At 47.4% G+C, this 240,295-nt stretch overlaps 1 protein-coding gene across 2 annotated transcripts; it reads right to left on the minus strand.

Moving 5' to 3' along the window:
• Nucleotides 1-33,952: 33,952 nt before the first annotated feature.
• RASAL1 (RAS protein activator like 1) lies at nucleotides 33,953-184,181 on the minus strand. Of its 2 annotated transcripts, XM_075319996.1 has the most exons (21): nucleotides 183,639-183,738; nucleotides 165,297-165,353; nucleotides 149,537-149,650; nucleotides 149,346-149,407; nucleotides 145,147-145,276; nucleotides 126,654-126,735; nucleotides 121,852-121,998; nucleotides 121,555-121,646; nucleotides 116,042-116,159; nucleotides 115,788-115,938; nucleotides 99,699-99,763; nucleotides 95,748-95,860; nucleotides 84,143-84,335; nucleotides 73,204-73,341; nucleotides 70,010-70,154; nucleotides 66,442-66,614; nucleotides 63,752-63,892; nucleotides 35,053-35,188; nucleotides 34,846-34,966; nucleotides 34,515-34,585; nucleotides 33,953-34,426 (listed from the first exon to the last, which is right to left on the minus strand). In XM_075319996.1, the coding sequence occupies exons 1-21, from the start codon at nucleotides 183,701-183,703 to the stop codon at nucleotides 34,305-34,307; spliced, it is 2,436 nt and encodes an 811-aa protein (XP_075176111.1). In that variant the 5' UTR covers nucleotides 183,704-183,738; the 3' UTR covers nucleotides 33,953-34,304. The 2 variants fall into 2 exon arrangements, with proteins under 2 accessions (XP_075176111.1, XP_075176110.1); XM_075319995.1 differs by lacking the exons at nucleotides 33,953-34,426; nucleotides 34,515-34,585; nucleotides 34,846-34,966; nucleotides 35,053-35,188 and adding an exon at nucleotides 35,200-37,391 and having other exon boundaries at nucleotides 183,639-184,181.
• Between the last annotated feature and the right edge of the window lie 56,114 nt (nucleotides 184,182-240,295).

Raw genomic sequence — 240,295 nt, forward strand, 5'->3', positions numbered from 1 at the left:
GAATCAGCTACATGCAAAGGGTTAATTTGAGTCTCATACAGAAACCCACAGGTACATCACACTTAGGCCCTGTGCACACCCTTTGGTTTTTGATGCAGTTGTTTTAAAATCTACATCAAAATCTGCATGTCTCTCCTGAAGCCAGCAAAGTCAATGGGTTTTTTGATTTGCTGTGCACACACTGCGGTTTATTTCCATCCGGTTTTGGTCCGATTTTTGATGCAGAAAAAATTTGCAGCATGTCAATTATAAGTCCATTTTTTGCAGCATTTTTCACCGGTTAACTTCAAAGTTGTCAATAAATAACGCTGCTAACCCGCATGTGTATTCACACTGTGACTGTTTGAGTCCGGTTTCCCAGTGTTATTTCAACCATTCCTGAGTCTCTCTCTGTCTCTCTCTCTGCTTCATACTCAACGATCACCAGCGCGGCTGTCACACTGCTCCCGCAGCCTCTCATTCTTCTTCCCAACCTGCTCATTAGGCTCATACATATTCACTGCATCCGCTCATTAGGCTCATACATATTCACTGCTTCCCCGTCTGTGATTGGTTGCCATCAGATGCACCCCCACGCTTAGTCACAGCTGTCTGACTACAACCAATCACAGCCACCAGTGAGCTGGTCTATATCGTACAATAAAATAAATAGTTTAAAAAAAATGTCCTGCGGTCCCCCCCATTTTGATAACCAACCAGGATAAGGCCTCACAGATGCGGGCTGGTATTATCAGGCTGGAGACACCCAGGTTAGTGGGAGCCCCCCAGCCTAAAAATATCAGCTAGCAGCCGCCCATAATTGCCGCATCCATTAGATGCGACAGTCCCGGGACTTAACCCGGCTCGTCCTGATTTCCCTGGTGCGGTGGCAATCAGGGTAATAAAGGGTTAATGGCAGCCCATAGCTGCCACTAAGCCCTAGGTTAGTCATGGCAGGCGTCTATAAGACACATCCCATTACTAATCAAGTAAGTGAAAATAAACACAAACGCCCAAAAAATCCTTTATTTGAAATAAAAGATAGAAAAAACCCTCTTTCACCACTTTATTAACCTCCCCTAACACCCCACCCGGTCCGACGTAATCCACACTAGGTCCCACGACGCTTCCAGCACTGCTATATCTGACACTCACAGCAAGCGCCATAGAAAATGACCGCCCGCTGTGAGCTCTACGTAGCAACTGAAGTGAGTCGCGCTATCAGCGGTGCCGTCACTTAGGTGATTTCCGGTCACAGCTGGAGTCCTCCACCTGTGACAGCAAATCACCCGAGTGACTGAAGTGAGACGCAGGTGGAGGACTCACCTAAGTGACGTCACCGCTGATCACACTTCAGTCTCTCACACACACACTCTCACTCTCTCCTCTCCCAACCACATCAGGTTTTTCGTCAGCCACCCGCATGTAAAATTGCAGGTAATCTGACTCCAGCCCGCATTCCATTTTAACATGATCTCTGCTGACCATTCCAGTTTATCTAAAGAATATATCTTCAACTCATCTGCAGGGCGGGTACATAGCCTAAAAAAGGGGGCTTTACACACAACGACATCGCTAACGAGATGTCGTTGGGGTCACGGAATTCGTGACGCACTTCCGGCCTCGTTAGCGACGTCGTTGCATGTGAAACGCACAAACGACCGCTAACGATCAAAATTACTCACCTAATCGTTGATCGTTGACACATCGTTCTAATCCCAAATATCGTTGCTGTTGCAGGACGCAGGTTGTTTGTCGTTCCTGAGGTAGCACACATCGCTACGTGTGACACCCCAGGAACGAGGAACAACACCGTACCTGCGTCCTCCGGCAACGAGGTGGGCATCACTTTCTTTCGGCTGCTCTTCGCCCCTCCGCTTCTATTGGACGCCTGCTGTGTGACGTTGCACAAACCTCCCCCTTAGAAAGGAGGCGGTTCGCCGGCCACAGCGACGTCACTAGGCAGGTAAGTATAGTGTGACGGGTCCTAGCGATGTTGTGCGACACGGGCAGCCCGTGACGCACAACCGACGAGGGCGGGTGCTTTCACTAGCGACATCGCTAGCGATGTCGCTGTGTGTAAAGTGGCCTTAAGACTCTGTTCACAGGCCCGTTTATCTTTTCCTTTTGTTTATTCCATTTCAAATAAACTTTTATGGGATTAGGATCCTGTGCACTTCTGTTCCAGATTGAAGCATATGGGCCCACCCCAATGAGCTATATAGGGTCCATCTGGATTCTGTTGTTTATTCTGTAGAACAGAAGAAAGATTTCTGTATGCAATGTTACATTCTAAAAGTAAACAACCAAAGGAAACCAGATGGACCCTATATAACTCAATGGGCCCCCCTGCTTCCATTTGAAATGTGAATGCACAGGATTCTAATTCCATTTACAGTGAGGAACATACAGTAAGTATTTCATACACTGCCGATTTTGCAAGTTTTCCCACCTACAGAGAATGGAGAGGTCTGTAATTTTTATTGTTGGTAGACTTGAGCTGTGACAGACAGAAACCCCAAAAAATCCAGAAAATCATATTGTATAATTTTTAAATAATTAATTTGCATTTTATTGCATGAAATAAGTATATGATACAATAGAAAACAGAACTTGATATTTGGTACAGAAACCTTTGTTTGGAATTATAGAGGTCAGACGTTTCCTGTAGTTCGTGACCAAGTTTGCACACACTGCAGCGGGGATTTTGGCCCACTCCTCCATACAGATCTTCTCCAGATCTTTCAGGTTTCATCAGGGCTGTCACTGGACAACATTGAGTTTCAGCTCTCTCCAAAGATTTTTTATTGGGTTCAGGTCTGAAAACTGGCTAGGCCACACCAGGCTTTTGAAATGCTTCTTACAGAACCACTCCTTAGTTGCCCAAGCTGTGTGTTTTGGGTCATTGTCATGCTGAAAGACCAAGCAATGGCCCATCTTCAATGCTCTTACTGAGAAAAGGAGGTTGTTGGCTAAAATCGTGCGATACATTACTCCATCCATCCTCCCTTCAATATGATGCAGTCGGCCTGTTCACTTGGAAGAAAAGCACCCCCCAAAGTATGATGTTTCCATCTCCATGCTTCACAGTTGAGACGGTCTTCCTGAGGTTGTACTCATCCTTATTCTTTCTCCAAACACGGCGAGTGGCGTTGATACCATAAAGTTCTATTTTGGTCTCATCTGATCGCATGACTTTCTCCTATGCCTTTTCTGGATCATCCAGGTGGTCATTGGCAAACTTCATACTGACCTGGACATTTAATGGCGTGAGCAGGGGGACATTGCGTGCCCTGCAAGATTTTAATCCATGACGGCATAGTGTGTTACTAACTGTAATCTTTGAGACTGTGGTTCCAGCTCTCTTCAGGTCATTGTCTAGGTCCTTCCCTGTAGTTCTGGGTTGATTCCTGACCTTTCTCAGAATGATGCTTACCTCACAAGGCGAGATTTTTTATGGAGCCCCAGACCGAGTAAGATTGACAGTCAATATGTGTTTCTTCCATTTTCTAATAATTGCGGCAGTAGTTGTTGCCTTCTCACCAAGCTGCTTGCCTATTTTCCTGTAGCCAATCCCCGCTTGTGCAGGTCTACTACTTTGTCCCTGGTGTCATTAAGCCTGCTTTACACTCTGCAATATATCTTAGAATGTGTCGGCGGGGTCACGTCGTAAGTGACACACATCCGGCATTGTAAGTTACATTGCAGTGTGTGACAGGTACGTGCGATTTCGATTGAACATTAAAACGTTCATCGCATACACATCGTACCTTTCTCTAGAATTGCACATCAGATTGTTCAATGTTCCCGGGGTAGCACACATTGCAGTGTGTGACACCCCGGGAACGATGAACAGATCTTACCTGCGTCCTGCGGCTCCCGGCCCACAATGCGGAAGGAAGGAGGTGGGCGGGATGTTTACGTCCCACTCAGCTCCGCCCCTCCGCTTCTATTGGCCGGCTGCCGCGTGACGTCGCTGTGACGCCGAACATCCCTTCCACTCCAGGAAGTGGACGTTCGCTGCCCACATCGAGGACGTATGGACGGGTAAGTACGTGTGACGGGGGTTAATCGTTTGTGCGGCACATTCAACAAATTGAACGTGCCACACATACGATGGGGGCGTTGCAAATCGCATACGATATCGTATGCGAAATTGCAACGTGTTGAGCAGGCTTTAGACAACACTTTGGTGTTAGCCATGGTGGACAGGTTGGAGGGTTATTGAGTATGTGGACAGGTGTCTTTTATATAGGTAATGGGGCTCAAACAGGCACAATTAATACGGGTAATGAGTGCAGAGTAGGAGGGCTTCTTAGAGGGAAAAATAACAAGTCTCTAAGAGCCAGAATTCTTGCTGGTTGGTAGGTCATCAAATACTTTTCTTCAGCGCTCTATTGGGAGACCCAGACGATTGGGGTATAGCTACTGCCCTCCGGAGGCCACACAAAGCACTACACCAAAAGTGCAAGGCCCCTCCCCTTCTGGCTATACCCCCCCGTGGTATCACGGGTACTCCAGTTTTAGCTTTGTGTGCGAAGGAGGTCAGACATTCCATGCATAGCTCCACAGATTTTAGTCAGCAGTAGCTGCTGACTAGTTCGGATGGAAGAAAAGAGGGCCCATATAGGGCCCCCAGCATGCTCCCTTCTCACCCCTGGATGGTGTTGTAAGGTTGAGGTACCTATTGCTGGTACAGGGCTGGAGCCTCACATGCTGTTTTCCTTCCACATCCCCTTGGGGGCTCTGTGGAAGTGGGATCCTGCCGGCCTCAAAGCTCTGACGCCGGGCTCCATCCACAGACCCATAGCACCTGGTGGATGCCGAGCAGGAGTACCATCAGGGACCGGGCCCTGCATCATACAGGTACTCTGTGTCCCCGGCAGGCACAGACACACCCCGGGCTGGCTGGGTGTTGTAGTGCGCCGGGGACCGTACACTGAGCTGGTGTTCCTACAGTTATCTGGGGGACTTTGTGTTCTGGGAACGCAGCGCCGACCCTCACTGGACCGGGCGGCGCTGCTGTGACTTGTGGTGCGCCGGGGATACGCCGACCGCGCTTTTACGGCGGCGGCGTTTATAACTCTAGTCCCCGGCTTTTGGGCCTAGGACGCCGGCAGCTCCGATCGTTCCCGCCCCCACCCTGTCAATCAGGGTAGGGGAGAGACGCTGTTTCACGGCAGCGAGGAGGGCTGGAGCCTGATTTACATGCTCCAGCCCTCTCACTAGGCACAGAGGGAAGCAGGCTTCCCGCTCTTGGTCAGGAACGCCCAGGGCCCGCCCCCCTTCCTCTCTCAGGACGCCGGCAGCCATTACATGCATGTCTGGCTGGAGGAAGGACGCAAGGCTCTGGGAGACCTAGACTGAGGGGCTTTGGGAGACCACACACCCGCTCTTAAGCGGGCGGTAAGCGGCTTTTCAGCTGGCCCCTCTAGTGCCTTACTGTGTATTAGTGTACTGTGTCACTGGACATAGATATTTATTGATTTCTTGCACTGTGAGGTCGCTTCCTGGCTGAATACCCCAGATCGCTCTGAGGAGGCAGCAACATGTCATCCACAAGACGCAAAGCTGCCAAGGCTAGGGCTGTGTGCACTGCGTGTGCTGCATGTGGGGCTGCTCTACCAGCAGGCTCCAAGGACCCCCATTGTGTGCAATGCTCAGATCCGGTGCTGCTTCGCCAGCCGGAGTCAGGAGAGATAGTGACCCAGGCTGAGACGCCTGTAAGTCCTGTCCCGGTGTCAGGGACAGACTTTGCAGTTTTTGCGGTTAATATGTCTGTGACTATGGCAAAAATCCTGGAAACTTTGCAATCCATGCCTGGGGCTCAGTCTATGGACACGGCGAGGTCTATGTCCTCTAATCCTCCGCAGTTGGATTTAATCCAGACTGCAAGGGGGTCCCCGGCTTCTCAGGATGAGTATAATGACTCAGATGATTGCCCCAGCCACCCCAAGCGGGCTCGCTGGGAAAGACCCTCAACGTCATCACACTGCTCAGGGTCTCAGCGCAATCAGTCCCCCTGTGATGTGTCTGAAGAGAGTGATCAGGAGTCTAATCCTGGAACCCCTCTCAATCTGGATACCCCGGATGGGGACGCCATGGTAAACGATCTTATCTCAGCCATCAATAGGCTGTTAGATATTTCTCCCCCAGCCCCTTCAGCAGAGGAGGCAGCGGCAGAGCAGGAGAAGTTTCGTTTCCTCTATCCCAAGCGTAAATTAAGTGCTCTGTTGGATCACTCTGACTTCAGAGAATCAATCCAGAAACACGACGCTCATCCAGAAAAGCGTTTCTCTAAACGTTCTAAGGATACACGTTATCCTTTCCCCCCTGATGTGGTCAAGCGCTGGACCCAGTGTCCAAAGGTGGACCCCCCGATTTCCAAGCTTGCAGCTAGATCCATAGTTGCAGTGGAGGATGGCGCTTCACTTAAGGATGCCAATGACAGACAGATGGACCTTTGGTTAAAATCTGTCTATGAAGCTATCGGCGCGTCGTTTGCTCCAGCATTCGCAGCCGTATGGGCACTCCAAGCTATTTCAGCTGGTTTAGCAAAAGTGGATGCTATCATACATCCAGCGGTGCCGCAAGTGGCGTCCCTTACCTCGCAGATGTCTGCGTTTGCCTCTTACGCTATCAATGCGGTCCTAGAATCTACCAGCCGCACCTCAATGGCGTCTGCCAATTCGGTAGTTTTGCGCAGGGCATTGTGGTTAAAGGACTGGAAAGCAGATGCTGGTTCCAAAAAATGTTTAACCAGCTTGCCTTTATCTAGAGATAGACTGTTTGGCGAGCCATTGGCTGACATCATTAAACAGTCCAAGGGTAAAGACTCCTCTTTACCCCAGCCCAGATCAAGCAAACCTCAGCAGAGAAAGTGGCAGCAGAAGTTTCAGTCCTTTCGAGGTTCGGGCAAAACACAATTCTCCTCGTCCAAAGGGACTCAGAGGACGCAAAGAAACTCAGATTCCTGGCGGGCTCACTCACGCCCCAAGAAAGCAAATGGAGGAACCGCTTCCAAAGCGGCTACCTCATGACTTCCAGTCCCCTCCCTCCGCATCTCCGGTCGGGGGCAGGCTCTCCCGCTTTTACGACACTTGGATGTCACAGGTCAAAGACCGGTGGGTGACAGACATTTTGTCGCGCGGGTACAGAATCGAGTTCAGTTCTCGTCCTCCAGCTCGGTTCTTCAGAACCTCCCCACATCCAGACCGTGTAGATGTCCTGCGGCAGGCGGTGGACTCCCTAAGAGCGGAAGGAGTAGTGGTTCCTGTACCGTCTCAGGAACAAGGGAGAGGGTTTTACTCCAATCTCTTTGTGGTGCCAAAAAAGGACGGCTCGTTCCGTCCTGTTCTGGACCTAAAACTGCTCAACAAACATGTGCACGCCAGACGGTTCCGGATGGAAACCCTCCGTTCTGTCATTGCCTCAATGTCTCAAGGAGACTTCCTTGCCTCAATAGACATCAAAGATGCTTATCTCCACGTGCCAATTGCTACAGAACATCAACGTTTTCTACGTTTTGTGATAGGAGACGACCATCTTCAGTTCGCAGCTCTGCCATTCGGTCTGGCGACAGCCCCCCGGGTCTTCACCAAGGTCATGGCGGCGGTGGTAGCAGTCTTGCACTCTCAGGGACACTCGGTGATCCCTTACCTAGACGATCTACTTGTCAAGGCACCCTCTCAAGAGGCATGCCAACTCAGTCTACAGGCTACGCTGGAGACTCTCCAGACTTTTGGATGGATCATCAACTTTCCAAAGTCAAATCTGTCACCGACACAGTCACTAACGTATCTTGGCATGGAGTTCCATACTCGAGCAGCGAGAGTGAAGCTTCCGCTAAACAAGCAGCGGTCCCTACAGACAGGGGTGCAATCTCTCCTTCAGGGCCAGTCGCACCCCTTACGGCGCCTCATGCACTTCCTAGGGAAGATGGTGGCAGCCATGGAAGCAGTTCCCTTTGCGCAGTTTCATCTGCGTCCACTTCAATGGGACATTCTCCGCCAATGGGACGGGAAGACGACTTCCCTAGACAGGAAAGTCTCTCTTTCCCAGACGGCCAAGGACTCTCTACAATGGTGGCTCCTTCCCACCTCATTGTCTCAGGGAAGATCCTTCCTGCCCCCATCCTGGGCAGTGGTCACGACAGATGCGAGTCTGTCGGGGTGGGGAGCAGTGTTTCTACACCACAGGGCTCAGGGGACGTGGACTCCGCAAGAGTCCACCCTTCAGATCAATGTTCTGGAAATCAGGGCAGTGTATCTTGCCCTACTAGCCTTTCAACAGTGGCTGGAAGGAAAGCAGATCCGAATCCAGTCGGACAACTCCACAGCGGTGGCATACATCAACCACCAAGGAGGGACGCGCAGCCGGCAAGCCTTTCAGGAAGTCCGGCGCATTCTGAATTGGGTGGAGGACACAGCATCCACCATCTCCGCGGTTCACATCCCAGGCGTAGAAAACTGGGAAGCAGACTTCCTCAGTCGCCAGGGTATGGACGCAGGGGAATGGTCCCTTCACCCGGACGTGTTTCAAGAAATCTGTCGCCGCTGGGGGGTGCCGGACGTCGACCTAATGGCGTCTCGGCACAACAACAAGGTCCCGGCATTCATGGCGCGGTCGCGCGATCAAAGAGCTCTGGCGGCAGACGCCTTGGTGCAAGATTGGTCGCAGTTCCGCCTCCCATATGTATTCCCGCCTCTGGCACTCTTGCCCAGAGTATTACGCAAGATCAGATCCGATTGCAGCCGCATCATACTCGTCGCCCCAGACTGGCCGAGGAGATCGTGGTATCCGGATCTGTGGCATCTCACGGTCGGCCGACCGTGGTCACTTCCAGACCGTCCAGACCTGCTGTCTCAAGGGCCGTTTTTCCATCAGAATTCTGCGGCCCTGAACCTGACTGTGTGGCCATTGAGTCCTGGATCCTATCGTCAACAGGCTTATCCCAGGGAGTGGTAGCCACAATGAGACAAGCTAGGAAGTCAACTTCTGCTAAGATCTACCACAGAACGTGGAAGATTTTCTTAACCTGGTGCTCTGCTCAGGGAGTGTCTCCCTGGCCATTTGCATTGCCCACTTTTCTGTCTTTCCTGCAATCAGGGTTGGAAAAGGGCTTGTCGCTCAGCTCCCTTAAGGGGCAAGTCTCGGCACTATCCGTGTTTTTTCAGAAGCGTCTGGCACGTCTTCCTAAGGTGCGCACGTTCCTGCAGGGGGTCTGTCATATTGTGCCCCCGTACAAGCGGCCGTTGGATCCATGGGATCTGAACAGAGTACTAGTGGCTCTCCAGAAGCCGCCTTTCGAGCCTCTCAAAGAAGTTTCTTTTTCTCGCCTGTCACAGAAAGTGGCGTTTCTTGTTGCGATCACATCGCTTCGGCGAGTGTCTGAGCTGGCAGCCCTGTCATCCAAGGCTCCCTTCTTGGTGTTCCACCAGGACAAGGTAGTGCTGCGCCCCATTCCGGAGTTTCTCCCTAAGGTCGTATCCTCGTTTCATCTTAATCAGGATATATCCTTGCCTTCCTTTTATCCTCATCCGGTTCACCGGTATGAAAAGGACTTGCGTTTGCTAGATCTGGTGAGAGCACTCAGGATCTACATTTCCCGCACGGCGCCCATGCGCCGTTCCGATGCACTTTTTGTCCTTGTCGCCGGTCCGCGCAAGGGGTTGCAGGCTTCTAAAGCCACCTTGGCTCGATGGATCAAAGAACCAATTATAGAGGCCTACCGTTCTGCTGGGCTTCCGGTTCCTTCAGGGCTAAAAGCCCACTCAACCAGAGCCGTGGGTGCGTCCTGGGCATTACGGCACCAGGCTTCGGCTCAACAGGTGTGTCAGGCAGCTACCTGGTCGAGTCTGCACACTTTCACCAAGCATTATCAGGTGCATACCTATGCTTCGGCGGATGCCAGCTTAGGTAGAAGAGTCCTGCAGGCGGCAGTGACATCCCCGTAGGGGGGGGCTGTTTTGCAGCTCTAACATGAGGTATTTCTTTACCCACCCAGGGACAGCTTTTGGACGTCCCAATCGTCTGGGTCTCCCAATAGAGCGCTGAAGAAGAAGGGAATTTTGTTACTTACCGTAAATTCCTTTTCTTCTAGCTCTTATTGGGAGACCCAGCACCCGCCCTGTTGTCCTTCGGGATTGTTTTTGCTGTTTGCGGGTACACATGTTGTTCATGTTGAACGGTTTTTCAGTTCTCCGATGTTACTCGGAGTTAATTTGTTTAAACCAGTTGTTGGCTTCCTCCTTCTTGCTTTGGCACTAAAACTGGAGTACCCGTGATACCACGGGGGGGTATAGCCAGAAGGGGAGGGGCCTTGCACTTTTGGTGTAGTGCTTTGTGTGGCCTCCGGAGGGCAGTAGCTATACCCCAATCGTCTGGGTCTCCCAATAAGAGCTAGAAGAAAAGGAATTTACGGTAAGTAACAAAATTCCCTTCATTTCATGCAATAAAATGCAAATTAATTCTATTAAACATCATAAAATGTGTTTTTCTGGATTTTTGGGGGATCCTGTCTGTCAGTTTAAATATACCTACGATACAAAATTATAAAGCTGTCCATGCTTTGTAGTTGGGAAAACTTGCAAAATTGGCAGTATATCAAATACTAATTTTCCCCACTTTATCTTTTCCATTTGCCTGTTCTAAGCAGAATAAACAGAACAGATAAACTGACGTGTAAACACAGCCCTAGGAGAAGCTGTGCAGAGTCTTTCTTCACGTCTTGCTGCTCCATAACACACAGGAATCCATCTTACAGCCTACATCCAATATGATGATACCAGCACCTCCCCTGTGTTCCATGCTACAAACTCCCAGTCTCCCCAATAGTGAGAAACTTCTTTATTCTAGGCTGGGAGATAACACAGATGTCAAATAGAGAGATAGCAGAGAGCCCATGTCTTCAACCTCTCTTTATTAAAGGTCAGAGGTATTATCACTAAATTTGAAATATTTTTTTTTAGATTATTATTGTATCAGAGAAAGATGTAATATTTTGGCCTGCTTTCCAGGAAATTATAGGCCCTTTTTAAGTCATCCCATACTGCACTTCCTTCGTTATGTTTTTATCTTACATAACTTTTATTCAAATTATAGTTTTTGTTCTAAAATTCAATTCCCAGGATACTGCTGTTCTGTAGAGTCGTCATTAAGTTCCTTCTCTTTTGAGGTGCACATATATTGATGAAAAAACACAGGTATTCACCCAGCCTAGAAAAAAATATGTTTTTCAGGCAATAGCATTTTATTCAACATAATCACCTAAAGGCCACTTTACACACAGAGATAAATCTGCGGCAGATCTGTGGTTGCAGTGAAATTGTGGACAATTAGTGCCAGGTTTGTGCCTTGTACAAATGGAACAATATGTCCATGATTTCACTGCAACCACAGATCTGCCAAAGATTTATCTCTGTGTGTAAAGTGGCCTTTACAACTTACATACAATTAATGCATTGATCAAAAAGGAATTTAAAAAAATAATTCTGATCTTTGGAAAGAGATAATAGTTAGATGGGAGCAGATCAGGAGAATATGGCAGATGATCAATAATTTTCAAAGGCGATTTAACTGAGTTTTTGCAGGGCAATACGAGCGTTGTGGGCAGGCACATTACAAAACAAGATGCCTTTGGAAAGTTTAGGCTGACTTTCCAATCTATACCTAACATGGATAACTTTTCTTAATCACAATTTCAAAATGACACACATTTTTGTCAGCGGGAAATATTGAAGGCCAACTCTTTAGTTAATACCTCCTCGTATATTGTGCTATCTGGTATCAGGTGTATGTTTACCAACGTTTTCAAATTTCAGAAAATTGGTACTAAAGAAAGTCCCAGCACTGCCATGAGAATCTGTGAAATAAAACTTCACTTTACGTGAGTACTGAGACTATGAGAATAGTATAAGTATCATGGCACCTCTTTGAGAAGACCATCCAAGATTGCATTGAAAAATGTTCTTCTATAGGGAATGACCTCTCAAAGATGATTGCTATATGCATTGTATATGATGAAAGTAAATAAAAAGCAATCTGGTCTGTGAAGAGAGATGGTCTTGTCAAGGAGATGGTCTTTTGGCAAGTTTTAACTGTAGAAATTAGATGCCTTAGGGGTATATTAGTTTACTATAAAGGTATATTCACAGAAAAATTATCTCAACATCTTTTTCAGTCAGGTGCCCTCCGTAACCCGCCTTAAATCAGGGAACCAAAGTCTAAAAAGAATGAAAATAAGCATTTATATGTAAAAAGACTTGCTGTGCATACGATCAGTCTTTTGAGCTTATTTTAATCGATTAAGGTTTCAAAAACTACAGAATGGTGACCTGAGCATTCTTCAGGAAGCATGAAAACCCATGCCACAAATGTCCCAGATCACACTTTTTCTGCTGATAATAATGTCAGACGTTTTGACCTCCACAATTATTGACTAAGCAGAGAGTTGCCGACTTTTATGTACTATGTGCCTCAGTATTCGGTGACCTTATGCGGTAAGTCTGTTGCTCCAATAAGTCAACACAATTTCACCAGAATTCTGGTGTCAATTGCTGTGAAAGTCGTAAAATTTTACTTCAACTTGGAGTTGCGCAAAAACTTTGCAACTCTTGTTGTTTTCACACCAGTTTCTTGGAGCTATCAGCGAAGCTGGAGCATGGTGAGGATGTCGGACGCCATGGCTAGCTTAATTCATTATGAGCTGTGACGTTACTTACGCCAGAAAACTTCCACTAGTCAAAGACTGGTGTAATATTTCTATCGTAGCCCATGCTGTTCGTCAGACGCTCGTGACTCAAGAAGAGGCGTACAACTCTTCATGAATCGGGAGAGTCTGACTCCACCACATCCCCTCACCAAGACCAATGAGCAAATTGCTGGTCCTGATGAATCTAGGCCTATTTTCGAATTTTCAATACCACTCACAGTTGTTCATGGAATACTTATGATGGAAGATAGTTCATAAATCGACTTGTAATGGTGGCATCATATTACAGTATGGAGATCCATTCTTTCTTTCAAATTACCTGGCTAGTGCCTGGAATTTATACACCTGAGGCAATAGGACCTAATGAAAAACTTGAATTTAAGGATTAAGAAGTGAATTATGATGCTTATGTCTAGATAGTATATGTGTATATATGTATATTATACACAGTTGGGTATAAAATTATTTGGACAGTGAATGAGTTTACAGTGGATAGAAGGCAAAGCCATCATGATGTTACTGAGGTGTAAACTTGAGGCTTTAATTCAGGAGCTTATATAAAAACTATTGTACTAACCACTTGGAAATTACATCCATTTTTAAATAGGTCATTCATTTTCATGGGCGCAAATGTAATTGGAAAATTGACTGAGAAGCAGTTTCTTCGTCCATTATGGCCTGTGTCTTTTTTAATGACAATTTAAGAAGATAAAAGATCTGGAGCTGATTTCAGGTGTTGAACCACATTTAGTTGTTGGTTTTTGGAAATCCTTATTATATGTACAGTGCCTACAAGTAGTATTCAACCCCCTGCAGATTTAGCAGGTTTGATAAGATGCAAATAAGTTAGAGCCTGCAAACTTCAAACAAGAGCAGCATTTATTAACAGATGCATAAATCTTACAAACCAACAAGTTATGTTGCTCAGTTAAATTTTAATAAATTTTCAACAGAAAAGTGTGGGTCAATTATTATTCAACCCCTAGGATTAATATTTTGTGGAATAACCCTTGTTTGCAATTACAGCTAATAATCGTCTTTTATAAGACCTGATCAGGCCGGCACAGGTCTCTGGAGTTATCTTGGCCCATTCCTCCATGCAGATCTTCTCCAAGTTATCTAGGTTCTTTGGGTGTCTCATGTGGACTTTAATCTTGAGCTCCTTCCACAAGTTATCAATTGGGTTAAGGTCAGGAGACTGACTAGGCCACTGCAACACCTTGATTTTTTCCCTCTTGAACCAGGCCTTGGTTTTCTTGGCTGTGTGCTTTGGGTCGTTGTCTTGTTGAAAGATGAAATGACGACCCATCTTAAGATCCTTGATGGAGGAGCGGAGGTTCTTGGCCAAAATCTCCAGGTAGGCCGTGCTATCCATCTTCCCATGGATGCGGACCAGATGGCCAGGCCCCTTGGCTGAGAAACAGCCCCACAGCATGATGCTGCCACCACCATGCTTGACTGTAGGGATGGTATTCTTGGGGTCGTATGCAGTGCCGTCCAGTCTCCAAACGTCACGTGTGTGGTTGGCACCAAAGATCTCGATCTTGGTCTCATCAGACCAGAGAACCTTGAACCAGTCTGTCTCAGAGTCCTCCAAGTGATCATGAGCAAACTGTAGACGAGCCTTGACATGACGCTTTGAAATAAGAATTATTCTTACCGATAATTCGCTTTCTAGGACCTTCCACGACAGCATAGGAGGTTGTCTCTCCACGCCCTAATTGGGACAGGAAGTTCAAGAGGTTTAAAAGGACCCTCCCACCTCCCATAGCCAGTGTCTTACAAAGAATCCATAGCATATGAGAAGTACTACACATTCAGGAATACATGAATACATAGGGGAGGGAATTACCTGCTGTCGTGGAAGGTCCTAGAAAGCGAATTATCGGTAAGAATAATTCTTATTTCTCTAGTCCCTTCCACGACAGCATAGGAGGAATACCAAAGAATTGATACCTAGGGGGGGACCACAGCCTGCAGGACTTTCCTGCCAAAGGCCAAATCCCTGTTGGAATCCAGATCCAGACGATAATGCTTCGTGAAGGTATGGAGCGAAGACCACGTAGCCGCCTTGCAGATCTGCTCAGGGGAGGCCCCTGCCCGTTCGGCCCAGGAGGCAGAGGTAGCCCTGGTGGAGTGCGCCGTGAATCCAGTAGGCGGAGAGAGATGCTGAGCGAGGTATGCATCTCTAATTGCTCGCACAATCCAGTTGGCGACTGTACTCTTAGCCACCTTCTTGCCCTTATTGCGGCCAAAGGGCTGGATGAACAGGTTAGAATCAAGGCGCCAAGAAGCAGTAACCTCTAGGTAGTGCAACACTATCCGACGGACATCCAAAGAATGAAACACTTCCTCACCCGGAGTCCGAGGATTCTGACAGAATGAAGGCAGGACGATGGACTGCGAACGGTGAAAATCCGAAACCACCTTGGGAAGGAAGGAAGGGTCCAGCTGAAAAACAATGCTGTCATCTCTGATGGTCAGATAAGGTTCCCTAACAGACAAAGCCTGAAGTTCGCCGACTCTGCGAGCAGATGTAATAGCCACAAGAAAAGCAGTCTTGTGAGAAAGGGAACGAATGTTACAAGAGCACAGAGGTTCAAACGGAGATTGAGATAGTCCTGTAAGGACCACATTGAGATCCCAGCGAGGCGTCAGGACCCTCCGACGTGGACAGAGTCTACCAGCGGACACAAAGAACCGACGGATCCAACGATGATCTGCCAGAGCCGTGTCAAAGACTGCACTGAGTGCTGACACCTGAACTTTCAGGGAGCTGGGCCTAAGACCTAAGTCTAAACCACTTTGGAGAAAGTCCAGAATCTGCGCAATATTAGGCCGAAAAGGGTCAGGAGGCCGAGAACCACACCAGGAGGAAAATCTCTTCCAGATTTTGTTGTATATACTATTAGTCACAGGTTTACGGTTCTTCTGCAGCGTAGCCACAACTTTGTCAGAAAGCCCTTGAGCCTTCAGTGCCCGGGCCTCAGAAGCCAGGCAGCCAAGTTGAGTTTCTGAGGAGCCGGATGGAAAATCGGACCCTGTGACAGTAAGCTGGGGTCCGAACCTAAGAGGACTGGGCCGTCGATTCCTAGCGTCATGACCAAGCTGTACCAACTCCTCCGGGGCCACAGAGGGGCTACCAGTATAGTTGGGACCCCCTCGTCTCTGATCTTCCTCAGGGCCCGTGCGAGAAGAGGAAGAGGGGGGAACGCGTAAGCGAGGCGAAAGGACCAACTGTGGCAGAAAGCGTCTACCCCTAAAGCCTCGTCCCTTGGGTTCAGGGAGAAATATGTTGCGACCTTGCGATTCTCTGCTGAGGCAAAGAGGTCCACCTCTGGTGCACCCCACCTTGCCACTAGAGAGCAGAACACTGCCTGATCCAGGCTCCATTCCCCTGGATGAACATCCCGACGACTCAGGAAATCCGCCTGAAGATTGAGGGAGCCCTTCAGATGGACCGCAGAAAGGGAGAGCAGAGATTGTTCTGCCCATTGAAAGATTCGGGAGGATACCGACTTCAGGGCGCCTGAGCGTGTACTGCCCTGATGGCGGAGATGTGCCACTGTTGTGACATTGTCTGAATATACCAGGACGTGAGAGTCCCGGACGAGGTCCTGAGCCGCAAGGAGGGCTTCCCTGACTGCCCTGAGCTCCCGGTAGTTGGAGGATTGGGAGCTGACGTAAGGACTCCAGACCCCATGAAATGGGCAATTTGCCACCATTGCCCCCCATCCACGTAGGCTGGCATCTGTGGTCAGTGTAACCAGGGGTTTCTGAGTCCAGGCAACCCCCACCTGCAGGTTGGCGGGACTCAGCCACCAGAGAAGGGATGAGGAGACGGACTCCGAGAGGCGAAACCTTCTGTTTAGGGATGACGGGAGTCTGTCCCAGTGTGTCAGGATATGATCCTGGAGACACAGAGAATGGGCCTGAGCCCACCTGACCGAGGGGATGCAGGATGTCATGGAACCCAGGGCCGACATAGCCGCTCGAAGTGTTGGGCGAGCCTGCCTGCGGAGCTTCGAGATTTTGGATAACAGAGCTATCCTGTGGCCCTCTGGGAGAAAAGATGCCTGTCTGTCGGAGTCCAGCAGCACTCCGAGAAACTGCCGTGTGGAGGAGGGGGTTAACTGTGATTTTTTGAGATTGGGAATCCATCCCAGAGACCGAAGGATTCCCAAAGACCTCTCCACATGGCTCCGGAGGGTTGGAGCAGACGGAGCCATGAGAAGAAAGTCGTCCAGATACGGAACTAGACAGATACCCTGCAATCTTATGAAGGCGACCACCTCTGCCATGATCTTGGAAAAGATCCTTGGAGCTGAGGAGATCCCGAAGGGAAGTACATTGAATTGGAAATGAAGTACTTCTTCCCCGTGAAGCACCGCAAACCTGAGGTATTGTCTGTGTCCCGGATGGACGGGTACATGGAAGTAGGCATCTTTCAGATCGATAGAGGCCATCTGGTGGTGTAGACCTATCAGGGGAATAGCTGATCTCACCGACCCCATCTTGAACCGCCGGTACCTGACCTGACGGTTTAGACTTTTTAAATTGATAATTATACGGACGTCGCCGGATGGCTTCTTGACCAGGAAGAGACGGGAGTAGTGACCTATCCCTTCTTCCCGACTCGGGACTGGGGAAACGACCCCCGAGTGCACTAACTCTAAAATCTTTGTGTACAACAGAGTCTGTGAACCCGGCGATGCCAGCGCAGTGACTCGGAGACCCGGAAGAGGGGGGGAAAGGAATTCTATGAGAAGACCGTCCGAGATGATCTTCAGAACCCATTGGCAAGAGGTTATGGACTGCCACTGGGTAAGAAACGCTGAGAGTCTTCCCCCCACCCGGGCCGAGTCACTGCTTGTCCTGCTGAGGACGTTGCTGATGTGGAGGGATGAGGATGTTTCTCCCTCTACCTTTGGGATAGCTCCACCTGCCTGCCTTCCCTTTCCCTCTGGGCTGGGAGGCCTGAGGCATCGAGGGACGAAAGGACCGCTTCCTGGTAGGTCTAGGATCGGGCAAGGCCTTACGATCAGTCGCCTTGTCCAGGATATCATCCAGGGCAGGTCCAAACACCAAATCCCCTTTAAAAGGAAGGGAACAAAGCCTCATTTTAGAGGTGGAGTCTCCACTCCAGGCCTTAAGCCAGAGGGCACGTCGGGCAGAGTTAGAAAGCACCGAGGTCCTGGCTGCCAGGCGGACAGATTCCACCGAGGTATCTGCCAGAAAACAGGTAGCCTTCCTAAGCAAGGGAAGGGATTCCAGTAATTCCTCCCTAGGGGTCCCTTGGGAAATATGAGCCTCCAACTGGTCCAACCACCTAATTAGGGACCTGGATACGCAGGTGGAGGCAATGTTGGCTTGAATAGAGGAAGACGATGCCTCCCAGGACCGCTTCATCAGGCCCTCTACCTTCCTATCCATTTGATCCTTCAGCTGGGAAGTATCCTCAAAGGGAAGAGCCGTTTGCTTAGCTACCCTAGCCACCTGAACGTCTACTCTTGGGATCTCCCAATGTAGTCCCGAAGGTTCCAGAGGAAACCGGCGTCTAAGGTCACTCCGTACCCGCCTCTCAGGACATTCCCATTCCTGAGAAACAATATCCAATATATTGGCATGAACTGGGAATCCCAACTGTTTGACTGACTTCAGGCCAGCAAACATTTCGTCCTGGATTGAAGGAAGAGACTGCACTTCCTCTAAACCCATAGTGCTCCGAACTGCCTCAATAAGATCCCCCAACTCTTCTGAGTGAAAAAGAAAGGACTGGTCAGACCCCCCAGATGGAAATCCTTCATCAGGACCCTCAGAGGTGGAATCAGCGTCCTCCTGATCAGAAGGGGTCGACTGGAGTCTCCTCTTTTTTGGAGGAGAGGGTCCAGTAGCAGGGCCAGGAGCAGGGCCAGGAACAGGGCCAGGCACAGGGCCAGGAACAGGGCCAGGAACAGGGCCAGGCACAGGGAGAGAAGCCAGTGAGGCCCTAATCTCCTGTTTCATCATGGACCGCAACTCATCTATCAGAGATGGTTGTTCGGCCCTAATAACCTGGTCCGTACATTGCTGGCAAAGCTTTTTATCCCATACTGCAGGGAGCTTCTTTATACAGATGGGACATTTTTTAATTTTGTCCACTCTGTCAGGTCTATCAGGCTTATCGGACTTGTCAGTTTTTTCTGACTTCTCAGGCTTCTCTGATTTCTCATTTCTGTCAGTTTTCTTGGTGGCCTTGTCCTCCTAGAAAACACAGAGCAGAGAGCCATAATCACTGATGAGACCTATGTCCGAGGGACCAGTCCCCTCCATACTCACAGTAGCAGGGGGCACACTGGGTTCTGCAGAGGCAGCTGCAGCGGAAGACATGACAGGGAGCACGGTCTTACCATGATCTGATGTCTTCGTGGCAGCCCTTATGGACAAGGGCCTGCCTCCCCAGTGACGGTGCACGTTTCCCCGCCTCCCGCATCCGGTCCTGGGCAGGTCGAGTCGCAGTCGGCGTGCCTCCACGCTGCCTCCGCAAACCGGAAGCGCTCGACCGGAAGTCCGCAAGATCAGAAGTCCCGCCTCCGGGAGCACTTCCGGATCGCTCCGGCAGCGTGCATGCGGGAGGCGGCCGGCGGCTCAGGGAGGACGCCGGCCGGGGAGCTCAACAGCCTGCATCACCCCTCAGGAGGATCTGGAAGGCTGGAGCAGCGGTCCCCCACAGCGTGAGGGAACAGCAAGGGAGGAGCGGTGAAGGCCCGACCGATGCCGTCCGGCTGAAGGTAATAGGGGGGAAAAAAAAAAAAAATATACTGCAGTTCGCCGGCCACCACAGCATAGGAGAAAAAACAAACCTCTCCATGCCCCATGGGGACAGGAAAGACACTGGCTATGGGAGGTGGGAGGGTCCTTTTAAACCTCTTGAACTTCCTGTCCCAATTAGGGCGTGGAGAGACAACCTCCTATGCTGTCGTGGAAGGGACTAGAGAAAGTAAAGGTACCTTAGGGGCTCATCTGGAACGGAGACCATTGCGGTGGAGTACATTACTTATAGTATTGACTGAAACCAATGTCCCCACTGCCATGAGATCTTCCCGGAGCTCCTTCCTTGTTGTCCTTGGGTTAGCCTTGACTCTTCGGACAAGCCTGGCCTCGGCACGGGTGGAAACTTTCAAAGGCTGTCCAGGCCGTGGAAGGCTAACAGTAGTTCCATAAGCCTTCCACTTCCGGATGATGCTCCCAACAGTGGAGACAGGTAGGCCCAACTCCTTGGAAAGGGTTTTGTACCCCTTGCCAGCCTTGTGACCCTCCACGATCTTGTCTCTGATGGCCTTGGAATGCACCTTTGTCTTTCCCATGTTGACCAAGTATGAGTGCTGTTCACAAGTTTGGGGAGGGTCTTAATTAGTCAGAAAAGGCTGGAAAAGAGATAATTAATCCAATCATGTGAAGCTCATTGTTCTTTGTGCCTGAAATACTTCTTAATACTTTAGGGGAACCAAACAGAATTCTTGTGGTTTGAGGGGTTGAATAATAAATGACCCTCTGAATAAACTTTTCACAATTTAAAAAAAAGAAATAACATTCTTTTTTGCTGCAGTGCATTTCACACTTCCAGGCTGATCTACAGTCCAAATGTCACAATGCCAAGTTAATTCCGAATGTGTAAATCTGCTAAATCTGCAGGGGGTTGAATACTACTTGTAGGCACTGTACATCAAAAAAACGTATCAATGCAAGATAGGGAGTCTAGAATTGAGAAATGCCTTCAGGAATGTACGGTACATCGAGATTATCTCAAGAATAGTCCAGATCTAAAGAAAACATCTGAAAAATTTGCAGAGCTAAAAAAAAGATTCTTTTTACACTTGAAGATTAACTTGTACCAGAATAATGTGGTGAACATCAATGGAAGGGCTCATGATCATACATACATACCACATTAGGGAAGCAGTGTTATAGCCTTGGCATATATGGCATTTGAACTGGGTCATTGGTGTATAGTGATGATGTGACTGTGGATAGAAGTAGGAATAATTTATAGATCTATACATTCTGGTTAGAGTCAATGAAATGTTGCAAACATGATAGGATGGTTCATCACAGTCTAAATGAGCAATGACCATAACATATTGAAAAAGAAACACCATAGGTACTCAAGGTAAAGTAATAGAATATTCTTCAATGGCTGAAAAAAAAAATCATCTTTCCTCAACCTGAATGAAGGAAAAAAGACCCCTACCAATAAGGAGGAAGAGGAAGGCAAAGAAGATCTGGAGAGCTTCACTGGAGAAGAAACGCTGTAATTGGGTTCCAGACTTTAGACAGTTATTTACTGCTAAGGATTTGCACCCAAGAAATATAAATAATGTTTATATCTATATTTTTCAATCTGTGAAAATAGAGGATGATGTAAAAAAAAAATAACAGTGTACATTTATACAGTTATATACATGTAAGACTAAAATAACCAACAGAATCTCCAGGATCTGGAGATGAATAATAATGCCGTAATATTATATTGTCATAGTTTTTTTTTTACTTATTTTTCATAAAGTACAAAAGATCACGAAGTCTGCAAAATACTGTTACTATGTGGATATTATATGAATGTGTTATACTGAATGTCATTACTTCCAGGTATCATTGCAACATAATACTGTCATTGGGATCACCCAGAAGATGGCAGAATGGAGGTTGTCTTTTTTTTGGTCCCATTGACACAAAAAGGAGGGTTTTTACCTGTTATCTGTGAAGAAGGTCTGCAGCATCTGAGTGCTGTGTAACATGACATGCATGGAGCAAGCCTCACTCTCCCCATATCCTACCCACGCTCGGCATGTCCTTGCAAATGTGAATAAAAGCCCTGTTAAATTCACGACTACTGTATCTATCAATTGCTTAGTAGTTTATTCTGCTTACACAACTGGAGCAGGACGAAGGTACAAACTGAGATTGACAGGAGAATGACGAAATGGGCTGGGTTAAGAAATGTATCGTTTCCTCTATGTGCAAAAGGCTGAGTTGGTCAACCTCTTATATGGAGGCTTCAAATGCAGCCCTCTCTAAAAAGGCTACCCTCCACATTCAGCCAAGGCAAAGGCTACTCATGTGTCAAGCTTATTTTCATGGTTGTATTTGAAGCCTTTATATTTCTTTGCCAAAAAAACCCCAGTAATGAAACTGTTTTCGAAAGTAAAAGCCTTTTAACTTGCATTTTGGCATCACAAAGGGATAAAACGACCACACTTACGTATTTTCTAGCAGCCCATACACACATTTATAACTAGAGATATACATTTTTTGATAGAACAATTATTTCAGATGCCACAAGGTCCACACAACAATGACAGCCATTGATGCCGTATAATAAAGAGCCTCATTGCCTCCTTAACATAGGCATCCACATTGCCCATAAAAGAGCTAACAACAAAATTCCTGGTAATACAATTTATACTAAATTGGCAGGTTTCGTCCTATTTGTCTATAGCTGATAGGGGAGAAGCTGTCGGGAGCTGCTCAGATGATTCTTTTCTTCTTCCATGGTTTGTTAGGAGATCAGAGGACTTGTTGAAGCTCTATTCGGCGGGTTCATCCGGACTTTATATAATTCTCTGTTCTGGACCCAAACTTGACCTGAACCTCAAAGGAAGTCACTTATTGGGCAATTCAGCTCTTAACCCATGTGCAGCCAGCCATAAACAGATCACTTTCGGGACAGGTGGTCAAGGTTTTTCCATTTTATTTTTAGGTGCACACTTCATCTGATCACGCTGTTCTTACCCCCAGTGCAAGCTGTTCAAATACTGCAAGCAACTTGCACTTGGCTGAGCACCAAGCGTACTTGAGCACAGCGATGCTCACGCGAGTGGTTTTCATAAAGCACCTGAACTCAAACACTGTTTTTTTTTGTAAAATCCATCTTAAGAACGAAAATCAAATTTTACTTTTCAGGCTTGCTCATCTCTAGAAAGAAGATCGCCTCACCTGATTTAAGATGCCCATGGTTCAGGCAACCTCAATCTCTGGCCAAAGTTCCTTTAAACTTTAGACAAAACAATCACTGATCTCGGGGAGACCAGCCAGAGAAAACACTGCCGGCAGCCAGCGAGGGCGCTCAAGACAGTGAAATCCTAGGTACATTGCTCCCTGGGAAATATGCAAATCAAAAAAGTCCGTGGAGCCTCTTAAGAGTCTCAGCACAGAAACCAGCGAGATATCCCTCCGGGAAGGACCCAGCCAAGGGGTGGCTCTTTTTAGGAGACCACCATAACCACCATAATAAGTGGCCCTTTTAGTCAATATCCAACTTTTTGACAAGTTTAAAGATATGACAAGGGAAATACCAAGGCCAGGTATCCATTCACAGACAGCTGTTTCGGGGTATTGCCCCTCATCAGTGTGGAGTAGGATTCTGGCCAGGTGGGAGCAATGCCTAGTAGACCAACAAGACAAAACAATCACTGATCTCGGGGAGACCAGCCAGAGAAAACACTGCCGGCAGCTAGCCAGGGAGCAATGTACCTAGGATTTCATTGTCTTGAGCGCCCTTCGCTGGCTGCCGGCATTGTTTTCTCTGGCTGGTCTCCCCGAGATCAGTGATTGTTTTGTGTTGCTATTCCAGAGATGGACAGAGGTGGAAGTCTACCAACCATAAGAGATAAGAGGTAGATCATTCCTGCCAAAAGGACCCAATAGCTTCATCAAGAGTGCTGCTTTTTTCCACTGACTGGTCGTTGGACAGAGCTGGAATAAAGCACATGGAGTAACAGCACCACTGCTTATGAAAAGTTATAGATTGTTGTAACAAAGCACTGGTTGATCTAATATTAAGAAAAGTATAATGAGTAGTTAACACCTTTAGAAAACATTGCATTGAATCTATGCCGGAAGCACAAAATAATGGTTGCATCTCTTAGGCCTGGTAATGCTAGCTATTTCATTGGTATAATCACAACCATGTTTTATTCAAAAGGGTTGTCTTGCTTGGAAAAAAAGAAATATACTAATAGGATCTTCTGAGTTATTAGAGGAGTTTTCCTGCTTAGGATAGGTCATAAATATGAAATTGATGGCATACGACTCCCAGCATCTCCACCGATCAGCTGATAATTTGCTCCCGCAGCAATCGGATGCATGTAATGTATGGAGTGGAACACCAAAGCTTCATACATTGTCTAGTGTAGGGGTTTCAAACTCAGCTGGGTATAAGGGCCACACATAGAAAAAAAATAATTTGGGGGGCCACATTCTTTTCAGGACAAAGTTACATGTTTATTGGTACCATATTTTTTTTCTGTACACTTATGGATCACTGTTTTTGAACATTCTTCATTTGTTAATTATAATAAATGTTCACTTTTTTTGTTTAAATAAATATATATATATATATATATATATATATATATATATATATATATATATATATATAAAATTTTGCTGGTAAAAAACAAAAATTGTTTTATTTTGATTTTTTTTACATTTTAGCCCCTTTTTGTAAGTAATACAGTTTTACAATTAGCACCATATAGTAATTTTGGCCAACATCTTGTAGTAATGTTCCCATTCTGGTCCTCATCCTTTAGTAATGTTGCCCATCCTGTTCCCCTTCTTGTAGCATTGTGCGCCATCTTGCTCCTCATTCTGTAGTAATGTGCCCATCCATGTCCCCATCCTGTAGTAATTTGCCTATCCTTGTCCCCTTCTTGAGTAATGTGCCCCATCCTTATCCCCATACTGTAGTAATGTCGCCATCCCTGTTCTCATTCTGTAGTAATATGCTCCATCCTTGTCCCCATCCCAGGCCCGGACTGACAGGCGGGAGGGGCGGGACTTCTCCCGGTGGGCTGGCAGGTGGAGGGGTGGGGGGGCCGCCCCCCGCCTCTCCCGCACTGCCTGCTGTTTAAAATTATTTTGTGGCTGCCGCCACCCGCCGGCCGCCACTATAGCGGCAGGGTCCGGTGAGCGGCCCCCGCCGCCAATTTTCAATGCTGCTTATGATGACAGTGCATTACTGACGTCATCACATGGCGCGCAGACACACGTCGGGTACCGGTAAGCGCTCCACGAAGCCGAAGATGAAAAATTTTATCAATGTGGATGAGAAGGGAGGGGAGGGGATTAGGGCACAAGATGGGTGAAAGGGGGCACAGCTTTGCAAAAGAAAGTGGAGGGAGTACTTTATACAGATGGACAATGTGTGTGTCTGTGTATGAGGCCTGGCTGTGTGTGTGTGTGTGTGTGTGTGCGTGCGTGTGTGTGAGGCCTGGGTGTGTGTGTGTGAGGCCTGGGTGTGTGTGTGTGTGTGTATGAGGCCTGGCTGAGTGTGTTTGTGTGTGTGTGTGTATGAGGCCTGGCTGTGTGTGTGTGTGTGTGTGTGTGTTTGAGGCCTGGCTGTGTGTGTTACTGATAAACAATGCAATCCGTTTGGCGGATTCCGTTGTTTCCCATAGACTTGTATGAGTGGCAGATTGCGACTGATGCCCTTGCGTTGCATCCGCCACCCGGCTGATCAGTCGTGGAACGACTGACCGTTGGGTGGCAGGAACGCAGCATGTAATGTTTTTTGAGCAGCGGAATCCTTATGTTTTCATTGCGCATGCTCAGATCTTGTGTTTAATCATTCAAATGACTGTCTCTCTCTCGGCGGCCGAACAATCAGCTGATCTCCCGGCGGCCGGCTTCTGTGAGCGATCAGCTGATCTCCCGGCCGCCGGCTTATGAAAGCGATCAGCTGATCGTTCACAATAGCCAGCCACCAGGAGATCGGCTGATTGCTCTCAAAAGCCGGTCGCCGGCTTTTGAGAATGATCAGCTGATCTCCCAGCGGCCGGCTAATGAGAGCGATCAGCTGATCGTTCTCTCTCTCGTTTTACAACGGAATCCGCTTTCTCATGACAATGAATTCCATTTCTTGTCACCCGTTGTACAACGCATCAGTCACAAGCATCAAGCAACACAAGTGACTGATGCAAAACAACGGAAATGTGAACATAGCCTATGATGGAGAGGGGCAGTCTGGGGGGGAATATGATGGATAGAGGCAGCGTGGGGGGAATATGATGGAGAGAGGCAGCCTGGCGGGGGGGAATATGATGAAGAGGGGCAGCCTGGGGGGAATATGATGGAGAGGGACAGCCTGGGGGTAATATAATGGAGAGGGGCAGCGTGGGGGGAATATGATGGAGAGGGGCAGCCTGTGGGGGAATATGATGGAGAGGGGCATCCTGGGGGGAATATGATGGAGAGGGACAGCCTGGGGGTAATATAATGGAGAGGGGCAGCCTGTGGGGGAATATGATGGAGAGGGACAGCCTGGGGTGAATATAATGGAGAGGGGCAGCCTGGGGGTAATATAATGAAGAGGGGCAGCCTGTGGGGGAATATGATGGAGAGGGGCAGCCTGGGGGGGAAATATAATGGAGAGGGGCAGCGTGGGGGGAATATGATGGAGAGGGGCAGCCTGTGGGGGAATATGATGGAGAGGTTCAGTTTGTGGAGGGGACATTTTGTGAAGGAAGCACTGCAATTATGTTTTCAGGAGTGCAGAATAGGAGACATTTATGGGGCAGTATAATGATACTTTTATTTTTAAGAGCGCCATGTTGGGAAGTGTTGAAGAAGGTGGAGAAGAGGGAAATCTGGACACATAAGCACTGTGCGCGACATCTCATCATGGCGTCTTTACTTCATGGAGACACAAGGTACGGGAACAACTCTGATTTGAGATTACATCACCTATAAGGTACCTGCATGTAAATCATTTTGATACTGCCTGAATCTCATCAGTACTGTGGTTCCTCTATGCTCCGCTGTCTGATGATGCCTGATAACAACTACCGTACCAACTCACAGCATCTCCTTACCATTTTTCAGGACAACCTGGAGTTGGTTTGTACAATACAATTGTACATGGGGCTAAGGTTGGTTATTTATTCATGTTCTGATGGTAATTCTGGCTCTGCATTCATGTGCTGACGGTGGTTCTGGTGCTACATTTATGTGCTGACGGTGGTTCTGGTGTTGTATTCATGTGCTGACCTTGGTTCTGGCTTTGCATTCATGTGCTAACGGTGGTTGCGGTGTTGCATTTATGTGCTGACCTTGGTTCTAGCTTTGTATTCATGTGCTGAAGGTGGTTCTGGCTGTGCATTCATGTTCTGAGCTTGGTTCTGATGCTGCATTCATGTGCTGATGGTTCTTGCACTGTATTTATGTACTGATGGTGGTTCTTGAGCTGCATTCATGTACTGAGGCTGATTCTGGTGCTGCATTTATGTACAGATGGTGGTTCTGGTGCTGCACTTATGTAATGACAGTGGATCTGATCTTATACACATTTAACAATCCAAAACAAGCTTCATGGCTTCAAGTTAAAATGTAAAAAAAAAAAATCTTCAAAACTTTGTTTTGAGATTATGAGGAGAATTTGACGAGATTCTTATCCAAAAACAGTGTAAATTAGCATATGTTCATATTGATTTTTTGAGCAGAAACTGAGCATAATCACACCAAATCCTCATTAAATCCTTACAAACTTTATTCCAGGGATGCATTAATGTACTCATGGTGGTTCTAGTGATGTATTCATGTAAGTGCCCCTAACATGATACTAACTGCTCACATCCTCTTGATGTCTGATGCTTCCTTTTTGTTATAAAAATTATAAACTGCTGTTATGTCTGCTGTCTATAATTGATTGGTTGCAGCGCCGTCATTGTTACGTGATATCAGCGTTGCAGACAATAGCAGGCCTGGGAGGGACAATAAAGCAGTTTGTTTTCAAACAATCAATCAATCCAGGGAATGGGTTTCCAAAACCGGGAAACCACTTTCAGGGCATTTTTTTTTACCATCTTTTTTTTTTTTTCAGTGTTTTCTCATTGTTTTTGTCACATTTCTTACTGCGCTTATAAGAAAAAGCAATGGTAAAACGCAATAAAAAAGACGTCCAGGCATCTTCCGAGCCTTCCTATTAACCTGCATAGTAAAGTACAGAGCGTCTTCCGAGTGGCAAACACCAGAAGAATGGAGCAGTCACTGCTTTTAATCACTTGGTGGTTTTAGAAACCTGAACTGGTTAAAAGATGCTGAAAATCCTGAACACAACGAGTAGATGCATATGGTCATTCCAGTATTTTTCATAGTGGTTTCCATGGTGGGATCTGCCCCCAAAAAATGTCATTGCACCTTCCCTAAGTGGTATGCACCCAAAATAATCACCAGTGAAAACTACAGCTTCCTTCCATTCCCCCTTTCCAAAAAAGCAAAGTTATGGGTCTCAGAAATTGGTGGAAAAAAATCTGATTTTGTATCCCTGCCCTTCAGCAATATGAAGAAGCCACTGCACTATGGAGGGCAGCATCCTCTTCATTATCTATGAGCTCTGTAGGGAAAATAGCAGCAAATAAAGCAATAAATAGGACTGTAAGGCTACTTTCACACATCCGGATTTTTGCTCTGCGGCACAATACGGCGTTCTGCAGAAAAACCGCAACCGGCTTTTGTAACGCCGTTTTTTTTTGCATAGACTTACATTAGTGCCGTATTGTGCCGCAGGGGCTTGCGTTCGGTCCGGTTTTTGCCGCATGCGGCAGATTTAGCCGATGCCGCGGCCGGATCGAACGTTCCCTGCAACGTTTTTTGCTGCGGCAAAAAACACCGCATCGCGCCGCATCCGGCCGCTGCGGCGCATTTTTCAATGCATACCTATGGAGGCCGGATGCGGCGCGATGCGGAAAAAAACGCATCCAGTCGCCGCATGCGGTTTTTTCCACTGCGCATGCTCAGTAGCATGCCGCAACCGGAAAAAAACGGACAGGCCGCATGTAAAAACTTATGCAACGGATGCGGTGTTTTCGCCGCATCCGTTGCATAGTTTTCACAGCCGGATTGAGCCGCAGTGCTCAAACCGGATGTGTGAAAGTAGCCTAAGTTGGTTACAGCTGTGACTACATGTTATATGGTCGTGTTACACAATCTACAAGTGCACAAAGATATCACACATTCACCACGCGACAAGTGGGCCTGTGTACCCCCAAATGCCAGGGCTGAATGTGAGTCCCAGTCCGGCCCTGCCCCATCCTGTAGCAATATGCCCATCCTGTAGTAATATACCTATCTTTGTCCCAATCCTATAGTATTGTGCCCATCCTGGTCACCATCCTGTAGTAATGTGCCCATCCTTGTCCCCTTCTTGTAGTAATATGCCCATCCTGTAGTAATATACCTATCTTTGTCCTAATCCTGTAGTAATATGCCCATCCTTGACCCCATCCTGTTGTAATCTGCCCATGCAGGTCCTCTTCTTGTAGTAATGTGCCCTTCACTGGACATCTTCTTGTAGCAATGTCCCATCCTGGACCCCTATTGTGCCATTTTCACACACACCCACCCACACACACACAAAACCTGCCGTGTGCAGCCTCACCGTGTAACACACGCGCACACACACACATACCAACATTTCTTCTCACCTGTCCTCCGTTCCCTCGGCGTGCTCTTTCCTGCTTCATGCGGCCTGCTGGCACGTGGACCCAGTAACGATCCCAGCCACTGTCAGTGCTTCATCTGAAATTCAGATGAACGTTGAGCAGAGTCAAGTTCTCTCTGCACAACAAACAGCTGAGGTCATACGCATCAGTTGCTTGCGTGATTGGCAGGCGGCTGACATTGAGTTGTGCAGAGAGAGCTTGACTCTGTGCAGCACCGGCAAAACGTTCCTGCACCTGCGCGGGCCGCATGTTTGAGACCCCTTGTCTAGTTAATTGATGAAATTTATCTTCCATTCAATTGAATATGTAACAACCCCTTTAGAGGGACTCTGTCAGGACGTTTTTGCTATAGCTGAAGCCAGCATGCTGTAAGAGTTAACATGCAGTTTACAGTCAGCCGTCTCTTATCTCAAATTGTGTTGTTGTTCACCTGCAATGTTAGTTTAAGCCTGTTATCTTTATCATTAGTGGGTCTGAGGATCTCTTGAGTAGTAGTCCAACTCCGCCCCCTCTGTGATTAGCAGCTTCTGTCTGGTGTGGGCGGGGGCAGCTCCCACAGCTCTGCTGCATGTTAAAAATAATATCTTTTACAGTAATCTAAGTGATACATTGTTAAATTCAGGATCTCTTTTCCTACATCATGCTGCTTTTAGATGGGGTAGCAAAAACCTGCTGACAGATTCCCTTTAAGGATCTTTCATTTTCAGTTATTGAATTTAAAGGTCCGTTTGCATTGCATGTGAGCTGAAAAATTAGCATTGCCTGTATTGTATTATCTTTAACTTGTAATAAAAGTAGACACAGAAGTTTCATGATCAAAATGAACATACATGTGAAAGGTAGAATAGATATGAAATATGTATCCTTGAATACAGGTAGGTGTCAGTGACTACAGAACTACTGGCCAATGATAGTTACTATTTCCTGGCCCTAGTAGGGCAGGAAATTGGAAGATCAGCTACTGGACATGAATATATTTAGAGACAATATAGGAGAGTGTTTTTAAGATATGAATTGCTGCTTAAAACTGTATGGATGGCATTACACTCTAAGGGAGCACTTTGCACACTACGACATCGCAGGTGCGATATCGGTGGGGTCAAATTGAAAGTGACGCACTTCCGGCGTCGCTGTCGATATCGTAGTGTGTAAACCATTTTTGATACGATTAACGAGCACAAAAGCGTCGTAATCGTATCACCGGTGTAGCGTTGGTCATTTCCATGAATTGGGAAAGACCGATGTTACGATGTTGTTCCTCGTTCCAGCATCAGCACACATCGCTGTGTGTGAAGCCGCAGGAGCGAGGAACATCTCCTACCTGCGTCCTGCGGCTCACGACGGCTATGCGGAAGGAAGGAGGTGGGCGGGATGGTTACGTCCCGCTCATCTCTGCCCCTCCGCTTCTATTTGCCGCCTGCCGTGTGACATCGCTATGACGCCGCACGACCCGCCCCCTTAATAAGGAGGCGGGTCGCCGGCCAGAGCGACGTTGCAGGGCAGGTGAGTGCATGTGCAGCTGGCGTAGCGATAATGTTCGCTACGCCAGCTATCACCATGATATCGCAGCTGCGACGGGGGCGGGTACTATCGCGCACGGCATCGCAGCATCGGCTTGCGATGTCGTAGTGTGCAAAGTGCCCTTTAATATTTACCAGAGGAAAATGCTGGTGGTAGATTCCAAATACATTGTTTATCAGCTCAACTGCAATACTTACAGGCACACGACTAATTTCTTTTAAAATGCTCTAAAAGTAATTGTGAATCTAGGTCCAGTCTTTGTGCATGTAATCCTAGTCATAAAGTTAAATTGGAATATGAACTTAAAGAGTTATTCCCAGAATTGCATTATTTTTCAAAATCACAGTCTATGCATACTTATTGGTAAAGAGGTTATCCACTATTGTAAAATTGATGGCCTATCCTTAGGACACAAGCCATGGTAAGGTAAAAAAGTATCCATATATTTCTACGTGTGCAGTTGAAACCAGAAGTTTACATACACTATCTAAAAAGACACATCTGCATGTTTTTCTCACTAAGTGGAATGAAATCAGAATAAACATTTCCTGTTTTAGGTCAATTAGGATTACCAAAATCATATTTGCCAAATGCCAGAATAATGAGAGACCTAATGTACCAAAAAGTACTTGGTACCATTGCGCTTAAACTATATGACTTGGGTCAAACATTTGGATATCCTTCCACAAGCTTCTCAAAATAGTTGATTGAAATTTGGGTCCATTCTTACTGACAGAACTGGTGTAACTGAGCCTTGTTTGTAGTTCACCTTGCTCGTACCTGCCTTTTCAGCTTTGCCCATAAATTTTCAATAGGATTGACTTTGTTATCCTTAAGCCACTTAGTAACCAGTCTGGCAGTACGCTTTGGGTCATTATCCATTTGGAAGACCCATTTCCGCCAAGCTTTAAGTTCCTGGCTGATGTCTTGAGATATTGCTTCAGTATTGCCACATAATCTTCTTTCCTCGTGATGCCATCTATTTTGTGAAGTGCACCAGTCCCTCCTGCAGCAACACACCCCCACAACATGATGCTGCAACCCCCATGTTTCACAGTTGGGATGGTGTTCTTAGTTTTTAAAGCTTGTTCCTTTTTCCTCCAAACGTAATGATGGTCATTATGGCCAAACAGTTCAATTTTAGTTTTGTTAGACCACAGGACATGTCTCCAAAAATTAAGGTCCTTGTTCCTGTGTGTATTTGCAAACATTAATATGGATTTTTTTTTGTTTCTTTTGGAGCAATGTCTTCTTCCTGGTAGAGTGACCTTTCAGCTCATTCATTTCACTGTGGAAAATGACACAATCTTACCCCAGCTTCCTCCAGCATCTTCACAAGGTCTTTTGCTTTTGTTCTTTGGTTAATATGCACATGTCTGACCAAAGCACGTTCATCTCTGGTACACAGAACCTGTCTCCTTCCTGAGGGGTATGATGGCTGAACATTCCCATCTTGTTTGTACTTGCATATAATTGTTTGTATCGATGAACAAGGCACCTTCATGTATCTGTAAATTGCACCCAAGGATGGACCAGTCCACAATTCTCTTCCTGATGTCTTGGCTGATTTCTTTTGACTTTCCCATGATGCTACACAAAGAAGCAGTGTGTTTCAGGTGTCCATTATAATACATCCACAGGTGTGTCTCTGGAACTCTCTGCCACAACATATCAGACTCTTGCCTACCTTGACAAGCTTCAAAAGGAAACTGAAGACCCACCTCTTCCGACAAGCCTACAACCTGCAGTAACCCTCAGTCTGATATAGAGCCGCACGACCATCTCATCCCACACCTACTGTATCCTCACCCATCCCTTGTAGACTGTGAGCCCTCACGGGCAGGGTCCTCTCTCTTCCTGTACCAGTCTGTGCCTTGTTTTGTTTAGGATTAGTGTGCTTGTCCCAAATATGTGTGCCCCTACTCACATGTAAAGGGCCATGTAATAAATAGCGCTATAATAATCATAATAATTAACTCAGACGTTGGCAATAAACCTATCAGATGCTTCCAAACACATGACATCAGCATATGGGCTGTCCCATATTGTTTGATAGTACTCTTAGGGGCCCTTTGCACACTACGACATTGCAAGCCGATGCTGCGATGCCATGCACGATAGTCCCCGCCCCCGTCGCAGCTGCGATATCATGGTGATAGCTGGCGAAGCGAACATTATCGCTACGCCAGCTTCACATGCACTCACCTGCCCTGCGACGTCGCTCTGGCCGGCGACCCGCCTCCTTAATAAGGGGGCGGGTCGTGCGGCGTCATAGCGACGTCACACGGCAGGCGGCCAATAGAAGCGGAGGGGCGGAGATGAGTGGGATGTAAACATCCCACCCCCTCCTTCCTTCCGCCGAGCCGGCGTGAGACGCGGTGACGCAGGTAGGAGATGTTCCTCGCTCCTGCGGCTTCTCACATAGCGCTGTGTGCTGCCGCAGGAACGAGAAACAACATCGTACCTGTCGCTGCTGCCAAACAATGGAAATGTCGGACCCTACACCGATGATACGATAACGATGCTTTTGCGCTCGTTAATCGTATCAAAAAGGATTTACACACTACGATATCGACTGCGACGCTGGATGTGAGTCACTTTCGATTTGACCCCACCGATATTGCACCTGCGATGTCGTAGTGCATTAAATCATTCTCTTTCTTTCATTTTTGTGGCATTTGGCAAATATAAATAAATTTGGTTCCTAATTGTCCTAAAACGGGAAAGGTTTATTCTGATTTCATGTCAGATAGTCAGAAAACATGCATATGGGTCTTTTTAGATAGTGTATGTAAACTTCTGGTTTCATTTGTAAGTACTTTTAGCAATAGGAAAGCTTACACTTTGTAGGAAATCAGTAGTCTGGATAAAATGGCAAAGCTGAAAGAAGAAATAACAGAGAATGTTTGCACCACCGTAAATAATGTATTCTGTAAACTTATTGACTTATTGACACAGCACCAGAACCCCAGAATTAATTCCTTAGCATTGCTGACCTAACTTTACTGTGGTAACTGCTGACAGGATTGATGCCATTTGTGTAGCTGACAAGAGTAGATAAAACACCTCAGTGGGCAATGCAGGTGACGTGTACACTACAATCTCTAGAAAGAAAACTGGGTTGAGGCAAAGCGCAGGTCACTCAATGATAAATGATGGTATTTAAAACATGTCCAACTCAGGCCTACAGGGACAACGCTCGAAACTGCTGACAAATTCACTTCCATTTTCACCAAGAAAGCAAATTAGTTCTGACTTTGTGGTCCTCTCCTGAGATAGAATACACATAAAATAGGGCAAATTTTCTGCATCGTTTGATTTTTTTATTGTTCATAATCAGGAACCTCAAAAAAAAAAGGTACAAAAATCTGAAACTTGGCCAAGTGATATGAGCAATAAAAATGAGTGAGATATAGACCCAAGTTATAATGAACTGAGTAACTTGAAGCTTGTGGGCCCCATGCAAAATCTCCAACAGGCCCCAAACTATCACGGGTCTTTCATAAAATTGGTCTTCACTGATGGTCCAATAGAAGCTTTTGGGCCTTGCTGGGCTCCATGGCTCAGGTACAACTGCAACCCCTGCACCCACTATAGGTACGCCCCTAGTTCTAGACACATTGACCGTGATTAGGCGTGTCCTCTCGCTCCCTTCTTTCAAAGGCCTGGTGTGCTTTTTGTAAATCCTCAATCACTGAGAGTAACCGTCTACCTGGGGAAGATGGGATGGAACCTGAGTGGGACAAATGAGAAAAAAAGGTATATTTACTCATACGATGCTAATCCAAAGTAACACAATAACCATAGAGATAACACTGAACCTTTGTCGTTGTGACCTATGGACTCCGGCTTTCCCACAGTTGCACATTCTGCCCCATCCAAATACTTATTCCTAATGAAAAAAAAGAATCATGGATCAAAGGTTTCCTCGAAAGAATGGAAAGTATCCAACATAGATACATATTCGGTCTATTTTACAAATAGTTACATAGTTAAATAGGTTGAAAAAAGACCTAGGTCCATCTAGTTCAACCCTCCTTCACCTTTTATACTATAAAAGACTATGTGTGATGAATCCATGCATGAACAATTGCTGACCCAAAAGTAAGCCCAATATTTGGTTAGAACAGACGAAAAGCTGTATTTGCAGACCTGAGTGTGTCCTTTATAGATAGGAGATGTCGATACAAAACCTGAGCCTCGGCATCAGGATCCAAAGGATCACTCCAGTCCCCCAGAGTTACAGCCAAGTGTGTACGACTGCATCCACGCACTGTAAAACAGCCAAAGTGCAACCTAAGTGTAAACTATGAGCTTACAATATAGTCAGATATATTAAACTGTATGTATGCTCATTACCTGTACGTTCGTTTTGCAGGCAGCATGTCCAGTGTGCATTACGATAGGCCCCTGGGTGATAGGTTGGCAACAATCGCTGGTTACATAAGCTGACTTTGCGCAGTGCAGAAAGCCATTGATTCAGATCATTTACATTCTGTTTGTGCAGAATAAATTATAAGTAATATTTAATTTGTCTCAAACAAGCTGACGAACTACAGTTATGGTCAACAATATTGGCATCCCTGAATATTCATTGCACCATGTATTATCCACTTAAATAAAGTGATTAGTGAAACTACTTGTAAATACAGAAATTCTATCTTTAATACAGAAGAGCACAGAGCAAAAAAAAAATATCAAAATAAAAACTTCACCATAAAAAAGGATACAAAAATGAAAACACAATTAACGGCAGCCTTTGTTTAGTTTGAAACAACTCTAACTCAGACTAAAGGCTGCTTTACACGCTGCGATATTGTTACTGATATCGCTAGCATGCGTACCCGCCCCCATCGGTTGTGTAACACTGGCAAATCGCTGCCCGTGGCGCACAACATCGCTCAGACCCGTCATACTACTTGCCTGCCTAGCGACGTCGCTGTGACCGGCGAACCGCCTCCTTGCTAAGGGGGCAGTTCGTTCGGCGTCACTACGAAGTCACTAAGCGGGTGCCCAATAGAAGCGGAGGGGTGGAGATGAGCGGGACGTAACATCCCGCCCACCTCCTTCCTTCCGCATTGCCAGCGGCCGCAGGTAAGGTGAGGTTCCTCGTTCCTGCAGTGTCACACATAGCGATGTGTGCTGCCGCAGGAACGACGAACTACATTGTACACGCAGCAGCAACGATAATTGGGAATAGGGGGGCATGTCACCGATTAGCGATTTTCCACGTTTTTGCGACGATGCAAAATCCTTCATAGGTGTCACATGCAACGACATCGCTAAAGCGGCCGGATGTGCGTCACAAAATACGTGACCCCCAACGAGATCGCTTTAGCGATGTTGTAGCGTGTAAAGTGGCCTTAAGGCTGGATGCCACCTCCATGTTCTTGTGATGCTATGACTGGACACAGGTCTCCTAACCCACAATCCACAGCTTTAGTTTATGCATTATATTGCACACTCGGATTGCAAACATGGATGTGAGAATCCGGTCTAAACTATGATTAATTAGAAATCGGACTCACCAACTCCCACCTTGTCAGCATTCACGACTTTACTATTGATGGCTCTGATGGTTAAATTGGCCAGTTTTACTCCATTCCTTGCTCATAATTGCAAAGATAAGGAGAACTGTCTAAGCAGACCAGTAGTGCTATCACTAAGGCTATGTGCACACGCTGCGTTCTATTCCTCAGCGTGTAAGTCACTGCATGTGCATCTCAGAACGCAGCCGAAAGAGATACGTTCTGAGACGCATTCGGCAGAATGCAACGTGCGCATATTCATGCAGAACGCACATTTTTGACAGTGCGGTCCCACTCGGCTCTGTAGCATCCCCATAGACTTGCAGCAGAGTCGAGTGGGACAACTCTGACAAAAAGACGATCAGAATGAAGTCGGATGAACTTCACCCGACTTCATTGTGATCTCGCGGCTCTGAGCGTGTGCCGCGGCTTGATTTACAGTCACACGTGAAGGACTCACCAGTGATCGCAAATTCCCTGAGTGACTGCAGTGAGCAGCGTGATCAGCTGTGCTTTCACTCAGCTTACTCCTGGCCACGGGGTAAATAGCAGTATACCAAACAAGGATCCACAGTAATTGACAGAATTAGCTGGATCAAAATTATAAGAAAAGGAATAGACCTAAAAAATAACCTTTAATAAATATGCGGATAAAAGTGAGCTAGTGCTCACGGGTTAGAAACAGAGGTGGCAACACAACCACCAAAGGCTAAAATTGAGCTATATATAGAAGGCCCAAAAATAAGCACTATGTCTCAGAATGGTACCACGGCAGGAATCACCTAATAATTACTGGTCACCACCTGAGGCATAGACACAACCAGAACCAACAATCAGAGCCCCATCCCAGGGAATATGTTTGTCTGTGTGTATCAAAAACAATGGAAAAACTCTTGTACCTGTATAAACCGTATATATCTTAAATCCCACTCCAAGTGGGAACGGTCTTACCAGGTCTGGAGATTCCACGGGCGTTTAGTGCAGGTTAGAGGTTCAGACAGGGGGCTGCTTCCTCAGCGCATAAAAATCCCTCTGAAGACTCAACCCAAAGGCATATATTCACCGTGCCCACTCCCAACGTTTCAAAGGCAGATCATCAGGGGAGTTCCAGTGGGGAAGTGCAGTCAACCGGTATTGCCACCGGATGACAATCAAAAGATGCCCAGATCACTGTAAAGGAAATACATAGAATAAACCTTCGGGCCGTCAATCAGGCCATATTAGTCAAGCCCATAGGTTCCCAACACTCACCGCATCGTGGCGTACAGATCCGACCCAGATTTCATAAATGCCGCGCTGAGCGTCTACAGGACGCTCCTTAAATAGCACGGCGCATGCGCAAATGGGTGCGTCATCGGTGACGCGCACTCCCAGAGAACCTTCGGGCCGGAAGTGACGCGTCATCGATCACCGTCAGTGACGTTCACTCCCGGCATGCATTTGAACCGGAAGTGACTCGTCATCAAGCGCCGCGTCGCCACATAGGCGTCACAGCTAATACCCGATGTGACAACATCCGGGTATATGGAACGCAAGCTCAGAATTTATACAGACTGAAACCGGATACGCCCATAATGGTATGAGCGTTCCAGTATACGAGCCGCAGAACCAATCAATCACACCTAGGCACGCAGGTTCAAGACCACAGACGCGCCGGTATACGAAACATTATGGCAATGGTCAGACTTCACACAAAAGATAATTGAAAACAAGGAGTTTGGCCAAATATAGTCATGGAAGATGTCCAAAAAAGCCAAAGAAAAGGCCAAAAAAAAACAAAAAACAGGGGGGAAAATTTACATTAGCAGGGCGAGACTCATTACAACGCATAACAGGGGCAGAACTCAGTACTCGAGTATGGAGCAAGCCTGATCCATATAACAAGGGTACATGAAATACCACATCAAAAAAGGGAGGGGTAGTTAGTCATGTGGGGAGAGGTAAGTGGGACTTAGGACCAAAAAGCCCACCTTCAGGGCTGGATTTCTCAGGGGACAGTCAAAGTCAAGTTGGAAAATAGGAAACTAGAGTGCACACTAGTCACTCACCCTGACTACAAGGCCCTACCTATCATGTGGGGGTCGGCACCCTAAACAGCTCCCCCGCCTATTGGTGCCCCCACTCGGGCGTCGGCTATCCCTCCTATGAATTCCCCTAATTCTAGGGTGCTCCTAAAAAAGGTATGAAAGACAGAGATTCATTCAATCCTCCCGGTGTCATTGTGTCCAGACTGTAAATCCAGAAACACTCTTTCTGGAGGATAGTCATATCCCAATTACCACCCCTACGAGGGGGGGGAATGAGATCAATGCCCATTACTCTAAAACTTCCCAGGTCACCGTTCTGACAGGTATTAAAATGTCTCGCCACAGGTGTGTCGTTCTTCTTCAGAATGTCTCCCTTATGCTCGCCCACTCTGCGTCTCAGTTCCCTGATAGTCTTGCCCACATACATTTTGCCACATCCACAAGTCACCTTGTACACTACCCCTTTCGATTTACATGTTATTAACGACCTAAGGGAGTAAACCCTGGTACCACTGGAGTTCTTGAAATCCTTGCCTTCCTCAATAAACCTACAGTTTATGCAGTCATGGCATTTGAAACATCCTTTTGTTCCAGTTGTTGTCCTCGTCGGTCTGTTTTCCTCAAAGTGACTATGCACCAATCTATCACCTAGGGATCTTGCTTTTCTAAATGTGATTGACGGGTAGCTGAGGAGGAGCTTATTGATTGTGGGATCCATGTGCAATATAGACCAATGTTTGTTTAATATCTGTCTCAGGTCCGTTGCACCGTTGTTAAACGCTGTAATGAATCTCAAAACATCAGGGTTATCATTGTTCCTGCCGTTGGGATTTAATAGGCTACTGCGATCAAGCTCACAAGTGGACTTGTATGCTCTTGCAATCACCCCCTCCGGGTAACCCCTCTCTCTCAGACGTCGCATAAGGTCAAAGGATTGTGAACGAAAGGACACATCATCAGAACAGTTCCTTCGCATCCTGATAAACTGTCCCTTAGGGATTCCTTTTTTCAAAGAGACAGGATGGGCACTATCCCACTTCAAGAGTGAGTTCGAGGAGGTGGCTTTCCTATAAGTTGTCGTCTTTAGGCGACCCTCCGGGCCCTTCTCAACCAACACATCCAGAAATGCCAAACTGTCCCCGCCCACTTCACAAGTGAAATGCAGACCAATGTCATTGTTATTGAGGACAGCCATGAAGGAATGGAAGTCCGCCTCCAATCCCTTCCAGATAACGAAGACGTCGTCTATGTACCTTAGCCACAAGACGACGTCTTCGGTATCTATATTGCCGCCAAAAACAACCTTCTCCTCCCACCAGCCCAAGAGGAGGTTAGCGTACGATGGGGCACAACACGTCCCCATCGCAGTACCCTTGAGCTGATGGAAGAACCTCCCATCGAAGGTGAAAACGTTTTTGGTTAGGCAGAAAGTGAGTGCCTCTATGACAAACTTGTTGTGTTGCACGAAATGATTACCTCTGGTCCCAAGGAAGAATTGTACAGCATCAACCCCAGCCGTATGGGGGATGGAGGAATATAGTGCCTCAACGTCGATGCTGCACAATATCATCCCCTCCTCCAAGAAAATGTCGTCGATTCTCCGAAGAAAATCCGTAGTATCCCTTAGATAGGAGTTAAGTGAAAGAACGAATGGTCTTAAAATTCTGTCTACATAAATGCTCAATTTTTCCGTTAGACTACCTATCCCAGACACAATTGGGCGACCCTTTAAAGGGCTACAGCCCTTATGTATTTTGGGTAGAATATAAAATGTCGCCATGACTGGGAAGGTAGGTAATAGATAATCAAACTCATTTCTGTCTATGATATTCCTATTCAGAGCTGTTTCCAACATGTTCCTTAATTCATTTTTAAAACCCAATATTGGGCTTGAATCAAGTTTGGCATAGGATGACTTATCCTTCAAGATATCTAGACAGATGTTTTTGTAATCCCCGGAGTCCAGTATCACCACGTTACCCCCTTTGTCAGAGGGTTTTATGGTGATACTGGAGTCCCTTTCCAAACATTGTAGGCTGAGCATTTCGGGCTTAGATAGATTAAACTGACCCTTACGTCTGCCCACGTTCCTTCTGAGGTCCCTGGTAACCATATTGACAAACACGTCAATAGCGTCAACCTCTGCCGCTGTAGGGGGCATTCTTGCACTCCTATTTTTTAAATTAGTGAAAGGTCCTTCCCCTAGGTCATTGGGATTTGGATCACTCAAATGGAAGAGTAGCCTGACGTCTTTAAGGAGATCTTCTGAGATCCCCAGTTCACCTGAGGTTTTCTCATTTTGTCTGCCAAAATATTTCTTCCACTTAAGACGTCTGGCGAAAAGATTCAAGTCTTTAATCGCTGTGAATTCATCAAAATCCGAGGTGGGGACAAAGGACAAGCCTCTATCCAAAACTCGTTGTTCAGTATCACTAAGAGGTCTGGAGGATAAATTCACCACCTGAGGTGCCACACACATTATTGCGGATTTATTTGGCCCTTGCTTCTCAGGTGGTATTGATTGTCCAAAAAACCACCTCGGCCAAAATTGTGGTTGGCTCCCCTATAGCTCGATCGGCCTCTCCCTCTCTTTTTAAATTGTTGTGGTCTGAACTGGTTGTTCCTAGTGTCAGTATCCGATACTTCTGCGTCTGTTGAGGAAAAATCTGTCTCGCTCTGTCTAATCACTCGGTTGCCCGATGGGATATAAACTCTATTATCCTTGAAGTCCTGGAGATCCCTAATGTAGAACTTATGCTTTCTCTCTTTTAGTTTGTATTGGAACTTCTCAATTACCCCTTGTAACACCAGTTCTTTATTTGCAAACTCCCCTTCGCTGGAGAACTTGCGTGTTATATCTATATGATCCCTTAGAGAGTCCTCTAAAGTGGACAGATTTTTCCTCTCTTCCTCAAGAAGTAATTTCATAAGCCTGAGGGAGCTTTCGGTGGCCTCTTTTTCCCACTTCGCTATAAAATCAATATTTTTATGCCGGTACCCTGGCTGTAGTGTTATTCTTAAATGCCTAGGGACGATTTCCTCCTTCAAATAGCTCTCTAGCGACTGGACCTCCCACCAGGATACAATACGCTCCTTATATACCCTGGTGAGGTCCTTGAACGCCCCACTCAAAGTTGGTGTATACCTTTTGAGGACTAGGTTTTTTTCGGAGAACACTTCCTTGGCCTCAGTGGCCCATTGCCTTGTGTCAATATCCGACGAAAGGAAGCCCGCCATCAGCCACGTGATATGGGGTAAATAGCAGTATACCAAACAAGGATCCACAGTAATTGACAGAATTAGCTGGATCAAAATTATAAGAAAAGGAATAGACCTAAAAAATAACCTTTAATAAATATGCGGATAAAAGTGAGCTAGTGCTCACGGGTTAGAAACAGAGGTGGCAACACAACCACCAAAGGCTAAAATTGAGCTATATATAGAAGGCCCAAAAATAAGCACTATGTCTCAGAATGGTACCACGGCAGGAATCACCTAATAATTACTGGTCACCACCTGAGGCATAGACACAACCAGAACCAACAATCAGAGCCCCATCCCAGGGAATATGTTTGTCTGTGTGTATCAAAAACAATGGAAAAACTCTTGTACCTGTATAAACCGTATATATCTTAAATCCCACTCCAAGTGGGAACGGTCTTACCAGGTCTGGAGATTCCACGGGCGTTTAGTGCAGGTTAGAGGTTCAGGCAGGGGGCTGCTTCCTCAGCGCATAAAAATCCCTCTGAAGACTCAACCCAAAGGCTTACTCCTGGCCACAGCTGCAGTCCTCCACCTGAGAGCGGTGGCCGCGCGTAACCTCAGTGACAGCACAGCTGATCGCGCGACTCACTTCAGTTGCTGCATGGAGCTCACAGGAGCGGCGGTGTTCTACTGCCGCTCCTGTCAGCTTCCGATGTAGCAGAGCTGAAAGCGTCGTGGGACCTTGCGTGGATTACGTCGGACATGGAGGAGTTTTTGAGGGGTTAATAAAGTGGTGAAAGAGGGTGTTTTTTTGTCTTTCATTACAAATAAAGGATTTTTTGGATGTGTGTCTTTATTTTCTTTACCTTACAGGTAATCATGGAAGGTATCTCGGGGAGACGCCTGCCATGATTAACCTAGAACTTAGTGGCAGCTATAGGCTGCTGCCATTAAATCCTTATTTATCTAATGGATGCGGCAATTCCGGGCAGCTGCTGGCTGATATTGTTAGGCTGGGGGGCTCCCCATAACGTGTAGCTCCCCATCCTGAGAATACCAGCCTTCAGCCGTGTGGCTTTACCCTGGCTGGTATCCAAATTGGGGGGAACCGCACGTTGTTTTTTTTTTAATTATTTATTTATTTTTTTAACTGCTCGATATAGACACGCCCACCAGCGGCTGTGATTGGTTGCAGTGAGACAGCTGTCACTCAGCATGGGGCTGTGTCTGACTGCAACCAATCATAGGCGCCGGTGGGCGGGGGAAGCAGGGAATACGAGATGGATTAATGAGCGGCCGGCATTTTCAAAAGAGGAGAAGCCACAGTGTGAATGGCGTGCAGCGCCGTGCCGGTGATCATGAATCGGTGAGTATGAGAGAGGGGGTGGGAGGGAGAGACCGACATGGACAGAGAGAGAGATAGAGACATAGAGAGAGAGACAGACCGACAGAGAGAGAGAGGCCGAAAGACCTGCCTTTGTTATGTCAAAAAACATGCGGATCGAAACAAAAATGCTGTACAAACGCACTGCTTAACATTTTGGCAGCGTTTTTCTACAACTCATTGATTTCAATGGGTGTAGAACGCTGCCAAAATGGACAAAAGAATTGACATGCTGCTTTTCTAAACGCAGAGATTTTGTCAAATTTTTGACAATCAAAATGCTGCGTTTCAAAAAGCATCGTGCGCACAGATTTTGCATGATTCTCATAAACTTTGCTGGGGAATCAGAACGCATGCATTTTGTCAATGACATAGTGCAGTTGTAAACGCAGCCAAAACGCAGAAAAAAACGCAACGTGCGCACATGGCCTTAGAAGTCAAAAGAGTACAACAATTATCTCCACGGACCTTGGAATAGCAATCACAGCTTCACTAGTTAGAAGTGTAATCAAGAAGTCTGCTAATAAAAACTCAACAGCAATAATAGGTGCGGGAACCCTGATAATGCATAGAATCATATAAACATTTGCAGTAATAACCTCTGGGAAATCAAAATGTTACAAATTTACCTTAGATGAAACAGTTCGAAGTGACACATATTTCATATTTTTTCTGCATAGGGCTTGATACAATGTTGCCCTATCTAATACTGAATATCACTCTGCTGTAATATGTATTTCATATCTAACTTAAGGAAGGGAACAACTGTAAAGTAGTAAAAATCTGCAAATCTATTGTGAGCCACAAAAGCAAAAAGAAAAGCGTTAAAGGGAACCTGTCAGGTCCAATATGCACCCAGAACCACGAGCAGTTCTGGGTGCATATTGCTAATCCCTGCCTAACCGTCCCTGTATACACTAGCATAGATAAAGAGGTCTTTAGAAAAAGTAGTTCTAAAGATCTTTTATAGTATGCTAAAGAGTGAGGGCACTAATCTCCTGGGCATTAGTTCCCCGAGCAGTCACCCCCATTACCATGTTAGTACGTCCCTGTGAGCCCCTGTGGGCGTGCTAACATGGTAATGGATACGCAGAGTCAGAGGATGATCTCACTCACCTCTCCGCCGTCATCGTGTCAGACGGGGGATTTCGGCTCCTTCTGTATATAGAAGGCTATGTGGGGGCTCATACGGAATATAGTAGGCTGTCTAGGGGTTGAGGCTGTATACAGAAGGCTCTACGGGGGCTCCTGCTGTATATGGGGCTATTTGGGATTCATGATATAGATAGTGGCTATGTGAGGGCCCATGCTGTATATAAGGAGCATGTGTGGGGGCTCATCCTGTATATAGGAGGCTATATGGGGGTTCATACTGTATATAGGGTTCTATGTGAGGGCTCATGCTGTATAAAGGAGGCTATGTGGGGATATCATGCTGTATATAAGGGCACATGTATGGACTCATGCTGTATATAGGAGGTTATGTGGGGGTTCATACTGTATATAGGATGCTATGTGGGGGTGCATGCTGTATATAGGAGGTTATGTAGGGGCTCATGCATAGGAGCTATGTGAGGGCTCATGGTGTATATAGGGGCACTAAGTATGGCTCATATTGTATATAGGCACTATGTTGGTATTCATACTGTATGTAGGGGCTATGTGGAGGCTCATGCTGTATGTAAGAGGCTTTTTTGAGGCTCATGCTGTATATAGGAGGCCATGTGGGGGCTCCTGCTGTATATAGGAGGCTATTTGGGGCTGATACTGTATATAAGAGGCTATGTGTGGGCTCATGCTGTATATAGGAGGTTTTGTGGGGGCTCATGCTGAGCATAAGGGCTATGTGGGGGTTTCATACTATAACTAGGGGCTATGTGGGAGCTTGTACTATATAAAGGGAGGCTATATTGGGGCTCGTGCTGTGTATAGGGGGATCTGTGCTTGGCACATACTGTATATAGGGGATGTCAGCAAACTTAATTATACTCAATATTAAGGAATACAGTTAATATAAAATATTATAATTAATATGTTGTTATCATTATATTCAGCAGAATTAATTTCAGCCTTTTTGGTTCAGTCTCGCATGTGGCCTCTTGGGAAAATTATTTATCCCCCCCTGTTCTATTATATGCGCACCGCTGTCTCTCATTTTACGTCTGCAGCTGTTCACCTATGCATCAATCATGTGATCTATCAAGGGGATCCTGTCACAAGTCACATGATACATTAGGGTTGGGGGGTCACTCACATTCTAAACAGCCCGAGAACCTGGGTACTCTTGATATGCCCATGCATGTAAGTTAGAGTCAGCCAGAATGAAGCATTTGCTAATCATATACATAAATTGGTATTGGCTTTACATTGAACCAACCAGCAGGATTTTCATATATAAAGTAAAGTCCGTGCTATACTGGTGCTAGGATGCTGAATGTAAGTACCTTTTATTCAGAGTTGGATGTTTTATTTCAGAAATATGTGCAAGTAAAGTTCCAGCAATGAACAGCTATTTGATTGACAGGTGCAACAGGAAGGGAATATGTGGGTCGGGTTTTTCTATCAATTCCCACTTCTGTTTGCCTTCCTGGCCTTGGTAGATGCTAGACTGTATGGGCTCCTTCCAGGTATGAGTTATTTCTATGACATTAATGGGGGCGTGTTTAAAATGCAGCCCATACAGTCTAAGGCTATGTGCGCACGTTGCGTACAGTCACTGAAGAATTTTCTGCAGTGATCTGAAGAGCACACGTGCGCTTCAAATCGCTGCAGAAAATGTCCGTAGAGAAAAAAAAAAAAGCCGATTCCATGCGCTCTGCCTGCAGCTCCTGCCATAGACAGAGCAGGAGCTGCCGGCAAAGCGCACGGAAGAAGTGACATGTCACTTCTTGAACGCAGCACTTCGGGCAGCAGCCGAAGCGCTGCGCTCTAAGACGCCACGTGCGCACGGCCCCTGCACAATCTCCATAGACTGTGCAGGGGACGCAGGACGCATGCAGTTACGCTGCGCTACAAAGCGCAGCGTAACTGCAAGAATTACGCACACATGCGCACATAGCCTTACATCTACGAAGGTCATGCAGACAGACAGGGGTGGGAATGGATAGCAAAACTCGACCCACATATTCCCACCCCCGTTGCACATGTCAATCAAATAGCAGTGTATAAAAAAAGTGTTCCTGTCCTGTGCTGAGATAATCTTATATACAGTATGTGTCCCTGCTATGTACTGTGTAATAGTCGTGTCTGACTGTACAGGGACATGGTCTCATCATACCACATTTCCTGGGCAGGGGAGGAAATAAAAAAGTACACAAACAATACAGTGTGGGATCACAAATTATTCCTTCTTTGAGGTAAAATATTCTTAAAAACAGGCAGGTAAATGCTTTACCTCACAAAAAGAATCAGCTGTGATCATATACTCTACTTTATGTCCTCCCCTGCCCAGGAGATGTGGTATGATCAGACCATATCCCTGTACGGTCAGACACGGCCATTACACAGTACATAGCAGGGACACATATATAAGATTATCTCAGCACAGGAACATTTTATTTAAACACACCCAATTGTGGAAATTATTATTAATTCAAGATCTTTTGATTAAAATCAACTTCAAAATGAACTTTGTTCATGGGAAAACACCTGTAAGTCATAAAGTTGAACAATACAAGTCATCCAGCAGGATAATATCCAAAAGAGCACATCTAATGGTTAGAGATGAGCGAACCGGTCGCGGTTCGGCTCGAGGTTGGTTCGCCGAACGGACCTCCCGTTCGAGTTCGGTTCGTCGAACGTTCGACGAACCGAACTCGAACTGCATAGGAAACAATGGCAGGCAATCACAAACACAGAAAAACACCTAGAAAACACCCTCAAAGGTGTCCAAAAGGTCACAAACAACTCACAACACATGGGAAAGTGACAAGGACATATACTCATGCGAAAACAAAAGAGCTGGACAAGGAAAAAGAGGAGGACACACAGATATATGAGTATATGCAAGGAAACATCGATTCCATTAATGTGCAACTTGAGCCCTGCTCATTCTTGGCTTCCAATCTTGATAAATTGCCTGAGCTCGCCACGTACGTCTTGGGGATCTTGTCGTGTCCTGCAGCCAGCGTTCTCTCGGAACCTGTCTTCAGTGCTGCTGTGGGTCTGCTGGCAGATAAGCACACGTGTCTGTCCACTGACAATGTGGACATGGCTCTCAGAGGACTTTTCTTCCCCTGGGTCAGCCAGGGGACGGGAAAGGCACGCGTATTTTTGAGAGTGCTTCATGCAAAGCATCTTTTTCTTTTTCAAAAGGGAGCTCAACCGATGCCAGTCAAGTGGGGTGTGTGTGGCCCAGTGAGTGGCAACGAGGGAGACTGTGGTTGGAGTCCCCTCGCTGTGTCTCTAAAAGAACCAAGATGAACAAGTCATGGCTCTCAGAGGACTTTTCTTCCCCTGGGTCAGCCAGGGGACGGGAAAGGCACGCGTATTTTTGAGAGTGCTTCATGCAAAGCATCTTTTTCTTTTTCAAAAGGGAGCTCAACCGATGCCAGTCAAGTGGGGTGTGTGTGGCCCAGTGAGTGGAAACGAGGGAGACTGTGGTTGGAGTCCCCTCGCTGTGTCTCTAAAAGAACCAAGATGAACAAGTCATGGCTCTCAGAGGACTTTTCTTCCCCTGGGTCAGCCAGGGGACGGGAAAGGCACGCGTATTTTTGAGAGTGCTTCATGCAAAGCATCTTTTTCTTTTTCAAAAGGGGGCTCAACCGATGCCAGTCAAGTGGGGTGTGTGTGGCCCAGTGAGTGGAAACGAGGGAGACTGTGGTTGGAGTCCCCTCGCTGTGTCTCTAAAAGAACCAAGATGAACAAGTCATGGCTCTCAGAGGACTTTTCTTCCCCTGGGTCAGCCAGGGGACGGGAAAGGCACGCGTATTTTTGAGAGTGCTTCATGCAAAGCATCTTTTTCTTTTTCAAAAGGGAGCTCAACCGATGCCAGTCAAGTGGGGTGTGTGTGGCCCAGTGAGTGGCAACGAGGGAGACTGTGGTTGGAGTCCCCTCGCTGTGTCTCTAAAAGAACCAAGATGAACAAGTCATGGCTCTCAGAGGACTTTTCTTCCCCTGGGTCAGCCAGGGGACGGGAAAGGCACGCGTATTTTTGAGAGTGCTTCATGCAAAGCATCTTTTTCTTTTTCAAAAGGGAGCTCAACCGATGCCAGTCAAGTGGGGTGTGTGTGGCCCAGTGAGTGGAAACGAGGGAGACTGTGGTTGGAGTCCCCTCGCTGTGTCTCTAAAAGAACCAAGATGAACAAGTCATGGCTCTCAGAGGACTTTTCTTCCCCTGGGTCAGCCAGGGGACGGGAAAGGCACGCGTATTTTTGAGAGTGCTTCATGCAAAGCATCTTTTTCTTTTTCAAAAGGGAGCTCAACCGATGCCAGTCAAGTGGGGTGTGTGTGGCCCAGTGAGTGGAAACGAGGGAGACTGTGGTTGGAGTCCCCTCGCTGTGTCTCTAAAAGAACCAAGATGAACAAGTCATGGCTCTCAGAGGACTTTTCTTCCCCTGGGTCAGCCAGGGGACGGGAAAGGCACGCGTATTTTTGAGAGTGCTTCATGCAAAGCATCTTTTTCTTTTTCAAAAGGGAGCTCAACCGATGCCAGTCAAGTGGGGTGTGTGTGGCCCAGTGAGTGGAAACGAGGGAGACTGTGGTTGGAGTCCCCTCGCTGTGTCTCTAAAAGAACCAAGATGAACAAGTCATGGCTCTCAGAGGACTTTTCTTCCCCTGGGTCAGCCAGGGGACGGGAAAGGCACGCGTATTTTTGAGAGTGCTTCATGCAAAGCATCTTTTTCTTTTTCAAAAGGGAGCTCAACCGATGCCAGTCAAGTGGGGTGTGTGTGGCCCAGTGAGTGGAAACGAGGGAGACTGTGGTTGGAGTCCCCTCGCTGTGTCTCTAAAAGAACCAAGATGAACAAGTCATGGCTCTCAGAGGACTTTTCTTCCCCTGGGTCAGCCAGGGGACGGGAAAGGCACGCGTATTTTTGAGAGTGCTTCATGCAAAGCATCTTTTTCTTTTTCAAAAGGGAGCTCAACCGATGCCAGTCAAGTGGGGTGTGTGTGGCCCAGTGAGTGGCAACGAGGGAGACTGTGGTTGGAGTCCCCTCGCTGTGTCTCTAAAAGAACCAAGATGAACAAGTCATGGCTCTCAGAGGACTTTTCTTCCCCTGGGTCAGCCAGGGGACGGGAAAGGCACGCGTATTTTTGAGAGTGCTTCATGCAAAGCATCTTTTTCTTTTTCAAAAGGGAGCTCAACCGATGCCAGTCAAGTGGGGTGTGTGTGGCCCAGTGAGTGGCAACGAGGGAGACTGTGGTTGGAGTCCCCTCGCTGTGTCTCTAAAAGAACCAAGATGAACAAGTCATGGCTCTCAGAGGACTTTTCTTCCCCTGGGTCAGCCAGGGGACGGGAAAGGCACGCGTATTTTTGAGAGTGCTTCATGCAAAGCATCTTTTTCTTTTTCAAAAGGGAGCTCAACCGATGCCAGTCAAGTGGGGTGTGTGTGGCCCAGTGAGTGGAAACGAGGGAGACTGTGGTTGGAGTCCCCTCGCTGTGTCTCTAAAAGAACCAAGATGAACAAGTCATGGCTCTCAGAGGACTTTTCTTCCCCTGGGTCAGCCAGGGGACGGGAAAGGCACGCGTATTTTTGAGAGTGCTTCATGCAAAGCATCTTTTTCTTTTTCAAAAGGGAGCTCAACCGATGCCAGTCAAGTGGGGTGTGTGTGGCCCAGTGAGTGGAAACGAGGGAGACTGTGGTTGGAGTCCCCTCGCTGTGTCTCTAAAAGAACCAAGATGAACAAGTCATGGCTCTCAGAGGACTTTTCTTCCCCTGGGTCAGCCAGGGGACGGGAAAGGCACGCGTATTTTTGAGAGTGCTTCATGCAAAGCATCTTTTTCTTTTTCAAAAGGGAGCTCAACCGATGCCAGTCAAGTGGGGTGTGTGTGGCCCAGTGAGTGGCAACGAGGGAGACTGTGGTTGGAGTCCCCTCGCTGTGTCTCTAAAAGAACCAAGATGAACAAGTCATGGCTCTCAGAGGACTTTTCTTCCCCTGGGTCAGCCAGGGGACGGGAAAGGCACGCGTATTTTTGAGAGTGCTTCATGCAAAGCATCTTTTTCTTTTTCAAAAGGGAGCTCAACCGATGCCAGTCAAGTGGGGTGTGTGTGGCCCAGTGAGTGGAAACGAGGGAGACTGTGGTTGGAGTCCCCTCGCTGTGTCTCTAAAAGAACCAAGATGAACAAGTCATGGCTCTCAGAGGACTTTTCTTCCCCTGGGTCAGCCAGGGGACGGGAAAGGCACGCGTATTTTTGAGAGTGCTTCATGCAAAGCATCTTTTTCTTTTTCAAAAGGGAGCTCAACCGATGCCAGTCAAGTGGGGTGTGTGTGGCCCAGTGAGTGGCAACGAGGGAGACTGTGGTTGGAGTCCCCTCGCTGTGTCTCTAAAAGAACCAAGATGAACCAGTCATGGCTCTCAGAGGACTTTTCTTCCCCTGGGTCAGCCAGGGGACGGGAAAGGCACGCGTATTTTTGAGAGTGCTTCATGCAAAGCATCTTTTTCTTTTTCAAAAGGGAGCTCAACCGATGCCAGTCAAGTGGGGTGTGTGTGGCCCAGTGAGTGGAAACGAGGGAGACTGTGGTTGGAGTCCCCTCGCTGTGTTATACATGCTTTTAGAAGGGCATGACATGGCTTGGAGGTTGACTTTCATAAAATGCAAACTGTTGGCTACCAAAATGCTGCCTTTCCAACAACTGTGGTTATAGGCAATGAGGAACATACTGATGAAGATGAGACGCAGATACCCGATTGGGATGACAACTTAAATATTCGGTCAGGGCAAGAAGAGGCTCGGTCTGAGGGGGAGGGGAGTGCAAACACAACAATTGATGATGAAGTTCTAGATCCCACCTACTGTCAACCCCCAGTCAGGCACTCGAGGAGGTCAACAGAGGCGGTGGAGGAGGATGCAACCGACGACGAAATTACCTTGCGCCTTCCTGGACAGAGTCGGAGCACTGGTAGCACGTCTACAACTGCATCCTCAGCCACCACTCTGCCTATGAGCATTATTCGGGGTGCATCAACAGGTCGCATGGCCTCTAAGCCTTGCCTAGCCTGTTCCTTTTTTGACATAGAAAAAGATCGCCCAAATCATGTGATATGTAAAATTTGTCATGATTCTCTTAGTAGAGGTCAAAACCTCAGCAGTTTGACAACTTCTTCCATGAATCGTCACATGAATAAATATCATAGGTCCCGGTGGGAAGCTCACTGTGCTGCAATGCGGCCTAGCGGAGCGAACCATCCACCGCCCGCCCCTTCCAGTGCATCCGCGCGCTCTTCATCTTCTAGGACTGTGGGGACAGCTGTCACACCTGTTTTTCCACGCAAAACTTCCACCACTGTAACCGCAACAGGCAGTTTGCTTGGTAGGTCGTCAGTTGGTTTGGAAGGGGAAACAAGTGAGTGTGTACAGCTCTCTCAGACATCGACACCTACGTTGGATGAAGGCAACATCATGTCTCCGCCTGCACTTTCCTCACAAACCTGCATTTTTCCAGGGACACCCTACTCAACACCGTCTACACACAGCAGCCAGATCTCTGTCCCTCAGATGTGGTCAAATAAAAGGCCACTTCCTCCGACCCATGACAAAGCTAAGAGGTTGACTCTATCCCTCTGTAAGCTGTTGGCTACCGAAATGCTGCCTTGCCGCCTAGTTGACACACAGGATTTTAGAGACCTTATGTCTGTCGCTGTGCCCCAGTACCAGATGCCTAGTCGCCACTACTTCTCTAAGAAAGGTGTGCCCGCGCTACACCAGCATGTTGCACACAACATCACCGCTTCCTTGAGAAACTCTGTGTGTGAACGGGTGCATTTCACCACCGATACTTGGACCAGTAAGCATGGACAGGGACGTTACATGTCGCTGACTGGGCACTGGGTAACTATGTTGATAGATGGTGAAGGGTCTGCTGCACAAGTCTTGCCGTCCCCACGACTTGTGTGTCAATCCTCTGTCTGTCCAAGTTCCGCCACTGCTTCTGCATCCTCCACCTCATCTGGGTCCTCCACCTCCGCCCCAAGCCTGCCTGGTCAGGCCACCAGCGTTCTCACTGCGCAGAAGGAATCACGCACCCCTCATTACTTTGCTGGCAGCAGAGCGCAACGGCATCAGGCGGTCTTTAGCTTGACATGTCTTGGGAATAAGAGTCACACAGCTGAGGAGTTGTGGTCAGCTCTGCGGTCCGAGTTTAATAAATGGTTGTCTCCACTCAACCTGCAGCCTGGTAAGGCCGTGTGCGACAATGCTGCAAACCTGGGTGCGGCCCTTCGCCTGGGCAAGGTGACACACGTGCCTTGTATGGCTCACGTGTTGAACCTTGTTGTCCAGCAATTTTTAACACACTATCCCGGCCTAGATGGCCTTCTGACCAGGGCACGTAAACTGTCTGCAGTGCTCACTTCCGCCGTTCAACCGCCGCAGCTGAGCGACTTGCATCGCTCCAGAAGTCTTTCGGCCTGCCGGTTCATCGCCTGAAATGCGATGTGGCGACACGCTGGAATTCAACTCTCCACATGTTACAGCGACTGTGGCAGCACCGGCGAGCCCTGGTGCAATACGTCATGATGTATAGCCTGGGCCAACGAGATGCAGAAGTGGGGCAGATCACCCTGATGGAGTGATCTCAGATCAAGGACCTATGCACCGTTCTGCACAGTTTCGACATGGCGACGAATATGTTTAGCGCTGACAATGCCATTATCAGCATGACGATTACAGTCATTTACATGCTGGAGCACACGCTAAACACTATTCGGAGTCAGGGGGTGGGACAACAGGAAGGGGAGGAACTACAGGAGGATTCATATGCGCAAGACACAACAACATCACCAAGGTCCAGACGTTCATCATCACCAACGCGGCAGGCATGGGACCATGGGGGACAGGGATCAACAAGGGCGCATGGTAGCAGGCGAGATGTTGAGGAAGGTGCAGGAGGACATGAAGATATGGAGGACGAACTGTCCATGGACATGGAAGACTCAGCGGATGAGGGAGACCTTGGTCAAAATTCAGTTGAAAGAGGTTGGGGGGAGATGTCAGAGGAAGAAAGAACGGTTAGCACCTCTATGCCACAAACACAGCGTGGACTTGGTCCGCATGGCTGCGCAAGACACATGAGTGCCTTCTTGTTGCACTACCTCCAACATGACCCTCGGATTGTCAAAATTAGAAGTGATGATGACTACTGGCTTGCCACACTATTAGATCCCCGGGACAAGTCCAAATTTTGTGACATAATTCCACCCATAGAAAGGGACGCACGTATGCTGGAGTATCAGCATAAGCTGTTACTCGATCTTAGCTCGGCTTTTACACCAAACAACCGTGCAGGTGAAGGGAGTGATTCTCCCAGTTGTAACTTGACAAACATGGGACGGCATCGTCATCTTCAACAGTCTACCCGTACCAGTAGGACCGTATCTGGTGCTGGTAACAGCAATTTTATGGAATATTTTCATAATTTTTTTAGACCCTCCTTTGCAAGGCCACCAGAGACAACAAGTCTGACACATAGTCAACGGATGGAGAGGATGATACAGGAGTATCTCCAAATGAACATCGATGCAATGACTTTGCAAATGGAGCCTTGCTCCTTTTGGGCTTCAAATCTAGAAAAATTGACAGAGCTCTCCAGTTACGCCTTGGAGATTTTGTCGTGTGCAGCTGCCAGCGTTGTCTCTGAACGTGTCTTCTTCAGTGCTGCTGGGTGTGTGCTGACAGATAAGCGCACGCGTCTGTCCAGTGACAATGTGGACACACTGACGTTCATCAAAATGAACAAGTCATGGATCCAGAAGGAATTTACTACCCCTGTGTCATCCTGGGGAGAGTAAATGCTTGTGGATTTGGAATGTGCTTGATGCAAATCAAAACATCCTGTTTGCAACTAGGGCACAAGTGCTGCCACTGATGGGGTGTCTGTGTGCCCAATGTTGGGAAAAAAGGTAGACTCCGCTTGGAGTAACCCTTGCTTGATGTGTTTTTTAAAAATGATACAAGATGAACAGATCTGAAGGCAAGATGAAGGCAACATCATGTCTCCGCCTGCACTTTTCTCACAAACCTGCATTTTTCCAGGGACACCCTACTCAACACCGTCTACAGACAGCAGCCAGATCTCTTTCCCTCAGATGTGGTCAAATAAAAGGCCACTTACTGCGACCCATGACAAAGCTAAGTGGTTGACTCTATCCCTCTGTAAGCTGTTGGCTACCGAAATGCTGCCTTTACGCGTAGTGGACACACAGGATTTTACAGACCTTATGTCTGTCGCTGTGCCCCAGTACCACATGCCCAATCACCACTGCTTCTCCAAGAAAAGCATGCCCGCGCTACACCAGCATGTCGCACACAACATCACCACTTCCTTGAGAAAATCTGTGTGCGACAGGGTGCATTTCAACACAGATACTTGGACCAGTAAGCATAGACAGGGTCATTACATGTCACTGACTGGGCACTGGCAAACTATGGTGAGAGATGGAGAAGGGTCTGCTGTACAAGTCTTGCCGTCCCCACGAGTTGTTTCAATCCTTGTTCTGTATGTAGAAGTTAATACACTGCTTCTGCCTCTTCAACCTCGTGTGGGTCCTCTACCTTGGCGCAAACCCTGTGTGGTCAGGCCACCCTTCCTTGCAACTGCGCACAAGGACTACCACACACCTCCTTACTATGCTGGCAGCAGAGCTCAATGCCATCAGGCGGTCAAAGCTTTACTTTGAAATGTATGGGAAATGTGAGTCACACCGCTATTACAGAGAATAGTAGTCAGGCAGGGTCAAAACATTAATTGAGGAACAGGAACAGAATGGGACGGCCAGGAAAGAATCAGAAAACAAGCAGAGTTGAAATGCGTATCGGCCAACAAGGTACATAAACAGCAAGCAGGAAAAGTAGTCAGGTAACAAGCACACAAAATCATAAAACTGAACTGGGGGTAAAATTAACCAGAGGTTCATAGCTATGTCTGGCAGTGGTCTGCAGACAGGATGGGCATAAAAAAGGGTGTGGTGTCTTCCCATTGGTTGTAGCTGAATGATGGTATTTCATCTGTGAGATACCCACCAGCTACATTCAGCCAGAGATTCTGCATCTGTCAAGGTAATGCAGCCCAGTGGGTGAGCATAACCTGCGTCCACCTGCGCCGCTGGCATCGACTACTCTCACATCATCAGCACTATTCATGAAAGGAACACGTTGTCACCTGGCAACCGGAGTACAAATTGACGGAGCGGACTACGTTGGTGACTTAACAGCCGTGTGCGGCAATGATGCAAACCTGGCTGCGGGCCATCCTCAGGGCAATGTGACACACGTGCCTTTTAGGGCTCACGTGTTGAACCGAATTCGCCAGCAATTTTTAAAACACCATCACGGCCTACATGGCCTTGTGCAGTGGGCACGCTCGCTATGTGCTCACTTCCATCGTGCGCACACAGCAGCTCAACAACTTTCATCACTCCGGAAGTCTTAGGGTCTGGCAGTTAAACGCCGTAAATGCGATGTTTCGACACGCAGGAATTGGAATCTGCACATGTTGCAGCGTGTGTGGCAGCACCGCAGAGCCCTGCTGAAATACGGTAAGACATATAGCCTGGGATAACTTGATCCAGAGGTGGTGCAGATCACGCTGCTGGAGTGGTGTCAGATCAAGGACCTATGCACCCTGCTACACAGTTTTGAAATGTCGACGAAGATGTTTAGCACTGGCAATGTCATTCTCAGCGTGACAATTCTGGTCATCTACATGATGGAGCACACTGTAATTATTATTCTGAGTCAGGTGTTGGGACAAGAGGAAGGGGAGGAAGTACAGGAGGAGTCATATGCGGAAGGGATAACAAGATCTACGAGGTCCAGATGGTCAGCGGCACCTATGCGGCATTCATGGTGAGGGAGAGGGATTAACAAGGGCGCATAGTATCAGCAAAAAGTGTTGATGAAAGTGCAGGAGCCCATGAAGAAATGGAGGACGAACTGGCGATGGGCATGGAAGACTCAGCAGATGAGTGAGAGCTTGCTCACATTTCGGTTGTGCGAGGTTGTGGGTAGAGGGCAGAGGAAGGATGCACGATTCTCACCTCTCTGCCACCAACACACCAAGGACTTGGTCCTCCTGGATGCACAAGACACATGAGCGCCTTCTTGCTGCACTACCTACATGACCCTCGGATTGTATGAATTTGAACTAATCCTGAATACTGGGTTGCCACACTGTTAGATCCCCGGTACAAGACAAAATTTGGCGAACTAATTCCTGCCATAGAAATAGACGCACGTATACAGGAGTATCTGCAGAATGTGGTACGCAATCTTAGATCTACTTGTCCACTAAACACCAGTGCTGCACAGAGTGAATCTCAACGCTTTGTCATGGATAGGAGGAAATGGTCTTTTACTTGTCCACATCGGAGGGACCGAGGGATGGCTGCTGTGCTGAGATGGCGTTGAGTACGGTGTCCCTGCACAGTTGCACTTTTGGTCATATCCCAAAATGAGTTGAAAAAGGACAGATGCTGTTGGAAAGGGGAACAGGTGTGTTGGAAAGGGGAAAAAAGTTTTGGTCCGTGGATTTGGTGGTTAAGCAACTGTAACATTTGCTGAAGAAACAACATCTGTTACAGTGGGACTGGCAGATTTGGATAAAGTGGTATATAATCTGTGACCGCTATATAACGAAAATTAATAAGAAAAGAAAGAGAAAGGTATATATCCCCATCAGCAGTCAGTGTCCACCGTGCTCCCAGTTGAAAAAGGAGAGGTTGGCAACTTGAAGGTTTGGTGGAGGATACAGAGCTGTGTGGCTATGAAACTAATAGTAGCCTGAACCGAGTTAGACGCCATTCGGATCTGGAGACTGTGAGCCCTGTTAGCGTCACAGGGTCCACATGCCCACCCAGCCCAGGAACTCCCTGTTAACAACACAGGGGCCATTGAGTACGCTGACCGTGTGCGTAGGGGCCACACCTGTGGACAGCAGGCGCATCAGCAGCAGCAGGCCTGTTAATGCCACTGGGCTGCACAAGCAGGACTGTTAGGACAGGAGCTGGTCTTAACCGTTCTGCGTTACCAACTGTGGTGGTGGCCTGCATCCACCACCCGATCCCTGCCTACCTCTGGCCTAAAGCCGCAATGGGTTCAACACATGGAGGTGTGCTCTTTCGGAGCATAATAGAAGACTGCGCACCTCCTTGTTGGCTCCAGCCCCTTTTATAACCTGGGTCCGCCCCAAACCAGGGTGAACCACAATGCACCTCCTGGAGACAAAAGTAGAGTGACACGTCATGAGTGGCATAACTAGCGTCCTATTTGGAAACGCAACTTCAATGATGACCTCATGGCTGCCATGACCCAAACACCTCACCAGTCATCGTCTGAGCATCAATAATGCGGTGACAAGTCATAGGTGTGGGCCTCTGCAAGCCATTTGGGAGGACACCTGATGCCCTGTGGTCTATATGGGACCCCCACATCAGGGCCAGGGCCAAAGAGTTCATTACCGGACCTAGTCTCTGATGCAGGAAGTGCCTGAGCATGCTCAGTAGCATGAAATACAGTCTCTGAAAAAAGACTATCAGCTTTAGCATGGTGTCTATGCCCAAAACAGGACTTAGACCCGGCACGGAATGCAAGCACCTGTGCAAAGAGGCTTTTCACACTTAGTGTGGGAGCATGCGCTGTATCCCGAAATGAAAACTTAGCGTCAGGAATGGCACAGTCAGGCTGAGCATACTCACTAGGCGAAACACTGTAATTATGCTGCAGCTGGGGTACATCGGCACACGCATGCGCACTAGCTGCCTCTCCACACTTAGACGTGGAGGGGAAATTTGTCTTGGAGATGCTGTCTATGAACAGAAGGAAAAGCTAAAGGAAGCCTGACTTTCTATCCCTCCGAATTATGAAATGCAGCAATGAATTCCATGAGTTTGCTATAACATTAGCGTAGCAAAATGTGCATGAGGGTGTGATGTAGAGGTGCTAGAAATAGCTTGTCACCAGTGGGGCACTAATGGAATACAACAGCCAGTTCTATGATGCCACAAAATGGCAGTATTTTGTGCTATCATTATAGCTTATTAAAAACAGAGCACGAGGTTGTCATGCAGAGGTGCTGCACATAGATTTGCAGTAGTGTGAATTGACAAAAGTACAATAGCCACGTTTAGGATACAACTAGGTACAGTGAGTGTTTGCTAGTAAAATTGCTTAGTTTAAAAAGGTTGTAGTGTGCAATGCAGGCAGACGTGCTATGCAAATGTCTTTGCACTAGTGGGACTATAGCAAAGTCCAATAGCCACGTATAGGATGCCACTAGGTACACTGAGTGTGTGCTAGTATAATGGCTTCGTTATAATTTGTTGGAGTGTGCAACGCAGGCAGATGCGCTCTGCAAATGTCTTGGCACTAGTGGGACTATAGCAAAGTCCAATAGCCACGTATAGGATGCCACTAGGTACACTGTGTGTTTGCTAGTATAATGGATGAGTTTAAAAAAGATAGAGTGTGCAATGCAGGCAGACGTGCTGCAAATAACGTTCCAATACTGTGAATTGACAAAAGTACAATAGCCACGTTTAGGATACAACTAGGTACAGTGAGTGTTTGCTAGTATAATGGCTTCGTTATAATTAGTTGGAGTGTGCAACGCAGGCAGATGCGCTCTGCAAATGTCTTGGCACTAGTGGGACTATAGCAAAGTCAAATAGCCACGTATAGGATGCCACTAGGTACACTGACTGTTTGGTAGTATAATGGCTGAGTTTAAAAAAGTTAGAGTGTGCAATGCAGGCAGACGTGCTGCAAATAACGTTCCAATACTGTGAATTGACAAAAGTACAATAGCCACGTTTAGGATGCCACTAGGTACACTGACTGTTTGCTAGTATAATGGCTGAGTTTAAAAAAGTTAGAGTGTGCAATGCAGGCAGACGTGCTGCAAATAACGTTCCAATACTGTGAATTGACAAAAGTACAATAGCCACGTTTAGGATGCCACTAGGTACACTGACTGTTTGCTAGTATAATGGCTGAGTTTAAAAAAGTTAGAGTGTGCAATGCAGGCAGACGTGCTGCAAATAACGTTCCAATACTGTGAATTGACAAAAGTACAATAGCCACGTATAGGATGCCACTAGGTACACTGACTGTTTGCTAGTATAATGGCTGAGTTTAAAAAAGTTAGAGTGTGCAATGCAGGCAGACGTGCTGCAAATAACGTTCCAATACTGTGAATTGACAAAAGTATAATAGCCACGTTTAGGATGCCACTAGGTACACTGACTGTTTGCTAGTATAATGGCTGAGTTTAAAAAAGTTAGAATGTGCAATGCAGGCAGACGTGCTGCAAATAACGTTCCAATACTGTGAATTGACAAAAGTACAATAGCCACGTTTAGGATGCCACTAGGTACACTGACTGTTTGGTAGTATAATGGCTGAGTTTAAAAAAGTTAGAGTGTGCAATGCAGGCAGACGTGCTGCAAATAACGTTCCAATACTGTGAATTGACAAAAGTACAATAGCCACGTTTAGGATGCCACTAGGTACACTGACTGTTTGGTAGTATAATGGCTGAGTTTAAAAAAGTTAGAGTGTGCAATGCAGGCAGACGTGCTGCAAATAACGTTCCAATACTGTGAATTGACAAAAGTACAATAGCCACGTTTAGGATACAACTAGGTACAGTGAGTGTTTGCTAGTATAATGGCTGAGTTTAAAAAAGTTAGAGTGTGCAATGCAGGCAGACGTGCTGCAAATAACGTTCCAATACTGTGAATTGACAAAAGTACAATAGCCACGTTTAGGATGCCACTAGGTACACTGACTGTTTGCTAGTATAATGGCTGAGTTTAAAAAAGTTAGAGTGTGCAATGCAGGCAGACGTGCTGCAAATAACGTTCCAATACTGTGAATTGACAAAAGTACAATAGCCACGTATAGGATGCCACTAGGTACACTGACTGTTTGCTAGTATAATGGCTGAGTTTAAAAAAGTTAGAGTGTGCAATGCAGGCAGACGTGCTGCAAATAACGTTCCAATACTGTGAATAGACAAAAGTAAAATAGCCACGTTTAGGATGCCACTAGGTACACTGACTGTTTGCTAGTATAATGGCTGAGTTTAAAAAACTTGGAGTGTGCAATGCAGGCAGATGTGCTCTGCAAATGTCTTGGCACTAGTGGGACTATAGCAAAGTCCAATAGCCACGTATAGGATGCCACTAGGTACACTGAGTGTGTGCTAGTATAATGGCTTCGTTATAATTAGTTGGAGTGTGCAACGCAGGCAGATGCGCTCTGCAAATGTCTTGGCACTAATGGGACTATAGCAAAGTCCAATAGCCACGTATAGGATGCCACTAGGTACACTGAGTGTTTGCTAGTATAATGGCTTCGTTATAATTTGTTGGAGTGTGCAACGCAGGCAGATGCGCTCTGCAAATGTCTTGGCACTAGTGGGACTATAGCAAAGTCCAATAGCCACGTATAGGATGCCACTAGGTACACTGAGTGTTTGCTAGTATAATGGCTTCGTTATAATTAGTTGGAGTGTGCAACGCAGGCAGATGCGCTCTGCAAATGTCTTGGCACTAGTGGGACTATAGCAAAGTCCAATAGCCACGTATAGGATGCCACTAGGTACACTGAGTGTTTGCTAGTATAATGGCTGAGTTTAAAAAACTTGGAGTGTGCAATGCAGGCAGATGTGCTCTGCTAATGTCTTTGCACTAGTGGGACTATAGCAAAGTCCAATAGCCACGTATAGGATGCCACTAGGTACACTGAGTGTGTGCTAGTATAATGGCTTAGTTATAATTCGTTGGAGTGTGCAACGCAGGCAGACGTGCTGCAAATGTCTTGGCACTAGTGGGACTATAGCAAAGTCCAATAGCCACGTATAGGATGCCACTAGGTACACTGAGTGTTTGCTAGTATAATGGCTTCGTTATAATTTGTTGGAGTGTGCAACGCAGGCAGATGCGCTCTGCAAATGTCTTGGCCCTAGTGGGACTATAGCAAAGTCCAATAGCCACGTATAGGATGCCACTAGGTACACTGAGTGTTTGCTAGTATAATGGCTGAGTTTAAAAAACTTGGAGTGTGCAATGCAGGCAGATGTGCTCTGCTAATGTCTTTGCACTAGTGGGACTATAGCAAAGTCCAATAGCCACGTATAGGATGCCACTAGGTACACTGAGTGTTTGCTAGTAAAATTGCTTAGTTTAAAAAACTTGGAGTGTGCAATGCAGGCAGATGTGCTCTGCAAATGTCTTTGCACTAGTGGGACTATAGCAAAGTCCAATAGCCACAGATAGGATGCCACTAGGTACACTGAGTGTTTGCTAGTATAATGGCTTAGTTAGAATGAGTTGGAGTGTGCAGAGGACAAGAGGGTACAGTGGCAGGATTGTGGTGCTCTGGGTAGAGGAATGGAAGCCTGCCTTTCTATTCCCTCCTAATGGTGAAATGCAGGGAGGAAATCCCTGACCTGGGCTACACAGACGCTGTTGCTGTTTGCAGGACCTGTCACCTATGGCTCTCTGACCCTGCCGGTACGAGCCCTTAAAAGGACTGCTAGAATGTGCTCTCCCTAAGCTGTCTAACGCTGTGTATGCAGCGCATACAGCTGTATCGGCGATAGGACAAAGGACGGAACTGCGACAGTGATGTCTGACACCAAAGACGCAGAAGGCAGATAATGGCGATCGTGAAGAAAATGTCCGGTTTTATAATGCAGGGACATGTGACATGCAGATCCTATCACACATGCCGTTGCTTCTCTGCCTCAAAGTCCACTTAGGTGTGTGTGTGTCTGTGATTGGCTGACATGCTGGCCAGCCCCACAAGACGCGCGCGCTTAGGGAAGGAAGACAAGAAAAAAAAAAAAAAAAATGGCGATCGCCATTATAGAAACAGCAGTGATCTGAAGGCGCTGTTCACGCACACTATACACTGAAATGTGATAATAGTTTGATTCACAGAGTGACTTACACTATTACAGCAGAAACCAAGCTAAGATTTAGCTGTTTTTTGGCTGCTAGAACCGTTCTCGAACGTTTCTAGAACTATCGAGCTTTTGCAAAAAGCTCGAGTTCTAGTTCGATCTAGAACATGCCCCAAAATCACTCGAGCCTAGAACTGGAGAACCACGAATCACGAACCGCGCTCAACTCTACTAATGGTACACAGCAATTGTTAAGAAGGAAAAGATGGATGGCCAGTTTAAAACCACCCATGAGAACAAGCTACAAGTAGACAGTTGCAAAAAGCTCACATATAGCTAAAAAAGAAAAGTTAGAGACTATCACTTTTGCCAGAGGTTGCCAAACCAAGTATAAGGGAAGGGTTACTTTAAAAAAAGTGGTCAGATGCCTAATATATTCTTTAGAAATATCTATCTTTATACCCTAAGCACGTTTGTCATTTGCTTTATTATGAGTTACCCTACACTTCTCCCTATTCAGCTAATCCCAAGATGTTTTACTTCACTTTCTTTAATGTTTCAATTGAGAGGAGTGTCAAACGAGGCATCAGCAACAAGATGCAGCTCCAGTCATTTCCCCACAGTATATATCACCGCTCATCAGGGACAGCAGTACAGTCACTTAAAACAGTATTTTTCATAGCCATTTTCTGAAGCTGTCCTGAATAGGGATGATCGAATATCTAAAATATTCGGCTTCGCAAATATCCGACGAATAGGTCACCGCTATGCGAATATTCGATGTGCAATGTAAGTCTATGGGAAGCCCGAATGGTTCCGAATAGTTGTTATTCGGGTTCCCCATAGACTTACATTGCGCATCGAATATTCGCGAATAGTGGCGACCTATTCGACAAATATTCGCAAAGCCGAAGATTTGAGGTATTCGATCATCCCTAGTCCTGAATCTATGACACTGATAGAAGCTATGGAAGAAGTGACTGATGTGTCAGCACTCTGCATCTGTCTCAACTGCTGCAGCTTCTTATTGTGAAGCAAGATGTCATCGGGGGTGGTGATAGAAGCAGGGTGAGTGACGTCAGTATTGTCCCACAGTTTCTATCACTGTCCTCAAATGAATCATCAAGCCGGGTGGGTGATACCAGGGCTGCCCCCTGATGATGATTTGTTTGAAGGCAGTGATAGAATCAATCTAGCATCACTGGTTTCACTCAACCTTTTTCTATCACTGCATAATGATGATGTCTACTTCACAGTAAGACGTTCCAGCGGTAGAAACAGAAACAACGTGCCAGCGCCTTGCTCAGTTCTCCTTCAGCTCCAATTAGCTCCATGGATTCAATACATCTTCAAAGGGGAGCGATGAAAAAAATTGGTGCAGCGCCACCTCCTGATGACATCCTGTTCCAGGAGGGGTGATAGAGACTGCAGTGAAACGAGTGCAGCCCTAGCCTTCTGATGATGCCTCGTTTAAGATATTTCTTAAATGAAATGTCAAAGGAAGTAAAAAACACATTTATGGATTAGCTATGTAGGGAAAAGTGGAGGGTATTTTATAATATAGCAAGTTACATAATTGCTTAGGGTAGTAAAAATAGATTTTTATTACAGAAATGCGTGTTGGCAGGTCAACCTTTTGTGGAATGTATTTGGACATGGTAGTAAAATATCCCAAACAGATACAGTTGTCATATATCCACTTATTTCTGAAAATGTTTACATTTTTATAATAAACAATCAAGAGTGCCAATAATGTTGACGAAAACTGTATGGTAATTACGTTTCTATTACACACACATTACATGACATTATGTACAATTTACATGAAATGGAAATAAAGCCCAGGTTCATACCTTGCATTGTATGTACATGATATGCCCTCCCTGTACTTCACTATCCTGGGTAATGACCTGCATCATGTTAGGCTGCTGAAATGCGTTTTCATCTACTCGTTCGACAGCACAGATCCGATGTACTGGTATAGAGGAACGGACCTGCAAAAAGGAATGAGATTGCATTAAAGAATAATAACAGCCCTATTTCAATGTGAAGGACATTATATTCAGGATAATTACAGCAGGCATGTTTAGAAAAATGTTGGTGCCTTAAACACATTCAGTTCTAAGCCTAAGGTTGTGTTCACACTACATTTTCCCCCTACATTTAGCATATACATCAGAAAAACCACTGTAGTATATGATAAATATCTTCATAGAGGTCCACTAGACAGACGAAGGAAAAAAGAATAATTTTCTTTGTCTCTAGCTGGCCATTTGATGTCAATTTAACCAAAAAAATTAAGTATGATACAGAAAAGTAGACTAATCATTGTACGTATTGGACCATCTACGTATTGGATATGCCATGAGCTTTTCAAAAAATATGGTGATGAACGTAGTGAAGGATGCTTAACAGTGGCATCTATGACTTAAAGTGTAACCGTCATTTTAATTTTTATTTCATAAACCAATAGTACAAATGAAAACAAGCAATGTTGTAATATATCTTATCAGGGAAATCTGCTTCTTTCTCTGCCAGAATTGATCAGTCATTATGAAACTCCTCAATTATGAGGTAAAATTTGTATTCAGGAAAGATAGGAGAGAGCGGATCTCTGTCTCTAGCTCCGCCTCCTCCATTCCTCATAGCATCTCATCAGTAACAGCTGCCATCTCCTATCTCATTAATGGGAAAGTCTTCACTGAAAACAGATTTTACCTCAGAATTGAGAATTTTGATAATGACTAATCAATTCTGCCAGAGAAAAATTTTCATGTGTGCTATTGATTTAATAAATAAAAATTAAGATGATGGTTATTCTTTAAGTCCTTCCCACAATAGCCAATTTTTGCTCTTTATTGTTTACGTCCTCTTCTTCCAAAAGTCATAACTCTAATTTTTCTATTGAGATACCAATATGGGGGATTGCTTTTTGTGGGCAGAGTTCTAGTTTTGAATAACAGCATTAATTTTACCATAAAATGTTAAGCATCCGTCTAAGCCTCTGTTTAACCTAGTTAATATTCATTCCCAAGAGTAAACATTAGGCGGCTATTAATGGAATGAGAAGGTAGCCCATATGACAAGGTCTTTCTTAATAGGCTCATTGTGGTCTGGTATAACTTAAAGGAAACCTGTCAGGTGCAATATGCACCCAGAACCACAAGCAGTTCTGGATGCATATTGCTAATCCCTGCCTAACCGTCCCTGTATCTAGTAGCATAGATAAAGAGATCATTAGAAAAAGTATTTCTAAAGATCCTTTATAATATGCTAATGAGGCCAGGGACTAGTCTCCTGAGTGCTAGTTCCCTATGCTAGTCGGCCCCCTTAGCATGTAAGCACTCCTCTATGGGCATGCTGACATGCTAATGAATGTGCAGCGTCAGAGGATGGTTGGGCTCACCTCTCTGCTGCCATCGCTGTTTTTCAACTCAGTACACATGATCAGAACATCCCCAGACTTCCGGTCATGTGCACTACACCCATTTGAAGCCGGGATGCATACACCTGCTTTCATAGTACACATGACTGAAAGTCTGGGACTTCTGATCATTCACACTGAAACGAAATCCAGCAACGGGTGTGGTGACAGTACAGAGCAGTAAGACTGACTATGTCTCTGACACTGCACATTCATTAGCATGTTAGCACGCCCACAAGGGCATGCAAACATGCTAAGGGGGCCGAATAGCCAAGAGAACTAATGCTCTTGCGACTAGTCCCTGGCCTCAATAGCATATTATAAAGGATCTTTAGAAATACTTTTTCTAAAGATCTCTTTATCTATGCTAGTGTATATAGGGATGGTTAGGCAGGGATTAGTAATATGCACCCAGAACTGCTCGTGGTACTTGGTGGATATTGCACCAGACAGGTTCCCTTTAAAGATCTTAACTCAGTGAAGAATGTGTAGCAGTGACACCTAGCGGGGATAACCAAGAGCAGAAAATGGTATAAGATAAAAATAAATAGCAGTTATTCACTCTAAAGGGGGCTTTACACGCAACAACATCACTAACGAGATGTCGTTGGGGGTCACGGAATTCGTGACGCACATCCGGCCTCGTTAGCGACACATCCGGCCTCGTTAGCGACGTCATTGCATGTAAAGCAGCCTTAAGTCCAGCACCACAATTCTCTCACCACTAGTCCTGCAGGATTGACATCATATAATCCCTGAGCGCTGCAGCTAATCACTGGCCTAAATTGTTACAGGTATAACTAATTAAACCAACACATGGCTGCAGAGGTCATGTGGCTGATAATCTTGAAACAACTCTTTAGCTTCGATTTATATATGAAGATCAGATTTTCTTAGTTTTTTCATGTACTGGACGTGACTCCTGATAGTCAAGCACATAGATTCCAAATTCTAATAGCGTACCATGCCTGATTACTTATGGCATGGACACCTTAAAAAAAAAAAAGACATAAAATACCATCTAGTTTCATCTTGCTTGTACAATCTATGCCAGGCATATACTGTATATGGTTCCCACTACGTGAGCATAACAGTACTTGGTGCCTAAAAGCCTCTTACCTGCCAGTCTGGGGATTTGGAGTAGGATAACGTCTGGCTGCTCAGCCAAAAGTATCTTTTCTTGAATGTAAAACGCGTAACCAGATTCACAGCTTCAGCTTTCCGTTTGTGCAAGAAGCCTTCCTTAATAGTGACTGATGGGTGAAATAGTGTACGAGAGGTATGTCCACATTCTACAAAAGTGGAGAAAAAGAATATTTGTGAAAAGGATTTAGTGGTAGGTGAAAAAATAGATATGACATGTAGCATCTCTAGTAGAGAACAGCAAAAACTGATAGAAAATTCATAGATACAAAGCCCTGCTATAATTCTGCTGTAAGTATACCTCTTAACCCCTTCACCCCCGAGCTTGTTTTCACCTTCCTGACCAGGCCAAACTTTAAATCATTAGTAAATAACATTTCCCACATGTCTACTTTACATCAGCATCATTTCTGAAACATATTTTTTTTGTTAGAAGGGTTAAAAGTTTAACATCATTTTCTCATTTTCCCAACAAAATATACAAAACCAATTTATTAGGGACCACATAATACTTTAAGTGACTTTGAGGGTCAGAAAATGGCCAAAAGTTACACAATTTTACAAACAGCGCCCATAAAACTGCTTAAAACCACACTGAAGAAGTTTATTAATCCTTAAGGTGTTTTACAGGAATTAATTAAAGCAAGGTGAAGTGAAAAAAAAAAATGAAAAGTTTACTTTTCCCCACAAAAATATTGCCTTAGCCTTAATTTTTTAATTTTCACAAAAGTAAAAGGAAAAAATGGACCATACAATTTATTATGCAATTTCTCCTGAGTGCGCCGATACCCCATAAATAGTGGAAAACTACTGTTTGGGCATACAGTAGGGCTCGGGAGGGAAGTAGCGCTGTTTGAATTTTCGAGAGCAAAATTGCCTGGAATAGATAGTGGAAGCAATGTCACGTCTACAGAGGCCCTGATGTGCCTAAATAGTGGAAGCCCCCCAAAAGTGACCGCACTGTGGACACTACACCCTTCAAGAAATTCAACCAGAGGAGTGGTGAGCACCTTGAATCCACAGGTGCTTAACAGAATATTATAACTTTGAGCTGTAAAAATGAAAACAATACATTTTTAAAACAATAATGTTGCTTTAACCCCAATTTTTCATTTTGACAAGTATAATAGGAGAAAACAGGAGAAATTGCAAAACAAATTTTAGAATATGAGTACAGAGATACCCCATATGTGGTGCAAAACTACTGTTTGGGCGCATGGCAGGGCTCAGAAGGGAAGGAGCGCTATTTGAATTTTAGAACACCATTTTGACTGTAGTAGATTGTCAACACCATGTAATGTTTATGGTAAAAAAAAACACAACTTATTTTTGCATTGCTGTTTTATCAGTTTTTTTGGCAGCTGATTGATGGAAAGACATAGCTTTTGATACATTTTTTATTTATTTTTTAACGTTGTGCACTGAAGGGGCTAAGTAGTATGACAGATTTATAGATTGGGTTGTTCCGCATGCAGCGATACCAAATCTGTGTGCTTTATTGTTTATGTCATGATCCAGGCCGACTTCTCCCTGCTGCTGGTTACACCCAGCTCTGGCCTGGTCATGTCATGAGTTAACTTCCATTGCCTCGTTCTTCATCCCAGGATGCTATATATTGCCTCTCTACCTATGGCTCAGTGACAGTGATATTTCTGCCTTGCAGCTTGTGTACTGGTTCTGGCGAGTGTTCCTGATCTGTCCTGCCTCCCTGCTACTGTGTCCTGACTTTGACCCTCCCCCGTTTGTTCACCTGTCCCAGCCCCTGAATTCCCGCTCCTGTCTGTTTGTGTTTCCCTCTGCATACCTGATCTCCCGACTTTTGACTCGGTTCTGCTTTCTGACTTTGATATTGATGCTCCCTTTGCAGTGACTCGACTTTCCTGGCTAGACCCTGAATGTTTGACTACTCTTTTGCCCCCTGGTGATTCGCCTGTTAACATTGCTGAAGTTACTCTGCTATGCTTCAGCTGCCTTTCCGTTACAGTGTTTCTTTGTCTCTCCTTCACTACTCTGCTGCCACCTAGTGGGGATTACACTGTACTGCGTCTTACTAGCCTTTGTACAGCGTGACAGTTTATTTTTGTTTTTCCAGAAATATACATATTTATTGGTATAATATTATTCTTTTCTTTACTTTCTAATTTTTAAAAAATATTTTACAACTTTTTTAACTACTTTTTTACTTAGTCTGTATATATGATATTATCTTTTATTACTCTGCTGGTATATTATATTCCAATGCACAAGTAATGCAATACATTATACCTGTTTGTGTGACACTGACAATGCTCTTGTCATGGTGGTCTAACAGGCTTGTCGTAAGAGGCTGACTAGGAGGTCATCATCTCGGCCTCGGGTTGCAACAACAACAATTGTGCCCCCGTGATAGCATCACGAGGCTCCTCAGAGCGGGAGAGGGAGAGCACTCCACTGGTGGACACAGATAGAAAAGGGTTGCTGTGCAAGAACACTATAAGGTTCCTTTACAGCCCAACAGCTCATCAAAATGCACAATTCAACCTGGTTTGGAGGTAGAAATGGACCCCCCAACCTCTTGGACCCCTGTGCAGCTGCACAGGCTGCACCAATGATATGTCCACCCCTGTGTCAATCTGCGAGATCACCTTACCGACAATGACGTAAGTGTCTGTCAAATGCGGTGAAGAGGTTAAAGGGATTTTGTCAGTAGGATCAACCCTTTTAAGCCATCTATATGTATATTACAGTCATAGGAAGTTCAGTAAAATTATACCTTGATATCTGCAATCTAATTTCTTATTCCAAAAAAATCCAAGTTTTTCTTAACATGTAAATGAGCTGTTAAGATATATAGGTCAGATACAAATCTACCTGAGAATATGCCTTCAGAGATTATATTATAAATTAAAGGAGTGAGTTACTAGTATGAGACATGTAGATCAGGAGAGCAGACTGTCAGTCATTCCATGTCTCACACTAGTAACACCCCCTTTCATTTAAAATAAGCACTGGAGGCAGACTAGATTTTAACAGCTCATATACATGTTAAGAAAAATATACACTTCCCTGGAATACAACAACAGAATGTAGATATAAAGGTATTATTTTAATCAAATTTCTATGACCTATATGCCCATATAGACGGCTTAGGAGAGAAGAACCTACTCAGAGATTCACTTTACTGTAAAAGCGTTGACTAGGATTTAAAAAAAAAAATGATCAAAAGCAGAAAATTATATTAAATAAAAAAATTACCATTTCTTATCCATCAAATCCCTTACTGCTCAAATAGCCATGTAGTGATGGTGTCGCATACACCACTCTTGTAACTACTGCAGCCAATTACATTGCTTTATACCGTACAAGCCAGTATCATCACTGAGGACAGTGAACTCGTCATGCAAACACATTTACTGTATACAAAAGCAAGAAAACATATCCTTTATGTATTCATCATGTCAAAGTGAATAGGTAGAAGAGTGAGGATAAATGGCAGGATGGAAGTGGAGTATAATACCATTTATTCATGTCGCCATGAATTGACAATAACCTTAATGGCACATACCAACATCACTTTCCATGTCTATAAGTTTGTCCAAGTAGTCCCGCAAACGCCCAACGCTCTGTTGAATAAGAGGGTGTAAAGGAGACATCCACTGTTCTTTTCCATGGCCAAGCTGCTGGCCAAGATTTCCAATACTCTGTACTGCCTAAAAGATACATGTTAATATTAGACATTACTGAGACCACAGCTATGACTAGCAAAATATCAAAAAGCTTTGTTCACATAAGGTCAGAGCCTTCTATAGAAAATGATGATGTTTATCTCGAATATATACCATCGTATAAGATGCACACTTTAAATTAAAAAAAATTCTATGCTGACTTTACAGCAAGGTTTTGTACTGGATCCCAAGAACATAGCTATATTTTCCATACGATTTATGTGTTGTCACTAAAGGATATGGACACCTGACCGTTTTCACCGGTAACTCGTTCTGCAGCCGGCTATTATTATTATTATTTATTATCATAGCGCCATCAATTCCATGGCGCTTTACATGTGAAAGGGGTGTACATAATAGGGACAAGTACAATAATCATAAACAATACAAGAAACAGACAGGTACAAGAGGATAGAGGTCCCTGCCCTCAAGGGCTCACAGTCTACAAGGGATAGGTGAGGATACAGTAGGTTAGGGTAGAGCTGATTGTGCGGCGCTGTATCAGACTGAGGGTTACGGCAGGTTGTAGGCTTGTCGGAAGAGGTGGATCTTCAGGTTCCTTTTGAAGCTTGTCAAGGTAGGCGAGAGTCTGATGTGTTGAGGCAGAGCATTCCAGAGTATGGGGCAGGCACGGGAGAAATCTTGGATGCGATGGTGGGAAGAGGAGATGTGAGGGGAGGAGAGAAGGAGGTCTTGGGAGGATCGAAGGTTACGTGCAGGTAAGTACCGGGAGACTAGGTCACAGATGTGGGGAGGAGACAGGTTGTGGATAACTTTGTATGTCATGGTTATTGTTTTGAACTGGAGTCGTTGGGCAATGGGAAGCCAGTGAAGGGATTGGCTGAGAGTAGAGGTCGGGGAGTAGCGGGGGGGACAGGTGGATTAGCCGGGCAGCATAGTTTAGAATAGATTGTAAGGGTGCGAGACTGTTAGAAGGGAGGCCACAGAGCAGGATAGGGGGCGAGATGAGGAAGTGGTGTGAGAATGGGAGACGTTGAAAGTTCGGTTGGTTAAGTATGAGGAGATGTACTGTTGTAGAATAAAAATGGTTCAAATTATTATTATTATTTTATTAACTGTTTAGTTCGAATTTTTGAAACAATAGTTTTGACTGTGGGTCAGTGAGGAGGGATACAGAGGAAAAACAGGGAGGGAAAGGGTTTACATATTCATAATACAGGTGTCATATCCCCACCAGAGTCCGTCCTGCAACTTCTGCTTCGATCACCAGGTGGCGCCGTGTTCCCGCTGTAGCTAGTGCTGATGATATGAGAGGAATTGGTGCCAGTGGCTCTGGTCGGCGCAGGCTCCGCTCATTCACTAAGCTGGGTTTCCCTGGGACCTGCAGTACGACTGTAGGTGGCGTGTGTCTTCCAGCTGAAGTTACTACCATTCAGCTGCAGCCAATTGGAAGACACCACACCCTTCTAGATCCCCCTCTTGTCTGCTGGTCTCTGCCAGAGATAGTTCTGTATTCCTGGTTCCCGTACTGTTTTGTGATTCCTGTATTTTGACTTCTGCATGTTCTCTGACTACCCTCCTGCCTACCGTTTTTGTACCTCGCTGCCCGATCTGGATTTGATCTCTGCTTCGTTTTCTGATTATGTCCTTGCCTGCGTGATTCTGTCCCTGTTTTGCATTTCCTGGTTTGACCCTGCCTGACTACTACTCTTATTGGACTGTAGCCTACCACAGGTAGTGATCTCCAGGGCCCTGTGTAATTCCAAATCCCTGTATAGGGGTTAAAGGGTTTCATGGTTCTCGGGGTCCTGCTTTGTGAGCGGCTTTCCTCTAGCCTGTCCATTACAGCCAGTCTGAGTCTGTGGTTCCAGGCAGGCATTACAACAGGTAAGTGAATCGTTAAACAGTAAGAAATTCCATCCGGTGAGGAATAGGCTCATTAAGAGCCTTCAATTATCTACAGCACACAGTAAACAAGTAATATGTCAATATAATTGTTTTGGTTAAGAAGCTGACAGATATAAACACATAATGAATCATGTTAGTGTTAAAAGTCGGCATTGTAGTCTATCTTGTATCTATAACAAGCTGAAGAAGTTCAATAATCTTATCAGAATAATTTTAATACAGCCACATCTTGAAATTGGAATAATTTGACCGAGATTGAGAGAAAATGCTAATATCGTGCCTCTTGAGTCCATCTGCATTTTTCGTAGGACACTATCAAACTTTACTTGTTGATTCACTCTAATATTGTAGGTGCGTCATGAATCTTTCAGTATCTCGGGATCAATATTTTAACTGCATCAATTAAGTGCAGAATTAATGGAAATGGTATCAAGGTTGAGAAGGGTCATCTTTGGATTAGGATTGATTGATATACCCAAGCATAGACTGGAAATTTAGGAATCTTTCACCTGGTTCACTATCCAATCTGAGAGGTTCATGATGTAAGGGCAGAGACCCTGATCCAATGATGAATAAGTTATTGGGCTCCTTGCTGTCATTTTCATGAAAATGATTTATTTATCTGCTATAGATCTACTAGTTCTCTGAATGATGAGCTCTGTATAACCCCGCCCCACCACTGATTGACAGATTTCTGTGTATACTGTGTGTAGGTGTAGCGCCTCTGAGACCCTCAGGGTGCTATAAGGTACTGCATCCCCACAAGGATGCAGGGCCTGCCCCCTTAGGTACCCAGAACCCCAGTGCCGGTACCAACAAAAACTCAGGTAATCCCAGTTTTCCCCAACAATGCCCCATACAATGGTACCCAGCTAGGGTGGGACTAATGGATGGCCGCCTAAAGGTGGAGTCACTCCAGTCCACTAGTTGACTTGGGTTAACAGCGACCTGGTACCCAGGAGAGGTTACTTTACACACAGGTGTCTATATCATTTAAGATGCTGCACTTAGTATGCTTAGATTCTTACTTCAGAGGAAGGAAAATACATATTAGTATGTATAGTGAGGGCAAATAATAGACATTAGCGACAATAAATAATGCATGCAATTCAAGCAAGACTATAACAGTGACAGGAGAACCCTGTTCACGTCTTGTAAGGGATACCTTAGCGAGCAGGAGTAAAGTGCGGGCAGTGCGTGGATCTGCATGATGCTCCCGTAAGTGGAATAACTTAGGAGTGAGGATAGCAGGTGCAAAAAAGCGCAAAAAGAGGAAACCACTGATGGCTGCATACTTCACATCCTGGTATGAAGAAGAGAATATCATCACAACCGAAGCCAGTACAGTGCTCTAACTCCCATTACACTACATTATATTACTTTAAAAGGTAAAATCCATTCTTCTTAAAAATTGTAGCTGTACAATAGTTACTTATTGATGACAATCCAGGAATCTACTCTGAAAGTATGGAATCTAAAACACATTGAAATTACATTGGATTGAAGATGACTAACTATACACTGTATTTTTAGCTAGGTCCAGAAATATTTGTCATTTGGGCTCTGTATGGCACTATTTGTAATTTAACATGAAACAACTGAGATGCAATTAATATGGAGACTTTCAGGATTAATTAAAGGGGTTGATCAAAAATATCCTGTGAAATATTTAGGAATTTTAACTATTTTTCTACAAAGCCTCCTCATTTCAGAGGCTCAAAAGTAATTGGACAAATTGACTTTACCATAATAAAATATTCATTTTTAATACTTTGTAGAGAATCTTTTGCAGGCAACGACTGCCTGAAGTGTGGAAGCCATGGACGTCACCAAACGCTTGGTTTTCTCCTATGTGATCCATTGCCGGCCTTTACTGCAGCTGACTTCAGTTGTTGCTTCTTTGTGGATCTTTTTGCTTTAAGTTTTGTGTTAAGCATGTGAAATTCATGCTCAATGGGGTTAAGAGCTGGTTATTGACTCGGCCATTCCAGAATACTGCACTTCTTTGCCTTGAAAAACTCCTGGGCTTCTTTTGCAGTGTGTTTGGGATCATTGTGTTACGTCACCACCGGAGTCCGCTCCAGCGACTTCTGCTCCGATAGCCAGGCGACACCGTGTTCCTGCTGTGGATGGTGCTGGCGATGGGAGAAGAGTCGATGCCAGCGGCACCGGTGGGCGCAGACACATGCCACCCACAGTCAGCCAGTGGTACTGCAGATCCCAAGATAACCCAGCCCAGTGGATGATCGGAGCCTGCGCCCACCGGTGCCGCTGGCATCAACTCTTCTCCCATCGCCAGCACCATCCACGGCAGGAACACGGCGTCGCCTGGCGATCGGAGCAGAAGTCGCTGGAGCGGACTCCGGTGGTGACGTAACACATTGTCCATCTGTACTGTGAGTGAAGTGCCGTCACAGGACACAAGAGACAGGAGTAATTAACAGGAAGTGAGTTGCAGCCACAGAGCTCAATTCCTGTCCGAAGAAGGGGAGAAGTAAGCCATCGCTGATTAATCACGAGACTCGTGTGTCATAACAATGTCACATGGGACCTAGGAACGCGAGTTCCAACATCGCTAGAACTGCACAGGAACCAGAGGTGAGTATAGGCTTTTTTATTTTTATGGGGGTGCACATAGTAAATGAGAAGGGGTTGTCCAAGTAGTTGAAGACCCCTTTAATACAGTTACTTTTGTCTTCAGTCACATTATCAATAAACACTAGTGACCCAGTGGCATTCGTGGACATGTATGTCCATCTCACCCCACTGCCACCATCATGTTTTGCAGAGGATATAGTGTGCTTTGGATCTTGAACAGTTGCAAGCCTGCTCCATACTTTCTTCTTCACATCATTCTGTTACAGGTCGACCTTACTTTCATCTGTCCAAAGAATACTTTTCCAGAACTGGGCTGACTTCTTTAGATTTCTTTTTGGGCAAAGTCTAAACTGGTCTATTTTCAAGGCTGATTAATGGTTTGCACCCTGTCACAAACCACCGGGGGGGTCACTCAGAAATCCCCCGCGCTGGCTACCAGTACGTCACAATCGGGGGGTAACAAGTGGGGGTCACCCCTCCTTTATACCTCCCGACCGACAGACAGAGCACGTGACGCGCTCTCTAGCGCCCCTCTTATAGTCAGGCCAATTATGGAATTGCCCGACCATAAGCAAGGAGGCCGCTATACTACTTATGCCGATTATTGAAGGGTCCCCGGTGAGAGTAAGGTATATATTCCCCCGACCTCCGCGGGCGGAATATATAAAATCCCCCGAATCTCACTGGCCTCCCCACAATAATCCTTGGCACAATTCGCTGCCACCAACCGATTTACGGTAACTATTAGCCGAACACACAGACGTGGGATTCAAGATCGAGATAACAGAACAGCCCAAGATTAATTATATAATTTAATCAGCCTAAAGCACACTAGAAACTACAATATATACAATAGGGAATCTACAGAATATACATATGTCAGAGTACAGTTACAGATAAAGCATGGGTTACAAACAGGTATACAATTACATCAGTTACCTTGTGTGTCTGGCCACAGGGGGGCGCTGTAGACCAGGTTTCTAGGAACTCCCACAGATGTTTCCTGCACGTGCCCCCAGCGAGAAGAACCTTGGAAAATGGCCGAAGCAGGGTTATCAACCTGGGCAAATCCAGGTCCCCTCCTACCTTAGTGACCTCACAGGGAGCACTGCTCCACCCCTGGCTGGAGTTATGGACAAATTCACAACATGGAATATGGGCCATAACTTTGCCTGGGAGCGTCGTAGGCGGACGCCAATGCTCTCATTGTGACAGTTATGAATTTAGCTACAGAACGAGGGGACTCATGACCTGTCTACGAGTTCCCATATGGCTGATATCACGCCTGGGGTATTTCCCAAGCTCCCCCTTCCATAAAAAAGGTGTGCCAGCATCGTCCGCCTGCGCAAACACCATTTTTATGGTTGCCATATTTATCGGAGATATGGCTTGCGAGATATGAACCATTTTTTACTGGAGTCGTTCTGTCTGGCTACTTCCAAGCCTTGCTAATGAGATACAACTCTTGTTACAGGGTGACGGCAGGGAGCCATCCTGTGTCCATTGTCCGCACAACATCTCATCTCCATATCAGAGGAGATGGCTGTTGGAGGTGTAAGTGGGATGTGACACCTTCACAGATGCTGGACATTTGGGAACAAGGAGGGAGGGGGGCACTGCCAGGGAGTGATGAGAGCAATTATGACTTCTAGTCATAATTCCTCTTCATATCCCAGGATTTACCTCACACCTCCCCCCTTTTGAGGGCGCTAGGGGGCAGCACACTCCGGTGTTCCCCCGTGCGCCCGCCCGCGACCTCTCCTTGTCGGGACAGCCCGTCTGCGTTACCGTGGTCACGGCCCCTTTTGTGGCGAATGGTGAAGTCGTATTGCTGGAGCGCAAGGCTCCATCGCAACAATCGCCCATTCGTCCCAGAGACGGTGTGCAACCAGCTGAGGGGATTGTGGTCCGTCTCCACGATGAAGTGGCGCCCGTATAGATAGGGTTGCAGACGCTGCAGGGCCCACACTATGGCCAGGCACTCCTTCTCCATTGTAGAATAGGCCACTTCCCTTGGTAACAGCTTCCTGCTCAGGTACAAGACTGGGTGCTCTTGGCTCGCAGAGTCCACCTGGCTGAGCACCGCACCGAGGCCGAAGTCACTGGCGTCGGTCTGTACTACAAACGGCCGCGTGAAGTCGGCTGCCTGTAGCACGGGCGGGCTGGACAGGGCGTCCTTTAGGGCCCGGAAGGCCGTCTCGCAGTCCATTGTCCAATCGACTGCAGAGGGCAGCTTCTTCTTGGTGAGGTCCGTCAAGGGCTTTGCCAGGCTACTATAGCATGGAACAAACCTCCTATAGTACCCAGCGGTCCCCAAGAAGGACATCACCTGCTTCTTGGTCCTGGGGGTGGGCCAGGATGCGATGGCCTCCACTTTCTCAGGCTCGGGCTTCAGCGTTCCCCCACCTACCCGGTGACCGAGGTACTGGACCTCGCTCATGGCCAGCTGACACTTTCCCGGCTTGATGGTCAAACCTGCCCGGTGGATCCGCCTGAGCACCTGTGCTAGATGCTCTAGGTGGTCCTCCCAGGTGGGACTGAAGACGGCAATGTCATCTAGGTACGCGGCCGCGTACCCTTCAAGTCCCTTGAGCAGGGTGTTGACCATCCGCTGGAAAGTGGCAGGGGCATTCCTCATCCCGAATGGCATCACCGTGGACTCGTACAGTCCAAATGGGGTAATAAAGGCAGAGCGTTCCCTGGCCTTGCGAGTCAGGGGGATCTGCCAATATCCCCGGCTCAGGTCCATGATGGTCAGGTACTGAGCCCCGGCCAACTGATCGAGCAGGTCATCGATGCGTGGCATTGGGTACGCATCAGCGACCGTGACAGCATTGAGCCCCCTGTAGTCCACGCAGAACCGAGTGGTTCGGTCCTTCTTAGGGACGAGGACTACAGGCGAGGCCCAAGCGCTGTTGGATGCCTGGATCACCCCCAGCTCCAGCATCTCGTCAATCTCCTGGCGCATGTGTTGCTGCACCTCCAGGGAGACCCGATATGCTGAACGCCGGATCGGGGGATGATCCCCAGTGTCCACGTGATGGACAGCCAAGTCAGTCCTTCCGGGCTGGTTGGTAAACAACCCCCGGAAGGGGAGGAGGGTGGCCCACAGCTGGGACCGTTGGTCTTCCAGGAGCTGGTGGCCAACCTCCACATCCTCAATGGATCCGCCTGCCCTAACCTGGGCTAGCATATCCAAGAGGGTTTCCGCTTCTCCCTCCTCGGGCAGGTTGCACACGGGGAGCGCACATGCCTCCCGCTCATGATGTGCCTTCATCATGTTCACATGGAAGGGCTTCCGCCTTCCACGGGCAGGGTCCAGGGTGACCAGGTACGTTACAGGGTTGAGCTGCTGGTACACGAGGTATGGGCCTTCCCAGGCTGCCTGAAGCTTGTCCTGTGGTACGGGGACCAGTACCCACACCTTTTGACCCACTTGGTAGGTCCTCTCACAAGCGTTCTGGTCGTACCAACGCTTCTGATCGGCCTGGGCTTGAGCCATATTGTCGTGTACCAGTTGCGTCAAGGCCTGCATTTTGTCCCGGAAGCGCATGACATACTCGATGACCGACACTCCAGGGGTGGCCAAATCCCCTTCCCAAGCCTCTTTCACCAGAGCCAGGGGGCCCCGCACACGTCGCCCGTACAGGAGCTCAAACGGTGAGAATCCTGTTGAGGCCTGTGGAACCTCCCGGTAAGCAAATAACAGGTGTGGGAGATACCGCTCCCAGTCACGCCCATGGGAGTCGACCAACATCTTAAGCATCTGCTTTAAGGTGCCATTGAACCGCTCGCACAGGCCATTAGTCTGTGGATGGTACGGGCTGGCCACCAGATGTCGCACCTGGACTTGCTTACAGAGGGTCTCCATCAGCTGGGACATGAATTGGGTCCCCCGGTCGGTGAGCATTTCCTGGGGAAAACCCACTCGGGAGAAAATCTCCAGCAATGCGGTGGCCACCTTGTCAGCCCGAATGGACGACAAGGCCACTGCTTCTGGGTACCGGGTGGCATAGTCAACTACCGTCAGTATGAAGCGTTTCCCGGAGCTGCTGGGGATGGCCAGCGGGCCGACCAGATCCACAGCCACCCTCCTGAAAGGCTCATCGATGATTGGCAGAGATACTAGTGGGGCTTTGGGGTGTGGCCCCGCCTTCCCCACTCTCTGACAGGTTTCACACGAACGGCAGTAGGCAGCCACATCGGCCCCCATTTTTGGCCAGTAGAAATGCTGGTTTAACCTGGCCTTGGTCTTAGCGATCCCTAGGTGTCCGGCCATCGGAATCTCATGTGCGATCCGCAACAACTCCGTCCGGAACGGATAGGGTACCACCAACTGTCGGTCCCTGGGCCACGCCTCCGGTGAACCCTGCTGGACCGTGGCCCGGTACAGCCGTCCTTGGTCCCAGACCACTCGCTCCGGGTCCGAGTCCGAGGGAGGCTGTGCCGCCTGCTCCTTTAGAGCTTTCACGCTGCCTGAAACCCCTGACCAGATGTGGCCAGAATCGACGAGACTGTCACATCTTCGGTCAGTACCCCGGGACCTGTGTCCTGGCCTCCACCTGACTCGGCTGCCACTTGGTCAGAAGGGGAAGAGCTATCGGACCTCCGGGAGGCCCCTTGGCTTCCAGCACTCCCACTGCGGGTGACAGCGGCCACAGCCGCTGCGACCGTGGGTCGTGCCTGCTCCTCCTCCGTTCCTGACCAAGTCGCCGGTTCAGGCAGACCTACCTGGCTTCCTGACACCCCGGTTGTGGGGGAACCCTGCACCGAGATCTTACCTGGGAGCACTTCCGCTCCTGGACCGGCCCCAATCTCACCTGCCTGTTCCCCCTCTGCAGCAACAGAACCCCGCTGTGAAATCTCTGGGGACCCCACATTTGCTGTGGTAGCCCCCACCCCACACACTGGTCCTCCCCCTGCAGCACCCTGCTCTCTGCTTATCCCTGCAGAGGGCAACAGATCCCAGCTCACAGGCTGGTTACTTGTAGAGGCATGGTCACACCTTTCTCTGACCCCCTCCCCTGTCACAGCTGCAGCTGAGTGTGTGTCTATGGCGTCTATGCAAGCAAAAATATCAGAGTTCACTCCCTCCTCCCTTACATCATTCATAGATAACACATTAACATTGTCCAGAGGCACGTCAGCACTGGCTGAAGGTTCAGCCTTTGGGGCGGGGCCAAACTGGGAGGTTATTTGCCCCAAATCTGTCCCAAGTAGCACGTTTGCAGGGATCCGATCAGTTACCCCCACCTCCCTCACCCCTCGCCCTGCGCCCCAGTCCACATAAATGTCAGCAACAGGCAGCGCCGGGTCAATGCCTCCAATCCCGGAGACAGCGAGGGTTTTTCCAGGGATCAAGTCTTGGGGGGACACCATCTCAGGCCGCACCAGAGTCACCTCCGAGGCGCTGTCTCGCAGTCCTATGGTCACAGACTGGCCGACGGTGACAGGTTGGAAGCTGTCCAGGGACCTACCACCACCCCCACCCACACAATACACCTTGGGCGGCCCTTGGGACGGGGACGGAGCCGGGGCCTTGGGACGCTGAGGGCACATGGCCTTGAAGTGTCCAGGTAGGTTGCACTGGTGGCACCGTCTTGGTTCCGCCACGGGCCTGGAGAGGGGAGTTGAGGGGGACACCCCCTGCAGTCTAGGGGCAGGTGGGGCAGTCGCAGAATTCATCTTACCCCCTCTCCAGGTGCTGCTGGTGGCCGCTCTCCTGGCCTCAGGGGCCCGGTTGTTGGTGTAGTCATCGGCAAGGGCAGCTGTAGCCGTGGACCCCTTTGGCTTCTGGTCTCGGATGAACTGGCGGAGATCCTCAGGGCAGTTCCACAAGAGTTGCTCCGTGATGAACAAGTCCAGGATCTCCGGTCCGGTGGAAAGCTGCAGGCCTTGGGTCCAGTGGTCGGCAGCTCGGGCAAGTGCCCGCCGGTGGTCAGCCCAGGAGTCCTTTGGTCCCTTCTGCAGCGTCCGGAACTTCTTGCGGTAGGACTCCGGGGTGAGGTTGTACTGTTGGATCAGGGCCCGCTTGATGGTGTCGTAGCCCTGATCTGCCTCAGCAGGCAAGTCCCCAAGGATATCCAGGGCCTTACCCCTTAAACGGGGGGTCAGGTATTTGGCCCACTGGTCCTTGTTCAGATGGTGCTGCAAGCAAGTCCGCTCAAAAGCAGTCAAGAAAGAGTCCAAGTCTCCATCCTTCTCCAGCACTGGGAAGTCCTCAACACGGACCTTTGGAAGTTTGGTGTCTTGAAGGTCACGTGTGGCTGATGAGGGCCGGAGCTGAGCTAGCTGCAGCTGGTAGTCACGCTCTGCCTGGCGCTCTTCACGCGCTGCCTGCCGCTCTGCCCTGCGCTCTGCCATGAGTATCTCGTAGGTATCCCGGTCTCCAGCCTGGAGAAGGGCCATAGCCATTTGAAGAAGGCTATCCGAGCCTCCCAGGCTCGGTGGAATGGCACGTGGTGATCTGCGGCCCGCTGCGGAGCCTGGTGCTTCACTGTCCATTGCAGAGCGGAGGGCTGGCATCTGGCTCGTTGAGGAACCTTGGGCGAGCTCCTCCTCATCTTGTCCAGCAGTCCCAGGTTGTGCGATGTCCTCTGCAGAGCTGTTCTCTGGCGTCGGGCTCCTGGAGGGCTCGTGGACAACCTCCTCATCGTCTCTGGCCTGAGCATCGGCCATTCCTTTGGCTTTGCTCCTGGTGCTATCAGCCATTGTTGCAGACTTTGGTCACTGACACAGAACTGACACCTGATGCCTCCACACACCTTACAGTATCTGCACTCTGACACTCTAGTGTTGAGCTAGTCTGAAGACCCCAGCAGCCACAGCTGCTGCAGGCAGTCTTTAGTGTCTGGGAGTATGGGTCTCACACTCACACACACTATTATCTCGATCCCACCGCTTGCCACCAATATGTCACAAACCACCGGGGGGGGTCACTCAGAAATCCCCCGCGCTGGCTACCAGTACGTCACAATCGGGGGGTAACAAGTGGGGGTCACCCCTCCTTTATACCTCCCGACCGACAGACAGAGCACGTGACGCGCTCTCTAGCGCCCCTCTTATAGTCAGGCCAATTATGGAATTGCCCGACCATAAGCAAGGAGGCCGCTATACTACTTATGCCGATTATTGAAGGGTCCCCGGTGAGAGTAAGGTATATATTCCCCCGACCTCCGCGGGCGGAATATATAAAATCCCCCGAATCTCACTGGCCTCCCCACAATAATCCTTGGCACAATTCGCTGCCACCAACCGATTTACGGTAACTATTAGCCGAACACACAGACGTGGGATTCAAGATCGAGATAACAGAACAGCCCAAGATTAATTATATAATTTAATCAGCCTAAAGCACACTAGAAACTACAATATATACAATAGGGAATCTACAGAATATACATATGTCAGAGTACAGTTACAGATAAAGCATGGGTTACAAACAGGTATACAATTACATCAGTTACCTTGTGTGTCTGGCCACAGGGGGGCGCTGTAGACCAGGTTTCTAGGAACTCCCACAGATGTTTCCTGCACGTGCCCCCAGCGAGAAGAACCTTGGAAAATGGCCGAAGCAGGGTTATCAACCTGGGCAAATCCAGGTACCCTCCTACCTTAGTGACCTCACAGGGAGCACTGCTCCACCCCTGGCTGGAGTTATGGACAAATTCACAACATGGAATATGGGCCATAACTTTGCCTGGGAGCGTCGTAGGCGGACGCCAATGCTCTCATTGTGACAGTTATGAATTTAGCTACAGAACGAGGGGACTCATGACCTGTCTACGAGTTCCCATATGGCTGATATCACGCCTGGGGTATTTCCCAAGCTCCCCCTTCCATAAAAAAGGTGTGCCAGCATCGTCCGCCTGCGCAAACACCATTTTTATGGTTGCCATATTTATCGGAGATATGGCTTGCGAGATATGAACCATTTTTTACTGGAGTCGTTCTGTCTGGCTACTTCCAAGCCTTGCTAATGAGATACAACTCTTGTTACAGGGTGACGGCAGGGAGCCATCCTGTGTCCATTGTCCGCACAACATCTCATCTCCATATCAGAGGAGATGGCTGTTGGAGGTGTAAGTGGGATGTGACACCTTCACAGATGCTGGACATTTGGGAACAAGGAGGGAGGGGGGCACTGCCAGGGAGTGATGAGAGCAATTATGACTTCTAGTCATAATTCCTCTTCATATCCCAGGATTTACCTCACACACCCTGTGGCGAACCCTCTATATTTTCTCTCTAGAAGTCTTCTTATTATGGTAGACTTAGATACTGAAACACCTACTTCCTGGAGTGTTTTTCACTTGGTGGATGATGTGGGGGGGGGGGGTTTCCTCATCACGGATTCTACAATCAGCCACCACTATTTTACATGGATGTCCAGGCCTTTTTGAGTTCCCACTAGTGCATTCTTTTTTTTGCAGAATGTATCAAACTGTTGACTTGGCAACCGTTACATTTTCTATTATCTGTCTGAGGGATTTCTTCTTTTTTTCAGGCTACTGATGATCTGTTATTCTTCCATTGAGATCTACTTTGTCTGCATATTGTGGGTTCACAGCAACAGCTTCCAAATGCAAATGCAACATCTGGAATCAGCTCCAGACCTTTTTTCTGCTTAACTGATGATGGATTATAGAGGGAGTAGCCGATGCAGCCTATTTAAGATCATTGTCTAATTTCTTTTAGTCCCTTCAAAAAGAGGGAGCTACATATTAGGCTGCTTTCACACATCCGTTTTTTGCTGAGCGGCACAATACGGCGCTTTGCAGAAAAAACGCAACCGTTTTTTTGCCGCCGATTGCGTTTTTTCCGCATAGACTTGCATTAGCGCCGTATTGGGCCGCTTGGCCTTGGGTCCGGTTTTTGCTGGATGCGGCATAATTAGCCCATGCGGCGGCCAGATGGAACAATGCCTGGCACGTTTTTTTGTGCGGCGAAAAAAACACATTGCGACAGATCCGGCCCGATTTACAATGCAAGCCTATGGACGCTGGATGCGGCGTCCTGCGGCAAAAACGGATCCGTTGCATAAGTTTTTCTATGCGGCATGTCCGTTTTTTGATTTATGCGGCTTGATACTGAGCATGCGCAGTGCAAACAAACGTGCGGCCGGATGCTTTTTTTTGCACTGCGCATGCTCAGTATAAAGCTGCATAAGTAAAAAAACGGACGGGCCGCATGGAAAAAACGTATGCAACGGATCCGTTTTTTTCGCCGCATCCGTTGCATAGGTTTTCGAGCCGGATTGAGCCGCACTGCAAAAACCGGATGTGTGAAAGCAGCCTTAAAGAGCTATAATTCCTAAACCCTTACTACAATTGGGATGTGAATACCCTCAAATTAAATCTGAGAGTCTGAGGTTTAAGCCAATATTGATTATATAACTGGATCTTGAATATGTTTTGGTAAACAGCTAATATCACAAAACTGTGTCACTGTCCAAATATTTCTAGACCTAATTATGTGTAATGCTGAAATAATGTTTTCTTTCTCACCTGGCTGGCTGGTCCTGGAAAGCGTTCCTCTACCCGCTTATGCAGCTGCTTGAAGCAAAGGCGCATACCCGGTGGGCACTGTTCACCTGAACCCAGGATGGCATCAATTATGTCACTCAGGTACCCTCTCAGTGATTCTACACTGCTCTCACGTATCTGCTGCTCCGAGACTGAACCTTTAAAGGAAATACGTCTGCAAAAGAAGTGGCAACAAATTGTGAAGGTGAACATATTCTGTCAGACAATGCAGCAGTTTTCTTTACATCATAAGCCGGGACTCTATGTGTAAGCTCACCACAATTCTGAGGCATTAAGTGTTAGCACTGTGGCCCCACAAATATGGCTTCAATTAATTATTTCTTTGTACATAGCTACAGAACTGATCTCTGCTAGATTATCAATAAATGGAGGCTCAGGCTCACACAATACAGATCCACAATTAGACACCCATGGAATTCTATGGCCCCATTTGGAATATAAATATGCCACCAATTCACATGGCGTTTTCACCTTCAAATACAGTCTATCATAAAAGTGAATTCACCCTTCACATTTTTTTAATATTTTATATCTTTTCATGGGACAACACTGAAGATATGACACTTTGACACAATGTAAACTTGTCAGTATACAGCTTGTATGACAGTGTAAATTTAGTGCCCTCTAAATAACCTAACTTACTGTACAGCCATTAATATTTAAACCTCTGTCAACAAACGTGAGTACACCCCTGAGTGAAAGTGGCTAAATTGTACCCAATTTGCTATTTTCTTTCCTCTGTGTCAGGTGACTCATTAGTGTTACAAGGTCTCAGGTGTGAATGGAGAGCAGGTGTGTTACATTTGGTGTTATCTCTCACACACTCTCTCATACTGGTCACTGGAAGTCCAACATTGCACCTCATGGCAAAGAATTCTCTGAGAATCTGAAAAAAAGAATTGTTACTCTACATCAAGATGGCCTAAGCTATGGATGCATAGGCGAACCCCCTTGTAGATCACAATGGATCTTACTAGTCAATACTACCTCATCCTTTGAACATTTTATTTAAAAAAAACAGGGGCTGCCCGCAAACGTTTGACAGGGTAGGCAGAGGGTGGCTGAGCTTTCCATTGACTGGGGGATCTATACCAGTATTTAAATCGCTGCTAAGGGACCTGATGGACTCTTGATTTTTTCACTCGTGTTTCCGCTTGTGAATTTTCATAGTCACCCACAGAAAGTGTTTGAGTCCAAATTTGTGTTTTGTTTGCTTGTTTTTCTCAAAGTTAAAGAAAACTCAAAGTCATATTTACATACTTTATAGAACATCTGTCTACATCCTGTTGGTATTAAAATATATGTGATTTGTAATATGGTCTACTTATCGTCAATGTACTATGCTTTAGATCCTGTGAATATTTCTTTGAATCCAAGAACTCTTGTTGTATGTACATCCTTCAACAAATAGAGTTTAAAAAAAAATGGCCTAAGCTATAAGAAGATTGCCAAGACCCTGAAACTGAGCTGCAGCACGGTGGCCAAGATTATACAGCTGTTAAACAACACAGGTTCCATTCATATCTGAATATTGTCTTTTCAAAATGGACGTATCTGTCACGCTCCCCGGGTCCCCTGCTCTGATCCCCGGCTCACCTGCCACGCTCCCCGCTCTCCAGCCGCCATGTCCTGCAATCCCCAGGCCTCCTGGTCCCCGCTCCCGGCGCCCGTCGGTTTCCCAGCCCCAGCCCGGCTCTGCTGCTTCCTCCTCTCAGCTTCCTGCTCTGGCTTCTGGCACCCGGGCCGCGCGCATGCGCATTAGGGCGCGCGCGCGGTCATTGACCCTTTCTTAAAGGGCCAGCGTCCACTGACAGGAAATGAAGCACACAGGTACAGGGTATAAAGGGGTTTAGTGTCCAAGTGGGCGGGGCCTGTTCTTCGTGTTTCCCAAGCTAGGAGTCAGGTCTCCTTGTGTTCCTGTGAGATACTCACCTCTCTCTCTTCTAGAGCCGATCCTGTCTTGCCATCCGGTCCTGCCGAATCCCGAACACCGAACGCTGTCTATCTGCCATCCTGACCGTTCGTACCATCTCTGATCCCTGCGGTGACCCGTCATCTCGCTCCAACGGTTCCGGACTCCGCCTGACGTCATCTCGGCTTCCGAACCTGAGCTCCGTCACCCGGACTACCATCAGTGACTCCGTGGTCCCAGGGACTTCACCATTATACTCGTGTGCTCGGACTGTCCTGTTATCTGTAGTGCTCCAGCTACCGGACCCCTTACCATCATCAAGGAGTTCGGCCCAGTGGATCCACCTCCTGGGTCTGCCCGTCCCCCTGGCCCTAACAGTAAGAACAGGCCATGGATCCCGCTGCAGCACTAGCAGCCTTACAGGAGGAACTCTCACGCCAGCGTGAGACTCAGACCCGCATGCTGCAATTCATGTCTTCTGTGGACGCCCGCCTGAACACGCTACAAGCGTCAGTGACATCTTCAGCATCTCGGGCTTCCACTAGTCAATCCACGGCTCCAGCTCCCGTGGCAGCCTCTTCGGATGCTTCCAGACTTCGTTTGGCCTCACCACCCCGGTACGCCGGAGATCCCAAGACCTGCAGGGGATTCCTAAACCAATGCTCCCTCCATTTCACGCAGCTGCCGCATTTGTTTGCCTCCGACCAAGCCAAGGTCGCCTTCATCATGTCCCATCTAGAGGGTGAGGCACTGGCGTGGATGAACCCCTTGTGGGAAAAGGAGGATTCGGTGACCAAGAACATCCAGGAGTTCCTGCAGGCTTTTCGTGGCACCTTTGACGAGCCCGGACGCGCCTCCGCGTCTGCCTCATCTCTTCTCCGGTTACGTCAGGGGACTCTGACGGTGGGTCAATACGCCATCCATTTTCGCACCTTGGCTTCGGAACTCGGGTGGAACAACGAGGCCCTAACCGCCGCCTTCTGGGAAGGACTCTCGGGTCGAATTAAAGACGAGCTGGCTGGTCGTGACGTACCGTCCACCCTGGATGCCCTGATTACCCTAGCGACTCGAGTGGACATTCGCTTTCAGGAGCGATCCAAAGAGGTGTCCCGTGAGAGACGTCCGGTACGACATTCCTCTCCTCCGCAGAAGCCCGCCGTACTCCAGTCAATGGCATCTGGTGTCTCCGTCCACGAGCCCATGCAGATCGACCGCGTGCGGCAGTCTGAACAACGTCGAGCAGAGCGGCTCGCCAAGGGCCTCTGCTTCTACTGCGGAGAGGGCACACACCTGCTACGCTCCTGTCCAGAGAGGCCGGGAAACTCCAAAGCCTAGGGTTGGTAGGAGAGGCCAACCTAGGTGCTGGGACTCTCTCAGACCCGGTTACATGGACTGTGCAAGTGACAACGGGAGAGACGCGGTTCACGGCTGAGGCGTACCTCGATTCTGGGGCAGCAGGCAATTTCATCCAGCAGGCCACTGTGGACAAGTACCAGGTGCCTGTTACTCCACTCGACAAACCCCTCGTGATAGCCTCTGTGGATGGGAGACCCCTCTCTGACACCATCTCCTGGATCACCAAGCCGGTCGAACTGCGTATCGGTGCCCTGCACACCGAGAACATCGCTCTCTACGTCCTCCCGCACATGTCCCATCAAATCCTGCTGGGACTTCCCTGGTTACGGACGCACGAACCATCCGTCAGCTGGGGCACTGGTGAAATCACCCGATGGGGCTCTTCTTGCCATGAGAACTGTCTGAAGACCATACAACCCATCCGGCGACCTCCGGTTCCAGAGTCCCTACCGGGACTGCCCTCGGCCTACTGGTCCTTCGCGGACGTCTTTGATAAAAAGGAGTCAGAGGTACTTCCGCCACATCGTCCTTACGATTGTGCCATCGACCTGCTCCCAGGAACTACACCACCTCGAGGACGGATATATCCACTGTCTCCAGCCGAAACAAGGGCCATGTCTACTTACATCACAGAGAGCCTGGCAAGGGGATTCATTCGGAGATCCTCCTCTCCTGCTGGAGCAGGTTTCTTCTTCGTGAAGAAGAAAGAAGGCGACTTACGCCCATGCATAGACTACCGGGGATTGAACCAAATCACCGTGAAAAACAAGTACCCCCTGCCGCTCATCCCCGAATTGTTTGATCGGCTTAGAGGAGCTCGTGTGTTCACCAAGTTGGATCTTCGGGGTGCCTACAACCTGGTCCGCATCCGCTCTGGGGACGAATGGAAGACCGCGTTCAATACTCGCGATGGGCACTATGAATACTGCGTGATGCCCTTCGGCCTGTGTAACGCACCAGCGGTCTTTCAAGAATTGGTGAACGACGTTTTCCGGGACCTTCTTCACGTCTGTGTGGTGGTGTATCTGGATGATATCCTTGTCTTCTCTCCGGACCTCCAAACCCACAGAGAGAACGTGCAGCTGGTTCTACAAAGACTGAGAGAGAATCGTCTGTACGCCAAGTACGAGAAGTGTGTCTTTGAGCAGTCTTCTCTCCCCTTCCTGGGTTACCTCATCTCCGATACCGGACTGCAGATGGATCCGAAGAAGGTCTCCTCCATTCTCAACTGGCCTCCTCCTTCTGGACTGAAGGCAATCCAACGCTTTCTGGGATTCGCCAACTATTACCGCCAGTTCATCCCTCATTTCTCTGCTCTGACTGCTCCTCTCTCCGCCTTGACCAAGAAGGGGGCTAATCCAAAGGACTGGTCACCTGCGGCCGACGCCGCGTTTGGCTCTCTGAAGCGGGCATTTGCCTCCTCTCCTGTACTCCACCGTCCGGAGTTAAACGGCCAGTTCACCTTGGAGGTGGATGCCTCCTCCTCGGGAGCCGGAGCAGTGCACATGCAGAAGTCCTCCTCCGGGAAGATGGTGACTTGCGGTTTCTTCTCCAAGAGCTTCTCAGCGCCCAAACGCAACTACACAATCGGTGACAGAGAGCTATTGGCAGTCAAACTGGCTCTGGAAGAATGGCGATACCTTCTGGAAGGAGCAGTGTACCCCGTTATTATTTACACGGACCACTAGAACCTGGAATACCTGCGGTCTGCTCAGCGACTGAACCCACGGCAAGCCAGGTGGTCCTTGTTCTTTGCCAGATTCGATTTCCAGCTCCATTTCCGACCCGCGGACAAGAATGTACGCGCTGATGCCTTGTCCAGGTCTTTCATGCCCATGGAGCAGGAGGAGGAGACATCCCAACCCATCATCTGTCCTAGTAAAATCATTCCGGTGGCCCCTGTCACCCTGGCCCAGATACCGCCCGGGAAGACCTATGTCTCTGAGACTGACAGGCAAAAAGTGTTACACTGGGGCCATGCCTCGAAAACAGCCGATCATGCTGGTCAGAAGAGAACTTGGAGTGCGATTGTACGTCATTATTGGTGGCCATCCCTTCGCACGGACGTCGCCTCTTTTGTCTCTGCCTGCTCCTCTTGTGCCAGGAACAAGACGCCCAAACACCTGCCATATGGCCGTCTTCTGCCTCTGTCTATACCCTCACTTCCTTGGCAACACATTGCGATGGACTTTATTACAGACTTGCCAATGTCCTCCGGACACACAGTCATATGGGTCGTGGTGGATCGGTTCTCTAAAATGGCTCATTTCGTCCCTATGGCTGGACTGCCCTCTGCCCAGGAACTCGCGGACGCCTATATACATCACATCTTCCGCTTGCATGGCTTTCCATCACACATTGTGTCCGACAGAGGAACTCAGTTCACCTCCCGCTTCTGGAGGGCTCTCTGCAAACATCTGGGAGTGACTCTGGACTTTTCTTCAGCCTACCATCCTCAGTCGAACGGCCAAGTGGAACGGGTCAATCAGATATTGACCTCCTTCTTACGTCACTACGTCAACGCCCATCATGACGACTGGTCCACGCTTCTTCCTTGGGCTGAATTCTCCCATAACCACCACGTCAGTGAGTCCTCTTCCAGCTCTCCCTTCCATGTCGTTTACGGACTTCAGCCTTCCGTTCCATTGCCTGTATCCTCTTCCTCGGATGTCCCTGCTGCTGATGCTGTAGCCCATGACTTTACAACCATTTGGGACTCTGTTAAGGCGTCCCTTGCACGTGCCTCCCTGCGGATGAAGAGACACGCAGACAAGAGACGTCTGGACCCTCCGTGTTTCTCTCCTGGAGATCTCGTCTGGCTTGCTTCCAAGTACGTCCGATTGAAGATACCATCCTACAAGCTGGGACCTCGCTACATCGGGCCGTTTAAAGTCCTCAGCAAGATCAATGAGGTCTCCTACAAGCTACAGCTCCCAGTCACGATGAGGATACCCAATTCCTTCCACGTCTCCCTGCTCAAGCCGGTTGTCCTTGGTCCCTTCTCTGCTGCTACCAGTTCGGCTCCTCCTCCTATTGCCGATGACGACATCTATGCGGTAAGGGATATCGTGGCCATGAAGACCGTACGGGGTCGACAGTTCTTCCTGGTGGACTGGGCAGGGTATGGTCCTGAGGATAGGTCCTGGGAGCCCCTGGAGAATGTGGGCACTCCTTTGATCCGTGCCTTCCTGTCCCGGTTGCGGGGAGGAGGGCGTGGGGGGGGTACTGTCACGCTTACCGGGTCCCCTGCTCTGATCCCCGTCTCACCTGCCACGCTCCCCGCTCTCCAGCCGCCATGTCCTGCAATCCCCAGGCCTCCTAGTCCCCGCTCCCGGCGCCCGTCGGTTTCCCAGCCCCAGCCCGGCTCTGCTGCTTCCTCCTCTCAGCTTCCTGCTCTGGCTTCTGGCACCCGGGCCGCGCGCATGCGCATTAGGGCGCGCGCGCGGTCATTGACCCTTTCTTAAAGGGCCAGCGTCCACTGACAGGAAATGAAGCACACAGGTACAGGGTATAAAGGGGTTTAGTGTCCAAGTGGGCGGGGCCTGTTCTTCGTGTTTCCCAAGCTAGGAGTCAGGTCTCCTTGTGTTCCTGTGAGATACTCACCTCTCTCTCTTCTAGAGCCGATCCTGTCTTGCCATCCGGTCCTGCCGAATCCCGAACACCGAACGCTGTCTATCTGCCATCCTGACCGTTCGTACCATCTCTGATCCCTGCGGTGACCCGTCATCTCGCTCCAACGGTTCCGGACTCCGCCTGACATCATCTCGGCTTCCGAACCTGAGCTCCGTCACCCGGACTACCATCAGTGACTCCGTGGTCCCAGGGACTTCACCATTATACTCGTGTGCTCGGACTGTCCTGTTATCTGTAGTGCTCCAGCTACCGGACCCCTTACCATCATCAAGGAGTTCGGCCCAGTGGATCCACCTCCTGGGTCTGCCCGTCCACCTGGCCCTAACAGTATCAGTGCTACCAGCATTGCTGCAGAGGTTACAGAGGTGGAGGGTCCGCCTATCAGTGCTCAGACTATTCACCACACACTGCATGAAATCAATCTGCATCACTGACGTCCCAGAAGGAAGCCTCTTCTAAAGATGATGAGCAAAAAAGCCCGCAAAGAGTTTGCTGAAGAAAAGAAGACTAAGGACATGGATTACTGGAACCATGTCCTGTGGTCTGATGAGACCAAAATAAACTTATTTGGTTCAGATGGTGTTAAGCATGTGTGGCAGCAACCAGGTGAGGAATACAAAGACAAGTGTGTCTTGCCTACAATCAAGCAAGGTGGTAGGAGTGTCATGGTTTGGGGCTCCATGAGTGCTGCTGGCTGTGGGGAGCTACAGTTCATTGAAGGAACCATGAATGCCAATATGTACTGTGATATAGTGAAAAAGAGTGTGATCCCCTCCCTTCATATTCCAACATGAGAATTACTCCAAACACACCTCCAAGACGACCACTGCCTTCCTAAAGAAACAAAGGGTAAAGGTGATGGACTGGCCAAGCATGTCTTCAAACCTAAAGCCTATTGAGCACCTGTGGGGCATCCTCAAACAGAAGGTGGAAGAGCGCAAGGTCTCTAATATCCACCCCCAGCTTCGTGATGTCATCATGCAGGATGGAAGAGGTTCCAGTGGCTCCTGTGATGCTCTAGAGAGTTAAGACAGTGCTTGAAAATAATGGTGGCCAATCAGAAAATTGGTACTTTGGGCACAACTTGGCCTTTTTCACTTAGGGGTGTACTCACTTTTGCTGCCAGAAGTTTACACATTAATGGCTGTGTGTTGAGTTATTTAGAGGGCACACAAAATTTACACTGTTATACAAGCTGGACACTGACTACTTTACATTTTAACAAAGTGTCAAATCTTCAGTGTTGTCCCATGAAATAAATAACAAAATATTTACAAAAATGTGAGGGGTGTACTCGCTTTTGTGATATACTGTAGCTAAGATATTCTCCCATAGAAGAATTACTTCTAGGAGAATATTCAGTCTCTCTCAAAAAATTTTTCGTACAGTTAAAGAATCTTAAATGTAATAATGCAACAAAAACAAATCTCTAATAAGTTCACTTACTGTAAAGTGATAACAAAAAGTGCTGGGCAGTCCAGCATGGGAGAGCGTGGAGTGCGGAAACACTAATCCAAGTTAGGCAAAGAATTTACCTAAAACCTGTAACTATAGTAATATTTTCCCAGCTGTAACATATAGAAATCAGCTATAATATAAGCTAGAATGACATTTGAGAGAAAGTGGGACACCATGCCCTGTGTGGTAAAGCTAATAAATTATCTTAATGGCCCAGAGACAGGCCAACGTGAACACTACAGGCAAATGAAAAATAACTGAACTAAAACTGTCATAGCAAAAACTTAGATGGTAAGTTACAGTAGTCATTATTCAAAAAAGTGTGTGCTGTCTCTATATGCACTAGAAGTATGTAGCTTGCCACTAAGGGGCACTTTGCACATCGAAAGTGACGCACATCCAGCGTCGCTGTCGACATCGTAGTGTATAAAGCATTTTTGATACGATTAACGAGCACAAAAGCGTCGTAATCGTATCATCGGAGTAGCGTCGGACATTCCCATGATTTGGGAAAGACCGATGTTGTTCCTCGTTCCTGCGGCAGCACACATCGCTGTGTGTGAAGCCGCAGGAGCGAGGAACATCTCCTACCTGCGTCTCGGCCGGCTATGCGGAAGGAAGAAGGTGGGCGGGATGTTTACGTCCTGCTCATCTCCGCCGCTCCGCTTCTATTGGCCGCCTGCCGTGTGACGTCGCTCCGACGCCGCACGACCCGCCCCCTTAGGAAGGAGGCGGTTCGCCGGCCAGAGTGACGTCGCAGGGCAGGTGAGTGCATGTGAAGCTGCCGTAGCGATAATGTTCGCTACGACAGCTATCACCATGATATCGCAGCTGCGACGGGGGCGGGGAATATCGACCTCGGCATCGCAGCATCGGCTTGCGATGTTGTAGTGTGCAAAGTACCCCTAAGAGTAACACTTTACAGACTTCTTAATTATTCCTACATCCATGTGTAATGAGTAAGACCAATTTATCAGTATACAGTCATACATGTTGTATGATGGTGAGTCTGGTGCCTGTAGTACTACAAGATTTAGGGGGTGTCTGCCTATTCACATATCTCCACCCATAGGTGTGTCCCATTTCTTAAATTGGAGTCTGTTTGTTTGACACATGGTCAGTGTCCAGAGGCTACTATTCCTCTGGAAGGATTCTCTGAGAGAAATGTGATCCGCTTGTCCTGACCAGGAAGGGAATGTAACCTGTGCTTGTGTTCCTTGAAAGCTACAAGAAGGCTTAGGGGTGCTTCACACATAGCGAGATCGCTACCGAAATCGCGGCTACGTCACGGTTTTGGTTAGCAACAGTGACCTCATTAGCGATCTCGCTGTGTGTGACACTGAGCAGCGATCTGGCCCCTGCTGTGAGATCGCTGCTCGTTACACACAGCCCTGGTTCGTTTTTTTTCAAAGGCGCTCTCCCGCTGTGACGCACACATCGCTGTGTGTGACAGCGAGAGAGCAACGAAATGAAGCGAGCAGGGAGCAGGAGCCAGCATCTGGCAGCTGCGGTAAGCTGTAACCAAGATAAACATCGGGTAACCAAGGGAAGCCCTTTCCCTGGTTACCCGATATTTACCTTCGTTACCAGCCTCCGCCGCTCTCGCTGCCAGTGCCGGCTCCCTGCTCTCTGCACATGTAGCTGCAGTACACATCGGGTTAATTAACCCGATGTGTACTGTAGCTAGGAGAGCAAGGAGTCAGCGCTAAGCAGTGTGCGCGGCTCCCTGCTCTCTGCACATGTAGCTGCAGTACACATCGGGTTAATTAACCCGATGTGTACTGTAGCTAGGAGAGCAAGGAGTCAGTGCTAAGCAGTGTGCACGGCTCCCTGCTCTCTGCACATGTAGCGACGTTATGATCGCTGCTGCGTCGCTGTGTTTGACAGTTAAGCAGCAATCATAACAGCGACTTACAAGGTCGCTGTTACGTCACAGAAAATGGTGACGTAACAGCGACGTCGTTGTCTCTGTTGCTATGTGTGAACCCAGCCTTACATTATGGTGCTGGAGTGCAAGTTGTTTATGGGTATTTAATAAACTTGCTGTAGTTTTAGGCTATGTTCACACAAGGCGTTTTTACAGCGTTTTTAGCATGGCTTTTGCATAGGTTTTTTTGCAAGTCATGCTAATAAAACGCTGCCTTCACAGTCCCAGCAAAGCCTATAAGGTTACAGAAATCTCATGCACCCACACACACACACAAATACCTGATGGTTTTGTCAACCGCCTTGGTTTTTGTTGCGCTATGAAAAGAATGAACATGTCAATTCTTTTCCGCAGTTTTGCCTTGGTTTTCACTTGGTTTTTAGTGATGGACGGACTTGCAAATACCCTGGATCAGTGGGTAACTAAGTTAATAAAAAGCCTGGTTCGGCCCAGAATTGATCCAGGGTATCTGACAGGACGCCGGTCCCCATATGATATAATATTGGGACCACTTAAAAATGGTGGTGGAAAGGATAGGGGGACTGGAGCATACGCGTTACTTACCGAGTCACTAGCATGACTGAATGCTCCCGCAGCCGCTCATTCGCTTCCAGGGCTGTTTATTACCTTCATTGCATATTCACTGCGCTTTCCCATCCACCGGTGTCTGTGATTGGTTGCTTTCTTTTTACTGTACGATAGACCCGCAGACCATGTTTGTTAATGGTTGCAGTCAGACGCTGTCACACAGGCTGGGGGTACGTCTGCCAAAACCAATCACAGACGTCGGTGGGCGGGGAAAGCAGTGAATATGCATGAGGCTAATGAGCGGCCCCGGATGTAGAAAGGTAGGCCACGGGAGTAAGTACAGCTGCGCCAGGGACTGGTAAGTGTAGCGCGCTTGCTTATTTTAAAATTTATTCTTACTTTATTTTTTTTATTACTTGATTGCCACCCCAGCGGGTCTGGACTTGGTCCGGCCATCACCAGCTATAAAAAAACGCCATAAAAACTGCACCAAAACCTGGTCAAAAACCATACCAAAAACGCAGACCACCACCTGGAGATTTTCTGCCACAAGATCAGGTTTTGGTCAGGCAAAAAACGCACCAAAAATGCCCTGTGTGAACATAGCCTTAAAGTAACAGTGTTCTTGTTTGCTACCTCGAGAAGTGAGCTCAAGCAAGTAATTTCCCACACTCTCCATACATTTCTGGGACCCACATGAATGTCATGTATGAAGTTCTAATGTAAAATAATGAAATAGTGAAGCCTCTTACCTACTGCGGTTCTGATCAATCTTGCAGGGATCAAGCTCCACATACTTCTTTTCCTCAAAGATTCTAGTAATAATAGGCCGTAATACTTCATGAAGAAATGGCATTCCCACTATCTGGGAGAAGAATGGTAGACTGTGGGTCTCATTTATGAAATAGAATGAATGACCTTTCATTTTTTTGCCTCTGTTCTCCTGAGTTTGGCATTGATTATTTTCTGTTCCTGTGCCTCTCTGTTCCTGACCTATAGCCCCCTCTTATCTACAGTATGTATAAATGTAGTCTTAGGCTACATGCGCACGCTGCTTCTTTTTCGTGTTCACAAACTGCAGCCAAAACTGCAGCCAAAACTGCACCTTGTCAGAGAGAGCCTGGAAATGTCACAAAAAATGTAGGTGCTTTTTTGGTGCATTTTTGCTGCTTTTTTGGTGCGTTTTTGGCTGCAGTTTTGTCAACAATTGTTTCATGTATTTTTCAGTTCAAACAAGCCCATAAAGCTTGTTGAATTGGAAAAAAAAAAATTAGAAATAAATAAATAATTAAAAAAAACGGCGTGCGCCCCCCTCCCCCCCAATTTTAATGCCAGCCAGATAAAGCCATACAGCTGAAGGCTGGTATTCTCAGGATGGGGAGCCCCACGTTATGGGGAGCCCCCCAGCCTAACAATATCAGTCAGCAGCCGCCCAGAATGGCCGCATCCATTAGATGCGACAGTTCTGGGACTGTACCCGGCTCTTCCCGATTTACCCTGGTGCGTTGGCAAATCGGGGTAATAAGGAGTTAATGGCAGCCCATAGCTGCCAATAAGTCCTAGATTAATCATGTCAGGCGTCTATGAGACACCCTCCATGATTAATCTGTAAATTACAGTAAATAAACACACACACCCGAAAAATCCTTTATTAGAAATAAAAAACACAAACACATTCCCTCATTACCAATTTATTAACCCCGACAAAGCCCTCCATGTCCGGCGTAATCCAGCATGCTCCAGCGTCGCATCCAGCGCTGCTGCATGGAGGTGACCGGAGAAGCAGCAGACACCGCCGCTCCGGTCACCTCCACACAGAAAATGAAGACAGCCGCGCGATCAGCTGAGCTGTCACCGAGGTTACCCGCGCCCACCGCTGAATCCAGCGGTGGCCGCAAGTAACCTCAGTGACAGTTCAGCTGATCGCGCTACAGTGTGGAGCCGGCAGCAGGAGCGTGGAGCCGGCGGCAGGAGCGTGGATCCGGCGGCAGGAGCGTGGAGCCGGCGGCAGGAGCGTGGAGCCGGCGGCAGGAGCGTGGAGCCCGGGACTTTCAGCGGCGGCGGCGGTGGCAGTGAGAGGGGTCCATCATCTCCCCTGTGCGTGCACGCTGGGGACCGCGGTACTTCAGGGAACACGTGGAGGACGGGACTATCAGCAGCGGCAGCGAGAGGGGGATGGACATTGGCAGCTAAAAACATTGATTTTTCCCTCTCGCTGCCGCCGCCGCTGCTGATAGTCCCGTCCTCCACATCATCTCCCCTGTGCGTGCACGCTGGGGACAGTGGTACTTCGGGGAACACGTGGAGGACGGGACTATGAGCGGCGGCAGCAGCGAGAGGGAAAAATCAATGTTTTCAGCTGCCAATGTCCATCCCCCTCTCGCTGCCGCTGCTGATAGTCCCGTCCTCCACATCATCTCCCCTGGGGACAGCGGTACTTCGGGGAACACGTGGAGGACGGGAGGGGACGGGACCACTTGCCTGACCTCACTTCCTGACAAATCACCTGCGTTTTTGCTAGCAAAAACGCAGGTAAAAGGCAGGTAAAATGCACCACTTTTGATTAGCATGCATTTTTCCTGCGTTTTTGATGCCCTCATTGTTTTCAATGGGTGACAAATGTTGACAAAAACGCAGGAAGAATGAACATGCTGCATTTTTTTTGTCACAAACTTTTGACAAAAAAAACGCTGACAAATAAACTGCAATGTGAGCATGACAAATCTGACTTCTCATAGACTTTGCTGGGAAGTCAGATGTCAGAAAGTTCAGCTGACAAAACTGCAGCCAAAAAAGCAGCAAAAAAGCAGCGTGCGCATGTATCCTTAAACTTTTTAGGAGAGATCCTTAAAAAGAATCATACAGAGAAGAGTTTGATGACCACACTCACATGGCTAAAATGCTAGATATATACAATATATACAAGGAAAAGGGGGCCATATCTCAGGAAAGAAGAAATGCAGGAACAAGATAAAAACAATATCAGATTCAAAAGATCAATGACATTTACACCCGGTAAAAAAAAATTACATATTTATGCCAAGAGACAAGTCCATTTTAAGGACAGGATAAGTCACGGTGGACATAGCATTAAAGCCGTTTGACAATATTCTGAAAACTGTCATAGTTATACTATGTTTATAGTTCAATCATGTAGTGTTTGTAGTGTAATTATCAATTCACACGGGTTCAGACCAGCTCCATCACTCACAACACTGAGTAGTGAAGGCTACGACTGTATAGTACACCCAATGTAGGGTAATAAAAAGCGGACATTTCCATTGCAGAATAAAAAAGATTTAGAATGGAAAAACTGTTTATAAAGTTTATATGATATAAAAAATGTACTTATATTGAAATAAAAAGTATTAAAGCTACATTATACTGTATATTTGTATACGTGCAATTAGACCAATGCCAAATTTAAAGTTATGGTACATCAAAGCTATATTATTAGAACTTAAAAGGGTTTTTACCACTTTTATATTGATGACCTATTTCCAGGATAGGTGATCAGTATCAGATCGATACCCGGTACCCCCAGTACCCGGTACCTGCAGTGCCCAGCAGCGGCCACCAAACAGTGTGACAGAGTAGTGATGTTCTAAAGTGTATGTTCTGCCCAACTGTCCGCTACCGGAGGTGATAACAGATGATTGCTAGACGTGCCGGGTGTCAGACCACCTTGATCTGAAGTTTATGGCCTATTCCAAAGTTTTCTGCTGGTTGACAAGGTTGCCACCTCAGAGCTGGCTGATTTCCTAGGCAAGGAGCGAGCTCTTGCAAGCTGCTTGCTATACGGTATGGCATGCAAGAACCTCTCTGAAGCTGGACGAATCTCTGGATCCCACCAGCATCTGTGTTCTTGCGTTCCGCCAATGTTGAATAGGTAAGAGGCTGCGTGCCCACGATCAGGAGTCACAGCGTTTTGGATGGAGCATGTTTCAGCTGCGTCGAAAACGCTGCGATGTACAGTACAAATACAGTGGATGGAATTTCTAGAAATCCTGTGCCCACTGTACGTGTACTGTCCACAGCATAAACTAACTTGTGGTGTGGCTTCCCGAGCCACTGCATGTCAAGTATTTGGTGCGGAAAAGGAAGCACTCTCCGCAGGAGAACAGAAGAACTGCAACTGCCCAAACCTGGATCGTGAACACAAGCCGCTGCAGTCTCCTGCGGACATCACTTGCTTCCCCGCAGATGAGAACCTGCTGCGTCCAGGAATTGTGCGCTACTGAAAATAGCAAATTGAGAACATCCCTTTAAGTATTAAGAAACAAAATGCCTAGATTCTACTAATTCATTAACCCTATAACATCATTTCTTTTTTGGGGGGGATAATTGTAATGGAACCATTCTGTTTTCCCATTATAATTTTTGTCCATGTAGTTATCTGCAGCACTCACATCCATGTAATCACAATAAATGTAAGCAGCTTTATGAAAAATGAGTTATATTGACATGGAAGATACAAATAGGTCAATAACTGTAATTTTAGCACATTATCTGGCTACCTAATGCTTTGCATCACAGCTGCAAACCTACAAGATTCTACTGAACTTTAGATCACCAAGATCCTAAGCTCAGTAGAACCTCGGGTTTAGTGTAGCAGCAAGAATACAGATCACAGTCATACAACAGGAGGAAGCAAGAATGGCAACTGAGAATAACTATGGAGTATAAATGTGGATTCACATTACCTTCATATACTGCTCCATTGATTTTGAAGCAAGTGAGTTTGAACGGAAAAGAGTATTTGGGTCACCTATAAATGACAAAGAGGAGTGTGTGCATAAAATAAGCTGGATATCCTATTTTGTTTGAATATACAACAGTGTGCATGTACAGGAAGATACTTCAAGGGGACTGTGTCAGCACAGAATGACTGTTCAAACCAAGTACAGGCGCTCGGTGCATCATGGTGTAGCCAAACAAGTGCACCATTTATCTATAGGTTGATAGAGGGAAAACAAGTATTTACATGGCTGGCCACACCATTATGCACTGAGTGCCTGTAATTGGTTTGAATTGTTATTCTGGTCTGACAGAGTGTCTTTAAAAAATAGGGTCTATTAAAGACTGACATTCACAACATGTGTTGTTGGAGTGTATCATGGCATGAACTAAAGAGAAGTCTGATTGCCTCAAAATAAGCGTTGTTGATCATTATCAGGTTGAAGAAGATTACAAAACCATATCTAAAGAGTTTGGACTCACTTAATCCACAGTCAGACAAATTGTTCACAAATGGAGAAAATTTAAGACCATTAATACCCTTCCCAGTGGTTGACCAACAACGATCAAATAAAAAAGAAAGGTGCAACCAAAGTTACCCGAGGTAACCTCTTACCAACTAAAGGCCTCTCTCACATTATCTAATGTTAAAGGGACTCTGTCAACACAGAATGACTGTTCAAATGAAGTACAGGAGCTTGGTGCATTACGGCCAAATATTTAAGTGCATATTCTCACTGGCTTGTTTTCCCTCTAGCTCCACCTCTCCCTTCTTTTATTTTTTTGTTTTATTCAAAACTGTTATATAACAATAATTCATGTATTCCAAAATACTTCTTCAGAAGTAGGAAACAAAACTATAACAATATGAATTGTTCTTCAAGAAATATACCGGATTTTTTGTTTTATAAGACGCACCCCAAATTTAGAGAAGAAAAATAGGGGGAAAAAAATAATATTAAAACTTATGTCTGGCTTATAATCCTAGTGCGTCATATAATATCTCATCAGGGGGGAGCGGCGGTGGTGGAGCGGCTCAGAAGGGTCACAGGTGGTAGGGTCATCAATGCTGCAGGCTGGGAGAGCTGTTGCGGCTCAGGAGGGTCAGTGGACGGAGGGTCGGTGATACTGTGGGCTTGGAGGAGGGAGTGGCGTAGCTCAGGAGGGTCAATGATCTGCCGGCGCTCTGCGGGTTCCACTGAACTGTCGGCAGTTGACTAGATGGACTTCAAAAATTAGCCGCGATGGAGGCGCGTGCGCAGATTGGCTCCCGCAGCTGTTTTCTTGAAGTTCATCTCATCAAGCGCTGACAGTTCAGCGGAGCCCCCAGCACGCCAGCAGATCAATTGCACCCGCTGCCGTGAAACCCCTGGGCTTTCAGTTATCACCGACCATCTGTCTTCTGACCCTCCTGAGCTGCTCCACTGCAGTGACACTACCCCCTCCTCCGAGCCCTCAGTATCATTGACCCTGTGCCGCCCCCTCCAGTAAGCCTTATTCGGATTATGAGACGCACCTCAATTTTTTCCCCAGTTTTGGGGGGGAAAAGTGCGTTTTATAATCCGGAAAATACGGTATATAAAAGATCTGCTCTGGTACACATGTCATTACATAGTTTGATATTAGCAAGTCAATTATAACCCATGTTGTGTTGAAGAAGCATAGAAACACTATACACTACTCTCATTACATCAAACCTGAAGGAAAAGCTCAAACTCTTCAGATCTAACAATAACAATAAATCTTTCTGCTGCCCACCGTAAGATTCCCACCTACATCTCCAAAGTATATGTAAGCTTTAACTAGAAGTATAAATGATACCTTAATTGTGAAAGACCGTCTGTGCCGATGAATTCCATATGTCCCATACATTATCAAATTTCTGAGGGCAACCTTTATTAAGATACACTGATTTCTTATATGTGATTATTGTATTTACGGAATCAATCCATGCCCTTAACGGTAGGGGAGAATTATATCCATCCGTCTTGTAGCTATCAATTTCCTGGCCAAAAATAAAGTTTCTTTAAGAAAGATTGTGGCATGGTGATTCCATATTTCCTCCTCCAGTAGCCCACATATTCATATTTTAGGATCTAGTGGAATGGGAATGGATATCAGGGAGAATAGGAAGATGACTATACTTTGCCAGAAGGAGAAAATAATTGAACAAGCCCAAACCATGAGCCAAAAATCTGTGTTTAAGGTGTGGCACCACAGACATGGTCCTAAGAGGGTCGTCTACCCATTCAATGTAACCTTGATGGCGTTAAGTAGGCTTGGTGAATAATGTATAATTGAGTTATTTTATTGTTCACTGAAGAGTAGACATAAAGTGGGGATTCCAAGATCTCCTCCCAGTCCTCCCCATTATAGTGGAAATAAGCATCTCCCACTTGAGTAGATAAGTTGAGTAGATAGAGTTGAGTAGATAAAATCACTGTATAATCAGCAGTAGATTATCATTAGAGGGACTACTTGGCCTGCTGCCATGTAGTCCAGCATATTCATGAGCTCTGTATAACTGCTAGATCTGCAGCAGGGAAAGCATTGATTTTATAAAAATGACAGCAAACAGCTCAGTAAGTGACACATCACTGGAATCAGGGTCTCTGCCCCTACATTGTGCTGCTCTTACATGGGGGAAAACAAACCTGGTGACAGATTCCCCGTAAGTGTTGTTAAGTAGGATTTAGGGCTAGGTACCACACTGTGTTGCAAGGTATAACTGAATTTTGGCAATAGTATCATCTTAAAGGGAACTTGTCATCAGATTTTTCATGTATAAATCAAAACTACCACCTTTAGCAGCGCCTGTGCTGCATTCTGTAAACATGCATATTATGTGCAATTATTAGGCAACTTCCTTTTCTTTGGCAAAATGGGTCAGAAGAGAGATTTGACGGGCTCCGAAATGTCCAAAATTGTGAGATGTCTTGCAGAGGGATGCAGCAGTCTTGAAATTGCCAAACGTTTGACACGTGATCACCGAACAATCAAGCATTTCATGGCAAATAGCCAACAGGGTCGCAAGAAGCGTGTTGGGCAAAAAAGTCGCAAAATAACTGCCCATGAATTGAGGAAAATCAAGCGTGAGGCTACCAAGATGCCATTTGCCACCAGTTTGGCCATATTTCAGAGCTGCAACGTTACTGGAGTATCAAAAAGCACAAGGTGTGCCATACTCAGAGACATGGCCAAGGTAAGGAAGGCTGAAAAACGACCACCTTTGAACAAGAAACATAAGATAAAACTTCAAGACTGGGCCAAGAAATATCTTAAGACTGATTTTTTAAAGGTTTTATGAACTGATGAAATGAGAGTGACTCTTGATGGGTCAGATGGATGGGCCAGAGTTGGATCAGTAAAGGGCAGAGAGGTCCACTCCGACTCAGACGCCAACAAGGTGAAGGTGGGGTACTGGTATGGGCTGGTATCATCAAAGATGAACTTGTGGGACGTTTTCGGGTTGAGGATGGATTAAAGCTCAACTCCCAGACCTACTGCCAGTTTCTGGAAGGCAACTTCTTCAAGCAGTGGTACAGCAAGAAGTCGGTATCGTTCAAGAAAAACATGATTTTCATGCAGGACAATGCTCCATCACATGCATCCAACTACTCCACAGCATGGCTGGCCAGTAAAGATCTAAAAGATGAAAAAATAATATGGCTCCCTGAGCTAAACCCCATAGAGAACCTGTGGTCCCTTGTAAAATGTGAGATTTACAGGGAGGGAAAACAGTACACCTCTTGGAACAGTGTCTGGGAGGCTGTGGTGGCTGCTGCACGCAATGTTGATCGCAAACAGATCAAGCAACTGACAGAATCTATGGATGGTAGGCTGTTGAGTGTCATCATAAAGAAAGGTGGCTATATTGGTCACTAATTTTTTTGGGTTTTCTTTTTGCAAGTCAGAAATGTTTATTTCTAAATTTTGTGCAGTTATATTGATTTACCTGGTGAAAATAAACAAGTGAGATGGGAATATATTTGGTTTTTATTAGGTTGCCTAATAATTCTGCACAGTAATAGTTACCTGCACAAACAGATATTCTCCTAAGATAGCAAAATCTAAAAAAAAACAACTCCAACTTCAAAAAATATTAAGCTTTGATATTTATGAGTCTTTTGGGTTGATTGAGAACATAGTTGTTGATCAATAATAAAAAAATCCTCTAAAATACAACTTGCCTAATAATTCTGCACACGGTGTATACCTCCCAAATACCTTCTCCCTGTGTGTAAGGGTCCGATCTGATGGATGTGCTTGCTAAGGCGACTGTCCCTCCATTCTGTGCCAATAGCCGTCCTCATGTTATGATTGACATAAATGACACCTCCTGCATCATCCACATGACTGGGTGAAATCTCGTGCCTGCACAGAGACATCGCCGGCTCGTGCAGGCAGACTTTACTCTGCCCTACTGCGAACTATGCCTTATACATAAGTGTGCATGCACGAAACAGCGAGGTCTCTGCAGGTACGATGTTTTGCCCGGGTATGAGAATGACACAGAAGTGTGAGTGAATTATATACATTATCCTTGTATGTGTGAGTGCTGAAGGTGGTAGTTTTGGATTTAATATGAAAAATCTAGGGACAGGTTCCCTTTAATTATGTTAATGCGCCCTGGCACTGATAAAGGTAGTTTCCCACAGAGACAAAAATTTCAATTTGGCCTAATCTAGTAGTAGCAGAATATTAGAAGAGAGATCCCTTTTACTGTCTTGATGAACGTTGATCCCTAAATATTTAAAATGTGTAACTACTAGTAAAAGTGTCAAAAAATGTAAATGGGTAGAGGACCCGCATGAAAGAGGCACTAACGCTGTTCTGCCTCCCCAAAATAAGACTCTATATCCATATAATCTGGAAGTCACTTTCTTTATAGATGAAATGGTAGAGGACAGACAACCTCTAAGATAAACCTTAAGTGTATCCCAAAATAAATGAATGTCTCTGGGAGTTACATGAACAGCTACAAATCACTCTATTGATCGGGAATTCTATCATTGGGGCCCATGAATGTCAGCCAAAAGGGATTAAGTTTCCATGGAGGCCTATGCTCTATTTAGTCCATTAGGACCGTAGGTATTATCGGGTTGTGTTCTGAAATCCCTCTGCAATTCTTCTCTACCTGGATAGCCACACCAAGAGCCCAAAACATAATCTATCAGAGGTAAAGTATGCCTAGATAAGGAGTGACAAGTGAATTCTAGAGTAAGGCTATGTGCGCACACTGCGTTTTTTGACGCTGTGTTTTTGGCCGCTAAAAACGCACAAAAACGCACCTGCGTCGAAAAAACGCGGCAAAAAACGCACGCGTTTTGCCGCGATTTGGTGCGTTTTTTGCTGCGTTTTGCTGCGTTTTTGCTCACTGCGTCCTTATGCGTTTTTTATCAGTGAACAAAAAAATAAAAAGGTCTGATGTCATTTCCTTCTTCAATGTGTTCTTCATTCTCCACTAGTGTATGCAGAAGAGCAGACAGCTGCAGAACTACAAGGCTCAGCATACTCCATCCAATAGTGTATGCAGGAGAGCAGACAGCAGCTGCAGAACTACAAGGCTCAGCATGCTCCATCCAGGACTGTATGCTTGAGGGAGAGTCAGGGGGAGCAGACCTACAAGGCTCAGCATCCTCCATCCAATAGTGTATGCAGGAGAGCAGACAGCAGCTGTCGAACTACAAGGCTCAGCATCCTCCTTCCAGGACTGTATGCAGGATTTCTTTGCCCCCCCAAACAAAAAAAATGACGTGGGCTTCGCCATATTTTTGTATGCTAGCCGGGTACAGCAGGCAGGTACGGGCTGCCCCCAATCCCCAGCTGCCTATTTGTACCCGGCTGGGAACCAAAAATATAGGGAAGCCCTTTTTTTTAAATTATTTCATGAATTTCATGAAATAATTTTAAAAAAAAATGACGTGAGCTTCGCCCAATTTTTGAGTCCAGCCGGGTACAACTAGGCAGCTGGGGATTGGAATCCACAGTGCAGGGTGCCCATGCTTTCTGGGCACCCCCGCTGTGAATTGCAGTCCCGCAGCCACCCCAGAAAATGGCGCTTTCATAGAAGTGCCATCTTCTGGCGCTGTATCCAACTCTTCCAGCTGCCCTGATGCTGGGTGGCTCGCCGGGTAATAATGGGGTTAGGGCTAGCTGTATAGCTGGCCCTAAGCCCGAAATTCATGGTGTCACGCCAATATTAGACATGGCCACCATGAATTTCTAGTAAAGATAAAAAAAAAACACAACACACAGAAAAATATTTTTATTAGAAATAAAACACAACACAATTAGTGACTCCATCTTTATTGAAATAAAGAACCCCACCTCCGCAGTAATCCTGGGTCAGGGTCCCGCGCCGTCCAATCCGGATCCAATATCATCTGATCGGTTTGCTGGAAGGCAAAGCGATCAGATGATGTGTCAGGATCAAGTGCCTGAATCACATCACACATCAGCTGATTGTATAAAAGCCGATTATACAATCAGCTGATGCATCAGTGCAAAAAAAAAAAAAAATAATACTCACTTATGTGCTGATTACCGGCAGCTCCTGCAGCGATGGGGCGGGAGTCTGATCCCGTCCGATCGCTGCAGCAGCTGCCGGTAATCAGCTGATGAAGTCTCCTGACGCATCCGCTGATACCGGCCGGGCGCCCGCGTCACTGCGATACTTACAATCACCTGATGCGTCAGGTGACTGCATCAGGTGATCCATCGCCAGGTCCTGCATCCATCGGAGGTTTCCCGGCCGTCTGCACACAGCCGGAGTGGGGGTGGCGATACCGTGAGAGGAGATGGGAGCGGGCATGGCACCGGGAGTCTGCAGACAGGTGAGTATAACTTTTTTTTTTTTTCTACTGTTAACTTTTGTTTTCGCAGCCGCTTCCACCTCCCGCCCAGACATGGCGCCGCACGGCAGCATACATGCACAGGACGGGAGGTGGAAGCGACGGTGACGGTACCGGGAGGATTCACGCTTCTGTATATACTGACAGAAGGAATCCTCTTCCTGTACACGTCACTTTACTACCCACCTCCTGCGTTTATAGCTGCGTTTTTGGTCTTAGAAACGCACCAAAACGCACCAAAATGCAGCTATTTGCGTTTCTCATTGCGTCTTTCAACATCCCATTGAACTCAATGGATGAAAAGCGCAGTGAAAAACGCGGGAATAATTGACATGCTACGTTTTTGTGGCACCACAAAAACGCAGCTGAAAAAAAACAGATGTGTGCGGACAGCAAAAATGAAAACTCATAGACTTTGCTGGGGAAGCAAAGTCCTGCAATTTTGAGGCCAAAAACGCACCCGAAAAACGCCGCGAAAAACGCACTGTGCGCACATAGCCTAACCGGGTAGGAAACTTGCCATTAATCCACCCATCCACTACCCTCCATATATTATGACAAAGTTGTAGAAGAAGGTCTAGTCACATGGGTTGTTCCTCCCAATCTAAATCTGTCTAAATCTATATCTGTCCAATTACCATTAAAGTCTCCCATAAATATATGTGAGCATCTGGGTAACTTAAGGAGAAGCTCACCACTCATTTAATTAGCCTAAATTAGCTGGCAGAGGGTGATATAAACACATTAATATCTTTTGAATTTATTACTGCACATGTAAAAACAGAATGGCCTTCTGGATTTCTGAGTGTAACCTTAGCTTCCCACCTAACCGATATTTGTGTACTAGCAATGAGACTCCTCTAAAATAGCTGGTGTGAAAAGAGTGTGCCGACCATTGTACCCAAGGTTTCTTCAACAACCTAGCTGAGTCTATAGTGAGATGTATCTCTACCCCGTCTATTACGTGTGGTTGTTACTTTTTAACCAGTGAAAATACCTTTACCCTCTTACCAGGGGAGGAGAGGCCCTTCACGTTCCAAGACAGATATCTTATTTGGGAAACCAAATATCCAGGGGTGGGATTCAGCCGGTTCTGTCCGGTTCTGTCGAACCGGTTGTTAAAATAGCAGCCGGTTCCCAGAACCGGCAAGAAACAGCTGCGGCGATCCGGTTCCCTGTATTCATTTGTGCTAGTGTCTCTTTAAGACTCTAGCACAAATGAATCCCCGCCCCTCCGCGCCGCACTTCCTGGTTCAGTGGAGCCTGTCGGCCCCCTGACCCGACGTGCAGTGAAGTGCTGACGCTGCAGACAATTCACGGCAGTGTGAGGAGGGAGCTCCTCCTCCTGCCGTCTGTCAGCGTGGAGAGACGAGCCGCGGAGGAGGACGGGAGACACAGGAGAAACCGCCGATGCTGGTAAGCGGCAGTGCTCAGTGAGCCGAAGATGCAGGGAGAGGGGCCACATAACAGGGCACCTATATGGGGAGAGAGGCCACATAAGAGGGGAGTGGTATATGGGGAGAGAGGCCACATAAGAGGGGAGCGGTAAATGGGGAGAGAGGCCACATAAGAGGGGAGCGGTATATGGGGAGAGAAGCCACATAAGAGGGGAGCGGTATATGAGGAGAGAGGCCACATAAGAGGGGAGCGTTGTATGGGGAGAGAGGCCACATAAGAGGGGTGCGGTATATGGTGAGATAGGTCACATAAGAGGGGAGCGGTATATGGGGAGAGAGGCCATATAAGAGGGGAGCGCTTTATGGGGAGAGCGGCCACATAAGAGGGGAGCGGTATATGGGGAGAGAGGCCACATAAGAGGGGAGCGTTGTATGGGGAGAGAGGCCACATAAGAGAGGAGTGCTCTATGGGGAGAGAGGCCACATAAGAGGGGAGCGCTCTATGGGGAAAGAGGCCACATAAGAGGGGAGCTAAATGTGGCTATGTGGGGAGAGGAGGCCATAATAGGATGGTATTTGCATGGAGAAAGGGGCCATAATGGGATGGTATCTGCTGGGGGAAAGGGGCCATAATGGGATGGGATCTTCTGGGGGAAAGGGGCCATAATGGGATGGGATCTGCCGGGGGAAAGGGGCCATAATGGGATGGGATCTGCAGGGGAAAGAGGCCATAATGGGATGGGATCTGCAGGGGAAAGGGGCCATAATGGGATGGGATCTGCAGGGGGAAACGGGCCATAATGGGATGGGATCTGCAGGGGGAAACGGGCCATAATGGGATGGGATCTGCAGGGGAAAGGGGCCATAATGGGATGGGATCTGCTGGGGGAAAGGGGCCATAATGGGATGGGATCTGCAGGGGGAAAGGGGCCATAATGGGATGGGATCTGCAGGGGAAAGGAGCCACATGGGATGGGATCTGCAAGGGAAAGAGGCCATGATGGGATGGGATCTGCAAGGGAAAGGGAGCAACATGGGATGAGATCTGTATGGGGAAGGTCGTCCATTCCTATTTTAGCAGGGCTCCTTTAGTAATAATTTTTAAAAACTGTAGAAAAACCGTTTAATACAATAAGAGTGACAGTGACAGGAACATCTGGTGCTGGACAGGAGAGTGACTGTAGAGGAGGGGAAGAAGGGGAAAGAGATTATACTTTAAATTACTTGTATTTTTTGGTTGAGGAAAGTGCATGAAAATGGGTGTGGCTAACAAAATGGGTGTGGTTACAGAATGGGTGTGGTTTTCAAATGGGCGGGGTTTACAGAGAACCTGTTAAAAATTTGAATCCCACCCCTGCATATATCAGTAGAAAATCTAAATTAGAGAAAAAGGATGCACTCCTTCACAAAGCATGAAAACATTATCATAAAGGATATAGCAGAGCCAGTCTGGTTACTGTGATTCGTAATAGGACAAAGTCTTCCACAAAAAGTGACTTGTCCAATCTGAATCAAGAATGGAACAAAATAGAGTATTGACAGCAAGCAACAAACAAACCAATATCAACTTAACTGTGGAAAGATAAGGAGGTTGACACCTCATAAAGTTTACAATTTTGGGGATATCGACACTAAACATAGTGAAAGGTATAGTTGTTACCAACAATGTGGAAAACCAGAGCTTCTATCGTTGTGAATTAAATCGGGTTCCCCCCTCCCCTCCTCCGGGTTCATGAATGAAGGATCGGGGTGTCCTGTGGTGAGCAAGATGAAACTTTCCCCCATCTCGGAGTGGGATGAAGCTGTAGCCATTACAATGCTTTACTGGGGTTGGAGAAGAAAGTTGTGGAGCCATTGTATATGATGTGGAGGCGAGCCAGATAAACTGTAGAATAAGAAATGTTACAATCTTTAAACTTCCTCTTGACATCCATGAACTGGGTTCTCTGCTTTTGGAGATCCACAGAAAAATCTGGGAATATGAGGACTGTTGCATGGTTATACTTGAGAGAGCCTCTCTGCCTGGCAATTAACCCTTTAACCGCGGGCGATTTTCCGTTTTTGGTTTGTGCTCCCCTTCTTCCGAGAGCCGTAGCTTTTTTATTTTTCCATCAATCTTGCCATATAAGGGTTTGTTTTCTGCGAGATGAGTTGTACATTTAAATAAAAAAAATAAGTTTTACCATATAGTGTACTGGAAAACAGGAAAAAAAATTCCAAGTGCAGAAAAATTGAAAAAAAGGGCAATTTCATGACTGTTTTTGGGATATTTTATTCACCGTGTTCACTATATGATAAATCTGATGTGTGGGTGTGATGCCTCAGGTTGGTACGAGTTCCTAAATACCAAACCTGTATAGGTTTACTTTTATCTAAGGGGTTAAAAAAATTCAGAAGTTTGTAAAAAAAAAGGTGGCACACTTTTTGCGCCATTTTCCACGACTCGTAGTGTTTTCATTTTTGGGGATATGGGGCTCAGTGTTGGTTTATTTTTTGTGCCTTGAGCTGATGTTTTTAATGGTTCCAGTTTTGCGCAGATTCTATGTTTTGATTGCCTGTCATTGCAGTTTGTGCAAAATTTGAGACAACCAGAAAATGTAATTTTGGCGTTTGGAATTTTTTTTGCTGCTACGCCGTTTACCGATCAGATGAATTGATTTTATATTTTGATAGAGCGGGCATTCCTGAAGCGATACCAAATGTGTGTATATTTTTTTTTTTATTTTTTTTTATTCCTTTAATTTTCAATGGGGAAAATGGGGGGGTGATTTGAACTTTTAGGTTTTTTATTTTTGAATTTTTTTTTAAAACTTTTTATTTTACTTTTTTATTTTATTTTACTAGTCCTCTTAGGGGACTATGAGGATCAGCAGTCTGATCGCTCATTCATTTCTCCTGAACAGAGCTGAACAGCTTACATCAGCAGAAATGCTTGTTTTCTGTTACAGCCAGCGCTCTACTGGCTGTAACAGGAAGTGAGTCCTGATAGCGACAGAACTCATCACATGACCCTGTGCTACCATGGCAACCATCGGCTCCCTGTGATCACGTCACGGGGCCTCCAATGGCAGTGGGTAAGTGCACATTACTTGCTGTGGTCATTTAAATCGCACTGTCAGATTTTGACAGCGCGATTTAAGGAGTTAACAGGTGCGGGTGGATCACGGACCCACCTGTGCCTGTGATGCACACATGTCTGCTGTACAAATCAGCAGACATGTGCGGGGATCACCATTGGCTCACCACAACAGCTGTGTCATGTCTCCACCAGGGCCTGCTCCGGTGACGTCTGCCTTGGTCACCAGGCTCCGCTCTACTGTCACGTCTCCACGAGGGCCTGCTCCGGCGATGTCTGCCCGGGTCACCAGGCACTGCTTGGCTTACACTGCAGGCAGTGCTGATGGTGGGGAATAGGTCAGTTCCAGGGGCTCTGGTGGGCACACTCACCAGGCTTGGTCTGGCTGGAACTTCCAGTACTGCTGAGGGGTTTGTGCCTTCCAGCTGGTATCAGCTTCTGCTCCAGCCTATGGGAAGGCACCACACCCTTTTTATATCCTTCAGTTTTCCTGGATCTTTGCCAGATATAGTCTTGTGTTGCTGTGAGACACATCCTCCCTGGTACTGTGCACTTTGCTGTCTCGCATGAACTTGGCTGTTTATTGACGTCGCTCCTGCCTGCTGTTTTGTACCTCGCCTGACATTTCAGTTTTGACCTCGGCCTGTTTTTCTGGGCATTCCCCCTGCATTCCTATTTTGTACCCTGCTGACGTTCTGGTTTAGACCGTGCCTGGCGACTATTTCTGTCTCTGGACTGCAGCTTACCTTAGGCAGTGAACCCTGGAACCCTGCAGTAATTCCAGATCCCTGTATAGGGGTTAAAGGGTTTCGAGGGGGGTCCTGCTTACTGGGTGGCTTGCCGTTACAAGCCGGTGGTGATCACCCCTTTATGATTTAGGATGTACATTTACGTCCTCGGTCGTGAAGAAGTTAGGTAAATTCAAAGACCTTGACACATCAATTCAAAGAAAAACACAATTTATTTAATCGCAGCAGTCTGTACATGCATATTGGCCTGGCAAGGCGCAATGCGACATTTATGTCCCTGCGATTCAAAAGTCATGATAGTAACGGCCTTGCATGGGCTCCTGGAGGTAAGGGTTTAGCTGGGACTCCATGGGCCCTCTCCACCATGCACATGAGGGAAAATTTGTTTCCCAAATATGATTTAAGCCAGGTTTCAGTAAATTATTCAGGGTGTTGACCTTCAGCTCTTTCAGGCAGGACCTTAAGCCTAATACTATTGCGGTAAACATTATTGATGCCATGCATCAGCTGACCCCGCCACCTTGCTTAGTTTGGTTCCCATAGTGGAACGTTTGTCATCTAAACATGTTACTTTGGATTCCACTTCAGAGATACAGCCATTTCAAGCCTGCATATCTTGATGTAAAAGTTTCACATCCAACAATACCTCCTCAATTGTCCCTGTCAGTTAGTACTTACAAACTGAGATGGCCAGTAGTAATTTCTCCGAGACCAGGCATAGGGTTAGCTATCCCTGCCCTTCCTCCAGCTCATCCTCCTACATTTGCCCTACTTGGTGCTCCGGGTTTTTTATGGATGAAGCACCACTCCTTAATGTTTGGGTGTTCTCTTCCTCATGAATTCCTTCATTTTATCAACTGCATTGGAGCTTTTATTCCTGCTCATCCTAGCAGAAACTTGAGCGTAACGTGGAGGAAAATATTTGGGTTCTCAGACTATCTATCATGACCACCCCACAGTGTCTCCTTTATCCTCTGTGGAAGGATGATTGCTACGGCGCTTGAGGTGTAACTGCTCAGAGCCAATGTCCTTGTGTACACAAAATGTTGCCTGTTCACTTTATGAGGGATAGGACTCCGACACTGCAAACTCCTTCACCATTTATATAATGTCAGAGAGCTACATTTTAGCTCCATAAACCAGTGTCACTAGTCCCTGTCTGATTACAGTACAGAGGACTTACTTTTCAGGTACTGGAAAGACAGTGGCTGCAGCTGTAGCAACCTGATGGCACTAGGACCCAGCAGCAGCCTCTCAACCCAGCAGGTCTCTACCAGGGTTAATGAGACACGGGTGCATGCACTATATCATGAGGCAGACTCCAGAGCATGAGGGTGTCATGTCTGGCCATTGCCATGATGCCCTGAGTGCCTGTGCTTGGTTTAAACAGTCATTCTGTGCTGATAGAGATCATTTCAAATTTTTCTTAAGGTGTTAATGACCCAGAAATGCAACTGTCTGCATGTTTATCAGGGAGGGTACATATACTGGAGCTAAGAAGTCATAGTGTACTGAGCAGGTTGCCTCCAGGAGTCTAAAATGTGCAAACATTGAAGTACAGAACACTAAATTCAGACATCTATTTTTCACAGAAATGTTCTGTGTTTTTCATGTACAGAACAAATATCCATTATAGTCTATGGGGCTGTTCATATGTACAGATTGAATGTTCACAAAAAAAAAAAATTAATACATTGGAGATATGTCCATTTTTTATCCATGTAATGGAGCTAATATGCCAATTCAAATCAATGGGTCTAGAAAAAATATACAGCACACTGATACTATCAATATTGCCAGGTTCTTATTTATTGGGTCAGAAAAGCTTCAATGTTTTTCTTTTGCAAACGATAAAAATGGATGCCACACTTATTGTGAAAATGGACACATAGACTAAAGGGGGCTTTACATGCTACGATATCGTTAATGTTTGATCGTCGGGGTCACGTTGTTAGTGACGCACATCTGGCGTCATTAACAATATCGCAGAGTGTGACACTGACCAGCGACCTTAAGCGACCTCAAAAATGGTGAAAATTGTTCACCATGGAGAGGTCGTCCCAAACTCAAAAATCGGTAAGGGTTGTTTATCCAGGTGGTTCATCGCTCATGCGGCAGCACACATCGCTATGTGTGACACCGCAGGAGCGAGGAACATCTCCTTACCTGCCGCCGGCCACAATGCGGAAGGAAGAGGTGGGCGGGATGTTACGTCCTGCTCATCTTCGCCCCTCCGCTTTGATTGGCCGGTCGCTGTGTGACGTTGCGGTGACGTCGCTGTGATGCCGAACGTCCCTCCCCCTTGAAGGAGCGATTGTTCGGCAGTCACAGCGACGCCGCCGACCAGGTAAGTACGTGTGATGCTACTGTAGCGATAATGTTCGCTACGGCAGCGATCACAAACAATTGCATGCGCGACGGGGGCGGGTGCTTACACGCTCGCTATCGCTACAAATTGCTAGCGATATCACTACCGTGTAAAGCCCCCTTTTAAAGTAGATCAAAATTAGACCCAGAACACTGATGACAAAGCAGTCCAAATTCTTGTGTTATGCAACTAAAAAAATGGATGTCTGAATGAGGATTAACACCAATATAACTTCACTATTATATTAAAATTTAACTTCATTAGTATTTTAAATAGCTCACTAGTATTCTAACTCCACTAGAAGTTTAAATAGTTCACTAGTATTTTAACTTCACGAGTATTTTCAATAGATCACTAGTATTCTAACTCCACTAGTACTTTAAATAGATCATTAGTATTCTAACTTCACTAGTATTTTAAATAGTTTACTAGTATTCTAACTCCACTAGTATTTTAAATAGTTCAATAGTATTCTAACTCCACTAGTAGTTTAAATAGTTCACTAGTATTCTAACTCCACTAGTATTTTAAATAGCTCACTAGTATTCTAACTCCACTAGTATTTTAAATAGTTCTCTAGTATTCTAACTCCACTAGTATTTTAAATAGCTCACTAGTATTCTAACTCCACTAGTATTTTAAATAGTTCTCTAGTATTCTAACTCCACTAGTATTTTAAATAGCTCACTAGTATTCTAACTCCCCTAGTAGTTTAAATAGCTCACTAGTATTCTAACTCCACTAGTATTTTAAATAGTTCACTAGTATTCTAACTCCACTAGAAGTTTAAATAGTTCACTAGTATTCTAACTCCACTAGTATTTTCAATAGCTCACTAGTATTCTAACTCCACTAGTAATTTAAATAGTTCACTAGTATTCTAACTCCACTAGTAATTTAAATAGTTCACTAGTATTCTAACTCCACTAGTAATTTAAATAGTTCACTAATATTCTAACTCCACTAGTATTTTAAATAGTTCACTAGTATTCTAACTCCACTAGTATTTTAAATAGTTCACTAGTATTCTAACTCCACTAGTATTTTAAATAGTTCACTAGTATTCTAACTCCACTAGTAATTTAAATAGTTCACTAGTATTCTAACTTCACGAGTATTTTCAATAGCTCACTAGTATTCTAACTCCACTAGTAATTTAAATAGTTCACTAGTATTCTAACTCCACTAGTAATTTAAATAGTTCACTAGTATTCTAACTCCACTAGTAATTTAAATAGTTCACTAATATTCTAACTCCACTAGTATTTTAAATAGTTCACTAGTATTCTAACTCCACTAGTAATTTAAATAGTTCACTAGTAGTCTAACTCCACTAGTATTTTAAATAGTTCACTAGTATTCTAACTCCACTAGTATTTTAAAAATTCCAATAAGAGACTTAAAAACAAGCAAAAAAAAGGCATTAGTTAGGATAAGCTTATAGCATCACATATCATGTCCCTGTACTAATCTGCCTAAAGCCACCCCGCCAAAATAGATCCCATAGTGGAACCAATACTCTCTATATGTTGGAGCTAGAAGTAAAGTGTTATGTGGGATGACTGGAGAGCATGATAAAGCAAGTGTGTGATCTGACTAAGACGACCTCACCAGTTCGATTCACCTCTCGCATATTCAGTTGGTCAAGAAAGGTGACTGCCAGCCCCTGGCCTAGAAAAATTTTCACCAGCTTCACAGCCACCTCTTGTCGGCTCTCAGCCGAGCACATCTCCTCCATAAGATCCAGAACACTAGAGTCACCCTGTGTTAAAACAGAAAAAAAAAAAAGACATTCACACATCCTCTGTGAACCCAAAGAAAATATCAGTCCTCCATGAATTATTGAAGAGCTGTAAGCATCCCACCTGCTCAGGGGATTGAGCGGACTCCACAAGGAGCTGGATGAGGTTCTGATAATAAACAGAAGGTAATATTCGCTCCTCAGACAGGTTAATCTTGACACGTAAGGACCCAAGCTTACCTCTGAAAGTCAGAAAAACAATGTGATACCAGCCCAAAGTCAATGAGTAGAGACATCTATGCACATGTACTGTGCGCTGCATTTACACAAAGCCATGTTGCCCACAATGACACTAAAAGCCGAATTATCTGAATACTGTATATACTATACACTATTATGTCACTTTGGATAAATCATTTCATGACTGCGATTATAGCATTATAAAGTGCAGTCTTTGTAGCAGCAGGGACTGTAGGGTATGTGCCCTGGGTGTAGGTGATAGCAACATTAATATCTCATTACTCAGTGGAGGAGAGTCGGGCTAGTATCCAGCATGAGCAGACCGCTGAACTGGGAATTAATGTATTCATGTCACCTTACAGCTATTTGTACGTATTATTTTGAGTAAAGGGCACAGAAGTTGATAAATGGTCTCTGTCAGGTATATATTTTGTATATTATACATACAGTAGCGACCAAACGTTTTTTGTTTTTTTTTTAAAAAAGTATGATTACTTTTGTCTGGTTGTTGTGATGCAATTTTCCTGGTGATTTTAGTACACCAGAAGCAAATGGTTGTCAGCTCTAAGGATGGAAATTGTGTTTGACATATTTTTTTATCCCTTTATGTATCAGTTTTTCCACATTTGCTGGGCCAAATGTTTTGCAGATTTTGTCATGGATAGTCTAATTTTACCAGTTTGTTTGTGTGAGTGTGTATATGTTTTTTGCATAAAACATGGCAAAGGCAAAGCCCAATTTATCATCATTATTCTGAGAGTGAGTGAAAAAGTCATAAAGAGGTAGCTATGGAATTCAACTGTTTTCAGAGTCAAGTGTCACATATGAAAAAGAAGGTTATGGAACAGCTGCCAAACCTAGATGTGGACGACCATGGAAAACTTCCTCCAAAGTTGATCACATTATTAGGAAAAACTCTATATCTGATGTCCATAAATGTTTTGTACAAATTTTGCACAAAATGAAAAAAAAAAAAAACACAGGGTCAAAGTGAGTCTCCAAAACTGTGGTGTGATGGCTAAGAGCAGGAGACTAGAATGCACAAGTTCTAGTCAAAAAGCCTTTCATCTCTGCAAAGAACCAGAAGGTCCGACTTGAGTTTGCCAAAGAACACATCCAATAGAAAGAGACAGATTGGTCTAAGGTGTTATATACACCGCCCAATCAGAAACCTTAATGAGGTAAGGTACCAAACACCTACAGTGAAACATGGTGGTGGCAATGTCATGGTTTGGGGCTGCTTTTCTGTATCTGTCATTGGCCCTCTGCATAGAATTGATGGAAATATGAATATGATAGCATGTAGAAGGATATACTGGAGAATGTAAAGCTGCCACATGGTAAAATCAAAGTAAGCAAGGACTGGAAATTCCAGTAAGACAATGATCCTAAGCACAATTTAGTAAAAAATTGGTTGGCATAGAAAAATAATACAATGGCCAGGCCAGTCACTTGATTTACACCCCATAGAACGCCTTTGGGATGAGTAAAGGCAACGAGTTGGGGCTCATACCCATAGCAATGAAGAAGAATTGTTTGCAGATTTGCAAATGGAATGTAGCAAGATCCCGCAAGATGTCTTGATATCAGTAATTAAAGCAAGAGGTTATGCTACAAGGTACTAACTTATGGCATTGTAAACAATGAGTTACTCTCTATGTTGTGATCAGTAAATAGTAATGCAAAACTTTTGGCAGTCAGTTTTCTTTAATTAAATGACCAAACCTATATTCAAAAGCATTTTGGTTCAAATTAAGGTCTTGTACGATGACAACTTAATGCACTTTCAATTCATCACCAGGTAAATGGCTTCACATCAAGCAAAGAGAAGTAATCACACATTAAAAAAATGCAAAACTTTGTTGTTGCTACTGTATACTTTATACTACAATTTTCCTGAATACTCTGATTTTTACTTTCTGCAAAATCCTGTATTGTGCAATCGCTAAAATTTTCCTCATAAATAAAATAAAAAGTGTATATTAAAATGATTAAAGTGTTCCTGCCACCATGATCTTCAGCGCCTGGAAACCCATCCCTATGTTTTTTTATTTACGGTAGTTATGTTTTACATTTCTTTGCCATTTTTATAGAATATAATTGTATAAAGACATTTAGGAATAATAGATGTCATTCAATCAACTTCCTTAATCCTTAAAGGGGCTTCCCACCAGGGTTGCCAGCAATCCAAAATTCCTGGACACAAAATATCTATCCTCTGCACACATGGTTTTGATTTTTGTAGAAGCTAGAGGAGCTTGTACAGATTGTGAGATTGTAAATGTCCTAATTTTACAGATCTTACAGTGCCTTCATATCAGTATTCTAAAATTTAGACTTATGTCACTTATAATCTTTAAAGAATATTTTCAGCTCACACATTTATGGCATTTTCTCAGGGTATGCCACAAATGTATAGTAAATGCAAATCCCACAAACGGGACCCATATTATCTCAAGAACTGTCCTCGTTGTTGGCTGCTTTTACACACCTGGTCCAGATCCGGGCTTTGTTCCCCTCTCCCCAATATGCTGGACTCTGTTGTGCTCCAAGCTGGCCTTTGCAGGTGGTCTGGAGTGCTCCGATGTGATTGTCTGCCTGTGCCTATACGAGGCTCATCACCCTTGTGTCTTGATATTAAGTCTTTTAGTTTTCCTGTATCTGCCTATGGCCTCCAGTGCCTTCCCAGTTTCCTGTCTGCCAGTGGCTTCCAGTGCTCCTGCTAAGTGCTTCCCTGTCTGACTGCCTGCTGTCTCAAGTGCTTCTGCTATCTGTTTTCCGATCTCCTGTCTGTCTGCGCCTCCAGTGCCTCTACTGCTTGTTTCCCGCATACCTCACCTGCATGCTGCACTGATGTCTATGGCTCATGTGCCCTCCTGGACCTTGGCGGATCCACCTCACCAGGTCAGCCGAAACCGCTGCTTTCACTTGAGAGATGGTCGTTATTCCTATACAAATGACCACCTCTCTATTGACAGCAATGTGCATTACCGCCTTATTTTTGAAACAGATGATGGTCTTATTGGTGGGTATGCATCACCTTTAATGATTAATGATTGTTAGACATTTGGTTCACAAAATTTGGATAAGTTGTCAAGTAACAAATATAGCAACTGGATAGGGATATACCGTAGGTGAAAGTAGTAATAGCTAGGTAACCCAGCAAAATTAACACGCCTAAAATATAACTTTTAATATGGTATGCATAAAAGGACTAACAACACTTATGGTGCAAAATGCACATAAAAATTGTCACTATCTGTGATGTCCTGTAATTGTGTTGGTAGGGATATTCACTCACAGGAGGACAATATTAAAAGACAGCAGCAAACAGACCCTAATCCCAATGAGCTGGATAGGGAATGAAAGAGGAACATGTGGGCAAGACAAAAAGGGAGTTCAGACGTAGAGTAGGTGAACACCTAAGAGACATAAGAAAGAACATTGATACTCCTTTGGCACGACATATCAATGAAAATCACAATGGCGACCCCAGCGTCATCTTTTTCCAAGGCATTGATTTAATACAACAACCTATAAGAGGAGGCGACTGGGACAACCTGATCCTAAAACAGGAAACCAGATGGATTTTCTGGCTCAGGACGGTGAGACCTCTGGGCCTAAATGAGATTCTATCCTTTGCACCCTTTGTGTAACTTAGTGACAGGGTGTTATGTAGAAGGATCATACGACGGCCGAGTGGGGGCACCATCCACCGTTCTTTTAGGGTGCCGACCCCCACATGATAGGTAGTTTCAGAATTAATGTAGGGTTATTAACAGTTACGGTGGTGGTACTTTACTTTCCATCCTTTAGGCCCAGGTCTCTCCGCTCTTCTGACCAGTTTGTCCTTTCTGATATTGATCTCCCCCTACCCCCCTCCCCTTTCTCCCCTACTTGCTTCATTAGCCACGAATGTTTGATACTGTTCCGGTACCAGAAACTTACAGCTTTATCTAATCTGGATTGCTGCATATGGGGCATTTTTTTGCCTCAATGCAGCATTATTGATGAATGTTTGTCGGTTTACAACATTCTAGTTGAAGTGAGCGCAGGCCCGTAAAACCCATTGCTCCCATTAGGTATATTGTAATGGAACCCTCTGCGCATGCGCAGTAGGCCTGCGTTCCAAGACTCCATCCGCAATGCTAAGTTTGCGTCTCAACACGGGGCGCCCGACAGGAAGTGGGCGGTCACCCGTGACGCGGATGTGATGTCACACGCCAGAGCGGTAATGCTCTGCTATTTAAAAAGAGTGCTGGCGTCGGTCATGGCGGCGCAGCATGTGTTTATGCCAGGTGTCGGGACCCCGGTAAGTTTAAACTGACTGTGGCGGGACTATGGGACACAGGGCAACTTTGTCATTGGTAATGATGGTATGATTCTTTAATTTATACAGTGGCTGATTTGCCGGTCCTATGAAGGACACTTAACAAGTTTGGATCTGTGTCTGGACCTTTTGGCGGATATGCCGGTTCTATGTATGACACGGAAAACTCTATGTGGATTTGTTACTCCACTCTCCTGAGGATATATGATGAAACGCGTTGAGAGAGAGAAATCCCTTCCATATGTATACCGGAGCTGATTATAAGTGGATCCTTTGAATACCTGGTGGAACCAGGGGATCGCTTTTAGCCTTTGGCTAGCTCCATCATCTGATCATTGGGGAGGAACGTTCGTCCATAAGTAACCAGAAGACTGGTGAGATTGTTCCTCTTTCATTCCCTATCCAGCTCATTGGGATTAGGGTCTGTTTGCTGCTGTCTTTTAATATTGTCCTCCTGTGAGTGAATATCCCTACCAACACAATTACAGGACATCACAGATAGTGACAATTTTTATGTGCATTTTGCACCATAAGTGTTGTTAGTCCTTTTATGCATACCATATTAAAAGTTATATTTTAGGCGTGTTAATTTTGCTGGGTTACCTAGCTATTACTACTAAGTTGTCAAGTAAAAAAATGTTGGCAACCCCCTCTTTCCTAACATTGTGTAGGTTTTTTTTTTTAATATGGAATGTATGCTAAATGTATGCTAAACACTGTTAGGCCGGCTTTGCACACTACGACATCGCAGGTGCGATGTCGGTGGGGTCAAAACGAAAGTGATGCACATCCGGCGTCACTTGCGATGTCGCAGCGTGCAAAGTACCCCTTAGGGTCCTAGTCTCAACTGGTCAATCTGCATGACATGGAAAACATCTAAGAAGGCATTGTGTCAGTGAAAAGCAGGGAAGCTAAGTATCCTGTCACTTTCTTCTATATCAATAATGACTTGAGGACAGAACAATAACTTTATATCATGGTAACAGGAAAACTTTACGAAACTGTCTCACGCCTCTATTTTGAGAGCATTATCACATTATGACGTCACACAACAAGCATCATTCTACCCATTCTCCTCCTCCGTGTTTCCAAAAGGCAGGAGGCGAAACCAGCCAGTCACCGCAGGGTTTCTGTGTAGGGGCTCCAAGGGAAAGCACACCTGAAGGGGTGTTAATAGGGTGAGTAATGGAAGACATTGTTCAAACATGCAAGGAGTGAGAGAATATTGAGCAATTCATTGGTATAAAAAGGGTGTAAATTATGGTAGTCATAAATGACACAGTAGGAAAAGGATATAAAACAGAGGATAAAGGGTATGGAAAGGAAAGGAAAGCAGACTTTACTGATGCCTAGGAGATACTTACACGGCCAAGGAAGTCATTCTTTCCAACCATATCCCAGTCCCAAACTTCAATACTGATCACTTGATCCGCAAGATCTAATTCCTCTATTCCTCGCAAGTCAAATTCTAATACTTCGTTCCAGCGTGGAAAACGTGTTCTTTTAATCACCTGAAAATAAACTACTAGGTAATATAGCACAGGTCTACAGCATCTGCTAGAGGTCGAGGAGCACGGAGAAGGCCGGGGCTGCACGGTGACGTGTCGGGTGACAACAATTCTCTGGAAAGAAGCTTGTTTGCCACTTGCTGTTATGCCACTATTTTAGAGCTGTGATTTTGCTGTACATTAAACAGCCATTTTTTGCGACTCTGTCACAGCCGTAGGATGTTGCAGGACATAATGTGACACCCTAAGAAAGCATTACTTATAATGTCACAATGCGACACTGACATTCAGTGTTAAGTGACACGTCGCTGTGCAGTCCTGGCCTAATTCACTAATACACTAGGTTATACGGTAATATTCAGCTGGGACTGATGAATTAGTATACACATCCACAGACATGAAGCACAATACTATCTGCTTCTTCATTATCATTAGGGCTTGTTCGCACGTAGCTGCTGAATATTCTGCAGCGATTTGACAGCACAGGTGCGCTTCAAATCACTGCAGAAACACTGCATAATGGATGCAGTTTTTGTGTAGAAAAAAAAGCCGATTTCATGCGCTCTGGCTGCTGTCCCCACCATAGACAGAGTGGGAGCAGCATCCATAGCGCACGGAATAATTGACATGCTGCTTTTATGAACGCATGGATTTGAGTCAAAATTTTAGCACCCAAATCGCAGCGTGAAAAAAAGCAACGTGCACACGTGTCATGCACAATGTACATAGATTGTGCAGGGGACGCAGGACGCATGCATTTACGCTGCAGTGCAATACGCAGCGTAAATGCATGTAATTACGCAACGTGCGCACATAGCCTGAAAGTGACTCTTCATCCCTGAAACGAAAAGTGAATATATATTTGTCATGTAAATTAACTATACTCTGTGCCATCTGCTTGCCTCCTATTGTCTTTTCCACTGAGACTGTCTTTCCATTCCTCAATCTTCTGCATCTAAGATGGCAATGTAACAGCATGTGAAGAGCAAAGGTAAGTCTAAAGCCCCCGTCACATTTAACGACTTACCAGCGATCCCGAAAACGATGTGACCTGATAAGGATCGCTGGTAAGTCGCTGGGAGGTCGCTGGTGAGATGTCACACAGTCAGATCTTACCAATGCTTACCAACGACGCAGTAACGATCACCGACCTGTATAACGATCTCGGCGGGCGTTGGGACTGTGTTAGGAGGTCGTTGGTAGGCGTCAAACACAGCGATGCGTCCTGCCCAGCAGGACATCGCCTTTGAAGAAAATAGTCCCAACCATTCAGCAACGACTAGCGATCTCACAGCAGGGGCCTGATCGCTGGTCGGTGTCACACATAACGAGATCACTGCTGCGTCAACGAAAACGGTGACGCAGCAACGATCTCGTTAGCGATCTCGTTGTGTGTGACGGGGCTTTAACCATGCCTCCCCTGCTTCTCCTGTAATTTGGAAGTGTGGTTCAGACTATCACCAATCCCATGCTATGCCACTGCAGAGGCCAGCTTAGAGGCAGGAGGACCAAAACACCCAGCAGAAAAAGTAGCAGGAGGCAAATGTTCTAAAAAAAAATTATACAAATTTCCAGTATATTTTCTATATTAGTTTTCAACATTTCTACTTGCTGTCATTGAATAAAAGCCTACACTGAAATCTGACCTGGCCATTCTGTGTAGAAATAATTACCATTAGGCTGGGTTCACACAAGTGTATTTCACGGTCCGTCTACGGATCGCAGTGCCAGGACTGACAGTGTGTATTCCAACCCGAACTTACAGCCTCATGTGTCTGAATGTTTGGGTTGGAAGACCTGCGCTAAGTCTCCCATTGTGTAAACTGAACACGTGCCCATGTTGCGTATTTGGTGAGTTTTTTATCTCAGTATTTATAAGGCCACATGCACAGGTTGAGTATTTGGTGATTTTTTTCCTCAGTATTTGTAGCCAAAACCAGGAGTGGGTAAGCCATACACCAGTGGTGACGTGTTTCTATTATACTTTTCCTCTGAATGTTCCACTCCTGGTTTTGGCTACAAATACTGAGGTAAAAAACTCACCAAATACTCAATGTGTACATGTGGCCTTATAAATACTGAGATAAAAACTTCACCAAATACTCAACGTGTGCATGTGTGTTACGTCACCACCGGAGTCCGCTCCATCAACTTCTACTCCGATCGCCAGCTGACGCCGTGTTTCTGCCGTGGATAGTGCTGGTTATGGGAGAGGAGTCGATGCCAGCGGCGCCGGTGGGAGCAGGCTCCGCTCATCCACTGGTCTGGGTTACCTGGGGATCTGCAGTGCTACTGGCTGACTGTAGGTGGCAAGTGCCTCCCAGCTGAAGTACCATCATCCAGCTACAGCCTATGGGAAGACACCACACCCTTTTCAATGCCCCTCCTGTCTGCTGACCTCTGCCAGAGATAGTTCTGAAAATTCTGGCTCCTGTTTCGTCCTGTTCTGTGATTTCGTGTGCTGATTACCGCTTGTTCCCTGACTACCCTCCTGCCTGCTGTTTTTGTACCTCGCTGCCCGATCCGGTTTTGACCTCTGCTTGTTTCTGATTACGTCTTTGCCTGCCAATTCTGTCCCTATTCCGCAATTCCTGGTTTGACCCTGCCTGACGACTACTCTCTCAGACTGCAGCCTTCTACAGGTAGTGATCTCCAGGGCCCTGTGTAATTCCAAATCCCTGTATAGGGGTTAAAGGGTTTCAGGGTTCTGGGGGTCCTGCTTGGTGAGTGGCTTCCCTCTAGCCTGTCCATTACAGCCCATCTGAGTCTGTGGATAAAGGCAGGCATTACAATGTGGTGTTATAAATACTGAGATAAAAACTTCACCAAATACTCAACGAGTGCATGTGGCCTTATAAATACTGAGATTAAAAAAACCTCACTAAATACTGAACATGTGTACAAGTCTATAAAGGTACCGATACAGAAACTATATTTAAAAATTTAACTTTTTTTTTATTACAGAAAGAATAACCTTTATTTTCTAATTTCAGAATACCCCCTTGACCTTTTTCCTAACATGTGATAAACATGTAGATTCCGATTAAAATGAAAAAAAAAAAAAAGGTCAAATTTGCATTCTGTAATAAATAAGTTCCTTTTGATAGCACTGCATAAAAATACGATTATTTATCCTCCTCAGTGGGGGCCATTGCTAATTGCACCAGAATTCTAGGATAATTTGCACACAAAAAATTGTCTTTCATGCTTTGCATCTTTTTTTTATTAAGAGTTTTGGCAGGTGCATTTTTTTTTATTGGAAAAGGGGCCTAATATGAGACACAATGCGACAAAAAATGCACCACAACGGTGATGCACATTTCAGGAATGAAGTTAACCAACTAAAAATTGTTGCATGTGAAGACTATCAAGTGTAAGTATCCAGTGTCTAAAGGCCGCTTTACACGCAGCGACATCGCTAACGAGATATCAATGGGGTCATGGAATTCGTGACGCATATCCGGCCTCGTTAGCGTCGTCGTTGCGTGTGACACTTACCAGTGACCGCTAACGATTCAAAAAGTGCCCAAAATCGTTGATTGTTGACACGTCGTTTATTTCCCATATATCGTTGCTCGTTCTGGACGCAGGTTGTTCGTCGTTCCTGAGGCAGCACATATCGCTACGTGTGACACCCCGGGAACGACGAACAACAGCGTACCCGCGTCCTCCGGCAACGAGGTGGGCATGTAATTAATGCGGCTGCTCTCCACCCCTCCGCTTCTATTGGTGGGCCGCTGTGTGACGTCGTGTAAAGCGGCCTTTAGACTTATACATATTGATGCATATTTCTCAGTGAATCCAATAAAAAAAAAATATTCAAAATAGTAATTTTCTTCATCACTTGACTCTCCCCAAAAATATAATGAAAATCGTATATAAAAATTATGCCCTCATACTTCCATATCGACAGCAGAATGAAAAGCTTTGGTTCTTTGGAAGAAGAGGTCAAATACTCAAAAGCAAATAAAAAAATAAAAAAAACTGGCTATGACGAGAAAGGGTTAGTTAAAGGGCTGCATTTCAGGGCCACAATGTCTTTGTAAACTATTACGTAACTAAATATTATTATATATGCAAAAGTGGTTTAGATAGAGTTCCTACAGTTAAAGAGTCAACAGTCAGGAATCCTGATTTCAGTTCAATAATGTCCCTTTCCAATGTTTAGTAAACATTGTCATTCAGTTTGACATGAAATAACATAAAATTAGTTTACAAAACAAAACAAAAAGCCTAGGAGGCAAGGAGAATCAGAGACTAAAAATACGCATTACTGTGCAAAAGTCCATGAAGGAGTAATGCCCCTTTTTCAAGAGCCATTTGATCGACTATGTTCAAGGTGATAGGCGCTTGTTTATATGCCTATTAGATCAATGTCTCTACACGTAGAATGATCGTCAATGTGATCGTTCTACCACAGAACATCAGGTTATTGGTCACCAATCACCAATTTACATAGTACAATGTTCTGCCGATAACGATGATTAAAAATCAATTCAACCAAAGAAAAAGCAATTTGTTCCTTCATCAGATGATTGCTGGCCTGCTTAGATGGGCCAATAGTCACTAATTCCTCAATTATTGGCTCATCAAAATGAGGCACGAGACATAGATGTTGAGAATCCATATGTACATGAGTAAAGTAGCAGTATACTTACTGAGCTCTCCAAGGTTTGATTGTTACAAAAGATTCGTACAAATGGATCTGAAGTTCCAGAGATGTCTCGTGGTGCTAAATCTCTGTATAAGAAAAGGAAGAGTATTGAAACATAATATGGGTATATTAGTACCTATAGCAAGTATAAAAAAAAACAGTTAACACAATATAAAAAAAAATTATAGATGAAGCTGGAGATCTCCTTGCAGAACACAATGTGGGTAAAACATATTTCTTCATATATCGCAGCCGTGCTTCCTGTCACTGACTGTGGTATGTGTGATACAGCTCTTGTCAGTTGAGAAACACATCTTTGGAGTTGTATAAGAAAATGATCAAGAAACCAGTAGGTCATGTAACAATAAAATTAAAAAGAAGAGACTTTCAGGCATTTTTCAGGTAAACTTCTTAAGGTTTAAGGTGTATTCCCATTTCCAAGATCCTATCCCAATATGTAGTAGTTATAATAATAATACAATCAAATTCCCCCAATTATAAATGCAGTTACGTTTTCTTGATTAGCTATGTCACTTACCTCATGTGCAGGGCATTACAGTAGTGCACAAAACTGTGGCCAACCACATTAATCTGCACCACATCGTAGGCAGTCACAGTCCAAAATCCCTCCCTGAGGCCTCCAACACATATCCGTGAAAATCACGCACGTGTCCTACGGTCCGTTTTTCAGGTTCGTGATCCGTTTTTCTGTCAGTTTTTATGGTACGTGTAGCATCCGTGTGAACGGCGTGTGCTAGTAGTGTGTGCATGTGGAATGTCCGTGTGTGCGTGAGATACGTAAGTGACATGTCAGTGTGTTTCCCGTGTGGAATGTCCGTGTGTGATGCACAATGACGTTGATACATGCCGGCTGACAGCAGACAGTCGCGCGTAGAGAATGTACTCGGGTGAACTGTACCCGACTTCATTGTCATACCGTGGCTCTGTCTGTGTCGCATCCTGATTAGCGGTCACCTGTGAAGGACTCACCGTTGACCGCTAATCACCTGAGTGACTGAAGTGAGCAGCACGATTAGCGCTGCCGTCACTCAGGTTACCCGCGGCTAGCTGGAGTCACCCACCCGTGACCGCAAGTCACCTGTGACTTCATCGCTGTCACTCAGGCGACTTGCAGTCACAGTTGGAGGATCCAGCGGTGGCTGCGAGTAACCTGATTGACAGCACAGCTGATCGCGCTTCTCACCTCAGTTGCTGTGTGGAGCTGACAGGAGCGGCGGTGTTCTTCTGCAGCTCTTGTCACCTTCATGTAGCAGAACTGAGAGCGTCGTGGGACCTCCGTGGATTACGCCGGACATGGATGGCTTTTTCGGGCTTAATAAAGTGGTGAACGAGGGTATTTGTTAATGTTTATTATTCCAAATAAAGGATTTCTTCGGGTGTATGTGTTTATTTACTGTAACTTACAGATTAGTCATGGAAGGTATCTCGGGGAGACGCCTGTCATGATTAATCTTGGACTTTGTGGCAGCTATGGGCTGCTGCCATTAACTCCTTATTACCCCGATTGCCAACGCACCAGGGCAAATTGGGAAATGCCGGGGAGAGTTCTAGAACTGTCGCATCTAATGGATGCGGCTATTCTGGGCGGCTGCTGGCTGATATTGTTAGGCTGGGGGGCTCCCCATAATGTGGGGCTCCCCATCCTGAGAATACCAGCCTTCAGCCGTTTGACCTTACCCTGACTGGTATCTAAATGAGGGGAACCACACGTCGTTTTTTTTAAAATGAATTATTTATTTATTTTCCTGCTCGATATTGACACGCCCAACGGCGGCTGTGATTGGTTGCAGTGAAACAGCTGTCACTCAGCGTTGGGGCGTGTCTCACTGCAACCAATCATAGGCGCCGGTGGGCCTGGAAAGCAGGAAATATGAGATTAATTAATGAGCGGCCGGCTTTTTCAAAATAGTAAAAGCCGCCGGAGTTTTTTTTAACAGCTGTGCAGCGCCGCGCCGGTGATCGGGGAACGGTGAGTATGAGAGAGAGGGGAGTCTGACCGACATGGACAGAGAGAGAGAGGGACAGACAAGACAGAGAGACCAACCGACGGACTGAGGGAGATTGACCGACATACACAGAAAAAGAAAGAATGACCGACATCGCTAGAAAAAAGCACAAAACGTACCCGGCGCATACGGAGATGCATACGTGTTTACTAACGTGTGCGCACATACCCATAGACTTTCATTGGGTCCGTGTGTGCGTGTTCTGTGCAGAAAACGGACATGCTTCCAGGCAAAACAGAAACACATACGGATCACGGACACACGGACATTATGGAATAACGCACGTGTGACCTCAAACATAGATTAACATTGGTGCACGTTTGTCCGTGTCTCCGGTATATATGGAATCGGAACAAACATGCACATGTTTAACGGATGTGTGTTGGAGGCCTTAGGGGTACTTTGCACACTGCGACATCGCTAGCCGATGATAGCAATGCTGAGCACGATAGTACCCGCCCCCGTCGCACATGCGATATCTTGTGATAGCTGCCGTAGCGAACATTATCGCTACGGCAGCTTCACACGCACTTACCTGTCCTGCGACGTCGCTCTGGCCGGAAACCCGCCTCCTTCCTAAGGGGGCGGGTCGTGCGGCGTCACAGCGACGTCACACGGCAGGCGGCCAATAGAAGTGGAGGGGCGGAGATGAGCAGGACGTAAACATCCCGCCCACCTCCTTCCTTCCGCATAGCCGCTGGAGGCAGGTAAGGAGATGTTCCTCGCTCCTGCGGCTTCATACACAGCGATGTGTGCTGCCGCAGGAACGAGGAACAACATCGTACCTGTCGCTGCAGCGAAATTATGAAAATGACCGACACTACATAGATCACCGATTTATGACGCTTTTGCGATCGTTTATTGGCGCAACTAGGCTTTACATGTTGCGATGTCGTTACCGTTGCCGGATGTGCGTCACTTTTGAATTGACCCCGGCGATATCGCAGTAGCGATGTCGCAACGTGCAAAGTACCCCTTAGTCTCATTATAGGGAATCTTCTGAAGTGCTTTCATCTGAATTACGTATTTCAGAGATTTGAACATAAATCCCGGTGTAAGCACTCAGCAAGTCAAGAACTGATTTTATTTATTTTTACAGCATTTACCATGCGGTATAAGTGATGAGACGGATTTATTCTTCGGTTCGTTGTGATTACAGCAAAACCAGGTTTATATCACTTTCTTATGGTTGGCTACTATAAAAAAATGTTTTTGCATCATGATATTTTGAGAGGTATAATTTTTCTAAATTTCTGCCAACAGAACCGCTTGGTTTTTGCAGGATGAGTTGATGTTTTTAATGTTCCTATTTTTGGGCACATTACATTTTTTAATAGTTTTTTATTCTGATTTTTGGAAGACAGAATGAATATAAAACAATTCAGGTAAGGGTTTTTTTGTGGGATTTTTTAACATTGTTCACTGTTTGGTAAAAGTAATATGACAGGTTTATTCACATCACATTTATATTTTTTTTTTATTTTACCACTTTTACACAATAAAAACTATTTTATAGAAAAAAAAGAATTGTCTTTGCATTGCTATATTCTGAGAGCTATAGCTTTTTTATTTTTTTGCGGACGGAGCTGTATGGTAGCTTGTTGTTTGTTGCTTGTTGTTTGTTTTCAACTATATCTTCTTCATTTACGTTCAACATTATGATCATGTTTTATTCCACTTTTTTATTATGATAAAAAATAATTGTTTTTTGGCACATTTTTTATTTATTTTTTTAAGCTGTTCACTGAAGGGGATAAATAATGTGAACATTTTCTAGATTGGGTAATTCTGGAGGTGACGATACCAAATGTATGTACTTTTTTGGTTTATTTTTGTTTTTACATGAATAAATGTATTTATTTGTATAATATTTTTTGTTCTCTATTTAAAAAAAAACCAAACAAAAATAAACCCTTTTACCTTTTTTAACTTTCTTTACACTTTTTTACTTAGTCTTCGTATGGGACTTAAAATTTTATCAGTCTGATCACTGGTGTAATGTATTGCCCTGCACAGATCGCATATTAGACCCTGCTTCTGGCAAGGTCTAAGGGGCACTTTGCACACTACGACATCGCAAGCCGATGCTGCGATGCCGTGCGCGATAGTCCCCGCCCCCGTCGCAGCTTCGATATCATGGTGATAGCTGCCGTAGCGAACATTATCGCTACGGCAGCTTCACATGCACTCACCTGCCCTATGACGTCGCTCTGGCTGGCGAACCGCCTCCTTATTAAGGTCATGCGGCGTCATAGCGACGTCACACGGCAGGCGGCCAATAGAAGCGGAGGGGAGGAGATGAGCGGGACGTAAACATCCTGCCCACCTCCTTCCTTCCGCATAGCCGGCGTGAGCCGCAGGTAGATGTTCCTTGCTCCTGCGGCTTCACACACAGGAATGTGTGCTCCCGCAGGAACGAGGAACAACATCGTAACATTGGTATTTCCCAATTCATGGAAATGACCGACGCTACACCAATGATACGATTACGACGCTTTTGCGCTTGTTAATCGTATCATAAAGGATTTACACACTACGATATCGCCTGCGACGCCGGATGTGGGTCACTTTCAATTTGACCCCACCGACATCGCACCTGCGATGTCATAGTGTGCAAAGTGCCCCTAACAGGCCACTGTACATGGCAGACTAGGTGGTCACCATTTGACTTCTGGCTGCCATGACAACCCTCTGCTCTCCCATGATTATGTCACAGGGAGGGGATGGAAGCAGCACACTCCCCCTCACAAACTTCCATATGCCGCAATTGCTATTGATCATGACATATGGAAGATAGCAAAGGGTAAACATCATTGGGACTTTGATCCAATTAGGTTCCAAAGAGGTCTACAGTCAGAACTAGTGTTCTGCATCGGAATCCTGGCGCTTACGGGACTCTAGGGGTTCTGGTCCCCTCCTAACCACCAACCATAGAGAAATGTCGGCGTTGGACAAAGCCTATTGGAAGCTGACGTAGCTATAGTAAGCAGTGGCAAACAGGTTAAACGTGCTTAAACATACCTTTTGTTCAGCAATGGAGTCTTGTGTGGCAATAGTGTGTACAGGCCATACTTACATGTATATGTAGCGCCCCTGAAGCCATCAGGGTGCTACAAGGTTCTGCATCGCCACAAGGATGCAGGGCCTACCCCCAAGGGCCCCGGGAGACCAGTGCCGGTAACACCAAAAACCCAGGTAATGCCAGTTTTCCCCAACAATCTCCCATACAGTGGTACATAGCTAGGGTCAGACCAATGGATGGCCCTGAAGCCATCAGGGTGCTACAAGGTTCTGCATTGCCACAAGGATGTGTAGAGCTTGCTCCACATGCTGGGACCTGGGCTGGCCTCTATCCACAATTGCCTCTTTTGCAACATAGAAGCGGTTATATATACAGGTTACAGGTATGTGTGCTCCATTATGGTTCTGCTTTTAACTTTATCTAGGAGGCCGCATGGCACATGAAATACAGAATATAGAGTAGGACCCCCCTATTGAGATTTGCCGTGACGTTGGCAGGGGTGGCTCAAAGAATTGATCAATTATTTGCTAAAAATCTCATTTATATTACAGTACAGTTGGAATAAATCTGTGAATTTGCACTTTTTATATGATGCATGCCATTTTCAGATCGTGCTGGCTCCCCTCTCTATCGCCACAAGGATGCAGGGCCTACCCCCAAGGGCCCCGGGAGACCAGTGCCGGTAACACCAAAAACCCAGGTAATGCCAGTTTTCCCCAACAATCTCCCATACAGTGGTACATAGCTAGGGTCAGACCAATGGATGGCCGCCTAGAGGTGGAGCCAGTCCAGTCCACTAGTTGACCAGGTGGGAGGGGCAGACTGTGGAGACTAGTCAGAGTTCAGAGTAGCAGGAGAGGAGTGAAGGTGTAAGCGAAGTGACGTCCTGACTCAGGTTAACGGTAACTTGGTACCCAGGAGAGTAGTTGCTGGTGGAGCACGGTGGAGTTTGCCCGGAACTACGCACCGACAGGGTACAGGACCCTAGGACAGGAAAGAGCTTCAAGTCGACCTGTTAACACCTGCATAGCGAGGGGACCATCAAGGACCTCGCTGACCCTAAAAATCCAAAGACTCAGTAGCAAAGGGAGAACCGGGGATAGGACCAGAGACTCCAACCCCACAGGGTTCACGCTACCATCAGACACACAGAAGTAGATAAACCACCTAACGGGGACCCCCAGTTGCTCTACGCCATGGGGACCCATTTACCAGAGACAGGTGCAAGGGAAGACGGTACCAGAGTACTGAGCTGGCACTGGGACGAAGGGGACCCAAAGGTGAAACCAGCCGGTCTCGGGTAACCTGTTACCATCACCCAGCAGTGAGTAAAAACCAGTTGCACTATAAGGCTAGTTTCACACTTGCGTTGTTTTCCTTCAGTCGCAATCCGCCGTTTTGGAAAACAGCGGAATCCGTTAACGGATTCCGCTGCTTCCCATAGACTTGTATGGATGACGGATTGTGACAGAAGTACCTGCGTTCCTTCCGCTAGCCGACGCTGCGTTGCTTCCGCCGGGCGGAAGGAACGCAGCATGTAACGTTTTTTGAGCAGCGGAATCCTTAGGATTTCGCTGCGCATGCTCTCTCTGGCTCCCTGCACACGTAACCAGGATACACATCGGGTTACTAAGCAAAGCGCTTTGCTTAGAAACCCGATATTTACCCTGGCTATGTGTGCAAGGAGCCAGCGCTAAGCGGTGTATGCTGGTAACCAAGGTAAATATCGGGTAACCAAGCAAAGTGCTTTGCATAGTTACCCGATATTTACCCTGGCTACGTGTGCAGGGAGGTCGACACTTCCCCAATCGGCTCCGCCCCCTCCCGCACTCCACTCCGCATGTACACACACACTCACACGTCCCCAGCCATGCAGTCCCCGCGGCACTGACGACCTCAGCGCCATGGCCCCGCTCGGCTCCACCCACCCCGCACTCCGCACACATTCTCGGCGGCCGAACGATCAGCTGATCTCCCGGCGGCCGGCTGCTGTGAGCGATCAGCTGATCACCCGGCGGCCGGCTGCTGTGAGCGATCAGCTGATCACCCGGCGACCGGCTGCTGTTAGCGATCAGCTGATCACCCGGCGACCGGCTGCTTTGAGCGATCAGCTGATCACCCGGCGGTAGACTATTGTGAACGATCAGCTGATCACCCGGCAGCAGGGTGATCAGCTGATCGTTCACAATAGTCTGCCGCCGGTAAAACTGTAAAGAAGAAGAAGTAAAAAAAAAAAGCAGATTCCGTTGTTTTGTACGATCCATTGCATCCATTGTGCCACTATGTGCAACACATCAGTTGCATCCGTCACACAACGCAATGCAACGGATGCCGTTCAACGCAAGTGTGAAACTAGCCTAACTCTGTGTGGACTACCTTCTTCCGACGCCCGTCACAACACCCATCCTCTGTGGCTCGGCCCTGCCTGTGGAGGGCCTATCATCCAGGCTGCAATTAACACCAGCCCCAGTAGTGAAATTCTGCAGCGGCAGCTCCATATCTATAGCCGCAACACCGCAAGTGGCGTCACATGTGAACATTATCTTATTCTCCCCTGTAAATATCCCCATTACAATAAGGGCCCAGGGCATGTAACCGAGCAATGGCCACCACAGTGACATTCCCAAGACATATACCGCCCGGGACCGAGTACCCCATATCTCTGGGCGTGACATATACATTACTACTTTTTCTTCACATTGTGTGGATTTTGTGTAATGTTTTTATTACTATTTTTGTTAATAAAGTATGTAATTTTTTTTACATCATTGTTTGGTCATAGCTATGCTTTCTTACATAAGTTATTGGTGTTATATACAGTACATGAAAGAGACCGGTAATCGGATTTCTTCTGGGCTTTATTGGTAGTACACTGTGCATAGGCAGAAAACTGCTAATCAGTGATGGCAGGGATTATATGAAGCTCATAAGTATGGCAGCCGATTTACTATTCCTCAAGTGATAATCTACTTGTGATAAAACACTGATTTTATGAAAAAAAAAAAAAAAACAACAGCAAGTGAGTGACGTATTTCTGGAATCAGAGTCTCTGTCTCTATATTTTGCTGCTCTCAGATTAGGTGGCCGAAACCTGGTGACAGATTCCCATTTTAAGCTTATATGGCTGCTATTAGTAATGACGCATCCACTAGTTTGAAGATATTATATCGCAGTGTAGTGTATATGGCTGCCACCATGCACTATAAAGGGAATGTTATATTGTATATAGACATACAGTTTGCCGGTGGATCTGTCTTGTTATCCCCACTTGTCTGAACCGTTATTATATTATACTTTTTCACAGCGTCTTGTTTATAGCAGTAATGCCATCATTCACTTTCATCATATACCCATGGGATTTTTGCCTGTGAACAGTCTTCCCTTCCCTTTTTTTGATTCCAGCTATTCTCACACTTGAAATGATTCCCATGTTGCTATGCGCAGAAACCTGTTGCTAGGAAACTACAATCTTCAGCTTCACAGCTAACAAATTGTCATTAAATGTCTAGATCTAGGGTTATGTTTCCTAGGGACATACATAATAATAAAAAATAAACACATGAAGGGAACCTTTATAAAGACATCACAATGTAAAAAGTGCAGAATTCTCGTGGCGCACCATGACAGCCATTACTTGGCGGGGGGTAAGAACCGGCCAATTGTATTAGTTCAATGATGTAGATAAAGGTTGCTGTCGCAGGACTGACATTTGTCTGGAATCCTTGGTATTTTGGATGCTGCCATTTAGGCATTTGCAGCTCTAAAGAATAGATATTTTTATAAAGCAGAAATTTGGGAATGAATCATGAGACTAGGAACAGACGACTGTATTTGTGGTCTGAGTGCGATCTGACAAAACAGTGGATCACATTCGGACTACTGTTATTCTATGGGGCTGTGTATGTCTGATTTTTAACTCAAATCAAGTCTATCCGAAGAAAAAAACGTCAACATACCCGAGTTGCCTCAGTAAATCGGTTCACACTTGGCCATACAAAATGATCCGAGTATGATAACATGGAGAAGATAGAGTTCTTTTTTTAATCTTCTCCACATCCAAGAAAATCAGATCACACTCCGATCAAACTCTGATCAGAGTCTGATTAGTATAATGGATCCGATTTTCTCGGATGAGAAAAAAAACAGTCGTCTGCACCTAAAAGAGCCGATTCATAATCAACCTTAATGTCTACTGGATATTGCTATTTAGACAGAGAGTGACCAAGGAGAGATTAGTAACCTGTCGGTACTTGGCATTCCAAAATGCTGGTCCAGATTTATCAATGTATTTATGGGAACGATTGAAAAAGTGTCCAGGGCACCAAAGTCATAAAGAGTGCAACTAATTTCTCAAAGCTTTCCAAAACCAAGCAGGCAATAAGACCAATGACAACCTATTGCTTTTTTAAGGTTGCAGCCAAATTTCACACTATGGATGTAATGATACCTTATAGACCCTATAGAACCTGTGGTCTGATACCTTGGTATATATGATGCTCGTTTATTAATAAGTGGGACATGTGGAGCACCCCACGGGGCCTGGGGGGATAATCGTTGCCAGGCCAGTGAAGTGTCAAGGGGATGTCATGGGTGGCCCTGCCCGGTTTTGTGGCTCCGAGGTGTCCGCGGATGAGGGAATGGAGATGATGGGATGAGGAGGATGAGGATAGTAGTGGATGAGGGTGAGGAGGGTTGTCTCGTGACGCCACCTGCGGTATGCGGCCAGGGAATTAGCCACTGCTGCTGCCGCTGTGATCCGGGGCAGATGGTTGTAGCAGCCAAGATGGTTCTGCTCCCCGGTGAGGATGATGAGGGGAGTAGTGGCCGTTAGCACCGAAGCGCGGGGCGTGGCAATCAAAAGGCTGAGTCAGCTGCTGCGTTTCCAGGTGTTTTACTCACTGTCTTTAGATTGCCGGGAGCTACGGGTCACTGCCGTTGTGGGCTGCAGCCAATCCCGGTTAAGTTAGAGGTAGCTACCTATATTTTGAAAGTGTCCTTTCTAAGAGTTGACCCTCCAAGAGTGAGGATCCTGGGCTAAACGTCCCGCTCCAAGCCTCAGGCTCTGTTAAGAAAACGAAGAAAAATGGTGTTGTGCTGCTTAAGTCCCGACTTGACTGACTTAGTGTCCAGGTTGCTCCTACTTCTACCCCAAGTGGTGCCCACCCCCCAGGTGGTTGTCCTAGTGACCGGGAAAGTCCCATGCTTCGTGATGGCCACCCTCCAGCCTACCCTAGTCCAGCTCCCCAGTGAGAAGGCTCCTAAGCTGTATGTAAAGTGTAAAAGTGGAAACACCGGTGACTATCTCCCTCCTTACCCGAGATGAATACTACCACAGTTCCCTGTGGCGACTGAAGCCCCAGGGGCGCCACACATGCAGAATTATGTTTGCAATTGAATTCTAAATCAATTCCATCCCATACCTCCCAAATGTCCCGATTTGAGGGCTCTCTCCGAGAGTCCCGCTGTTCACTGCTCTTGTCCTGGCTCCTCCTCTCAGTGCAGTGAATATATTAACTCAGTTCAGTGTATAAATTAAATTCTCATCTACTCTGGACTTGAAGCCAAATCTCCATACTCTTTCAGTGTGCGGAGATTTATAAATCTGGAAAGAAAAGCAGAGTTTTCGTACCTATGAACATAGCCTTAAAGAGGTTATCCACTACTTTAACATTAAGATAGATTGAAAGAAGAGGGAAAGCACCAGCAGGATCAATGAGCACACCTCTAGATATAATAAGGAACTCTTTATTAATTATACAGAAAACATAACACACAATAAAAACAGTTAAAATACAAAAAAAATGCCTAATATATATAGGTGCCTCACACCAACAATTGAATTTGATGCTACATGGTTTGTGGCTAGTTTAAAGGTAAGCAAAAAAAGACAATTCCTGACAAAATGGGTACTGAATGAATGGGGGAGAGGCACGAGAGCAGCTCGTGCCATAAACAATGCATGACAATAATCATACAATTAAGAGGATGACAAATGGTGACACAACCACATGAGCAGAAAGTGACATTATTCAAAATAACAAAAAGAGTAAACCCAGGTCTGCAATAGAGTGAGAAAAATCAGGATGCCAAAAATAAGCAACTAAAGCGGGCTTTACGCGCTACGATATATCATACGATATGTCATCGGGGTCACGTAGTTAGTGACGCACATCCAGCATCATTTGACATATCGTAGCGTGTGACAGGTACGAGCCAGTGTGAATGAGCAAAAATACTCACCTTATCGCTGCTCGTTGACACATCGCTCATTTTCAAAATATCCAACGTCCTTCTGTGCTCCGGTTGTTCACCCTGGGAATGATGAACATAGCTTACCTGCGGCCGCCGGCATTGCGGAAGGAAGGAGGTAGGCGGGATGTTTACGTCCCGCTCATCTCCGCCACTCCGCTTCTATTGGCCGGGTGCTGTGTGACGTCGGTGTGATGCCGAACGTCCCTCCCCCTTCAGGAAGTGGATGTTCGCCGCCCACAGCGAGGTCGTTTGGAAGGTAAGTACGTGTGACGGGGGGTTACAAATTGTGCGACACGGGCAACAAATTGCCCGTGCCGCACAAATGATGGGGGTGGGTGCGATCGCAAATGCGATCGCACGATTAATTGCAGCATGTAAAGCAGGCTTTAGAGTCAAGTACTAATATCAGCAAAGTCCCCAAGCTCAAATACGAACTATGCTTCCATAACACATGATCCAAAATATACAGACATGGAGCACAGATGGTGGGTCAGGCAAATCCCACGTGTATCGCCGCTCTAGGTCGGCTTCATCAGGGAAGGCCTATTGTGTGTTATGTTTTTTGTATCATTAATAAAATTTACCTTTTTATAACTGAAGGTGTGCACATTGATCCTGCGCTGCTTTACTTCTTGTTACATAGCTGCCTCCAACCAGAATGGAGCACCCCTAGTTGTCATTTTGCTGTGCATCTCTTTTGGCATGTACTTATATCCTAGGGATAGGTCATCAATGTCTGATCAGCTAGGATCTGACACCTTGCACCCCCACCGATCAGCTGTTCTCAGTGCCAGCAGTGGCAGCAGGAGGCTGGAAATGCTCAGCTCGGGAGCTGACTGTTAACTGATAGCGGCCAGCTACTGATCATCTGCCTCTCATTCAAATCAAAATCAATAGGAGGAGGATATAGTTCCCGGCCGCTGCCGCTACCAGAGGATGGGGCAATTCCGGAACTAAGCAGTTTTGCTGCCTGCCGCTGCCGCCGGGATCGGGGACAGCTGATCAGCAGGGATGCCTTATGTTGGACCCTGGCTGAACAGACATTCATGACCTTTCCTAAACGATAGGCCACCATTGCAAAAGTAGTGGACAATCTTTTTAAATGGGCTGCTTAACACTTACTAATGACCAGATAGCATCTATCAATGCTACAAATCATCAGTCATAAGTCATTAATATGTAAGTCCCAGACCATTCTTTAACTGCCTACGATCCTATCATAGTATTCACTGAATAACAAAAAATGTGTATCAATGATACTGCTTTAACCCCAGATGTTCCACTTCATACACTAGCATGGTAAAAAGGTAACATTTTTTTATTAGAGTCTTTAAAGATAATGAGACTACATGATTAAAGTAGTAGTAAAAGGGAGAAGGGCATTACCCGAAACAGCTACATTCTATCATTTATGGGTATGGCTAGTACGTCAACATTGAATCTCCAATCCTATCGCTAGTGCCTGATCATGGAATCCCCCAATTTTATGGCTAGTGCTTGCTTATAGAATCTCCCAGTATTATGGCTAGTGCCTGGTCATGTAATCCCCCATTCTTATGGCAAAGCCTGGTTATAGAATCTCCCAATCTTATGGCTTGTGCCTGGTCATGAAATCACTTAATCTTATGGCTAGCACCTAGTCATAGAATGCCACAATCTTATGGCTAGTGCTTGGTTATTGAATCCCCCAATCTTATGGCTAGTGCCTAGTCATGCAATGCCCCAATTTTATGCCTAGAGCCTGGTCATTAAACGAGGTAAAACTGTGGAGAGAAAAAGCGCAATAGAGTCTTACCCGGTATATATCCGGGGAAAATAAAAGGAATGCACTCACCTCAAGGAGTTGTGACAGTCACAACTCCTATGAAAGCTTATGTTGTTGGGATGAAATCTGCTGCAACCCCCGTGGTTGATAACAGAGAACAATAGAGCCTAGTGATGGAATCCCCCAATCTTATGGCTAGTCTCTGGACATTGAAGACCCCAATCGTATTTATAGTGCCTGGACATGGAATATCACAATCTTATGGCTAGTGCCTGTATATGTAATCCCAATCAAGAAGTATTGTACTTGTTTACCCCAAGATCACCTTTAAAGTGGATTTTCCTCAAACACAGTTCATCTTAATTAATAGATCTTGGAACATTAAGGCTATGTGCCCACGCTGCGGAAAATGCGCGGATTTTGCCGCGGATTTCTCGCGGAAAAGCCGCGGATTTTCCGAAAATCTGCAGCAGCAGCACTTCCCAGCCATTTCTATGGCATTTTGGAAATGCTGTGCCCATGCTGCGGATTTTTCCGCGGCGGATTTGCCGCGGATTTTGATCCGGAAAAATCTGCAGCATGTCAATTATTGTTGCGGATTTTGGTGCGGATTTTGGCTTTAGAATTGGGAAAAAAAAAAAAATCCGCATCAAAATCCGCGGCAATTCCGCAGTAAATCCGCGGCAAATCCGCGGCAAAAATAAGGTGCGGATTTGCCGTGAAAGTCACGGATTTTCATGCAGAAAAATCCGCAGCAACATTCTACCGTGGACACATAGCCTAATAAGTTCCACAATTGGATGTGTTTTAAAAAAAATGTTCCTGTGCTGAGATAATCTTATATACAGTATGTGCCCCTGCTATGTACTGTGTAATGGCCGTGTCTGACCAAACAGGGATATGGTGTGATCATACCACAGCTCCTGGGCAGGGGAGGATGCAAAACAGTATACAAACATTACAGCATGGGTTCACAAATAATTCTTTGAGGTAAAACATTTAAAAACAGGCAGAGAAATGTTTTACCTCAACAAAAGAATCAGCTATGATCCCATGCTGTAATGTCTTTATACTCTTTTGTTTCCCCCCTTCCCCAGGAGATATGGTATGATCAGACCATGTCCCTGTACGGTCAGACACGGCCATTACACCGTATATTGCAGGGACACATATATAACATTATCTCAGAATAGGAACATTTTTTAAAAACACATCCGATTGTGGAAATTATTATTATTTCAAGATCTATTGATTGAAATCAATTTTAAAATTAACTTTGTTCGAGGGAAACCCCCTTTAAGGATACCATTTTGGTATTGCTTCTGACAGTCAAACCTGTCTGGCTTAAATATAAGGCTCTTGAACAAGGGACCCCTTTGTCAAGTTCTTAACAATTAACAAGACTGTTACAGCTTTAAGACAAAATACTCTTCCGTCAACACGCTCTAGGTTAAGGTGTGGTGAAGGTCGAATAAATCCCTTTGTATTTATTATTCTGGTTCACTGATTTTTAGTACATCCAAGGATCATGTGCTCTTTATTGTAGATCAGCCCAACTTGGCGGTAGCTTAACCTTTAATATGACTACAAAATATGCAGCTTTTACACTTGCAGTTTATGATTTTCATGCACACCTTGGAATCCTCCCCCCCTCCAAAAAAAATAAAATTTCCAGTTGTACTTTTCCTTTTTTTAACAATCCTTTTTCTTTTGTTGGGAAATTACCTCTCTGACAATGTTTCATTTTTAAGTAGAGACAAAACTGAAATTATAATGAAGTCCATGTGTTTAGGCCAATCACAGTCTGCGTGGGTCCTGACCATGTTATACTCCCCTCCTATGTAAAAAGACCTGTGGAATGTTCTGATCAACGTATTTCTGTATGAGCTTGCTCACACCACTCTATTTTTGGTCTGAGTGCAACCCAACAAAACATTGGATTTTGTTATTTTACAGCGGCAATCCACATGTTCGACTTCTTTCTTGGAGTGAGTTGGTCAAAGGAATAAAAAACACAGCATGCCCAAGTTAAAGCCGATCAGATCGTACTTGGCCATGCAGGTCAATGGAAAACATCAAACTGCACTTGGATGACAACTGAGTGTGGTCTGATTTTCACTAACTCACACAATGGAGAAAACGGAGACTGTTTTTACTCTATCTTCTCCTCATCTGAGTGAATTATATCACGCTGTGATTATATGATCATATCATCATAGTTCTCTCAGATAAGTGAATATACGCTCGTCTGACCCTAGCCTAATTATTATAAAAGTATATGTATGTCAATGTAACGATGTTAACTGTTTTCTTTATTGTCTATATGTTGTTCTATGTAAGCACTTATGTTGCAATATTATTTTTGCCATCAGATGGCTCTATTGTAGTAGGAACCAGGAGACTATATAAAGAGCTGTAGCAGAAAGTAAGTCAAGGTATGTGGCTGAAGTTACATGGCAGGCAAAGGTTCTCTGCTACTGAAAAAAGAGAACTAGGCTGGAAGCACAGAGCAGTTCTCAAAAAAGAGGCAAGCCTCAAAAGAGGAGACATCTAAGGATTCTGTAAAGCAGGGGTCCCCAACCTGTGGTTCAGGAGCCACATGTGGCTTGCAAATCCGTGATCTGTTGCTCGTGGCTGTCTAAAGGCTGCTTTACACCAGACAATCTATCGTGCGATAGATTGTCAGGGTCACGGTTTTTGTGACGCACATCCGGCATCGCTGGCGATGCCGGCCTGTGTGACACCTCCTAGCGACACAGTATCGCTCACAAATCGTGAGTCGTGTACTGGTCGCTAGGTTCCATAATATCGTTTAATTTAGTTGTTCATCGTTTCCGTGGTAGCACACGCCACTCCATGTGACACCCCGGGAACGATGAACAGCAGCTGACCTGCGTCACCCGGCCGCCGCCGGCTATGTGAAGGAAGGAGGTGGGCGGGATGTTTACGTCCCGCTCTTCTCCGCCCCTCCGCTTCCATTGGCCGGTGGCCGTGTGACATCGCTGTGATGCCGAATGTCCCTCCCACTCCAGGAAGTGGACGTTCGCCGCCCACAGCGTGGTCGCACGAGAGGTAAGTACGTGTGACGGGGGGTTACCGACTTTGTGCGACACGGGCAGCGATTTGCCCGTGACGCAAAAAGGACGGGGGCGGGTACGATCGATTGTGAAATTGCACAATCGGTCGTACCGTCCGTGTAAAGCAGCCTTTATAGCTTGAGCAGGTCTCTAGGTGGTGATTTTAGTAAGTAGTCCAATATAGAAGAGCAGGTAGGAACCCCTGAATCCTGGTTTACTGACTCAGTGTGATTTCTGTGGAAAAGCTTTGGCTGTCATTATAGCGGTAATAGGGGCTCTGGGTGTCACTAATGTGAGGGGGCAGAAGCTAAATGTGGTTCGCTATGCTTTCTCAGAGCTAAATGTGGCTCTCACGGTCAGAAAGGCTGGGGACCTCTGCTGTAAAGTGTGATGTAGATGTACAGGAACGTTAGCGCTGCAATTTCATGCAGATGTTCATTTTCATCTACATGTTCTATCAGTTTTCATGGAAAGAACACGTATCCATTGTAATCTTGTGAGTTGTTTACATGTCCACAAGGTCCACCAAAATATTACAAAAGATATATTCATTTTTGACCCACGCGTCAGATCAAAAGTATCAATACAATAATGAATAAGAAAAATTTTGTAATTTTTTTTTCCATATACTGTAGGTATATAGGTTGAAAAAAGACCTAGGTCCATCTAGTTCAACCTTCCTGCACCAATTATACATTTTTGTCACTAAATCATTTATAGCCGACAATAAAAACTGACACTGACGAGTCTGAACTGAAAACCACTGATGTCTGCACCTATGACACATGTCGGTGGTAATGAGACACTATAGTGCAGGACAACAATCATGTGGCAGACTGCTTTTTGTGGCACGTGGCATACATGTATTGTGTTGTGCAGAGTTTTTATTGCCCTTTTACCCTTGTGCTGTCCAAGTAGCATGTGCACTTTGCTTGTATTGGGCTGAAGGGCATCAGTACTGGTGCTGTCCAAAACACCATGTCAGCATGAGGAGGTGCCAGCATCAGTGTAGGGCCCTGAAGAGCCTTATGCTGATGAAGATGTTGGCATTGTGGGGCTAAATGTATGTTTGAAGGGAGCAAAGGGACTTAATTAAAGAGCAATGTTTTGGTGCCAAAATGTTTTAGTGCCACAGAGGTGAATGTAACTGCAGTAGGTGCATGAAGAACATGTAGTTGGCCTAGACATCCATGAAGCCTGTTTCTAACCATCATGAGATGGTTAATGCCAAAGTGAGTGATGAGGTGTCTGAAGAAATGTATTACTGGTACTGCCAAACTTCCAGTAAGGTATTGTGCAACAACACCCTGATATTGTCACAGCATAGCAGGTGGTGATCAATCAGGAGAACTACTGTCACTATAGAGGAGGGGGCTGGGAATATTTGCAGCCTTTGAAAAGAACTGTTTTTGGAGGTCTGTGCAGACTGCTACTACAGCAGCGTCAGTTGAGTGTACCTTCATCCCTTGGAGAGTTCGGTTCTCGGAGCTTCGTAAGAACTTCAGCCAAGGGTAGCCAACCTTAAGAGACCGTGTTGGTTGTGACAAGACATAAGACCTGTAGAGAACTGTGGGCTGGGTCTGATTAGGCTGCGAGAGGTTAAAGCCATGAGAGGAACTGTGACCAGCAGTGAAGGCAAAGGTTGGCTAAAATGCTTCTTATAAATAGCCTGTGACCTGTAAATGGCCTTTAAGTAGCCCATTATTGTAGTCCTTTGAAACTATTGAAATGGTGTGATCTAGGAGGAGAGTGTTAGCTCATCAGGATCATGATTAATGATTATCTTCCTTTTGGGCCATAGGGGTTCAGTTTTCCAGATTACCTTCCAAGTTAAAGCTCACTGGTGATAAACTGTTCTGAGATCCATGACCCACCAAAAAAAGGGGATCCTTGTGATGACCAGCAAAGGAAGTGACACTTTGTATTCATATAAGTAATCAGCACAATATGAATGACTCACATTTTAAGGGGTTTTTTTTGGGGGGGGGAATGCTCTAATACTAATTTTCAGGTATCTAGAACAACTGAGTGTTGTAAGGTCTTAGCCCCACTTTGGAATACAATAGTACTTTATATATCCAATAACAATGATGGCCTCATCCAAAAAATAGATAAAATCTTCAAATTTTATTCCGTAAGTGTTTAAACAATTAAAATACTCATGCTTTTACCAGGATTTTAATAGTTTACCACTTATGGAATGAAATGTGAAGATTTAGTTTTTGGATGTGTCGATCAACTTTATTTTTCTTGCATATCTTTTCTGACGGTCAGCAATATTTGAAATGGCGCCCATTGCATACAAAGGACAGATTTCATCATTCAGTGCACTTTTTTCACAGTGCTTTATATACCTTGCTTCCAGAACATGGCAGTGCAAGTTACTCTTGTGCTGGTCTTGCATTATATGCAGCTCAAGGTAAATCTCTCCCTGGACTTCTTCATCTGGGTTCACACGACTAAGGTTAATCCAGCTATCAATACCTAAAAAAAAAAAAAATCTCAGTTACAGCTAATCAGTTTCATAACCATCAAGACTTATGATCTCAAGTGATCTCGACAATAAGTAAGTAGTATGGAAATCAAGAAACGGCAAAATCCAGGTACTGACTATTCACCTGCCAATGCAATGTACATTGCTTTTAAAGAGGATCTGGCATGAAGTCAAAAGTGTCCAGTTTTTGCTCTTATTTTATTCCCGTTGCTCTCCTGAGTATTTTTCTTTTTTCTTCTTTTTACATCTGCCATTTTTTATGGCCTTTACTTGGTTTTTAGGTTGCTCTGGATTATTGTCTTGTGAGAAACACCCCCTTGTTTAAAACCAAATTATTAGGACTTGTTACAAAGGCCGATATCTCTGGAAGCATATGGCAGGTTAAGGAAAAATTGCTGGTCACAGTGGTTGGTAACGTGATTGTGAGTATGAGATTTGCATATTTCCGACCACATTCTGACTAGTCGTGCTCAGCCTTTTTCAATACAAGTGAATTTGGAGAAGCCAAGCTAGTCTAGTCAGCATGTAATTTCTGACAGCATGCAGTGAGCACACTGTCATGATTTCCCGGTATTGCTGGTGATAGTGGTTAGTAACGTGATTGCAAGTATGAGATTTGCATATTTCCGACCACATTCTGACTAGACTCGCTCGGACTTTTTCAATACATGTGAATTTGGAAAAACCAAGCTAATCTAGTCAGCATGTAAATTCTAACAGCGTGCAGTAAGCACACTGTCATGATTTCCTGGTATTGCTGGGGATAGTGATTAGTAACATGATTTTTATGACCTCATTCTGACTAGATTTGCTTGGCCTCATTCAATAAAAGTGAATTTGGAGAAAACAAGCTAGTCTAATCAGCATGTAAATTCTGATAGCGTGTGGTGAGCACAGCGTCATGATTTCCCGGTATTGCTGGTCACAGTAGTTGATAACGTAATTGCAAGTATAAGATTTGCATATCTACGAACACATTCTGACTAGCCGTGCTCAGCCTTTTTCAATACAAGTAAATTTGGAGAAACCAAGCTAGTCTAGTCAGCATGTAATTCCTGACAGCATGCACACTGCATAATGAAGGATTGAGAAGTCTGACTGCAGTCTTTTATCAGAACATCGGGTAACACCTTTAAGTCTTATCAACTACATGCAGCATAAGGCCAAAAGGGACTCTGCAGTCATGTCTCAGGTGTGTAGAAGTCACCGCTGCTCATCTTGACAGTCTTCTGACACATCACATCAGCTGGATCTGCAAAGTTCTAGTAGTAAAGAAATTCAGCTTGCTATACAGACATTAAGGCGGGCTTTGCACGCTGCGACATCAGTAACAATGTGTTACCGACGCTGCAGCGATAGTTCCCGCCCCTGTCGCAGCTGCGATATCTTGTGATTGCTGCCGTAGCGAATATTATCGCTTTGGCAGCTTCACATGCACTCACCTGCCCTGCGACGTCGCTCTGGCCGGCGACCCGCCTCCTTCCTAAGGGGGCGGGTCGTGCGGCATCACAGCGACGTCACACGGGAGGCGGCCAATAGAAGCGGAGGGGCGGAGATGAGCATCCCGCCCACCTCCTTCCTTCTGCATTGCAGCCGGGACGCAGGTAGGAGATGTTCCTCGCTCCTGCGGCTTCACACACAGCGATGTGTGATGTCGCAGGAACGAGGAACAACATCGTACCGTCGTGGCTGCAAAATTATGGGAATGTCGGACCCTACACCGATCATATGATAACGACGCTTTTGATATCGACAGCAACACCGGATGTGCGTCACTTTCGATCTGACCCCACTGACATCGCACCTGCAATGTCGTAGTGTGCAAAGCCCGCCTAAGAATCTGATAGTACCAAAAGTCCTAGTATTATGGTTATTGGTAGATAATAAGTGCAAACCAAATGATGGACAGCCGAATAGAGTTACAGTTGTAGACATTGAGGAACATCTGTGTTTGGAGAACAAAATGCACTTTTTTTCTGGGGCTTATTAGGCTGGACTCACACGAACATATGAAAAACCGGTCCCATTCTCGTTTGCAAGAGTAGGACGACTTGTTCTCACTTTTCATTCGTGTGCTGTCAGTGTGCAATCCGTTTTTTTCCAGAGCAGCTGTTACTAATTTAAAGTCATGTACAGGAGCATTTAAAGTGTTCTCTACTACATGATAGTAATGTATCCATAAAAACGGATGTCACTAGGATGGTCCGTGTGACATCAGTTTTTTCCTCGCACCCATTGACTTGTATTGGCGAGTCTCGGACGTATTCTGGATCAAATCGCAGCATGTTGCGACTTTTCTCTCATCCAGAATCTGGATACAAGAAAAGCTGACCAACTGCTCTCCCTCACTGACTAACATTGTCCGAGTGCAATGCGAGATTTTCTCGCATTGTACTCGTCCGTTTTTCACACTCATGTGAGCGTGGCCTTAGGAGTATTAACAAGATAGACACGAGGGTCTTGATTAATGTAGACCTGTTGCAGCTGAAGTACTTGCTATGAAAATACATGTCAGAATGGATGTATAATACTTTTTGAATGTTTTCTAAAATTAAAATATTTATTATCAGGATTATACAGCCATTATGTGGATTTTCAAAGTATGGAGCACCCCACGGGGTCAGGGGAAATACACGTCACAGGGTGAGGGTCAGGGGATGTCACGGGTGGCCCTGCCTGGTTTCATGACCCCGAGGTGTCCACAAAAAAAAGGGGATAAAGATGATGCTGGTGGAATGATGTTTGCCTCGTGACGCCACCTGTGTGGTACGCGGCCAGGGGTTAGCTGCCGCTGCTGCTGTTGTCCTCTGGGGCAGATGGTTATAGCAGCAAAGGTGGTTCTGCTCCCCACAGCTGGTGTGGGCCCCCGGGGAGGATGATGAGGGGAGTAGTGATGGCTGGCGCCGAAGCATGGGGCGATGGCGACGGCAAGGACAGGCGAACACAGTCTCTGCGGGTTTCATGTTTCTTTACTCACAGTCCCAGTTCGCCTGGGAGATACCGGTGACCGTCGTGATGGGCCCCAGCCGATCCCGAGCAATTCAAGGTCACCGCTGCTGTTCCCACTGTGAGTCCTTTCTGGTCGTGGTCCCTCCAATACCAGTGTATGTGGAATGTTTCCTGCACTCTTCGCAGATCCTGGAATCCCGTATAGCTGTAGAGAACCCAGGCTGAGCTACCTGCTCCAAACCACGGGTCCTATGGTGCTCACAGAAGTGTGAGGTAAAAGAAGATTGGACCGATGTCCTGACTGTGTCTCTCACCCCAAGCTGTGCCCGGGGTTGACTGTTCAAGTGTGAAGATGCTTCTTCCCTTTTCCCAAGTGGTGCCCGCCCCCCCAGGTGGTTGTCCTAGTGACCGGGAAAGTCCCATAGTTCGTGATGGCCACCCCCCTATCTACCCCAGGCCATCCCCCCGGTGGGAAAACACCTAATTGTGTTTGGTGTGTGATAGTGATGGGCAGTCCGGCTCTTTTTGGTGATCCGGTTCCCATGGCTCCGCTCACCAAAAAGAGCCGGCTCATTCAGATCGTTCTCGGCTCGTTATTAAATATGTGTTCACCCCAGGTGAACACATATTTAAGATTATAGTGACGCCGCTGAAACCCTGCCCACCCGTGGCTAAACCCTGCCCACTTATACAAGGGACCAATTAGATCGCGGAGTGGGCGAGGTTTAGACGCGGGTTGGCGGGGTTTCAGCTGCGAAAAGAGCCGTTTAGCGATTTTAGTGGCTCACTTTGGTGATCCGGCTCCTGTCAGTCACAGCAGGGAGCCAGATATTTGTGTCGGATCATTCGCGACTGACACATTACTAGTGTGTGAATGTGAGAAGCACCAGCGATTAACCTCTCTTTACCCAGGATGAGTACTACATCTTAAGGGAGATGCAGTACCCTGTGGCGACTGAAGCCTCAGGGGCGCCACAAGTGCACCAGCTGCATCAGGTCTAATACAGTACATCAATTTAATTATGTATGTAGTGTTTATCAACAGCAAATCTGCAATGTGTGAATTTAGCCTAATCAACAAGTTTATGACCACCAATAGAATGAGCTTACCTCGTGGTTGTGATGCAATGTATTCTTTGCTAAGTGATATCTTGCCAATTACATCATCATGTCTGTAACAAAGGAAAACAATGTTTAGGATGATGTAACATGGCAGATGTTGTACTACAGGTGAAGACATGGATGGAACATATAAATGTAGCATTACATAGATATCCAGCACAAGACAAAATTAATCTCACCCAATTGTGTCTTCATCCATCACATAGAAAGAGAGGGTATGGAAGCCAAGTGGGAGGTGCAGGGTAAACTCTTCCCCCCAAAATGGGTTCAGGTCCCTCCATACAGTGGCAGTTCTGTATATGAGTAAATCATACCATTGTCAAACTTTGCATACATTGTTTCACTTATCATATGAGTGACATGAATGGGAGAGTACATAATAATAATAATAACAAAAAAAGATAAAAGATAAGCTGGGTAATATACTATCATAGATATATCGATAAGATATAAAATAGGAACATAACCAGATGTTAAAAGGAGGGAATGTTTCTGACGGCTTAAAGCATGGAAATTGGTAGGTATATCCGCACAATGTATTGTCTACATACCTGAATCTATTCTGGTGAAAATAATTTATCACCTATTCAAAAGATACGTAATAACGCATTGATTGTTCAGGGTCAGACTGTGAAGACCTGCACCAATCGGCAAAACAGGAAACTTTTATCCTATTGGAATGGAGCGGCAGTGCTTGTGACTGACCGCTACTCAGTTCACACCTATGGGGCTGGTGACCACTGCACTCTACTATTTCTGGCAGCCGCATAGTAATGGAATGGAGCGGCAGTGCTCGTGCTTGACCGCCACTCAGTTCACATCCTATGGGGCTGGTGAGCATTGTACTCTACTATTTCTGGTAGTCGCATAGTAAAGGAATGGAGCGGCAGTACTCGTGCTTGACTGTCACTCAGTTCACACCAAAGGGGCGGGTGAGCATTGTACTCTACTATTTCTGGCAGCTGCATAGTAAAGGAATGGAGCGGCAGTGCTCGTGCTTGATCATCACTCAGTTCACACCTATGGGCCTGGTGAGCATTGTACTCTACTATTTCTGGTAGTCGCATAGTAAAGGAATGGAGCGGCAGTGCTCGTGCTTGATCATCACTCAGTTCACACCTATGGGCCTGGTGAGCATTGTACTCTACTATTTCTGGTAGTCGCATAGTAAAGGAATGGAGCGACAGTGCTCATGCTTGACCGCCACTCAGTTCACATCCTATGGGGCTGGTGACCTCTATTTCTGGCACCGCATAGTAAAGGAATGGGGCGACAGTGCTCGTGATTGACCACCGCTCAGTTCACAACCTATGGGGCAGGTGACTGCTGCACTCTGTTTCTGGCACCGCATAGTAAAGGAATGGAGCGGTAGTGCTCGTGCTTGACCATCACTCAGTTCACAACCTATGGGGCTGGTGACCTCTATTTCTGGCACCGCATAGTAAAGGAATTGGAGCGGCAGTTGAGCATGTGCACGGTTGCTCCACTCCAACAAGGATAAAAGTGCCCTGTCAGGAATAAAAAAAAAATAAATATACATTCTGCTGATTGGTGATGGACTGACCACTGTTACCCACACCTATCAGACGTCTTGTACTGGAAAGAATTTTACTTGGAACTCCAACAGTTTCCTTAGGATAGACCTTGAATGAATTATCCATACTTATTCCAACTTCTGTTACTTTCAATGAAGGCTAGAAAGGTACAATAGCTGCGTAATACAGTGCCCGACGCAGTGATGTCCATGTGGCTTGTCTGGTATTGAAGCTCAGTGGCATTGTTTTCTTGAGTGGGTGCAGTTGTAGAATACATGGGTGCTACTATGCAGGATAATGCAGGGAGGGGGTATATTATATTATATAGTGCTTAAGTGTATATTTCTGCCTCCTCTGCAGCAGATATAGACAGTAGAGGGCCCTTAGGGAAAGAAATGTCTTTGGGACCCCTCTAATCCCATGGCTGATCATAAAGCACCTAATATTTATCTCCTAATATTTCTCTCTAATAATCCACCAATACTTATTAGTATTAACTTAAAGGGCTATTCCCATCTCCAAGATCTTGTCCCAATATGTAGAAGGTGTAATAATAATATTAGCAAATACCTCCAATTAGAAATGTAGTATAGTTCTCCTGATATAGCCATATCTCTTACCTCATGTGCAGGACATTGCAGCTTAGCTATCCATGGTTATGAGCACGAGCAACTAACTAACTGTCATTATGAGTGGTCGTAACCATGGATACTTAGGCTGCAATGCCCTGCACATGAGGTGAGAAACATGGCTATATTAGGACAGCTATACTACATTTCTAATTGGAGGTATTTGCTAATATTATTATTATTACACCTACTACATATTGGGATAGGATCTTGGAGATAAGAATACCCCTTTACATCTACTAGCTGAAGTCCTTATGTGTCATAAAATTGATGGTAAAAAACTACCTTCAAGATGACACTGACCTATTGAGCCCATGTGAAGCTGCACAGGTTGCACCAATATATCTGCTCCTGTCCCTCATCATCTTGCTAACCGTTTGGACCGCCAGCGATTATACATTGATAGCTTATACTACAGTATAATAATATCTAGGTAAATATGTTCACAGAAGATGATCCTCTTCTTTCAAACACTGCAGCGGACTGACAGCTACAATGGGGAATGCAAGGCCCCCTGGACATTCATGTTGATAGAATGTCTGCTTTTTTCTTTATTTTATTCTTTTTTATGTTTTTAACCAAGAAAAAAGGTTGATTGTATAATTAGACAAGTACAGACAGCCAGTATATTGGTCAGTGAAGAAAAACACAATAAATAAGAAATAGACAAGCATCGGTATTGGAGTCCAGAACCACATTGGCTGACGGTAACGAAAAAGGAAGCAATGAATTGAGATAGCGAGTTTATATAAATGTTTTGTTCACATAATGTACAATAATGAAAGAGCCCTATGAATAGAGGAGGGGGGTAGATAGGAATTGGAAAGGAAAGAGGGGAGGAGGAAACAGAAAATAGGTCAGATAGGAAAAAAAGAAATAAATAAATACACGAATAAATGAAAGAATACTAATAACCATGATGAGATGTAGGGATTCACTGTGTGGCGATCACCAAAGGGATTCAGACAATATCATATTGGGTAATCTCTTAGTTCAGTAAGTTACATATTCTTTAGCGTTTGCAAATAGTCATTAATGCCAATCGAAGAATCTGTTATTTCTTCCCTGTGGGCCAGAAGATCCTAAATTTGTACATGTCCTGAACATATTGAAGCCAAAGGTCTAGTCTAGGTGGGTGTCAAAAAGCCAGAGTGCAAGAATGAGCCACGAATAATCGATTTATTGTAGAAAGTTGATGCACAAATTGTCATGCAATGTTCAGGTCCAGATTCATTAGGTGTCATGGCGGCGTCAGGCTCTGTTCACACTGCAGAGCTTGACCGGCAACCTGATGTCTCCTAGTTGTCCTGCCAGAGCTTGGCGTCAGCTGTTTCATGTACTCTGTTCCTCAGTCCTGCAGGAGTTTTTTTCCTGCTGACCTGAGGAACTCTATTTGCTAATTACCAATCACAGTCATCTCCTTATATAAGATTCTGGACCTTGCTACTCAGCGACGATTATAGCTTCAGCTTAGCTCCAGCAATTCTGGTCTTGGTGGTGATCCAGTGCGTGGTGATCTGTAGTTACCATTTTAAGTGGTGTGGAAGTTTCCCTGTTGTGCATTCACCTCCTTTTTTATTGACCTGAACACGTATAGTCTCTCCTTTGTGTTTGAGTGCAGTGTTTACGAGTTGTTACTCTCCCTTGTCCGTGTCGTTTCTGTGGGGTTTTGTTACTGCATTTCCAGCCTTCCCCAAGGGTAGGGGAGAGGGGGAGTAAGATCAAGGGTCGGAGAGGAGTCAATGTCACGCTGGGGGCTCAGGCCTTGCTACCATCAAGCCTATCTCTGAAATAAGGGACAGTGCAGTCTTTCAAGTCTGTGGGCCAGCCAAGGACCCACAGTTCTGTCATTTTATACCCTGTCAATTTAAAGGTAATATCACGGTCCGAGGGAGCGCTAAGGAGGCCAGGTTAAATGTTATGTTTAAAAAGTATTTTTCTTTATAACCTGCCAGGTTAATAAATAAAGGAAAATACTTTTTAAACTCACCATTTAAACTGGCCTCCTTAGCGCTCCCTCGGACCATGATATTACCTTTTCTTTGATTCATTTTCTCTGTGTGGGATCCACGTCAGGAGCTGCTTTGTTTGGAGGCAATTACCACAAATAGGTTCAGCGGCATGCAGGTTCCCCAGTGATCAGTCACATGACCGTTCCGTGAAGCTCCAGCCTTCACAGACAGACTTATCCGGACCAGCGTCCTGGCACCCGTAACAGCCTTTATCCCCGCTTTTGCCGCGGTTGTGCAGGGGTGCACAACCACGCCAGGTGAGTGGCTCCATCCTCCCCAACTATACTGTCCCTGAAAATTCTTCACATGCGCTCCTCTCTCCAATTCATCATATACCCCGTGACACAAATGATGCCGAAAGAGGCCTGGTGTCATGGGGTGGAGTACAGTCTGTTTATATCAAGGTGATGTATCAATTTCCCAAAATGTGGTCAACTTCTGATATTCCCAGAAAGTATGCAAAACAGTTCTTTCATATGATCCACAATGCCAAGAGACATGGGACTTAGGAGGGGAAGAGGCTGTGCAGTGTGGAGGAGGCTTTGTACTCTTGACTCCTTCTGGATATGGAAGACATTTGCTGTGGTTTACCAGCATCTCATGAGGATGTAATGGGACTTGTGAGTAGGGGATGGTGAAATTACCGGCACAGGGCCCCAACCAAACATCGCACTTTCAACTGTATCGGCATCACAGATACTGGCACAGCTGAAAGCAATGATGAAAGTTGGAGCACTCAGTTGACGCGCACTCCCTTCATCATTCTCCCACTATGCCTGCGCTCTGACATCTCAGGACAGTGAGCGCAATGACGCCACTACTGCGCACCCCGCTGTGCCGAGATGTGCACAGCTACAGAATACACGCCACTGAAGACTGCAGCAGTGGGGAAAGAGGAGAGGTGAGTATTTATTACGTGACCCAGCCAAGTGTGTGTATATTATTATTATTATTATTATTTATATATATATATATTTATATATATATATATATTATATATATATATACACTTATTTATTTATTTATTTTTTTAATATTTTTTTCGGGGGAAGGGGGGCAATTAGAACTTGGAGCCTCATAATTTGTATGTATGTCCCTGACAAGTGTATATACTGATCTGTCAAAAAAGGAGGTAAATAAATAAATAAATAGGTAAATGAATCTCTTTCCTACTTGGTTAGTTGTCAGATGTGAAATCTCGAGCGGAGATATAGCAAAATATTAGTGAAGGGAAAGCGCAAAATGTACAAAGGGCTTGTAAATCTTGATGGCAGAGGACACCTAAAGGACTCGTGTGTTATCTTAATGAGAGACGTGTTGTAACTACTTAAAAAAAAGGTATCTATATATATATAATTGCCTTATTCTGTCTGTCTGTCTGTCTGTCTGTCTATCTGTCTGTCTATCTATCTGTCTGTCTGTCTGTCTGTCTATCTGTCTGTCTGTCATGCTCCAAAATTGTGTCCTTACGGTGACACAAAGCTGATTGGCCGCTGGGCTCGCCATGGCCCCGCCCCCCCACACGGATTGGCCGCTCGCCCAGGCTGCGCCCCCACACGGATTGGCCAGCCGCTCGCCCAGGCTCCGCCCCCCCCACAGATTGGCCTCTCGCCCCGGCACCCTGCAGGCATTGGCAATTCGGCCACGCCACGCCCCGCCCCCCTCACGCAATGCACGCTAGCTCTGGCCCCGCCCCCTCCCTCCCTCCGCGCATTCCCCGAACTGACACGGCTGTCACGGAGGTGAGTACTGTACTCCCCCCCCCTCCCCCGCGCATTCCCCGAACTGACACGGCTGTCACGGAGGTGAGTACTGTACTCCCCCCCCACCCCCACCCCCCCCCGGCCCCCGCTCGCACGGGAGTGGTGTGGATACGTTGGTAACCATGCTCGCATGGTTACAAGCGCATCAAGGTCCTGCTGCGGCGGAAGATCCACACGCACACACATAACAGCACACACACAAACATACACACACATCAGATCGCACTCACTCTCACACACACCTCACACACACCTCACATCGCATCCACACACTCACAGCATCCGGCGATATCGCTTGCTTCTCGGCCTCGATACTGTGCTGTTGTGACCTTCCAGGACCTGACGGAGGATCACATGGCCAGAGGCATGTGGTATCTCCGGATGTTGTGAGTCTGAGCGCGTATGTGCGATATCGTCAGTGTCTGTGTGTGTGAGTGTATGCGATCGGGTGTGTGTGAGTGTATGCGATCGGGTGTGTGTGAGTGTATGCGATCGGGTGTGTGTGAGTGGATGCGATCGGGTGTGTGTGAGTGGATGAGATCGGGTGTGTGTGAGTGGATGCGATCGGGTGTGTGAGTGTCGGCAGAGGAGCACGGCGTGCTGGAGGAGGCTGGGAACAGAGAGGCTGATCATGGGGAAGGCTGGGAGGGGGAGGCTGATGCTGGGGGAGACTGGGAGGGGAAGGCTGATGCTGAAGGAGGCTGGGAGGGGGAGGCTGGGAGGAAGGAGGCTGGGAGGAGAGAGGCTGATCCTGGGGAAGGCTGGGAAGGGGAGGCTGATGCTGAGGGAGGCTGGAAGGAGAGGCTGATGCTGGGGAAGGCTGAAAGGAGAGAGGCTGAGGCTGGGAGGAGAGAGGCTGATGCTGGGGAAGGCTGATGCTGAGGGAGGCTGGGAGGGGAAAGCTGATGCTGGGGAAGGCTGGGAGGACGGAGGCTGGGAGGAGAGAGGCTGATCCTGGGGAAGGCTGGGAGAGGGAGGCTGATGCTGGGGGAGGCTGGAAGGAGAGAGGCTGATGCTGGGGGAGGCTGGAAGAAGAGAGGCTGATGCTGGGGGAGGCTGATGCTGGGGGAGGCTGGGAGGAGGGAGGCTGATGCTGGGGAAGGCTGGGAGGAGAGAGGCTGATGCTGGGGACAGAGAGGAGAGGCTGATGCTGGGAGGAGAGAGGCTGATGCTGGGATGAGAGAGGCTGATGCTGGGATGAGAGAGGCTGATGCTGGGAGGAGAGAGGCTGATGCTGGGAGGAGAGAGGCTGATGCTGGGGGAGGCTGGGAGGGGGAGGCTGATGCTGGGGGAGGCTGGGACGAGGGAGGCTGATGCTGGTGGAGGCTGATGCTTGGGGAGGCTGATGCTGGGGGAGGCTGGAAGGAGAGAGGCTGATGCTGGTGGAGGCTGATGCTTGGGGAGGCTGATGCTGGGGGAGACTGGGAGCGGAAGGCTGATGCTGATGGAGGCTGGGAGGGGGAGGCTGGGAGGAAGGAGGCTGGGAGGAGAGAGGCTGATCCTAGGGAAGGCTGGGAAGGGGAGGCTGATGCTGAGGGAGGCTGGAAGGAGAGAGGCTGATGCTGGGGGAGGCTGGAAGGAGAGAGGCTGAGGCTGGGAGGAGAGAGGCTGATGCTGGGGAAGGCTGATGCTGAGGGAGGCTGGGAGGGGAAAGCTGATGCTGGGGAAGGCTGGGAGGACGGAGGCTGGGAGGAGAGAGGCTGATCCTGGGGAAGGCTGGGAGAGGGAGGCTGATGCTGGAGGAGGCTGGAAGGAGAGAGGCTGATGCTGGCGGAGGCTGATGCTGGGGGAGGCTGGAAGGAGAGAGGCTGATGCTCGTGGAGGCTGATGCTTGGGGAGGCTGGGAGAGGGAGGCTGATGCTGAGGGAGGCTGGGAGGAGGGAGGCTGGGAGAGGTAGGCTGAGAGAAGAGAGGCTGATGCTGGGGGAGGATGATGCTGGGGGAGGCTGGGAGAGGGAGGCTGATGCTGGGGGAGGGTGGGAGGAGGGAGGCTGGGAGGAGAGAGGCTGATGCTGGGGAAGGCTGGGAGGAGAGAGGCTGATGCTGGGGACAGAGAGGAGAGGCTGATGCTGGGAGGAGAGAGGCTGATGCTAGGATGAGAGAGGCTGATGCTGGGAGGAGAGAGGCTGATGCTGGGAGGAGAGAGGCTGATGCTGGGGGCAGAGAAGCTGATGCTGGGGGCAGAGAGGCTGATGCTGGGGGGTGGAGCACGATGGGGGGGTGCGCAGCATCGGGGATGGAGCATGATGGGGGGGTGCGCAGCATCGGGGATGGAGCACGATGGGGAGTGCGGAGTATGGCGGATGGAGCACGTTTGGGAGTGCGCAGCATGGCGGATGGAGCACATTTGGGAGTGCGCAGCATGGCGGATGGAGCACGTTTGGGAGTGCGCAGCATGGGAGATGGAGCACGATGGGGGGTGCGCAGCATAGGGGATGGAGCACGATGGGGAGTGCGCTGCATGGGGGATGGAGCACGATGGGGAGTGCGCTGCATGGGGGATGGAGCACGTTTGGGAGTGCGCACCTCCCCCCAACACACACACACACACACACACACACGCGCGCGCACTGCACAACACACCACACACCACACACACACACACTGGGAACCACAAACAACTGCCCTACACAGACACCCACACACACAGACAACGCTGCACACACACAACACCCAACACACACAAATATACGCACATACCGCACAACACACACATTGCACAAAACATACCTCCCCCCAAAACACACCACACACACACAAACCGCGCAACACACACACAACGCTACAGACACACAGCGCTCCACAAACAACGCAACACATGCAACACACATACAACACCGCTCTCACCCCCCGTCACACCCAGACAACACCCAGAACATGTACAGCCCCTACACAAACACTTGGTAACTACACACAACAACATCTATATATATAACAAAAATCATACATGAACTACACAATACGTAAATTCTAGAATACCCGATGCGTAGAATCGGGCCACCTTCTAGTAAAGTATAATCCTTGAATACACACTGTAAGGCATACCAAGAATGACACATAGGCCAGGGTTTAATATACTTTCAAATAACTCCAGTGGCTTTGATGTTCAGATACATCGGGGAGGGGGGGAGCATCCCATGGGAATAACAAGGCTTTACTCCCAGCTTAGTAACAGGTTGGGATGCAATATAACTCCTGCCTGTCGCCATGGAAACAGGAAGAAGGGATGCTGAGAAACCCACACTTCATAAGTGATAGGGGGGACATGTTTCACGTCTCCCACTCCTCAAGAAACACATAAGATTAAATGCTACTGGGCAACAAAATGACACAAGGCATCAACCAGGGCCGGAGCGGACAGCGGATTCTAAGTCATCACCAATTTTAAGTTCTATGTGCGCTGCCAGTGGAGAAGAACATGTCGGACTATATACAGAGGTGGAAATGAAAACCTGTACAGATCCAATACTGAGAGCTGGATCCAATGAGCTAAGCACTGCAGGTATCACCCTCTCAATGTGTCCATGTCAGTAAAATGTAGTAATCTCTAGGCACCTCCTCACTGAGAGAAGTAACACAAATATTGTCATCCTCTGACATCAGAGAGCTTTAAAAAAATGAAGACGTAAGATATAAAATATATGGGAAATGCACTTAAAGGCAATCTGTCAGCAAGATTAACCCCCCCCTAAACTGAACATATAGGTCAGTGAAAGATAAACGCTTTTCTACGTAAGGTTATGTTCACACAGGGCACTTTTGCAGCATTTTTTTTTCCCCGCAGAAAAGAATCAGTGTTTTAGAGTACCTGCAAAAACTATGGAATTTCAGAAACCTCAGGTTTTTCACTCACAGAAAGCAATGAAAAATTGCAAAAATGTAGCAAAAAAACAAAACAACATAACATTTGTGCTGCCTTTTTGGTGACTAAAACTAACCTTGTGAACATGTACTGTAGACAAATCACGTTTGTAATCCGCCTGAAAAATGTGGGGGGAAAAAAGCAGCAAAAATACAGCTGTGTTTTACAAGCAGCTTTTTTTTACTGCCAAGAGTGAAAGTTTTAGCTTAAAAAAAAAAAAAATGGAAAAACGCCACATGTGAACATAACTGTTGCCTGTATCCTGAGAGATTCACAATATTCATAATATGCAAATGAAGCATTAAGTGCTTTGTTCGACCCAGAGCACTTAAAGGGAACCAACCACCAGGATTTTGCTATGTGACGTAAAGGCAGTGCCATACTGGCACTCGGACACTGAATCCAAGTATACCTTTTGTTGAAAGATCAGATGCTTGATTGCTGAAATATATTTAACTAAAGTTGGAGAAATGAACTGCACTTTGATTGATGTGTGCATCCTTTGTGGGTTGGGTCCTCAGTATATATGTTATTCCTTATGAATCTTGTATTGCATGCCCTCTTTTCCTTATTTAATAAAGTGCTACAACGCCATTGCTGCTGTTGGTGTCCAATACAAGACGGAGGAGGAGGACGTTGAGGACCTGACCCACAAAGGCCCACCCCAGATGCTCACATCAATCAAAGTGCAGTGCATTTCTGCAATTTTGATTATAGATATTTCAGCAATCAAGCAATCAATGTATCAACAGAGGGTATGCTTGGATACATCACCCCAAAGACAGTATGGCACTGCCTTTACTTCATATAGCAAAATCTTGATGGTTGGTTGCCTTTAACAAAACTAGCCTAAGGGTACTATCATCCTTAGGGCCACGCTTTCTAGTAGTGAAAGAAAAAAAGAGAGAAGAGGGCGCTCCTGTGTGTAAGAGTAAACTTTATGTGGTGAATAATGAAACAATTCCACTCACCTATGAGTGTTGTACTACAGGTACAACACTGTCTGTTAGCACTGACAGAGAGATCCAGGTTACCCCTTGGCTGGCCAACACAGATCCTGCTGAGGATGATCACACAGCAGCCTAAGGTGGGCTTTGCACACTACGACATCGCAGGTGCGATGTCGGTGGGGTCAAATTTAAAATGACGCACTTCCGGCATCGCATGCGACATCGTAGTGTGTAAAGGCTCGATGATACGATTAACGAGCGCAAAAGCGTCGTAATCGTATCATCGGTGCAGCGTCGGCGTAATCCATGATTACGCTGACGCGACAGTCCGATGTTGTTCCTCGCTCCTGCAGCAGCACTCATCGCTGTGTGTGAAGCCGCAGGAGCGAGGAACATCTCCTACCGGCGTCACCGCGGCTTCCATAGGATATGCGGAAGGAAGGAGATGGGCGGGATGTTTACATCCCACTCATCTCCGCCCCGCCGCTCCGATTGGCCGCCTGGCGTATGACGTCGCTATGACGCCGCACGACCCGCCCCCTTAACAAAGAGGCGGGTCGCTGGCCAGAGCGACGGTCGTAGGACAGGTGAGTCCATGTGAAGCTGCCGTAGCGATAATGTTCGCTACGGCAGCTATCACAAGGAAATCGCTGCTGCGACGGGGGCGGGTACTATCGCGCTCGGCATTGCAGCATCGGCCTGCGATGTCGCAGCGTGCAAAGTACCCCTTAGATTTCACTGCTGCTGGTGCTCAGAGCTCCTGCAATCCTCCTGTTTGGGTCAGAGTCTCACTCCTGGATCAGATAAGAGGAATTCCGTTTCCACAGAGCCAGGCTAATTTGATGTTTAAGTCAATGTAATTAGATCTCCAAGAGCTGGGTTCACACATAGCGACAGCGACATCGCTGTTACGTCACCATTTTCTGTGACGTAACAGCGACCTGGTAAGTCGCTGTTATGGTCGCTGCTTAGCTGTCAAACACAGCAACGCAGCAGCGATCATAACATCGCTACATGTGCAGAGAGCAGGGAGCCGCGCACACTGCTTAGCGCTGGCTCCTTGCTCTCCTAGCTACAGTACACATCGGGTTAATTAACCCGATGTGTACTGCAGCTACATGTCACAGTGCAGCGAGCAGGGAGCCGCGCACACTGCTTAGCGCTGGCTCCTTGCTCTCCTTGCTACAGTATACATCGGGTTAATTACCCGATGTGTACTGCAGCCACATGTGCACAGAGCAGGAGCCGGCACTGGCAGCAAGAGCGGAGGCTGGTAACGAAGGTAAATATCGGGTAACCAGGGAAAGGTCTTCCCTTGGTTACCTGATGTTTACAGTGGTTACAGCTTACCGCAGCTGCCAGATGCCGGCTCCTGCTCCCTGCTCGCTTCATTTCGTCGCTCTCTCGCTGTCACACACAGCGATGTGTGTGTCACAGCGGGAGAGTGACGACCAAAAAATGAAGCTGGACATTCAGCAACGACCGGCGACCTCACAGCAGGGGCCAGCTCGTTGCTGGATGTCACACACAGCAACAGCGACGGGACGTCGCTGCAACGTCACAGAAAATGGTGACGTAGCAGCGACGTCGTTGTCGTTGTCGCTGTGTGTGACACCAGCTTAAGGCTGGAGCTGCGGCACCCCGTGGACTCCCAAAGGAGAGATAAGGTATTCAAAGAAGAAGAAAAAAAGCCACGGTATAAAGGGCGCTGCTCACAAGGGAAATAGGAGATAAATAGTGAAGATTTATTTGAGCTACAACGCGTTTCAGGGATACAATAAAACAATAATAATTTCCCCCTTCATCAGGTAGCAACTTTGTGCACTAAGGTGCCCTGCCTTAGACTTTGATGAGCATACACCACCCAGCCACAGGGTACACCTGGAAGGACCAAGTGTTCTCTGGATTCCAATCAATGGATGGAGGGTAGTACCAATGACTCAATCTTTAACTGACCTACATGCCCTTAAAAATGGTTTGGAAGTGGGGTGTAAAAGCTACAGGTTTCCCTTTAACTGATTTCAAGTTCTGTTTAACTGATATTTTACACACTAGCGATACAGGATCCAAGTCACCTAAAAATCAGTAATATGCAGTATATTAGCAGTATATTACAGCCCTTCTTGCAATCCTTGATGCAATAGACCAGATTAGACACACATATGTCCAAGAATATAATTTACCAGCTATTACTTCTATTATTTATGTGTAGGGACCCTGTGCAGACCAGAAAAAGAGTGACTGACGTCTATTCTGCAGAGTACCCCGAACTGTTGGACACTACTGTAACATTACTGCATTCTGAAGAACCTGGTGTCTAGGGGCCAATTAGCACTGCCAGCTGCATCATGTCCTCAATATCTAATAGGACATTCATAAAAAATTCATACCGTAACGTTCATCATTGTGGATGGAAAGTGGGGATTTTTTAATAAATTTTTCAGCGATCAATATTTGTCTTCGATGTTTCTAACAAAATCATTCCTTCTGCTCCCTAGAAATGTGTTCTCTGCAGCTCATTCAAATCCAATCTATATGGAGGTGGCCCCCTTGGGTGTTTACTTCTATGTGAAAAATTAATTGGCCATGTTGATTTCCTTTTTTACCACACTCACACATTAGCAATACTAGAGGTGTCGGGTCCCACCTTCCAGTGCAAGGATCAAACAGTAGTTACTTTATGTGTATAGCTTGCTGTAGAATATTAAAAATAAAGAAGCAGTTCACTGCCACTGTCACTATGGGTTAATAGACCACCATTTGTTTTTGCCATATTCTTTGGTGGGCTGCCTCCTTTCGTTACTTCTTAGCTGTAGAATAGAATCTGTGTTGGTTGCATTGAATCAATGCTTCCATCATTCTATGATCTCGTAAAATCCAACATTGTGGCCTCCATCATTCTTTAATGCAGCCTAGAAACCATTTTATGCCCCTGGAGCCACTTATTGTTGCAGAAAACTAGGTTTTACGCTGAATCGATTCAGAAGTTCTAAGAAAATATATCTTATAAGAAGAGTCTGGGATCAGGAAGAATCCAAGACATGAAGAAGAGTCTTCCGTGCTGCTTATTCCTGCCCCAGCTTCTAAATATCTTCTTGAGCGCCCCGGTGGATACATCTCTGCATGCCCAGCTTGTTTTTTTCAACTACATTTTCTACGTAACACAAAGTAAAACACAGCTTTCTATAAAGGAGGATATGAAACTAATAACAGGCTCCCTTTAAATATAAGAAATTTGCAAATGTTAAAGGGTTATTCCCATCTCAAACATTCTATCCCAATATGTAGTAGGTTTATTAATAAAAATAATAATAATAATATAATAATAATTATTAGTATTAGCAAATACCTCCAATTAGAAATGTAGTATAGTTCTGATATAGCCATGTCTCTTACCTCCTGTGAAGGGCATAGCTTAGGTATCCATGGTTACGTCCACTCATAGAGTGACAGTTAGTCAGTCAGTTGCTTATGGATAAATACGTTGCAATGCCCTGCACATGAGGTAAAAGACATGGCTATATCAGGAGAACTATACTACATTTCTAATTGGAGATATTTAAAATTATTACCGTAATACACCTAGGACATATTGGGATAGGATCTTGGAGATAAGAATGCCCCTTTAAAGACTCTTCCTAGAGTTATCCAGAAATTGTGGGGGGAAAGCCATGTACAGACAGGTAACTAGAAACATATACAGCTCTGGCAAAAATTAAGAGACCACTGCAAAATTTTCAGTTTTTCTGATTTTTCTCTTTATAGGTATATTTTTGAGTGATATGTAAATTGTTATTTTATTCTATAAATTACTGACAACGTCTCCAAATTTCAAAGTAATAAATTTTGTATTTATTTTATGAAAATGAGAAATCGTCAAAATAACAAAACAATGCATTGCATTCAGACCTGAAATAATGCAAAGAAAACAAGTTCATAATCATTTAGAAACAACAAAACTAATAATGTTTTAACTCAGGCAATGTTCCCCAACTCAGAGGACTGTTTTTTCCAGCAGAACAATGCGCCATGCCACACAGCTAGGTCAATCAATTTGTGAATGAAGGACCACCACATCAAAACCTTGTCATGGCCAGCCTAATCTCCAAACCTGAACCCCATTGAAAACCTCTGGAATGTAATCAAGAGGAAGATTAATAGTCACAAGCCATCAAACAAAGAGTACTGTTTACATTTTTGCACTAGGAGTGGCATGGGGTCACCCAAAAGCAGTGTGAAAGACTGGTGGAAAGCATGCCAAGCCGCATGAAAGCTGTGATTAAACATCATGGTTATTCCACATAATATTGATTTCTGAACTCTTCCTGAGTTAAAACATTAGTATTGTTGTTTCTAAATGATTATAAACTTGTTTTCTTTGCATTATATGAGGTCTGACAGCAATGCATTTTTTTTTGTTATTTTGACCATTTCTTATTTTCAGAAAATACAACATTTATTGCTTGGAAATTTGGAGATTTGTTTTCATTAGTTTATAGAATAAAAGAACAATTTACATTTCACTCAAAAATATATCTATAAAGAGAAAAATCTGAAAATTTTGCAGTGGTCTCTTAATTTTTGCCCGAGCTGTATATGCCTTCACGAGAGATCTTCCAGAAGGGTAATCTTCCATAACAATAAGTGTCTCTGCAGCACTCCACCGATTAATCCTTTATGGTAGGATGACCAGATAGATGATGTAAGACACACAAGACGAGCACTTGAAGCTTGCCAAATGACATTTAAAGGACTCTCAGACCATGGGAAAGTCAATTCTCCGGTCCAACGTAACCATAAATAAACTCTCTTGCCTGAACACCAAGTGTTATGTTTGGGGGAAAACAGGTAACACATTTGCAATTGGCCCTATGATGAAGCATGGTGGTGCCAACATTATGCTGAAAGGATGGTTTTTTTAGGTTTAAAGAACTGGAATACTAGTCAGGATCAAACAGCAAAGTAAAGGAGAGGTCATTGATGAAAACCTGTTCCAAAGCCCTCTGGACCCCGGACTGGATCTGAATATGTATAGAAATGTGATCAGTGGTTTATTTTCATAGTAATTGCACACATTTTGGCAAATATCATATTGCTTTGCTATTATACATTATTGTGGAAAGGGTGACGCGGTGTGAACGTTTTCTTAGTGCACTCTACCTAATATAGCATATATTACAGGACTCACCGTGCCACAACTTCATTATCCACCTTCACAATGCAGTATGGGTCACTCGTGCCTGACCTTTGGAAGAAGAATGAAAAAGGTCACATACTGATCATTACAACACAGAGAAGATTGTTCAGTCTAGCTAATATTCTGCTAAGTTATCACCTAGAACAGAACCCAGTCATCACTGAAATATGCGCAAAGTTTGGATAACTCTATAGCTGAATGGTTTACAGAAGATATTGCACAATATGTGATGAAAATAAGGGGCTTCTCGTACGGTCAGCATGTATGGCAATCAGGTAATACTGTATCCAGATATAGGAATATATGTGATGAGAATAAGGGGCTACATGTCATTTCAGCATGTATGGCAATCAGGTTATACTGTATCTAGATATAGGAAAATATGTGATGAGAATAAGGGGCTACATGTCATTTCAGCATGTATGGCAATCAGATTATACTGTATCTAGATATAGGAAAATATGTGATGAGAATAAGGGGCTACATGTCATTTCAGCATGTATGGCAATCAGATTATACTGTATCCAGATATAGGAAAATATGTGATGAGAATAAGGGGCTACATGTCATTTCAGCATGTATGGCAATCAGGTTATACTGTATCCAGATATAGGAAAATGTGTGTTGAGAATAAGGGCCTACATGTCATTTCAGCATGTATGGCAATCAGGTTATACTGTATCCAGATATAGGAAAATATGTGTTGAGAATAAGGGGCTACATGTCATTTCAGCATGTATGGCAATCAGGTTATACTGTATCCAGATATAGGAAAATATGTGTTGAGAATAAGGGGCTACATGTCCTTTCAGCATGTATGGCAATCAGGTAATACTGTATCCAGATATAGGAAAATATGTGATGAGAATAAGGGGCTACATGTCCTTTCAGTATGTATGGCAACCAGTTAGAGGTTATCCACTACTATTGATAGCCTATCTTTAGGATATGTCATCAATGTCTGATCGGCCGGGGTCCAACACCCTGCACCCCCCACCGATCAGCTGTTTTGGTACCAGTGGCAGCAGGGGCTAAGAAATGCTCTATTCCGAAGCTGCTCCATCTTCTGCTAGCGGATGCGGCCGTGTACTGCACATCCACCTCCAAATCAAATCAATAGGAGGCGTATGTGCAGTTACCAGAAGCATCCACTCTCAGTTGGCGGGGCAGCTCCGGAACTGAGTATTTCTGTCCGCCTGCTGCTGCTGCTGCCGGCACCAGGTACTGGCCATTCAGACATTGATGACCCATCTTAAGGTGCATAGTATGGCAACATACAACAAAGAAATAGGCCTTGATATATTCGGCCGTAGATTGAACTGTGGCTTCTATACTTTGACATATCCATGCCCGTCTTGTTCTTCAAGGTTACCAGTCTATCCAAGCATAGAAACATTGACAACTGCATAACCAATCAGAAGCCATGGCACTAGGTCTAAATTATGATCACCATCTATACGGTGCATGTTCTCAGACATTGTGGAGGTTCTACAAAATTTTTGCCGATGCTGGAAGGAACATGGTTTTTATAGATTACGTGCCCCTATGGAGCTGTAAATGTCTGCTTTTTGTGGCTGTCGCTTGAGAATTTACACAATGTTAACCAGGGACACAAACGTCCATAAAGAACAAAAACTTATATTAAACAAAACAGTGATAAAGAGAAGTTGCCTTCAAAATCAACCTCGTCAGCTTTTATGGGGAAAGTGTGTCCTAAAGTTATAACCCAGCATGAAGTGGTATCTCCTCTATGTTTCAGTTATTGTATCCCGCCGGTGTTTCCCTGAGGCCTGAAACACACTTCCATTAAAAACACGCACGTGCCGCGAGACACGTATTTACCCTGCGTGTTGCGTGTGGTAAGTACGTGTCTCGGGTACGTGCGGTCCACGTGTGTTCTACGTGTGCTAGCCGCGATACCACACGTAGAACCGGTAATTTGCATACTCACGTGGTCCGCGCTGCTGTCCGTGGTGCTGATCTTCGGTCTCCAGCCCTCCCGTCTCCCCGCTGCTGCTCCTGCCGGCCGCAGTGAAGTGAATATTAAATGAGCATAATGAGCGGTGGTTGGCAGCAAGTGGCAGCAGCGGCAGAGACAGGAGGGCTGGAGAAGGTGAGTAAAGATTTTGTTTTCTTTTCACTGACACGTGTTTTCTCCGGCGCGCTTCACACTGGACCGCATCCACACTACAACCGTGTGGTACGGGTGCGGGCGCGGGCCATGTGACACCCGTGCTGCCGGAGAAAGCGTGGACATGTCAGCGTGTAGAAAAACGCACACACGTACAAACGCACACGGACACACGTTCCGTGTGGTTTTACGTGTGTGCGCCTGCTACAATAGGGTAGCATTGCTGAACGTGTCTCCGTGCCGCCGGTACGTGCAAAAAATGGCAAACACGTACCAGCGGCACGAATGTGTGCCAGAGGCCTGAAGCGTGTTTTGTAACAAAAACTCAGCTGGTGTGCTGTTGTCTAAGAGGTGCCGTGTGCACTTACCATTAGACTCTGCAGGCCTGTGGATTCTGAAGAAGACCTGTTGTAGAACACTCAAAGGGAATCTGTCATCAGGTTTTGCCACCTAATAAGAGAGCAGCATAATACAGAGACAGAGACACTGATTCCAGCAATGTGTTACCTACTGAGCTGCTTGGTGTAGTCGGATTAAATCACTATTTTATCAGCAGGAGATTATCACTAGAGGACTAGTAAACCTGCTGCCATGTAGTCCTCCACATTCATGAGCTCTGTATAACCCCGCCCTCGCAACTGATTGGTGGCTTTCAGCCTATGCCCGGTTTAGGCTGCTTTCACACATCAGTTTTTGCCATCAGGCACAATCCGGCAAAATCATGAAAAAACGGATCTGGCGTCTGTTACCGCCGGATCCGTTTTTTCCCCATAGACTTTCATTAGCGCCAGATTGTGCTGGATGGCCTTGCTTTCCATCCGTTTTTTGCTGGATCCGGAAAAATTTACTTGTCCGGCAGCCGAATGAAATGTTGAAGTGAACGTTTTTTGTGTCTGGAAAAAAAACCGGATCGCGCGTTTTTTAAAATGGTAGCCTATGGACGCCGGATCCGGCGTAACGCGGAAAATAAACGGATCTGGATGCCGGATCCATTTTTTTTTAACTGAGCTTGCTCAGTATCACACCGGATATGTAAAAAAACTGAAGGAACCGATGGAAAAAACTGATGCAACGGATCCGTCGCATCAGTTTTTTCGCCGGATTGTGCCTGATGCCAAAAAACTGATGTGTGAAAGCAGCCTAATTGGCAGTTGTCTGTGTAAGGCTGCTTTCACACATCAGTTTTTTGGCATCAGGCACAATCCGGCGAAAAAACTGATGCGACGGATCCGGCGAAAAAACGGATCAGTTGCATCAGTTTTTTCCATCAGTTCCTTCAGTTTTTGACAGATCCGGTGTGATACTGAGCATGCCTTAGGCTACTTTCACACATCCGGTTTGAGCTGTGCGGCTCAATCCGGCTGTGAAACCTATGCAACGGATGCGGCGAAAACACCGCATCCTTTGCATATGTTTTTACATGCGGCCTGTCCGTTTTTTCCGGTTGTGGCACGCTACTGAGCATGCGCAATGGAAGAAACCGCATGCGGCGGCCGGATGCGTTTTTTCTGCATCGCGCCGCATCCGGCGTCTATAGGCATGCATTGAAAAATGCGCCGCAGCAGCCGGATGCGGCGCGATGCAGTTTTTTTGCCGGACAAAAAAACGTTACAAGATACATTCCCTCCGGCCGCCGCTTTACTTAATTTTGCCGCATCCGGAAAAAAACGGATGCAACGCAAAGCCATCAGGCACAATCCGGTAATAATGCAAATCTATGGGGATAAAACGGATGCGGTACCGGATCCGTTTTACCCACCTTTTTCCGGATTGTGCCTGATGGAAAAAACCTGATGTGTGAAAGTAGCCTAAGGGCGGCTTTGCACACTACGACATCGCAGGTGCGATGTCGGTGGGGTCAAATCGAAAGTGACGCACATCCGGCGTCACTTGCGATGTCGTAGTGTGTAAATCCTAGATGATACGATTAACGAGCGCAAAAGCGTCGTTATCGTATCATCGGTGCAGGCTCCGACATTTCCATAATGCCGGTGCAGCGACAGGTACGATGCTGTTCCTCGTTCCTGCGGCAGCACACATCGCTGTGTGAGAAGCCGCAGGAGCGAGGAACATCTCCTACCTGCCGCCGGCCACAATGCGGAAGGAAGGAGGTGGGCGGGATGTTTACATCCTGCTCATCTCCGCCCCTCTGCCGCTATTGGCCGCCTGCCGTGTGCCGTCGCACAACCTGCCCCCTTAGGATGGAGGCGGGTCGCCGGCCAGAGCGACGGTCGCAGGGCAGGTGAGTGCATGTGAAGCTGGCGTAGCGATAATTTTCGCTACGCCAGCTATCACAAGATATCGTACCTGCGACGGGGGCGAGGACTATCGCGTGCGACATCGCAGCATCGGCTTGCGATGTCGCAACGTGCAAAGCCTGCCTTAGTGATGTGAGCGGAGGTTATGCACAGCTCAGTATTCCGAGAACTACAGCAGAGAAATCAGTGATTTTATCAAAACTGCAGAAAACAGCTCAGTAAGTGACACATCGCTGGAATCAGGGTCTCTGTCCCTACATGATGCTGCTCTCAGATGGGGCAGGAAAAACCTGGTGAAAGATTCCCTTTGGTCTTTTTCAACCAGATTATTTGTGAATGTCATGGTGTCACATATGGAGTTAAAACGGCATTTTCTTCAGTTGTTTGAAAATGAGTTAGCATCTTCTTGTCTCCACACCTCCTCCGCCTCCCACCAACCTTCATCAGCTGTTTTTTTAATTAGGTTTTCTAATTAAATAATGAGTGCTGATTAGAATAGGGAGAGAGTGGGTGCGAGAGGAGAGATGGGGAGGACCCATCTGGATGAAGAAAACACAGAACACAAGTTTTGGCATACAGATCCTTTTCCTTGGAGCTCCCTGCCGAGAGGGTCCGTCTGGGGGAATTGAAAGCTGTGTTTAAGTAGGCATTCTTTTGGATTACCATTTGATATACAGAGGATAGGAGGCCAAAGCTCTTTTTGGCTGTTCAGCATCTGCTATATCTCTGTTTGTTTTATGTTCTATGAGTATTCCCTCTTTGCCATGTTTTAATGCAGTGTACATACAAACTGGCATATTTAGAGTCAAGAAATCAAATTTAATTAGTTGTGGATTTACTACTACAGATTATTATTATTTATTATTATAGCATCATTTATTCCATGGAGCTTTACATGTGAAAGGGGTGTACATAATAGGGACAAGTACAATAATCATAAACAAAACAAGGCACAGACTGGTACAGGAGGAGAGAGGACCCTGCCCCCGAGGGCTCACAGTCTACAAGGGATAGGTGAGGATACAGTAGGTGAGGGTGGAGCTGGTTGTTCTGCGTTATATCAGATTAGGTTATATGCAGAATATTATACTTTATATGTGGGTGGGAAAAAACCTGTGGATGCAGCAGGTGACGCCATGTGAGTGGAGGGAAATCATACGCTGTTGGGCAACCTAGAAGGATATTCCAGCCTAAAATATGAGCAGCGGTCCGCTGAGTAGGTGAAGAACGCTAGATTGCTGAGGGTCAAGCTGTCAGGTCCCCCACCTATGATCCATGAGCCCCACAACTGAGGCTAGGAGGTGTTGGAATGAAGCGGAAGTCGAGCATGCACCCTATGGCATTGATGGAGACTGATGAGCGCTGTAACTCCCTGCTAGCACATGGTATCCATCATACCATGGAAAATCTAAGCAGAGCCAGTTAGCACAGTTATTATGCCAAATTGTTGTAGATAGAAAACATGTAGAGGTGTTAAAACAGGGAACCTGATAACTGATCCGTGATGCCCGATCCACGGGCAGCATGTATCACGACACTGACTGTATGATCACAGCTAGGTATATTTGACACTGGAGTGTTTCATAATAAAACATAAGTTACTACAATAGCTCTTGGAGGCCAATTCGCACTAGAGATGAGTCAGACAGGCAGGTCCCGAGCAGCTTGCCCCCACCCACTGCCTTGGATTGACAGGTCTTTTCCTATACATGTTGGGAAAGATTTGTCAATCTGTGGCGGGGGAGTGGAGAAGGCACTGTGGAGTCACCTGTCTGACTAGTCACCTTTGTGGTTTGTCCCCGGTGTCTATTAAAGTATATTTTTTTCAGAAATGTTGTAGCGTTTCAGAGTCAAACATATCTGAAATCATCCAGTCACTGTCTGCTACATGCTGCTTGTGGATTGGGACACGTATCAGCCGTCAGGTTCTCGTTAAATAGTGAAAAAGCTAACTTTTAGTTAATCATGGGCAATCTGGCCTGGTTGAAGTGCTATGAATTCTTTACAGTTAGCACTCCGAAACCCCTCCCATTTGGTCTTCAGTGGCAGCTGTAGCAGGCAGCTGGTTTGATGCTCCTGCCTTCACTCAAGATGAGATGGGAGGAGTTCTGAATTGCTGGAAAGGGCTGACATGACTTCAGAATTAGGAATCACCCAAAAAGCACTTGTGAAAGTCACAAGGGAGGTCAAACTAATCTCCTACATTAAAACCATGCAACAGGCACTGTGCAGTAATCATCATTATCTTTGATATGAGTTTCTGCCCATCCCCACCACATGGAAAACTTCAATGGTGCATTCCATTCAACTACATCAGAGGAAGATCTGGTGACTGAGATAATAACTGTGTGCTCACATGACCTAGCTGAAGAGAAGCATACCCCAAATTTCTAGATTGGAAGATCGACAACAGTACATAACGTAATACTAGCTTAATTCTATATACTGTAATGATGGATAAGTAAAAAAAAACCTTGAGTGTTACTTTAAACAATTATATATCCCATTTTGACACTACAAAGACTCTCTTTAAAGATAGCAAATAATTGCAATGAAAAGCAAAGGTGGCATTGGTCACCCCTTTTGCTGCGATTTCTTTGGAATTACATATACAGTATTTAAAGAGGTATTCTCAAGTGTTAGGCAGGGGCCACATGGGGATTACTACGATCCCCTTGTATGACACTCAGCTCACACTGGCAGTACAGCAGAGCCGAGTGTCATGCGAGTGTCACTGCGACTGTGGTCCAATCATGCGATCGGACCACAGCTGCGGGGGATGGGCCGGCAATGAGGAGGGGCGGGCCGGCACTGAGGAGGGGAGGGAGGGATTTATCTCCCTCTCTCCTCCGTTGCCGGCTATTGCCATTCTCGCCCTGCACTCGTGGTACACTGGTGTACCGTGAGTGTAGTGCGATTTTTCTCTCGCCCCATACACTTGAATAGGTGCGAGAGAAAACAGGAATGCATTACAGTCACAGCATGTTTCTCGGTCCGATTAGGGCTGAGAAAATAATCGCTCATCTGTGCTGGCACATAGAGTAATATTGTTCCAAGTGGAATGCGACTTCTTTTATCGCACTCCACTCGCACCGATTTTCATGCCGTGTGGCTTAGGCCTTAAAGCTATGCAATATCCAAGGGATAGAAGATAATTATCTGATCGCTGCGGGTCCGACCACTAATGGCCCCCAGTGATAACGAGAACCGGGGATCTGAACAGCTCCTGTTGTATGGAGTGGAGGTAGATCATGTGCACTGCCGCACCATTCATTCTAATGACAGCACCAAAAACCTGCTGAGCGCAGCACTCAGCTATCTCCTGTGCTTCCAGTAGAATAAATGGAGTGGCAGTATACATGATCGAAGGGCTATATCCGCAGCGATCAGAAAGTTATCCCTATTCTGTGGATAGGGAATCACTTTCAAATTTGAGAACACCCCATTAAATAAAAAACAAAAGAAGGGAGAAAATAATGCAAATGATTAGGAAATGTAAGGCCACTTATAACAAAGACTGAAGCACAAATAATGCTGTTTTCCACTTAGTGATAGCTCTGCACCAATCCTCGGGATTTCTCCTGTGTGAGAGGTGGCAGCGCTATGTTATGTTCTCAATAGCAATAATGACTATTTATAGCCATCTACAGCTGCCAGATACACTATAGCAATAAATATGGCTCTGATTCCAGCATATTAAAAAAAAAGCAACATATGTCTAAAAAACAAATGCATTGCTGCTGTCATACTAAACAAAATGTGGCACCTACGTGTCCAGAGATTCTACACTGCCACAAGGTACATTACGGCCCCAAAACGCGTTGGTATAATTAAACCTTGCTTATATTCTCCGTATCTCCCATCTTTTCCATGATCTGAGCCTGCACATTGTGAAAATCTCCATTTGTCCAAGCTATATGACGAATTGCTCACAAATAGGACATGTCACAGGCCAATTATTATTCTACACTCTTATTCTAGTCCCCCTGTTCCCCTGTGTATTCCATTTTTTTTTCCGTTTTAGAATCTGCCATACATTTGCGAAGATATTAGCCTGTTTTATTTAGTGCACCCAAGGGGCCAATGCTCCCTAGGAAAAAATGCAGAGCAGCGTCAAGACAAGCCCTCAAAGAATCTTTCGAGTAACTCCCCTTTGGAAAAGACTAGAAATTTGCACTAAAGTAAAAAAAAAGAACATTTCTGGAACCGTGTAGCAGATTTATTCCCTTCACAACAGTTGGAAGCAGGTATATGGAGCAGGCTCAAGGGGTGAGCCCGCTCCATACTCAGCAACTAATGACTGTGGGTTACAGCCAGGACCTGCCGCTAACAAAGGCAGGTGGAGCGGAGTCCCTCCAGCGATTGTTAACCTGTTAAATTCAGCTGTGAAAGTCTGACAAAGCCATTTAACACATGGGGGAGCACCATTCTAAGCACCAACGTGCCCGTGACGTTATCGGGAGTCTCTAATGGGTTGCTATGACAGCAGGGAGTCTGCTAAAAAGGTACGTGCTTGTCATAGCAGCAATCCTTTGAATCCCTACTTGTGGCCGTGCTTCAAGGGAGACTGATTTCTGCCTTATATAGCAACGCTGTGGGTTGCTTTGTATGTCACAAGCAGCAGACGATTGCAGCTTTAAGTACCTTAAGGGGGTTATTAAGAACAGTGAAAAGTAAAAAAAAAAGTTTTAAAACAATAGTAAAAAATTAAACATTAAAAAGTTCAAATCACCCCCCTTTTGCCCTATTAAAAATAAAGATAATATAAAAATACACATATCTGGTGTCATCGATTTCAGAAAAGTCTGATTCAATAAAAATATAAAAATAATTAACTTAATAAGTAAACTCTATAAAGAAATTAAAAAATGCCAAAATTGTTTTCTTTTTTTGGTAGCTGCAATACCACAAACAATGTTGTAACAAGCGATCAAAACATCATATCAAACCCAAAATGGTATCTATAAAACACGTTGTCTCCCCCCGCAAAAAATAAGCTATCACATAGCTCCATCGATTGAAAATTGAAAAGGTCTTGGAAAATGGAGACACAACCCCCACCAGAAACGCATTGATATATATGCTATTATAGCGCTTTCCTTGCTAATACATGATTTCCCGTGTATAAGATTTTACAAGCATGGTGCTGGACTCTATTTTACTCATCTAATGCAGGCCATGGCGGAGCCTCTGCCCGTGCTCTGAACGGAACAGTGGATAGCAGTAATGATGAGCTGGACTTTTCTTTATACATGACTCATATGTCTATGTAGATAGAATTAAAAAAAAGTATGGCTCTGGGAAGAAGGGAAGGGAATAAATGAAAACGCAAAAACAAAAATTGGCCGCATTGCAAAGGGGTTAAAAAAGAAAGCAGTGGAATACTCATGAGGAAAGAGGAAATACAATTTGATTAAAAATGTCCAAATGGACCACAGATCTGGCGCCCACGTTAACAGCCTGAAATGTACCAAGTTCTGTAAATATTCCCAATATTTTATATGAAAACTGTGACCCAGTGACAAGTGTCCCACACCTAAAGTCATCAAGTATATACAAGGGGTGACATTTTACTATTCCAAGTTAAAGAAAATATAAGGAAATGTATAATATTGTTGATAGCTGTGCAGTAATAAGGAAATCCTGAAAATCTAACCTATTTGGTGTTACTTGAAAATTAAAGTTAAAGGGACTCTGTCAGCAGGTTTCTACAGTGTAATCTGAAGACAGCATGCTGCACGAGTTAAAACAGAGAATCTAGACCTGCCTGGCCTGTCTTATCTCATAGTCTTTGCAAGTAAACAAAAATGTAAGTATACATCTGTTATCTTTAATGTTAGTGGGTCTGAGCAGGGCTGAGCTGTAGTCTGACTCCACCCCCTCTGTGATTAGCAGCTTTTATCTATGGAAATATACACTGAAAGCCAGGTGTGGGCAGGGACAGCTCCCAGAGCTCTCCTACATACAAAATCTAAAATCTGTCACTGTCTCAGAACGGCTGCATCCAGTAATCTAAGTGATAAATCGTTGAACTCAGGACCTCTTTGCCTACATCATGCTGCTCTCAGAAGATGCAGCAAAAACCTGCTGACAGATTCCCCTTAAGAAAAATTGCCATAGACACAAGAAATACTGTTAGGCCAAGCTCAGACGGCTGTATAACTTAGACAAGGATCGCTTAGCAGAGCATGCACTGGCCGCAGCTCTCCTGACCCGAGAGTGACAGCTTCATGTATTTCTATGCAGTCGGCAAGCTCGGGTTAGGAGAGCCACTGGCCAGCATGGGCACTGCGATGCAATCCTCTCTGAGTTATACGGCCATCTGATTACGGCCTTATCATGAATCAATGCTTTATAGGCAAGTTGTCATGACTAGGTCTAGCTTTAGGGATTACCACTCTATTATGGATGATTCAGACAGACTACTCATCAGGGAACAATTGTTCATAAGAACACTCATTCCTGAATATCTGGCCATCTAAACAGGTTGGGAATCACTTGTGATCGTGTAAAAACCCACGTATAAACAGGTGACACGTTGCTGATAACATGATATTCTCTGTGCACAGAACAATTGTATCAATGATTGTTCTATGCACATTGAATGTTTGTCAGCCTATCTAAACAGGCCAGGTAAGACAAGAATGCCGCGGAGACACCATCACATGTTTCTCAACGCTGGCAGGAAACTAGCCAGGTCTTTCACCGGAAAGGAACAACCAAGGGAAGGGCAATCTCCAGTCAAGGAATCCGCCTATACCAAAACATGGTATCCATCCAAAGACAGCTGTTTCGGGGTATTTGCCCCTCATCAGTGTGGAGTAGGAAACTGGCTAGTGAGAGCAATGTCTAGTAGAAGACTACATAAGTAAGGATGGTTCACCTCGGGGAGATCAACATCCAACACCGCAGAGACACCATCACGTGTTTCTCAACGCAGTGACACTAGAACAAGGCCCCCTGGGAAAATATGCAAAACAAGAATGCCGCGGCGCAACCATCACATGTTTCTCAACAGTGGCAGGAAACTAGCCAGGTATTTCACCAGGAAGGAACAACCACAGGAAGGGCAGTCTCCAGTGAAGGAAACCACCTATACCAAAACATGGTATCCATCCACAGACAGCTGTTTCGGGGCATTGTTTTGCATATTTTCCCAGGGGGCTTTGTTCTAGTGTCACTGCGTTGAGAAACACGTGATGGTACCTCCGCGGTGTTGGACGTTGATCTCCCCGCGGTCAACCATCCTTACCTATGTAGTCTTCTACTAGGCATTGCTCCCACTAGCCAGTTTCCTACTCCACACTGATGAGGGGCAAATACCCCGAAACAGCTGTCTGTGGATGGATACCATGTTTTGGTATAGGCGGTTTCCTTGACTGGAGACTGCCCTTCCCGTGGTTGTTCCTTCCCGGTGAAAGACCTGGCTATTTTCCTGCCAGCGTTGAGAAACATGTGATGATGTCTCCGCGGCATTCTTGTTCTGCATATTTTCCCAGGGGGCCTTGTTCTAGTGTCACTGCGTTGAGAAACCCGTGATGGTGTCTCCGTGGTGTTGGATGTTGATCTCCCCGAGGTCAACCATCCTTACCTATGTATCTAAACAGGCCAGGACCACCGATTAGCTTGTATGTAGACAATCAGTGGTCATTTAATAATCTGGGGTCAGCTTGTCTAAAGTGGTCATTACAATCGAATGCTCTTGTGGCACCCTTGTGGCTTCAGGCGCGACAGTGTACTGCACCTCCCCGAGGTGGTCGTCACTAGTTAACCATCAACAATATACTCAACTAACATATACCCCGGGAGCTCTTCCACTGGGACTGGGCTAGAGTAGGTGCTGAGGTGGCCATCATGAGGTATGGGACCTCTTGCCCACTAGTTCAGGAACCCAGGAGGCGGGATACCAACAGGGGTATTTAGGAGCCATTATACTCAGTAGTCAGTCAGCTCTGGGCGCAGCAAACACAAGGTCGCCGTCTGGAGGAGATTGGCAAGCAAAGACACGGATGGTTCTGGGCCCGTAGTCTGGAGCTGGAAGCTCGACCTGGGTTCTTAGGAAAGAAGGGGGATCCCAGGGATTGCGGGGAGTGCGGAAGGCACCCATGACCTGTTCCATGGCCCAAGAGCTGGGGTGGAGGGAAACCGTTGAAAAGAGACGCACAGAAAAATAAACACCAGCCTTGACCTCCGAAGTATCGGGGATCAGCTGAAGCCCATCACAGCGCAGCCTGGTACTCCAACAGCGGTGTGTTTCCAGTGAGTAAAGAACTTAAACTGCACCCTCTGTGTTGTACCGTTACTGCCGGCGCTCTCAACATCGCGCCCCTGCGCCATAGGCGACTACTACTCCTATCTTCTTCCCTGGGCCAAGCTCTACCTGTGGAGAGCTGCAACACCCAAGCTACGTTAACATCCGCCCCAGAAGAGAGAGACCCTCCGAAGCGGGCCTCCCATTATAGCAGTGTTTCTCAACTCCAGTCCTCAAGACCCACCAACAGATCATGTTTTCAGGTTTTCCTCAATCAGGTTTTCAGGATTTCCTTAATGGTGCACAGGTGATGGAATTATTCCCTGTCTAACATTGAGGAAAACCTGAAAACATGATCTGTTGGTGGGTATTGAGGACTGGAGTTGAGAAACACTGCATTATAGCCACACACCACAGGTGGTGTCACGAACAACAACCCCTATCGTCCCCATCCCCAGATTTAGTGACACCGCCGGAGTCACGGAACTGGGCAAGGCCACCGCTGCGACCCAGGAGAAGAACTGCAGCCCGATGACCCCGTGGACGCGTCACTCTCATTACATGTAAGAAAGCCAGTGACTACAATGCCCTGAAAAGAGAAAAGTTAATTACAAATTAAGACGATAATAACATTGTGTGCAAAATTATTATTAAACGATTTGTATTTTTGATAATTTTATTATTGCACAACTTCAGTGCTGTTGGTCAGTCTAAAGCAGGGGTCTCAAACACATGGCCCCTGATGCAGCTTCTTGCGGCCCGCAAGCTCCTTGATGATCGCGACCCTATGCCGGGGGCAACAGCCATCTGCACTTTACTAAGTTCAGATGATTGATTTCCGCTACGCACAGAAATTCTCTGCAGAGATTCACCAATGGCAGCCACTGGCCAATCAGAGGCCAGCAGGCGACATCATACACTGGCGTTATTATTAATCTTTCATCTTTAAGGCCTTCACTGGCACCTAAGCAGTGGAGAACTTTAATGCATGTGATGGAGCACTGTCCTGCATAAAAATCATGATTTTCTTAAAAGTTGTAGACTATTTCCGTACCTCTGCTTGAAGAAAGTGTCTTCTTAAAAGCTGGCATTAGGTTTGGGAGTTGATTATGAGTCAATCTTCAATGGGAAAAGGTTCAACCAGCTGATCTTTAATAATACCAGCCCATAGTAGTACCCACCTCCACCTTGATGGCGTCGAAGTGGAGATACGTGCCCCTTACTGATCTAGACACAGGCCCATCCATCTGGTCCGTCAACAGTCACTCTCATCTCATCCTCCCACACAACCTGTGAAAAATCTTTCTTTGCCCAATTTTCAAATTTCTACCTCTGTATCTTGTTCAGTAGTGGTCGGGTTTCAGCCTTTCTAAAGCAGGCTTTACACGCTACAATATATCTAACGATGTGTCGGCGGGGTCACGTCGTAAGTGACGCACATCCGGCATTGTTACTGATATTGTAGTGTGTGAAACCTACGTGCGATTGCGATTGAACGAATAAACGTTGATCGCATACACGTCGTTCAAAACCTAAAAATTGAACGTCGAGTTGTTCAATGTTCCCGAGGCAGCACACATCGCAGTGTGCGACACCCCGGGAACGATGAACAGATCTTACCTGCGTCCCGCGGCTCCTGCCGGCTATGCGGAAGGAAGGAGGTGGGCGGGATGTTTACGTCTCACTCATCTCCGCTTCTATTGTCCAACTGCCGTGTGACGTCGCTGTGACGCCGAACGTCCCTCCCACTCCAGGAAGTGGATGTTCGCCGCCCACATCGAGGTCGTATGGTAGGTAAGTGACGGAAATTAATCGTTTGTGCGACACGGTCAACAAATTGAACGTGCCACACATACGATGGGGGCGTGTCACATCGCATACAATATCGTATGCTTAATTGTAAGGTGTAAAGCAGGCTTTACCTTGCCCATGTCTCTGAGCACCGGACACATTGTACTTCTGGCACTCCAGGGAGGTTGCAGTTCTGGAATATGACAGCGCAGGGCGATAATGGATTCCTGGTTGCTTCACATTTGATTCTTCTCAAATCTCAAATCTTTGGCAATTATTGTGCTCTTTTTTTCTTAACACATTTTTTGCTACTCTGATGACTACTTGCAAAAAAACATTTGATACTTCAGTGATCATGCCCCAATATCTTAGTAATTTCATGAGTGCTGCATTGCTCTGTAAGGCCCCTTTCACACATCAGTTTTTTTGCCATCAGTCACAATCCGTGGATTCGTTTTTTTCTCATTGACTTGTATTAGCGACGGATTGCGACGGATGGCCTCACATTTCATCTGGCGTTCGATGGATCCATGGAAAAATGTTTGTCCATCGGATGGAGAGAACGTCTACAGTAAAGTTTTTTGTGTACGTTAAAAAAAAGGACAGCAACGGATCCGTCGCTGTCCATCATTTGGTAGAATGGAAGCCTATGGGCACAGGATCCGTCGTAATCCGTCAAATGACGGAATTCAGCGTCGGATCCGTTTTTTTTTTAACTGCGCATGCTCAGATGGGGTGTTAAAACACTGTTGGGCTGAAAAAAACTAATGCGGCGGATCCATTTTTTCAACGGATCCGTCGCATCAGTTTTTCCACAATCTGCAACGGATCCGTTGATCCGTCGAGCCAACGGATTGTGACTGATGGCAAAAAACTGATGTATGAAAAGGGGCCTAATGCGGGCGTCACACGAGACGATCTATCGTGCGATCGCACGAGCGATCGCACCCGCCCCCGTCGTTTGTGCGTCACGGGCAATTAGTTGCCCGTGGCGCACAAAGTCGTTAAACCCCCGTCACACGCACTTACCTGCTGAGCGACGCCGCTGTGGGCGGCGAACATTCACTTCCTGAAGGGGGTGGGACGTTCGGCGTTACAGCGACGTCACTCAGCGGCCGCCCAATAGAAGTGGAGGGGCGGAGATGAGCAGGACGAACATCCCGCCCATCTCCTTTCTTCCACATTGCGGGTCGGGAGGCAGGTAAGGAGAGGTTCCTCGATCCTGCGGTGTCACATGTACCAATGTGTGCTGCCGTAGGAACGAGGAACATCTTCGTTACTGCTGCAGCAACGATATTTGAGAATGGACCCCCATGTCACCGATGAGCGATTTTGCACGTTTTTGCAACGATGCAAAATCGCTTTAAGGTGTCACACGCAACGGCATCGCTAAAGCAACCGGATGTGCGTAACAAATTCCGTGACCCCAACGAGATCGCTTGAGTGATGTCGCAGCGTGTAAAGCGGCCTTTACACTGAGTTGTTCATGGAACCAGTATTGATTTCTCCAACGTGTCCTAGGAGTTGTCTTTCAACAAGACCCAGCCAGGCTGCATGTTACTCATGCTACAATAAACAGCCGTTGTGGCACAATTATGCTCCCGTGGCCTGCAGCGTCTCTGGCCGTATTTCCCAATGAGCACAACTGGAACGTCATTGGTCAGCAATTGCAAAGGAAGCTGCCAGCAGTGGATCTTGGTGATTTGTGAGCCTAAATGCATTCATTGCGGCAGAACATTTCTCAGACAACCATTAATAACATCAAAGACAGCATGCGCCAAAGAGTGGAATTGCGGGTATTTCTGCATGTGGCGCTCATACTTGATACTGAAACATTTGAGATGTTTTGAAAAATGTGTTTCCATTTTTCATCATTTATATATTATCAACATGAGTATATATTAGCAGTGAATAAACCCACAGCTGTTGATTTATATAGGATAGAAGGTAAATTAACAGCTTTGTTCAAAAAAAGATGTCTGCACCTTTCTTTTTCGCAAAGACTACAATTACCAGGAGAATGAGAATATACATTGCTATTGGCGATATTTGCTGATTGTGGGATGTTTCATTTACATTTTCAGTTTAAAACCGTCTTTCCATAAAGGACAAGAGAATCAATAAAGTCACCAGAAAGATTGCTTTATCGTATAGGAGTATCCACAGTCTTCGAGGAAAAAGAAGGAAATGTCATAAAGTAATATTTAAAAAAAAAAATCCACTATTCACCGCTTAAATGTCCCACCGATCGAACGCAGATTATCAAGTAGTCCAGTCAGTCTTTGTTTAGAATCTCGCAGTGATTATATGCCAAGACTATACATGACGGCCGTAGCCAAAGAGTTGGCTTAGCAATCATGTGGCATACTGCTGGCATCACATTTGAAGCCTGAGCATTGTGCCAGTGAGTAGATAGCATGACCGCAATTTTCAGGGATCGGCTGCAGAAGCCACTCATCCATGGCAGATGGGAAGCAAAGACCGATGGTGGCCCCCAGAGACCCCTGCACTGGATCGTCAGGCTCAGAATTCACAATACATGTACAATAAATGGACACGCTCCATACATTATCACATAGATCTTACACCTGATGTAAATTTGTGTTCGTCGCTGTGCCAAATTTTCCTATCAAATATTAAAATGAGAATTTTCTGAGATCGGCTATAGGTAGTGAAAACTTTCCTAAAGTTTTATCCACTTATTATGACATGGATTGTCAAAGTAAGTACACCAGCCCCCCCAGGTCTAAGACCTCTAAATAATATTGCATGCAGTTTACACTGTGAAATCTTAAGACAAATTCACTTTAAGTGGATTGTTTGTAGTTTATAAAACTTGTAACAGAAGTCTTATCTGACCAAGAGGGATATCGTGACTAGTGTTGAGCGGACCCGAACTTTAAAAGTCCGGATCCACGCGGTTTCAGCGTCCGATCCGGGTCCGACCTGCACCCGGGAATCCGGCTGCACGATCCGGGTTCGGGATTTATTTATTTTTTTTTCTCTCTCTCTCTTTCTCTGTTTCTCTCTCTCTTCTCTCTCTCTTCTCTCTCTCTCTCGTCCCTGGATCCGCTCCCCATTGACTTACATTGGGCCGGATTCCGGATCGGATCCGGACTTCTCTGACAACCCGCGATGGATCCACCGGACCCGGATTATTAGCAATACGCTCAACTCTAATCATGACCTGTGGCGCCATTTTTCTTTTAGCGATCAATTATACATGGTCGATTATACGCAGTCCATATACAGGTCTCCCGATCTGAGCTAACTGCTTTATGGGCAGATATGAAGCAGTTCGCTCTGGTTCGGACACATGGCAGCCGGATTGGGTCTTCCAATGCGTAAACAGGTCTTCACGGATGTGTAAATCCAGTCTTATCCTTATTTACAAAACAATGCAATGAAAAGTTCACATTAATTCCTATAGAAATGTAGTGAACACACTAATATATTCCGGTTAGATACATAAATAGATAACTAGGTAGATGAAGGGATACTTTTGGCACTCCGTGTCATCAGGTATATCATTTCTGACCTAGTTTTCCTAGGTGCAGGCGGATTAGACTTTGCTTTTTTAAGAATGCAGATCTCTGTGCCAATGACCTGGACTGGGACTTAGGTAAACACATTTAAACATTCTGCTACATCAAAAATGAAAAGCCCATGATGAGGTGGAGGGAGGCCAGGTGCATACACCGTGTGCCAGGTGCATACACTGTGTGCCAGGTTACCATATTCAGTATAATACTCTCAGCCAGAAGGGAAAATCCTTCAGGTGTCAAATATCACTTGCAGCCATCTGTATATTCCCCCTAGTATTAACTTCATGAATGGGGTGAACATGAGCAGGTCTCAAAGGAATTACCCAAGATGTAAAACAGAGAGGCTGGAAGACTTACACATCCTTAGCAGGCAGGTTCTTCCCCTCCACCAGTCTGAAATAGAGAGCTGTATTCCTTGCCATATCGGAGAATGACTCAAGTTGCAAATCTTCAGATTGAGGATAGAAGTCAGAAAGCCCCTCTAGGCAGCTCCATCACTCCATCAGAGGACCCTGGGGCTCCACTGTCACCCATGCTGTGAGTTCAGCAGCCCTGGCCAGGGTGGGGAACACTCCTATAGTAGTAAGGGCATGTAGACCAATTGTGGCTGCCTGCCAGCTAGGATCAGTAGCCACAACCCTGCACAGGACCACTGTGCACATTAGAGGAGCAATGCCCCCTGGTATGGGTGTATAAGACTGGCAGATCCTAGGGAGAACGAGTGCTGTTCAGGGAAGCACTATCCACAGGTTGGAAGCGCAGCTCTGAGCTCCTGTTCTGCTGCTGGTCTCTGCCTCCACACAGGAGATAGGAGGAGACAGCACAGCCCCCCCTGCAGGTAGCCTTGTGTTATGGGAAGGAGCCTGTGTTTACCTGTGTATACAACATGCTCCCTGCTGCTAGGATGGCAGGCTTCCTGCTGCCTGCCTGCTGCCTGCCTGCTGCCTTCTCTGAATGCAGAGCTGCTGCTTACATAACCCACTGTGGTCCTGGAGAACAGGGAAGCTGTATATATGTATGATCCTGACAATCAAAGCTTTGGATCATTGTGCTGTGCTTATTCATTGCTTTCATAGGATTTTAGCCAGATAAAATGCTCCCTATGGCTCAAAGAAGGTTCCATACCTTTAGGGGATGTGCGCACGTGTGCGTATTGCATGCAGTTACGCTGCGTTCTGCACCGCAGCGTAACTGCATGCGTTCTGCGTCCTCTGCAGTCTATGGAGATTGTGCAGGAGCCGTGCGCACATGGTGTATTAGAGCGCAGCGATTCGGCTGCTGCCCGAAGCATGCGTTCTAAGAAGTGACATGTCACTTCTTCCATGCGGTTTGCATGCTGTCTATAGGGAGAGGCAGCATTCAGAGCGCACGTTCTCTGCCGGCACCATGCGCTTCAGAACGGAGCTTTTCAGCTGCACTCTGAAGCGCACCTTTTAGGTGCGGTGCAGAGCGCACACGTGCGCACACAGCCTTAGAGTATGTGCACACGGTGCATTTCTGTTGCATTTTTTTATGCTCAGTTTTGTCACAAAAGCTGAATGGTTTCCTGATTCCAGTAAAGTGACTAAGGCTATGTGCGCACGTTGCGTACATTCACTGCAGAAATTTCTGCAGCGATCTGAAGAGCACATGTGCGCTTTAAATCGCTGCAGAAATGTCCGTAGTGAAAGCCGATTCCATGCGCTCTGCCTGCAGCTCCTGCCATAGACAGAGCAGGAGCTGCCGGCAAAGCGCAGGAAAGAAGTGACACTTCATTTTACGCAGCGCTTCGGCAGTAGCCGAAGCGCTGCGCTCTTAAACGCCACGTGCGCACGGCCCCTGCACAATCTCCATAGACTGTGCAGGGGACGCAGGACGCATGCAGTTACGCTGCGCTACAAAGCGTAACTGCATGTATTTACGCAACGTGCGCACATAGCCTTAGAATCCTGAAGCCTCCTGCATATCTGGAGTATCTTCTCTTTGCAGATGTAAATCTGCTGAATGTCAATTATTTCAGCGTTTTTGCTGCAGATGTCACCCATATTAATGAATGGGGAAAAATCTGCACTAAATACTTGCCTATTTAAGGCCACGTTGCGTTGTCTCTGCAGAAATTTCGGCAGCGATTTGAACAGCACACGTGCGCTTCAAATCGCTGCAGAAACAGTCCGTAATGAAAAGCCAATTTCATGCGCTCTGGATGCAGCCCCTCCCATAGACAGAGCGGGGGGCTGCATCCAAAGCGCACGGAATAAGTGACATGTTGCTTTTTAGAACGCAGCGATTTGGCAGCATGCAAATCGCTGCGTTCTAAAACGCAACGTGCGCATGGATTATGCACAATCTTCACAGATTGTGCTGGGGACGCAGGGCGCATGCAGTTACGCTGTGGTGCAGAACGCAGCATAACTGCATGCAATACCCACGCGTGGTGCAGAAATATCTGCACCAAATACTTAGAGAAATGGTCCAAAGTCAAACTAAATTTAATTGTAAATCCCTATGTATTTCCAAACTATTTCCTAATATAATTGCAATAAAAAATTTCCTACCGTTCCCTAAGTACACTAACTACTATTTTGTTCAGAGCAAGGGACAGAGGTTGCAGTCGCTGTCACAGCCTCTGCCCCCTCCCCATATACATATATACAGTGCCTTGCGACAGTATTCAGCCCCCTTGATTTTTTTCAACCTTTTCCCACATTTCAGGCTTCAAACATAAAGATAAAAATGTTAATGTTATGGTGAAGAATCAACAACAAGTGGGACACAATTGTGAAGTTGAACGTAATTTAGTGCTTATGTTAAACTTTTTTAAAAAAATAAATAACTGAAAATTGGGGCATGCAATATTATTCGGCCCCTTTAAGTTAATACTTTGTAGCGCCACCTTTTGCTGCGATTACAGCTGCAAGTCGCTTGGGGTATGTCTCTATCAGTTTTGCACATCGAGAGACTGAAATTCTTGCCCATTCTTCCTTTGCAAACAGCTCGAGCTCAGTGAGGTTGGATGCAGAGCGTTTGTGTACAGCAGTTGTAATGTGAATGTATAAAAATATGTTTATTACTAATGTTTACCCTATGTAAATGAGCAGGGGCTCTAGCTCCATCAGCAGTCATTTTATATCTAACAAGAGAGGATTAAGTAACAGAAAGGGCGCAGTGAATAAGAAAAATAATGAGAATACGTTATGTAAGAGACAGTGCTATACCTAACAAGAGAGGACACTATATAATAAGGGACAGCGCCATACATAACTAGCGAGGATGCTAATAAGAGACAGTGTTATACATAATAAAAGGAGAAACAATGTAATTAAGGACGGCGCTTTACATAGTGAGTACACTAAATGCTAATGGACAGTGCTATACATAATAAGGCTACAATCCTGCATCCGTGTCTCACAGATCTCATTCTCAGCTCTGTAATTTTAACTGATATGTGAATAGATCTATGAAACTCTAGGTGTCCGTGTGCCATCTGATAAAAAAGTCTGGCGACACACGGAAATTTCACACAGGAATGAGAGAATGTGGCCTAAGGGTTTTAACATATAACTGCAATATACCAAGTCATACAGTACAGAATAAACATTTCCTTAAAATCTCTTACCGCTGATGTCTCATCTGATTAGTTTTCTGTTGTTTCTTCTGGTCAGACCTTCACGTCACCATCTTCCAGCCACAACTCATCTTGTCACACTGATCATCACAGCCCTGAAAATAACAAGGTCACATATACTGTTTATATATATTTTCCTCCTGAATAAAAAATCCCCCAGACTGAGAGGTTATCAGGGTCATCTCATGAATTGTGGGGTGTGGAAGACACTATGAGGGCCATATAATGAATTGTGGTATGGGAAGGTTGTTATCAGGGCCATATAATGAATTGTGTGGTGGGGAGGACGCTATGAGGGCCATATAATGAATTTTGGGGTCGGGGAGAATGCTATGAGGGCTACTTAATTTCTGGGGTGGGGAAGGACACTATGAAGGCCATATAATGAATTATGGGGTGGGGAGGATGCTATGAGGGCCATATAATTTGTGGATTGGGGGAGGAAACTCTATGAGCCATGTAATGAATTGTGGGGTGCGGAGTAGGCTTTGAGGCCATATAATGAATTGTGGAGCGGAAGATATGAGGAACTTAGCATCGTCCCCCACCATTCAATTAATTTTATAGGGAACCTGTCAGGTCCCCCTTGCCTTCCAACCAAGCTGCATTCACATCTGTATGTCAAAGTTCCCTGCCTATCCAGCCCTGTGTAATGTTAAACTACGAAATGAATGTTTAAAAAAACATGTATAAACTGCCCTGTCACTGTGCTAATTAGGGCAGTGCCTAGTTGATGGGGCGTTAGTTCCCCAGACAAGTTGGCCCTCTTTCAATGTTATCAAGCCCCTGTGGATGTGATAACATGATTTCTACAAGCTGGTATCACTGCAGCTCCTGGAAATCTTGCACATGTGCGTGGCTGTGTTCACTTACATTGAATCTCATCTGAAGTCGGGTGTACGCGTCCCAGCTTCAGAGAGGCACACTGGGCATGATCAGAAATGCAGAAGCTGTTTCTCTGATCATTCGCAGTGTGCCTCTCTGAAGCCGGGACGCGTACACCCGACTTCAGATGAGATTCAATGTGAGTGAACACAGTTGCGAGGATGCGCAAGTTTTCCATGAGCTGCAGTGATGCCGGCTTGTGGAAATCATGTTATCACATCCACAGGGGCATGATAGCATGGAAAGAGGGCTGACTAGTCAAGGCCCTAATTAGCATAGCAACAGCGCAAAATCCTTTTTTTTAAAGGGAACTTGTCACCAGATTTGGCAACTATAAGCTGCGGATACCACCAGTAAGCTCTTATATACGGCATTCAAGAATACTGTATATAAGAGCAAAGGCCATTCTGTATAAAGGAAAAAAACACTTATCATGCTCACCTAAGCGGTCCGGTCCGATGGGTGTCGCTGCTCTCCGGTCTGGCTCCTTCTCTATCGGCGATCACCATCCTCCTTCGCAGGCCCATGTGCATGACACGTCCTACATCATTCACACGGGCCGGCATTGCGGTACTGCACTGGTGCACTTTGATCTGCCCTGCGGAAGGCAGATCAAAGTATTGTAGTGCACATGCGCAGACGGTCTTTGACCTTTCCTTGCGCCTGCACACTACAGTACTTTGGTCTGCTCTGAGCAGGGCAGATCAAAGTCTGCCTGTGCAGTACCGCAATGTCTGCCTATGTGGATGACGTAGGCTGCATCATCCACACGGACCTGCGAAGGAGGACGGCAAACGCCGCAGAGAGGAGGAGCCGGACCGGAGAGCAGCAACACCCATCGAACCAGTCCACCCCAGTAGAAGAGTATTATAAAAGTGATTTGTATGTTACACAGAGCGGCCTGGACTCATATACTGCATTCTTGAATACTGTATATAAGGGCTTACTGGTGGTGGCCGCAGGTTATAGGGGACAAGTCTGGTGACAGGTTCCCTTTAAACACTCATTTTAGCCAATAACATTACACAGGGTGGGTTATGCAGTGAATTTTTACATACTGATACGAATGCTGCTGGAGGGCTTAAGCTGGTGTCACACACAGCGACAACGACAACGACGTCGCTGCTACGTCACCATTTTCTGTGACGTTGCAGCGACGTCCCGTCGCTGTCGCTGTGTGTGACATCCAGCAACGACCTGGCCCCTGCTGTGAGGTCGCCGGTCGTTGCTGAATGTCCAGCTTCATTTTTTCGTCGTCACTCTCCCGCTGTGACACACACATCGCTGTGTGTGACAGCGAGAGAGCGACGAAATGAAGCGAGCAGGAGCCGGCACTGGCAGCTGCGGTAAGCTGTAACCAGCGTAAACATCGGGTAACCAAGGGAAGTCCTTTCCCTGGTTACCCGATGTTTACGCTGGTTACCAGCCTCCGCTCTTGCTGCCAGCGCCGGCTCCTGCACTGTGACATGTGGCTGCAGTATGCATCGGGTAATTAACCCGATGTATACTGTAGCAAAGAGAGCAAGGAGCCAGCGCTAAGCAGTGCGCGCGGCTCCCTGCTCTCTGCACTGTGACATGTAGCTGCAGCACACATCAGGTTAATTAACCCGATGTGTACTGTACCTAGGAGAGCAAGGAGCCAGCGCTAAGCGCGGCTCCCTGCTCTCTGAACATGTAACACAGCGACGTTATGATCGCTGCTTCTGCTGTGTTTGACAGCTAAGCAGCGATCATAACAGCGACTTACAAGGTCGCTGTTACGTCACCGAAAATGGTGACGTAACAGCGACGTCGTTGTCGCTGTCGTTTAGTGTGAACCCAGCTTTAGGTGGAACTGACAAGTTGCCTTTAAATGCACATATAATGTCCCATTCCCACCCCCTTACCCCCATGCACCATAAGGCCCTGATGCACCTCTTCTATCCTTTACACTGATCCCAATCCTTCCCTTCCTTATTGTCCCCTCCTTAAGCTATTTAAGAAAAAAAAAGTCACCCCTCACCTCTCCGCTTGGGCCCCCGCCACGCCGCTTCTTTTTCTGCTGGGAACTTTTCAAATGAGAGAGACGTGTGTGCGCGGTGTGGTGACGTCATCAGGGTGCACGCGCCTGTGTCACAAAGACAGTGCCGGGCAGGGACCAGAGGACATATGCCTGTGTTCCGCTAATACTGTGTGGAGCTGCAGCATCGCTCCCTGCCCAGCACGCTGCATGTGATGAGTGCAATCTGGCCAGGGGCCCCTGGAGCCACGAGCCCAGGACAACAGGTCAGATTTCCCTCATTACTGACCAGCCAGGAAGGGCCCCCTGAATCTTCGGGCCCCGGTGCGACTGCACCAGCGGTATGTCCGTCACTGGGCTGGAGCCTGTTCAGGGCAGAAGCGGAAAAAGAACACATGTGCAAAAAGAAACCAGTGCAAGGAGCAGGTGAAAGAGCAGAGAGAACAGAGTAGGGGCAGACATATCATTGGTGCAGCCAAAAGGTGAGGGGGCCAATTACCACCTCCAAGGCAGGTGGAACTGTGCATTTTGATAAATTTTTTTGAGCTGTATAGGGCCCATATTTTGTACTTGTGTAACGGGGTGCCAGGGGTGCCTCGGGGATTGTAGTCGTGGCCCCTTTTTCTATCAGGCCAACCCCCGGCTCCGCCGTCACTATTGGGACAGGGGATTGTTCTGTGGGGCAGAGTGTGGTGGAAAAGAGCATACTTTCAGCCGCAGGAAGACTCTTCAGGCAGGGATCAGATAAACCAAACGACATCTTTATTGCACAGAGTTTCACAGACAGCTCAATGCACGGATTTTGTAGCGCACGGTCACAATTCCTGTCCGGGGAAATCTTTCCTTGTTGTCTCCTCTAGTGGGGATGTGCCCGGCTACTCCACTTCACCTAGGCTCCCACTCCGGCTAACACAGACTGGACCCACACCAATTCTGCTTCACCCTTGAGGACACTTCTTCTCTTCTTCCCTTCTTTCTTTCTTTCTTTCTGCCCACTCAGCTCCACACTCTGCACCTGGCTGTTCCTTCTCCCCAGTCCGGGAATCAACTGCCTTCCTCACACACACACTTCTCTCCCTTCCCCCTAAGCTGCCGGCTCCTCCTCCCTCCTGCACAGTTTCTATGGGGACAGCCGTCCCACCCGGGCTCTAGGGGAAACCCACTAAAACAGTAAAACACTTTATTAAACAACATCAGCATTAACACTTTCTTGTAAGGAGTCTGCCCACCCCTTAGGCTCTGTGCGCACTGGGAAATGGAATTTTCTTGAGAAAATTCCGCATCCTCTCAAAGATTACCGCACCCGCGGTAAAAAACCGCGGGAAACCGCACCCGAAAACCGCATGCGGTTTGCCCCTGTTTACCGCGGCTTTACCGCGGTATTGTTCGCGGTATTGCCGCGGTTTTGCCGCGTGCGGGTTGGGATGTGCTTTATTGCATTCAATGCAATAAAGCACATTGAAGAAAAAAAAAAAAAAATACATTTAATTCTGATAGTAGATAGACAGAAGAATAGATAGAGGGATAGATAGATAGATAGACAGACAGAGGGATAGATAGATAGAGGGATAGACAGATCGCTGCATTTCCCACGGTCGGCAGTGAGTTCACATTACCGGCCGTGGGAAATGACCGGTAATTACCTCTGCTGTCTGCTGCTTTCATTCAGCGCTGTGTCTGTGACAGTCGCGGCTGGATGGAAGCAGCGCAGGACGTCGGAGCGGTGGATTACGCCGGAGCTTTGTTTGGGGGGGGTTAATAAAATGGTGAACGAGGCTTGTTGGTTTTATTTAAAATAAAGGATTTTTCGGTGTGTGTTTTTTTCACTTTACTTACGGGTTGATCATGTCAGCTGTCACATAGACGCTGCCATGATCAAGCCTGGGGTTAATGGCGGTGGTCCCCCATCACCATTAACCCCTTGTATTACCTTGCCACCACTGCTACACGGTGGCAAGAAGAGCCGAGGACACTCCGGTGCTGCCGCATATTGCATGCGACAGTCCCGGGGCAGCTGCGGCTGATATTCTCGGCTGCCGGAGGGGGAGTGAGGCGGGGGACATTACCCCTGCCCCTCTCCCTCCCCAGCCTGAGAATACCGGGCCGCCGCTGTGTGCTTACCTCGGCTGGAAGGTAAATATACAGCGGAGCCCACGTTCTTTTTTTTCTATATTTCCGTTTTCTTTCTATGTGTCTGTGTCTGTGTTCTATGTCTGTGATGTCTGTGTCTGTGATGTCTGTGTGTGATCTGTGTGTGTGTGTTTACTCTCTGCACGACTTCCTGTTCCTGTAATGACATCACTTCCCTGCAAAACCGCAAGCAAGTGATGTACATTACCGGAGGTAAACCGCAAAATACCGCAGGGAATAACGCAGGAAAACGCAGTGAACCGCACAGAATTTGCTGCCTGCATTATTCCCTGCGGGATTTCATGATTAACATTGAGTCAATGGAGTGAAATCCCGCAGCGATGTGCGGAAAAGAAGTGACATGCACTTGTTTTTGCTGCGGGATTCCCGCAGCAAAACATGCAGCTGTCAAATTCCGCCCAGTGCGCACAGGATTTTTTTTCTCCATAGGATTTGCTGGTGATTCACTGCAGAGATGTTATGAACATTTTCTGCAGCGAAACATGCAGCAAATCCGCGGCAAAATCCGCGAAAAATCCGGTAAGTGCGCACATAGCCTTACATTTGCACAGGGGCCCCTTTCTGTCTGTGTCTGCCAGTGGAACAGAGGAGTGACAAAGCAGAGCAAACAGATTGAAGAAGCAGAGAGGAAGGATCAAAAAAACAAAGTAAACAGAGGAATCAGAGATAGGAGAAAACAGAGGAATTAGGGTACCCACACTTTAGCGATGCAGCAGCGATCCCACCAGTGATCTGATCTGGTCAGGATCGCTGCTGCGTCGCTACATGGTCGCTGGTGAGCTGTCAAACAGGCAGATCTCACCAGCGACCAGTGACCAGCCCCCAGCCAGCAGCGACGTGCAAGCGACGCTGCGCTTGCACGGAGCCGGCGTCTGGAAGCTGCAGACACTGGTAACTAAGGTAAATATCGGGTATGGTTACCCGATGTTTACCTTAGTTACCAGCGCACACCGCTTAGCTTAGCGTGTGCAGGGAGCAGGAGCCGGCACTGGCAGCGTGAGAGCTGCGGAGGCTGGTAACAAAGGTAAATATCGGGTAACCACCTTGGTTACCCGATGTTTACCTTGGTTACAGCTTACCGCAGGCTGTCAGACGCCGGCTCCTGCTCCCTGCACATTCAGGATTGTTGCTCTCTCGCTGTCACACACAGCGATGTGTGCTTATCAGCGGGAGAGCAACAATAAAAAAATGAACCAGGGCTGTGTGTAACGAGCAGCGATCTCACAGCAGGGGCCAGATCGCTGCTCAGTGTCACACACAGCGAGATCGCTAATGAGGTCACTGCTGCGTCACAAAAACCGTGACTCAGCAGCGATCTCGCTGTGTGTGAAGTACCCCTTAGAGAGTGGATCAAACAGAGGAATCAGAGAGTGGATCAGACAGAAGATTCAGAGGGCAGTGCAAACAGAGAAATCAGAACACAGAGCAAATAGAAGATTCAGAGAGCAACACAAGCAGGAAAAAGAAGCAGAGAGGAAAATGCAGAGCAAACAGAAGGTTCAGGGGGCGGAATGTAAGGGGGTGCTAGGCTCTGAAGGCTTTGCCGTGAAGACATCAGTCGTTGCCACAAGACAATGATGTAAATAGTGTTGATGTGAATAATCTGTGTTAATGCTTATTTTATACATGTGGCCATCTAGTGGCCGGTCATAGGTACTGCTCCTTAGCTAAGGTATTGGATGTTACCTAGGTGAGATAGTAGCCAGTTAAGAATAATGGCATTTTGAGGGAAAATATACGGAATTGTTGAGTAAAGGCCACTTTACACGCTACGACATCGCTAATGCGATGTAGTTGGGGTCACGGAATTTGTGACGCACATCCGGCCGCATTAGCGATGTCGTTGTGTGTGACACCTATGAGCGATTTTGAATTGTCGCAATAACATTCAAAATCGCTCATCAGTGACATGGGGGTCTCTTCTCAAATATCGCTGCTGCAGCGTGTACGATGTAGTTCGTCGCTCCTGCGGCAGCACACATCGCTCCGTGTGACGCCGCAGGAACGAGGAACATCTCCTTACCTGCCGCCGTCCGCAATGCGGAAGGAAGAGGTGGGCGGGATGTTACGTCCCGCTCATCTCCGCCTCTCCGTTTAATTGGGTGGCCGCTTAGTGACGTCGCTGTGACGCCACACGGACCGCCCCCTTAGAAAGGATGCAGTTCGCCGGTCACAGCGACGTCGCAGAGCAGGTAAGTAGTGTGACGGGTCCGGGCGATGTTGTGCGCTATGGGCAGCGATTTGCCCTTGTCGCACAACCGATGGGGGCGGGTACCCACGCTAGCGATATCGGTACCGATATCGCAGCGTGTAAAGTGGCCTTAAGGCTAAAGACACACGGCGAGAAAAACTGAGTGAGTGGAATGCGATAAAATATCGCACTCCACTTGGGTCAATGTTACTCAATGGGGCCAATCCCATGAGCGATTTTTTTTTTTTTTTCCTCACCCCTAATCGGACAGAGGAAACAACTACAGCACACTGCGGGTAGAATCCAATTAATTTTCTCTTGCCCCCATACACGTCTATGTGTGCGAGAGAAACATCGTACTACACTCGTGTCGTGGGCGGGGGACAGACCACAACAGGGGGGCCGCTCGAGGTGCTCGTATCCGGGCGGTTGCTGTGGCTCAAGTGGCAGCCGGATCTGGGGCTCGCGCAGCCGTCCGTAGCCCACGAGTGAAAAGGGGTTATTTACAGGGGATAGAGTCTTTGTCAGTGACGCCACCAGTGGGTTGCGTTGATGGATGGACACCGCCGCTGCCTAGATATGGGGGTGCCCAGGTCTGATGGAGCGGGGCAGCAAGGTGGGATCCCCTCCACGGGTAGGGGAAGTGTAGTCCCGGGGCCCAGGGTATCGTGAGGGGTTGCAGGGAGCAGTCTTTAGGAGGCAGGAAACAGGGAACTCACAGTTTGTTGTCGTGGTGCTGGATGAGCTGGTGCCGATTTGGAGGGTCAGTAAACACACACAGTCTGTATTGTAAACCAAGTTGCCAGTGACCGGTAGCCTCCAGCGGTTGCACTCGGGTCCCACACACAGATATACAGCCAGGGGCCCCTTTGTTCTGCACTTTATGTCTGTCTCTCTTGTCTGGACTAGTGATGGCGTCCGGACCGGATCCCCCCCTCTCAGCACCGGTGGGCTACAACCCTGCCTCGGTTGGCCTCAGGTTCCCCGCAACCGGATCTCCGTTGCCTGTGGCCCTCACTGCCACCTAGTCAGCATGGCTAGTTTAGTCGTCCAGTGGTCCGGGGCTCCAACCCCGACTACCACCTTCTCCAGAGAGCTCCATCTCCCTCCTGTCAGTTCTCCACTGACTACAGCTCAAACTTAAACTAAACTCTGCTCTGTCACTTTCAAAGCTCTTTTTGATCCCTCCCCTTGTCCTGGGGGAGGGGGGGTGAGTGACTAGGCCTGATTGGCTGGTGTATACGCGTGTGGGGACTGTGTTGGTGCCAAATAGGAGAATGGCCTGCACTTTGGTGGATTTGTGCAGGCTCTGTGACAACCTGGTTTTGCCAGGGTGTCACACTCACAGCGGAGTGGAGTGTGATATACGAATCAGCTGACAATGGAGGAGATAGGGAGATTAGTCCCTCTCTCTCCTCCGCAGCTCTCGCCCCCTCCTCCCCAGCTGTGCTGCGATTGTAGGATCGCACAGTGGCATGACACTCGCCTTACACTCCAGCAGAGTCGGAGCCGAGTGTCATGCGATGCAATCGCATTAAGCGCTCGTGTGGCCTTACCCTTAGGGCACGCTCACTCGAGTATTGAAATCGGACCAGTGGGTAGGGATGGTTGCCCCGGGGCCCAGTGTCCTTGTGCAGGGTATGGCAATGGCAAGGGCCGGCGTGCCCGGACGTGCGGGGGAATGGTTGGTTAATTACAGTAAATGAATCACACGAGTCTTTTGGTAAACCAAGGTGCTGGTGAACGGCCGCCGCGGCTGGTTGCATTCAGGTCCCCCACCCGGGCTGTTGGTCGCTGTCTTTTCCCTCTGCACTTGCTTTGTGTATGGTGGACTGCCTGGTCTGGAACTCAGGAGTCCGCTCCCAGCTGGATGTGGCCTAAGGAGCCGTGCCCACAGATGCTGGCCCGTGGGATCTATGGGCCCTGGCGGTGGCCTTATCCCTATCGGTGGGCTGTTGTCTTCTTTTAGAGACTGTAGGTGGGACAGGACCTATAATCCTGCCCTCAATCGGTTAATTAGCTAGGCCGCTGGTTTCGGTCCTGGCTTCAGGGTCCGAGTACCCCCTCTGTGCTACGGTTTCCGGGTCAGTTCTGTGTGTCGGTACCGGCGGGCTACAACCCTGTCCCGGTTCACCTCGGATCTGCAGAGCCATCTTCCCGTCTCCTGCTGACGGAGACCACCATCTGCCACCTAGCCAAAGGCACCAGGGCTCCGACCCTGGCACCGTTCAACTTGAACTTCCTCTGCTGGAGCTACACCTAGCCCAAGCCCACACTCCTCTCAACTTGAACTACAAAACTTCACTGCTTGTTTTTCCACCCCAGGCTGTCTAGACCCCTGGGTGGGTGTGTCCAACCGCCTGGCCCCGCCCACTGGTGTGTATTTTCCCCTAAGGGGGGGGTGACTAGGGTTTCAGGTCGGCTGTGTGTCACCTAAGTGAGGGATGGTGTTATGCGGGGGTCTATCTATGACTACCTGGTTTTGCCAGGGCGTCACATTCCCCTTGGTTTAATAAAGACCGTCCGCGGGCTGTCCGACTACCAACATTTATTGAACAGGAACTGAAAAAGATGAAAAAGGGGTAAAACAGGGTACAAGCATACGAACATATTTACATCGAAGTATATTTTAACTCTTCCCTTACGGGAGGCACTTTTCTTAAACGTTGTACATTTAAAAATAGGACGGGACGGACCGAGTCCATCTCACCTCACCCCCACCCAAAACAACCTGCCCCCTTGTGCCACCGCTAAGCAATGGTGCGCACCCCTTGCCCAAGTCCAGGACAGGTCCGGGTGTTGCCCGTATGGGCCGGGTAAAAAGTTCCTTACCCGGCAGTCTTTTTCAAGGGCCCCACGTTGACCCGGAGGGTAGTCACCGGTTTTGCTAGTGACTGTGCCTCGGCCGACTCTACCGCAGGCCCTTCCTCCAACCAGCCTCTCCATAGACTGCAGCAGGATGAGAAGGTTAGTCAGGGGCTATTTACAAGACCCAATAGTTTTTGGGTTGGCTTTCCAGTCCAAAGCCATGGTCCATGAACTGTGAACGGGAGCTGTAGGAACTGTAAAACAGCAGACGGTCCCAACGGGGACTTCAGAACTTGGGTAGCCTGCAAACCGCTACCTTAACATTTTTAATCTGGTGAAGATCTCAGTTAATTGGTATTCATTCATACATATATTTACACAACGAACAGGCACCACTCACTAGATCGCGGTCTCCCTGTACCTGAGCGGTGGATGACCTAAGTTAGGGCGTGTGGACTTTCTGAGCCCTCTAGGTTTGCATGGGACCGGTGGGGGAGAGGGAAGTGCAGGTCCCTCTTCCCTAACGTCAAGTACGGCTGGCAAAGACCTACGGGGGCGTGGTGCAGGTGCATCCCTGGGCACTTGTGCTGGTGTATCACTGATATTGTATGAAGAAAAGAGCTACATATGACAGGGAGCACACCTACAATAATGTATATATAAAAGGCAAATCTTTATTGTGGCAACAAGAATAAAAACACTTAAAAAATGTAACACACCAAATAACACGGCCTGATACCCCTTGTGACAACCGTCATATACACAGCATGAACAATAATATTCAATGGAAAAGACGTCATATATATAAAATATGAATCATGCAAAAATGTAGAAAGGCTGATGGAATAACTCACATAAGTGCAAGATGCCAACTGGCTCGTTCACAGTCAGAGAGACCTGTTATAAGAATTATATATAACCGTATAGTGAAAATACCAACGGCCATAATACACAGTCATATCCTAGGAGAGATATGTTGTATGAGCAACAAACAATACCAATATGTGTCAAAAGGATCCTTTTGACACATATTGGTATTGTTTGTTATTTATTTTATTCTTGTTGCCACAATAAAGATTTGCCTTTTATATATACATTATTGTAGGTGTGCTCCCTGTCATATGTAGCTCTTTTCTTCATACAATGTTCAGTCCCCTTCGCTACATGGGTGAGCACCTAACTATTGGTTATTATTGAGGTGGTGCACCGGCTTTGTCTATTCCTCTTGGTGTATCACTGATAGACCTTTCTGGCTCTCTATCTTCCACGGGTTGTGGGAACATAACGAGAACAATCACTGCTCCATTGTGCATAGGCCAATCAGCCGGAAAATCACCCATTACAGTGTGGATCAACTCTTTCTTCTTTTCCACGTTCGGCGGAGGAGGGGGGACCTCCTCCACCATCTTCAGGGGCTCTGGGCACTTCTTCAGGTATTCCCTGGAAACAGTGGCCGTAATCTTTCCCTGATCACGACTGACAAGGTATGTTTTCTGGTCTTCCCATCCAGTGGGTTGGATAATATAAGGGGTCCTCTCCCACAGGGTCATCTAGCTTGTGCGTCCTTCTTTTTCTCTTCAGTACCACATCTCCTGGTCCAAAGGGAGCAGCCCGGGCTCATCTGTTAAAACGCTGCTCTTGCCTCTCTCTGCTCTGGCACATTTTCCTTTCTACATATTCCTGGATCTGCCGGTACTGCTTCTAGCGCTTGGCGTCCCAATTGGTAGTGGGGGAGGTGGTCTCAGGTAACTCGACGTCCAATTCTAGATCCACCGGCCCCAGGCCGGGCCCTCATCAGGTATGCAGGCGTGCACTTAGTGGAGCTGCAGGGGATATTATTGTACATATCCACCAGGTCGGGCAGCTTCTCGGGCCACAAGTTTCTTTCTTACAGGAGCAAGGTTTTGAGAAGGTTGAGAACCAAGTGATTCATTTTCTTGCACATCCCGTTAGGCTGGGCATGGTAGGCCGTGGTCCGGATCTTCTTGCACCCATACAAGTTGAAGAACTCTTGAAAAATCTCTGCCTCGAAGGCCGGGCCCTGGTCTGTAAGCACCTTCTCCGGGTAACCATGCAGCCAGCAGAAGTATGCCTGGATGACCCTTGCTGCAGTGCGGCCCGTTAAATCTTTGACGGGAACCACCATCATGAACCTGGAATAATGGTCTACGATGGTCAGGGCGTACGTATATCCGCTCCGGCTAGGCGTGAGCTTGACATGGTCCAAGGCGACCAGCTTCAATGGCTGGCAGGTGACAATCGGCTGTAGCGGGGCCTTCTGACTGGTTTCGTCCCGTCTTCTCAGCACACAGGGACCACACTCTCTGCACCAGGCCTCTATGGACCCTCTCATCCCACTTCAGTAGAAGCGCTCCCTCAGCAGCATCTACAACTTCTTCCAGCCCCGTCGTGATAAGCCTTCAGGACCATGGGTACGTATGCCTGTGGCACCACAAGCTGGCAGATCTTCTGATGCGTCTTCGGGTTGATTAGTCCCCTGTACAGCTTGCCCTGCTGCAAATATAGGCGGTCCCTTTCTTTCCATAGCCACTGCGCTTCTGAGGGGGCAGTAGGCTTTAACCTGGAAGCATCTTGGGAAATCATCATCTTGACTAGCTGGACCGCGGGCTCCTGATCTTGAGCTTCTCGCCACCCATGGCGGGGTAACGGGTCAAAGTTTGCCTGCTGCTGGCCAACATAAGGTTTTTCGTCCCTTGCCTGATGGAACGCAGGTAGCTCAATTTCTTCCAGCTCATCTTCATCCAACCCTCCATCAGGTAGGTGTGGCATCCGGGACAAGGCATCCGCATTTGGTATTCTTGCGGCCGGCTCTATACTTTATAGTGAAGTCATAGTTGGCTAGCCGGGCTACCCAGCGTTGTTCCAGGGCCCCCAGCTTTGCCGTGTCCAGGTGCGTCAGAGGGTTGTTGTCCGTATAGGCTGTGAACTTCGCTGATGCCAGGTAATGCTTAAACCTCTCCGTTATCGCCCAGACAAGTGCCAAGAACTCCAATTTGAAGGAGCTGTAATTTTTGGAATTTCTTTACGTCGGCCGGATCTTCCTGCTTGCATAAGCAATTACCTTTTCCCTGCCATCTTGCATCTGGGACAGGAAGGCACCCAGGCCCACATTGCTGGCGTCGGTATAGAGGATGAACTTGAGGCCATAGTCGGGGTAGAATTTCTTGTCCGGTTAGGGCCGACTTCAATTGCTGAAAGGATTCTTCGTGCTTTTCACCCCAGACGAATGGGGGCCCGGGAGTTCTACCATTCTTAGTCTGTCCCAGTAGGAGGTCCTGCATAGGGGCTGCCATCTTGGTGTACCCCTTGATGAAGCGACGGTAGTAGCCTACCAGGCCCAGGAACTGCCTCACCTCTTTAACTGTGGTAGGCTGCGGCCAACTCTGGATGGCCGTGACCTTCTCGGGATCCGGGGCCACACCTTCGGCACTCACCGCATGCCCGAGATACTGCACTCTGGGCTTCAGCAGATGGCACTTAGAGGGTTTCAATTTCATCCCGTATTTGGAGAGGGCTTCAAACACTTCAGCGAGGTGTTCCAAATGGGCCTCATACGTCTTAGAGTAGACGATAATGTCATCCAGGTACAGCAGAACTGTCTCGAAGTTGCGGTGTCCCAAGCAGCACTCCATGAGCCTCTGGAAGGTTCCTGGGGCATTACACAACCCAAAATGCATGCTGTTGAACTCGCAGAGACCCATCGGGGTTGCGAACACAGTCTTCTCGCGGTCTTCTTCCGCAACCGACACTTGCCAGTAGCCACTAGTGAGGTCAAGAGTAGAGAAATAATTAGCTGTCTTTAGCGCAGCCAACGATTCTTCAATGTGGGGAAGGGGGTACGCATCTTTATGTGTTATCTGGTTAATCTTCTGGTAATCCACACACATTCTCATGGTGCTGTCCTTCTTCACCAGAACCAACGGAGCTGCCCAGGGACTGCAACTATCACGGATGACCCCTGCCTCCTTCATGTTCCTCACCATGTCTTTGGCACACTGGTAATGTGCAGGTGGGATCGGCCTATACCTCTCTTTGATAGGTGGATGTGTGCCGGTGGGAATATGCTGCTGAAGCCCCTTTATCCTCCCGAAATCTAAAGGCTGTTTACTAAATACCTGCTCATACTCTTGCACTACCCGGTACACCCCTCCTTTGTGATGTGCGGGTGTGGATTCGGTGCCTACATGTAGCTCCTGACACCAGTCTTCTAACTGCTCTGTTGGGGTATCACTGTCTGGCTGTGATGCGGTGATAGTGGGGGCTGCTACGTGGATGGCGTCTGCATCTACAGTGAATAATTTAGCAATGGTGGTGTAACGGGGTAGGCTAACCTCTTCCTCTCTGCAGTTCATTACTCTCACGGGCACTCGTCCTTTCTTGACATCAATTACCCCCTGGCTGCCATTTCTGTGGGCCAATGTTCGGAAGGTAGAGGCTGCACCACTGCTGGTTAATCCAGTCCATGGGGACCCACTGCTGCCCTACACCAATTCATCATCTCACTCGGCGGAGGCACCACTAGAGGCGCTACATCCATCACTCGCACGCCATCAATCTCTCCACCTGACATGTTCACCTGTTGCCGCTGCAGGAGGGCCCCCATCTCACATTGCAGAGCCCTCTGCCAGCCTCCTCCTGCTGTGGCAGACAGTTGCCCCCGTCCATTTTTCAATCACGTTGGTCCCTAAGACCATTTTTGGGTTGCGGTCACTGGGGTCATTCTGTACCACAATCAGTCCTTGATGTTTCAGCTCCACTCGCCCCACCTTCAAGGTCACCTCCTTAAACCCCACTTGGGTCAAAGGGAGTCCGTTGACCGCAATGATGGTCAAACTGGCATCCGGGGGGGGGGGGGTGAGCTCACTATCAGACTAATAACATTTGTACAGTATATAGGGTATAGTCGTTACCTGCGAACCGGTGTTAAGAAGGGCGAAGGTCGGGATACCGTCCACAGCAAGGGAGATGATGGGGCGACCTCCAACGTATCGATCACGCTAATATGCTGGGCCTTGAGGATCTATTCCTGAGGATTGGCCCTTTGCCTCAGGGGTTGCTCGTTTAAAGGACACCGGCGGGAGTTGTGACCAGTGTTGTTGCACTTGTAGCAGACGGGTGGTCCATACCGGCTGTCGTTGTTCCTCCTCCGTTGCATCCAAGGGACGTCTTCCGGGCTGTCGGCGAGCTGTATCTTCTCCGCTGGCTTGGCTTTCGATGGTAGCTGTAGGGCAGCGAGGATCCTGGCGACGTCATCACTCAGGCACTGGACTTGCAACGACAGGTCCTTCGGAGTTCCGGCCGCTGCTGCGGGGGCCGGTAGGGCCAACAAGGGGGTTGCTACCGAGACTGGAGCGGTGTCAGCCGGCCAGGTTGGCGGGTCGGGGGCATCAGCATTGACCATCTGCAGTGCTTTAATGGCCCGGTCTTTTAGAACTGAAAAGCGAAAGTCCGAGTGTTCTAGAGACCACAGCTGTAGTTGCTTACGATCTTCAGCGGACCCTAGTCATTGCAGGAACCAGCATTTTGTTGCTCTCAGCCTCATTAATAGGGTCCACCTGCCTCAGCGTGCGTAGGGCTGTCTAAAGACTCAAGGCGTAGTCTCGTATACTGTCCTGTGGGCGCTGTTGGCAGTTATAGAAATTCATCCGCAACTCCGCTTCGGTATGGGTTTCAAAAGCAACCTGCAGTTTACCCGGTCAGCATCCACCCAAGTCTCCACCTCCTGCTTAGCGGCACTGGTCAGCTGCCCGAGTACCACAGATGCACACTGCTTGGCAGTCATGGCATACAAATCAAGAATAGTACATATTTTCTTCTTGAATACCTGCAGGGCATCAGGTTTCCCATCATACTGGCGTAGGGCAAGGAGATTGGCATTACTTGGGTGACCGCCGGAGCCACAGCTTCCCCCGCTCCTGCGACTGGAGCGGGAGCCGCCAAATTTCTGTCACCTGCCACATCTGTGGGCGCCGCCGCTCCGGCGGCCGGCGCCACTCCGCCATCGGGGTTAGGCGTGGACATCTTCCCACTTCTCCCCCTTGGTCTTTTGCAAGCCCTCCTTCAAACAGCACGCTAGTTTCGTTTTACGACCTCAGGGTTCACCTTCCGGACGTGTTCCCAGGGGGCGGGGCTTCATCTTCGCGCCCTTTTCTCGGGGAAGAAGACGCTGGGCTGTAGTTTTCGCGCCTAGAAATGGCGGCAAAAATGGCAGATCACCGCTGACTGTCCAATTCAAGGCGCACTTCCACCAGGTAGGTGGATGGGTTTCAATCCTGTTCATGACGCCAAGTTTTGGGGTGTGCCGCCCCCATGCCAGCAGCCGCCGCTGCTCGGATCCGGACCTTCTGTGGGTGGCTCGAGGGTCTCCGGACCCGGGGGTCTCACGGACACGCCGAATAAAAAAAAAAGGGGGGTGGGCGTAGATGTACGGGCTAGGCCATATTAAGTTAGTGACGCCACCCACGGTGTGTGGGGAGGTGAGACACCACCGCTGCTGTTGTGGGGCACCCAGGGGAAATGTAGTGGCAGCTGGATGTTAACCCCTCCGTGGGTAGGGATGGTTGCCCCGGGGCCCAGTGTCCTTGTGCAGGGTATGGCAATGGCAAGGGCCGGCGTGCCCGGACGTGCGGGGGAATGGTTGGTTAATTACAGTAAATGAATCACACGAGTCTTTTGGTAAACCAAGGTGCTGGTGAACGGCCGCCGCGGCTGGTTGCATTCAGGTCCCCCACCCGGGCTGTTGGTCGCTGTCTTTTCCCTCTGCACTTGCTTTGTGTATGGTGGACTGCCTGGTCTGGAACTCAGGAGTCCGCTCCCGGCTGGATGTGGCCTAAGGAGCCGTGCCCGCAGACGCTGGCCCGTGGGATCTATGGGTCCTGGCGGTGGCCTTATCCCTGTCGGTGGGCTGTTGTCTTCTTTTAGGGACCTATAATCCTGCCCTCAATCAGTTAATTAGCTGGCCGCTGGTTTCGGTCCTGGCTTCAGGGTCCGAGTACTCCCTCTGTGCTACGGTTTCCGGGTCAGTTCTCCGTGTCTGTACCGGCGGGCTACAACCCTGTCCCAGTTCACCTCGGATCTGCCGAGCCGTCTTACCGTCTCCTGCAGACGGAGACCACCATCTGCCACCTAGCCAAAGGCACCAGGGCTCCGACCCTGGCACCGTTCAACTTGAACTTCCTCTGCTGGAGCTACACCTAGCCCCAGCCCACACTCCTCTCAACTTGAACTACAAAACTTCACTGCTTGTTTTCCCGCTTCGGGCTGTCTAGACCCCTGGGTGGGCGTGTCTAACTACCTGGTCCCGCCCACTGGTGTGTCTATCTTTCCCTAAGGGGGGATGACTAGGGTTTAAGGTCGGCTGTGTGTCACCTAAGTGAGGGATGGTGTTATGCGGGGGCCTATCTGTGACTACCTGGTTTTGCCAGGGTGTCACAGGTGCGAGAGAAACAATGGAGGAGATGGGGGATTAAACCCCCCCTCTCCTCCGCAGCACCCGCCCTCAGCTTCACAGTCACATGACACTCGGCTCACGCTTGTGTGGCGCCCTGGACAAGCCAGGGGCCACAGGTAACAACACCTACACACCCCACACTCCCGGTCAGGCACACCAGAGTCAGTCAAAAACCCTTGTTGCCTCCCTCCAGGGGCTGATGTCCACACCAGGGGGTGGGCCAGGTGGTTGGCCCCGCCCACCGAGGAGTTCACAGTCCTGGAGGCGGGAAAAGTAGGGAGATCAGTTTGGAAGTGGAAGGAAGGAAAGTGGTAAAGGAGCAGACTGAAGTTGGTCCGGGTGTGTGGCCCGGACGGAACAGCAAGGTTGGCAGACGGTGGTGACCGTCTGCAGGAGTGGCCTATTGAAGCTAGCCGTAAGGACCGTGGATGGGCGGTGGCCCGGCGGTATCGGACCGGTACGCAAAGAGAAGCCAGCACCATCCGGCAGGGGCTTACGGACCCCGGCAAGGCTAGGAGTCGCCGTGAATTTGCCAAATCCGTTAGCGAAGGGAACCTCCTGGGTTTCCCAGCAGCCAAGTCCCGACAGAAGGCAACCGTCCAACCGAGAGAGGGAAACACAGTCACCGCCAAGGCTAAAGTTCCCAGGGCCAGAGCCTGCGGGCAAAAGGGGCTCCTTCAGCACCCATCCAAGCTGGGGAGCGGGTTACCGGTGGGAACCCATTGGAACCGTACACGTTACATAGGTGCAGGGAAAGGCAGTCACCATCAACCTGCCGGGGGGAGAAACACCGCAGCCATCTGTGGGACCCGTCCATCCAGCCGTGTGTTTTACCGAGAACTGTGTCCTCATCATTGGCTGAGTGAGTACCACCGTGCCGTGCGGCACAGCGCTGCCCCCGCGACCCTGCACCTCGCCAGGCCCCGTAACCCGCCTGCCATCCATCCCTACCCCATCACCGGGCCCCGGGACAACCAACCCCCTACCCACGGAGGGGAGAACTAACATCCAGGCTGCTCCCTGTCATCGCTCCCCCGGGATCCCCATCCAGAGCAGCGGTGGTGTCACCAATATCACCACAACCGTGGGTGGCGTCACGGACAATATCAAATCCCCACAATCAAATCCCCACCCTTTTCACTCACGGGCGAGGAGCACCGCTCGAGTCCCCGGGATCCGGCCCACCGCTCGAGCCACCACCGAGCAGCAGCAGCCACAGCAGCAGCGGCCGGACCCTAGCAGTGGGAGAGCGCAGCGTCCCCTCCTCCGCCCGCGACACTTGCAATAGAGCCTGAGTTGGGGGTGATTATCATATCGTTTCGGATGCCATACACTTGTGTGAGTCCAGCCTTAGAGTGAAGTTGATGAAGTTGTGTGCAAGCCTGCTGAACACTGGAGGCCCAGAGCTGGGGTGGTTATGGCAAGGCCCAAAAGCAGTATTAGAGGCTCAAGCGCAGGTCGGGAGAGCAGAGTACCCCTATCCCACTGTAGTGAGTACTAGACCTAAACTCGTGTAACTCGGATTGCGACTGTGTCCAGTGGTACTAGTCCTATAGAGGAGGCCTGACATCGACTTGGGAAAACAGGTCAGCACGGAGAAACCCAAGAAGAAACCCAACTTTGTCTAATGGAGGTTGAAACCATTAGCAGGAATGGGACCTCAAGGGTTGAAGACGACCGTAGCCATACAGTACTCCATGACTTTGCTGAGTGGAACCGTGATATCAGATAGTGAGGGAGAGGACAGTGGAAGAACAACAGTAGTACCAGGAACTATGGAGCAGTCTGCAGTAGAAGTGTGCTTTGACATCAAATGTTCCGTACCTATAATATTCAAGTGTTGAGCCCAAAGTAATGATGTGAAAGAAATACTGTGCATAACTATTAGTAAAAGACTGTTGAATAAGAACAATGCATCTGTGTCCATTTAATACCCGGCAGGAAACTCCTGGTTCAAACGATGACCTGAACAGAGGTATGGATTGCATACACAAAGTCCACACACACCCCCACCAGGAACCCCACCACCAACCATCCCTTTCTCCTAGGACTGCTTCCTTGTCTCCACCACTTAGAAAGAGGTAACCCGTGGAAGTTCGGGTGGACTTTAGTTAAACGTTTTATTCATGACTTGACCCGAATTTGACCCTCTGTAAGCTCATTGATTACCTGAACTTCGGACGTGTAAAATGGTCATAGTAAAGGCTGGGGAATGACAATTAGGCTATGTGCGCACGTTGCGTAGCGTCCATGCTGAAATATCTGCAGCGATTTGGCAGTGCATGCGCTTCAAATCGCTGCAGAAACACTACGTAATTCAGAGGTTTCAAACACGCGGCCCGCATGCAGCCCTTCAGCCTGCTTCTTGCGGCCCGCAGGCCCGTAGACCCAGTAGAGATGGCGGCCGGTGCAGGGGTCGCAGCCGCCAGCTATTTATTTCAGCTGACTGTTTTGCCGGTGCTGCGCACAGTGAAGTTCTCGGTTCAGAAAGCAATAACAGCCGCCTGTCAATTAGAGGCAAGCACCTGCTGCGTATGACCTCAGCTGCTTGCCTGTGATTGGCCAGTGGCTATTTTGCAGTGAGAACTCTTCTGCACGCGCCGGAAGAACGTTCAGCGGTGACAGCGGCTGTAATCATTACCGGGTCCACGTGCTTGCGTGCCGCCGCCGAAGAATGTTTTGGTGTGTATGTGATGTGTCTGTGTTTCTGTTGCTAGCTGAGGTTGCACAGGGTGTGTGTGTGTATGTTGCTAGCTGAGGCTGCACAGGGTGTGTGTGTGTTGCTAGCTGAGGCTGCAAAGGGTGTGTGTATGTGTGTGTTGCTAACTGAGGCTCAACAGAGTGTGTGTGTGTGTGTTGCTAGCTGAGGCTGCACAGACTGTGTGTACGTGTATGTGTGTGTGTGTGTGTGTGTGTATGTGTGTGTTGCTAGCTGAGGCTCAACAGAGTGTGTGTGTGTGTGTCTGTGTGTGTGTGAATAGGACATTACTACAAGAAGGGGACCTGCATGGGGCACATTACTACTGGATGGACGTAAGGATGAGCACATTACTACAAGGAGAGAAAGATGGGCACATTTTTACAGAATGGGGAACAGGATGGTGCACATTACTACAAGATGTTGGCCAAAATTACTATGCGGTGCCAATTGTAAAGCTGTATTACTTACAAACGGGAAAAAATGTAAAAAAAAAAATAGTGTGTGTGTGTGTATATATATATATATATATATATATATATATATATATATATATATATATATATATATATATATATATATATATATATATATATATATATATATATATATATATATATATATATATATATTAGTATAGACCAAACGTTTGGACACACCTTCTCATTTATCATTCAAAGAGTTTTCTTTATTTTCATGACTCTCAAAAATTGTAGATTCACGTCGAAGGCATCAAAACTATGAATTAACACACGTGAAATGAAATACTTAACAAAAAAGTGTGAAACAACTGAAAATATGTCTTATATTCTAAGTTCTTCAAAGTAGCCACCTTTTGCTTTCATTACTGCTTTGCACGCTCTTGGCAATCTCTTGATAAGCCTCAAGAGGTAATCACCGGAAATGGTCTTCCAACAGTCTTGAAGGAGTTCCCAGAGATGCTTAGCACTTGTTGGCCCTTTTGCCTTCACTCTGCGGTCCAGCTCACCCCAAACCATCTCGATTGGGTTCAAGTCTGGTGACTGTGGAGGCCAGGTCATCTGGCGTAGCACCACATCCCTCTCCTTCTTAGTCAAATAGCCCTTACACAGCCTGGAGGTGTTTGGGGTCATTGTCCTGTTGAAAAATAAATGATGGTCCAACTAAACCGGATGGAATAGCATGCCGCTGCAAGATGCTGTGGTTCAGTATGCCTTCAATTTTGAATAAATCCCCAACAGTGTCACCAGCAAAGCACCCCCACACCATCACACCTCCTCCTCCATGCTTCACGGTGGGAACCAGGTATGTAGAGTCCATCCGTTCACCTTTTCTGCGTCGCACAAAGACACGGTGGTTGGATCCAAAGATCTCAAATTTGGACTCATCAGACCAAAACACAGATTTCCACTGGTCTAATGTCCATTCCTTGTGTTCTTTAGCCCAAACAAGTCTCTTCTGCTTGCTGCCTGTCCTTACCAGTAGTTTCCTAGCAGCTATTTTACCATGAAGGCCTGCTGCACAAAGTCTCCTCTTAACAGTTGTTCTAGAGATGTGTCTGCTGCTAGAACTCTGTGTGGCATTCACCTGATCTCTAATCTGAGCTGCTGTTAACCTGCGATTTCTGAGGCAGGTGACTTGGATAAACTTATCCTCCGCAGCAGAGGTGACTCTTGGTCTTCCTTTCCTGGGGCGGTCCTCATGTGAGCCCGTTTCTTTGTAGCATTTGATGGTTTTTGCCACTGGATTTGGGGACACTTTGAAAGTTTTCCTAATTTTTCGGACTGACTGACCTTCATTTCTTTAAGTAATGATCGCCGCTTGTTTTTCTTTACTTAGCTGCTTTTTTCGTGCCATAATACAAATTCTAACAGTCTATTCAGTAGGCCTATCAGCTGTGTATCCACCATACTTCTGCACAACACAACTGATGGTCCCAACCCCATTTATAAGTCAAGAAATCCCACTTATTAAACCTGACAGGGCACACCTGTGAAATGAAAACCATTTCCGGTGACTACCTCTTGAAGTTCATCAAGAGAATGCCAAGAGTGTGCAAAGCAGTAATCAAAGCAAAAGGTGGCTACTGTGAAGAACCTAGAATATAAGACATAAAATCAGTTGTTTTCACACTTTTTTGTTAAGTATTTAATTCCACATGTGTTAATTCATAGTTTGGATTTCTTCAATGTGAATCTCCAATTTTCAGAGTCATGAAAATAAAGAAAACTCTTTGAATGAGAAGGTGTGTCCAAACTACCCCAGGGGTAGGGAATAAAGGCTGCTTTACACACTGCGACATCGCTAGTGATGTCGCTAGCGATCGCACCCGCCCCCGTCGTTTGTGCGTCACGGGCAAATCGCTGCCCGTAGCGAACAATATTACTAAGACGCGTCAAACGGACTTACCTTCCTTGCGATGTCGCTGTGGCCGGCGAACAACCTCTTTTTTAAGGGGGCGGTTCGTGCGGCGTCACAGGGACGTCAATTAGCGGGCCACCAATAGAAGAGGAGGGGCGGAGAGCAGCCGCATTCACATCACTCCCACCTCATTGCTGAAGGATGCAGGAACGCTGTTGTTCGTTGTTCCTCGGGTGTCCCACGTAGCGATGTGTGCTGCCTCAGGAACGACGAACAACCTGATCCATCACGAGCAACGACATTTGGAAAATGAACGACGTGTCAACGATCAACGATTTGGTGAGTATTTCTGATCGTTAGCGGTCGCTCGTAGGTGTCCCACGCAACGACGTCGCTAACGAAGCCGGATGTGCGTCACGAATTCCGTGACCCCAACGACATATCGTTAGATACGTTATTGCGTGTAAAGCGGCCTTAAGAGTATGGGCATATATGCAGGCAGGTACAGTCTCTAGTGCAGACAGGTGCAGCTGGGATGTCTGTTGCAGACTGGATGGCTGGGACCGACAGGGATGTAGGATTCAGCTGATATGGAAAGAGGAGCAGGGACGGGTGCAGTAGATACAGCGGAGTCGGCTGGTACAGATAGGTGCAGCAGGTAACGTGGGTTCTAGGACACAGACACGTATTAGTAACCACAGCTTAAAAAAAACCAGAACACTGGAGCTGAACAACTAGCAACTTATCTTTAAGGATAGACCACGTTGCCCAGGCACCACCATATGGGAAGGATGCCTGAAATACCTAGTGCTTCTCAGCCATAGGCATGGAAAAGGGGCAAGACAGTGCGGGAATGCTGGTAACGGTGTTACATTACTCCCCCCACCTTACGCTCCCTCTTTTCCAGGCCTGAAAGGAATCTCTTCAGGAGAAGAGGGGCATTAATGTTCTCCTTTGACTCCCATGACCTCTCCTCAGGTCAACACCCAATTTAATCAATCAAACAGAGGGTTTTACCTTTCACCTTCTTCATGGCAAAGATGCTCTTTACCTCAAAGACGTCTGCACTGTGTGCAGTGGACAGAATGCTTATCGCCGGATGTGGTAAATGTGTGTGCGATCTGATGTGTGATTGTGTGTGATCTGATGTGTGTGTGTGTGTGTGTGTGATCTGATGTGTGTGTGTGTATATGAGTATGAGTGTGTGCGATCTAATGTATGTGATTGTGTCGGGCAGAAGCAGGGGAGGACCACGTGGAGTATACCTGATGGGAGAACCCGCCGAAGATCGGAGGAGGCAAGTATAAGGCTGTGTGTGCACGTTGCGTCGAGTTACTTGCAGTTGTAAACGCATCCTCTGGCATAAATTGTCTTTCTCAAATTTCGTTTGGATCACAAAAACGCTAAAAATACGCATGCGTTTTAACTGCATTTTTACCGCATTTTACATGCTTTTTCATTGCTCAAAGTCAGTTTTCATTACAAATACATGACTAAATAAAGTTTTAACATTCAAACACTGAAAAAAATGTAAAAAAATGAATAAAATTTTAATGGTCAAATTCATACACAAAATAGCTAATTTTATTAAAATGAATGATCTAATATTTATGGCTAAAAAAACTTTAAAATATTGTTTTTCATTAATTTAATTGTCGGACTATGTGTGTGTAAAGGGACACATCATTACCTCAATTTAATGACAAAAACGCATGTGTTTATTTGGTCAAAAAAGCATGCTTTCTGCACCAAAAAAGCATGTAAAATGCTAGGAATTTGATTGTGTGCGTTTTGAAAGATCTCATTGACTCCAATGTTAGCAAAACGCTGCCAAAATGGCAAAAACAAGTGGCATGTTGCTTCTCTAAACGCAGAGATTTTCACAAATTTTCTGCAACTGAAACGCTGCGTTTTTAACAGCATTGTGCGCACAAGAAAGCCCTATTTCCCATAGACTTTGCTTGGAAATCAAAACGCATGTGTGGCGCCCTGGACAAGCCAGGGGCCACAGGTAACAACACCTACCCCACACTCCCGATCAGGCACACCAGAGTCAGACAAAAACCCTTGTTGCCTCCCTCCAGGGGCTGATGTCCACACCAGGGGGTGGGCCAGGCGGTTAGCCCCGCCCACCGAGGAGTTCACAGTCCTGGAGGCGGAAAAAGTAGAGAGATCAGTTTGGAAGTGGAAGTGGAAGGAAGGAAAGTGGTAAAGGAGCAGACTGAAATTGGTCCGGGTGTGTGGCCCGGACGGAACAGCAAGGTTGGCAGACGGTGGTGACTGAGTGGCCTATTGGAGCTAGCCGTAAGGACCGTGGACGGGCGGTGGCCCGGCGGTACCGGACCGGTACGCAAAGAGAAGCCAGCACCATCCGGCAGGGGCTTACGGACCCCGGCAAGGCTAGGAGTCGCCGTGAATTTGCCAAATCCGTTAGCGAAGGAAACCTCCTGGGTTTCCCAGCAGCCAAGTCCCGACAGAAGGCAACCGTCCAACCGAGAGAGGGAAACACAGTCACCGCCAAGGCTAAAGTTCCCAGGGCCAGAGCCTGCGGGCAAAAGGGGCTCCTTCAGCACCCATCCAAGCTGGGGAGCGGGTTACCGGTGGGAACCCATTGGAACCGTACACGTTACATAGGTGCAGGGAAAGGCAGTCACCATCAACCTGCCGGGGGGAGAAACACTGCAGCCGTCTGTGGGACCCGTCCATCCAGCCGTGTGTTTTACCGAGAACTGTGTCCTCATCATTGGCTGAGTGAGTACCACCGTGCCGTGCGGCACAGCGCTGCCCCTGCGACCCTGCACCTCGCCAGGCCCCGTAACCCGCCTGCCATCCATCCCTACCCCATCACCGGGCCCCGGGACAACCAACCCCCTACCCACGGAGGGGAGAACTAACATCCAGGCTGCTCCCTGTCATCGCTCCCGGGATCCCCGTCCAGAGCAGCGGTGGTGTCACCAATATCACCACAACCGTGGGTGGCGTCACGGACAATATCCAATCCCCACAATCAAATACCCTTTTCACTCACGAGCGAGGAACGCCGCTCGAGTCCCCGGGATCCGGCCCACCGCTCGAGCCACCACCGAGCAGCAGCGGCAGTAGCAGCTGGACCCGAGCAGTGGGAGAGCGCAGCGTCCCCTCCTCCGCCCGCGACACATGCATTTTTGCATTAAAACGCTGCAGTTCAAAACGCTGCAAAAACGCAACATGCGCACACATCCTAAGTCTCCTGGGAAGTGGTGTCTGCTTTTTCGGGGGGTAAAGTTCCTCCCAACAGTGTTTCCCCAAAAATAAGACCTGCCCAAAAATAAGCCCTACCGCTTTTTTCAGAGCAAAAAAAGTGGTTGTTTTTTTTTGTTTTTTTTTTTAAAAAACACGGTATATGTATAAAATAAAATATAATTATAAAACTATTCAGAACAATAGTAGAAGCTTAAAGCTGTGCCAGGTATGTCAAGATCTTGAGTTGTACTGTACATTCAGAAGCAAACACTATGCTTTGCATATTTGTCATAAGCATTTTCTCCTGAAAATTGCAACGAAACTCCTATTCGCTGTTGTGTAAGCTTGCCAGAGAAGATTTGGAAGAGTCTCTAATATATTCATCAAGTACTGGATAAGGAAACTGCTTCTATCAGCATACAAAGCCGACCAAGTTCACGCCTGCTGCCTTGCCAGCTGCATAATGTAGACATCAACTTTTCTGCTTGTAGCTCATGCAGCAGTGTCAGTGCTGCAATATCTATAGATATGAAGCTATCACCATATCACAGGGGTGGGGAACCTTTTTTCTGCCGGGGGCCATTTGGAAATTTCTACCAACCTTCGGGGGCCGCAAAAAATTAACAGCTTGAAATTTACCCTAATATATTTGGTCAAACAATTTAACTCACCCCTACACCCCAACTATGGTGGCTAGAGCTGCTTTTCTTTGTTGTGGCTGTGATATTCGGCGATATTGAACATGCTGCTTCTCACAACTGCTTTTCCAGGTTTGTCTCAGTCGGGAGCGCAGTTAACAAATTGGTAAATCATAAACATCACAGGAGGGGCTGGGGGCGTATATACACATCACAGGAGGGGCTGGGGGCGTATATACACATCACAGGAGGGGCTGGGGACGTATATAAACCTCACAGGAGGGGCTGGGGGCGTATATAAACATCACAGGAGGGGCTGGGGGCGTATAGACACATCACAGGAGGGGCTGGGGGCGTATATACACATCACAGGAGGGGCTGGGGGCGTATATACACATCACAGGAGGGGCTGGGGGCGTATATACACATCACAGGAGGGGCTGGGGGCGTATATACACATCACAGGAGGGGCTGGGGGCGTATATACACATCACAGGAGGGGCTGGGGGCGTATATACACATCACAGGAGGGGCTGGGGGCGTATATACACATCACAGGAGGGGCTGGGGGCGTATATACACATCACAGGAGGGGCTGGGGGCGTATATACACATCACAGGAGGGGCTGGGACTGCACTGGGGGGACACACAGACAGCACTGGGGTGGTAGGAGTTACACAGCACTGAGAGGCATAAACTGCAGGAAGCCATAAGTCACACAGCCCAGGGAGGCAGGACTTGCACAGCACCAGGAGACATGCACAGCAGGGAGGGAGAGGTATGAGTCACACAGCACAAGAATCAGGGCTCACACAGCCCGGGGAGGCATGCACAGCAGGGAGGCAGGACTTGCACAGCACAGGAGACATGAGTCACACAGCAGGAGGAGACATGCACAGCAGGGAGGCAGGAGTCACACAGCCCGGGGAGACATGCACAGCAGGGAGGCAGGACTTGCACAGCACCAGGAGACATGCACAGCAGGGAGGGAGAGGTATGAGTCACACAGCACAAGAATTAGGGCTCACACAGCACTGGAAGGCATGAGTCACACAGCCCGGGAGACATGCACAGCAGAGAGGCAGGACTTGTACAGCACGAGGAGACATGCACAGCAGGGAGGCATGAGTCACACAGCCAGGGAAGGCAGGATACACTCAGCATGGTGAGGCATGCACAGCAAGGAGGCATCAGTCACACAGCCCAGGGAGGCATGCACAGCAGGGAGGCAGGACTCGCACACCACGAGGAGACATGCACAGCAGGGAGGCAGGAGTCACACAGCCCGGGGAGGCATGCACAGCAGGGAGGCAGGACTTGCACACCACGAGGAGACATGCACAGCAGGGAGGCAGGAGTCACACAGCCAGGGAAGGCAGGATACACTCAGCATGGTGAGGCATGCACAGTAAGGAGGCATGAGTCACACAGCACAGGGAGACATGCACAGCAGGGAGGCAGGACTCGCACAGCCCGGTGAGGCATGAAAAGCAGGGAGGCAGGAGTAAGATAGCACATACAGCAGGGAATCCGGTAGAGCTGCTCCTCTTCTTCTGTGGGACAGGAGCACACAGCGTGAGCGTATCTCACGTTTATCCCGCCCACAAAGTACGTCGGAAGAACACTGGTACAGGCCACTGTGCTGAGAGCCTATGCTATGCGCACCACAATGTGTGATTTAAAGGGCCGGCAGCCGACATGATCGTGGCTGCCGCGGGAGTAGTCACCAGCAATGTGCCCAGGGGCCATATAAAAAGTCGTCGCGGGCCGCATACGGCCCGCGGGCCTGAGGTTCCCCACCCCTGCCATATCAGGATGACCTACCATTGATTTGTGGTGCTCTGGCCATAAACAATGGATAGTAACATTTTCATATGTGACAGAAAACAATCAGTGCAGATTCTGTCTCTGTTCTGCAACAAAAAGTATTACATGCTGTATCATACTGTAATGTCTGCCCTTGACCACAGACTCAGGATGACTGTCACGAACAGACTAGGGCTAGTCACCAAGTCGGCAGGATCTCAAGAACCCTGAAACCCTTCAACCTCTGTATAGAGATTTGGAATTACACAAGGTCCAGGAGATCGCTGCCTATGGAAGGCTGCAATCCAGGAAGAGTGGTTGTCAGGCAAGGTCCAAACCAGGAGGCACAAAAAGGGACAAAATCGGCAGGCAGGAGCGTAGTCAAGAAATCACGCAGAGGTCAAAACCGGAGATGGCAGCGAGGTACAAAAACAGCAGGCAGGAGAGTAGTTAATGAGCAGGCAGAGGTCAAAACACAGGGATGAATAGTCAGAACAGAGCAGGAACCAGACACTAGCAGGAAAAAACTATCTCTAGCAGTGACCAGTAGACAAAAGGGGGGGATTAGAAGAGTGTGGTGTCTTCCCATTTGCTGTACCTGAATGGTAGTAACTTCAGCTTGAAGAAACACGCCACCTACAGTCAGCCAGTGGTACTGCAAGTACCAGGGAAACCCAGCTCAGTGGATGGGCAGAGCCTGCGCCCACCAGAGCCACTGGCACCAACACTTCTCCTATCCCTACCACAGTCAATGGTGGGAATACGGCAGCGCCTGGTGACCGAAGCAGAAGTCGCAGGAGCAGACTCCGGTGAGGACATAACACATACCTATTCCAACACTTCAATTGAAGGTAAATTCCCTTACTTGATTTTCAGTTATCTCCACCCACTGTGCTTTGATTGGCAGATCTGGTTACATAGGCGTAAGAGCAGAGAGGAGATAGATGGAAAGGTGCACTGAACGGCTCTGCCACGCCAACGGAGAACTGAAAGCTTAATTTATTATCATATGAAGGTTGGATGTCCGAATAAGCCCTTACCCTGGGTTGACATGCTCACAGCCAAAAACCACAGTATTTATAAGCCACAGCAGTCTTAGCACTGCTTGATGGAGAATTGTGGCACCCCTGGGCTTCAGGCGCCACAGCGTATTACACCAATTTTCAGGGGTAATATCTAGGAGGAGGTTAACTTGCCGGTGCCTTCACAAAACACACACATACAACAGTAAGGTGCCTTCCCACAGGGAGTTGGACTAGGGCAGACAGGATAGTTGGCCATCAAGAAGCATGGGACTTTCCCAGTCGCTAGGAGAACCACCGGGGGCGGGCACCACATGGGGTAGAAGTAGGCGCAACCAACAAACTTTGAGGAGAACCTTCCCGGGCATAGCTTGGGATAACATCTAGCACTGACAACAGGAGTTAGTGATTCTCTCTCTTCGTGGGCCCGTGGCTTGGAGCAGGAGGCTCGGCCTGGGTTCCGGATAGCAACCAAGGGACACTTCACTAAAAGACTTTCACGGGCACCGGCGGTGACCGCTGATTATCCGGGATTGGCTGAAGCCCATCGTGGCAGAGATCGGTACTCTGGGGCAGCGCTTGAACTACCTGTGAGTAAAAAGACCTGGAACCGCAGCCCCCATCTCTGCCTCTCCTTAAACGGCGCTGTCGCCCAGCACTGCGGCGCCAACGGGGTCTACCACCCCCCCGGGGCCTGCTCCACCTGTGGGGAGCGATACCATCCCTGCTGCAACAGACATCTGCCCTGGTGAGAGACCCTGCAGCGGTGGCCACCTACCTGGCCGCATACCACAGGTGGCATCACGATCATCTCTAAAAGACTTTCCTAATCTCCAACTGCCACCTCCATCCTCTCTACTACCCTTCAACCCTCCTTTCTGTACACCTCGGGGCAACGGAACCGGGCCAGGCCACCCCGTAACGATGCAGATGATCTGCACCCCCGGCCCGGCACCGAGTAGGTTAAAACACCTGCCCCGTGGGGCGCTACATTTGGCGTCATGAACAGGATATTCGTGCCCGCAACCATCAGGTACTGTGCACCTATTGAACTTTCTGTTTATGGACTGTGTGTGGCATATTAAAGAAGTTGTCCAGTTACCAAAACTGATTTTTTTTTTCTAATAAATCTTGCTATTATGTGCCTCTCCACACATCTATCACGTTATTTTACCAATATTACCTTTTATCATGCTTTAGCATAACATCTTCATTTCTGGCTCCAGCTCTGATGGAGTTAATCGCTCTCTTGACTTCCTGGGTTCAGTTACTACAACTTCCATAATCCTTTGCAGTAACTAGCAATCTATCTCACACCCACTCTGAGCTCCACCCAAACTGTTCCCTCCCCTCAGATCTCCACCACAACAGTTCCCTCCCCTCCTTCCTGTGTGTGTCGCGGGCGGAGGAGGGGACGCCGCGCTCTCCCACTGCTCGGGTCCGGCTGCTGCTGTGGCTGTGGCCTCTGCTGCTCGGTGGCTCGAGCGATGGGCCGGATCCCGGGGACTCGAGCGGCGCTCCTCGCCCGTGAGTGAAAAGGGGATTGGTTTTGGGGGATTTATTGTCCGTGACGCCACCCACGGTTGTGGTGATTGTGTGGACACCACCGCTGCTCTGTATGGGGATCCTGGGAGTGATGGTATGGAGCAGCTAGATGTTGGCCCTCCCCTCCGTGGGTAGGGGGGTTGGTGGTCCCGGGACCCGATGATGGAGAGTTAGGATGGTTGACAGGCGGGTTATGGGGCCTGTTGAGGTGCAGGGGCACAGGGGGCAGCGCTGTGCCGCACGGCACGGAGGTACTCACTCAGCCCAAGGATGATGACACAGTTCACGGTAAACAAGCGGCTGGTTGGACGGCTCCCTCGGACGGCTGCGGTGTTGATGTTCCCTGCAAGTTAGCGGTGACTGTCTCTTTCCTGCACCTAAATACGGTTGTTGGTAGCGATGGATTCCCACCGGTAACCCGCTCCCCAGCTTGGATATGAGCCGGAGGAGCCCCTCTTTTGCCCGCAGGCGCTGGCCCTGAGAAACTGGTGCCTTGGCGGTGGCGGTGTCTCTCCAATATGGTTGGACGGTTGCCTTCAATCTGGACTTTTGCTGTTGGGAAACCCAGGAGGTCCCCTTCACTGACGGATTTGGCAAATTCACGGCGACTCCTAGCCTTGCCGGGATCCGAAAGGCCCCTGCCAATGGTGCTGGCTTCTCTTCGTATACCGCTCCGGTACCGCCGGGCCACCACCCGTCCACGGTCCTTTCGGCAACCTCCAATCAGCCTCTCCTGCAGACGGTCACCACCGTTTGCCAACCTTGCTGTCTCAGCCCGGGGCACACACCCGGACCAACTTCAGGCTCTGTTGCTGTCACTTTCTCTTCCACTTTTACTCCTCTCTAGCTCCTCTACCACTTCACTCTAACCTCAACTTCAGCTCCAACTAATCTGCCTGGTTTTCCCGCCTCCAGGACTGTGAACTCCTCGGTGGGCGGAGCCAACCGCCTGGCCCACCCCCTGGTGTGGACATCAGCCCCTGGAGGAAGGCAACAAGGGTTTTGCGTTCTGACCTTGGTGTTCCTGCAGGGAATGTGGGGTGTGTGGTGGTGTCATGACCTGTGACCCCCTGGCTTGCCCAGGGCGTCACATTCCCCCTTAGCAAAACGCAGACCGTCCTCGGGCTGCCCATCCAACACCGGTTTTATTTTTCTGAAAAAGATAAGAAAAACAAGACATACAAGTATAGTAACATCATCCCACAGCGGGAGGCACTTTGCTTAACGTTAACATTTCAAACGGTTGCTGCTGCCGCGCTCTCCCACCCAAGTAACCTGGCCCTGATGCTGCCTCTAAGAAACAGGCAGCACCCCTTGACCCCAGTCCTGAACCAAATTACCCGAGCGGGATCTGTCCTTCCCCTCCAGAGGGTATCCACCAGTTCCGGTGGTGGCTGGGCCCCAGCCTGCTCCACTGCGGGCCCTCCCTCCAACCTGCCTCTCCGGAGGCGGTAACGGTAGCTGCAACAAACATTTTTTTATTTACATGCCACTAACGTTTGTGATTGCCCTGCAAGTTCTCGGGCCTGTTCATAGAGAGTTCCCTATGCATAATTTGTAGATGGTCCCCACGGGGACAACGGTGCCGGAAACGGCCGGTTCAATCACGGTGCTGACAATCAGATTACAGTTCGGTAATCATTTACTTTCATTTTCAACTTGCAAACTTAAAACTTTCAACACACACTCCCCTTTAGAGAACAGTTTCCCTGTACCTAAGTGGGGGTCTACCTAGGTTGGGACGAGTGGACCTCCGGGGCCCGGTGTCAGTGGTGACAGGCATCGGGGAAGAGAGAACAATCAGTTCCTCTTCTCTGCTAATGTGTGGGGCAGGCGGAGGCATAGGGGAGTTGGGCACAGGTTCATCCCTGGGCACTGGCACTGGTTCTGGCTCACGGTTGACCTCTTCCATCACTTCTTCATCCACGGGTTGTGGGAACAGTATCACTGGAAGAATTACCGCGCCGTTCTGTGTAGGCCAGTCCGCTGGGAAGTCACCCATCACGGTATGGATTACCTCTTTTGCCTTCTCTGCTGGTGGAGGAACCGGTACTTCAGCCATTGCCCTCAATGCTGGTGGGCACCATTTCAGATGGTCCCGGGAAACCGTGGCTAAAGTGCCCCCTTGGTCACGACTGATTTGGTAAGCCTTCCCATCTTCCCATCCTGTGGGCTGTATGATGTATCGGGTTTGCTCCCATTGATCATCCAGCTTGTGGGTTCTTCTCTTCCGTTTCAGCACTACATCTCAAGGCTGGAAAGGGCCAGCAGACGCCTTCTGATTGAAGCACCGCTCCTGTTGTTCTCGACTCCGACTTAAGTTCTTCTCCACATATTCTTGAATCTGTCGGTACTGAACCCTCCGCCGGGTGTCCCATTCAGCCGTCGTGGGGAGTGTCTCTGGAGCCTCCAGTCCCATTTCCAGATCCACCGGCAGTTGGCCGGGGCGAGCCCTCATCAGATATGCTGGGGTGCACTTCGTTGAGCTGGATGGGATATTGTTGTACATATCGACCAAGTCGGGCAGCTTCTCCGGCCACAGGTTCCGCTCTTCTAGCGGCAACGTCTTGAGGAGGCCAAGGACCAAATGGTTCATCTTCTCACACATACCGTTGGTTTGGGCATGGTAAGGCGTGGTCCGGATCTTCTTGCAGCCGTACAGCTGACAGAACTCATGGAACACCTCTGCTTCGAAGGCTGGGCCTTGGTCAGTGAGTACCTTCTCAGGGTATCCATGTGGTCGACAGAAGTAAGCTTGGAACGCTCTAGCGGCGGTACGGCCGGTTAGGTCCTTGACCGGTGACAACCTCTATGAATCTTGAATAATGATCCACTATGGTGAGGGCGTAAGTGTACCCACTTCGGCTGGGGGTGAGCTTCACATGGTCCAGGGCGACCAGCTCCAGCGGTTGATGTGTCACGATCGGGTGCAGGGGTGCCTTCTGGCTGGCCTCGTCCTTCCTTCTCAGCGTACACGGGCCACACTCTCGGCACCAGGCCTCCACAGACTCCCGCATCCCACTCCAATAGAACCGCTCCCTCAGCAGCATTTCCAATTTCTTCCATCCAAAGTGTCCGGCACCATCATGGTACGCTTGTAGAATGGTAGACACATTAGCTTGGGGAATCACCAGCTGGCGGATTTTCTCATGTGTCTTTGGGTTAACCAGCTCGCGGTACAACTTCCCTTGGTGTAGATACAGCCGGGTCCGCTCTTTCCACAGGCGTTGGGCTTCAGCTGGGGCGGCAGGGTCTATTCCAGCTGCGCCTTGCTCCACCAGAGTCTTGACTAGGCGGACAGCGGGTGCCTGGTTTTGAGCTTCCTGCCACTCCTGGCTAGGCAGTGGATCCAGGCTCACCCGTTGTTGGTGGACATGTACCTTCCCAGTTGGTGGCTGGTGAAATGCAGGCAACTCGATCTCTTCAAGGTCGTCATCCTCGCACCCTTCTTCTGACAAGTGGGGCATCCGAGAGAGGGCATCAGCATTCAGCATTAACGTTGGCACGACCAGCCCTGTATTTAATTGTGAAGTCGTAGTTGGCTAGCCTGGCCACCCACCGCTGTTCCAACGCACCCAATTTGGCCATGTCCAGATGGGTCAACGGATTGTTATCCGTGAAAGCGGTGAATTTTGCTGCGGCCAAGTAATGGCAGAACCACTCGGTGATAGCCCACACCAGCGCCAGGAGCTTTAGCTTGAAAGAGCTGTAATTTTCAGGGTTCCTTTCAGTCGGTCGAAGTTTTCGGCTAGCATAGGCAATCACTTTTTCCTCCCCATCCTGGACATGGGACAAGACTGCCCCCAAGCCCACATTGCTGGCATCGGTGTAGAGGATGAATGGGTGGCTGTAATCAGGATAAGCCAGGATCTCTTCCCCGGTCAAGGCCGCTTTCAGCTGACGGAAAGATACCTCATGCCTCTCCTCCCACACCAGTGGGGCCCCGAGGGGTCTACCACCTTTGGTCTGTCCCATGAGGAGGTCTTGCATGGGGGCAGCCATCTTCGTGTATCCCTTGATGAAGCGACGGTAGTACCCCACCAGACCCAGGAACTGCCTTACTTCCCTCACGGTGGTTGGCCTCGGCCAGTCTTGGATGGCAGTGACCTTCTCGGGGTCGGGGGCGACGCCTTCTGCTCCCACCACATGCCCCAGATATTGCACCCTGGGTTTCAGCAGATGACACTTGGAGGGTTTCAACTTCATCCTGTACTTGGCAAGGGACGCGAACACCTCGGCTAGGTGTTCCAGATGGGCTTCATATGTCTGTGAATACACAATTACATCATCCAGATACAACAGGACGGTTTCAAAATTCAAGTGCCCCAAACAGCACTCCATCAGCCGTTGGAAGGTACCCGGGGCATTGCACAGCCCGAACGGCATACTGTTGAATTCACAGAGTCCCATAGGGGTGGTAAAGGCAGTTTTCTCCCAGTCTTCGGGCGCCACGGCCAGCTGCCAGTACCCACTGGTGAGGTCAAGGGTAGAGAAGTAGTTGGCGGTTCTCAGCGCGGACAAGGACTCCTCAATACGGGGCATAGGGTAGGCATCCTTATGTGTAATCTGGTTAATCTTCCGGTAATCCACGCACATCCGCATGGTGCCGTCTTTCTTCTTAACCAGTACCAACGGGGCGGCCCAGGGACTACAGCTATCCCTGATAACCCCTGCCTCCCTCATATTCCTCAACATGTCCTTGGAGCACTGGTAGTGTGCAGGGGGAATGTGCCTGTACCTCTCCTTGATAGGGGGGTGTTCACCGGTAGGGATATGATGTTGGACCCCTTTAATCCGACCAAAGTCTAGGGGATGTTTGCTAAAAACTTGCTCATACTCCCGTACCACTCTGTATACCCCTTCTTTGTGATGTGTAGGGGTCTCGTCAGTGCCCACGTGTAGCTGTTGGTGCCACCCCTCTAACTCCCCTTGGGGCGGGTGAGTGTTGGCCGTGGGTAGTGAGACTGGAGGAGCTGCATCATGGATGGTGTGGGGATCTAGGGTGAGCAACTTGGCAAGTGTAGCATACCGGGGAAGCCTGACTTCTTCCTCCCCACAGTTCAGCACCCTCACGGGCACTCTCCCTTTTTTTACATCTACCACCCCTCGGGCGGCCATTACTGTGGGCCAGTGTTCAGAGGGCATGGGCTCTATCATGGCAGGGTAGTCACGCCCCTGGGGCCCTACTGCTGCCCTACACCAAATCATCATCTCGCTCCTAGGGGGCACAGTCAACGGGGCGGCATCCATCACCCTCACTCCACCAACCTCTCCTCCTGTTGAGTTTACATGCTGGCGGTACATCAGGGTTCGAATCTCACGCTGCACAGCTCTCTGATGGCTCCCCACCGCCGTGGCGGCCAGCTGCTGCAGTAGGGCCAACACATCACTCATACAGTGCTCCATCACATTGGTTCCCAGCACTATCTTCGGGTTATGATCACTGGGTTCATTCATGATCACAATCATACCCTGGTGTTGCAGTTCAGCTTGCCCCACTGTCATGGCCACTTGTTTATACCCCACTTGGGTCAATGGGAGTCCATTAGCAGCAATTAGTGTTATACTAGTATCTGGGGGAGCCAGCTCGTCTGTCCCCCAATACCGTTGGTACAATGTGTATGGTATGGTGGTTACCTGTGATCCAGTGTCCAAGAGAGCCATCACCGGTATGCTGTCCACAGCCACGGGGATGATGGGCCGGGCCCCGATATACCGGTCCCGCCAGTCTGGGGGGCCACGGGGTTCTACTCCTGAGGATTGGCCCGTGGCCCCAGGGGTTGCTCGTTTAACGGGCACTGTCGGAAGTAATGGCCAGGCTTGCTGCACCTGTAGCAGGTTGGAGATCTGTTCCGCGAGTTGTTAGCACCTCTCCGCTGCATCCAGGGAACATCCTCAGGGCTGTCGGCGAGCTGTATCTTGGCTGGAGGCTGGGATCTGGTCAGAGGTTGGAGTGCGGCAAGAATCTTGGCGAGGTCTCCATCCATGCGGCGGACCTGGGCAGCCAATTCTTTCATTGTGCTTCTTGGAGCTGTAGGTACTGGAGAGGCTGGTAGGGCAGGGGCCACCACGACGGGGGCCGTCTCAACTGGCCACGGGACTGGTTCCAAGACTTCCGAAGCTGGGGGTTGCAGAGCTTTAATGGCCCGTTCTTTTAACACAGCAAAGTCCACATCAGGGTGTTCTAGGGCCCACAGCCGGAGTTGTTTGCGGTCCTCAGAGGATCTCATCCCCTGCACAAATTGCTCTACTAACATTTTGTTACTGTCTGCCTCATTGATGGTGTCCACCCGCTTCAGGGTGCGGAGGGCGGTTTGCAGACGTAAAGCGTAGTCCCGAATGCTGTCTACAGGCCGTTGCCGGCATTGGTAAAACTGCATCCTCAGCTCAGCTTCGGTACGGGTCTCAAAGGCAGTCTGTAGTTTCTCAAAGATGGTGGCTACAGAGAACCGGTCCCCCTCGGCCCAGGTCTCCGCCTCCTGCTCAGCCGCGCCGGTTAGCTGGCCCAGCACTACCGCTGCACGTTGCTTATCAGTCAGGGGGTACAATTCCAGGAGCGGGTTAAGCTTTTTCCGGAAAACCTGTAACGCATCAGGTTTCCCGTCGTACTGCGGTAGCCAGGTAGCTCCGGGCACATAGGGCAAGGAGAACGGCATTACCTGAGCGAGAGCTGGGGCCGCGGCACCCCCCGCCAGCGCGGCCGGGACCTGGGCAGGCCCATTCCCATCCACGGGTGCCGCTGTGGCTGCGACCGCCGCTCCCCCAGCAGCTCCGTCGGGCGCAGACATCTTGTTTCCGTCCCCCTTAGCCTTTTTCCGGCTCCTCCTCTATCTGGGCGGGGTTTTGGCCTTCGCGCCTCCACTACTCGAGAAGACGCTCAAGCGGGGACTTTTCGCACCAAAGATGAAGATGGCGGCTTCTGCAATTTTGCGGCCGGACACCTCCAGCGGTAACAAGGCGCACCTCTACCAGACGGCAGAGCGGTAAGATCCTGTTCGTGATGCCAAGTTGTCACGGGCGGAGGAGGGGACGCCGCGCTCTCCCACTGCTCGGGTCCGGCTGCCGCTGCGGCTGCGGCCTCTGCTGCTCGGTGGCTCGAGCGATGGGCCGGATCCCGGGGACTCGAGCTGCGCTCCTCGCCCGTGAGTGAAAAGGGGATTGGTTTTGGGAGATTTATTGTCCGTGACGCCACCCACGGTTGTGGTGATTGTGTGGACACCACCGCTGCTCTGTATGGGGATCCCGGGAGTGATGGTATGGAGCAGCTAGATGTTGGCCCTCCCCTCCGTGGGTAGGGGGGTTGGTGGTCCCGGGGCCCGATGATGGAGAGTTAGGATAGTTGACAGGCGGGTTATGGGGCCTGTTGAGGTGCAGGGGGCAGCGCTGTGCCGCACGGCACGGAGGTACTCACTCAGCCCAAAGATGATGACACAGTTCACGGTAAACAAGCGGCTGGTTGGACGGCTCCCTTGGACGGCTGCGGTGTTGATGTTCCCTGCAAGTTAGCGGTGACTGTCTCTTTCCTGCACCTAAATACGGTTGTTGGTAGCGATGGATTCCCACCGGTAACCCGCTCCCCAGCTTGGATATGAGCCGGAGGAGCCCCTCTTTTGCCCGCAGGCGCTGGCCCTGAGAAACTGGTGCCTTGGCGGTGGCGGTGTCTCTCCAATATGGTTGGACGGTTGCCTTCAATCTGGACTTTTGCTGTTGGGAAACCCAGGAGGTCCCCTTCACTGACAGATTTGGCAAATTCACGGCGACTCCTAGCCTTGCCGGGATCCGAAAGGCCCCTGCCAATGGTGCTGGCTTCTCTTTGTATACCGCTCCGGTACCGCCGGGCCACCACCCGTCCACGGTCCTTTCGGCAACCTCCGATCAGCCTCTCCTGCAGACGGTCACCACCGTTTGCCAACCTTGCTGTCTCAGCCCGGGGCACACACCCAGACCAACTTCAGGCTCTGTTGCTGTCACTTTCTCTTCCACTTTTACTCCTCTCTAGCTCCTCTACCACTTCACTCTAACCTCAACTTCAGCTCCAACTAATCTGCCTGGTTTTCCCGCCTCCAGGACTGTGAACTCCTCGGTGGGCGAAGCCAACCGCCTGGCCCACCCCCTGGTGTGGACATCAGCCCCTGGAGGAAGGCAACAAGGGTTTTGTGTTCTGACCTTGGTGTTCCTGCAGGGAATGTGGGGTGTGTGGTGGTTTCATGACCTGTGACCTCTGGCTTGCCCAGGGCGTCACATTTGCATTGCCTAATCATGGTAATCATGGTGTATACAGTTGGTACTATGCAGTAGAAGTCACAGAGTGGAGCAAGTTAGTGACATGTATCATCCGGTCACCTGCACAACAAGTCCCAGAGTGGAGACAGTTAGTGACATATAGCACACTGTGTCAGAGCAGAGCATGTCACTGTCTCCACTCTGGGACTTGTTGTGCAGGTGACCGGATGCTACATGTCACTTACTGTCTCCACTCTGGGATTTGTTGTGCAGGTGACAGAGTGGAGCAGATTAGTCCCATGCAGCGTCCGGTCACCTGTGCTGCTGGTAGGATTATATGATCACACTGCCGACACCGCCCGCTCTCCTGACAGCTGAGCACAGCGGGTGGGTGGACAGTGTGATCACATACTTGCGTGACAGGGGGGATTTCAGCGGAGGAAACCCCCCTGTACTTCACACTGGAGCCCATACCTCCCACAGCTGACTGATGGTAAGTGGCGCGCTCTGCCTTCACCGCTCCACACTGGCGTCCTCCGGATCCTCCCCTCGATGCTGGGCTGTGACGTGTGGTAGTCACCGCCCACAGCCTAGTCAATCAGTGTGAGTGGCGCCGGCATCCTCTGACGTACCCGTCTAGTTTGAGAGCCCGGAAATGCCGGGACGTCAGAGGATACTGGCGGCCACAGCTCCAGGGGGTCATGTGACAGGCACTGAGCGTGCAGGATAGCGCCGCTCAGTGCCAGAACTGGAAATACAAGCCAATGGAGAAGATGCATATAATGGTAAGTGACACTCATTGGGAAAATAAAAAAAATGCGTGAACCACCCCTTTAACAAAATCAGCAAACGTCATTACTGCAAAGAGCGGGAACAGAGGGGGCGTGTCCTGACAGGACGAAGGCTTGTATGCCAAAACTAGTCTCTGACTAATCTCCCATTTTGTCACTGCTACTCTGGCTGGATTTTTAATATTTTTTCAATAAAGACTATATGATTTTACTTACATCTTCTGGTCATTGAGGAACACCGCTGGATTTGCCTCTGCCATTTTCTACTTTAAACTTGTTCATATACATATATACGATACTCATATACTATTGTGTTTTGCCTGTTTATTACTCTCTTATCACCCTTTGATACATTAATACCTAGTAAGCTATTTTCTTGTTTATTATCATTGTGCACTTTATTGACATCTATATATGTGTTCATCAATTTGCAACTTATTTTTATCATTGACATCTATTTACAATTTTGCACTTTATTTAAACTTGCACTTTAATTAGCCCTATTTTGGAGTTATCTTTCTATATCATTTTTTATATTTTATATCATATATCTATTATATATTGAGATTAATGTATGTTTTAAGATTATATTTTTATAAGTGCAAATTTGTGTCTTGTGCATGTGTCATCTTTTGTAATTTGTGCAATTGCTCATTTATTATCGCTGCTATATGGTACTATTTATGAGTCCCCATCGCCACCCCACATAACTGTGAGTGGCTGCAGGGAGAAAAAAAAATCAATTTTCTCTTTAGAGCCATGCTGCCAATTAGACCCCTGCACGTCTAAAAAATTATATTTAACTGCAGATTAACACTATGGCTGCAGGTAAAAAAAACATTTTTTATTTTGCTGGAAAGTTCCTCTTAAGTTCTACTAATTCACATTGCGATCATCAGTATTGGGTATAACTCTTCATAAGTACGAGATCATCAGTTCTACTATAAAATCATTAACATTAAATTCAGCAGTAAGATGGCCAACCTTCATACACTGCTTCTCACATGCCACTGTCCTATATCTGACCAGAAACGCAAGCAAAACTGCAGGAACTAGGGACAGAGTGACTACCAGTGGATCGGGGCACCTGGGCTAATACAACTATACATTTAAGGATCTTTCAGTTCTTCTGAGTCTGTCTTGTTACATTTTCTTTTTTTTTATAAAATATCAATTCTGGAGCATTTTTTATTATAGCTCTGCATGAAGTCGTTCCTCAGTTATTCCTCAACTTAAATGTTTTTTTCCAAGGTGAATTATCCTTTCTATGAAGAGCTTTGTCATGATAGAGTGGAGTTGTGAATGCTAAATCTCCATTCATTGTCTCTAGAACTGATGGAGAAAGCCGAGCACATTGCTTGGCTATTTCTATCTCATAGACAATGAATGGAGTGGATGTGAAGCATGCACTTCACTCTGTTAAAGCACCACTCCAGCTATGGTTTTTTTCAGCACTAGAGTGGTGCTTTAAACCTGGGCACCCTGTCATGTGCGCTCTTACCTGGAAGATAAATAAGCTTTGAGGCTTAAGGTATTTAAGGCACCTTCCCATCACCTTTAGGGAGGTGCCTTTGGCAATGAGTTTCTAATTCGCAGGTCCCATTGTGTTGCTGCTGTATCTGTGGTTCAGTGCATTCCCAGTCTGCTGCAACCATCCATGCTGGCCCACTACCACGATATCTGCTGCTGCAAGTATCCATGCTGGACGCTTACCACAGTACCCACTACTGCAAGTATCCTCATCAGCAGCTCCTACCGCATCCATGACACCGGCTTGTATTGTTCCTGTATTCAGAGACTATCTGTGTCCGTACCCCTGGGGCCTGCCATTGCAGCATCAGTCTTCCTGAATGGCACCTGGCTTCACACCTGCAGCGCAACACCCTCACCATTAGTGGCTCTGGGGAAAACCAGGTGTGGTTCTGTAGTCAGGTCCCTCTGGGTTTTCTGTGGGCTCTGGCCCATAGGGTCCGCTAATCCTTAGCTTGACTTGTGAGCATAACACATTTACTCACCTTATGAGATCTACTATTTACCAATGCGATTCTGGTCCTGAGGCGCCATCTCGTAATAGTAACTTCTGACTGGCCGGAAATTTGAAGTTACATCACAAGCTCTCAATGCAACTCTATGAGAGCCAGAACCAGGCTCCCATAGAGATACATTGAGTTGTGAGTTCTGGCATGCTCCATAAAACGCTGGAGCGTGCTGGCAGGTCACAAATCGCTGGAAAATGACATGGTGGTGATGATAGCGGTTGAAGTCACTGGAAGGTGCGTCTTGGACAGGGTGCAGGGGGGCTTGCATTTAAATCATTACCCCATCAGGTTTTTTAATTGCAATACTGGAAGTGGTGCTTCCAATCTAAATCCCCTGCCCTTACCAAGTATGATGTTTTATGCCATCACGAGTGGTTGCAAGCCACACCAAAAAAAAGGTGAAAATGCCGAAGGGTGAGGATAAGGGTAAGGGCTGGGACCCTAGATTGAAAGCACCACTCCAACGCTGGAAAAACAAAACAAAAGTGTGCTTAAATGAGTTTGATGGGTTTTCATGAAATCTCATCCACTTTGCTTGAACTCTTAGGGTATGTGCCCATGATCAGTAATAGCAACACGTTTTCGCTGTCTCCAAAACTCTGCGTTGTACAGATTTAAAGAAATCCCATGCCCACTGTGTTGCTTTTCTCCACAGCGCATACTGACATGTGGCGCAGCTTTCCGAGCTGCAGCATATCAATGTATTCTACAGAGACCTGAGTGTTCTCAGCAGGGAGAACACAGACAAAGTCCGCAGTGGCCCAAACCCTAATTGTGGGTATGGGTAGCTGCGTTCTCCTGCGGAGAGCACTCACGGCCCAGCAGGAGAAGACGCAGCTTGTCCTGATAGTGTGCACATACCTTTAAATAAAGCGGATTTTCTGCATAAAGAAAACTCAATATAAACAAACGTGGCAGAAAATGGCCTTACTATTTTGGGTAAGAACCTTTTAACACCTGCCTACAATCAACAGGTTGTTTAGATGGGCTGTAGGCACATGCAAGAGTTAGATCCTTCCGGTTTGCCCGAATGTAAGTTTGAATGTTCTAGCTAATTGTCCGAAATGTGATAGTATTTCATGACTGTGTGAAAGACAAAAAACAAACAGTGCAGCAGAATCAGAAAAGTCATGAGAATAATGCTGCTTGCTCTAATGCTCTTATTTGATAAAACGTTTCATTGTGCCATCGGATGGTATGGGCTCGGACTGCCCTCTGTGGCACTGTGGCCCCTCTGACAGTGCAGGATGGAGGCAGTTGTTTTATCCCATGGTCCTGCCTAGACTGAGGTATAAAATCTGCATTTTTCAGTTCCCAGCCTCCGCTAATCCCACAGCTCTTTTGTAATAAAGCAGAGTTGGCGTGTGAATGCGTCCTTGTCTCTCACCATCCTACCAGTAGTTTCCACAGCAACAGAATGTGAAGCAGAAGTGGGTACCACGGGAATACAAGGTTGTACAGCCCCAGTGGGGAGGGCTACGAGAATGAGGTTGGCATACAGCTCTGCATAACCTTGGGGTTAGCATAATGAACGCAGCTTCCTTTGTATTATACAGTAATGTCTCTCCCGTCTTTTGTGCTATGTGTAATAGAGGACAACGCTGTTCACGCTGACATCAAACTTTCTGCTTTTAGGATCCATGACAGATCTGTTTAGAATTCTACCTTAACAAACTATCCTGACCCAAAATTTATCCTGATCGATGAAATCGATTTAAAGGGCTATTCCCAAAATGTCAATTTAACACCTAGCCACAGGATATCACATGACTGCTGGGACCCCTGGTGATCCTGAGAACTGAGCTCTGGAACCAAGGAGAAGACAGCACTGCAGAGCCTCATCATAACCAGAGCAGTGGTGGTTATGTGGCGCCCTGGACAAGCCAGGACGTCACAGGACAACACCTACACACCCCACACTCCCAGCAGGCACACCGAAGTCAGACAAAAACCCTTGTTGCCTTCCTCCAGGGGCTGATGTTCACACCAGGGGGGTGGGCCAGGCGGTTGGCCCCGCCCACCGAGGAGTACACAGTCCTGGAGGCGGGAAAAGCAGTCAGTGTAGAGATCAGTTTGAGAGTGGAAAGTGGAAGGAAGGAAAGTGGTAAAGGAGCAGCCTGAAGTTGGTCCGGGTGTGTGGCCCGGACGGATCAGCAAGGTTGGCAGACGGTGGTGACCGTCTGCAGGAGTGGCCTATTGGAGCTAGCCGTAAGGACCGTGGACGGTCGGTGGCCCAGCGATACCGGACCGGTACGCAAAGAGAAGCCAGCACCATCCGGCAGGGGCTTACGGACCCCGGCAAGGCTAGGAGTCACCGTGAATTTGCCAAATCCGTTAGCGAAGGGAACCTCCTGGGTTTCCCAGCAGCCAAGTCCCGACAGAAGGCAACCGTCCAACCGAGAGAGGGAAACACAGTCACCGCCAAGGCTAAAGTTCCCAGGGCCAGAGCCTGTGGGCAAAAAGGGCTCCTTCAGCAACCTTCAAGCTGGGGAGCGGGTTACCGGTGGGAACCCATTGGAACCGTCACATTACACAGGTGCAGGGAAAGGCAGTCACCATCAACCTGCCGGGAGGAGAAACACCGCAGCCATCTGTGGGACCCGTCCATCCAGCCGTGTGTTTTACCGAGAACTGTGTCCTCATCCTTGGCTGAGTGAGTACCACCGTGCCGTGCGGCACAGCGCTGCCCCCGCGACCCTGCACCTCACCAGGCCCCGTAACCCGCCTGCAATCCATCCCTACCCCATCACCGGGCCCCGGGATAACCAACCCCCTACCCACGGAGGGGAGAACTAACATCCAGGCTGCTCCCTGTCATCGCTCCCGGGATCCCTGTCCAGAGCAGCGGTGGTGTCACCAATATCACCACAATGGGTAGCGTCACGGACAATATCCCTAAACCAAACCACCCCCCTTTCACTCACGGGCGAGGAGCGCCGCTCGAGTCCCCGGGATCCGGCCCACCGCTCGAGCCACCGACCGAGCAGCAGCAGCAGCCGGACCCGAGCAGTGGGTGAGCGCAGCGTCACCTCCTCCGCCCGCAACAGTTACTCTCAAAGTGTTCTCCATTTATTGTCCATGACACTGCCGGAAATAGTGGAGCTCTGTTCTCAGCTTTCCTTGGCCGTGCCATAGACAATGAGTAAGGCACAGATCAAGCATGTGCACCATTGCCTGATTCAAGATAGGGCTTTGCAGAGCCCTGTTCTCAGAATCGTTTGGGGTCCCAGCAGTTGGACACTTAGCTGTTGGCAAGTTATTCCTCATCTTATGGATAGGGAATAGGTCTCTATCCCTTTAAAAGATCCACCAGATGAAGTGTTTTGCCCTTATTGTGTATTCTGCTATTAGATAAGGTTCAGTCTGGACCTCCTTTGAGCCTTGATAATTTACATTTTGGAAATAGTATTTACAGACTCTGCTATCTCTACCAGGCCTTCTCTTGGCCATACACTGGTCACAGGACCCTCGCACAACTTGGGTTCACATCATGGACTCCATTGACTCTGCAAAAACTCTTACTGTCGCTCTTACTTATTCTTACCTGGATTACTGTAATTCTCTACTAATTGGTCTCCCTATTACTAAACTCTCTCCTCTCCAATCTATCCTGAATGCTGCAGCCAGGATTATTTTCCTCTCCAACCGCTTAACTGATGCCTCTGCTCTGTGCCAGTCATTACACTGGTTGCCTATCCGCTACAGAATCCAACATAGACTTATCACTCTGACCCACAAAGCTCTCCACAGTTCCGCACCGCCCTACATCTCCGCCCTCATCTCTATCACCCTACCCGTGCCCTCCGTTCTGCTAATGACCTAAGACTGACATCCTCAATAATTCGAACCTCCCATTCCCATCTCCAAAATTTCTCATGAGCTGCGCTGATGTTCTGGAATACACTACCAAGAACAATCCGATTAATTCCCAACAGCCACACCTTTAAGTGGGCCCTAAGGCCCTGTGCGCACTTACTGTTTTTTACCGCGGATTTCCTGCGGTTTTGCTGCATGTTTCGCTGCATGTTATGTTCATAACATCTCTGCAGTGATTCACCAGCAAAACCTATGGGAAAAAAAAATGCTGTGCGCACTATGCGGAATTTGACAGCTGCATGTTTTGCTGCGGGATTCCCGCAGCAAAAAAAATTGCATGTCACTTCTTTTCCGCAGCTCCCTTCTGGATTTCACTCCATTGACTGCAATGTTATCGTGAAATCCCACAGGGAAGTGACGTCATTACAGGAAGAGGAAGCGGAGCAGAGACACACACATGACAGACTGACACAGACATAGAACACACACACATCACTCACACACAGACATATAGACTACACATACAAATGAAACGGAAATATAGAAAAAAAACCACATGTGCTCCGCCGTATTTTTACCGTCCAGCTGAGGTAAGCACACAGCGGCGGCCTGGTATTCTCAGGCTGGGGAGGGCGGGGGGCAGGGTTAATGTCCCCCCTCCTCCTGCAGCCGAGAATATCAGCCGCAGCTGCCCCGGGACTGTCGCATGCATTATGCGACAGTCCCGGAGTGTCCTAGGCTCTTCCAGATGCCGTGATGCAGTGGCTATCCAGGTAATAACGAGTTAATGGCAGCGGATCGCCACCATTAACTCCAGGCTTGATCATGGCAGCGTCTATGAGACAGCTGACATGATCAACCCGTAAGTAAAGTGAATAAACACACACCGAAAAATCCTTTATTTTAAATAAAACACAAAAAAGCCTCCTCTTTCACCCGTTTATTAACCCCCCCGAAACACACAGCTCCGGCGTAATCCACGTCTTCCGTTGCTTGCATCCAGAAGCGAGTGACACAGACACAGGCTGAATGCAGCCTCGCAACAAGCCTGCAGAGGTAACCACAGGGCATTTCCCACGGCCGGTAATGTGAACTCACATTACTGCTCGGGAGAACTGCAGCGTGTGCTCACAGGTACTCTATCTATCCTTCTATCTATCCCTCTATCTATCCCTCTATCTATCCTTCTATCTGTCTATCTGTCTATCTATCTATCTATCTATCTATCTAGTCTATCTATCTATTCCTCTATCTATTCCTCTATCTGTCTATTTATCTACAGTATCTACTCTCTATCTCAGAAGAAAATTACCTTTTTTTTTTTCTTTCAATGTGCCTTATTGCATGGAATGCATGAAAGCACATGTACCAACCCGCACACGGCAAAACCGCGGCAATACCTCGGTAAAGCCACGGCAAACTGCATGCAGTTTTCGGGTGCGGTTTGCCGCGGTTTTTTACCGCGGGTGCAGTAATCTTTCAGACCCTGCGGAATTTTCTTAAGAAAATTCAGTTTTCCAGTGCGCACAGGGCCTTAAAATATATTTCTTAAGACTAGCCTATCACGTCACCTCACTCATCTAACTGGTCCCATTCTGTCCTTTACTAAATTTTCTTCCAATTCTTGTCCCCTGTATATTCTGGTTCCTTCCTCTTCATGTACTTTTTTTACACCCTGAACTTGTATAAATTCTGGCTGGTGACCAGTCCACGCAGCTGGATTTGAATCCTCTATTATATGAATGGCTGGACCATATATGACAAGCTTTCCTCCCCAGAACCCCCCCCCCTCCCCCAAATTTATACCTTTTGTGCCTCTCCTATTACCTCATAGAGTGTATGCTTGCAAGCAGGGCCCTCATTCCTCTTGGTATTTGAATTGTGATATTCTGTAATGTCTAATATTGTAAAGTGCTGCGGAATATGTCTATATAAATAAAAATTATTATAACTATTATGGACACTTTTCTCCTTGTCTTTAGTTTTAGACTCTCTCTGACCTTTCCATTCTTACGATATTAATAGAGGGAATCTCTGACAGTAACTGAGGTGGCACACCACGTAGTGCAAGGTGCCCATACCTCATCTACAAGTTGCCTCAGCGGTATGTGCCAGGAGTTTCATCTGCTGCTCATGCCCTCAGCGCCTGATGCTGAGTGTCGGGAAGCTGGCCCAAAAGTACCCTAGGCCACGTCTACAGTGCACAACCGTACCACCATACATGAATGCGTTTTCACCATGTCACTCACCAAGTAAGCAACTTAACCCCCTACAACCTGGCTTGGTTGGGGTGTGGCACCCTGTGGCTACTCTCACTAGCCCCCTACCAATGTCAGCTTTTCTTTCCCAAGCACACAACACACAATCAAGATTAAAGCACCGCTCCTGTGTTTTTTTACTTATTGCAATGCTTGAGAAGTGCTACTAAGGTGAGGCCTCTGTACCTAGTCTTGTACTCACCACCCACCCTCGTCAGCGGTTTACGGTACCGCTCTAGTGCCCATTCGCCATCTTGTGACCACAACTTCTGACTGACGGGAAGACAGAGATATCAGTACCAAGCTCTAAATGTAACTGTGAGCTTTGTGCTAGCTCTCATAGACTTACATTGAGTTGTGACTTCCAGATGGCCGAGCAAACACTGGAGTGATCCGTCAGGTCATAAACTGCTGGAGACCAACTGGTGCGGCACAGACAAAAGATGAAGACAGAGGATTTTAAGTATAAGACTAAAGGCCATGTCTCACTAAGCAACATCGCTAGCAGCATCGCTGCTGAGGCACGAATTTTGTGACGCAACAGCGATGTTGCTAGCGATGTTGCTGTGTGTGACATCCAGCAACAACCTGGCCCTTGTTGTGAGGTCGCTGGTTGTTGCTGAATGTACTGGACCATTTTTTAGTTGTTGATCTCCCGCTGTGAAGCACAGATCACTGTGTGTGACAGCGAGAGAGCAACAACTGAATGTGCAATGAGCAGGGAGCCGGCTTCTGCGGACGCTGGTAACCAATGTAAATATTGGGTAACCAAGAAGCCCTTTCCTTGGTTACCCGATATTTACCTTCGTTACCAGCGTCCGCAGCTCTCACACTGCCAGTGTCTGCTCCCTGCTCCCTGCACACATAGCCAGACTACACATCGGGTAATTAACCCTATGTGTACTCTGGCTAGGAGTGCAGGGAGCCAGCGCTAAGCGGTGTGCGCTGGTAACCAAGGTAAATATCGGGTTGGTTACCCGATATTTACCTTAGTAACCAAGCGCAGCATCGCTTCCACGCGTCGCTGCTGGCTGGGGGCTGGTCACTGGTCGCTGATGAGATCTGCCTGTTTGACAGCTCACCAGCAACCCGTGTAGCGACGCTCCAGCGATCCCTGCCGGGTCAGGTTGCTGGTGGGATCGCTGGAGCGTCACTTAGTGTGACGGTACCTTAAGTGGAAGGAACTTAGATTAGTGGCTCCACTCCAGGGTTGCAATAAAAAAAAAAACACTGGAGCCGTGCTTTAAGCAATAACGTTATAAAATACACAAATTCAGGTTACTCCTCCAGCATAGTACCATAAAAACAATAAACAGCAAATACAATTGGTTTATCATCTGGAGGGGGTACAAATGGGGCAACAAAATGGCGTCAGTCCAGTAAGAGGCTAAATACGGACCGCTCATTTTCAACCCTCCTACGTGCACATGACACGCCCGCACCGGGGCCTGGGGGTTACTCGTTACCGGGCCGGCTCTGTTCTGCTCGGAGGATGTCACGGCGACAGGGCCCGGTTCCGTGACCCCAGTGGGGTCACTAATAAATGGCAGGGATGGTGGGGGATTATTTACAGGGGATGATAAGTTTGTGACGACACCTGTGGTATGCGTTAAGATAGGTGCCGCCACTGCTGTTCAGTTCCCCTGGGGTCGGTGGTGATGCAGCAGAGTTGCAATAGCTCCCCATAGGTAGAGCTGGGCCCTGGGGCTGTTGGGAGTAGTAGTCTATAATGGCGGGGCGCAGGGAATAACCGGATAACACAGGGATGCAGTCACAAGGTCTTTACTCACAGTAAGAGCTCATTCACTTGACCGTTCCATTTGTCCTGGTGAGTTCCTGTTTATTTGCGAACCCACAAACAGGACCATCTTTTCAATGTCTTTTGGGTAGGATCGGATGGCACACGGAAGCACTTCCAAGTGCATCCAATCCTACGAAAAAACATATCGGATGCCATATGTCCGTTCTGTCATTATGGAACATGGTCCTATTCTTTTCCATGATAACGGACTGTGACTCAATACAAGTCAATGGACCCGCAAAAACTCCGGAAGCCGCATGAAAGCACTTCCGTGTGACCGCCGTCGGGTGCCCGTGCAGTCTGTGTCCCGCTCCCGTGCCAGCCCCGTGGCTGCTCGCACTGCAGTGTGTCAGCATATGCCAACACTGCAATGCGAGTATCTGCTAGGGATGATGATTTATTACCTGCGGTGATTAATTTCTGCACTCCTGACGTTAGCGCTTGTCACTTTCAGCCGTATTCTCACATCACCTCTCGTGGGCGGCCTGAGACTGCGACTAGCGGTGACCTCACGGGCCACTCGCGAGCGATGATCTGAGAATGCAGCGGGCATAGAAGTCAGTGATGAGCGCTTATGTCAGGAGTGCAGCGGCTTTCATCATTGCAGGTAAAGTACCTAGCTAACCTCCTGAAGTCAGCGATGGTCATGCCCTGCTGTGACCTGGGCTGACCCATTGATGTTAGCTCAGGTCACTGCATTGCTCTCCCAGCCAATGTTCTGTTCTTCATTCACTGGGACAGTGAGTATTGATCATCGTGGGACCCCCTTATTGGATTACGCCGGACCTGGATTTGTTTTTTCTTTTCAATAAATTGGTGAAAGAGGGCATGTGTTGGGGAGTTTTTTTTCAAATAAAAATTAGTTTGTCGTCTATTTTTTTGATTACTGATTGGATTAGTGATGTCGGGTATCAGATAGATGCCGTGAGATCAGTAACCCCAGGGCTTGATGCCAGGTGACATTACACATCTGGTATCAACCCCATATATTTCCCCGTTTGCCACCGCACCAGGGCATCGGGATGAGCTGGGGAAAAAGCACCAGGATTGACACATCTAATGGATGTGTCACTTCTGCGGCGGCTGCGGCCTGCTGTTCTTAGGCTGGGGAGGATCCAAGAACCGCGGACCTCCCTAGTCTGAGAATACCAAGCCACAGCTGTCCGCTTTACCTTTGCTGGTGATCCAATTTGGGGGGGGACCTCACATTTTTGTTTTAAATTATTTATTTAATTTAAAATAACAGCGTGGGGTGCCTTCTGTTTTGGATTATCAGCCAAGCTGAAGCTTCCAGCTGTGGTCTGCAGGCTGCAGCCGTCTGCTTTACCTGAGCTGGCTACAAAAAATAGGGGCACCCCACGTCGTTTTTTTTTGTAATTATTTATTTATTTTTTGGCTAAATACAAGGCTAAGCACCCTTTAGTGCCACATGAAAGGCACTAAAGGGTGCAAGATTACAAAATGCTGGGGAGTGGGACATTATATGTCTTTCTCATCTATTATCTATCTATCTATCCCACTAGCTATCTCTCTATCTGTCCCTTCATTCATTCATTCCTCTATTTATCCCTATCTCTCTGTCTCTCTATCTATCCATCTATTTATTTATCTATCTATCCATCAATTTATCTATCTAGCTGCTTCCATATTTTGCGGTCCGCCTAAAAAATGGAAGGCACACGGATGACACACGGATGACACACGGCCAGTATACGGAACGGAACGGATGTCACACGGATGCCACACGAATGCATCCATGAAAAAAACGGACTGTGTTTTGCGGACCGAAAAACCGGAACGGTCATGTGAATGTAGCCTAAGGGTTCCAGATTAACACGTCCGCACGGTCAAATGCTGTCCTTGGAGTGCTAAGTTCTGCTGTGATGGGCTCCAGCCGATCATGGATAGTTCAGAGGCACAACCCGGTACACCCCTCAGTGTCCTTTCCTGGTCGTCTTCCTGCGCTGACCTCTCCCACCTGTCCCACGCCTGTACACACACAGCCCCGAGCCGGTGTCCGCGAACCTGGCTTGAAGCTCAATCCCTTGGCCCTATGTGGTCATCTTTTCACTCTGTGTGTGGATGTGGCTCCAGTACTTGCAGTAGCCTTAGCCTCCGGTTTGCTAGCTGAGTCTTAAAGTTCTCCACTAGTTGAGGGGCCGGTCCCCTATACGGCCAAGTCCCTCCACACCTGTATGCCGCTGTGGAAAAGAGTCCACGGGTGTATGGTGCACTTCTCGTGGCCCTAGGACACTTGTTTTCCTACTATCCTGAGATGAGCTGATCCAGCCCTCGTCCCCAGGACCGTTCTCCTCCGCATCCTCTTCCAACTGGCTCACGTTCTACAGTCTGCTCCCACTAACTAGACTCCACCCCCAGGGTGGCTTCGGACTGTGCGTTCCTATGGCGACATGAAAGGTGCAACTTGCCCTAACCATGGTCTAGTGGAGTGTTGCTAAATAAGAGTGTCTGTGTTTGTGTATACCGGTTTGTGACCTCCACCTTACCCGGGAATGGGATACTACACCTCTGGCTGAGATGCAGTACCTCTGTGGCGACTGAAGCCTCAGGGGCGCCACACACATGATGTCTTTACAACTCTGGTGAACTTCATGAACATCCTGAACCCCAAAAGTCCCAGCAGCCAGATCCCTTCTCCTGAGAGTTTTATATCAGGGGACGCTGTCATCATGAGGAGACTTCATTGTTTTATACCAGGGGATGCTGTCGTCATGAGGAGACCTCATTGTTTTATGCCAGGGGAAGCTGGCATCATGGGGAGACCTCATTGTTTTATACCAGGGGACGCTGTCATCATGTGGAGACCTCATTGTTTTATACCAGGGGACGCTGTCGTCATGAGGAGACCTCATTGTTTTATACCAGGGGACGCTGTCATCATGTGGAGACCTCATTGTTTTATACCAGGGGACGCTGTCATCATGAGGAGACCTCATTGTTTTATACCAGGGGACGCTGTCGTCATGAGGAGACCTCATTGTTTTATACCAGGGGACGCTGTCATCATGAGGAGACCTCATTGTTTTATACCAGGGGAAGCTGGCATCATGGGGAGACCTCATTGTTTTATACCAGGGGACGCTGTCATCATGTGGAGACCTCATTGTTTTATACCAGGGGACGCTGTCGTCATGTGGAGACCTCATTGTTTTATACCAGGGGACGCTGTCATCATGAGGAGACCTCATTGTTTTATACCAGGGGACGCTGTCGTCATGAGGAGACCTCATTGTTTTATACCAGGGGACGCTGTCGTCATGAGGAGACCTCATTGTTTTATACCAGGGGACGCTGTCGTCATGAGGAGACCTCATTGTTTTATACCAGGGGACGCTGTCGTCATGAGGAGACCTCATTGTTTTATACCAGGGGACGCTGTCGTCATGAGACCTCATTGTTTTATACCACGGGACGCTGTTGTCATGAGGAGACCTCATTGTTTTATACCAGGGGACGCTGTCATCATGAGGCGCCCACAGTGTTCAGGGCAAGGTGATGGGCCAATGTAGGGAAGGTCAGACACCAAAGCCCTTGCCACATTGGGACAGTCTGTGCTTCCAGAGATCTTTTATGGATTCCACTTTGTGTCTTAAGGGCCATTTACACGCTGCGACATCGCTAACGATATATTGTCGGGGTCACGGTGTTTGTGATGCACATCAGGCGCCGTTAGCGACATCGCTG

The sequence above is a fragment of the Anomaloglossus baeobatrachus genome, chromosome 1, assembly GCF_048569485.1.
Source record: "Anomaloglossus baeobatrachus isolate aAnoBae1 chromosome 1, aAnoBae1.hap1, whole genome shotgun sequence".
NCBI classification, from domain to species: Eukaryota; Metazoa; Chordata; class Amphibia; order Anura; family Aromobatidae; genus Anomaloglossus; species Anomaloglossus baeobatrachus.

Coding starts and splice junctions, on each gene's coding strand:
- RASAL1 (XM_075319996.1), bottom strand. CDS start 183,703: ATGGCAAGGAATACAGCTCTCTATTTCAGACTGGTGGAGGGGAAGAAC. Junction 126,736..145,146: donor TGCCATGTTCTGGAAGCAAG/GTATATAAAGCA, acceptor TTTCTTATACAG/AGATTTAGCACCACGAGACA. Junction 115,939..116,041: donor CCGCTCAATCCCCTGAGCAG/GTGGGATGCTTA, acceptor GTTTTAACACAG/GGTGACTCTAGTGTTCTGGA.